This window comes from Hemitrygon akajei, chromosome 29 (assembly GCF_048418815.1).
Source record: "Hemitrygon akajei chromosome 29, sHemAka1.3, whole genome shotgun sequence".
Classification (NCBI taxonomy): domain Eukaryota; kingdom Metazoa; phylum Chordata; class Chondrichthyes; order Myliobatiformes; family Dasyatidae; genus Hemitrygon; species Hemitrygon akajei.
In genome coordinates, this window is record NC_133152.1 from 50,301,607 (window position 1) to 50,589,964 (window position 288,358).

At 42.8% G+C, this 288,358-nt stretch overlaps 2 protein-coding genes across 3 annotated transcripts; one reads left to right on the forward strand and one right to left on the reverse strand.

Annotated features, from left to right (window-relative positions):
- Window positions 1-11,453: 11,453 nt before the first annotated feature.
- gabrd (gamma-aminobutyric acid type A receptor subunit delta) lies at window positions 11,454-173,396 on the forward strand. 2 transcript variants are annotated; one of them, XM_073032459.1, is made up of 9 exons: window positions 11,454-11,611; window positions 97,496-97,608; window positions 116,777-116,844; window positions 137,081-137,301; window positions 141,019-141,101; window positions 141,874-142,011; window positions 161,861-162,016; window positions 167,098-167,309; window positions 170,015-173,396. In XM_073032459.1, exons 1-9 carry the CDS (start codon window positions 11,547-11,549, stop codon window positions 170,312-170,314), a joined length of 1,356 nt encoding a protein of 451 aa, XP_072888560.1. In that variant the 5' UTR covers window positions 11,454-11,546; the 3' UTR covers window positions 170,315-173,396. The 2 variants fall into 2 exon arrangements, with proteins under 2 accessions (XP_072888560.1, XP_072888561.1); XM_073032460.1 differs by having other exon boundaries at window positions 161,864-162,016.
- A 46,135-nt stretch (window positions 173,397-219,531) lies between these two features.
- LOC140718545 (olfactory receptor class A-like protein 1) lies at window positions 219,532-220,489 on the reverse strand. The gene has a single exon (XM_073032505.1). It carries the CDS (start codon window positions 220,486-220,488, stop codon window positions 219,532-219,534), a length of 957 nt encoding a protein of 318 aa, XP_072888606.1. The 5' UTR covers window position 220,489.
- Window positions 220,490-288,358: the final 67,869 nt, after the last annotated feature.

Here is a 288,358-nt window from a genome sequence, read left to right on the forward strand (position 1 = left end):
CTGCGGTTTGGTAGGACCAATTGACGTAGGTCTTGCACAGTGAATTGTAGGGCACTGAGCAGTGTGGTAGAACAAGGGCATCTGGGACTACTGATCTGTAATTTGTTGAATGTGACATTTGAGGTAAAAAGAGGTCGTAAAGAAAGTTTTTTTATCACATTGGCCTTCATATATTAAAGTACTGAGTATAGAAGATGGGATGTTCTGTTGAAGTTTTATAAGACATTGGTGAGGCCTAGTTCGGAGTATTGCGTACAGTTTTGGTCACCTACCTACAGGAAAGATGTAAATAAGGTTAAAAGAGTACAGAGAAAGTTTACAATGATGTTGCTGGTCTGGAAGGTCTAAGTTGTAAGGAAAGGTTGAATAGGTTAGGACTTTATTCCTTAGAATGTAGAAGATTGAGAGGAGATTTGATAGAGGTGCAAAAAACTATGAGGGTATAGATAGGGTAAATGCAAGCAGGCTTTTTCACTAAGGTTGGATTAGAACAAGAGGTTCTACCAGAGGGCATGTGTTAAGGATGAAAGGTGAAAAGTTTGAGGGGACATGAGGGGAGACTTCTTCACTTAGAGTGTCGTGAATGGGTGGAATGAGCTGCCAGCACAAGTGGTGCATGCAAGCTCTATTTCAATGTTTAATATAAGTTTGGATAGGTACTTGGATGGTAGGAGTATGAAGGGCTATGTTCCTGGTGCAGATCAATGGGAGTAGACAATTTAAATGGTTTTGGTATGGACTAGAGGGGCTGAGGGACCTATTTCTGTGCAATACTTCTCTATGACTATGAATCTATAACTTTACCTTCTTCATCATTAACTAAATTTTATATCGTTAGTCTGGAGATTGTGCTCTATGCACCAAGTTATTGTGCGTATTAAGAAAAACAGTGGACCTTGAGAAATTCTATTGTACGTTCCCCATCCAGTCCAAAACCAAATCCTTCACTGCTACTCTGCTTTCTGTAATTTAATGAATTTTCTATCTGTGCTATTATCCTAGGATTACTTTTATTATTTGCAGGATTTGTTTTTTATGCACATTGGCGATTGACAGTCTTGTTTTAATGGGTTCTATTGGGTTTTTCTTGTTTTGTGGCTGCCTGTAAGGAGAGAAAATCAAGGTTGTATATAGTATACATACTTTGATGATAAATGCACTTTGAACTTTGAACCTTCATTCCTACCATTGGACCCTGAAGACCCACACTCAACATTTTAACACTTAACAGCACCTTACACTCCACTGTCAGATTTCTGAACAGTCCATGCACCTATGAACACTACCTCACTATTGTTGCTCTCTTTTTGCACTACTTATTTATCTTCTTAATATATATTTATTATCTTAATGAATACTATGTATTGCACTGTACTGCTGCTGCAAAACAACAGATTTCATGACATATGCCGGTGCTAACTGATTCTGATTCCTACCCATGTAGCTGTCCAAATGTTTTTTTTTAAAATATTGTTATTGTAGCAGGCTCAACTATTTCCTTCGGCAGCTTGTTGGTCACTGTCACAGTGCTGGGAGCCTGCTGTGCACATAGGCTGCTACTCTTTACGCGTTACAACAGGAAAAGCATTAGGCTGCCTTCAAGCATCCTGGGGTCAGGAAATAGTCTATAGAAATGCAGAACTACCTATGTGTTTTATTAATTTTCTGTTCATAGCTTTAAAATATATGTAAACTAAACACCGCTTTGATATACATTCAGTGGCCACTTTGTTAGGTACAGCAGTGCAACCTGACGAGGTTGTCTTCTGCTGTAGCCTATTCACTTCAAGATTCAATGTGTTGTGCATGCAGAAATGCTCTTCTGCATACCATTGTTGTAACACATGGTTATTTTGAGTTACTGTCGCCTTCCCGTCAGCTTGAACCTGTCTGGCTATTCTCCTCTGACCTCTCTCATTAACAAGGCACTTTTGCCCCCAGAACTGTCCCTCACTAGATGTTTTTTTTTAACATTTTTAGCACTCTAGAGACTGTTGTATGTGAAAATATCAGGAGATCAGCAGTTTCTGAGATACTCAAACCACCCCATCTGGCACCAACAATCATTCTACGATCAAAGTCAGTTAGATCACATTTCAACCCCATTCTGATGTTTGATCTGAACAACAATTGAACTTAATGACTATGTCTGCATACTTTTGATGCATTGAATCATTACCATATGATTATCTGATTAGATATTTGCACTAATGAGCAGGTGTACATAATAAAGTGGCCACTGAGTATAGACCCAACTGACAGAAGTTTCAATGTAGAAAAAATGGGGCAAAGTATTGGGTGTTCGGGGATGTTCATTAATTTAGGAGGTCTAGTAGCCTCATGAAAGTTCCTATCCGCCCTGCTAATGGCCTATTTGTCCAACTCCCATTAAGGAAGCATCTATGTAGTATCAATGCCAGGACCACCAAACTCAAAGACAGTTACTTCCCCAAGCAGTATGGCTAATCAACACCTTCACCAACTAACCAACATCTCTAAATCCTTAACCACCATGATTTTATCATTTCCTGTCAGAGTCACCTTACATATGAACACTCCTGTGCTTAGCATCAATTTATGGACATACAATCAATGTATGAGATACAGGTAGGAGATACAGAAGCCTGAGGGCACATACTCAGCAATTCAGGAACAGCTTCTTCCCCTCTGCCATCCGATTCCTAAATGGACTTTGAAGCTTTGGACACTACCTCACTTTTTTTAATATACAGTATTTCTGCACCGGATGCGGTGCAAAGCGGGGGGCGAACATAAGTGGAGATGTGGAGAAAGCGAACCAGCTGAACAACTTCTTCAACAGGTTCGACAGCTCAATCTCATCCTCACCGCAGAAATCCACACCAGGCTTACTTCCCTCACAGGCAAATAGCCACTCACAGGAGACCTTGCCCACGCCCAGGATTACGGCTGCACAGGTGGAAGGTCAACTGAGGAAGATCTGTACCAGCAAGGCGGCTGGACCGGATGGAGTTTCCCCACGATTACTGAGGGCCTGTGCGACTGAGCTGGGAGAACCACTACAGCGCATCTTCAACATGAGCCTGGAGCAGAGAAGAGTACCCAGACAGTGGAAAACATCCTGTATTGTCCCGGTACCGAAGAAACCACAACCAAAGGAGTTGAATGACTTCAGACCTGTTGCCTTGATGTCGCACGTGATGAAGACCATGGAGCGGCTAATAATACAGAATCTGAGGCCACAAACCAGGCACGCCCAGGATCCTCTTCAGTTTGCGTATAAGGAGAAGGTGGGAGTGGAGGATGCTATCGCGTATTTGCTGCACAAATCACTCTCTCACCTAGATGGGGTCAGTTGTGCTGTGAGGATTACATTCCTTGACTTCTCTAGTGCCTTTAACACCATCCAGCCCAAGATCTTAAGGCACAAACTAACGGAGATGGGAGTAGACTCTCACATGGTGGATTGGATAGTGGACTACTTGACAGATAGACCTCAGTATGTGCGGTTGGGAGACTGTAGGTCTGACACGGTGGTCAGCAGCACAGGAGCGCTGCAGGGAACCGTACTCTCTCCAGTCCTGTTCACCCTGTACACATCAGACTTCCAATATAACTCGGAGTCCTGCCATGTGCAGAAGTTCGCTGATGACACGGCCATAGTGGGGTGTGTCAGGAATGGACAGGAGGAGGAGTATAGGAAACTGATACAGGACTTTGTGATATGGTGCAACTCAAACTACCTGCGTCTCAATATCACCAAGACCAAGGAGATGGTGGTGGACTTTAGGAGATCTAGGCCTCATATGGAGCCAGTAATCATTAATGGAGAATGTGTGGAGCAGGTTAAGACCTACAAGTATCTGGGAGTAGATGAGAAGCTAGACTGGACTGCCAACACAGATGCCTTGTGCAGGAAGGCACAGAGTCGACTGTACTTCCTTAGAAGGTTGGCGTCATTCAATGTCTGTAGTGAGATGCTGAAGATGTTCTATAGGTCAGTTGTGGAGAGCGCCCTCTTCTTTGTGGTGGCGTGTTGGGGAGGAAGCATTAAGAAGAGGGACGCCTCACGTCTTAATAAGCTGGTAAGGAAGGCGGGCTCTGTCGTGGGCAAAGTACTGGAGAGTTTAACATCAGTAGCTGGGCGAAGGGCACTGAGTAGGCTACGGTCAATTATGGAAAACTCTGAACATAGCACCATCCAGAGACAGAGAAGCAGTTTCAGCGACAGGTTACTATCGATGCAATGCTCCTCAGACAGGATGAAGAGGTCAATACTCCCCAATGCCATTAGGCCTTACAATTCAACCGCCAGGACTTAAGAACTTTTTAAAAGCTATTATTAATGCTTTTTGAGATAGTGATTTAGATGCATATCATATTTTTTACTGAGTTAAGTATTGTATGTAATTAGTTTTGCTACAACAAGTGTATGGGACATTGGAAAAAAGTTGAATTTCCCCATGGGGATGAATAAAGTATCTATCTATCTATCTTCTGTTTTTGCACATTTTTTAAATAATCTATTAAATATATGTAATTGATTTACTTGTTTATTTATTATGTTTTATTTTATTTATTTTTTTCTCTCTCTCTCTTTGCTAGATTATGTATTGCATTGAACTGCTGCTGCTAAGTTAACAAATTTCACGTCACATGCCAGTGATAATAAACCTGATTCTGATAAAATGAATATACATAATATATATTATGTATGTATATAAGCTGTCTTATATTCTGGGGGAAGCAACAGTGGCTGTGCTTCGAGAACTGAGTCTGGCCCTGTGGCTTATAAGGGCAGGAAACTGGAAAGGATGGCAGCAGTAACTGGGAACTCTATAGTTAGGGGGACAGATAAGCAATTCTGTGGATGTGAAAAAGAAACACGGATGGAAGTTTGCCTTCTAGGTGTCAGGGTCCACAATGTTTCTGAACTCATTCACAATATCCTCAAAAGGGAGGGTAAACAGCCAGAAGTCGTGGTACATGTTGGTATCAACGACATAGGTAGAAAAAGGGAGGAGGCCCTGAAAACAGAATACAGTGAGTTAGGAAGGAAGTTATGTAGCAGGACTCAGGATTGCTGCCTGTGCTATGCAACAGTGAGGATAAGAATATAATGAGGTGGCAGATAAATGTGTGGCTGAAAAATTGGAGCAGTGGGCAGGGATTCAGATTTCTATTGAGGCAGGTGTGACCTGTACGAAAGGGAATCCAAGGGGGACCAATATTCTTGCCGGTTGCGTACCCTAATTAAGGAATTCTATATAGAACTCTAAATAGTAGCCAAGATGTAAGAATGAGTTGCAAAGGCAGCTGGAAAGGGTATGTAATAAGGATAAATTCACAATTGTAATGGGGCACTTCAATATGCAAGAGGATTGGGAAAATCAGGTTGGTGTCAGTTCGCAAAGGAGGGAATTTGTTGAATGTCTACGAGGTGGCTTGTGCTCGAGCCTACTAGGGGAAAGTCTATTTTAGATTGGGTGTGGTGTAAAAAACCCAGATTTTATTAGTCAGCTTAATGTAAAGGAACCCTTAGGAGGCAGTAACCATAATATGATTGAATTCATACTGCAATTTGAGAGGGAGAAGCATAATGCACATGTATCAGTACCGCAATGGAATAAAGGGAATTACAGAGGAACTTGCCTAGGTGGATTGGAGGGGAATACTGGGTGGGGTTGACAGCACACAGAGGTGGTTGAAGTTTTTGGGAACAGTTCACAAGTCACAGGATAGATACAGTGCCTATAAAAGGTAGTCACACCTTGGAAGTTTTCATGTTTTGTTGTTTTACAATATTGAATCACAATGGATTTAATTTGGCTTTTTTGACACTGATCAACAGAAAAAGATTCTTTTGTGTCAAAATGAAAACAGATCTCTACAAAGTGATCTAAATTAATTACAAATAATTGATTGCAAAAGTATTCACCCCCTTCAAGTTAGTATTTAGTAAATGTACTTTTGGCAGCAATTACAGCCTTCAGTATCAAGGTCTGTATCAGCTTTGCACATCTGAACACTACAACTTTTCCCATTCTTCTTTACAAAACTGCTCAAGCTCTGTCAGATTGCTTGGGGATCATGAATACACAGCCCTTTTCAAGTCCAGCTACAAATTCACAATTTTAAGCCATTCCTGTGTAGTTTTAGCTTTATGCTTGGGGTCATTGTCTGACTGGAAAACAAATCTTCTCTCAAGTCACAGATGGTGTGTTTTTGATGATGTGTGGTGTTTGGTCTGATGGCCAAAAAGCTCAATTTTGTTTTCATCAGACCATAGAACCTTCTTCCAACTGACTTCAGAGTTTCCCACATGCCTTCTTTGTAAGCTCTCACTGAGATTTCATGTGAGTTTTTTCAACAGTGGCTTTCTCTTTGCCATTCTCCCATAAAACACCCAGGCAACCATTGTATGCACAGACTCTCCCTTCTCAACCACTGAACCTTGTAACTCCTCCAGAGTTATCATGGGTCTCTTGATGGCCTCCTTCATTCATCCCCTTCTTGCACAGTCACTCAGTTTTTGAGGACAGTCTGCTCTAGGCAGATTTACAACTGTGCCATATTCTTTCCATTTCTTGATTATTGACAACTGTACTCCAAGTGATATTCAGCGACTTAGAAATATTCTTGTATCCATCTCCTGACTTGTGCTTTTCAATAACTTTTTTGCTGAGTTGCTTGGAATGTTTTTTGTCTTCATGATGTTGTTTTTGCCAGGGTACTGACCACCAGCAGTTGGACCTCCTGGATACAGGTGTATTTTTACTACAATCAATTGAAACCCCTTGATTGCACACAGGTCTCTAAAAACAGATCTCTACTTAACTAATTACGTGACTTCTAAAACCAATTGGCTGCACCAGTGATGTTTTCATGCATCATATAAAAGGGAGGGGGTTAATATTTATGCAATCAAGTATTTTGTGTTTTATATTTGTAATTAAATTTAGATTACTTTGTAGAGATCTGCTTTCACTTTGACATGGAAGTCTTTTCCTGTTGATCAGTGTCAAAAAGCCAAATTAAATCCATTGTGATTCAATGTTCTAAAACAATAAAACATGAAAATTCCCAAGGAGGTGAATACTTTTTATAGGCACTTTATGCCCCACAGAAAAAGTTGTTCTCAAATGACAGGGCTAGGCAACCATGGTTGATAAGGGAAGCTAAAAACTGCATAAAAGCCAAGGAATGGGATATAATGTAGCAAAAGTGAGTGAGAATTTGGATGATTGGGAAGCTTTTAAATTCCAACAAAAGGCAAATACAAAAGCTGTAAGAAGGGAAAGGATGAAATATGAGGTCAAACTAGCCAATAGTATAAAGTAGGATACAAAGATTTTTTTCAGTTATATAAAGAGTAAAAGGGAGGTGAGTGTTGATATTGGACCACTGAAAAATGATGCTGCTGAGGTAGTGATGGGGAACAAAGAAATAGTAGATAAACTTAATTTGCTTCAGTCTTTACTGTGCAAGACACTAGCTGTATGCCAGATATCCATGAGTATCAGGGAGCAGGAGTGAATGCCATTGCTATTACATTGGAAAAAGTACTAGGCAAACTCAAAGGTCTTAAGGTGAATAAGTCACCTGAACCAGATGGACTATATCCCAGAGACCTGAGAGAGGTTACTAAAGAGATAACGGATGCATTGGTCAAGATCTTTCCCAGAATCACTTGATTCTGGCATGGACCTGGACGAATGGAAAATTGCAACTGTCGCTCCATTCTTTAAGAAGGGAGGAAAACAAAAGAGAGGAAATTATAGGCCAGTTAACCTAAGCTCAGTGACTGGGAACATTTTGACATCTATGATTAAGGACAAGGTTTCGGGGTACTTGGAGACTAGTGATAAAATAAGTAAAAGTCAGCATGGTTTCGTAAAGGGAAATCTTGCCTGACAAATTTGTTAGAGTTCTTTGGGGAAGTAACAAGCAGGGTGGACAAAGGAGAGGCATTGGATGTCATTTTACTTAGATTTTCAGAAGGCATATGATAAAGTGCCACGCATGAGGCTGCTTAACAAGATACAATCCTATGGAGTTACAGGAAATATACTGACACAGATAGAGGAATGGCTGAAGGGAGGAAGAATCAAGTGGTAATAAAGGGGGCCTTTTCTGGTTAGCTGCCAGTGACTAGTGGTGTCCCTCAGGGGTCAGTATTGGAACTGCTACTTTTCACATTGTTTGTCAATGACTTCGATAATGGAATCAATGGCTTAGTGGCAAAGTTTGAAGATGATATGAATGTAGGTGGAGGGGTAGGTAGTGCAATTGCAGCAGGACTTAGACAAACTAGAAAAATGGGGAAAAAGTGGCAGATACAATAGTGTTTGGAAATGTATGATAAAGCATTTTGGTAAAAAGAACAATAGTTCAGACTATTATCTAAATGGGCAAAAAATTCAAACATTAGAAATACAGAGGGTCTTTGGAGTCCTCGTGCAAGACTCCCAGAAGGTTAATTCACAGGGTGAGGCTGTGGTAAAGATGCAAATGTAACGTAATTTATTCCAAAGTAAATAGAATATAAAAAAACAAGGAGATAATTCTAACAAACAAGCTGGAGAAATTCAGCAGGTCAGGCAGCATCCGTGGAAACAAGTAGTCAACGTTTCGGGCTGAGACCCTTCATCAGGTCTGAAGAAGGAGGGGGCAGGGGCCCCATAAAGTAGGTGGGGGGAGGGTGGGAAGGAGAAGGCTGGTAGGTACCCGGTGAAAAACCAATCAGAGGAAAGATCAAAGGGTGAGGGAGGGGATAGGCAGGAAAGGTGAAGAAGGAATGTAAGGGGAAAGCACTACGGGTAGTAGAAGAAGGCAGAATCATAAGAGAGGTGATAGGCAGCTGGGAGAGGAGGCAGAGTGTTAGGGGGATGGGGGAAGGGAGGGGGAGGGACTTAGTTGGAGAATTCGATGTTCATACCAAGGGGCTGGAGACTACCCAGACAGTATATGAGGCGTTGCTCCTCCAACCTTAGTTTGGCCTCATCATGGCAGTAGAGGAGGCCATGTATGGACATATCTGAATGGGAATGTGAAGCAGAGTTGAAGTGGGTGGCAACTGGGAGATCCTGTCTGTTGTGGCGGACGGAGCGAAGGTACTTGACGAAACGGTCCCTCAATCTATGTCAGGTCTCGCCAATGTAGAGGAGGCCGCACCAGGAGCACCGGATGCAATAGATGACCCCAACAGACCCACAAGTGAAGTGTTGCCTCACCTGGAAGGACTGTTTGGGGCCCTGAATGGTGGTAAGAGGGGAGATGTAGGGACAGGTGTAGCACTTACGCTTGCAGGGATAAGTACCAGGTGGGAGATCTGTGGGGAGGGACTTGTGGACCAGGCAGTCGTGGAGGGAACAATCCCTGTGAAAAGCGGAGAGGGGTAGAGAGGGAAAGATGTGCTTAGTGGTGGGGTCCTGTTGAAGGTGGCGGAAGTTGTGGAGGATAATATGCTGGATCCGGAGGGTGGTGGGGTGGTAGGTGAGGACAAGGGGAACACAGTACCTCACCAGCCTCCAGATCCAGCATATTATCCTCCACAACTTCCACCACCTTCAACAGGACCCCACTACTAAGCACATCTTTTCCTCTCTACCCCTCTCCGCTTTTCGCAGGGATTGTTCCCTCCGCGACTGCCGAATCCACACTTCCCTCCCCACAGATCTCCCACCTGGTACTTATCCCTGCAAGCGTAAGTGCTACACCTGTCCCTACACCTCCCCTCTTACCACCATTCAGGGCCCCAAACAGTCCTTCCAGGTGAGGCAACACTTCACTTGTGAGTCTGTTGGGGTCATCTATTGCATCCGGTGCTCCCGGTGCGGCCTTCTCTACATCGGCGAGACACAACACAGATTGAGGGACCGCTTCGTCATGTACCTTCGCTCCGTCCGCCACAACAGACAGGATCTCCCAGTTGCCACCCACTTCAACTCAGCTTCACACTCCCATTTGGATATATCCATACGTGGCCTCCTCTACTGCCATGATGAGGCCAAATTCAGGTTGGAGGAGCAACACCTCATATACTGTCTGGGTAGTCTCCAGCCCCTTGGTATGAACATCGAATTCTCCAACTAATTCCCTCCCTCTCCCTTCCCCATCCCCCTTTCACTCTGCCTCCTCTTCCAGCTGCCTATCACCTCTCTCATGATTCTGCCTTCTTCTACTACCCATAGTGCTTTCCCCTTACATTCCTTCTTCACTTTTCCTGCCTATCCCCTCCCTGCTTTCTCTCCCTCACCCCTTGATCTTTCCTCTGATTGGTTTTTCACCTGGCACCTACCAGCCTTCTCCTTCCCACCCTCCCCCCACCTTCTTTATAGGGCCCCTGCCCCCTCATTCTTCAGTCCTGACGAAGGGTCTTGGCCCGAAACGTTGACTACTTGTTTCCACGGATGCTGCCCGACCTGCTGAGTTCCTCCAGCTTGTTTGTTCGTGTTGATTTGACCACAGCATCTGCAGTGTACTTTGTGTTTACTAAGCAGATTATTCTGAAGCTTTAAAGACTCTAGTCAGGCCGCACTCTGAGTATTGTCAACAGTTTTGGGCCCCATATCTCAGAAAGGATGTGTTGTCGTTGGAGAGAGTCCAGAGGAAGTTCACGAGGATTATTCCAGAAATGAAGGGGTTAACGTATGAGGAGCGTTTGAGAGCTTTGGGTCTATACTCATTGGAATTTAGAAAAATGTGCGGGGATTTCATTGAAAACTACCAAATGTTGAAAGAACTAGAGAAGGTGGATGTGGAGAGGGTGTTCCCTCTGATGGGGGTATCCAGTACTAAAGGGCACAGCCTCAAAATAGAGGTGCGACCTTTTAGGGGGGAATATTTTTACCCCAGAATTGGTGAGTCTGTGGAATGCTCTGCCACAGGCTGCGGTGGAACCTCAGTCCGTGGGTATATTTATACCGGAAGTTGATAGATTCCTGATTGGTCAGGGCATCTAGGGATATAGTGAGAGGGCAGGTGTATGAGGTTGAATGGGATCCGGGATCAGGCATAATGAAATGGCGGAGCGGACTCGTTGGGCTGAATGGTCTAATTTGCTCCCATGTCTTATGGTATTCATATTATTGTGTTTTCTTTAGTTGTGTTGCATCGGATCTGGAGTAACAATTATTTCTATCTCCTTTATACTTGCGTACTGAAATGAAATTAAACAACCTTGAATCTTGAATCCTTAAATAGGGCACTGGTGGGAGCGTTCTATTTCAACGAGGAATGTTGGCGCACATCTCAATAAACATCTTTAAACACAAGAGATTCTACAGATGCTGGAGATCCAGAGCAACACTCACACACAAAATGCTCACAGCTTTAAGATTTCATGGAGGGCGAGGAGCTGGTTCCAGTGCCAGCTAGATCGCGGGCGTGAGAGCTCGATTCTAATTACGTTTGCTGATAACCGTGTTACCCCCAACGAGAGCCGTGGAGAATCTCCGGCTGCAACATGGAAAGGCGGCAGTTTCCCATTGCTCCGCTGACTGCTGACCTGCCCCGCCAGAATCCGTGTTAAACCCGGCAGCAGTCCCCAACTTCAGGAAACTAACATGGAATTGACCAGTTTTATGTTCACCTCTTTACTTCTATTTCACCAGCACACTAAGTTTGTAAGGTAAGACGTAACTGTATTTGGCGTCCTCGTACTCTCTCGGAACAAGGTCGGACGCCATCCTGTTCATTCTCCAAAACGCGTAACTTTTTAAAATGAAAGGGCGGGGAATTTATTCCTCCAGCGGTTTTCATTATAGAAATATTATATTGACATCTCGTTGTGCATGTGCAAAATTAACCATTAAGCCGCTTTCAGGGACAGCTAATTGTGTCAGTGCGCATATCCATTTGTGCGCACCCAACCTATATCCCTTTATCTCAAATGTTGGGTCTGGGTACATCCCAAGTTTCTGATTTGAACCTTATCAAAGTACAGGGGAAACGCTGGGTGTTTTCTTTTTCAACAGAATTTCCCTCTTACAATGTGCAAACATTTGTTAACTCTTCCGCATTACACTTGACCCACTTTCGTCTTCCAAGCGTATCTCTATGTAATCTCTTTCCTGCAGATTTATTACTTTCGAATGAAGATATTTTTCTAAATGTACTGTACACGATTAAGCTGAAAAAGGTGGTCGCTATTATAATTTTGTTTTCAGTGTAACCTCGATTTTGGCTTTATTACTTTATGTGGAACAAACTGTTACCAGTGGTGGATGTGGGTTTGATTTCAACATTTGAGAAATTTGGATAAGTACATGGATGGGAGGGGTATGGAGGGTATTGTTCCAAGTGCAGGTCGATGGGGCGAGCCAGATTAATGGTTCGGCACAGACTAGATGGGTTGAAGGGCCTTTTTCTGTGTTGTCGTGAAGTGTTCTAAATTTCAGCACAAGACTTTGCAAGAGGCTGTGTGCTTAGATTTTGCCATGAAGTGCACACTATTTTAACGATTTAATGGTTAATACCGCATCTGACTGATTGCTCAGCGTTAATGCAATAATCGTTAAGCTGACAAGTTGAGTTCCAATTGTCTTCCTCATGCTAAAAATTAATTATCCGTTTTAATTAATTCTATAGTATCCTTTTCTCAGAGGTTGAAATGTCTAATACCATATGGCATGCATTTAAGGCGACAGTGGGGAAATATTAAAAGATATGAGAGACAAGTGTCTTACGTAGAGTAGTGAGTGCCTGGAATGCGCCGCCTGAGGTGGTGGTAGAGGCAGATACCTTAGGGACTTTTAAGAGACATTTAGATAGGCTCATGAATTTGAGGAAAATTGAAGGATGTGGACATAGCATAAGCAAAAGAGATACGTTTTGTTGACCATTTGATTATTAATTTATTTGGTTTGGCACAATATTGTGTTCCTGGGCTGTACATTCCTATGTTTTCAAACATTGCCTCCGTATCCTTGCAGAGAAATCACTAATCGTCATCTCTTCAAACTATGGTACACTTAAAGATCAGATCTCCACACTTTATGCCCATCCTGTATCCTTGGAACATTAATCAAAACTCAAGAATAAAAGTAGTTTCAGTTATTAAATTAAATGTTAAACAACAGATTTGATTCCATTGGTCTGCTATGGCAAAGGCCAAGTCTTTTGCCTACAACGCTTTTCAAAATGCATATTCAAAATTCAAGGTTGTTTAATGTCATTTCCAGTATATAAGTGTAAGGGAGAATGAAATTTTTACTCTGGATCCCATAAAGCACAAAAAAACCAATAAGATAAAAAACACAACACCAATAAAACACAATAAATATAAACACATAAGAGAGCTGGTACACATAGATTGATTATATGTCCACAAATTAACGCTAGGCACAGGAGTGTCTGTATATAAGGTGACTAACAGGAAATGATAGAAACAAAGAAACATAGAAAATAGGTGCAGGAGTAGGCCATTTGGCCCTTCGAGCCTGCACTGCCATTCAGTATGATCATGGCTGATCATCCAACTCAGAACCCTGTACCTGCTTTATCTCCATACCCTCTGATCCCTTTAGCCACAAGGGCCAGATCTAACTTCCTCTTAAATATAGCCAATGAACCGGCCTCAACTGTTTCCTGTGGCAGAGAATTCCACAGATTCACCACTCTCTGTGTGAATAAGTTTTTCCTCATCTTGGTCCTAAAAGGCTTCCCCTTTATCCTTAAACTGTGACCCGTCGTTCTGGACTTCCCCAACATCAGAAACAATCTTCCTGCATCTAGCCTGTCCAATACCTTTAGAATTTAATATGTTTCAATAAGATCCCCCTTCAATCTCCTAAATTCCAGTGAGTATAAGCCTAGTCGATCCAGTCTTTTTTCATATGAAAGTCCTGCCATCCCAGGAATCAATCTGGTGAACCTTCTCTGTACGCCCTCTATGGCAAAAATGTCTTTCCTCAGATTAGGGGACCAAAGCTGCACACAATATTCTAGGTGCGGTCTCACCAAGGCCTTATACAACTGCAGTAGAACCTCCCTGCTCCTGTACTCAAATCCTTTTGCTATGAATGCCAACATACCATTTGCCTTTTTCACCACCTGCTGTACCTGCATGCCCACCTTCAATGACTGGTGTACAATGACACCCAGGTCTCGTTGCATCTCCACTTTTTCTAATCGGCCACCATTCAGATAATAATCTGTTTTCCTGTTAAAGCACTGATAAAGCAGTGTTTGGGGGTGTGGAGGGGTGTGTTAGTGGGTGGTGCTGATCATCCTTACTGCTTGGGGAAAGTGACTGTTTTTGAGTCTGGTGGTCCTGGTGTGGATGCTACGTAGTCTCCTCCCTGATGGGAGTGGGACAAACAGTCCATGAGCAGAGTTGGTGGGATTCTTCATGATGTCATTGGCCCTTTTCTGGCACCTTTCTGTGTATGTGTATATAGTATATATTTCCTTTCTATAACTATTCTAGTTACTCAGAGGCACCATGTACACATCTGCTTCAAGCAGGCTTCAATTATACCAGTGCCTAAGAAGAACATGGTAACCTGCCTCAATGACTATCATCCAATAGCACTTATATCCACAGTGATGAAATGTTTTGAGAGGTTGATGATGAAACATATCAACTCCTGCCTGAGAAGTGACTTGGATCCACTCCAATTTGCCTACTAGATCAATAGATCCACAACTGAAACCATCTCATTGGCTCGTTACTCACCTCTGGAACATCTGCACAGCAAAGATGCACACATCTACATGCCCTTTATCATCCACAGCTTAGTATTCAATACCATTATCCCCTCAAAACTAATCAATAGGCTTCAAGAACTTGGCTTCAATATCTTCTCGTGCAATTGGATCCTTGACTTCCTCACTTGTGACATTTCAGATTGGCAACATCATCTCCTCCATGATCTCTATCAGCAAAGGTACACCACAAGGCTGTGCGCTTAGCTCACTACTCCACTTGCTTTACACTTATGACCGTGTGGCTAAGCACAGTTCCAATACTGTTTTCAAGTTTGTTGATGATACCACTGTTGTAGACTGTATCAAAGGGGGTGACAAATCAGCATACAGGAGGGAGATTTAAAATCTGGCTGAGTGGTACCTCAACAACAACCTCTCAGTCAATGTCATCAAGACAAAAGAGCTGCTGATTGACTTTAGGAGAGGGAGGAAATCAGAGGTCCAAGGGCCAGTCCTTATCAAAGGATAAGAAGTGGAGAGGGTCAGCAATTTTAAATTCCTTAGCGGACCTGTCCTGGGCCCAGGACTTAAGTACAATTACGAAGAAAGCACAGCAGCACCTCTACTTGAATTTTGAACTTTGGGTAGGTAAAAATGCCTTCTGGCCATTTTTAGTGCTGATTATGATCCTCAATATTCACTCTATTTGTTTTACAGCTGCGCAGACCAGCCATTTCGCTAAGCAGGAAATATTTACATGGCCTGAAAAATGCAAAGGAACTTAAATTTTTTTGTAATATGTATACTATAAATATTTAGAATGAAAATTTTAAAAGCACATTTTTATTTATTTTATCTATTAATTGAAGGGTATCATGAAATATACCCTTATCTATTAATTGAAGGTATCATGAAATATACCCTTATCTATTAATTGAAGGTATCATGAAATACAGTACAACAAAGAAAATCTTCATGTTTCATAAACTTTTTCTTTTTCAATATTTTTATTGATTTCTTACAAAAAAGAATGCAGAGTACAGGATATATAGCATATATCAATTACAATATATTTGAATCACACTTATAGTCTCATTACCCCATATTCATGTGAACTAAATTGAATCATAATATTGAAAAGTAATAATTTTATTTTACAAAAAAATCTAAACCCACTACCAAAAAAAGCTGTTTGGTAAAAAAAGAAAAAAAATCATTATCATATAGTTGTGGTAAACTACATATACCTGTCTGTACACGCCCCTCTGCTGACTGCTCCTGTGGCTCCTCCCACAGACCCCTGTATAAAGGCGATTGGAGGCACTGCTCCTCCCTCAGTCTCCAGGATGTTGTGTGGTAGTCTCTTGCTGCTAATAAAAGCCTATCGTTCGCCTCCCGTCTCTGAGAGTTATTGATGGTGCATCAGTAGTAAAACATATTATTAGCCAACATCTGTACTTGATAGCAAATCAAAGATTTTGAAAATATTTCCACTAAACTAAACTGGAACAAAAAAAAAAGAGAAGTTTAGTGTTTTTTTTCCCTTTTATGAAATAAAATCTCCAATTTTTTTTATGATTTGTTAAGAGGAGTTGTGGTTGTGGTTTCTTGATTAGATTGTATATATAACAGCATAACATTTTACCTATCTGATTTTGACAATATATACTTTTTTTTAACTGCTGTTTATACGTCTTTTGTATTATCTGTTTGCCAAACCTCTCCTCTGATTTGTATATTTTTTACTGGTAAATCAATAAAAAGATTGAAAAATGAAATGAAATGAAAATAATTCAAAAAAGGCCCCCACAGTGTTAGAAAGTCTTGTCTTGATTCAGAAATTGAACAACGAATCTTCTCTAAATTTAAGCATGACATAACACCGCTTAGCCATTGAGCATGAGTAGGCGGAGCAACAGCTTTCCACCTAAGCAACAATGCCCTCCTAACTATAAGAGAAATAAAAGCCAAAATGTTGACATGTTTAGCGGGCCAGAAGTTTGTTAACAATAAGCTACTGATTTCCATTCTGTGTTTATTGTTACAATTTATAATAATTTTGTACCTTGAAACATTGAAAATATGAATACGTTGAAGCTTTAAAATGTTTTGGAGTAAAGGTTGTGGTACATTTATTGATATTTAGAAAAATTATGGATTATATTCATTAACACATAATTACAGGGTATTTCGCAATTATATTAACATAGATTTCAAATTATATTAGCATAATATGGGCTGAGAAGTGGCAGATGGAGTTCAACCCAGAGAAGTGTGAGGTGGTACACGTTGGAAGGACAAACTCCAAGGCAGAGTACTAAGTAAATGGCAGGATACTTGGTAGTGTGGAGAAGCAGAGGGATCTGGGGGTACATGTCCACAGATCCCTGAAAGTTGCCTCACAGGTAGATAGGGTAGTTAAGAAAGCTTATGGGGTGTTAGCTTTCATAAGTCGAGGGATAGAGTTTAAGAGACGCGATGTAATGATGCAGCTCTATAAAACTCTGGTTAGGCCACACTTGGAGTACTGTGTCCAGTTCTGGTCGCCTCACTATAGGAAGGATGTGGAAACATTGGAAAGGGTACAGAGGAGATTTACCAGGATGCTGCCTGGTTTAGAGAGTATGGATTATGATCAGAGATTAAAGGAGCTAGGGCTTTACTCTTTGGAAAGAAGGAGAACGAGAGGTGACATGATAGAGGTGTACAAGATATTAAGAGGAATAGACAGAGTGGACAGCCAGCACCTCTTCCCCAGGGCACCACTGCTCAGTACAAGAGGACATGGCTTTAAGGTAAGGGGAGGGAAGTTCAAGGGGGATATTAGAGGAAGGTTTTTCACTCAGAGAGTGGTCATTGTGTGGAATGCACTGCCTGAGTTAGTGGTGGAGGCAGATCCACTAGTGAAGTTTAAGAGACTACTAGACAGGTACATGGAGGAATTTAAGGTGGGGGGGGGGTTATATGGGAGGCAGGGTTTGAGGGTCAGCACAACATTGTGGGCTGAAGGGCCTGTAATGCGCTGTACTATTCTATGTTCTATATAATTTCAAATTTATATTAACATACAAAAGAAAATTCCAGCTGTGTGATAACCAAGGCTATGTGCATGGGAGCATATCGGTTACAGCATGGTCTCATACCCACACAGCTTAGAGGGAACAATAATTATGGATCAGAAATGAGCCCAAAGTTGGTGTTGACATTTGTACATGTGTCTGGAGCATGCTGCAAGGATCTGTGCTTCTAAATGGATATCTGAAAAATGGCCCATGCCGGTATTGGGTAGAGTTTCCTTCAGACCGGGCTCTAGAGTTTCAGTTCACTAAACTGGTGCAACAATTCTCGATTTTTCTTCAGAATGTTTTCTGATTCATGTTTTCCAATTCACCAGAGATGGGATATATTTAGTTAGCTTTACTTGTTTTAGCAAAGAAATTAGATAATAAGACCATAAGATATAGGGGCAGAATTATGCCATTCAAACCATCGAGTCTGCAGCGCCATTTCATCATGATTGATTTATCACTCTTCTCAACCCCCATTCTCCTGCCTTCTACCGTAACCTTTGACATCCTTAAAGAAGTCCACTGTACTCACTACTCCTAGACTTCCCCACTATAGGAAACATCCTCTCCTCCTCCACTCAATCTATGTCTTTCAATATTTGATAAGAGTCTCCCGTTGGCAGTCCATGGAGTAGGATGCGTGTGTGCTGCTCCTAATTTTGATAACCTACTTCACACTGCTAGATCCATTTAAAGTTTGAAGATTTATTACTTTTACTGAAGGTTTTATGATTTAATTACGATGGCAGGGATTTTAAAAATAAGCTGGAAAAACCGTTGCTGAAACCAACCCAACAGAGCAATCAGCGGAAGTCCTTACTTCAGAAAGAATGCTCACTTTAATGCAAGATATGAATACTAAGAATGCTAGCCTGGTGAAGGCTAATGAAAAGTTTGAAAAAATTATTTCCGTTGTCCAGGAATCTTGTGGCAATCTGGAAATCCGATTCGAGGCGCTCAAGAAGACTACTAACAGAATTAAAAGAGAACAGGAGGCAATGAGTCAAGTTATTAAAGAACAAGAATTAAAGATATCAGCTATGGAAAAGAAAATTAATGAGGCTACTTCAGAAATATCGAGAATTAAGAAGAAAATGGTTGATCTGGAAAGTAGAAGCTGCAGGATGAATTTACGCATACTGGGTTTGCCTGAAAATATGGTATCCGGTGAGCTATTAAAATATTTTACAGATATGTTACATTCGCTTTTTAGTGAGATACTTGAAGACCCTCCAATGATAGATAGAGCCCATCATTCTCTCCGTCCAAAGCCTTCACCTGAGATGAAATCTCGCCATGTGATACTATGCCTGCATTATTTTACAACTAAAGAAACGATTCTCCGAGATGCAAGGAAGCTTGGGAAACTAATATTTACTGGGACAGCCATTCGTATAATTGAAGATTTTGCTTCAGAGGTTTATGCTGAAAGAGTTAAATATCGGGAAGCGATGGCTGAACTTTATAAGAGTAATTGTCAACCTTCTTTGCGCTTCCCGGCTCGTCTGAGAATCTCTCCATCTAATGATCGTCCCAAATGGATCGACTCTCCAGAAGAGGGTTGGAGATTCATAAAGGAGTTCAAATCCGTCTCGCAAGCAATTTGAACAATTAATCCTTAGCTGGGAGTCGTTGAAATGGGAAAAAACTTTAATACTTAATATAGTTTTGGATTTAATATACACATATTTACTTACTTTTTTATTGACTTGTAAGTGGTTAGCACTAGTCATAACACATTAATTGGTTGGATTTATCCTTTTTTGAATATATGACTAACTTATTTTAAATGAATTTAAGATGGCTGATGTTAGTTAGGTTCTAACCTTTGTTAGACATAATATCAAAATATTTGAAATTGTTTACTTCATTTTTCTCTGTTTTATCTTTAGCTAGTGGTGTTAATACATAACTATCTGAGAAGAGTCTGCCAATCAGGGATAGGGGGTAGTAGTTTAGCATGCTGTCCGCCTATTAGATGGTTTTTGGGCTTTGAGGGGGAAGGGTGGGGTTATTAGATTTGGCGTTTTCTGACTGGGCAATCCTGAGAGGTTTTTTCTGTCAATCATGTTGCATTTTTGTACTAATTCTCTTCCAGCTATTTTTTCAGAACCTTGGATTTGATCAGAGAGTCTCTCCTCTCTTGGTTTTTCTCTCAGGATGGACTGCCCAGTCTTTTTTTTCTCTTTAGAATGGTGGTTTTTTTTCTCTTTTCTTTCATATGAAGATTTCTAATAGTCCTTCCTTTCTTAATAAATTGATAAGAGGAGAATTATACATTCTATATCAAATTTATACTTTGTAGATCAACACTATGTGTGATTCTGATATTATTTTACCTTCTGTATCTGCTATTGACATATATACCAGAGATATTCTCCTCCTGTTTGTATACACACTTTTTAAAAAAATCAATAAAAAGATTGAAAAAGAAAGTTTCAATTATATCGATCCTCATTCTTCCAAACACCAGAGTGTACAGCCCCAGAGCCTTCAAATGCTCATTTTGTTTTGTACAATTTGACCACAAACTCCACTTCACTTTAGAATAACAGGCATCAGGGAATTGCCTTGTGCACACAAGCACAACTCATCTAGTATGCCTGACCTGCTGCTTGGTGTCAGATACATCAACTACTGTACAGTGACCATTGAGCAGTGTAAAATGGTTGTTACAGGTATAACCTATTATCCGTGTTGTTTTCAGACAGGAAGTCAAGGAACAAGCCCTGTTGCAGTGTGCAAAGAGACATAAAGGCCCTTTGACTGGAATATTGAAGTACTGTCCACACCTTCTGCTGGGCTAATTTATCTGTGCCTCACTTTTAGCATCACTGACAATCACAGCATCCTGATATTATGTACCTCCATTCCAGATGCTGTGAGCATAAGACATGAGAACAGAATTAGGCCATTCAGCCTATCAAGTCTACTTTACCTTTTGATTGTGGTTGATATATTTTCCTTCTCAACCCCATTCTCTTGCCTTCTCCCCATAACCTTTGATACCCTGACTAATCAAGAACCTATCAACCTCTGCTTCAAATATACTCATTCACTTGGACTCCACGGCCGTCTGTGGCAATGAAATCCACTGGCTGAAATCCTCCTCATCTTTGTTCTAAAGGGACATCCTTCTACTCTGAGGCTGTGCTCTCTGGTTCTAGACTCGTATAACCATATAACAATTAAAGCATGGAAACAGGCCATCTCGGCCCTTCTAGTCCATGCCAAACGCTTACGCTCACCTAGTCGCACCTACCTGCACTCAGCCCATAAACCTCCATTCCTTTCCTGTCCATTTACCTATCCAATTTTTTTAAATGACAAAATCGAACCTGCCTCTACCACTTCTACTCACCTATGATAGAAAACATCCTCTTCACATCCACTTTATCTAGGCTTTTCAATCTTCAGTAGATTTCAATGAGATGGCTCCCTCATTCTTGTGAACTCCATTCTTCTAAACTCCAATTTAAATATACTCAGTGACTTGGCCTCCATAGCTATCTGTGGCCAAGAATTCCACAGATTCTCTGGTTCCTTGAGGGGTCTGTACTTCACAATGCAACTTGGGGGTAACATCAGGCTGATTTCTTGGAGTATTGGTCTACAGATACGTAACAGAACAATATACCCCTTTTTCTAACTTCCACTCTGCTTTAACTCACCACTTTGTTCTTTATGCATTAGTACTGCGCCTATCACAGAGACGGTTCTCTAAAATCTGGCTTGCTATACAGCAGTTAGTGTGGCAATGATGTGATTAGCTTTCAGATGCTTTACCCTGTGATACAGAGTGAAAACCACACTAAGAACTAAAACATTTGAAATTAAAGCACTTTCCTGATCACCTGGCCAGGCAGCATCTATAGGAAGAAGCGCTGTCGACGCTTCAAGCTGAGACCCTTCTTCAGGACTGACGAAGGGTCTTGGGCCGAAACGTCAACAGCGCTTCTTCCTATAGATGCTGCCTGGCCTGCTGTGTTCCACCAGCATTTTGTGTGTGTTGCTTGAATTTCCAGCATCTGCAGATTTCCTCGTGTTTACTGATCACCTTCTAGCTATCCTCCTTTCCCTCCCCCACTTTTTCATTCTAGTGTCATAACCCTCCCTTTCCAAAATGTCAACTGTTTATTCATTTCCATAGATGCTGCCTGACCTGCCGAGTTCCTCTAGCATTTTGTGTGTGTTCTTCAATTTCATGATTTGTTTATTTGAAGGTCACCTAGTAATTCAAAGTTCAAAGTAAATTTATTAGTATATGTCACCATATACTACCCAGAGATTTATTTTCTTGCAGGTATTTGTGATAAATACAAGGAAACACAATAGAGTCAATCAAAAACTACACACAAATTAGGATGGACAATATGCAAAAGACAACAAGTTTTGAAATACATGAAGTAAAACAAAATAAAAATAATAGATAAATCATTAATGCATAATATTGAGAGCATGAGTTGTAAAGTTCTTGAAGAACCATTCATTTTCAGCCTTGCACATTTATAGAGATGACTACACTAATCTTTAAGGAGATAGACCATAAAACATAGGAGCAGAATTAGGCCTTCCAGCCCATTGAGTTTGCTCTGCTATTCTATCATGGCTGGTTTATTATCCATCTGAACCCTATTCTCCTGCCTTATCCCTATAACTTTTGATGCCCTGGCTAATCAAGAACCTATCAACCTCCACTTTAAATATACCCAAGGACTTGGCCTCCACTGCCATTCAAGGTTATGAATCACAAGATTTGCCTTTATAACTGTACTCCTACATCCCTTGTACTCCTCTGGTGATTCATTTGTTTCCAGTCATCTATATCTGTCATACTCCTCATTCATTTTTCTAACCAGAGCCTTAATATCCAACTTAACTTCCTGGGAGTCTTATAGTAAAATAAATGCATTGTAACCTATCAAACTTTTCTCTTTCTCTTCTCTGCCCCTGCCTTTTCTGCCTACTGGATTTACTTGTTGTAATTTCTATTTATTTATTTGAAGATACAGCGCATAACAGACCCTTTCAGCCCAATGAGCTACACTGGCCAGCAACCTACCGATTTAACCCTAGCCTAATCATGGGACAATTGACAATGACCATTTAACTTACTAACTGGTACATCTTTAGACTGTCGGTGGAAACTGGAGCACCTGGAAGAAACCCACGTGCACATGAGGAGGGAACATTCAAACCTGCTTACAGAGGACATAGAACATAGAAATCTGCAGCACATTACAGGCTCTTTGGCCCACAATGTTGTGCCAACCATGTAATCTACTCTAGAAACCGCCCAGAACTTCCCTAATGCATAGCTCTCTATTTCTCTAAGCTCCATGTACCTATCTAAGAGGCTCTAAAAGACCCTATTGTATCCTCTTCCACCACTGCCGCAGGCAGTGCATTCCAAGCACCCACCACTCTCTGTGTGGAAAAACTTACCCCTGACATCCTCTTGGTACCTATTTCCAAGCATCTTAAAACTATGCCCCCTCGTGTTAGCCATTTCAGCCCTGGGAAAAAGCTTCTGGCTATCCACAAGATCAATGCCTCTCATCATCTTATACATGTCAAAATTGAACTCTGAACCCCAACACCCCAAGCTGTAATAGCACTGTGCTAACTACTACACTAGCATTTTCACCCTAACTTTGTTATTTGTCACAGTATTGCTTTGGGTCCTACCTCCAGCAAGCCACCCCACTAGGATATGAAAAGTTCCCCTCCAGTACAAGTGCAATCCATTCCTCTTGTATAGCTCACCAGAACAGTTCCCAATAATCTAAAAATCTCAATCCACTCCACCATCCCTATTCCAGTACTTCGACCGCAGATATATCTGTTCAATTCTCCTGTGTGGCATTGAGAGTAAACGAGAGGTGAATTCCAATCTCTTGACATTTGTTCTTCATGGACAGGAGATCAATGTATTTTGAACACCAGAGTTAGACAAGATTCTTATTGCTTCATTACTGATCAGATTTGGTTCTATCTCGGGAATCAGAATCAGGTTTTTTTAATCACTGACATAGGTTATGAAATGTGTTGTTTTGTTGCGGCAGTACATTGCAATACATTTAAAAATACTATAGTGGAAAATGAGGGCAAAAAATAGTGGGTTCATGGGTTGGTTCATTGCTTCATATGCTGTTTTCTAAGCTGGTGACCATGTATGCTAGATGGAGTAAGTGGAGATATCAGGGGTAATTTTTTTATGCAGAGAGTGGTGAGTGTGTGGAATGGGCTGCTGGCGACGGTGGTGGAGGCGGATACAACAGGGTCTTTTAAGAGACTCCTGGACAGGTATATGGAACTCAGAAAAATAGAGGGCTATGGATAACCCTAGGTAATTTCTCAGGTAAGAACATGTTCAGCACAGCTTTGTGGGCCAAAGGGGCTGTATTGTGCTGTAGATTCTCTATGTTTCTATGTTTTGCCTGGGATACACTTCCCAACAATTATTAATTAATACTAGTTAATTAATTGTCAATTATTGCTTCTCAAAGCAGCTTTTATTGAAATTTCATTAAAATATATCAATTTTGGTGAATTTGGCTCCATAATGCCAGTTCTAAAAAGGACAACTTTTAAAAAGCTATAAACCAAATTAATAAACCATGAACTGGCATAATATAATTGAAAATATTGCTGTTTGGAAAATAAAATGAACATTTAAAGAGATTAAAATGTCAAATGCATGGGTGGCCCAGAGGTGCTGTTAGTAGAGCTGTTCTCTCACAATTTCTTTGACCAGTGTTCAATCCTAATGATTAGTGCTGTCTGTGTGCAGTTTGCACTTTCTCTCTGACCATGTAGGGTTTTCCCAGTGCTCTTGTTTTTGTTTCCACACCTCAAAAATGTGTGGTTTGGTAGGTTAATCATTTGCTGTAACTTGCTATAGTGTGAGAATTGCAGAGTTCATAAAACCGTTAGACAAAGGAGCAAATTAGCCATTCAGCCCATTGAATTTGGGGACAGTTAATGAGAAAGTAAGAACATAATAAATAGGAGCAGGAGTAGGACATTCAATAAGATCATGGCTGATCTGGCCATGGACTCATCTCCACCTACCTGCCTTTTTCCCCATAACATTTAATACCCCTACAACCTTGTCTTAAATATATTTACTGAGGTAGCCTCCACTGCTTCATTGGGCAGAGAATTCCACAGATTCACCATGCTGGGAAAAACAGTTCCTCCTCAACTCCATCCTAAATCTACTCAGTCCTAAATTGTTTCTGTAAGATCCTCTCTCATTCTTCTGAATTTCAGCAAGTTCAAACCCAGGTGATTCAATCTTTCCTCATAGTCTAATCTCCTCATCTCCGGAATCAACCTGGTGAAGTTCCTCTGCACCACTTCCAAAGCCAGTATATCCTCCCTCAAGTAAGGAGACTGCACTCAGTATTCCAGGTGTGGCCTCACCAGTACCCAGTACAGTTGTAGAATAATCTCCCTACTCTTAAATTCAATCCCTTCAGCAATGAAGGCCAACATTCCATTACTTTCTTTCCCTTGCAAACCACCTTTTGTGATTCATGCACAAGCACTCCCAAGTCCCTCTGCACAGCAGCATGCTGTAATTTTTACCATTTTAAATAATAATCTGCTCTTTCATTTTTCCTTCCTAATGGATGACCTCACATTTACCAACATTGTACTCCATCTGCCAGACCCTTGCCCACTCACTTAACCTATCTATATCTCTCTGCAGACTCTCCATATCTTTGGCACAATTTGTTTTTCCATTCAATTTAGTATCATCAGCAAAATTAGATACACCACACTCGGTCCCCTCGTCCAATCAAGAACAGTTGCAGCCCAGCATCGACCCCTGCAACACACTGTTCACCACTGATGCCAACCAGAGTAACACCCATGAAGTCAGTGATGTATCAAAGACAGTTTTCTGATGGTGTGGAGTGGGGTTCTCGAGGGTTAGGTAGGAGCAGGTATTTGAGAGTTGCCTCCTGGCCTCAACAGGGTAGAGGTCAGTGCACCAGACTACAACAGCCCCCCTTTGATGGTAAGGTTGAGATTGGTGTGGGAGAGTGGAGGGCATTGCATTCAGAGGAGGAGAGAGGAGTGATGAAGTCGAGACAGTTGACGTCTCATCAGCAATTCAAGATGAAAAGATCCAGAGCAGGCAGAGGACCAGAGTCAGGTGTCCAAGAAGAGGAGGTGAGTGGAGGTAATTTCAAAGGAGATATGAGAGCGAATCTTTTACACAAAGAGCGGTAGGTGGTTGGGGTGGTGGTAGAGGCAGATACATTAGGGATTTTTAAGAGATTTTTAGATAGGCACATGAAAGTTAGGAAAATTGGAAGATATGGACATTGTGTAGGCAGAAGAAATTAGTTTAGTTAGCTATTTGATTATTATTTTAATTGGTTTGGCACAACATTGTGGGTAGAAGGGCCTGTTCCTGTGCTGTACTGTTCTATGTTCTTTTCCAACTCTCTGCTTTCTATTAGTTAACCAATTCTCTATCCATGCTAATACATCACCCCCAACTGTATGCATCCTTATCTTACTGATAAGTCTTTTATGTGGCACCTTATCAAATGCCTTCTGGAAATCCAAGTATATAATGTCCATTTGTTCCCCTCTATCCACTGCATTCGTTATATCCTCTTGTATTCTACACCTCTTGAAATGAATGCAAACATTGCATTTGCCTTCCCTACCACTGACTCTACCTGCAAATTAACCTTTAGAGTGTTCTGCACAAGGACTCCCAAGACCCTTTGCATCTCAGATTTGTAGATTTTCTTGCCCTTTAGAAAATAGTCTGCTCATTTATTTCCACTACCAAAGTGCATGACCATGCATTTTCCAACATTGTATTTCATTTGCCATTTTCTTGACATTCTCCTAATCTGTCTATGTCCTTCTGCAGCCTACCTGTTTCCTCAACACTACCTGCCCCACCACCAATCTTCATAGCATCTGCAAAATGTCATCAAAGGCATCTATTCCATCATCTAAATCATTGATATACAGCATAAAAAGAAATGGTCCCAACACTGACCCCTGCGGAACACCACTCGTCACTGGCAGCCAACCAGAAAAGGTTCCTTTTATTTCCACTGGCTGCCTCCTACCAATTAGCCAATGCTCTAACCATGCTAGTAACTTTCCTGTAATACTATTGGCTCTTAACTTGGTAAGCAGTCTCATGTGGCACCTTGACAAAGGCATTCTGAAAGTCCAAATATACAACATTCACTGCATCCCCTTTATCTATCCTACGTGTATTTTCCTCAAAGAATTCCAACAGATTTGTCAGGCAAGATTTTCCCTTAAGGAATCCATGCTGACTTTATCCCATCTTGTGCTGTGTCTCCAAGTACTCCGTAACCTCATCCTTAACAATTGACTCCAACATCTTCCCAACCTCTGACGTCAGGCTAACTAATCAAAATCTGCAATACCTTGCAGTTAAGTGCCGTCCATTTTACCTACCATGGGCAGCATCTATAGGGAGAAGCGCTGTCGACATTATGGCCTGAAACGTCGACAGCGCTTCTCCCTATAGATGCTGCCTGGCCTGCTGCATTCCACCAGCATTTTGTGTGTGTTGCTTGAATTTCCAGCATCTGCAGATTTCCTCGTGTTTGAGATTTCCATCATCATTTTAGTAGCATTATATATTCCACCTCAGTCCAATATCGATCAGGCTTTAGATGATCTGAACAATGGGATCAACATACACAAAACAACACACCCTAACACCTTCACCATCATTTTGGGGGATTTTAACCAGGCCAGTCTGAAAAAGTCACTAAACAATTGCCATCAACAGATCACTTGCAATACCAGAGGAAACAGCACACTGGACCATTGTTACATCACCATCAAGAATACCTACTGAGTTATCCCATGCCCTCACTTTGAGAAGTCCAATCACCTGGCTGTACTTCTACTCCCTGAGTATGGGCAGAGACTGAAGACTGTGGCATCAGTAGTGTGAACCAAGAAGGTATGCACAAGGGAAGCATAGGAACACTTACAGGGCTGCTTTGAATCTGTGGACTGGACTGTATTCGGGGATTTATCTTCGAATCTGGATGAGTATGCTGCAGTTGTTACTGAATTCATTCAAACCTGTGTGGGTGAGCCATGTATGAACCAGGAGGTACATCATCTGCTGTGGCATTCAAGATTGGCAACCCAGGTCATTCCCAGAAAATCAGGTATGACTTGCGGAGGGCTATTTCAAGGGTGAAGAGATGATTTTTGAATGAGGTTGGAGGCAACATTGGATGTACAACAACTCTGGCAGGGTTTGCAAGACTTCCTACAAAGCAAAACCCAATAGCATGAATGAAAGCAATGCTTCACTACTAGATAAACTCAATGCCTTCTATGTCCGCTTTGAAAGGGAGAATATAACTACAGCTGTGAAGATCACTGCTGCACCCAGTGACCTGTGATCTGTGGCTTGGAAGCTGATGTTAGGCTGTCCTTGAAGAGCTGAAACCCTTGCAAGGCACAAGGCCCTGACGGTGTACCTGGTAAGATTCTGAAAACTTGTGCCAACCAACTGGCAGGAGTATTCAAGGACATTTTCAACCTCTCACTGCAACGGATGGAAGTTCCCACTTGCTTCAAAAAGGCAACAATTATACCAGTGCCTAAGAAGAATAATGTGTGCTGCCATAATGATTATCCCCCAGTAGCACTCACAACAGTGGTGAAAAGCTTTGAGAGGTTGGTCATGATTAGACTGAACTACCTCTGCAAGGACCTGGACAAACTGCAATTTGTCTATCGCCACAATAGGTCAATGGCAGACACACACAATCTCAATGGCTCTTCACATGGCCTTAGACCACTTGGACAATAGAAATGCCTACTGTATGTCAGGATGCTGTTCATCGACTATAGCTCAGCATTTAACATCATCATTACCACAATCCTGATTGATAAGTTACAGAACCTAGGCCTTTGTACCTCCCTCCGCAATTGCATCCTTGTCTACCTAACCGGAAGACCACAATCCGTGCAGTTGGCGATAATATCTCCTCCTCGCTGACAATCAACACTGGTGCACCTCAGGAGTGTGTGCTTAGCCCACTGCTCTATTCTCTCTATACCCATGACTGTGTGGCTAGGCATTGCTCAAATACCACCTATAAATTTGCAGATGATACAACCATTGTTGGTAGAGTCTCAGATGGAGACGAGAAGGCATACAAGAGCGAGATACACCAACTAGTGGAGTGGTGTCGCAGCAACAACCTTGCATATAATGTCAGTTAGACAAAAGAGCTGATTTTGGACTTCAGGAAGGGTAAGATGAAGGAACACACACCAATCCTCATAGAGGGGTCAGAAGTGGAGAGAGTGCGTAGTTTCAATTTTCTGGGTGCCTAAATCTCTGAAGACCTAACCTTGTCCTAACATATCGATGCAGTTATAAAGAAAGCAAGACAGGGAATATACTTCATTAGTAGTTTGCAGAGATTTGGCATGTTAACAAATACACTCAAAAACTTCTATAGATGTACTTTTGAGAGCATTCTGACAGGCTGCATCACTGTCTGGTATGTGGGGGGGGGGGGTGTACTTCTGCACAGTACCAAAATAAGCTGCAGAGGGTCATAAGTGTAGTTGGCTCCATCTTGGGTACTAGCTTGCAAAGTACCTAGGACATCTTCAAGGAGTGGTGTCTCAGAAAGTCAGCGTCCATTATTAAGGACCCCAGTACCCAGGGCATCCCCTTTTCTTATTGTTACCATCAGTTAGGAGGTACAAAAGCCTGAAGGCACTCACTCAGTGATTCAGAAACAGCTTCTTCCCCTCTGCCATCCAATTCCTAAATGGACATTGACACATGCCGGTGACAATAAACCTGATTCTGAATCTGATTCTGTAATTTCCTTTCTGCTGCCTTCCTCCCATCTTAAAAGAATGGAGTGACATTTGCAATTTTTCAGTCCTCTGGCACCATGCCAGAATCCAATGATTTTTGAAAGATCATTACTAACATCAGCACAATCTCTACCGCTACCTCTTTCTGAAACCTAGTGTGCAATTCATCAACTCTGGGTGTCTTATGTACCCTTAGGCCTTTCAGCTTTTTGAGCATCTTCTCCCTTGTAATTGTAACTGCACACACTGCAACATCTGGCACACTGGCCGTGGCTTCCATAGTGAAGACTAATGCAAAATACTCATTTAGTTCATCTGCCATCTCCTTGTACCCCATTATAATTCCTTTGGTCTCATTTTCTAGTGATTCTATATCCACTCTCATCTCACTTTTATTTTCCACATACTTTAAAAAGCTTTAACCATCTACTTTGATATTGTTTGCAATCTTGCTTTCAAAATTTCATCTTTTCCCTCCCAATGACTCTTTTAGTTGTTTCCCAATCCTCTGTCTTCCCCCTCTTGTTGTATGCCCTCTCTTCTGATTTTACATTCAGCCCATCAAGCAGACTCAATGGGCTGAATGGCCAACTTCTGCTTTGTCTTATGGTCTTATGGTCTACATTAGCTTTGGCTTCCCTTGTCACCCATGGTTGTACTATTTTGTCATTTGAGTATTTTTGTGTTTTGAATACATCTATCCTGTACCTCCCTCATTTTTCCCAGAAACTCTCACCATTGCTGCACTGCTGTCATCCCTGCCAGCATCTCCTTCCAATTTACTTTGTCCAACTCATCTCTCATACCACCATAATTTTTTTTATTCTACTTCTCCCTATCAAATTTCAAGTTGAACTCAATCATATGGTGATCATTGCCTCCTAAGGGTTCTTTTATCTTAAGCTCATTAATCACTTCCAGTTCGTTATATAACCCCCAATCCAGTATAGCTGATCCCCTAGTAGGTTCAATGACAAACTGCTCTAAAAAGCCATCTTGTAGGCATTCAACAAACTCGCTCTCTTGAGATCCATTTCCAAACTGAATTTCCCATTCGACCTGCATGTTGAAATCTCCCATGACTATCATAACATTGCCATTTTAACATGTCTTTTCTATTTCCTATTGCAATCTGTGGTCCACATCCTTAGCTACTATGTGGAGGTCTGTATATAACTGCCATCAGGGTCCCATTGCTGTTGCAATTTCTGAACTCAACCCATAAGGTTTTAACATCATCCGATCCTATGTCACATCTTCCTGCTGATTTGATATCATTCTTTAACAACAGAGCTGCTCCACACCCTCTGCCTACTTTCCTATCCCTCTGATGCAATGTGTAACCTTTGACATTTGGCTCCCAACTACAACCACCCTTCAGCCATGATTCACCAATTCACCACAGGCACCCAAACTAAAACACAGGGAATGAATTTTTGAGGATTGCAATATTAGCTCATAAAACCATAAGATACAGAAGAAGAATTAGACCAACACTCTATCTCCTTCACCATAGCACTAGAGAGGGATAGGAGCAGACAATTTGGGAAAACATTTAATTGGGGTAGGGGGGAAAATATTCGGCAAAAACTTGGGAGTAGATTGGGAGCATAAATTGTCATCAAAAGGTTTAGGTCATTGATTAAGTAATTTCTATGAGGGCATCCTAAAGATTGCTGGCCTGGGCAGGTGACTGATGCTAAGGTATATCTGACACAGTAGGCATCTTGGCAAGTTCTACCTATAATAACTATTACAGGATGTAGGGGCTTCAAACAAGGATATTTACTCTGTTCTGAGAACAAGGAAATTCTTCACATGATACCAACATCTTATATCTGATGTAGCATTAAGTTAGGCACATGAGATTCTATAAACACATTAAGAGGCAACAGGGTAAATAGAGAAAGGATCTTGGTCTGTACAGTTGACTGTTTATTCCTCTCCATGATGCAACCTGACCTGCTGAGTTCCTCTAGATTTTGTATGTGTTTCCCTGAAGGATCAGTGTGGCTATCTGTGTCTGGAGCCATGGGAAGTGTGAAGGGTCTTAAATGAATATTCTCTCATTGACTATGGAAAAGGTTAAGGAAGCTAAGAAATTTAGGGAAGAGGACAAGAAGTAAGCAAGAGGTGGAGAGGGAAAAGGTAAAAGAAGCTCGGAGAGAAGCTGTTTTTTTTAACTGATCGGGGCAAAGAGGCTAGACTGCGCAGGTGTGTGACGTAGTGCATCAAAGGTTTAAAAGAAAGACCGCCATCGTGGGAGTGGACTGAAGCAGAGTGGGATGGCTTTGGCTCAATCAGGCTTCGGCGAGAACAGGTAGAGGTGAGGTTGAACGGGGCATGACTGCATAAGCGTGTGAAAGTCGGCCTCTGAGATCAGCGGAGGAATTTAAAAAGTGAGCAGAGGCTGAGTACGAGCTTCACTCCAGGTGAGGTAAGGCTGGTAAGCTCCTTTAATTAATCTAATTAGCTTAGGAGTAGGTAATGGAGGCAGCAGTTAGGGTAGTTGAGTGCTCTGTTTGCAGTATGTGGGAAGTTAGGGTGAGCACAGCTGTCCCTGATGACTACACCTGCGAAAGGTGCATCCAGCTGCAGCTCCTGACAAACCGTGTTAGGGAACTGGAGCTGGATGAACTTCGGATCATTAGGGAGGCAGAGGCAGAAATAGACAGGAGTTTCAGGGAGATAGTCACCCCTAGGAGTCAGGGTACAGGTAGTTGGGTGACTGTCAGAAGAGGGAAGGGGAATAGAAGGAAGAGCAGAGCACCCCTGTGGCCGTTCCCATCAACAATAAGTATACCGTTTTAGATACTGTTGGTGAGGATGACCTACCAGGGACAAGTTGCAATGGTTGCATCTCTGACACCGAGACTGGACCCTCAGCTCAGAAGGGATAGAGGGAAAAGAGGAGAGCAGCAGTGATAGGGGATTCGATAGTTAGGGGGACAGATAGGAGGTTCTGTGGAAGAGATCAAGAATCCTGGATGGTCTATTGCGTCCCTGGTGCGAGGATCCGCGATATTTGGATCGAGTTCTCAGTATTCTCAACAGGGAGGGTGAGCAGCCGGATGTCGTGGTCCGTGTTGGGACCAATGACGTGGGTAGGAAGAGTAAGGAGGTCCTGAAAGGTGAGCTTAAGGAGCTAGGTGCCAAGTTAAAGGACAGGACCTCCAGGATAGCAATCTCAGGATTGCTAACAGTGCCACGTGCAGGTGGGTTTAGAAATAGTAAGATAGTGCAGATCAACACGTGGCTGTAGACATGGTGCAGGAGGGAGGGCTTCAGATTTATAGATAATTGGGCAGTTTTCCAAGGAAGGTGGGACCTATTCCGATGGGACGGTTTAGATCTGAACTGGAGGGGGACAAATATTCTTGCAGGTAGGTTTACTAGAGAGGCTCCAGTGGATTTAAACTAGATACGAGGGGGGAGAGGAACCAGAGTATAGGAACAAATGTATGGGAGAAGGAAGAAAAAGACAGTAAAGTTCTTTGTACTGTTAGAGATAAACAGAGAGGAAGAGGTAGAGAATTTCTTGAATGCATTTATTTTAATGCTAGGAGCATTGTAAGAAAGGTAGATGAGCTTAGAGCATGGATTAGAAACAAAGAAACATAGAAAATAGGTGCAGAAGTAGGCCATTCGGCCCTTCAAGCCTGCACCGCCATTAAGTATTGTTACGAACTCCGTAACTGAGTCACTTACCAGCAAAGATAGATATGTCTGCTGAAGTCTGATGGTACTCTTTTTAAACGTTTTTATTTATAAAGGGGCACAAAGGTAAGGTTAATACAAACATTCAGCTAATATAAGTCGTCACTACTCAATCTACAGCACAGGTATAGTAATAATCAAACAGAAATAGGCTCTATCGTTGTCTAGGGGATAATACTGAGTCCAATTGAAATATAAAGAGTCACTCAGAAGTCTGCAGGCTTTTCCCTTTTGGGAACCGCTGGGGTTTCACATTGTGGAGAGAGAGAGATGGTTGAGAAAGGATAAACACTTGCCCGTTGTCTTTACGGAGCAAATCCTTGGAATCAGGGGAGCAGGCTTCCCCGTTGTTAGTTAAAAGCGGTCTTCCATTGGTTCCAGCCACAGATTCAAAATTCGGAATCTAACGCACGTGGCTTCCTTCAAAATGGCTTCCCGCTCCCACGGGAATCGGTATCGTGCTTCCTTGGTGTCTCCTTGGTGCGTCTGAGGGTTGTCCCCCCCTCAGACCCTCCTTTATACTTCTTCACGGGATTGCAGGTGTCAATCAGGTTGCAGGTGATGCGATCTCTCTCTCAACCAGCCCACTTTGCCCGAGGGCTTTTCACGTGGTCTCCATGAGACAATAGTCGATGTCGCCTTTTTTTTTCATCCCTATGGAAACGCGAACTTCCGCACGTCTCTCTCTTGGGTCATTGACCCCCCCCCCCCCTTCACTAGGGCTCTTGCGAATCTCCCAAAGGAGGGGGCTGAGGTCATAACAGTATGATCATGGCTGATCATCCAACTCAGAACCCTGTACCTGCTTTCTCTCCATACCCTCTGATCCCTTTAGCCACAAGGGCCAGATCTAACTTCCTCTTAAATTTAGCCAATGAACCAGCCTCAACTGTTTCCTGTGTCAGAGAATTCCACAGATTCACCACTCTCTGTGTGAAGAAGTTTTTCCTCATCTCGGTCCTAAAAGGCTTCCCCTTTATCCTTAAACTGTGACCCCTCGTTCTGGACTTACCCAACATCGGAAACAATCTTTCTGCATCTAGCCTGTCCAATCCCTTTAGAATTTTATACGTTTCAATAAGATCCCCCCTCAATCTTCTAAATTCCAGTGAGTATAAGCCTAGTCGATCCAGTCTTTCTTCATATGAAAGTCCTACCATCCCAGGAATCAATCTGGTGAACCTTCTCTGTACTCCCTCTATGGCAAGAATGTCTTTCCTCAGATTAGGGGACCAAAACTGCACACAATATTCTAGGTGTGGTCTCACCAAGGCCTTGTACAACTGCAGTAGAACCTCCCTGCTCCTGTACTCAAATCCTTTTGCTTTGAATGCCAACATACCATTTGCCTTTTTCACCGCCTGCTGTACCTGCATGCCCATCTTCAATGACTGGTGTACAATGACACCTAGGTCTCGTTGCATCCCCCTTTTCCTAATCGGCCACCATTCAGATAATAACCTGTTTTCCTGCTCTTGCAATCAAAGTGGATAACCTTGCATTTATCCACATTAAATTGCATCTGCCATGAAATTGCCCACTCACTTAACCTATCCAAGTCACCCTGCATCCTCTTAGCATCCTCCTCACAGCTAACACCGCCGCCCAGCTTTGTGTCATCCGCAAACTTGGAGATGCTGCATTTAATTCCCTCGTCTAAATCATTAATATATATTGTAAACAACTGGGGTCCCAGCACTGAGCCTTGCGGTACCACCCTAGTCACTGCCTGCCATTCTGAAAAGGTCCCGTTTACTCCCACTCTTTGCTTCCTGTCTGCCAACCAATTCTCTATCCACATCAATACCATACCCCCAATACCGTGTGCTTTAAGTTTGCACACTAATCTCCTGTGTGGGACCTTGTCAAAAGCCTTTTGAAAATCTAAATATACCACATCCACTGGCTCTCCCCTATCCACTCTACTAGTTACATCTTCAAAAAATTCTATAAGATTCGTCAGACATGATTTTCCTTTCACAAATCCATGCTGACTTTGTCCGATGATTTCACCTCTTTCCAAATGTGCTGTTATCACATCTTTGATAACCGGCTCTAGCATTTTCCCCACCACCGATGTCAGACTAACCGGTCTATAATTCCCTGGTTTCTCGCTCCCTCCTTTTTTAAAAAGTGGGGTTACATTAGCCACCCTCCAATCCTCAGGAACTAATCCAGAATCTAAGGAGTTTTGAAAAATTATCACTAATGCATCCACTATTTCTTGGGCTACTTCCTTAAGCACTCTGGGATGCAGACCATCTGGCCCTGGGGATTTATCTGCCTTTAATCCCTTCAATTTACCTAACACCACTTCCCTACTAACATGTATTTCCCTCAGTTCCTCCATCTCACTAGACCCTTGGTCCCTTACTATTTCCGGAAGATTATTTATGTCCTCCTTAGTGAAGACAGAACCAAAGTAGTTATTCAATTGGTCTGCCATGTCTTTGTTCCCTACGATCTATTCACCTGTTTCTGACTGTAAAGGACCTACATTTGTCTTGACCAATCTTTTTCTTTTCACGTATCTATAAAAGCTTTTACAGTCAGTTTTTATGTTCCCTGCCAGCTTTCTCTCATAATCTTTTTTCGCTTTCCTAATCAAGCCCTTTGTCCTCCTCTGCTGGTCTCTGAATTTCTCCCAGTCCTCAGGTGTGCTGCTTTTTTTTTGCTAATTTATATGTTTCTTCTTTGGACTTGATACTATCCCTAATTTCCCTTGTCAGCCACGGGTGCACTACCTTCCCTGGTTTATCCTTTTGCCAAACTGGGATGAACAATTGTTGTAGTTCATCCATGCGATCTTTAAATGCTTGCCATTGCATCTCCACCGTCAACCCTTTAAGTATCATTTGCCAGTCTATCTTAGTTAATTCACGTCTCATACCTTCAAAGTTACCCTTCTTTAAGTTCAGAACCTTTGTTTCTGAATTAACTATGTCACTCTCCATCTTAATGAAGAATTCCACCATATTATGGTCACTCTTACCCAAGGGGCCTTGCACGACAAGATTGCTAACTAACCCTTCCTCATTGCTCAATACCCAATCTAGAATGGCCTGCTCTCTAGTTGGTTCCTCGACATGTTGGTTCAGAAAACCATCCCGCATACATTCCAAGAAATCCTTTTCCTCAGCACCCTTACCAATTTGGTTCACCCAATCTATATGTAGATTGAAGTCATCCATTATAACTACTGTTCCTTTATTGCACGCATTTCTAATTTCCTGTTTAATGCCACCCCCAACCTCACTACTACTAGGTGGCCTGTACACAACTCCTACCAGCGTTTTCTGCCCCTTAGTGTTATGCAGCTCTACCCATATTGATTCCACTTCCTCCAGGCTAATGTCCTTCCTTTCTATTGCATTAATCTCCTCTCTAATCAGCAATGCTACCCCACCTCCTTTTCTTTCCTGTCTATCCCTCCTGAATATTGAATATCCCTGGATGTTGAGCTCCCATCCTTGGTCACCCTGGAGCCATGTCTCTGTGATCCCAACTATATCATATTCATTAATAACTATCTGCACATTCAATTCATCCGCCTTGTTACGAATGCTCCTCACATTGACACACAAAGTCTTCAGGCTTGTTTTTACAACACTCTTAGCCCTTATACAATTATGTTGAAAAATGGCCCTTTTTGCTTTTTGCCCTGGATTTGCCTGCCTGCCACTTTTACTTTTCACCTTACTACTTTTTGCTTCTACCCTCATTTTACACCCCTCTGTCTCTCTGCACTTGTTCCCATTCCCCTGCCACATTAGTTTAAAGCCTCCTGAACAGCAGTAGAAAATGCTCCCCCTAGGACAGGGGTGTCAAACTCATTTTAGGTCACGGGCCGGATTGAGCAAAATGCAGCTTCATGCGGGCTGGATCAGTTGGACACGTGTGAACGCAGCTTTCGTTGCCTCCGTTTTTTCAGCCTGCTCTCATGTGTCTCAGTCTCTGCTATAACTACAAAGTGTTTCATTTTACAAATTCTGTTTCTTATGAAGAAGACTGCCGAGCAAGACTGCCGAATAAACACTAAAAACCCTGAAAACCTGGTACCTGAATAAACTCAGCATTAGCCATATCATACGCCATAGGCGCTTCGATTACTGGGGCCAGATTTAATAGTAATTAGATATTATCTCGCGGGCCAAAGATAATTCCACCGCGGGCCGGATTTGGCCCGCGGGCCTTGAGTTTGACATATATGCTCTAGGACATTGGTTCCAGTCCAGCCCAGGTGCAGACCATCCTGTTTATACCTGTCCCACCTCCCCCAGAACTGGTTCCAATGCCCCAGAAATTTGAATCCCTCCCTTGCACCATTTTTCAAGCCATGTATTCATCTGAAATATCCTCCTATTTCTACTCTGACTAGCATGTGGCACTGGTAGTAATCCAGAGATTATTACCTTTGTGGTCCTACTTTTTAGTTTATCTCCTAACTCCCTAAATTCACCTTGTAGGACCTCATCCCATTTTTTACCTATATCGTTGGTACCTATGTGCACCATGACCACTGGCTGTTCACCCTCCCATTCCAGAATGTCCTGCAGCCGCTCAGAGTCATCCTTGACCCTTGCACCAGGAGGCAATATACCATCCTGGAGTCTCGTTTGCGGCCGCAGAAACGCCTATCTATTCCCCTTACAATCGAATCCCCTATCACTATAGCTCTTCCACTCCTTTTCCTTCCCTCCTGTGCCACAGAGCCACCCATGGTGCAATGAACTCGGCTGCTGCTACCTTCCCCTGATGAGACATCTCCCCCAACAGTATCCAAAACAGTATATCTGTTTAGAAGGGAGATAACCTCAGGGGACTCCTGCACTACCTGCCTACTGCTACGCTGTCTAGTGGCCACCCCTTCCCTTTCTGCCTGTGTAGCCTTTACCTGCAGTGTGGCCAACTCACTGAACATGCTATACACGACTTTCTCAGCATCGTGGATGCTCCAGTATGAATCCAATCGCAGCTCCAGATGCTCAATGCGGTCTGCCAGAAGCTGCAGTTGGACACACTTCCTGCACACATAGTCATCAGGGACACTGGAAGTATCCCTGATTTTCCACGTTGCAGGATGAACAAACCACAGGGCTGATCTCAGCTGCCATGACCTACCCAATACTTGCCTCAACTTTTGAAACTTTCTCCTTTGAAAGGAACTTACCTGGCCTTACCTCACGGAGTGAAGCTCGTCCTCCGCCTCTTCTCGTCGAAGCCTCTTGAGTCAAAGCCTCAAATCTCCACTCCTTCACTGGCTCACCCACTCACTCACTGGCCGCTTTCCACAGGCTGCTCTACTTGAGGTAACCCTCTGTTTATTTGTTTGAGCTTTTCAAACTGCTTGGTCACCTGACCTCGATTGCCCAATCAGCTGCTTTCTGCTGAGTCTGAGCTATTCAAATCTTGATTGACTTGATTGTACAGTCCAGCTGCCAAAACTGCCAGAATCTCTCGAGAAAAGCCTCAAACCTCCACTCCTTCACCGTCCCACTCACTCACTGGCCGCTTTCCTGGATACCTGGAAATATGATGTTGTAGCTATTAGTGAAACATGGTTGCAGGAGGGGTTTGATTGGCAACTAAATATTCCTGGATTTCGTTGCTTCAGGTGTAATAGAATCAGAGGGACAAGAGGGGGAGGTGTTGCATTGCTTGTCAGAGAAAATATTACAGCAGTGCTCTGGCAGGATAGATTAGAGGGCTCGCCTAGGGAGGCTATTTAGATGGAATTGAGGAATGTGAAAGGAGTAATAACACTTATAGAGGTGTATAATAGACCACCTAATGGGGAGCGAGAATTGGAGGAGCAAATTTGCAAGGAGATAGCAGATATTTGTAGTAAGCATAGGGTTGTGATTGTGGGAGATTTTAAATTTTCCGCACATAGACTGGGAAGCCCATATTGTAAAAGGGATGGATGGTTTGGAGTTTGTAAAATGTGTGCAGGATAGTTTTTTGCAGCAATACATAGAGGTACCAACTAGAGAATGGACAGTGTTGGATCTTCTGTTAGGGAATGAAATAGGTCAGGTGATGGAGGTATTTGTTGGGGAGCACTTTGGGTCCAGTGATCACAATGCCATTAGTTTCAATATAATTATGGAGAAGGATAGGACTGGACCCAGGGTTGCGATTTTTGATTGGAGAAAGGCTAACTTTGAGGAGATGGGAAGGATTTTATTGGGACAATTTGTTTTATGGGAAGGATGTAATAGAGAAATGGAGGTCATTTAAAGGTGGAATTTTAAGGGTACAGAATCTTTATGTTCCTGTTAGGTTGAAAGGAAAGATTAAAATTTTGAGAGAGCCATGGTTTTCAAGGGATATTGGAAACTTGGTTAGGAAAAAGAGAGAGATCTACAATAAATATAGGCAGCATGGAGTAAATGAGGTGCTCAAAGAATATAAAGAATGTAAAAAGAATCTTAAGAAAGAAATTAGAAAAGCTAAAAGAAGATACAAGGTTGCTTTGGCAAGTAAGGTGAAAATAAATCCAAAAGGTTTCTACAGTTATATTAATAGCAAAAGGATAGTGAGGGATAAAATTGGTCCCTTAGAGAATCATAGTGGACAGCTATGTGTGGAGCCGAAAGAGATGGGGGAGATTTTGAATAATTTCTTTTCTTCGGTATTCACTAAGGAGAAGGATATTGAATTGTGTAAGGTAAGGGAAACAAGTAGGGAAGTTATGGAAACTATGACAATTAAAGAGGAGGAAGTACTGTCGCTTTTAAGGAATATAAAAGTGGATAAATCTCTGGGTCCTGACAGGATGTTCCCTAGGATCTTGAGGGAAGTTAGTGTAGAAATAACAGGGGCTCTGACAGAAATATTTCAAATGTCATTAGAAACAGGGATGGTGCCGGAAGATTGGTGTATTGCTCATGCGGTTCCATTGTTTAAAAAGGGTTCTAAGAGTAAACCTATCAATTATAGGCCTGTCAGTTTGACATCAGTGGTGGGTAAGTTAATGGAAAGTATTCTTAGAGATGGTATATATAATTATCTGGATAGACAGGGTTTGATTAGGAACAGTCAGCATGGATTTGTGCGTCGAAGGTCATGTTTGACAAATCTTATTGAATTTTTTGAAGCGGTTACAAGGAAAGCTGACGAAGGTAAAGCAGTGGATGTTGTCTATATGGACTTCAGTAAGGCCTTTGACAAGGTTCCGCATGGAAGGTCAGTTAGAAAGGTTCAATCATTAGGTATTAATATTGAAGTAGTAAAATGGATTCAACAGTGGCTGGATGGGAAATTCCAGAGAGTAGTGGTGGATAACTGTTTGTCAGGTTGGAGGCCGGTGACTAGTGGTGTGCCTCAGGGATCTTGTACTAGGTCCAATGTTGTTTGTCATATATATTAATGATCTGGTTAATGCGGTGGTAAATTGGATTAGTAAGTATGCAGATGATACTAAGGTAGTTGGCGTTGTGGATAATGAAGTAGGTTTTCAAAGCTTGCAGAGAGATTTAGGCCAGTTAGAAGAGTGGGCTGAACAATGGCAGATGGAGTTTGATGCTGATAAGTGTGAGGTGCTACATTTTGGTAGGAATAATCCAAATAGGACATACATGGTAAATGGTAGGGCATTGAGGAATGCAGTAGAACAGAGTGATCTAGGAATAATGCTGCATAGTTCCCTGAAGGTGGAATCTCATGTGGATAGGGTGGTGAAGAAAGCTTTTGGTATGTTGGCCTTTATAAAGCAGAGCATTGAGTATAGGAGTTGGGATGTAATGTTAAAATTGTACAAGGCATTGGTGAGGCCAAATTTGGAGTATTGTGTACAGTTCTGATCACCGAATTATAGGAAAGATGTCAACAAAATAGAGAGAGTACAGAGATTTACTAGAATGTTACCTGGGTTTCAGCACCTAGGTTACAGAGAAAGGTTGAACAAATTAGGTCTTTATTATTTGGAGCGTAGAAGGTTGAGGAAGGGACTTGATAGAGGTATTTATAATTATGAGGGGGATTGTTATATGGTTATATGTTAAATACATCTCATTATTTGTCAATTTATTTGTGGTAATACTTTATGCATTGTACATGAGTTATATGTACACTGTTGTGCATCTTGATTCGAAGGAAAGTTGTTTTGTTTGGTGGTGTGCATGTATGTAATTGAATGAGAATAAACTTGAACTTGGCATGCTAGCCTTTGTTGGACAGGGCATTGATTACAAGAGTTGGATGTCATGTTACAGCTGTTTAGGATGGTGGTGAGATCATATCTGAAATACTGTGCACAGTTCTGGTTGCTATACTATAGGAGTGATGTCCCAGTACTATGGTCCCAGTGAAGGTTGATGAGAGTAGGCAGTTTAAATGGCTCAGTACAGACAGGATGGGTCAAAGGGCCTGTTTCTGTGCTGTACTTTTCTATTGACTATAACTGTATGTGAGTATCCTAAAGTGTGCAGGAAATATTTACAAAATGTTGCTGCCTTTGGAAGGATTGAGTTATGAGAAGGTGCTGGATTAGGCTGGAACTGTTTGCCGTGGAGTGAATGAGGCTAAGAGGTGACTTTGGAAAGATTTATAACAGCATTAGGGGCACAGATAAGGTAGATGGTCACAGACTTTTTTCGCTCTTTAGGTTGAGGAATCTAAAAGTAGATGGCCAAAGTTTAAAGTGAGAGGGAAAAGATTTAAAAGAGAACTGAAGGGCAAGTTTTTCATACAGAAGATGATGGGTTCACATAAGTGGTTGAGGCAGGTACAATTACAATTTTTAAGTAACAGTTTGACAAGTTCACAGATGGGAAAGGTTTAGAGAAATATAGACCAAATGCAGGCAAATAGGACAAGGTGGCCCAAAGAGCATAATATAACACAATGACAAAAACCCAAGGGAGTCTGAAGATGTTGGAAATCCAGAGCACCACACATAAAATGTTGGAGGAACTCAGCAGGTCAGGCAGCATCTATGGAAATGAATAAGTAGTCAACATTTCGGGCCGAAACCCTTCATCAGGATTGGAAAGGCAGGAAGAAGGAGACTGGGGATAGGGGAAGGAGGACAAGCTAGAAGGTGATATGTGAAGTCAGGTGGGTGGGGGAGGGGGAAATGAAATGAGAAACTGGGAGGTGATGACTGGAAAGGTAAAGGGCTGGAGAAGAAAGAATCTGATAGAAGAAGAAAGTTGACCATGGACCAGGGGGAGGTAATAGGCAGGTGAGGAAAAGACATAAGAGGCCCAAGTGAGGAATTGAAGAAGATGGAAGGGGGATGACTCTGATTAGTTGATGTACACAACATAACACACCATACTGCACCTACTTGGCTCCAAACCCTGTGCTTATTGACATGCACTGCTTCCTGGTCAGCAGTGACTCATTTTAAAATTTTCACTATTGGCTTCAAAGCTCTGTGTGGGCTCATCCCACCCTATCTATCCAACCTCTTCTGCTCCATAGGCTCCATGATCTTCATGCTCTCCAACACTGGCACTTCACTCTTCATGAACTTCCAGTCAAGAAGTCACCGAGGGATGGTTTTGGGGACATAGAGGGGAGTTAGGGGTCAGGTGAAGGTTTAAGAACAGGGATGTGGTCAGGCATCTGCTCCACGCTCGAAGGCCGGCGATGTGGAGAAGACAGAGGTCTGTTGTCCATAAGTCTGCTGGAAGCCAGGAGTCCTGTCCTGGGGTTGGAGGACTGCCTGTGTGTGTGGGTGAGTCGGAGGTGGGGGACACGTGGGCTGCCCCCAGCACATACTTAGGTTGTGTTGGTTGGTAACACAAATGACACATTTCAATGTATATTTTGATATAGATGTGACAAATGTCACTCCATCAGCACTGGTGTCTCTGCTGCCTTGACTCTTGAACTCTGGAAATCTCTCTCCATTACTCTCTCCACATGTTACAGGAGTTTATCCATAACCTATCACTTTTACCAAGCTTTTGATCATCATCCCCTTTATTTAATAACACTCCTGCAATGTCTCTACTACAAAGTGTAAATTAACTATGCTATATGTTCCTTATTATGTTTATTTTATTTATTTAATTTATTTAGAGATGCAGCACTGTAACAGTTCCTTCCGGCCCAACAAGCCACATCACCCAGCAACCCATCTATTTAATCCTAGCCTAGTCACAGGATGTACTAACTCTTTACAGACAGCGTCGGAGTTGAACTCCAAATTCTGGCACCCTGAGCTGTAATGGAATCAGCTAGCCGCTATGTTACCATGATGTTTTAGTATTTTAAACCTCTCTCTGTATATAGCCTTTATACATTTTGCAGTGATTTACCAACACACTCATAAAGAGGTCACTGTGCTGCTCTTGACATTTTTCCTGGAGTTGGCGTGCAGCAAATATCATGTCGACAATACCACGCTCTGCACGGAAGCCACACTGGCTTTCTGGGAGGAGACCTTGCTCAAGGTGTTGGAGAAGGCGATTAAGCAGGACGCGAGCCAAGATCTTCCCAGCTATGGACAGGAGGGAGATGCCTCGGTGATTGTCACAAGACTGGCGGTTGCCTTTCCTCTTGTAGATGTGGACTATGCTGGCATCTTTCAACTGTTGCGGGACCTTTCCTTCGTTCCACATAGACTGGAAGAGCTCAGTCAGCTTCTGCATCATGAATGGGCCTCCTGCTTTGTAGACTTCAGCAGGGATTGCATCTGATCCTGGTGCTTTGCTACAAGAAAGTTGCCCAATGGCTTTTCTAACGACTTCTTCTGTGGGGAGGTTGTCAAGATCCAGGTTGATCTCCACCTGAGGTAGGCGAGCAATGGCCTCATCATTGATTTCGGCAGGGCGGTTGAGGACCTGGTTGAAGTGTTCAGCCCATCTCTCCAAAATCTGCTTTTTCTCTGTCAGCAGCCGAGTCCCATCTGCGGAGGGGGGAGGACCCAGAGGACTGAGGTCCATACATAGCCTTCAAAGCATCGTAGAAATGCTTGGTGTCGTGACTGTCTGCATAGCCCTGGATCTCATCGGCCTTATTGCTGAACCAGACATCCTGCTTCTCACGGAGTTTCTTCTGCACTTTCCGTCTTGCACTGGCGAAGGCATCTATCTTTGCTTGTGAAATGGGATCATTCTGGTGCGCTCTGAACAGTTGGTGTTTCTCTGACAACAGTGCCTGTATCTCCTCGTCGTTCTCATCGAACCAGTCTTGATGTCTACGGATTGCTGGTCCGAGGCGTTCGAGAGCGGTAGAGTAGACTGCATCTCTGAAAGCCGTCCACTGCTCTTCAATGCTGGTATAGTCATCCTGGGGTGTGTCAAGCAGCTTGCTATCTAGGTCTTCACGAAATTGTCAGGAAAAATGTCAAGAGCAGCACAGTGACCTCTTTATGACCTCGTCGTTCTGACCAAGGCACTTGATACGGTCAGCAGAGATGGCTTATGGAAGATAATGGAGAAGTTTGACTGCCCTAGCAGGTTCATCACGATTGTTCAGCAGTTTCACGATGGCATGATGGTGAAAGTTTTGGATGATGGTGACGAGTCAGAAGCCTTCCCAGTGACAAACGGTGTGAAGCAAGAATGCGTTCTCGCCCCTACGCTCTTTAGCATGGTCTTCTCTGCTATGCTGAATGATGCCTTCCGCGATTGTCAGGATGGTATACACGTCAGATACAGGACTGGCGGTGGGCTATTCAACCTCTGGCGTCTACAGGCTGTTACAAAGGTAAAGGAGACTGTCGTCAGAGACCTCTTATTCACTAATGATTGCGCCCTCAACGCCAGCACAGAGCAGAAGATGCAGCGAGAAATGGACTGCTTCTCACGAGCCTGTGACAACTTTGGACTTACAATCAGCACCAAAAAGTTATGTACCAGCCCACACCCGGAAAGCCCTACCAGGAACCACACATCACAGTTAAGGGGCAGAAGCTACTGGCAGTCGACAGCTTTACTTATCTGGGCAGTACTCTATCACGAGTGGCGAACATAGATGCAGAGATCAGCAACAGAATTGCCAAAGCCAGTGCCGCCTTTGGGAGACTCCATGAGAATGTATGGGAGCGGAGAGGACTCAGCCTTACCACCAAGCTGAAGGTCTACGGAGCAGTGGTTCTCACCACCCTCCTCTATGCCAGCAAGACCTGGACTGTCTACAGCAGACACGCTAAACAGCTCAACTGCCTCCATTTGAGCTGCCTCCGCAGACTTCTCCACGTATGACGGCAGGACAAAGTCCCAGACACAGAGGTCCTGGAGCAGGCTAACGCCCACAGTGTCTACACCCACCTACAGAAAGCCCAAGCCAGATGGGCTGGCCATGTCATCAGGATGTCTGACAATCGACTACCAAAATAGCTGCTGTATGGAGAGCTGAGCCAGGGCAAGCACTCAGTTGGAGGGCAGAAGAAACGTTTCAAAGACTGCCTCAAAGTGTCCCTCAAAGACCTCAACATCAATCCCAGTAGCTGGGAATCGCTTGCTCTGGACCGCCCAACCTGGTGGAGCAGGACCACTAAAGGAGCGTATGCAGCAGAAATCAGATGCACCACAGAGGTTCAGAGGAAACGCACCGTGCGCAAGGCTCGAGCTACTTCCACTGCAGCACCTACCCTCATGTGTCCCACATGTGGGCGAGCTTTCAGGGCCCAGATTGGCCTCACCAGTCACCTGCGGACCCACAGTCACAAACCCTCCACCTGACCGAAGTCGTGGTCGTCTTCGACTCCGAAGGACGAATAACAACAACAACAAATACACTAAAGATTCCTGAATGCACTTTGATTGAAAAGAATACTTATTATTCCATCTAATGGTTGCTAATTTATAATGTCAGTTGCTATTTTTCATTTAGTTACTATGGTAGATTATTATTCAATTAAAGTGGGTGTCACCACATGCTCCTGATGTATGGTACGCTGGTCATCACTGCTTATGCTTAGACAACTGGAGTATTTACTATTTTTAGTGAGCTTATATGTCCACTTGTCAAGATATGGCAAGATGGAGCCGAGCTGCAAAGTCCATTGACAATATGGCTCAGACTTAGTAATTTTATTTTGGTTTGAAGGGATGGCTTTGGAAACAATTCAGGAAGTTAGGGGGTAGGTCAACATTTAGGGACAAGGATGAGAGGGAGTTAGAAGACAGGTTATGGATTAGGGACAGGGGTGAGGAGGAGTTAGAGGACAGGAAGTTAGAAGCCAGGAGCCAAAAGATTGAGCATAGTGCTACCAATGCCCTGAGCTGCATGTATTTCAATGCAAGAAATATCATAAGGGAGGCAAATAAGCTCAGGGCATGGATCAACAACTGGAATTAAGATATTGTAGCCATAATAGCTGCAGGAGGGGCAGGACTGGCAGCTCAATATTCTGGTTGTTCTGTTGTTTTAGAGGCTACGGGGGCGGGGGGGATCAAAGGAAGTATGGTGGCGTTACTAGTCAGGGAAAATGTCACAGTAGTGCTCGGTTAGGACACACTGGAGAATTCATCTAGTGAGGTGTTATGGGTGGAACTCAAAAATAAGAAAGGTATGACCATATTACTGAGGCTATATTACAAAGCACCCTATAGTCTGAGGGATTTAGAGGAACAAATTTGCAGAGAGATCAGAGACTGTTGCAAGAAACATTATGTTGTTACAGTAGGTGATGTTAAATTTTTGCATATTGACTGGGACTCCCATAATGTAAAAGGACTAGATGAGATAGAGTTTGTCAAATGTGTTCTGGAAAGTTTTGTTAATCAGTATGCAGAAGTCCCAATGAAAGAGAGTGTATCTTTGCATCTTTTGATCACAAAGCCATTAATTTCAAAGTAACTATGTAAAAAGATAAGTCTGGTCCACAGTTTGAGATTCTAGATTGGAGAAAGGTTAATCTTGATGGTATCAGAAAGGATTTTGCAAATGTGGATTGGAACAAGTTGTTTTCTGTCAAAAATGTACTTACTAAGTGGAAAGCCTTCAAAAGAGAAATTTTGAAAATACAAAGCTTGTATGTACCTGACTGAATAAAAAGTAAAGATAACAGGTCAGAATCAGAATCGCCTTTTATATCACCGGCATATGTCATGAAATTTATTAAGATATAGGGAACCTTGATTTTCAAGAGATATTGAGGCCCCACTGAAGGAGGTGCAGAGCAGGTATAGATTGCGAGGAACAATTTAGATACTTATGGAGTTCAAGTAATGCTAGAGAACATTTAAGAAGGTAATCAAGTGGCTAAAAGAAGGCATGAAGTTGCCTTTGCAGACAAGGTGAAGGAGAATCCTAAGGGATTCTACAGACATGTTAAAAGCAAAAGGATTGGAAGAGACAAAATTGGTCCTCTGGAAGATCAGAATGGTAATCCATGAGTAGAACCAGAAGCGATGGGGGAGATCTTAAATGTATTTTTACTCGGGAGATGGGGGAGACCTTAAATGCATTTTTTACTTAGGAAAAGGACACAGAGTAGATAGAAATAGGGCAAAGCAACATCAATTTCATGGACCCTATATAGATGACAAAGGAGAAGGTGTTTGCCGACCTGAGGCAAATTAAGGTGGATAAATCCCCAGGGCCTGACATGATGTTCCTTTGGACCCAGCAGGAGGCAAGTGCAGAAATTGCCATGGCCCTAGCAGAGATATCTAAATCATCTTTAGTGACAGATGAGGTACCAGAGTATTGGAGGATAGCCAATGTTCTGCTGGTCATGAAAGGCTCTAAAATTAAACCAGGAAAGTATAGGCTGGTGAGCCTGACAACAGTAGTGGGAAAGTTATTGGAAGGTATTCTGAGGAACCGGATATATAAGCATTTGGATAGACATGGCTGATTAAAGATAGTTAGCATGGCTTTGAGCCTGGTAGTTCATATTTAACCAATCTTGTAGAGTTTTTTTGAGGAAATTACCAGGAAAGTTAATGAAGGCAAAGCAGCTGATGTTGTCTACATGGACTTTAGTAAGGCATTTGACAAGGTCCCGCATGAGAGGTTGGTCAAGAAGGTTCAGTTGTTCGGCATTCAAGATGGGTTGTAAATTGGGTTAGATGTTGGCTTTGTGGGAGAAGCCAGAGAGTGGTAGTTATGTGTTGCTTCTCGAACTGTAGGCCTATGACTAAGAAGTGCCATTGGAATCGGTGCTAGGTCTGTTGTTGTTTATTATCTATATCAACGATCTGTATGATAATGTGGTTAACTGAGACAACAAATTTGCAGATGACACCAAAATTGGGGTTGTAGTGGACGGTGGGGGGAGGCTATAATGGCTTGCAGTGGGATCTGGATGAGGTACCAGAGTAAAATGGCAGATGGGAATTTAACGCAGGCAAGGATGAGGTGTTACATTTCAGTAGGACCATCCAGGGTCATCTTACATGGTGAACAGTAAGGCACTGAGGAGTGCTGTAGATAAAAGGGATTTGGGAATACAGGTCCATAATTCTTCTTCTATATTATGTATTACATTGAACTGCTGCTGCCAAGGTCCAACAGTAACATCACAGGTTGTTAGGGTCATAAAGAAATCTTTTGGCAACTTGGCCTTCATAAATCAATGTACTGAGTACAGGAGATGGGATGTTACATTAAAGTTGTACAAGACATTGATGAGGCCTAATTTGAGGTATTGTGTTCAGTTTTGGATGCCTACCTACAGTAAAGAAGTAAATAAGGTTTTAACAGTATATAGAAAATTTACATGGATGGTGCCAGGTCTGGAGCATCTGAGTTATAAGAAAGATTGAATAGATCAGGAACTTACTTCTTGGAATGTAGAAGATTGAAAGGAGATTTAATATAGGTATTCAAAATTATGAGGGGTATAGATAGGATAAATGCAAGCAGGCTTTTTCCACTGAGGTGAGGTAGGACTACAACCAGAATTCATGAGTTAAGGATGAAAACTGAAAAGTTTAAGGGGACATGAGGGGAAACATCTTGAGTCAAAGGGTTGTGAGAGTGTGGATTGAGCTGCCAGCACAAGTGGTGCATGCCAGCTTGATTTCAACATTCAAGAGAAAAAGCCTACAAGATGGCTTTTTAGAGCAGTTTGTCGTTGAATCTACTAAGGATCAGCTATACTGGATTGGGTACTATATTGAATTGAGTGTTCAGAATCAGAATCAGGTTTATTACCACCAACATGTGTTGTGAAATTTGTTAACTTAGCAGCAGCAATTCAGTGCAATACTTAATATAGAAGAAGAAAAATGTTTTTAAATGATGAATAAATAAGTAAATCAATTACAGTATACATAAATTGCATAGATTAAAAATTGTGCAAAAACAGAAATAATATATATTAAAAAAGTGAGGTAGTTTGTAGGCTAGTACCCAAGATGGAGCTGACTAAATTTACAGCCCTCTGCAGCTTCTTTCGGTCCTGTGCAGTAGACCCTCCATACCAGACAGTGAAGGAGTCTGTCAAAATGCTCTCCATGGTACATCGACAGAAGATTTTGAGTGTATTTGTTGACATACCAAATCTCTTCAAACTCCTAATGCAGTACAGTCACTGTCTTGCCTTCTTTCTAACTGCATCAATATGTTGGCACCAGGTTAGGTCCTCTGAGATCTTGACACCCAGGAACTTGAAACTGCTCATTTTCTCCACTTCTGATCCCTCTATGAGGATTGGTATGTGTTCCTTCATCTTACTCTTCCTGAAGTCCACAATCAGTTCTTTCGTCTTACTGACATTGAGTGCAAGGTTGTTGCTGTGACACCACTCCACTAGTTGGCATACCTCACTCCCGTACACCCACTCACAAATTTATAGATGGTATTTGAGCTAGGCCTAGCCACACTGTCGTGTGTGTAGAGAGAGTAGAGCAGTTGGCTAAGCACACACCCCTTATGTGCACCAGTGTTGATCGTCTGCGAGGAGGAGATATTATCAACAATCTGCACAGATGTGATGTAATGAACTGAAGGTGATTGGGAGCGAAAGTTAAAAGAACCCTGAGGAGGTAATGATCACAATATGATTGAGTTCAACTTGGAATCTGATGGGGAGAAAGTAAAGTCTGATGTAGCAGTACTTCCATGGAGTAAAAGAAATTACACTGGTATGAGAGGAGATGTCCAAAGCAAATTGGAAGGAGATGCTGGCAGGGATGACAGTAGCGCAGCAATGGCATGAGTTTCTGGGAAAATGAGGAAGGTGAAGGATAGATATATTCCAAAAATAAAGATATAGGACTGGTAGAAAATGAGAAAGGAGAAATAATAACAGATACCAAGGAGATGGCAGATGAATTAAATGAGTATTTTGCATCAGTCTTCACTGTAGAAAACATGAGCAGTGTGCCAGATGATTGAAGGGTGTGAGGGAAGAGAAGTGAGTCCAGTTACTATTACAAGAGAGGTGCTCAAAAAGCTGAAAGACCTAAGGGTACGTAAGTCACCTGGACCACATGAACTGCACCCTAGGGCTCTGAAAGAGGTAGCGGTAGAGATTGTAGAGGCATTAGTAATTATGTTTTTCTTAAAAATCATTGGACTCTGGCATGGTGCCAGAGGACTGGAAAATTGCAAATGTTACTCCACTCTTTAAGAAAGGTGGAAGGCAGCAGAAAGGAAATTATAGACTAGTTAACCTGACCTCAGTGGTTGGGAACTGTTGAAGTCAATTGTTAAGGATGAGGTTATGGAATACTTGGAGACACAGGTCAAGAATGGACGAAGTCATCATGGTTTCCTTAAGGGAAAATCTTGCCTGATGAATGAGCCTGTTGGAATTCTTTTGAAGATTATGCGTAGGACAGATAAAGGGGATGTAGTGAATATTGTATATTTGGACTTTCAGAAAGCCTTTGACAAGGTGCCACACATGAGGCTGTTTACCAAGTTAAGAGCCCATAGTATTACAGGAAAGTTACTGACATGGTTAGAGCATTGGTTGATTGGTAGGTGGCAGTGAGCGGTTGATTGGAATACTGTGCAGATGCAGCAGGAAGATTTCCACACAGGTGCAACAAAGAGCTTGGAAAAGCTGTCAGTGTTTTGTAGCAGCTAGGAGTCATTGATTGGAGTACTGCATAGAAAAAACAAGAGCATTCCTGCGCAGGTCTGACACAGAGCTTGTAAAAACAAAGTCTCCATAAAAGAAGGGTACTGCCTGGTGTAGTGGTTTTCATGGGAGTGGTCGGCGTTGGAGTATTTTTGAGTCAGAGTAGAAGGTTTTGGCTCAACAGGGCTTCGGCAACAACAAGCAGAGGCTAGGTAAGTAGGTGAGTTCATTACTTATTTCTTATTTAACTCTAGAGAGAATGGGGATATGTCTACCAAGCCAATGTTCTGTTCTGGGTGTCAAATGTTGAATTTCCAGGAGAGTCCCAGCCTCCCCGATGACCACATCTGCACCAGGTGCATTGAGATTGAATTAGGTAACTGGAGTTGCAGCCTGATGACCTTCAGCTTGTTAGGGAAGGTGAAGCAGTGATAGACAGGAGCTACAGGGGGTAGTCACCCCAAAGCTGCAGGAGACAGATAAATGGGTGACTAACAGGAGAGAGAAGGGATAATATCAGATAGAGGAGAGTACTCTTGTGGCCGTCCCCCTCAACAATATGTACTCCATTTTGAGTACTGTAGTGGGGTACAACCTACCTGGGAGAAGCAACAGTGGCTGTGCCTCTGGCACCGAGTCTGGTCCTGTGACTCTGAAGGGTAGGGAACTGAAGAGGATGGCAGCAGTAATAGGGGGACCCTACTGTCGGGGACAGATAGGCTATTCTGTGGATGTGAAAAATAAACACAGATGGTAGTTTGCCTCTCCCAGATGCCAGGGTCCACGATGTTTCTGGACACATCCACAATATCCTGAAAAGGGAGGGCAAGCAGCCAGAAGTTGTGGTATATATTGGTACCATTGACAGAGAGAGAAAAAGAGAGGAGGCCCTGAAAAAAAGAATACAAGGAGTTAGGAAGGAAGCTCAGGATTAGGACCTCAAAGGTATTAATCTCGGGATTGCTGCCTGTGCTACACAACAGTGAGGATAGCAATAGAATGAGGAGGCAAATAAATGCATGGCCGAAGAATTGGAGCAGGGATTCAGATTTCTGGATACTTGGGACCTCATCTGGGGCAGGTGGGACATGTACGAAAGGAATGGGTTGCACATGAATCCAAGGGAGACCAATAATCTTGTGGGTAGATTTACTAGAGCTGTTGGGACAGACAGACAGACATACTTTATTGATCCCAAGGGAAATTGGGTTTCATTACAGCCACACCAACCAAGAATACTGAAGAAATATAGCAATATAAAACCATAAATAATAATAAGTTAATCATGCCAAGTGGAAATAAGTCCAGGACCAGCCTATTGGCTCAGGATGTCTGACACTCCAAGAGAGGAGTTGTAAAGTTTGATGGCAACAGGTAGGAATGACTTCCTATGACACTCAGTGTTACATCTCGATGGAATGAGTCTCTGGCTGAATGTACTCCTGTGCCTAACCAGTACATTATGGAGTGGATGGGAGTCATTGTCCAAGATGGCATACAACTTGGACAGCATCCTCTTTTCAGGCACCACCGTCAAAGAGTCCAGTTCCACCCCCACAACATCACTGGCCTTACAAATAAGTTTGTTGATTCTGTTGGTGTCTGCTACCCTCAGCCTGCTGCCCCAGCACACAACAGCAAACATGATAGCACTGGCCACCATAGCCTCATAGAACATCCTCAGCATCATCCGGCAGATGGTAAAAGACCTCAGGCTCCTCAGGTAATAGAGATGGCTCTGACCCTTCTTGTAGACAGCCTCAGTGTTCTTTGACCAGTCCAGTTTATTGTCCATTCGTATCCCCAGGTATTTGTGATCCTCCTGTGGTGAACTACATATACCTGTCTGGACACGCCCCCTGATGACTGCTCCTGTGGCTCCTCCCACAGACCCCTGTATAAAGGTGATTGAGGTCTGAGCCCGGCCTCTCTGTCTCCAGGATGTAGTATGGTGGTCACTCACTGCTTGTTCCTTCTTCCAGTCAATAATAGCCGATACCTCGCTTTTACGTCTCAGAGTGAGTTATTGATGGTGCATCACCTCCACTATGTCCACACTGACCCCTTGGATGGAAACAGGGGTTACCGGTGCCTTAGCCCTCCTCAGGTCCACCACCAGCTCCTTAGCCTTTTTCACATTAAGCTGCAGATGATTCTGCTCGAACCATGTGACGAAGTTTCCCACCGTAGCCCTGTACTCAGCCTCATCTCCCTTGCTGATGCATCCAACTATGGCAGAGTCATCAGAAAATTTCTGAATATGGCAAGACTCTGTGTTGTAGTTGAAGTCCAAGGTGTAGATGGTAAAGAGAAAGGGAGACAGGACAGTGCCCTGTGGAGCCCCAGTGCTGCTGGCCACTCTGTCTGACACACAGTGTTGCAAGCGCACGTACTGTGGTCTGCCAGTCAGGTAATCAATAATCCATGACACCAGGGAAGCATCCACCTGCATCACTGTCAGCTTCTCACCCAGCAGAGCAGGGCGGATGGTGTTAAACGCACTGGAGAAGTCAAAAAACATGACCCTCACAGTGCTCACCAGCTTGTCCAGGTGGGCATAGACATGGTTCAGCAGGTAAACGATGGCATCCTCAACTCCTAGTCGGGGCTGATAAGCGAACTGGAGGGGGTCTAAGTGTGGCCTAACCATAGGCCGGAGCTGCTCTAGAACAAGTCTCTCCAGGGTCTTCATGATGTGGGAGGTCAATGCCACCTGTCTGGAAAGCTTTTGGTATGCTGGCCTACTCATTGGAGCCACTGGGGTGCGGCATCTTCGGTACAGGAATGAGGCAGGATGTCTTCCACAGCACAGGAACCCTCTGGAGACTCAGGCTCAGGTTGAAGACATGGTAAAGTACTCCACATAGCTGGTGGGCACAGGCTTTGAGCACCCTGGGGCTGACACCATCCGGGCCTGCAGCCTTGCTTGGATGGAGACGTTTCAGCTGTCTTCTCACCTGTTCAGCTGTGAAGCCCACCATGGTGGTTTCAGGTGAGGGAGGGGTGTAGTCACGAGAGCAGGGTGGGGGGCTGTGAGAAGGGGTAGGAGGGGAGAGTGGAGTATGTGTTGGTCGGGGGCCGACAACAGATGAATCATGTGGGGGATGGGCAGGGGCCACAATGTCAAATCTATTGAAGAATAGGTTAAGTTCGTTGGCCCTGTCCACACTGCCTTCAGCTCCTCTGTTGCTGGTTTGCCAGAACCCAGTGATGGTCCTCATCCCACTCCAGACCTCTCTCATGTTATTCTGCTGGAGTTTCCACTCAAGCTTCCTCCTATACTTGTCTTTAGCCTCCCTGATCTTAGCTTTCAGATCCCTCTGTATTGTCAGCTCCTCCCTATTTCCATCTCTAAACACCCTCTTTTTAGCGTTCAGGATGTCCTTAATGTCCTTTGCTACCCATGGCTTGTTATTTGAATTTGGTATCTTGCCGGAACATTGCAGTCCACACAGAAGTTGATGTAACCAGTGATGCACTCTGTGAGCCCATCAATGTCCTCTCCATGTGGCTCACAGAGGGTCTGCCAGTCTGTCACCTCAAAACAATCCTGGAATGCCTCATAAGCCTCCCCCGACCATTTCCTCACTGACCTCGAGGTTGCAGGTTTACTCTTCACCAGAGGCACGTAACAGGGTTTGAGATGCACCAGGTTGTGATCTGACCTTCCCAGTGGGGGGAGGGGAGAGGAGCTGTAAGCATCCTTAATGTTAGCATCAAGTCCAGGTCCTCTCCTCTCTGGTTGTACAGCTCACATACTGCATGAAGTTGGGCAGTGTTCTAGCCATGGTAACATGGTTGAAGTCACCCGAGATGGTAATGAGGGCACTCGGGTGCTGGGTTTGTAGTCCGGCTATGACGGTGTGAATGATGTTACATGCCGACGTCGGGTTGGCAGAGGGAGGGATGTACACAACAACCACAATTACATGTGAGATTTCCCTTGGCAAGTGGTTTAAACTAATATGGCAGGGGATGGGAACCAGTATGACAGAGCTGAGGATGAGCCAACAGGTTTACAAGTAGATGATGGGTGTAACATAAATATAAGGAATTACAAGCCAATGGTTGGGTAAAAATGCAAACAGAGCAAAGAGATCAATTGTACCACAGAGGCAAAATTTAAAAGGATGAAGAACATAAGACAGACAATGCCATATTTAAATATGCATAGCATTCGGAATAAGGTAGATGAACTCATGGTGCAATTAGGGATTGGTATGTATGACGTTCTGAGCATCACTTAGTCGTGGCTGAAAATAGTTTGTAGTTGGGAGCTTAACATCAAAGGATATACTTTGTATCAAAAGGACAAGCAGGAAGGCATAGGCCAGGGGTTCCCAACCTGGGGTGCCCGCACCCCCAGTGGGTGCGAAATGGAATTTCAGGGGGTGCGACAAAGAGTGGCTTGTGTCCTTGAGAGACGAGTCACAAGTCATCACTCAGCCAGCCGCTAGTGTGCCTTGAGAAGTGGTAGTAATGTTTTTCCCAAGCACACTCCAATCTCCCGCTGCCCGAGTCAGCATTGAGGATTCTCATCAGTGTTACCTGGGAAGTTAGACCTCAGAATTGAGGAGTCTCATCAATGTTAGCTAGAAGGTTACATCTTAGAGTTAAAAATCATCTCATAATGCTAAAATCTTTATACATCCCGAATCAACCATCGAGTAACGACTTCTCGTTAAAACCAAACCCGCAGACAGTAGGTAAATTACTCAATTATAAAATTTTAAAAAGCCGCATTTTGATAAAAAGCAGCTGAAGTCCTTCATTTGTATTTGTCTCAATGCATTAAAGAAGTTTTTGAATTTTGAAGGTTTTTTCTCTTAAAAGGTTTTTTTCTTGAATCATTGATAATTTTGAATTGTGTTAGTTGAGGAGGTATCATGGTTAGCACAGAGGACTTTGAATCGTGTGATGGGAGTTCATATCTCCAGTAATAATCGGAAACAGGTGTGTAAATTCAGTAGAGAGTAGCCTAATAAGTCGCGTCGCATCCCCGTAGCATTTTCACCTGACGATTTATCTTGGCGTAACTGCAGATAATATCGTAATATAATATTCGAAAGCGTATTTCTCACGATACTTTGTTATAGGCGTGTCTGGTTGAGTAAAGCGGTCATCCCTGACTTAGTCAGATAGTTTTTCTCATATTAGCTCATATTTTTCTCTTTACCCTTAACCCTTCATCACGTCAAAAAGAAGGAAATGGAATGATGACTATGTGTGCTTTGGTTTCACTTGCACAACAGGAAATGATGCTTGTAAAACCCCAGTGCATTCTTTGTAGCGTTGTGTTTTCCAACTCAAATCTGAAGCCATCCAAGATTCAAGAGCACTTCAAGAACAAGCATGGCGGAGCTGATGTTGAAGGACATGATGTTGGGTCATTGAAAATCAAAAGAGCTCATTTTGATTCACAAGGAACTCTTCCAAAATTAGGTTTCATTTCTGTTGAAAAACCACTACTTCTTGCTTCATACCAAGTGGCATATAAAGTGGCCAAATCCAAGAAGCCCCATACAATTGTGAAAGATCTCATCAAGCCATGTGCACTGGAAATGGCAACAATTATCCTGGGCAAAAAAACAAGAAAAAAATTTGAACAGGTGCCCCGATCAAATAATGTCATTCACAACCGTATCAGTGATTTGAGTGAAGATATTTTGGACCAAGTCATCTCAGATGTCAGAGCAAGTCCTCTTAAAATTTCTATTCAGTTGGATGAGTCAACTGTTGTCTCCAGTTGTAGTCAACTCATCACATTAGTGAGGTATGTCAATGATGGCGCTGTGAAGGAAAATTTCCTGTTTTGTAAAGATCTGAAAACAAACACAACTGCAAAGGATATGATTCAGCTGGTGAAAGACTTATTTGCCAAACATAATTTAGATGTCAAAGTCATTGGTTCTGTGTGCACCAATGGGGCACCTGCAATGCTTGGAAATAAATCTGGCTTTTCTGCATTGATGAAAAAGGAGATTCCAGACTTACAAGTTACCCATTGTTTTCTTCATCGGCATGCTTTGGCATCAAAAACATTGCCTCCAAATTTGAAGAAAGTCCTTGATACTTGTGTGAAGATCATCAACTGGATCAGGGGGCGTGCTTTGAAACATTGCATCTTCAAATCATTTTGTGAGGATCTGGGAAGTGAGCATTCAGTTTTGCTTTTCCACACAGAAGTCCATTGGTTGTCACGAGGACAAGCTTTAACCCGCTTCTTTGAACTGCAGGAAGAAATCAAAGTTTTTCTGGAAGAGCGTGAATGTGATCTGGTTGGGGCAATGGAATCACAGGAATTTCCCCAGATGCTGACTTACTTAGTTGACATTTTCACTTGTATGAATGACCTGAGTGTTCCTCTTCAAGGAAAAGGGATAAACATATTGAAGGCTTGTGAAAAGTTGAATGCCTTCAAAGAAAAGTTATGTCTTTGGCATCGAAGGATGGAAAGAGGCAGTCTCTCAAATTTTCCTTCACTAGAAGAGATGGTTAATGATGCTGGATCCATAACTCCTACTGTGTGTGAAGAAATTGTTGCTCATTTGGAAATGCTGTCAGAATCGTTTGATGGATATTTTGCTGCTGGAGACCTGAAGATTTCAGAAGAATGGATCATGAATCCATATTCCTACAATTTGGAGAAAATGTCAGATGATAAAGAGCTGAAGGAAGATCTTATTGATTTGCGGACAAATCGAGCTCTTGAAATGCAATTTGAAAGCAAGACTTTGGAGTTTTGGTGTGCAGCACTGGATATGTTCCCAAGACTTGGTAGAAAAGCACTCCGTGTCCTCATTTCATTTGCAACAACATACTTGTGTGAATCTGGATTCAGTTCTCTTTTGTCAATCAAGACAAAATCTAGGAATCGCCTGAATCCACAGGCAGACCTGCGGATCGCAGTCAGCAAGAAAGTTACACGTTTTGACAAAATCATGAATGAGAAGCAGGAGCAAAGAAGTCACTGAATTTTATGTTCACAATTGGAATTGATTTTACTGTTTACAATTTTTTTCTGAATAAATTAGAATCTAATTGCTCAATTTATATTTGCATTTTATGCACTGAGTTAAAAGCTTTTTTTTAAGTTCAGTTTGTTCACCCGCAGTATTGTATGTGGTTCAATTTGTGGTTCAAAAGTTAGAAATTAGACTTCTTCATCTTCAAATGTGATATTACTTTTGTAGGGGGTGCAAACATTAATCAAACATTTCCTAGGGGTGTGGGGCATAGAAAAGGTTGGGAACCACTGGCATAGGCAGTGGTGTGACTCCATTGGTAAGAGATGGAATTACATCTTTAGAAAGAGGTGACATGGAGTCAGAGAATGTTGAATCTTAGTGGGTGGAGTTAAGAAATTGCAAGGGTTAAAAAAAAACCATTATGGTAATCATATATAGGCCTCCAAATAGTAGCCAGGATGTGGGGCTAAGATTGCAAAGGGAGCTGGAAAAGGCATATAATAAGCGTAATACATAATTGTAATGTGGGACTTCAATATTCAAAAGGATTGAAAAAATCAGGTTGGTGTTTGATCGCAAGAGAGGGAATTTGTTGAATGACTACAAGATGGCTTTTTAGAGCAGCTTGTGCTTGAGCCTATTCTGGGAAAGACAATCTTAGATTGGGTGTTGTGTAATAACCTAGACCTGATTAGGGAGCTTAATGTAAAGGAACCTTTAGGAGACTGATAATAAAATGATTGAATTCATACTGCAACTTGAGAGGGAGAAGCATAAGTCAGATGTATCGTTATCGCAATGGAATAAAAGAGAATAACAGAGGCATGAGAGAGGAGCTTGCCCAGGTGGAATGGAGGAGGATACTGGTGGAGATGACGACAATGCAGAGATGGCTGAAGTTTCTGGGAACAGCTTACAAGGCGCCAGATAGTTATGTCCCACAGAGGAAGAAATTCTCAAATGTTAGGGATAGGCAACCATGGCTAACAAGGGAAGTTAAGCACTGCATAAAAGTCAAGGAGGGGATATATAAGGTAGCAAAATTGAATGGGTAATTGAATGGTTTGGAAGCTTTTAAAATCCAACAAAAGGCAAATAAAAAGGCTACAAGAAGGAAAAAAATGAAATACAAGGGCAGTCAAGTCAATAATATAAAGCAAGATACCAAAAGTTTTTTCAGTTATATAAAGAGTAAAAGGGAAGTGAGAGTTGATATTGGACCACTGAAAAATGATACTGGTGAGGTAGTAATGACGACTAAAGAAATGGCAGATGAATTTAATGGGTACTTTGCATCTGTCTTCACTGTGGAGGTTACTAGCAGTGTGCCAGAGGTCCGAGAGTGTCTGGGAGCAGGAGTGAGTGCCATTGCTATTATAAAGGAAAAGGTGCTAGGCAAACTCAAAGGTCTTAAGGTGGATAAGTCACCTGGACCAGATGGACTACATCCCAGAGTCCTGAAAGAGGTTGCTGAAGCAATAACTGATACATAGACCATGATCATCCAAGAATCACTTGATTCTGGCATGGTCCTTGAAGATTGCAGAGAGACGTTGATAGGATGCAGAAGTGGGCTGAGAAGTGGCAGATGGAGTTCAACCCAGAGAAGTGTGAGGTGGTACACTTTGGAAGGACAAACTCCAAGGCAGAGTACAAAGTAAATGGCAGGATACTTGGTAGTGTGGAGGAGCAGAGGGATCTGGGGGTACATGTCCACAGATCCCTGAAAGTTACCTCACAGGTAGATAGGGTAGTTAAGAAAGCTTATGGGGTGTTAGCTTTCATAAGTCGAGGGATAGAGTTTAAGAGTAGCGAGGTAATGATGCAGCTCTATAAAACTCTGGTTAGGCCACACTTGGAGTACTGTGTCCAGTTCTGGTTGCCTCACTATAGGAAGGATGTGGAAGCATTGGAAAGGGTACAGAGGAGATTTACCAAGATGCTGCCTGGTTTAGAGAGTATGCATTATGATCAGTGATTAAGGGAGCTCGCTTTACTCTTTTTGTAAAAGGAACAAAAGTGCAAACTATTATCAAAATGGAGAGAAGGTTCAAACATCAGAGGTGCAGAGGGTCTTAGGAGTCCTTATGCAAGACTCCCAGAAGGTTAATTTACAGGTTGAGCCCATGGTAAAGAAGGCAAATGCAATGTTGGCATTCATTTCAACGGGAAATAAATAAGACAATGGTCAGGCTGCACTTGGAATATTGTCAACAGTGTTGGGCCCCATATCTCAGAAAGGATGTGTTGTCATTGGAGAAAGTCCAGAGGAGGTTCACAAGGATGATTCTGGGAATGAAGGGGTTAACGTATGAAGAGCGTTTGGCAGCTTTGGGTCCGTACTCACTAGAATTTAGAAGAATGCAAGGGATCTTATTGAAACCAACCAAATGTAAAAATGACTAGATAGGGTGTGTGTGGAGAGCATGTTTCCTATGGTGGGGATATCCAGAACTAGAGGGCACAGCTTCAAAACTGAGGAGCGGCCCTTTCAAACAGAGGTAAGGAGGAACTTTTTTAGCCAGAGAGTAGTGAATCTGTGGAATGCTCTGCCACAGACTGCGGTGGAGGCCAAGTCCATAGGTACATTTAAGGCAGAAATTGATTGTTTCCTGATCAGTCAGAGCATCACAGGATGTGGCAAGAAGGCAGGTGTATGGGGTTGAGTGGGATTTGGGATCAGCCATGATGGAATGGTGAAGCAGAATTGATGGGATGAATGGTCTAACTCTGCTCCTATGTCTTATGGTCTTATGGAATAAAAGGATCCTTTCCCGGTTGGCTGCCAGTGACTATGGTGTTCCCCAGGGGTCCGAGTTGGGACTGCTTCTGTTTATGTTGTATATCAATGATTTAGATGATGGAATAGATGGCTTTGTTGACAAGTTTGCAGCTGATATGAAGGATTTTCAACCTCTCACTGCTATGGTGGAAGTTCCCACTTGCTTCAAAAAGGCAACAATTATACCAATACCTAACAAGAATGTGAGCTGCCTTAATGACTATCACCCAGTAGCACTCACGTCTACAGTGACGAAATGCTTTGAAAGGCTGGTCATGACTAGACTGAACTCCTGCCTCAGCAAGGAACTGGACCCACTGCAATTTGCCTATCACCACAATAGGTCAACGGCATATGCAATCTCAATGGCTCTTCACATGGTCATAGACCACCTCTGTCAGGATGTTGTTCATTGACTATAGCTCAGCATTTAATACCATCGTTCTCACAATCCTGATTGAGAAGTTACAGAACCTGGGCCTCTATACCTCCCTCTGCAATTGGATCCTTGACTTTCTAACTGGAAGACCACAATCCACTTGGATTGGTGATAATATCTCCTCCTCGCTGACAAATCACACTGGTGTACCTCAGGGGTGTGTGCTCAGCCCACTGCTCTATTCTCTCTATACCCGTGACTGTGTCGTTAGGCATAGCTCAAGTACCATCTATAAATTTGTAGATGATACAACCATTGTTGGTAGAATCTCAGATGGAGTCGAGAGGGCATACAGGAGCGAGATATGCCAACTGGTGGAGTGGTGTCACAGCAACAACCTTGCACTCAATGTCAGTCAGACGAAAGAGCTGATTGTGGACTTCAGGAAGGGTAAGACGAAGGAACACACGCCAATCAGAAGGATCAGAAGTGGAGTTCCTGGGTGTCAAGATCTCTGAGGACCTAACCTTGTTCCAACATATCGATGCAGTTATAAAGAAGGCAAGACCATGACTATACTTCATTAGGAGTTTGAAGAGATTTGGTAGATCAAAAACTTCAAAAACTTATATCGATGTACCATGGAGAGCATTCTCACAGGCTGCATCACTGCCTGTCAGTATGGGTGGGTGGAGGTTTGGGGGTGGGGCTACTGCACAGGACCAAAAGAAGCTGCAGATGGTTGTAAATTTAGTCGGTCCATCTTGGGTACTAGCCTACAAAGTACCCAGGACAAATTCAATAACTGGTGTCTCAGAAAGGCAGTGTCATTATTAAGGACCTTCAAAATCCTGGACATGCTCTTTTCTCACTGTTACATAGAAACATAGAAAACCTAGAGCATAATACATGTCCTTCAGCCCATGATGCTCTGCCGAACATGAACTAACTTTAGAAGTTACCTAGGGTTACCCATAGCCCTCTATTTTTCTAAGCTCCATGTACCTCCAGGAGTCTCTTAAAAGACCCTATAACATCTGCCACCACCACCATTGCCGGCAGCCCATTCCATGCACTCAACACGCTCTGCGTTTTTAAAAAAAAAAACTTGCCCCGACATTTCCTCTGCACCTACTTCCAAGCTCTTGTGTTAGCCATTTCAGCTCTGGGAAAAAGCCTCTCATCATCCATCACTCCAAGGAGAAAAGGCCGAGTTCACTCAACCTATTCTCATAAGACATGCTCCCCAATCCAGACAGCATCCTTGTAAATCTCCTCTGCACCCTTTCTATAGTTTCCACATCCGTCCTGTAGTGAGGTGACTAGAACTGAGCACAGTACTCCAAGTGGGGTCTGACCAGGGTCCGATATAGCCATAACATTACGGCTCGGCTTTTAAACTCAATGCCACAGTTGAAGGCCAATGCATTGTATGCTTTCTTAACCACAGAGTTAACCTGCACAACTGGTTTGAGTGTGCCATGGACTCGGACCCCAAGATCACTCTGATCCTCCTCACTGCCAAGTGTCTTACCATTAATACTATATTCTGCCATCATATTTGACCTACCAAAATGAACCCACCTCATCCTTATCTGGGTTGAACTCCATCTGCCACTTCTCAGCAGAGTTTTGCATCCTATCGATGTCCTGCTGAAACCTCTGACAGTCCTTCACACTACCCAGAAGACCCCAACTTTTATGTCATTAGCAAATTTACTAACCCATCCCTCCACTTCCTTATCCAGGTTATTTATAAAAATCACGAAGAGTAGGGGTCCCAAAACAGATCCATGAGGCACACAACTGGTCATGCAGAATATGGCCCATCTACAACCACTCTTTGCCTTCTGTGGGCAAGCCAATTCTGGATCCACAAAGTGATATCCCTTTGATCCCATGCCTCTTTACTTTCTCAATAAGCCTTGCATGGGGTACCTTAGCAAATGTTTTGCTGATATCTATATACACTACATCTACCGCTCTTCCTTCATCAACGTGTTTAGTCACATCCACAAAAAATTCATTCAGGCTCATGAAGCACAACCTGCCTTTGACAAAGCTATGCTGACTATTCCTAATCATATTATGCCTCTCCAAATGTTCATAAATCCTGCCTCTCAGGATCTTCTCCATCAACTTACCAACCACTGAAGTAAGACTCACTGGTCTATAATTTCCTGGGCTATCTTCACTCCCTTTCTTGAATAAGGGAACAACATCTGTAACCGTCCAATCCTCTGGAACCTCTCCTGTCCCCATTGATAATGCTAAGATCATTGCCAGAGGATCAGGAATCTCATCCTTCACCTCCCACAGTAGCCTGGGGTACATCTCATCTGGTCCTGCTGACTTATCCAACTTGATGCTTTCCAAATTCTCCAGCACATCCTCTTTCTTAATGTCTATATGCTCAAGCTTTTCAATCCGCTGTAAGTCATCCCTACAATGGCCAAGGTCCTTTTCCGCTGTGAATACTGAAGCAAAGTATTTATTAAGTACCTCCACTATCTCCTCCGGTTCCATACACATTTTTCCTTTGTCACACTAGATTGGCCCTATTCCCTCATGTCTTATCCTCTTGCTCTTCACATACTTGTAGAATGCCTTGGGGTTTTCCTTAATCCTGCTGGCTTTCCTAATTTCATTCTTAAGTTCCTTCCTGCTAGTCTTACAATCTTCTAGATCTCTATCATTGCCTAGTTTTTTTGAACCTTTTGTAAGCTTTTCTTTACCTGAGTACATCTGTTCCCAATTTATACTTCCAAGTTCCTGCCTGATAGCTTCATATTTGCCCTACTTCAATTAAACGCTTTCCCAACTTGTCTGTTCCTATCCCTCTCCAATGCTATGGTAAAGGAGATAGAATTATGATCGCTGTCTCCAAAATGCTCTCCCACTGAGAGACCTGACACTTGACCAGGTTCATTTCTCAATACCAAGATCAAGTACAGCCTCTCCTCTTGTAGGCTTATCTACATATTGTGTCAGGAAACCTTCCTGAACACACCTAACAAACTCCACTCCATCTAAACCCCTTACTCTAGGAAGATGCCAATCAATATTTGGGAAATTAAAATCTCCCACCGCAACAACTCTGTTATTATTACAGCTTTCCAGAATCTGTCTTCCTATCTGCTGCTCGAAGTCCCTGTTACTATTGGGAGGTCTATAAAAACACCCAGTAGAATTATTGACCATTCCTGTTCCTAACTTCCACCCATAGACAATCAGTAGACAATCCCTCCATGACTTCCTCCTTTTCTGCAGCCATGACTCTATCTCTGATCAGCAGTACCTCACCCCCACCTGTTTGCCTCCCTCCCTGTTCTTTCTGAAACATCTAGAGCCTGGCACTCTTAAGTAACCATTCCTGCCCTTGAGCCATCCAAGTCTCTGTAATGGCCACAACATCATAGCTCCAAGTACTGATCCACATTCTAAGCTCACCTGCTTACCATCAGCTAGGAGGTACAGAAGTCACCCTCAGTGATTCAGGAACAGCTTCTTCTCTTCTGCGATCCATTTCCTAAATGGACATTGAACCCGTGAACACTACCTCACTTTTTTAATATGCAATTATTTCTGGGTTTTTTGCACGATTTAAATCTATTCAATACTGTATACATATACTGTAAATTGATTTACTTATTTACTTATTATTTTTTCTTCTATATTATGTATTGCATTGAGCTGCTGCTGCTAAGGTAGCAAATTTCACGACACATACCAGTGATAATAAACCTGATTCTGATTCTGGAGGGGCACATAGTGTTTGAGGAAACAGGTAGGCTGAAGAAGGACTTAGGCAGATTAGGAGAAGGGGTAAGAGAGTAGCAAATAAAATCCAATGTTGCAAAATGCATGGTGTGCTGGCATTGGAGAGTGTTCATACGAGGTTCACAAGGGTGATTCCAGGAATACAAGGACTGTTTAATAGCTCTGGGTCTGTACTTGCTGGTATTTAGGAGTAGGAGGTTACTTAATGTCGAGAGGTGGGAGGACATTGCAAGCGATTGCTCTTGCTGGAGGCTGGAACTATGCAGAGGTCTAAAAAGAGAAGAAGAGGAGCTGAGGCTTGCTGCTGAAGAAAAGCACACTCGCCAAAAAAATGCATCAGGACAACACCAAAGGACAGAGCCTTCAAGTGGAGTCGCTGCAGCCAAGACTGTCACTCCCGTGTGGGCCTCTACAGCCACAACAGACGCTGCTCTACCAACACAGACTGAAGCAAGACTTTCCAGGCACAGATCCATGGTCTCACGAGACTAACGGATGCCATCAATCAATAAGGAGGGATCTCATTAAAATTTTTCAAATATCGAAAGGCCTAGACAGAGTAGATGTGGAAAGGATGTTTCCCATGGTGGGGAAGTCTCAGACAAGAAGACACAGCCTCAGGATAGAGAAACATCCATTTAAACAGAGATGCAGAAAATATTTCTTTAGCCAGAGGGTGGTGAATTTGTGGAATTTATTACCACAGGCAGCTGTGTAAGCCAGGTCATTGGGTATATTTAAAGTAGAGCTTGATAGGTTCTTGATTGGACACAACATCAAAGGTTATGGGGAGAAGACTGGGTGTGGGACTGAGGAGGGGAAAAATGGATCAGCCATGATTGAATGGTACAGCAGACTCGATAGGTCAAATGGCCTAATTCAGCTCTTATGTCTTATAGACTTATGATCTAAATTTAGATAGGTACATGGATGGTAGTAGGTATGTGGACAACTATGGTCCCAGTACAGGTCGATGGTAGTAGGCAGTTTAAATGGTTTAAAACAGAGTATATGGGCCAAATGGCCTGTTTCTGTGCTGTCATTTTCTATGCCTATGACTATGATAGGTTAGGATTTAGGAACACGGATGTGGGAAGTTAGAAGGCAGGTTAGGATTTCAGGACTGGGATGTGTGGAGTTAGAGAACAGATTCGGATTTAGAGAGGGCTGAGATGGAGTTACAGGATAGATTAGGGTTTAGAGACAGGGATGAAGGGGTTAGTGGTCAGATTAATGTTTAGGGACAGGGATGAGAGGGAGTTAGAGGAAGGGTTAGGGTTTAGGGTCGGGGATGAGAGGATGTTAAAGGTCAGCATAGGTTTTAGGGACAAGGAAGAAGGGAAGTTAGAGATTAGGGCAGGAGCCATTGGTCAGAGTTCTGGGTGGGTGGGAAATCCTTTTGTTTTTTTGTTCTTGTTCTGCCAAGCAATGTAGTTATGCTTTGTTGGTGCTGGAATATTTGGTGACACTTGCAGGCAGTCCCCAGCACATACTCAGTTTGTGCTTTTTGTTAATGCAAACCCAGTATTTCACTCTGCTTTAATGTACATGATAAATAAATGTATCTGAAGCTGAATCACTTTTTAATAAAAGTTGTTATCTGAAAAACAGCTGGTCCCAGCGAATATGAAACTAAAGGGTTGTCTGTCATCGTAGCATAGTGGTTAGCGCGACACCATTACAATTTGGGGATATAATGATCTTGTAAGTTCTCCCCATGAACTGCATGGGTTTTCTATGGGTGCTCCAATTTTCTCCCACATTCCAAAGATGTACCGGTTAGTAGGTTAATTGGTCATTGTAAATTGTCCTGTGATTAGGCTAATGTTAAATAGGTAATTTGCTGGGCCATGGGGCTCATTGAGCCAGAATGGCCTGTTCCATGCTGTATCTCTAAAAATATATATAAATAATTAGAGATTTAAAGAGTAGCTTTATTTGTCATATGTCATTGAAACATCGAAACATACAATGAAATGCCTCATTTGTGTCAGGGATATGTGATGGGAGCAGCCCACAAATGCCACCATGCTTCCAGCACCATAGCATGCCTATGACTGATTAGCCCTAACATGTACATCTTTGGAATGTGTGTGGAAATGGGAACACCCAGAGGGAACACACTCGGTCACAAGGAGAATATATAAACCCCTTATGGACAGCAGAAGAAATTGAACCTCCATCTTACAACTAGTGATATGAAGTGTTACTGTATACTAGCCACTGTACTATTGTGCCACACACCTATGCTGTCGAATACCAATTTGTAGTAAAATTCTCTCTCTCTCTCTTTCAATCTTTTTATTAATATTTAGAATATTATGAATGAGATACAATTCAAATAATGGTAAGGGATTACAAATATATAGACTCCCATTATACATAAAGAAATACATAAACAATGAATACAGCATAAGTAAGTTTCCCAAAACATAAACCATATAGTATATATATGAACAAGTTTAGATATTCCATAATATATAATATAAAAAAGAAAAAAAAATCTATCTAAGAAAGTTAGCTAATCTACTAATCTAGTATCAAGAAAAAGAAAAAAAAACAAAAAAGAAAAAAAAATAAAAAAACTTTTAAAAAGAGAAAAAAAAAGGGCTGTTCATAGTATCTCACGAGTATACATAAACATCAGTGACGTCAACTCCGATCCTCTCAACATACATACGATTAAAGCTGAAAAAAAACCAATAAGCCCGGCACAGGGCCATTACATCATATGAAAATATTGAATAAATGGTCTCCATATCTTTTCAAATTTAATAGAAGTATCAAATACAGCACTTCTAATTTTTTCTAAATTTAGACATAACATAGTTTGAGAAAGCCAATGAAATACCGTGGGAGGATTAATTTCCTTCCAATTCAACAAAATAGATCTTCTAGCCATCAAAGTGAGAAAAGCAATCATTCGACAGGCGGAAGGAGATAAGTGAAGTAAGTCCATCATCGGTAAACCAAAAATTGCGGTAATAGGATGGGGTTGTAAATCAATGTTCAATACCGCCGAAATAATATCAAAAATATCTTTCCAATATTTTCTCAAAAGTGGACATGACCAAAACATATGAGTTAAAGAAGCGATTTCTAAATGACATCTGTCACAAATAGGGTTTATATGAGAATAAAAATGAGCTAATTTATCCTTGGACATATGGGCCCTATGTACAACCTTAAATTGTAATAATGAATGGTTGGCACATATAGATGATGTATTAACTAATTTAAGAATTCTATCCCAATTCTCAATAGGAATAATAAGATTAAGTTCTCTTTCCCAATCATTTTTGGTCTTATCAAAGGGCACTGAACGTATCTTCATAATTATATTATAAAGTTTTGATATAAGCCCTTTTTGAAAAGGGTTTAATTCAAACAAACTTTCCAAAGTATCTGAAGACAGAGAATTTGGGAACGAAGGAAGTACCGTACTTAAAAAATGCCTAACCTGTAAGTATCTAAAAAAATGAAATCTAGGCAAATTATATTTATTAGCTAGTTGCTCAAAGGACATAAAACAGTTGTCCAAAAATAAGTCGGAAAATCTTAATAATCCCTTAGTTTTCCAAGCCAAAAAAGCATGATCTATAATTGAGGGATGGAAAAAACAATTAGATACAATAGGACTATTTAACACGAATTGAGTCAACCCGAAAAATTTCCGAAATTGAAACCATATACGTAAGGTATATGTAACTATCGGGTTGTCAATTCGCTTCGGCAATTTAGAAAGAGCAAAAGGGAGAGATGTCCCTAAGATAGAACCCAGAGCATAAGCAGAAACCGATTTGGTTTCCAAACTCACCCAATGAGGGCCAAAAGGACCATCCCAATCTTTCAACCAACATATCAAATATCTAATATTAACTGCCCAATAATAAAATCTGAAATTGGGTAATGCCAACCCACCATCCTTCTTTGTCTTCTGTAAGTATATTTTACCTAACCTGGGATTTTTATTCTGCCATATATATGAAGAAATTTTTGAATCAACATTAGTAAAAAAGGATTTCGGAATAAAAATTGGTACTGCTTGAAAAACATAAAAATTTAGGTAAAATAACCATCTTAATAGCATTAATCCTACCTATCAGAGATAAAGATAATGGTGACCACTTAGTAAACAAACCTTTAATCTGATCAATTAAGGGTAAAAAATTAAACCGAAATAATTCTTTATGGTTTTTGGTAATTTTAATCCCTAAATAAGTAAAAGAATCATTAGCTAATTTAAAAGGTAAAATACCATAATTTGGGACCTGTCTATTCAAAGGAAACAATTCACTCTTATTAAGATTTAACTTATACCCAGAAAACTCACTAAATTGAGCCAACAATGATAAGACTGCTGGAATAGATTTCTCAGGATTAGAGATGAATAATAATAAATCGTCTGCATATAAAGATACCTTATGAATATCTGTTCCACGATTAATACCCAAAATATCCTGTGATTCTCTGATGGCAATTGCCAAAGGTTCTAAAGCGATGTTAAATAGTAATGGACTAAGAGGACAACCTTGTCTAGTGCCCCGAAATAAACGAAAAAATGGAGATCTTTGATTATTAGTAAACACCGAGGCTACTGGAGTTTGATATATCAGTTTAATCCAAGAAATGAAGGTCGGACTAAAATTAAACTTCTCCAACACATAAAATAAGTAGGGCCATTCAACTCTATCAAATGCTTTTTCCGCATCTAATGATATAACACATTCTGAAGTATTATGTGAAGGAGTATAAACAATATTCAATAATCTCCTAACATTGAAAAAAGAATAGCGATTTTTAATAAAACCGGTTTGGTCTTCCGAAATAATTTGGGGTAATACCTTCTCCAACCTAGAAGCCAGCAACTTGGAAAAAATCTTAGAATCCACATTCAATAAAGATATTGGTCTGTAGGATGCACAATCAGTAGGGTCTTTATCTTTCTTCAGTATTAAAGAAATGGAAGCTCTATAAAAAGATTGTGGCAACTTCCCCAATCTAATTGCTTCTTCAAACACCTTGCATAGCCAAGGAGATAGAGTATCAGAAAAACATTTTAAAAATTCTACTGTATACCCATCTGGACCTGGTGCTTTCCCAGAATTAATTGAGGAAATAACCCCTTTAATTTCCGCATCCGTAAACGGAGTATCTATTACTGAAATATCATCAGATGATAGTTTTGGAAAATTCAATTTCCCGAGAAAATCACACATGGTATTATGATCCTGAGGGAATTCAGATTTATACAGGGAGGTATAAAAGTCTTGAAAAGACTTATTTATGTCATCATGGTTAACTGTCAAATCCCCATTCTGCTGTCGAACCTTAGTAATCTGGCGTTTAACTGAAACATTCTTCAGCTGACTAGCTAACAGTTTTCCTGATTTATCACTATGTATATAGAAATCAGATCTGGTTTTCATTAATTGATTTTCTATCGGAGATGTAAGTAATAAACTATGTTCCATTTGAAGTTCAACCCTTTGTTTATAAAGTTCCATGCTAGGAGTAGTCGAATATTTCTTGTCAATCTCTTTAATTTTATCAACCAGTAAAAGAGTTTCCTTCTTAATGCGTTTTCTCAGACCAGCAGAATACGAGATAATCTGTCCACGTATATACGCTTTTAAAGTGTCCCAAAGTGTTCGGCATGTGATATCCTCCGTGGAATTAGTTGAAAAGAAGAAATCAATCTGTTCCTTCATAAATTTAATAAAGTCCGGTTCTTGCAATAAGGTAGAGTCAAATCGCCATTGTCTAGCATTTAAAGCTGTATCCGTAAAATTAATAGAAAGTTTTAATGGAGCATGGTCAGAAATAGCTATAATATCATAATTACAACCAATTACCGATGGAATAAAACAAGAGTCAATAAAAAAATAATCAATTCTCGAATAGGAGTGATAAACATGTGAGAAAAAAGAAAACTCTTTGTCATTAGGATGACGAAATCTCCAAATATCAAAAACTCCATTATCAGTCAAGAAGGAGTTAATACAAGTGGCCGACTTATTGGGTAGAGTCTGAATAGGTGTAGATTTGGCCATCAAAGGAATTAAACAACAATTAAAGTCACCACCCATTATTAACATATTCATTTAAATTAGGTAAAGAAGTAAATAAGGACTTAAAAAAGTCAGGACAATCCACATTCGGGGCATAAACATTAACCATAGCAACCTTTTTATTACCGAGTAAACCCGTAATTAACAAAAATCTACCATTCGGATCCGAAAGGATATCGTGTTGAACAAATGCAATAGAGGAGTCAATAAAAATTGAAACTCCCTTAACTTTGGCATTCGAATTCGAATGATACTGTTGACCCCGCCAAGACCTAAAAAAGCGATATTTGTCCTCCTTCCTCACATGAGTTTCTTGTACAAAAATAATATGAGCATTAAGTCTTTGGAATACTTTGAAAATCTTCTTTCGTTTAATCGGATGGTTTAATCCATTAGTATTCCAAGACACAAAGTTAATGGTTTGAGCCATGTTTCTAAAGTCATCCCTTTGGTATATAAAGGGTTAACCATGTTATAAACTCATGCATCCGGAAGAGGGACAAAAATAAAGAGCGGACCCGGAAGTGATGACATCGTAGACATATTTGTAGTTCAAGAACAGCCCAAGTAAAAAAACTAAAACAAATTGATAAGAGAAAAATTAAAAAAGAAAACAGACCAACCCCCACCCCCGTATGAAAAAGAAAAAAAGCCAAAATATGGCTAGAAAAAAGAAAAAATGAAACTAACTCTACCCCCATATCAGCGGCAGACCACTCCGTGTTTAACGGATATATATAAAAAACTACCCGAACTTTAAGAATTATGATCGCAGTACTAAAAACTGCGCTTCTTAATATGCTGAGTTGTAAAGAAAAAGGGAATAAAATCATTAAAAGTTTATAAATCGGGTTATAACCCAAACAAATCAAGAAGTATTTAAACTATGATAAGCGATGCATTATAGGAAGAAGACGAAAAAAGAAACAATAACGCCATCTTAAACTAAACCAATACTTTACAAAAAACCATTATCTTGATATTAAACAAAAAATTCACTTCGAAAGGTTAAAAATATATCTTCAAGGGAACAAAAATAATAGACAAAAATATAGTATAGTAGTTAAAGTGTATAAGACAGAGCGATTAATATAACGAAAACACACTTTAACTTAAATATGAAGTATAGGATAAACCTACACCAGTAACCAGAGACTAACCCTGGTTTAAAAAATCAAAAACCATCTTTCACGATCAGAATCACTCATTTAATGGAGAGTAGTAACTGTATCAGTAGGGAAGTTCTCTTCCAAATACTTTTTCGCTTCAAAGGTAGACAAAAATACTTTACGCGGAGCATTCGGGGGGGGAGATCCTGAGCTTCGCCGGGTATAAGAGCGCAGGTTTTAGATTTTTCTCATAGCATTCAGACATCAGAGGTTTAAGAAGCAGCCTTTTTTTCATGACTTCTGGGCTGAAATCCTGGACCAAACGAAAACAATAATCACGAAATTTAATCATCCCAGCCCTTCGAGCTTCACGAATGAGTTGTTCTTTATCGTGTACGTAATGAAATCGGACGATTACCACCGGGGGCTTATCTGAAACCGTCGGTGATCGACTCCAAATTCTATGTGCTCGGTCAAGTAGCGGAGGGTTTACTGGAAAAACCGACGGAAACGCATCTTTTAGAAATTGAGCAAAGTATTTCGAAGGATCGCCTTGTTCTATGCCGTCTGGGAGACCAAGTATGCGTAGGTTCTGTCTTCTGGACCGATTCTCCAAATCGACACTCTTGGCTTTAAGTGTCTCCACCAATTTAATAGTCGAAATTAAATCCTGTTGCAATTTTTCAATTGTCAAATCTCGTTTCCGCGCTTCTTCTTGCAGCAATGTGATAAGCGCTTGCTGCTGGTTAATTACTGAATCCGTCTTAACCATATAATCTTGAAAAACCTTTATGTCTCGTTGAAAAGCCTGACGTTGTTCCTCAAATTTTTTATCCAAAAGCTCCATAAGCAGTTCATAAGTTAACTCAGTGCGTTGCGGTTGAGCTGGCTTCTTTCCATTACCGTTCGGGTTTCGCCCCGGTTCTCGTCCTTTGGATCTAAGAGCCATTTCTGTTTGCATATCTTCCAAAATTCACGATAAAATCTTAACAATAAGCCCGAGAAAGTAGCAAAAGTCTTTTGGTGTAGGTAACAATAAGTTGAATAAGGGTGATCAAAGGTTAAAAAAAGTAAAGATTATGGAGCGGATCTGAAACAGTACTCACTCCATGAGCGTCTCCCGCTGACCCTGAGTAAAATTCATTTGGTTAATCAGTGTCCTTAAGGGAGCAGCTCCAGTTGAATCCCCTTGCTAACTCATGTCACGGGTAGCAATCCTGAGATCACAACCATCGAGGTCCTGTCTTTACTTAACTGGGTGACTGTCAGGAGAAGAAAGGGAGGTGGATAACCATTGCAGGGTATCCCTGTGGCCGCTCCCCTCAATAAAAAGTATACACTGTGAATAATGTTGAGGGGGATGACCATCCAGGAGGGAGCCGCAATGACCACAGTATTACAGGCTACTGTGGGAAGCAAGGGAGGAGATTGGTGAGCCTGTGGTGATGATCGTTGCATCATCAATAGGGATGGGAGATGTACCAGAGGATTGGAGGATTGCAAATGTTGTTCCCTTGTTCAAGAAAGGGAGTAGAGGTAACCCAGGAAATTGTAATGAGTTATACTTCAGTAGTGGGGTAAATTTTTGGAGAAGATCCTGAGAAGTAGGATTTATGAGTATTTGGAGAGACATAATCTGATTAGGGATACCCAGCATGGCTTTTTAAGGACAAGTAGTGCCTTACAAGCCTGAGTAAATTCTTAGAGGATGTAACAAAACACACTGATGAAGGTAGAGCAGTGGAGGTAGAGTATGGATTTCAGTAAGGCATTTGATAAGGTTCCCCATGGAAGGCTCATTCAGAAAGTAAGGAGTCATGGGATCCAAGGAAACCTTGCTTTGTGAATCCAAATTGGCTTGCCCACAGAAGGCAAAGGGTAGTTGTAGTTGGTTCATATTCTGCATGGAGTTCGGTGACCAGTGTTCTTCTGCAGGGATATGTTCTGGGACCCCTCCTCTTTGTGATTTTTTATAAATTACCTGGATGAGGAAGTAGAAGGGTGGGTTAGTAAGTTTGCTGACACAAAAGTTGGTGGTGTTGTGGATAGTCTGGAGGGTTGTCAGATAAGATGCAGAACTAGGGTGAGAAGTGGCAAATCAAGTTCAACCCAGATAAGTGTGAAGTGGTTCATTTTGATAGGTCAAATTTTATGACAGAATATAGTATTAATGGTAAGACTCTTGGCAGTGTAGAGGATCAAAGAGATCTTGGAGTCTGTGTCCATAGGACATTCAGAGCTGCTGCACAAGTTGACAGTGTTGTTAAGAAGGTGTATGATGTGTTAGCCTTCATCAGCTGTAGGACTGAGTTCAAGAGCTGTGAGGTAATATTAAAGCTATATAGGACATTAGTTAGTCCCCACTTGGAGTACTGTGTTCAGTTCTGTTCACCTCACTACAGGAAGAATGTGGATACTATACAGACAGTGCAGAGGAGATTTACAAGGATGTTGCCCGAATTGGAGAGCATGCCTTATGAGAATAGGTTGAGTGAACTCGGCCTTTTCTCCTTAAAGCGATGGAGGATGAGAGGTGACCTAATGAAGATGTATAAGATGATGAGAGGCATTGATCATATGGATAGCCAGAGGCTTTTTCCCAGAGCTGAAATGGCTGCATAGTTTTAAGATGCTTGAAAGTAAGTACAGGAGGGATGTCAGAGAGTCGTGGGTCTATGGAATGGACTGCTGGTGATGGTGGTGGAGGTGGATACAATGAGGTCTTTTAAGACTCTTAGATGGGTACATGGAGCTTAGAAAAATAGAGGGCTAGGGAAATTCTAGGCAATTTCTAGAGTAGGTTACATGGTCGGCTAAACATTGTGGGCTAAAGGGCCTGTAATGTGCTGTAGATTTCTATGTTCTATTAATTCAGGTGTAGCATGGGCACTCGCACGAGTCCATCTATGCCTGCCTTTTTGTCGGCTACGTGGAAGAATCCATGTTCCAGGCCTACACTAGTGTCCATTCCCCACTTTTCCTATGCTACATCAATGACTGCATTGGTGCTGCTTCCTGCACCCATGTGGAGTTTGCTGACTTCAAATTTACATCCTACTTACATCCTACCCTCAAATTTACCTGGTCCATTTCTCCCTCCCCTTTCTTGATCTGTCTCTATTTCTGGAGGCAGCTTATCTACTAATGTCTATTATAAAACCACGGACTCTCACAGCTACCTGCACTAAAGCTCTTCCCACCCTGTTACTTATAAAAATGCCATCCCCTTCTTTCAATTCCTCTGTCTCTGCTGCATCTGCTCTCAAGATGAGGCTTTTCATTCCAGAGGGAAGGAGATGTCCTCCTTTTTCAAAGGAAGGGGCTTCCCTTCCTCCACAATCAAAGCTGCCCTCAACTACATATCTTCCATTTCATGCACATCTGTCCTCACCCCATCCTCTCACCACTCTACTAGTTCATCTTGTCTTCACCTACCACCCCACTAGCCTCCACATCGAGCATATAATATCCAGAACATCCGTCATCTTCAACAGGATCCTACCACCAAGCAAATCTTTCCCTTCCGCTACTTTCTGCTTTCTGCGGGTATCACTCCCTACACGATTCCCTTGTCCGTTCGTCCCTCCCCACTGATCTCCCTCCTGGCACCTATCCTTGCAAGCAGAACAAGGGCTACATCTGCCCCTACATCTCCCTCACTGCCATTCAGGACCCCAAATAGTCCTTCCAGGTGAGGTGATACTTCACCTTCTGTTGGGGTCATATATTGTATCCAGAGCTCCCAGTGTGGTCTCCTGTATATCAGTGAGACCCAATGCAGATTGGGAGTCTGCTTTGCCGAACACCTCTGCTCAGTCTGCCAGAAGAAGCGGAATTTCCCAGTGGCCACCCATTTTAATTCCACTTCCCATTCCCATTATGATATGTCAATCCATGGCCTCCTCTACTGTTGTGATAAGGTGACACTCAGGATGGAGGAACAACACCCCATATTCTGTCTGGATACCCTTTAATCTGATGGCATGAACATTGATTTCTCGAACTTCCGATAATGCCATGCCCCTTCACCATTCCCCATTCCCTTTTCCCTCTCTCACCTTATCTCGTTGCCTACCCATCGACTCCCTCTGGTTTTCCTCCCCACTTTTCTTTCTTCCATGGCCTTCTGCCTTCTCATATAGGATTCCCACTTCTCTATCCTTGTATCCCTTTCACCAATCAATTTCCCAGCTCTTTACTTCATTGCTCCCCCTCCTGGTTTCACCTATCACCTTGTGTTTCTCTCTCCCCTCCCCCCACCTTTTAAATATACTTCTCATCCTTTTTTCTCCTGTCCTGCTGAAGGGTCTCAGCCCAAAATGTCAACTGTACTTTTTTCCATAGATGCTGCCTGGCCTGTTGAGTTCCTCCAATATTTTGTGTGAGTTGCTGATGTTTTTTGTAACAGTATGTGATCTCTCTACAAATCTGTTCCTCTATATCCCTAGGACTGTTGGGTGGTCTGTAATGTAGCCATATTAACATGATTATACCATTCTTATTAACCAGTTGCAACTAACTGTTCACTAAATGAGTCCTTCAGTCTGTTTTGATGGAGCACCACCATGATATTTTCCTTGACTAGTGTTGCCAACCTCCTCTTTTAATCCCGCCCATTCTGTCATGTCTAAGACAACAGAATCCTGGAATACTGAGCTGCCAATCCTGTCCCTCCTGAAACCAAGTCTCACGAATGGCTACAGTATCATAATTCCAGGTGTCGATCCATGCCTTGAGCTCATCTGCCTTTCCTACTCCTACAAAATATACATAGCTTTGGACATTAGTTGTACTATGCTCAACCTTTTGATTCCTGACTTGGTCTGAGGTCTTAACATCTGTCTCCATAACCTTTCCATTACCTGTACTGGCACTCTGGTTCTCAACCTCCTGCAACTCTAGTTTATACCACTCCCCCACCCGCCCACCCCCCACACCCATGCAGCACTAGCAAACATATCTGGATATTAGTACCTTTTCAGTTCAGGTGCAAACTGTCTCTTCTGTACAGGTCCTACATTCCCTGGAAGAGAGTCCAAGGATCCAGAAATCTTATGCCCTCCCTCCTACATCACTTTCTTAGCCATGTTAAACTGTATTATCTTCCAATTTGATTGGAAAGCTGAGCCTACTGGGCCTGAACACCTCCCTCTGCAAATGGATCCTAGACTTCTTGACTGGGAGACCTCAGTCAGTCTGGATTGGGAGCAGCATCTCCAACACCATCACACTGAGCACGGGGGCTCCCCAGGGTTGCATGCTCAGTCCACTGCTGTTCATTCTGCTGACCCACAACTGTGCTGCAACACACAGCTCAAACCATATCATCAAGTTCGCCGATGACACGACCGTGGTGGGTCTCATCAGCAAGAACAACGAGTCAGCTTACAGAGAGGAGGTGCAGCGGCTAACGGACTGGTGCAGAACCAACAACCTGTCTCTTAATGTGAAGAGAACAAAAGAGATGGTTGTTGACTTCAGGAGGGCACGGAGCGACCACTCCCCGCTAAACATTGACGGCTCCTCGGTAGAGATCGTAAACAGCATCAAATTTCTTGGTGTTCACCTGACGGACAATCTCACCTGGTCCCTCAACACCAGCTCCATAGCAAAGAAAGCCCAGCAGCATCTCTACTTTTTGCGAAGGCTGAGGAAAGTCCATCTCCCACCCCCCATCCTCATCACAATTCTACAGGGGTTGTATTGAGAGTATCCCGAGTAACTGCATCACTGCCTGGTTCAGAAATTGCACCATCTCGGATCGCAAGACCCTACAGCGGATAGTGAGGTCAGCTGAGAAGATCATCGGGGTCTCTCTTCCTGCCATCACGGACATTTACACTACACGCTGCATCCACAAAGAAAACAGCATTATGAAGGACCCCATGCACCCCTCATACAATCTCTTCTCCCTCCTGCTGTCTGGGAAAAGGCTCAGAAGCATTCAGGCTCTCACGACCAGACTATGTAACAGTTTCTTCCCCCAAGCTATCAGACTCCTCAATACCCGAAGCCTGGACTAACACCTTGCCCTACTGTCCTGTTTGTTATTTATTGTAATGCCTGCACTGTTTTTGTGCACTTTATGAAGTCCAGTGTAGGTCGGTAGTCTAGTGTAGCTTTCTCTGTGTTTTTTTTTTATTATGTAGTTCAGTCTAGTTTTTTGTACTGTGTCATGTAACACCATGGTCCTGAAAAACGTTGTCTCATTTTTACTATGCACTGTACCAGCAGTTATGGTCGAAATGACAATAAAAGTTGACTTGACTTGACTTGAATTTCTGGCCTCACTACCACATGGCAAGGATTGCAGTCCTAAGGACACAACCGTGCAGGTCCTGCCTTTTAACTTAGCACCTAACTCCCTGAACTCACTTTGCAGAACTTCGTCACTCTTTCTACCCATGTTATTAGTACCGATATGGATCACATCCTCTGGATGTTCACCCTCCCACATAAGAATGCTGATTCTTTCTTCCCCTCCCCAACCCCATTTGCCAGCCTTATCCCCATAACCTTTGATGCCATGTCCAATCAAGAACCTGTCAATCTCTGCCTTAAATACACCCAACAACCTGGCTTCCACAGCTGCCTGTGGTAACAAATTCCACAAATTCACCATCCCCAGCTAAAGAAATTCCTCCGCATCTCTATTTTAAATGGGCGCCCTTCTATCCTGAGACTATGCCCTCTTGTCCTAAATTCTCTCACCATGGGAAACATCCTTTCCATATCTACTCTGTCTAGGCCTTTCAACATTTGAAAGATTTCAATGAGATCCCCCTCATCCTTCTAAATTCCAACAAGTACAGACCCAGAGCCATCAAACATTCCTCGTATGATAACCCTTTCATCCCTGGAATCTTCCTTCTGAACCTCCTCTGAACCCTTTCCAATGCCAGCACATCTTTTCTTAGATGAGGAGCCCAAAACTGTTCACAATATTCAAGATGAGACCTCACCAGTGCCTTATAAAGCCTCAGCATCGCATCCCTTCTCTCGTATTCTAGACCGCTCCAAATGAATGCTAACATTGCATTTGCCTTCCTCAACACTGACTCAAACTGTAAGTCACCTTTAGGGTGTTCTGCACAAGGTATTGTGGTCTCTACAGTTTTGGTTAACATGGTTTGTACTGTTTGGTTTAATGCAGTTTTGTACTCTGAGTTAATGCCGTTTGTACTGTTTGGGCTAACCTAATTTGTACAGTTTGGGGTAACGCGGTTTGTTCTAGGTAGGTTAATGCGGCTCGTATAGATTGGGTTAACATGGTTTGTACAGTTCATGTTAATATGATTTTTATAGTTTATGTTAACACTATGTGTACAGTTTATTTTAATGTGGCTTATACTATTTGTGTTCATGTGGTTTTTAGTTTATGTTAATGTGGTTTGTACAATTTGAGTGAATGGGAATTGTAGGTTTGGGTTAAAGCAGTTTGTACAGTTTGTGTTAACGCTGTTTATAAAGTTTATGTGAATATGGCTTGTGCAATTCATGATAATGCGGTTTGTACAGTTTAGGTTAATGTGGTTTCTGCAGTTTGGGTTAATGTGGTTTGTACTGTTTCGGTTAAACTGTTTATCTAATCTGAAGAAATTTCACAGTTGCTTGCTAACTCACTGCTCGGGGAGCTCTAATCTTTCTGACATTTGACAGCTGTGGATACTACAGTAGGAGGATTGTTTGGAATGTGCTGTCCTCCCCTGTGACACTTCTCACCTTGAAATCTACTCATCTTTGCATTACTGTAAACAGTGTTACTTAATATAGAATATAGCAGGTTGGAATTCTTGGCAACCAAGTGTCAAGAAATAGTCAATATCCCCAACAGGCAAGAAACTCTGCAAATTGGAGAAACAGTTTTGATCAAAGGTTTATAGCATGTAAATTTTTCTTTTTCTTTAAATTTCAATCTCTCTGCCTGATTCTTTCTTTTTGACACAGGTGTAAATGAGAACGAAATGATTGTTTCTCTAGATCTGATGCAGCACAAAAAACACAAAAGATAAAGAACACAATAAATGTAAATACATCAGACAGATTAATCCATAGATTAATTGTATGTCGATGAAGTGATGCTAAGCACTATATTATCTGTACATAAGTTGACTAACAGCAAATTCTGAAGTCATGGTGGTTGGGGGTGTGGAATGGTAGAGGTGTTGATCAGCCTTACTGCTCAGGGAAAGTAACTGTTTTTGTCTGATGTTCCTGGTGTGGTTGCTACATAGCCTTCTACCTAATGGGAATGGGACAAACAGTTCATGGGCAGCATGGGAGGGATCTTCATGATGTTATTGGCCCTTTTCTGGCACCAGTTATTAGGGAAACTAATATTTATTTTTGATGGAATTGTCAACATTTGACAAATTTTTGCAAAAAATGTTGATGCGAGTCATAACAAATGAGTTTTTATTGACGGCATCTTCACGTTATCACTGACTCACAAGTGAAGCAGAGTCAAGCTACCACCTCCTTGACTTCAACTGTGTTGTCTGTCCAGGCTAAATATTGGATTCAGGACATTTTTACAGAGTCACTCAGCATCTGTGTGAGGTGTCCAGCTTCACACCTGCTTTTCAGCTTGCTGGAGATGTCCACATTTTATGACCTTTCCATCTCTCATACATGGATCATACAGTTTTCAACATCTACCTGATGGCATGAGCAACGATTCATTTAACTTCCAGTAGTTTTCCCCTCACCCATTTCCCTCTTCTTCTATTCCCCACTCTGGGTTCCCACTTACTTTTCTTCTCCTCACCTGCCTATCACCTCCCCCGGTGCCCTCCTCCTTCCCTTTCTCCCATGGTCCACTTTCCTCTCCTATTAGATTCCTTCTTCCCCAGCCCTTTTACCTTTTCCATCTATCGCTTCTCTGCTTCGTACTTCAACCCCCTCCCCACCCACCTAGCTTTTCCTATCACCTCAGAACATTTAGAAGAATGGAATTTAGAAGAATGTGGGGGTCCTCATTGAAACCTACTGAATGTTGAAAGGACTAGATAAAGTGGATGTGGAGAGGATGTTTCTTATGCTGGGGGTGTTCAGAACCAGAGAGCACAGACTCAAAATTGAGAGGCAACCCTTTAGAACAGAGGCATTGAGAATTTTTTTTAGCTAGAGAATAGTGAACCTGTGGAATGCTCTGCCACAGTCAGCTGTGGAGGCCATAGCTGTATCTTTCACCAATCAACTTCCCAGCTCTTTACTTCATCCTTCCCCCTTAAGGTTTCACCTATCACCTTGTGTTTTTCTCTCTACCTTCCACAGGTTTTAAATCTACTCCTCAGTTTTTTTCCAGTTTTGCTGAAGGGTTTTGGCCCAAAACATTAACTGTACTATAAATGGGTTTATTTAAAGTGAAAATTTATAGTTTCCTGATTGGTAAGGACATCAAAGGTTATGGTGAGAAGGCAGGTCTGTGGTTGTGTAGGATCCAGGATCATCCATGATGGAATGGTAGAGCAGACTCAATGTGCTAAATGGCCTAATTATGCTCCTATGTTTTATGGTCTTATAGTCTAACATAGAAATCTACAGCACATTACAGGCCTTTCAGCCTGCAATGTTGTGCCAATCATGTAACCGACTCTGGAAACTGTCTAGAATTTCTCTGGCACATAGCTCTCTATTTTTCTAAGCTTCATGTACCCATCTAAGAGGCTCTTAAAAGACCCTATTGTATCTGCTTCCACCACCACCGCCGGCAGTGCATTCCACGCACCCACCACACTCTGTGAAAAACTTACCCCCAACATCTCCACGGACCCTACTTCCAAGCACCTTAAGACTATGCCCCCTCATGTTAGCCATTTCAGCCTTGGGAAAAAGCCTCAGGCCGTCCACACGATCAATGCCTCTCATCATCTTATACACCTCTATCAGGTCACCTCTCACCCTCCGTGGTTCCAAGGAGAAAAAACCAAGTTGACTCAAACTATTCTCATAAGGTACGCCCTCCAATCCAGGCAACATCCTTGTAAATCTCCTCTGCACTCTCTATAGTGTCCACATCCTTCCTGTTGTGAGGTGACCAAAACTGACATAGAACATAGAACAGTACAGCACAGGGACAGGCCCTTCAGACACAATGATGTGCCAAACCAAATAAATAAGTACTGTACTCAATTTCCAATTAATCTAATCTCTTCTGCCTACATAATGTCTCCATCCCTCCAGTTCCCTCATATTCATGTGCGTATCTAAACATCTCCTAAAAGTCCCTAATGTGTCTGCCTCTACCATTATCCCAAGCAGGGTATTCCAGGCACCCACCACTCTGTGTAAAAAAAAAAACTTGCCACTCAGATCTCTTTGAAATGAACCCCTCTCACATTAAATGCCTGCCTCTGATAGTAGACATTTATCTGGGATAAAGATACTGTCTGTTTACTCTATCTATGCCTTTCATAATCCACATACCCTCTCATCCAGGCAACATCTAGGTAAACTTCTTCTACACCCTCTCCAAAGTTTCAACATCCTTTTGTAATGGGATGACCAGAAATGTATGCAACCATAACACACAAACTTCTGGAAATGCCCCCCCCCCACCCCTTCAACATTTCCCATCTGCTTTTCCCTCTCTCACCTTATCTCCTTACGCACTCATCTCCTCCCTCTGGTGCACCTACCCCCTTTTCTTTCTCCAATGGCCTTCTGTATCATTAACCAATCAAACTTCCCAGCTCTTTACTTCATCCTTCCCCCTCAAGGTTTCACCTTGTGGTGAACTACATATACCTGTCTGGACTGCTCCTGTGGCTCCTCCCACAGACCCCTGCTGACTGCTCCTGTAGCTCCTCCCACAGACCCCTGTATAAAGGCGATTGAGGCCTGAGCCCGGCCTCATTCTCCAGGATGTAGTGTTGTTCATTCTTCCAGTCAATAAAAGCCGATATCTCGCTTCTTACGTCTCAGAGTGAGTTATTGATGGTGCATCACACCTATCACCTTGTGTTTTTCTCTCTACCTTCCACAGGTTTTAAATCTACTCCTCAGTTTTTTTCCAGTTTTGCTGAAGGGTTTTGGCCCAAAACATTAACTGTACTATTTTAAACATAGAAACATAGAAAATAGGTGCAGGAGTAGGGCATTCGGCCCTTCAAGCCTGCACCACCATTCAGTATGATCATGGCTGATCATCCAACTCAGAACCCTGTACCTGCTTTCTCTCCATACTCTCTGATCCCTTTAGCCACAAGGGCCAGATCTAACTTCCTCTTAAATATAGCCAATGAACCGGCCTCAACTGTTTCCTGTGGCAGAGAATTCCACAGCTTCACCACTCTCTGTGTGAAGAAGTTTTTCCTCATCTCGGTCCTAAAAGGCTTCCCCTTTATCCTTAAACTGTGACCCCTCGTTCTGGACTTCCCCAATATCGGAAACAATCTTCCTGCATCTAGCCTGTCCAATCCCTTTAGAATTTTATATGTTTCAATAAGATCCCCCCTCAGTCTCCTAAATTCCAGTGAGTATAAGCCTAGTCGATCCAGTCTTTCTTCATATGAAAGTCCTGCCATCCTAGGAATCAATCTGGTGAACCTTCTCTGTACTCCCTCTATGGCAAGAATGTCTTTCCTCAGATTAGGGGACCAAAATTGCACACAATATTCTAGGTGCGGTCTCACCAAGGCCTTGTACAACTGCAGTAGAACCTCCCTGCTCCTGTACTCAAATCCTTTTGCTATGAATGCCAACATACCATTTGCCTTTTTCACCACCTGCTGTACCTGCATGCCCAACTTCAATGACTGGTGTACAATGACACCCAGGTCTCGTTGCATCCCCCTTTTCCTAATCGGCCACGGTTCAGATAATTACCTGTTTTCCTGTTCTTGCAATCAAAGTGGATAACCTTGCATTTATCCACATTAAATTGCATCTGCCATGAAATTGCCCACTCACTTAACCTATCCAAGTCACCCTGCATCCTCTTAGCATCCTCCTCACAGCTAACACCGCCGCCCAGCTTTGTGTTATCCGCAAACTTGGAGATGCTGCATTTAATTCCCTCATCTAAATCATTAATATATATTGTAAACAACTGGAGTTCCAGCACTGAGCCTTGCGGTACCCCACTAGTCACTGCCTGCCATTCTGAAAAGGTCCCGTTTACTCCCACTCTTTGCTTCCTGTCTGCCAACCAATTCTCTATCCACATCAATACCATACCCCCAATACTGTGTGCTTTAAGTTTGCACACTAATCTCCTGTGGGACCTTGTCAAAAGCCTTTTGAAAATCTAAATATACCACATCTACTGGTTCTCCCCTATCCACTCTACTAGTTACATCTTCAAAAAAATTCTATAAGATTCGTCAGACATGATTTTCCTTTCACAAATCCATGCTGACTTTGTCCAATGATTTCACCTCTTTCCAAATGTGCTGTTATCACATCTTTGATAACCGGCTCTAGCATTTTCCCCACCACCGATGTCAGACTAACCGGTCTATAATTCCCTGGTTTCTCGCTCCCTCCTTTTTTAAAAAGTGGGGTTACATTAGCCACCCTCCAATCCTCAGGAACTAATCCAGAATCTAAGGAGTTTTGAAAAATTATCACTAATGCATCCACAATTTCTTGGGCTACTTCCTTAAGCACTCTGGGATGCAGACCATCTGGCCCTGGGGATTTATCTGCCTTTAATCCCTTCAATTTACCTAACACCACTTCCCTACTAACATGTATTTCCCTCAGTTCCTCCATCTCACTAGACCCTTGGTCCCTTACTATTTCCGGAAGATTATTTATGTCCTCCTTAGTGAAGACAGAACCAAAGTAGTTATTCAATTGGTCTGCCATGTCTTTGTTCCCTACGATCTATTCACCTGTTTCTGACTGTAAAGGACCTACATTTGTCTTGACCAATCTTTTTCTTTTCACGTATCTATAAAAGCTTTTACAGTCAGTTTTTATGTTCCCTGCCAGCTTTCTCTCATAATCTTTTTTCCCTTTCCTAATTAAGCCCTTTGTCCTCCTCTGCTGGTCTCTGAATTTCTCCCAGTCCTCAGGTGTGCCACTTTTTTTTGCTAATTTATATGTTTCTTCTTTGGACTTGATACTATCCCTAATTTCCCTTGTCAGCCACGGGTGCACTACCTTCCCTGGTTTATCCTTTTGCCAAACTGGGATGAACAATTGTTGTAGTTCATCCATGCGATCTTTAAATGCTTGCCATTGCATATGCACCATCAACCCTTTAAGTATCATTTGCCAGTCTATCTTAGCTAATTCACGTCTCATACCTTCAAAGTTACCCTTCTTTAAGTTCAGAACCTTTGTTTCTGAATTAACTATGTCACTCTCCATCTTAATGAAGAATTCCACCATATTATGGTCACTCTTACCCAAGGGGCCTTGCACGACAAGATTGCTAACTAACCCTTCCTCATTGCTCAATACCCAATCTAGAATGGCCTGCTCTCTGGTTGGTTCCTCGACATGTTGGTTCAGAAAACCATCCCGCATACATTCCAAGAAATCCTTTTCCTCAGCACCCTTACCAATTTGGTTCACCCAATCTATATGCAGATTGAAGTCACCCATTATAACTACTGTTCCTTTATTGCACGCATTTCTAATTTCCTGTTTAATGCCACCCCCAACCTCACTACTACTAGGTGGCCTGTACACAACTCCCACCAGCGTTTTCTGCCCCTTAGTGTTATGCAGCTCTACCCATATCGATTTCACATCCTCCAGGCTAATGTCCTTCCTTTCTATTGCATTAATCTCCTCTCTAACCAGCAATGCTACCCCACCTCCTTTTCTTTCCTGTCTATCCCTCCTGAATATTGAATATCCCTGGATGTTGAGCTCCCATCCTTGGTCACCCTGGAGCCATGTCTCTGTGATCCCAACTAGATCATATTCATTAATAAACATCTGCACATTCAATTCATCCACCTTGTTACGAATGCTCCTCGCACTGACACACAAAGTCTTCAGGCTTGTTTTTACAACACTCTTAGCCCTTATACAATTATGTTGAAAAATGGCCCTTTTTGCCCTGGATTTGCCTGCCTGCCACTTTTACTTTTCACCTTACTACTTTTTGCTTCTACCCTCATTTTACACCCCTCTGTCTCTCTGCACTTGTTCCCATCCCCCTGCCACATTAGTTTAAAGCCTCCTGAACAACAGTAGCAAACGCTCCCCCTAGGACATTGGTTCCAGTCCAGCCCAGGTGCAGACCATCCTGTTTATACCCGTCCCACCTCCCCCAGAACTGGTTCCAGTGCCCCAGAAATTTGAATCCCTCCCCCTTGCCATGCTATTTTTCAAGCCATGTATTCATCTGAAATATCCTCCTATTTCTACTTTGACTAGCACGTGGCACTGGTAGTAATCCAGAGATTATTACCTTTGTGGTCCTACTTTTTAGTTTATCTCCTAACTCCCTAAATTCACCTTGTAGGACCTCATCCCATTTTTTACCTATATCGTTGGTACCTATGTGCACCATGACCACTGGCTGTTCACCCTCCCATTCCAGAATGTCCTGCAGCTGCTCAGAGTCATCCTTGACCCTTGCAGCAGGAGGCAATATACTATCCTGGAGTCTCGTTTGCGGCCGCAGAAACACCTATCTATTCCCCTTACAATCAAATCCCCTATCACTATAGCTCTCCCACTCCTTTTTCTTCCCTCCTGTGCCACAGAGCCACCCATGGTGCAATGAACTCGGCTGCTGCTACCTTCCCCTGATGAGACATCTCCCCCAACAGTATCCAAAACAGTATATCTGTTTAGAAGGGAGATGACCTCAGGGGACTCCTGCACTACCTGCCTACTGCTACGCTGTCTAGTGGCCACCCCTTCCCTTTCTGCCTGTGTAGCCTTTACCTGCGGTGTGACCAACTCACTGAATATGCTATTCACGACTTTCTCAGCATTGCGGATGCTCCAGTATGAATCCAATCACAGCTCCAGACGCTCAATGCAGTCTGCCAGAAGCTGCAGTTGGACACACTTCCTGCACACATAGTCGTCAGGGACACTGGAAGTACCCCTGATTTCCCACATGTTGCAGGATGAACAAACCACAGGGCTGATCTCAGCTGCCATGACCTACCCAATACTTGCCTCAACTTTTGAAACTTTCTCCTTTGAAAGGAACTTACCCAGCCTTACCTCACTTGGAGTGAAGCTTGTCCTCCGCCTCTTCTCATCAAAGCCTCAAATCTCCGCTCGCTCGCTCGCTGGCTGGCTGGCTGGCTGGCTGGCTGGCTGGCTGGCTGGCTGGCTGGCTGGCTGGCTGGCTGGCCCACTCACTGGCCACTTTCCACAGGCTGCTCCACTTGAGGTAACCCTCTATTTATTTGTTTGAGCTTTTCAAACTGCTTGGTCATCTGACCTTGATTGCCCAATCAGCTGCTTTCTGCTGAGTCTGAGCTATTCAAATCTTGATTGTCTAATCAACGGCTTTCTGCTGAGCTATTCAAATCCTGATTGACTTGATTGCACAGTCCAACTGCCAAAACTGCCAGAATCTCTCGAGTCAAAGCCTCAAATCTCCACTCCTTCACTGGCCCACTTACTTACTGGCCGCTTTCCACAGGCTTCTCATGGATGCTGCTTAGCCTGCTGAGTTCCTCCAGCATTTTGTGTGTGTTGCTCAGTTTATATTAGAGAAGTTGAAGTTCACCACGACAACAAACCAATTATTTTTACACTTTTCCTTAATCTGCCTGCATATTTGTTCCTCAACGTCCTGGGGGCTATTGGGGAGGGGGTCGAAATTACAATCCCACCGGAGTGATTGCACCCTTCCTATTTTTGAGTTTTACCCATATATATTCAGTGAGCGAGCCTTCCAATCTGTCCCCTCTGAGTGCAGCTGTGATATTGTCCCTGATTAGTATTGCAACTGTCCACCTCTTTTACCTCCCTCTCTATCTTTTCTAAAACATTGAAACCCTGGGAAAATTAAGCACCCATCTCTGTCCCTTTCTCAGCCAAGTCTCTGTAATGGCCACGACATCATAGTTACAAATATCCTTCTAGCTGCTTTTTAAAAAATTTTTAAACAATATTTTTATTGAATTTTACATATATTTCACATATACTAATAAACAATAATAATAATTAAACTAAATGGAGAAATAAAATTAAAACACATCAGAAAAAAAAGTAGAAGCACTCAACAACACACAGCTATTTCAAAATGACTGTACACCTTGACATAGAAACATAGACAACCTACAGCACAATACAGGACCTTCAGCCCACAAAGTTGTGTCGAACATGTCCCTACCTTATAAATTGCTAGGCTTGCCTATAGCCCTCTATTTTTCTAAGCTCCATGTACCTATCCAAAAGTCTCTTAAAAGACCCTCCACCTCCACCACTGTTGCCGGCAGCCCATTCCACGCACTCACTGCTCTCGGAGTAAAAAAACTTACCTCTGACATCTCCTTTGTACCTACTCCCCAGCACCTTAAAACTATGTCCTCTCGTGGCAACCATTTCAGCCCTGGGAAAAAGCCTCTGACTATCCACACAATCAATGCCTCTCATCATCTTATACATCTCTATCAGGTCACCTCTCATCCTCCGTCACTCCAAGGATAAGAGGCCGAATTCACTCAGCCTATTCTCATAAGGCATGCTCCCCAATCCAGGCAACATCCTTGTAAGTCTCCTCTGTGGGCTTCCACATCCTTCCTGTAGTGAGGTGATCAGAACTGAGCACAGTACTCCAAGTGGGGTCTGACCAGGGTCCTATATTGCTGCAACATTACCTCTCGGCTCCTAAATTCAATTCCACGATTGATGAAGGCCAACACACCATATGCCTTCTTAACCATAGAGTCAATCTGCGCAACTGCTGTGAGCGTTCTATGGACTCAAATCCCAAGATCCCTCTGATCCTCCACACTGCCAAGAGTCTTACTGTTAATACTATATATGGCCATCATACTTGACCTACCAAAATGAACCACCTCACACTTATCTGGGTTGAACTCCATCTGCCACTTCTAAGCCCAGTTTTGCATCCTATCAATGTCCCACTGTAACCTCTGACAGCCCTCCACTATCAACAACACCTCCAACCTTTGTGTCATCAGCAAACTTACGAACACATCCCTCCACTTCCTTATCCAGGTAATTTGTAAAATTCATGAAGAGTAAGGGTCCCAGAACAAATCCCTGAGGCACTCCACTGGTGACTGACCTCCATGCAGAATATGACCCATCTACAACCACTCTTTGCCTTCTGTGGGCAAGCCAGTTCTGGATCCACAAAGCAATGTCCCCTTGGAACCCATGCCTCCTTACTTTCTCAATAAGCCTTGCATGGCATTCCTTAGCAAATGCCTTACTGAAATCCATATACACTACATCTACTGCTCTTCCTTCATCAATGTGTTTAGTCACATCCTCAAAAAATTCAATCAGGCTCGTAAGGCACGACCTGCCCTTGACAAAGCCATGCTGACTATTCCTAATCATATTATGCCTCTCTAAATGTCTATAAATCCTACCTCTCAGGATCTTCTCCTTCAACTTACCAACAACTGAGGTAAGACTCACTGGTCTATAATTTCCTGGGCTCTCTCTACTCCCTTTCTTGAACAAAGGATCAACATCCGCAACCCTCCAATCCTCCGTAACCTCTCCCGTCCCCTTTGATGATGTAAAGATCATTGCTAGAGGCTCAGCAATCTCCTCTCCTGCCTCCCACCGTAGCCTGGGGTACATCTCATCCAGTCCTGGCGACTTATCCAACTTGATGCTTTCCAAAAGCTCAGGCACATTCTCTTTTTTCATATCTACATGCTCAAGTTTTTCAGTCTGCTCCAAGTCATCATTACAATCAACAAGATCCTTTTCCATAGTGCATACTGAAGTAAAGTATTCATTAAGTACCTCCGCTATTTCTTCTGGTTCCATACACACTTTCTCACTGTCACATTTTTCTTTTATGTCTTATCCTCTTGCTCTTCACATACTTGTAGAATGCCTTGGGGTTTTTCTTAATCCTGCCCACCAAGGCCTTCTCATGGTCCCTTCTGGCTCTCCTAATTTCCTTCTTAAGCTCCTTTCTATTAGCCTTATGATCTTCTAGATCTCTAACATTACATAGCTCTCTGAACCTTTTGTAAGCTTTTCTTTTCTTCTTGACTAGATTTATTACAGCCTTTGTACTCCACGGTTCCTGTACCTACCATAACTTCCCTGTCTCATTGGAACGTACCTATGCAGAACTCCACACAAATATCCCCTGAACATTTGCCACATTTCTTCAGTAGTTTTCCCTGAGAACATCTGTTTCCATTTTAAGCTTCCAATTTCCTGCTTGATAGCCTCATAATTCCCCTCTCCAATTAAGCACTTTTCTAACTTATCTGTTCCTATCTCTCTTCAATGCAATTGTAAAGGAGATAGAATTATGATCACTATCTCCAAAATGCTCTCCCACTGAGAGATCTGACACCTGACCGGGTTCATTTCCCAATATCAAATCAAGTCAGCCTCTCCTCTTGTAGGCTTATCTACATATTGAGTCAAGAAACTAGACAGGTATATGGAGGAACTTAAGGTGGGGGGTTATTTGGGAGGCAGGGTTTGAGGGTCAGCACAACATTGTGGGCTGAAGGGCCTGTAATGTGCTGTACTATTCTATGTTCTATGTTCTATAAACCTTCCTGTACACACCTAACAAACTCCACCCCATCTAAACCCCTTACTCTAGGGAGATGCCAGTCAATATTTGGGAAATTATAATCTCCCATCATGACAACTCTTGTTATTATTACACCTTTCCAGGATCTGTTTCCCTATCTGCTCCTCGATATCCCTGTTACTATTGGGGGGCCTATTAAAAACACCCAGTAAAGTTATTGACCCCTTCTTGTTCTTAACCTCCACCCACAGAGACTCCGTAGACAATCCTTCCATGACGTCCACCTTTTCTGAAGCCATGACACTATCTCTGATCAACAGTGCCACGCCCCCACCTCTTTTGCCTCCCCCCCATCCTTTCTGAAACATCTAAAACCCAGCACTTGAAGTAACCATTCCTGTCCCTGAGCCATCCAAGTCTCTGAAATGTTCACCACATCTTATCTCCAAAAACTGATGCACGTCCTAAGCTCATCCACTTTGTTCACAACACTCCTTGTGTTAAAATAGACACATCTCAAACCTTCGGTCTGAGCGCGTCCCGTCTCTATCACCTGCCTATCCTCCCTCTCACACTGTCTACAAGCTTTCTCTATTTTTGATCCAAGATGGCGGCGCGACGCAGCTTGCAGCAGCCACTCCGGAACTGATTATCTGTTATTTGTGAAGTGGGGTGTCGTGCGCAATCATAATCGATTGAAAACGGACGTGGAAGCACGGAGAAACATCGGGAAATTCCAGGAAGACCTTATTTGTTGCTGCTGCTGCTGTGAGGTCCGGGACTCTGCTGGGAAGAATAGGCCCCCAGTTCTCGGAGTCGCGTTGCCAATGGCGGGGCCGTCTTAATACGCTCGGCAGAGGATGGTGTTCGGGGAAGCTGTGCCGGAGGGGATGGTCGTCGGCTCAGTGGTTCAATGGACTCAGGTCGCTTTTGGTGTGTGCTGAGTCTGCGAGGCTGGTTTCGATGGAGCTTCCATTGTGTGCTGCGTCTGCAAGGCTGAGTCAGGCGACGCCTTGGAAGTCCATAGCGGGGGTACTCCCTTCTGCCACCAGTGTGGGATGGCGAGTCTGTCGGGACCCTGGGGACTTGTGGAAACTGGTGATTTCTTTTGAACTTACAGTCCTTTAACAATTTGGACTATTTTTACTGTGCCCATAGTCTGTTTTTTTATCAATTATGCTATTGTTTGCATTATTGTAACTATATGCTGTAATTATGTGGTTTTGTGCAGGTCTTGTAGCTTTAGTTTTTGGTCTTGTTTTTGCTTGGTGGATTTGGAGCTCCTTTCTGGGGAACACGCTAGACGATAGCACGATATTAATACGCAGCAGCCTCTCCGGACTCTGGATTGGGAATTGCCAAACGTTACGTGGATTTTCTGGTGTAGTCTGTTTTGTCATATGCTTTTGTGATATAATTCTGGGGGAACGTTGTCTCATTTTTTAACTGCATTGCATTTGTGGTTTCTAAATGACAATAAACTGAATCTAAATCTGAATCTGAACCTCCTCTTCCCCAGTCTCTTCAATTTTGTTCCCACCCCCAACAATTCTATTTAAACTCACCCCAGTAGCCTTAGCAAACCTCCCCACCAGGATATTAGTCCTCCTGGGATTCAAGTGCAACCCGTTCTTTTTATACAGGTCACACCTGCCCCAAAAGAGGTCCCAATAATCCAGAAATCTAAATCCCTGCCCCCTGCTCCAATCTCTCAGCCACACATTTATCTTTCACATTCTATTCCTATTTTCACTGTTGCATGGCACAGGCAGTAATCTCGAGATTACTACCTTTGCTGTCCTGCTTTTCAACTTCCTTCCTAACTCCCTGTAGTCTTTTTTCAGGAACTCTTCCCTTTGTCTGGCTGTTCTCCCTCCCACTGCAGGATATCTTGGACGCGATCTGAAACATCCCGGACTCTGGCACCTGGGAGGCAAACTACCATCCAAGTTTCTTTCCTGCATCCACAGAATTGCCCATCTGACCCCCTAACTACAGAGTCCCCTATCACTATTGCCTTCCTCTTCCTTTCCCTACACTTCTGAGCCACAGGGGCAGACTCTGTGCGAGAGGCACAGCCACTGTTGCTTCCCCCAGCTAGGCTGTTCCCCCTCCAACAGTACACAAACAGGAGTACTTATTGTCAAGGGGTACACCCACAGGAGTCTAGTACCTGACTCTTCCCCTTCCCTCTCCTGACTGTGACCCACCTGTCTGTCTCCCATGGCCCCGGTGTGACCACCTGCCTATAACTCTACTGTACCACCTCCTCATTCTCTCTGACCAGGCGAAGGTCATCAAGCTGCATCTCCAGTTCCCTAACTCAGTCCCTTAGGAGCTGCAGCTTGACACACCTGGTGCAGATATGGCCATCCGGGAGGCTGGGAGACTCCAGGACCTCCCACATCTGACACCGAGCACAAAAAACTGGCCTCACACACATACTTCCTCCTTTCCGCAAATAACATTGGTAAACCTACTTTGTCTCATCTCGTTATCGCCTAAGCCCGTTGAGCCAAAGCCCTATCATTCTGCTGCCTCTCACTCCGCTGCCCACTAGATATGGCGGTCTTCATTTTAACCTTTTGCGCTCTACTGGCTGATGTCACGCGCCTGCACAGTCTTGCCTCTCTTTTACCCCGAGTTGTAAAACATGCCTTTGCTCCGGAAATCAGACGGTCACTCGCAGCCTTCTTGACCCAAATCAAAAACCGTTGAAGATTTTTAAACCTTTTTAAACCTTTCACGCTCTACTGACATCCAAGAAACTCCAATAAAGGTTTCCACACATTTTCAAATTCTCCTGCCCTTCCTCTGGTTATGTAAGTCTGTCTCTCCAATACAATACAAGATGCCATCTCCTTCACCCATACATGTATCAAAGGTATATCCATTTTTCTCCAAGATAAAGCTATCATCCTCCTGGCCTGCAGGAGTCCAAAGTCAATTAAAATTGACTGTTTTGAACTAACAGTAAAGTTCTTTGGATATATACCTAGTACACACATTTTTGCTTGGTGAGGCACCTTTACTCCAACAATCCAAACATCCCACCCTACAAAAACTCATTTTAGGGAGGTAGCACCACCACCCTCACCCCCACAACCCCATATTGCCCCCTCCACACACACACACACACACATACATATATATATATATATATATATATATATATATATATTCCTTGTTGAGTGTTTTGTTGGCTGTCTCAATGCTAATAACTAGATGCTAATGCAAATAGCTTTTCTATTTCTTTTGCAAACTTTCCTTGTACTGTGGTGTGGCAAGTTCGATCATTTTGCCGGAAGTCTCAACCTCATAGCAGTCTATGTCAATGAATTTGTTAATTTTGCAAGACATCAGACTCACAAGTGTTTTGAGGCAGCTGATTTCTAAATTCTGTCTTAATATGACGCACCATGCTGAATGCCCTTTCTACATCACAATTAGAATTTTGCAGCACCAAAAGCAGCTTCATCAACTGGCAGAGCTAGTTTAAATAACATTAGCTATGCTAATGAATGAATGACACCTGTTAAACTCACCACAACATGTCTTTTACAGTCATTTAACCCACCTTGGGCAATAGAAAAGTCACTGTTGCCAACAGCGCAGCGAGCAACACTGTCATTATTTTTGATCCCTATTAGACAGGGGTATACTTTAGTGTAGTCTGGGGTGAAGTACATTTTATATTTTGTTTTTTTGGAACACTCTGCAGGACACTAAACTGAATTGATGGACAATGAAAAAGAGAGAAGTTAGATAGATAGATAGATAGATACTTTATTCATCCCCATGGGGAAATTCAACATTTTTTCCAATGTCCCATACACTTATTGTAGCAAAACTAATTACATACAATACTTAACTCAGTAAAAATATGATATGCATCTAAAATCACCCTCTCAAAAAGCATTAATAATAGCTTTTAAAAAGTTCTTAAGTAGTTTACTTAAATACATTGAGTCCTAACCCCGGCACTTTAACATATCTTACTCCTGGCGGTTGAATTGTAAAGCCGAATGGCATTGGGGAGTATTGATCTCTTCATCCTGTCTGAGGAGCATTGCATCGATAGCAATCTGTCACTGAAACTGCTTCTCTGTCTCTGGATGGTGCTATGTAGAGGATGTTCAGGGTTTTCCATAATTGACCGTAGCCTACTCAGCGCCCTTCGCTCTGCTACCGATGTTATACTCTCCAGTACTTTGCCCACGACAGAGCCCGCCTTCCTTACCAGCTTATTAAGACATGAGGCGTCCCTCTTCTTAATGCTGCCTCCCCAACACGCCACCACAAAGAAGAGGGCGCTCTCCACAACTGACCTATAGAACATCTTCAGCATCTCACTACAAACATTGAATGACGCCAACCTTCTAAGGAAGTACAGTCGACTCTGTGCCTTCCTGCACAAGGCATCTGTGTTGACTGTAAAGCTCACCCACAGAGAAGACTGATAGGTCTACTTAGCATAAAGAGAGACCAATCAGGATGCTCTCTCCCCCTCCCCCTCTCCACCTCTCCCCTCTCCCCCTCTCCCCCTCCCTCGCTCACTCTCAAAAAAATCGATTTCCAGGATATTGTATATAATTTGCGGGCGTCAAGGAGCCACTTTCAAAATGTAGGAGACTCCCAGAACTTCTGGGAGAGGTGGGATGTCTGACAATCTCAGATATAGTCTGAACAACTGTTTTCCAGTATTTTTTTAAATTTTGGACAGCCCCATACACAGTGAAACAGAGTACCCTTTTCTTCTAAACATTTAATACTATTGTCCGGGATGTCAGGGGACGAATGGTTCAGTTTGACCGGGGTAATATAAGTTCTCATTAACCATTTGTATTGCAATAGCTTAATTCTCGTGTTAATTGATTGTTTTTGGGCTTTTAAGCATGCCATTTCCCACTCAGTTTCTTGTATGTCCTCTTGAACATCCAGTCTCCATGCCTCTAGCCTGTCAATGGTGGACTCCTTATCATATGACATCAAAGCTGTATAGAATAAAGAAATCTGACTCCTCCCCTTTAAGTTTAGAAGTGTGAGATTTTCAAGATGTGATAGTGGTGGTTCAGATATTAAATGCTTATATTTTGATAGTATGAGATGTTTCAGTTGCAAATATCTTAAGAAGTGTTTTTTAGAAATATGGTATGTCTGACACAATCAAATGTAATAAGATTACCATTCATATAAAGGTCCTTTATTTTCTGCACACATTTGTCTGCCCAGATTCTGAAACCACCATCTGCTCTTCCTGCCCTGAAGTATGTATTGCCCCATATTGGGGAGAAGCGAGAAATTGGAGGAGTATCTTTAAAATGCTGATGTGCTTTATACCAGATGTCAATAGTATTTTTGAGGAAAGGGTTCTCGGTTGTTCTTTTCAGATTTCTTGGGTCTGCAGGGTATAGACGGAGCTTTAATGGGAGGTTTGGTACTGATGCCTGTTCAATAGATAGATAGATAGATAGATACTTTATTCATCCCCATGGGGAAATTCAACATTTTTCCCAATGTCCCATACACTTATTGTAGCAAAACTAATTACATACAATACTTAACTCAGTAAAAATATGATATGCATCTAAAATCACCCTCTCAAAAAGCAATAATAACTTTTCCCTATAGATGCTGCCTGGCCTGCTGTGTTCCACCAGCATTTTGAGTGTGTTGCTTGAATTTCCAGCATCTGTAGATTTCCTCATGCTTGCTCAATATTCACCAAGGCTGGAAGGACCTCCATTGAGAAATAAAGCATTGCAGAACGTAACCGAGCAGACCAATAATACTATTTCGGGTTGGGGAGCCGTAGCTCTCCCCTTTCATAAGGCAGGTATAGCAATAATACCATTTCAGGTTGGGGAGCCATAGCCTCCCCTTTCATAAGGCAGGTATAGCAGTCTAAGTCTCAGTCTAGATTTTTTATTATTCCAAATGAATTTACTAAAAATACTATTAAGCTGATCAAAAAATGATTTTGGTAGTGGGAGAGAAAGTGATTGAAAAAGGTGTAGAAATTTTGGTAATATATTCATTTTGATCACGTTTATGCGGCTTGTAATCTTTCCCCTCCCCTGCCTTCTTATTCTGATATTTTCCCCTTCCTGTTCAGTCCTGATGACAGGTCTCAGTCACAAATGCCGACTGTTTATTTTCCTCCATTGAGGCTACCTGACCTGCTGAATTCTTCCAGCATTTTCTATGTGTTACGTAGGACAGGAAATGATGACAGAAGTAGGCACGAGCAAGACAAAAAAATCAAAGCTCCCTTACTGGGAACTAAAAGATAGCCCCGGGTAAATGTTAAATTAGGACAACAGAGTTAAAGGATAGTTATGAAAACTGACTCAGTTCTGTTTCTCAAGGGTCATGAAGCCAGAAATAGTGCCCCAGTCTTACTAAGATCAGCTTACCCTGCACACCTCACTCACAGATTGCTTTAACAGATAAGCCCTTGACGTTGTTTTCATTGCTTTGAATTGGAATTTACTTAGTAATCTTAAAGAATTTTTCTTTTGTTAAACAGGGCAATGAATGATCTTGGAGAGTACATAACCACTGATATAGAAATATCCTGGTTGCCAAATCTGGATGATTTAATGAAGGGATATGCTCGTAATTTTCGACCGGGAATAGGAGGTAAGTCCATATTCAACAGGGATCTCTAGAGTCATACAGAAATACAGCACAGAAACTAGCCCTTCAGCTCATCTAGTCCATGCTGAAACTTTAAACTGCCTACTCCCATTGACCTGCACTGGGACAATGGCTCTTCATACCCATATTATCCATGTACCTATCCAAACATCTCTGAAACATTGAAACTGAGCTCACATGCACCATTTGTGCTGACAGCTCATTCACACTCTCACAACCCTCTAAGTGAAGAAGTTTTCCCTCATATTCCCCTTAAATTTTTCTCCTTTCACCCTTAATCTTTGACCTCTGGTTGAAGTGCTCCTAACCTCAGGGGAAAAAGCCTGCTTGCATTTACCCTATCTATACCCCTCATAATTTTGTACACCTCACAGAAACATAGAAACATAGAAAATAGGTGCAGGAGTAGGCCATTTGGCCCTTCGAGCCTGCACTGCCATTCAGTATGATCATGGCTGATCATCCAACTCAGAACCCTGTACCTGCTTTCTCTCCATACCCCCGATCCCTTTAGCCACAAGGGCCATATCTAACTTCCTTTTAAATATAGCCAATGAACCGGCCTCAACTGTTTCCTGTGGCAGAGAATTCCACAGATTCACCACTCTCTGTGTGAAGAAGTTTTTCCTCATCGACCAAATCTCTTCTCGATCTTCTATGTTCTAAGGAATACAGCCCATCCTATTCAATCTTTCCTTATAATTCTGGTCCTCCAGACCCAGCAGCATCCTTGTAAATTTTCTCTGTAATCTTTCAACTTTGGTCACATCTTTCCTGTAGGTAGGTGACCAAAACTGCACACAAGACTCCAAATTAGGTCTCACCTACATTTTACACAACTTTTATAGAACATCCCACCTCCTGTATTCAGTACCTTGATTTATGAAGGCTAATGTGCTTTCTTAATGACCCTACCTACATGTGACACCACTTTCAATGAATTATAGACCTGTATTCCCAGATCCCTTTGTTCTACCATTCACTGTATGAGACCTACATTAGTTGGTCCTACCAACGTGCAAAACCTTGCACTTGCCTGCATTAAATTCCATCTGCTATTTGTCAGCTCATTATTCCGGCTGATATGTTCTAAGGAATACAGCCCATCCTATTCAATATAATTCAGGCCCTCCAGACCTGGCAGCATCCTTGTAAATTTTCACTGTACTCTTTCAACCTTATTTAAGGCAAGAATTTGTCAAATGTGTTCAGGAAAGTTCCCTCTGCAAGCCATGATAGCCTTCCTCACTGTCCACCACACCCCCAAACTTGGTGTCATCTGCAAATTTGCTCATCCAGTTAACCACATTATTATCTGGATCATTGATATAAATGACAAATATCTAAGGACCCAGCCTCGATCCCTGTAGCACACAACTAGTTACAGTCCTCCAGTCAGAGAAGCATCCATTCACTCTCTGGCTTCTCCCACAAAGCCAATGTCTAATCCAATTTACTAACTACCTCATATTGAATGCTGAATGACTGAACCTTCTTGACCAACCTCCCATTCAGGACCTTGTCAAATACCTTGCTAAAGTTCTTGTAGACAACTTCCATTGCCAAGATATAACAGATATCCAAGAGTAATTTCTCCTAGCATGCCCATGAATAAACCATCAGGAAATGAATGAAGGCAGAAAAAACATAAAAATTCAAACTAAGGATCAAAAAGTAAAAGTCTTTATCTTTATCTGGTGTTTTATTGAATAAACAAAACCACCAGAGAGGATTGATCATGACCTGGTGATGAAGAACAGAGGACACTAATATCCTGGGGAAAGGATTGTTAAAGCTGCATGGTGGGGTTTAAACTAGAGATAGGGGGATAGAAACCAGAGTGCCAGAACATTTGGTGGAAATGTTAGGAAGGCAGATGTTGGTAAGACCTCAGACAAAGTCAGGAATCAATATGTTGAGTATGGTGCAACAGTGTCCTGAGCTTCGTATATTTCAGTGCATGAAGTATCGTAGAAAAGGAAGATAAGCTCAGGATCAATACCTAGAATTATGATGTGAGACTTGGTTACAGGAGGGGCAGGACTGGCAGCTCAACATTCCAGGGTTCTGTTGTTTAAGACATGACAGAATGGGAGCGATTAAAGGAGGAGGAGTGACATTACTAGTCAGGGAAAATATCACAGCAGTACTCCATCAGGACAGATTGGAGTACTTGATTAGTGAGGCGTTATGGATAGAACTGAGAAATAAGAAAGGTATGACCACATTAATGCAGCTATATTACAGACCACCCAACGGTCCTAGGGATCTCGAGAAGCAAATTTGTATAGAGATTTCAGACTGTTGCAAGAAAAATAAGGTTGTTATCGTAGGTGATTTTAACTTTTCATATATTGACTGGAAATTCCATACTCTAAAAGGACTAGATGGAATACAGCTTATCAAATGTGTTCAGGAAAGTTTCCTTAATCAGTACGTAGAAGTCCTAATGAGAGAATGTGCGATGTTGGATCTGCTATTAGGGAATGAGACAGGGAAGGTGACAGAAGTTTGTGTTGGGGAACACTTTGCATCCAGTGGGTACAATGCCATACTTGGAAAGTGGGAGGCCTCACAAAAATGAAATTTTGAGAGTACAAAGCTTATATGTGTCTTTTGGAATAGAAGGTAAATATAACAAGTATAGGGAACCTTTGTTTTCAAGAGGTATTGAGTCCCTGGTAAAGAGAAAAAAGGAGATGCATAGTGGATATAGGCAAGTAGGAACAAATGAGGTGCTTGCGTAGTACAAGAATACAAGAGAACTTTTAAGAAAGAAATGAGAAAGGCTAAAAGGCATGAAGTTTTTCTAGCAGACAAGATGAAAGAGAATCCTGAGGAATTCTTCATATATGTTAGGAGCAAAAGGATTGCAAGGGACGAAATTTGTTCTCTGGAAGACCAGAATGGTAATCTATGTGTGGAGCCAAAGCAGGTGGGGGAGATTTCAAATGCATTCTTTGCATCTGTATTTACTCGGGAGACAATACAGATGTCTCCCGAGTAAATACAGATTATTATCAACTTCATGGGCCCTGTACAGATTATGAGGAGGAGGTATTTGCTACCCTGAGGCATATCAGGGTGGATAAATCCAGAGGCCCTGACAAGGTGTTCCCTCGGATCCTATGGAGGCAAATGCAGAAATTTCCAGGGCCCTAGCAGAGTTATTTAAAACTTCCTAGTGACAGGAGAGGTACCAGAGGACTGCAGAAAAGCCAATGTTGATCCACTGTTTAAAAAAAGGCTCTAACAGTGGAAAGCAGTCAGTGAGTGAGTGGGCCAGTAAAGGAGTGGAGCTTTGCGGCTATGACTCACTCGGGGAGTGGCCTTGTCGAGGGAAGTGTCTTGTGAGGAAAGTGCAAGTCTTTGGTGAGGAGGCTGAGGGAGGAGACTATGCCACAGTTGGAGAGGGTGAGAGGTGGTGAAGAGATGACAGGTAAACTGATTCAGTGTGATTCTTGCCTGATGTGAGAGGCCAGGGACACTGATGGTGCCTCCGGCTGCTACAACTGTGAACAGTTTGTCCAGGTTCAGCTCCTGGAAGGACCGTGTTGGACACTGGAGAGGCAATTGGATAACCTCAGGTTCATCTGGGGAAACGGAGTTTTCTGGACAGGACCTACAGCAAGATCATTACACCAAAGATACCGGAGGAGAAAAGGGGGGCGACCATGAGGAAGGGATGGATGCTTGAAGTACAGGAGACCCCGGGGGATGTGCCTCTTGAAAACAGGTTCACCCTCTTGGAAGCTGTCGGGACAGAAGACACTGCCAGTCTGAGTGGCAGACAGGTCTGCAAGTCAAAATTGGCACTGAAGCAAAGCTGAAGAGACAGACGTCAGGCAGAGCCATGGTAGTAGGGGACCTCCATAGTGAGAGGTACAGAAGGGGTTTCTGAGGCAACAGGCGGGATTTAACGATGGTGTGTTTGCCTCCCTGGTGCCAGGATCCAGGACGTCACGGACCAGTTGCAGGGCATCCTCAAGGGTGAGGGTGAACAGCCGGAAGTGGTAGTGCATGTCGGCACAAATGATGTTGGGAAGAAGCAGAAAGAAATTCTGCAGCGTGACTTCAGAGAACTCGGAAGAAGGCTGAAAAGCAGGACCTCCGGGGTGGTTATCTCCGGTTTGCTTCCAGTTCCTTCTGCTGGTGAGGGCAGGAACAGGGAGATATGGGATCTCAATGTGTGGCTGAGGAGCTGGTGCAGCAAGCAGGATTTTAGATTCTTAGACCAGCAGGATTTTAGATTCTTAGACCACTGGGATCTGTTTTGGGGTAAGGATGAGTTGTACAAAAGGGACGGGTTGCACCCTAACAGACGGGGGGACCAGCATTCTGGCAGGCAAGTTTGCCACTGCAACACAGGTGTGTTTAAACTAATAAGTTGGGGGGGGGGGGGGAGGAGACGAGCTGGAAATATAAGGATGGAGTCAAAGGGAAAGAGAGGATAAGAAAAGTTAAGAAAGACAACAGAATTGATGGGGCAGAAAGCTCAGGAAGGGATTGGAGAGTATGGCCAAGTGCAATAGGGATTGATGTGAGAAGCAAGGAGAGTAATGGATTAAAAGTATTATATATGACTGCACGAAGTATAAGAAATAAAGTGGATGAGTTTGAGGCTCAGTCGGAAATTGGCAAGTATGATGTTGTAGGAATAACAGAGACATGGCTGTAAGAGGACCAGGCTGGGAAATGAATATTCAAGGATATACGTCTTATCGAAAGGACAGACAGGTGGGCAGAGGGGGTGGGGTGGCTCTGCCAGTGAGGAATGAAATTCAGTCCCTTGCGAGGGGTGACATAGAATCAGGAGATGTAGAGTCAGTATGGATAGAACTGAGAAATTGTAAGGGCAAAAAGACCCTAATGGGAGTTATCTACAGGCCCCCAAATAGTAGCCTGGATATAGGGTGCAAGTTGAATCAAGAGCTAAAATTAGCATGTCGCAAGGTAATGCTACGGTTGTAATGGGGGATTTCAAAATGCAGGTAGACTGGGAGAATCAGAATGGTACTGGACCCCAAGAAAGGGAGTTTGTGGAGTGCCTCTGAGATGGATTCTTAGAGCAGCTTGTACTGGAGCCTACCAGGGAGAAGACAATTCTGGATCTAGTGTTGTGTAATGAACCGGATTTGATAAGGGAACTCAAGGTAAAGGAGCCGTTAGGAGGTAGTGACCATAATATGATAAGTTTTAATCTACAATTTGAGAGGGACAAGGGAAAATCGGAAGTGTCAGTATTACAGTTGAACAAAGGGACTAAGGAGCCATGAGGGGGGACCTAGCCAAAGTTGACTGGAAAGATAACCTAGCAGGGATGACAGTGGAACAACAATGGCAAGTATTTCTGGAAATAATACAGAAGGTGCAGGATCAGTTCATTCCAAAGAGGAAGAAAGATTCTAAGGGGAGTAGGGGGCGACCGTGGCTGACAAGGGAAGTCAAGGACAGTATAAAAATAAAAAAAGAAGTATAACATAGCAAAGATGAGCGGGAAGCCAGAGGATTGGGAAACTTTTAAAGAGCAACAGAAGATTACTAAAAAGGCAATATGGGAGAAAAGATGAGGTTCGTAGGTAAGCTAGCCAAGAATATAAAGGAGGATAGTAAAAGCTTCTTTAGGTATGTGAAGAGGAAAAAATTAGTTAAGACCAAAGTTGGGCCCTTGAAGGCAGAAACGGGTGAATTTATTATGGGGAACAAGGAAAAGGCAAATGAACTGAACAGGTACTTTGGATCTGTCTTCACTAAGGAAGACACAGACAATCTCCCAGATGTAATAGTGGCCAGAGGATCTAGGGTAATGGAGGAACTGAAGGATATTCACATTAGGCAGAAAATAGTGTTGGGACTGAAGGCTGATAAATCCCTAGGGCCTGATGGTCTGCATCCCAGGGTACTTAAGGAGGTGGCTCTAGAAATCGTGGATGTATTGGTAATCATTTTCCAATGTTGTATAGATCAGGATCAGTTCCTGAGGATTGGAGGGTAGCTAATGTATCCCACTTTTTAAGAAAGGAGGGAGAGAGAAAATGGAATTATAGACCAGTTAGCCTGACATCAGTGGTGGGGAGATGCTAGAGTCAATTATAAAAGATGAAATAACAGCACATTTGGATAGCAGTAACACAATCAGGCCGAGTCAGCATGGATTTACGAAGGGGAATCATGCTTGACTGATCTTCTGGAATTTTTTGAGGATGTAACTATGAAAATGGACAAGGGAGAGCCAGTGGATGTCGTGTACCTGGACTTTCAGAAAGCCTTTGATAAGGTCCCACATAGGAGATTAGTGGGCAAAATTAGAGCACATGGTATTGGGGGTAGGGTACTAACATGGATAGAAAATTGGTTGCAGACAGGAAACAAAGAGTAGGGATTAATGGGTCCTTTTCAGCATGGCAGGCAGTGACTAGTGGGGTACCACAAGGCTCGGTGCTGGGACCACAGCTATTTATAATATACATTAATGATTTAGATGAAGGATTAAAAGTAACATTAGCAAATTTGCAGATGACACAAAGCTGGGTGGCAATGTGAAATATGAGCAGGATGTTAGAGAATGCAGGGAGATTTGGACAGGTTGGGTGAGTGGGAAGATGCATGGCAGATGCAGATTAATGTGGATAATTGTGAGGTTTTCCACTTTGGTGGCATGAACAGGAAGGCAGATTACTATCTGAATGGTGTCAAGTTAGGAAAAGGAGAAGTACAACGAGATCTAGGTGTCCTTGTTCATCAGTCACTGAAAATAAGCATGCAGGTACAACAGGCAGTGAAGAAAGCTAATGGCATGTTGGCCTTCATAACAAGGGGAGTTGAGTATAGGAGCAAAGAGGTCCTTCTGCAGTTGTACAGGCCCTGGTGAGACCCCACCTGGAGTATTGTGTTCAGTTTTGGTCTCCAAATTTGAGGAAGGACATTCTTGCTGTTGAGGCAGTGCAGTGTAGGTTCACGAGGTTGATTCCCGGGATGGCAGGACTGTCATATGTGAAAGATCAGAGTGACTGGGCTTGTATACACTGGAACTTAGAAGAATGAGAGGGGATCTGATTGGAACATACAAGATTATTAAGGGATTGGACACGCTAGAGGCAGGAGACATGTTCCCATTTAGAACATAGTTGAGGAAAAACTTATTTACCCAGAGAGTTGTGATCTATGGAATGCTCTGCCTCAGAAGGCAGTGGAGGCCAATTCTCTGATGCTTCAAGAAAGAGTTAGATAGAACTCTTAAAGATAGCGGAGTCAAGGGATATAGGGAGAAGGCAGGAACGGGTTACTGATGGTGGATGATCGGCCATGATCACATTGAATGGCGGTGCTGGTTCGAAGGGCCAATTGCCTACTCCTGTGCCTATTGTCTATTGTCTATAGACAGAAACCAGAAATTATGGGCCGTTGAGTCTAACAGCAGTTGTGGGAAAGTTATTGGAAGGCATTCTAAAGGACAGGATATATACGGTAAGTATTTGGATAGACATAGACTAATTAAGGTTATCAGCATGGTTTCATGCATGGCAGGTCATGTCTAACCAATCTTACAGAATGTTTTGAGGAAGTTACATTACAGAGACTTGGCTGGCACCAGGGCAGGAATGGATTCTCAATATTCCTGGATTTCAGTGCTTTAAAAGGGATGGGGGGGGGGGGGAAGGGGAGGAGGTGGCATTACTGGTCAGGGATACTATTACAGCTACAGAAAGGGTGGGTAATGTAGCAGGATCCTCTTTTGAATCAGTATGGGTGGAAGTCAGGAATAGGAAGGGAGCAGTTACTCTATTAGGAGTATTCTATAGGCCCCCTGGTAGCAGCACAGATACCAAGGAGCAGATTGGGAGGCAGATTTTGGAAAGGTGCAAAAATAACAAGGTTGTTATCATGGGTGACTTTAACTTGTATAACCATATATAACCATATAACAATTACAGCATGGAAACAGGCCATCTCGGCCCTTCTAGTCCGTGCCGAATGCTTACTCTCACCTAGTCCCACTGGCCCGCACTCACCCCATAACCCTCCATTCCTTTCCTGTCCATATACCTATCCAATTTTACTTTAAATGACAATACCGAACCTGCCTGTACCACTTCTACTGGAAGCTCGTTTCACACAGCTACACTCTCTGAGTAAGAATTCCCCCTCGTGTTACCCTTAAACTTTTGCCCCCTTACTCTCAACTCATGTCCTCTTGATTGAATCTCCCTACTCTCAATGGAAAAAGCCTATCCACGTCAACTTTATCTCTATCCCCCTTCATAATTTAAATACCTCTATCAGTCCCCCTCAACCTTCTACGCTGCAAAGAATAAAGACCTAACGTGTTCAACCTTTCCCTGTAACTTAGGTGCTGAAACCCAGGTAACATTCTAGTAACACACACAAAATGCTGGTGGAACACAGCAGGCCAGGCAGCATCTGTAGGGAGAAGCGCTGTCGACGTTTCAGGCCGAGACGTCGACAGCACTTCTCCCTATAGATGTTGCCTGGCCTGCTGCGTTCCACCAGCATTTTTTGTGTGTTGCTTGAATTTCCAGCATCTGCAGATTTCCTCGTGTTTGCCTAACATTCTAGTAAATCTTCTCTGTACTCTGTCTATTTTGTTGACATCTTTCCTATAATTCGGTGAGCAGAACTATACACAATACTCCAAATTTGGCCTCACCAATGCCTTGTAAAATTTTAACATTACATCCCAACTCCTTTACTCAATGACAATAGACAATAGGTGCAGAAGTAGACCATTCGGCCCTTCGAGCCTACACCACCATTCTGAGATCATGGCTGATCATCTACTATCAATACCCAGTTCCTGCCTTGTCCCCATATCCCTTGATTCCCCTATCCATAAGACACCTATCTAGCTCCTTCTTGAAAGCATCCAGAGAATTGGCCTCCACTGCCTTCTGAGGCAGTGCATTCCACACCCCCACAACTCTCTGGGAGAAGAAGTTTTTCCTTAACTCTGTCCTAAATGACCTACCCCTAATTCTTAAACCATGCCCTCTGGTACTGGACTCTCCCAGCATCTGGAACATATTTCCTGCCTCTATTTTGTCCAATCCCTTAATAATCTTATATGTTGCAATCAGATCCCCTCTCAATCTCCTTAATTCCAGCATGTACAAGCCCAGTCTCTCTAACCTCTCTGCGTAAGACAGTCCCGACATCCCAGGAATTAACCTCGTGAATCTACGCTGCACTTCCTCTACAGCCAGGATGTCCTTCCTTAACCCTGGAGACCAAAACTGTACACAATACTCCAGGTGTGGTCTCTCCAGGGCCCTGTACAAATGCAAAAGGATTTCCTTGCTCTTGTACTCAATTCCCTTTGTAATTAAGGCCAACATTCCATTAGCCTTCTTCACTGCCTGCTGCACTTGCTCATTCACCTTCAGTGACTGATGAACAAGGACTCCTAGATCTCTTTGTATTTCTCCCTTACCTAACTCGACACCGTTCAGATAATAATCTGCCTTCCTGTTCTTACTCCCAAAGTGGATAACCTCACACTTATTCACATTAAACATCATCTGCCAAGTATCTGCCCACTCACCCAGCCTATCCAAGTCACCCTGAATTCTCCTAACATCCTCATCACATGTCACACTGCCACCCAGCTTAGTATCATCAGCAAACTTGCTGATGTTATTCTCAATGCCTTCATCTAAATCGTTGACATAAATTGTAAACAGCTGTGGTCCCAATACCGAGCCCTGTGGCACCCCACTAGTCACCACCTGCCATTCCGAGAAACACCCATTCACCGCTAACCTTTGCTTTCTATCTGCCAACCAGTTTTCTATCCATGTCAATATCTTCCCCCAATGCCCTGAGCTCTGATTTTACCCACCAATCTCCTAAGTGGGACCTTATCAAATGCCTTCTGAAAATCGAGATACACTACATCCACTGGATCTCCCTTGTCTAACTTCCTGGTTACATCCTCGAAAAACTCCAATAGATTAGTCAAGCATGATTTGCCCTTGGTAAATCCATGCTGGCTCGGCCCAATCCTATCACTGCTATCTAGATGTGCCACTATTTCATCTTTAATAATGGACTCTAGCATCTTCCCCACTACTGATGTTAGGCTGACAGGACGATAATTCTCTGTTTTCTCCCTCCCTCCTTTCTTAAAAAGTGGGATAACATTAGCCATTCTCCAATCCTCAGGAACTGATCCTGAATCTAAGGAACATTAGAAAATGATTACCAATGCATCCGCAGTTTCCAGAGCCACCTCCTTTAGTACCCTAGGATGCAGACCATCTGGACCTGGGGATTTATTAGCCTTCAGTCCCATCAGTCTACTCATCACTGTTTCCTTCCTAATGTCAATCTGTTTCATTTCCTCTGTTACCCTATGTCCTTGGCCCATCCATACATCTGGCAGATTGCTTGTGTCTTCCCTAGTGAAGACAGATCTAAAGTACATATTAAATTCTTCTACCATTTCTCTGTTTCCCATAACAATTTCACCCAATTCATTCTTCAAGGGCCCAACGTTGTTCTTAACTATCTTCTTTCTCTTCACATACCTAAAAAAGCTTTTGCTATCCTCCTTTATATTCCTGGCTAGCTTGCGTTTGTACCTCATTTTTTCTCCCCGTAATGCCTTTTTAGTTAAGCTCTGTTGTTCCTTAAAAATTTCCCAATCATCTGTCTTCCCATTCACCTTAGCTCTGTCATACTTTTTTTTTAATGCTATGCAATCTCTGACTTCCTTTGTCAACCACTGTGGCCCCTTTCCCCCCTTTGAATCCTTCCTTCTCCGGGGGATGAACTGATTTTGCACCTTGTGCATTATTCCCAAGAATACCTGCCATTGCTGTTCCACTGTCTTTTCTGCTAGGATATCCTTCCATTTAACTTTGGCCAGCTCCTCCCTCATGGCTCCATAGTCTCCTCTGTTCAACTGCAACACTGACACCTCCAATCTGCCCTTATCCTTCTCAAATTGCAGATAAAAACATCATATTATGGTCACTACCTCCTAATGGCTCCTTTACTTCAAGATCGCTTATCAAATCCTGTTCATTACACAACACTAAATCCAGAATAGCTTTGTCCCTGGTCGGCTCTCGAACAAGCTGTTCCAAGAATGCATCCCGTAGGCACTCTACAAACTCCCTATCCTGGGGTCCAGCACCAACCTCATTCTCCCAGTTCACCTGCATGTTGAATTCCCCTATAACTACTGCGACATTACCTTTGCCACATGCCAATGTTAACTCCCTATTCAACTTGCATCCAATATCCATGCTACTGTTTGGGGGCCTGTAGACAACACCCATTAGGGTCTTTTTGCCCTTACTGTTCCTCACAGGCCCTTACTGTTCCTCACAGGCCCTTACTGTTACTCTTTCCACACAGACTCTACTTCTCCTGATCATATGTCCCCCCTTGCAAAGGACTGAATCTCAGTCCTCACCAACAGGGCCACCCCGCCCCCTCTGCCCACATATCTGTCCCTACGATAGCATGTATACCCTTGTACATTCATTTCCCAGGTCTGATCTCCCTGCAGCCATGTCTCCGTTTATATGTTCTTCATGTCTCCGTTTATATGCTCTTTATAAATGCTCTGATTTATAAAGGCCAGCATACCAAAATCCAATTTAACCCTAACCCTCTAATCCAATTTACCACCACATTATCCAGATCATTAATGTATATGACAAACATTGGACGCAGTACAGGTCCCTGAGGCACACCACTAGTCATCGGCCTCCAACCTGACAAACAGTTATCCACCACTACTCTCTGAAATCTCCCATCCAGCCACTGTTGAATCCATTTTACTACTTCAATATTAATTCTTAATGATTGAACCTTTCTAACTGACCTTCCATGCGGAACCTTGACAAAGGCCTTACTGAAGTCCATTTAGACAACATCCACTGCTTTACCTTCGTCAGCTTTCCTCGTAACCTCTTCAAAAAATTCAATAAGATTTGTCAAACATGACCTTCCACGCACAAATCCATGCTGACTGTTCCTAATCAGACCCGTCTATCCAGATAATTATATATACCATCTCTAAGAATACTTTCCATTAATTTACCCACCATTGACGTCAAACTGACAGGCCTATAATTGATAGGTTTACTCTTAGAACCCTTTTTAAACAATGGAACCACATGAGCAATACGCCAATCCTCCGGCACCATCCCTGTTTCTAATGACATTTGAAATATTTCTGTAAGAGCCCCTGCTACTTCTACACTAACTTTCCTCAAGGTCCTAGGGAAGATCCTGTCAGGACCTGGAGATTTATCCACTTTTATATTCCTTAAAAGTGCCAGTACTTCCTCCTCTTTAATCGTCATAGTTTCCATAACTTCCCTACTTCTTTCCCATACCTTCCACAATTCAATATCCTTCTCCTTAGTGAATACCGAAGAAAAGAAATTGTTCAAAATCTCCCCCATCTCTTTCGGCTCCACACGTAGCTGTCCACTCTGATTCTCTAAGGGACCAATTTTATCCCTCACTATCCTTTTGTTATTAATATAATTGTAGAAACCCTTCGGATATATTTTCACTTTACTTGCCAAAGCAACCTCGTATCTTCTTTTAGCGTTTCTAATTTCTTTCTTAAGATTCTTCTTACATTCTTCATATTCCTCAAGCACCTCATTTACTCCATGCTGCCTATATTTATTGTAGATAGCTCTCTTTTTCCTAACCAAGTTTCCAATATCCCTTGAAAACCATGGCTCTCTCAAACTTTTAACCTTTCCTTTCAACCTAACAGGAACATAAAGATTCTGTACCCTCAAAATTTCACCTTTAAATGACCTCCATTTCTCTATTACATCCTTCCCATAAAACAAATTGTCCCAATCCACTCCTTCTAAATCCTTTCCCATCTCCTCAAAGTTAGCCTTTCTCCAATCAAAAATCTCAACCCTGGGTTCGGTCCTATCCTTCCCCATAATTATATTGCAACTAATGGCATTGTAATCACTGGACCTGAAGTGCTTCCCAACACATACCTCCATCACCTGACCTATTTCATTCCCTAACAGAAGATCCAACACTGCCCCTTCTCTGGTCGGCACCTCTATGTATTGCTGCAAAAAACTATCCTGCACACATTTTACAAACTCCAAACCATCCAGCCCTTTTACAGGCAAACACAAGGAAATCTGCAGATGCTGGAAATTCAAGCAACACACACAAAATGCTGGTGGAACACAGCAGGCCAGGCAGCATCTATAGGAGAAGCACTGTCGACATTTCGGGCCGAGACCTTTTGTCAGGACTAACTGAAAAGATGCTGCCTGGCCTGATGTGTTCCACCAGCATTTTGTGTGTATCCCTTTTACAGTATGGGCTTCCCAGTCTATGTGAGGAAAATTAAAATCTCCCACAATCACAACCCCGCGCTTACTACAAATATCTGCTATCTCCTTGCAAATTTGCCCCTCCAATTCTCGCTCCCCATTAAGTGGTCTATTATACACCCCTATAAGTGTTACTACACCTTTCCTCAATTCCACCCAAATAGTCTCCCTAGACGAGCCCTCCAATCTATCCTGCCAGAGCACCGGTGTAATATTTTCTCTGACAAGCAATGCAACACCTCACCCTCTTGTCCCTCCAATTCTGTCACACCTGAAGCAACAAAATCCAGGAATATTTAGTTGCCAATCACACCCCTCCTGCAACCATGTTTCACTAATAGCTACAACATTATATTTCCAGATATCAATCCATGCTCTAAGCTCATCCACCTTTCTTACAATGCTTCTAGCATTAAAATAAATGCATTTAAGAAATTCTCCACCTATTCCTCTCTGTTTATCTCTAACAGTACAAAGAACTTTACTGTCTTCTTTTTCTTCCTTCTCCCATACATCTGTTCCCACACTCTGGTTCCCCTCCCCCCTCGTATCTGGTTTAAATCCACTGGAGCCTCTCTAGCAAACCTACCTGCAAGAATATTTGTCCCCCTCCAGTTCAGATGTAGATAGTCGTGCCTAATATTGATTGGCACCTGATTCATTCTAATGGTTTAGACGGGGCAGAGTTTGTTAAGTGTGTCCAGGACGGGTATATTGACAGGCCAACTAGGGGGAATGCCATACTAGATCTAGTATTGGGTGACGAACCGGGTCAGGTCACAGATCTCTCAGTGGGTGAGCATCTGGGGGACAGTGACCACCACTCCCTAGTCTTTAGCATTATCATGGAAAAGGATAGAATCAGAGAGGACAGGAAATTTTTTAATTGGGGAAGGGCAAATTATGAGGCTATGAGGCTAGAACTTGCGGGTGTGAATGGGGATGATGTTTGCAGGGAAGTGTACTATGGACATGTGGTCGATGTTTAGGGATCTCTTGCAGGATGTTAGGGATAAATTTGTCCCGGTGAGGAAGATAAAGAATGGTAGGGTGAAGGAACCATGGGTGACAAGTGAGGTGGAAAATCTAGTCAGGTGGAAGAAGGCAGCATACATGAGGTTTCGGAAGCAAGGATCAGATGGGTCTATTGAGGAATATAGTGCAGCAAGAAAGGAGCTTAAGAAGGGGCTGAGGAGAGCAAGAAGGGTGCATGAGAAGGCCTGGCGAGTAGGGTAAAGGAAAACACCCAAGGCATTCTTCAATTACGTGAAGAAGAAAAGGATGACAGGAGTGAAGGTAGGACCGATTAGAGATAAAGGTGGGAAGCTGAGCCTGGAGGCTGTGGAAGTGAGCGAGGTCCTCAATGAATACTTCTCTTTGGTATTCACCAATGAGAGGGAACTTGATGATGGTGATGACAATATGAGTGAGGTTGATGTTTTGAGCATGTTGATATTAAGGGAGAGGAGGTGTTGGAGTTGTTAAAATACATTAGGATGGGTAAGTCCCCGGGGCCTGATGGAATATTCCCCAGGCTGCTCCACGAGGTGAGGGAAGAGATTGCTGAGCCTCTGGCTAGGATCTTTACATCCTCATTGTCCACGGGAATGGTACCAGAGGATTGGAGGGAGGCGAATGTTGTCCCCTTGTTCAAAAAAGGTAGTAGGGATAGTCCGGGTAATTATAGACCAGTGAGCCTTAAGTCTGTGGTGGGAAAGCTGTTGGAAAATATTCATAGAGATAGGATCTATAGGCATTTAGAGAATCATGGTCTGATCAGGGACAGTCAGCATGGCTTTGTGAAGGGTAGATCGTGTCTAACAAGCCTGTTAGAGTTCTTTGAGGAGGTGACTAGGTATATAGATGAAGGTAGTGCAGTGGATATGATCTACACAGATTTTAGTATGGCATTTGACAAGGTTCCACACAGTGGGCTTATTCAGAAAGTCAGAAGGCATGGAATCCAGGGAAGTTTGGCCAGGTGGACTCAGAATTGGCTTGCCTGCAGAAAGCAGAGGGTCATGGTGGAGGGAGTACATTCAGATTGGAGGGTTGTGACTAGTGGTGTCTCACAAGGATTGGTTCTGGGACCCCTAATTTTCATGATTCTTATTAACGACCTGGATGTGGGGGTAGAAGGGTGGGTTGGCAAGTTTGCAGATGACACAAAGGTTGGTGGTGTTGTTGATAGTGTAGAGGATTGTTGAAGATTGCAGAGAGACATTAGGATGCAGGGATGATAGGATGCAGAAGTGGTTTGAGAACTGGCAGATGGAGTTCAACCTGGAGAAGTGTGAGGTAGTACACTTTGGAGGTCAAACTCGAAGGCAGAGTACAAAGTAAATGGCAGGATACCTGGTAGTGTGGAGGAGCAGAGGGATCTGGGGGTACATGTCCACAAATCCCTGAAAATTGACTCACAGGTAGATAAGATAGTTAAAGCTTATGGGGTGTTAACTTTCATAAGTTGAGGGATAGAGTTTAAGAGTAGTGAGGTAATGATGCAGCTCTATAAAACTCTGGTTAGGCCACACTTGGAGTACTGTGTCCAGTTCTGGTCGCCTCACTATAGGAAGGATGTGGAAGCATTGGAAAGGGTACAGAGGAGATTTACCAGGATGCTGCCTGGTTTAGAGAATATGCATTATGATCAGTGATTAAGGGAGCTAGCTTTACTCTTTGGAGAAAAGGAGACATGATAGAGGTGTACAAGATATTAAGAGGAATAGATAGAGTGGACAGCCAGCACCTCTTCCCCAGGGCACCACTGCTCAATACAAGAGGACATGGCTTTAAGGTAAGGAGTGCGAAGTTCAAGGGGGATATTAGAGGAAGGTTTTTTACTCAGAGAGTGGTTGATGTGTGGAATGCACTGCCTGAGTCAGTGGTGGAGGCAGATACACTAGTGAAATTTAAGAGACTACTAGATAGATAGATAGATAGATAGATACTTTATTCATCCCCATGGGGAAATTCAACTTTTTTCCAATGTCCCATACACTTCTAGCAAAACTAATTACATACAATACTTAACTCAGTAAAAAATATGATATGCATCTAAATCACTATCTCAAAACAACATAGACAGGTATATGAAGGAATTTAAGGTGGGTGGATATATGGGAGGCAGGGTTTAAGGGTCAGCACAACATTGTGAGCCAAAAGGCCTGTACTGTGCTGTACTATTTTATGTTCTATGTTCTAGTTACCAGGAAAGTGGATGAAGGCAAGGCAGTGGATGTTGTCTATATGGACTTTAGTAAGGTATTTGACAAGGTCCTGTGTGGGTACAGATGCTTGGCAGTCAGGATGAGGTAGTAAATTAGATTAGACATTGTCTTTGTGGGAGAAGCCTGAAAGTGGTAGTAGAGGATTGCCTCTCACGCTGGAGGCCTGTGACTAGTGTTGTGCCTCAGGGATTAGTACTGGGTGTTTTGTAGTTTGTCATTTATATCAATGATCTGGATGATAATATGGTTAACTGGATCGGCAAATTTGCAGATGACACCTGCTCTGGGAATATAGTGGATAGTCAATAAGACTATCAATTCTTGCAGAGGGATCTGCATCAGCTGGAATAATGGGCTGAAAAATACAGATGGAATTTAATGCAGCAAGTGAGAGGTCTTGCACTTTGGTAGGACCAGTCGGGGTAGATTTCACACAGCATATGGTAGGGTAATGAGGAGTGTGGTAGAACAAAGGTATGTGGGAATACAGGTCCACAATTTGTTGAAAAAGGTGTCACAGGTAAACAGGGTTGTAAAGAAAGCTTTTGACACATTGGCCTTCATAAATCAATGTATAGAGTACAGGAGATGGGATGTTATGTTGAAGTTGTGTAAGAAATTGGTGGGGCCTAATTTGGAGAATTGTGTAGAATTAGTTAGGTCAACTACCTACAGGAAAAAATGTAAACGAGGTTGAAAGATTGCAGATAAAATTTACAAGGATGCTGCTGAGTCTGGAGGACCTGAGTTATAAGGAAAGATTGAATAGGTTAGGACTGTACTCTTTAGAATATAGATGATTGAGAGGAGGTTTGATATAGGTATACAAAATTATGAGGGGTATAGATAGGGTAAATGCAAGCAGGCTTTTTCCCCTGAGGTTGGCAGGGACTACAAGCAAAGGTCATTCTTAATAGTGAAAAGTGAGAATTTTAAGGGGAACATGAGGGGAAACTTCTTCCCTCAGAGAGTCATGACAATGTGGAATGAGATGCCAACACAAGTGCTCCATGAAATTTCAACATTTAAGAGTAGTTTGGATAGGTACATGGATGATAAGGGTATGGAAGTCTATGTTCCTGGTTCAGGTTGATGGGAGTAGGCAGTTTAAATGTTTTCAGCATGGACTAGAAGGGTTGAAGGGCCTGTTTCTGTGCTGTAATTCTCTGACTTAATGAGAGTTAAGTGAACGATGTAATGGAATCATTGTCACTTGTATCACTGAGCCCAAGTGATAGCAATGAGACCTTGATGATCACTGTAGCATAGGTATAAATATTTATCCTGATGAGGGGCCTTGGCTTGAAACATGGACTGTTTATTCCTCTCTATAGATGCTGCTTAAGCTGTTCAGTTTCTCCAGCATTTTGTGTGTATTCCTAAACATTTATAATCTGCTTTTGCCTACTTGTTGCCAGGACTTGAGGTCCTGAGTTACAAGGGAAGGTTGAATAGGTTAGGACTTTATTCCCTTGAGTGTTGGAGAATGAGGGGAGATTTAATAGAAATATACAAAATTATGAGGGTAATGCGAAGTAATGGGTTAAGGGTGAAAGGTGAAATGTTTAAAGGAAACAAGAGGGGTATCTTTTTTCATAATGGTTATGAAAATAATGGTCATATGAAGCAAGGTTAGCAGAGCTGGGACTTTTCTCTTTGGAGCGTAGAAGAATGAGAGGGGACTTGATAGAGGTCTACAAGATTATGAGAGGCATAGATAGGGTGGATAGTCAGTCCCTGTTTCCCAGGGCACCAATAGCAAACACAAGAGGGCATATGTACAAAATTAAGGGAGGGAAGTTTAGGGGAGACATCAGGGGTAAGTTTTTTACACAAAGAGTTGTGAGTGCCTGGAATGACTTGCCAGGGATGGTGGTGGAGGCTAAAACATTAGGGATATTTAAGAACCTCTTGGACAGGCACATGGATGAAAGAAAAATGGAGGATTATGGGGTAGTGTGGGTTTAGTACTTTTTCTTAAGGATTATATGGGTTGGCACAACATGGAGGGCTGAAGGGCCTGTACTGTGCTGTAGTGTTCTATGGTTCTATAGAAAACCTACAACACAATACAGGCCCTTCAGCCCACGATGTTGTGCCAAACATGTACTTAGAAATTACCTAGAGTTACCCATAGCCCTCTATTTTTCTAACCTCCGTGTACCATCTTCTTTACTCAGAGGGTGGCGTGAGTGTTGAATGAGCTCCCAGCAGAAGTGATGGACGTGGGTTCGATTTCAACACTAAAGAGAAATTTGGATAAATACATGGAAGGGAGAACTATGAAGGGTTATGGTCTTGGTGCAGGTTGATGGGATGAGGCAGAATAATAGTTCAGCACAGTCTAGGTGGCCGAAAGGCCTACTTCTATGCTGTACTGTTTTATAACTCTATCGCTTAATAATTCTCACTAGTATTCAGATTTACTAGTTTGCTGTAGTGTTCCTGATGAGTTTCTGTAGGCTAAATAAAATGTTGTTTATTTAATGTTTATTTGAATCAAATCTATAATATTTAAACCTATTAATCTTTAATTCAGTGCTGTACTTTGTGTTTTACACACAGGACCTCCTTTGAACATAGCATTGGCTATAGAAGTTGCCAGTATTGACCATATATCAGAAGCTAATATGGTAATACTTTTCTCCATTTAAAGAAAAAAACATGTTAAATGTTAAATTTAGTTTTAGTCCATTCACTATCTGATATGTGGTGACTAATGTTATATAATTAAACAGAATGTGCAAGGCAGTGAGTTTCTGTCACTGTGAACAAGCAAACACTAAGTGTTCACACAAATGTTTCAGCCCAGTATTAGTGGCTCTTCACTGCAGGAAAACTGATGCCTTGCATCTTAGCTATATCTGATTTTGGTTAAAAGGGTAGTATCAACTATACCCTAAATATGGTTTCGTGCAAAAATGAAGTTTATAATAAGACCAGGGCAGACATTATTAGTATCCAGTATATGTGGCTGGTGTATATCCGATGGTCTTTAATCTTTGCTTCAAGTTCTGGTATGATGTATTGATAGAGGATTCATTATTTACAGAGAATCAACATCTATATTCTCTCTGTTGGAGGCTTTTCACCCTGATCTGTTATCCCCTATCAAGTTTCTATAGTAAAAGTTACACACCCAGTTAAGACGTAAGAGAAGAATTAGGCTGTTTGGCCCATCAAGTCTGTTCTGCCATTTCATCATGGGTGATTTATTATCCATCTCAACCCCATTCTCCTGCTTTCTCCCCATAACCTTTGATGTCCTTACTAATCAAGAACCTATCAACTATCACTTTAAACATACCCTATAAAATGGCCTCTATAGTCGGCTGTCTATGTAACAGTTTCTTCCCCCAAGCTATGAGACTCCTCAATACCCAGAGCCTGGACTGACACTTTACTGTCCTATTGTCCTGTTTATTATTTATTGTAATGCCTGCACTGTTTTGTGCACTTTATGCAGTCCTGGGTAGGTCTGTAGTCTAGTGTAGTTGTTTTTTACATAGTTCAGTCTAGTTTTTGTACTGTGTCATGTAACACCATGGTCCTGAAAAACATTGTCTCATTTTTACTGTGTACTGTACATAGCAGTTATGGTCGAAATAACAATAAAAGTGACTTGACTTGACTTGTAGCAATGATTTCCACAGATTCACAACCCTCTGGCTAAAGAAATTCCTCCTCATCTTTGTTCTAAATGGATGTCCTTCTATTCTGAAGCTGCAACAAATTACAGACATTTACAATAGGGTGAACTGAGTGTGTAACATTTATTTTAGGAGTGAAGGTTGATAGATTCTTGATTAGTCAGGACATTTCATCAGCCATGATGGAATGGTAGAGCAGAATTGATAGACAAAATGGCCTAACTCTTCTCCTGTGTCTTATGGTCTCATTGTTTTTTTTTAACAAGTTTGGAGACAGATAATTTTACAGTCTCTTGAGGTGGGAATGAAAATCTAGTGAGCTTCCTTTAAATTGTCAGTGTGTAGCGATGTACTACATACAGAGCTAGAGACAATGACACGCAGTCAGTAAGTCGTTTTGAGACTAGTTTATTCAAACTTCACAGCGCTGGCATTTAATCCCTAGCGCCCACCCTCTCCGGGCAGAAATGACGTCAGAGGTGCATTACCAAAGTCTGTCCCCGCGCGCTGGCTATTTGTGAGCCGGTTCGCCTGCGCAGAAAGTGGGTCGCCACATAACCCCCCCCCCCCCCAGAACCAGCAATACACCCCCCAATGTCCACAGTTTGGATCAGCCTCTGTTTGGGAGGTCTGCCTCTGCGCCGCGGTGCCTGAACCTCGACCGGCTGCGCCAAGTCCACGTGGGCTGGTTTGAGTCGGTCCACTGTGAAAACCTCCTCTTTCCCCCAATGTCCAGAACGTACGTGGACCCGTTGTTGTTGATCACCTTGAACGGCCCCTCGTACGGCCGCTGTAGTGGTGCCCGGTGTCCGCCCCTTTGTACAAACACAAACTTATAGTTCTGCAGGTCTTTGGGTACATGGGTCGGGGTCCGTCCGTGCTGTGAAGTCGGTACGGGGGCCAGGTTGCCGAGCCTTTTGCGTAGTCTGTCCAGGACTACTGCGGGTTCTTCCTCTTGCCCCCTTGGGGCTGGTATGAACTCTCCCGGGTCGGCCAGGGGTGCGCCATACACCAACTTGGCTGACGAGGCCTCTTTGAGCGCTGTGCGAATTCCAAGCAGGACCCAGGGAAGCTCGTCCACCCAGTTAGGTCCTCTCAGGTGGGCCATGAGAGCCGACTTCAAATGACGGTGGAAGCGTTCCACTAGTCCGTTCGACTGTGGCAGTAGTGTGGTGTAGCTGCATTCCCAACAGGCTGGCCACAGCCAACCACAGGCTGGAGGTGAACTGGGCACCTCTGTCGAAGGTAATGTGGGCTGGTATCCCAAAGCGTGCTACCCAGGTTGCAATCAGTGCTCGGGCGCAGGAATCGGCAGATGTGTTGGTGAGCGGGACCGCCTCTGGCCACCTCGTGAACCGGTCTGCCATAGTTAGGAGGTACCGCGCTCCTCGTGACACTGGTAGGGGGCTCACGATATCCACATGAATGTGGTCGAACCTCCGGTGGGTGGGTTCGAATGCACCTTGGCTGTTTGGCACTGCGCACACGTTCTGGCCCATTCGCTGACCTGTTTGCGAAGTCCGTGCCACGCGAACTTGCCGGAGACCAGCCGGACAGTTGTCCTGATAGATGGGTGCGCCAAACCGTGTATGGAGTTGAAAACTCACCGCCTCCAGGCTGCCGGGACAATGGGGCGAGGTTGGCCAGTAGCCACGTCACACAGGAGGGTCCTCTCACCTGGGCCTACGAGAAAGTCTTGCAGCTGCAAACCCGAGACTGCGGTCCTGTAGCTGGGCATCTCGCCATCTGCCTGCTGCGCCTCCGCCAGTGCTGCATAGTCCACCCCCAGGGACAGGGCCTGGAAAGCTGGTCTGAAGAGTGCGTCCGCCACGACGTTGTCCTTTCCCGAGACATGCTGGATGTCTGTCATGTACTCGGAGACGTAGGACAGATGTCGCTGCTGGCGAGCCGACCAGGGATCTGACACCTTCATGAACGCGAAGGTCAACAGTTTGTGGTCCATGAACGCGGTGAACGGCCTGCCTTCTAAGAAGTACCTGAAATGCCGGATTGCCAGATACAGTGCCAACAACTCCCGGTCGAAGGCACTGTACTTGAGTTCGGGTGGTCGTAGGTGCTTGCTGAAGAATGCCAGGGGTTGCCAGCGCCCCTCGATGAGTTGCTCCAGCACCCCACTGACTGCTGTGTCAGATGCATCCACTGTGAGGGCGGTCGGAACGTCCGTTCTGGGGTGCACCAACATCGCGGCATCTGCCAAGGCTTCCTTGGCTTTAACGAAAGTGGCTGCGGCCTCTTCGTCCCAAGTAATGTCCTCGCCTTTACCCGACATCAAGGTGTACAAAGGGCGCATGATACGGGCTGCTGAGAGGAGGAAAAGATGGTAGGCCAACGAACTCCTGCAGCCCTTTGACTGTGTTGGGCTGGGCAAAGTGGCGGATTGCGTCTACCTAGGTGGGCAGAGGTGTTGCCCCGTCTTTGGTAATCCTGTGGCCCAGGAAGTCGATGGTATCGAGTCCGAACTGGCATTTGGCCAGGTTGATCGTGAGGCCGAAATCACTCAGGCGGGAGTAGAGCTGGCGGAGGTGGGACAGATGCTCCTGATGACTACTGCTGGCTATGAGGATGTCATCCAAATAGATGAACGCAAAGTCCAGGTTGCGTCCCACTGCATCCATTAGCTGCTGGAACATCTGTGCAGCATTCTTCAGGCCGAACGGCATTCGGAGGAATTTGAACAGGTTGAACGGGGTGATGAGTGCTGTTTTGGGGATGTCTTCAGGGTGTACCGGGATTTGATGGTATCCCTGGATGAGGTCTACTTTGGAAAAGATTCTTGCCCCGTGCAGGTTTAATGCAAAGTCCTGTATGTGCGGCACAGGGTAGCGGTCTGGAGTTGTAGCCTCGTTCAGTCTGCAGTAGTCGCCGCATGGTCTCCAACCCCCGGCTGCTTTGGACACCATGTGCAGGGGGGAGGCCCATGGGCTGTCGGACCTCCATACGATCCCCAATTCCTCCATCCTCTTGAACTCCTCCTTCGCCAGGTGGAGCTTTTCCGGGGGGAGCCTTCGTGCGCGAGCGTGGAGGGGTGGTCCCTGGGTTGGGATGTGGTGCTGTACCCCGTGTCTGGGCATGGCTGCCGTGAACTGCAGTGCCAGAATCGATGGAAAGTCCGCCAGGATTCTGGTGAATTCGTTGTCCGACAGCGTGATGGAGTCCAGGTGTGGGGCTGGCAACTTGGCTTCACCCAGGGAGAACGTCTGGAAAGTCTCGGCACGTACCAGTCTTTTCCCTTGCAAGTCGACCAGCAGGCTGTGAGCTCGCAAGAAGTCCATCCCCGGGAGTGGTTGGGCCACGACGGCCAGTGTGAAGTCCCACGTGAACCGTCTGGTGCCGAACTGCAGCTGCACTGTGCAGGTGCTGTAGGTCCGTATCGTGCTGCCATTTGCGGCCCTCAGGGTGGGTCCTGACTTCCTGTTGCGGGTGTCGTACCCCATCAGGGGCAAGACGCTGATTTCCGCTCCAGTGTCGACCAAGAAGCGGCGTCCCGACTGTTTGTCCCAGACGTACAAGAGGCTGTCCTGGTGGCCAGCCGCCATAGCCATTAGTGGCAGCTGGCCCTGGCCCTGGCCCTTGCAGGGCAGGCGACAACGGCGGGCTCCTGTGCCCCACTGCTGGTGGTAGAAACACCACTGTTCACTGTCGTCCTCACTCCTGCCTCTGTGTTGTGTGCGCCCCCCTGCCGGGCCTGGTCTGGTCTGCTGTTGGGCACGTGGCCTGGTAATCTGACCGACGGACGCCACGCTCTCCCTCTTGGCTTTCCACAGCACGTCTGCCTGGGCCACCACCTTCCGGGGGTTGCTGAAATCTGCGTTGGCCAGCAACAGATGTATGTCCTCGGGCAGTTGCTCTCGGAACGCTTGTTCGAACATGAGGCAGGGCTTGTGTCTGTCAGCCAGGGCCAGCATCTTGTTCATTAATGCTGATGATGGCCTGTCTCCCAAACCGTCCAGGTGAAGCAGGAGGGCACCCCACTCACGCTGCGAGAGGCCAAAGGTCCCAATGAGCAGCGCTTTGAATGCTTCATATTTGCCTTCTTCCGGGGGCGACTGTATGAAATCCGCAACCTGGGCGGCCGTCTCCTGGTCAAGGGTGCTCACCACGTAATAGTAACGCGTGGAATCAGAAGATATCTGCCGAATCTGGAACTGGGCTTCTGCTTGGTTAAACCACACGTGTGGTCGCAGCGTCCAGAAAGTCGGCAGTTTTAGCGAAACTGCGTGAACAGATGAAGAGTCGGTCATCTTTGGTCCAAATCCCGTTTGGACCATCGGGGTCACCGATGTAGCAATGTACTACATACAGAGCTAGAGACAACGACACGCAGTCGGTAAGTCGTTTCAAGACTAGTTTATTCAAATTTCGCGGCGCTGGCATTTAATCCCTGGCGCCCGCCCTCTCCGGGCGGAAATGACATCAGAGGTGCATTACCAAAGTCTCTCCCCGCGCGCTGGCTATTTGTGAGCCGGTTCGCCTGCGCAGAAAGTGGGTAGCCACAAGTGAAAGAATGATTAATGGCCAGATCTCTGCTTTCGCAGTCTTTACTAAAATAGACCAAGCTTCAGTTCCTATCTAAATTGTCATTTTGGGAAATGACATTCTAATAGGGCAGCCAATGAAACAGCTGCTCGAAGGCAGATATCACGTCACCTCAAAATGCAAAAAACCTTCATCAGTCTGACTTGTCATTTCACAAGTCTATTCCTGCCCTGGTGGCTAACCATTTTAATCCTATCTCATATTTTTGGTCCATGGCCGCCTCTTCTGCTATGATAAGGCCACTCTCAGATTGGAGGGCAACACTTCATATTCTGTCTAGGTAGTCTCTAACCTGATGGCATAAACATTAACAAAGAAGTTAATGTTCATGTCATCAGGTTGGAGAATACCTAGACAGAACTTTTGATTTTTCCCTCCTTCTTCCCTCTTCTTCAATTCCCCACTCTGGCCTCTTATTTCGTATCACTCTCCTATCATCTCTCCCTGGTGCCCCTCGTCCTTCCCTTTCTTCTCTCCTCTCCTCTCCCTTGATCCCCTCCTCCTTCTCTAGCCCTTTATCTTTCCACCTACCACCTCCCACTTCCTACTTCATCCCATCCCCACCTACTTGGCTTCATCTATCACCTTCTAGCTTGTCCTCCTTATCCTTCCCTGTGTTCTTACTCTGGCATCTCTCCCTTCCTTTTCAGTTCTTTTGAAGGGTCTTGGCCAGAACTGTTGACTGTTTATTCCTCTCTATAGATGTTACCTGATCTGCTAAGTTCCTCTTCTATTCTGTGTGTGTTCATCTGGAATTTCAGCATCTCCATGATCTCTTGTATTTGAAATTACAGCGTTGCTATTCTGGACAATTGTAATTCCTGTTCAAACTCATTTGATTTTGCGTCTTAGCACAAATAATATGTTATACCCAGCTACCGGCAGCATAGACCATACTTCAAAAATGATCTGCTGGTTAGGAAGCCCTTTGAAGTATGCTAGAGATGCAAAGGATGCTGGCTAAGTGTACATTCATGCAGTATTTTGTGTAAATTTCAATGTCTTTCACAGATAAACCTGGCAGTTTGGGTAAGACAATTTAACATTCAAGATTCAAGATTATTTCATGTCATTTCCAGTACATAAGTGCAAAAGAAAATTAAATTATTGTTACTCTGGATCCAATGTGGCACGAAAAATACGATAAGATAAAGAAAACAAAATTAGTAAAATGCACAAATTTTATAAATACAAAGGTTTTTGAGCAATTTAGAAGGCACAGGATAGATACATCCCAAAGAAGATGATTTCTAAAGGCAGGATGACACAACCTTGGCTGACAAGAGAAATCAAAGCGAACATAAAAGCCAAACAGAGGGCATAGAGCAAAAATCAGTGGGAAGTTGGAGGATTGGGAAGCTTTCAAAAACCAATAAAAGGCAACTGAAAATCATAAAGAAGGAAAAGATGGAATATGAAACTAAGAGCTAGCCAATAATATTAAAGAGGATACCAAATGCTTCTTCAGATGTATAAACTGTAAAAGAGAGGCAAGAGTAGATATCAGACTGATGTAAAATGATGCTGGAGAGGTAGTAATAGGGAAAACGAAATGGTGGACAAACTGAATAAGTATTTTGCATCAGCCTTCACTGTGGAAGACACTAGTAGTATCTTCTGGTAGAAGTTCCAAGTGTCAGGAGTCATGAAGTGTGTGAAGTTGCTATTACTAGGGAGAAGTCTCTTGAGAAAGTGAAAGATCTGAAGGTAGATAAGTTACCTGGACCAGATAGTCTACAACCAGGGTTCTGAAAGAAATGCCTGAAGAGATTGTGGAGACATTAGTAATAACCTTTCAAGAATCAATTGATTCTGGCATGGTTCCAGAGAACTGGAAAATTGCAAAAGTCACTCTAAGAAGGCGGGGAAGCAGAAGAAAGGAAATTATAGGCCAGTTAGTCTGAACTCAGTCATTGGGAAGATGCTGGAATTGATTGTTAAGGATGTCATTTCAGAGTACTTGGAGGTACAAGCTAAAATAGGCCAAGGTCAGCATGGTCTCCCATAGGGAAAAATTTGCCTTACAACTCTGTTGGAATTCTTTGAAGAAATGACAAACAGGATAGACAAAGGAGAATCGGTGGATGTTGTGTACTTGGATTTTCAGAACGCCTTTGACAAGGTGCCACACATGAGCCCGCTTAAAAAGTTATGAGCCTATGCTATTACAGGAAAATTACTATCATTCATAGAGTATTACTGATTGGCAGGAGGCAAAAAGTGGGAATAAAGGGAGCCTTTTCTGGGTGGCTGCTACTGACTAGTGGTAATCCCCAGGGGTCTGTGTTGGGACCATTTCTTTTTACAGTATCTGTCAATAATTTTGATGATGGAATTAGAAACATTGAAACATAGAAAGCCTACAGCACAATACAGGCCCTTTGGCCCACAAAGTTGTGCCGGACATGTCCCTACCCTAGAAATTACTAGGCTTACCTATAGCCCTCTATTTTCCTAAGCTCCATGTACCTATCCAGAAGTCTCTTAAAAGACCCTCCACCACCACCACTGTTGCCAGCAGCCCATTCCACGCACTCACCACACTCTGAGTAAAAAACTTACCCCTGACATCTCCTTTGTTTCTACTCACCAGCACCTTAAACCATTGTCCTCTTATGGCAACCATTTCAGCCCTGGGAAAAAGCCTCTGACTATCCACACGATCAATGCCTCTCAACATCTTATACACCTCTATCAGGTCACCTCTCATCCTCCGTCGCTCCAAGGAGAAAAGGCCAAGTTCACTCAACCTATTCTCATAAGGCATGCTCCCCAATCCAGGCAACATCCTCATAAATCTCCTCTGCACCCTTTCTATGGCTTCCACATCCTTCCTGTAGTGAAGTAACCAGAACTGAGCACAGTACTCCAAGTGGGGTCTGACCAGGGTCCTATATAGCTGCAGCATTACCTCTCGGCTCCTAAATTCAATTCCACGATTGATGAAGGCCAATACACCATACGCCTTCTTAACCAGAGAATCAACCTGCGCAGCTGCTTTGAGAGTCCTATGAACTCAGACCCCAAGATGCCTCTGATCCTCCACACTGGCAAGAGTCTTACCATTAATACTATATTTTGCCACCATATTTGACCTACCAAAATGAACCACTTCACACTTATCTGGGTTGAACTCCATTTGCCACTTCTCAGCCCAGTTTTGCATCCTATCAATGTCCCGCTGTAATCTCTGACCGCTCAGCACACTATCCACAACACCTTTAACCTTTGTGTCAATGAACCAGATTTAATCAGGGACCTCGAGGTAAAGGAACCATTAGGAGGTAGTGACCATAATATGATATGTTTTAACCTACAATTTGAGAAGGAGATGGGAAAATCGGATGTGTCAGTATTACAGTTGAACAAAGGGAACTATGGAGCTATGAGGGAGGAGCTGGCCAAAGTTCAATGGAACAATACCCTAGCAGGGAAGACAGTGGAACAACAATGGCAAGTATTTCTGGGAATAATGCAGAAGGTGTAGGATCGGTTCATTCCAAAGAGGAAGAAAGATCCTAAGGGGAGTAAGGGGTGGCCGTGGCTGACGAGGGAAATAAAGGGCAGTATAAAAATAAAAGAGAAGTATAACATAGCAAAGATGAGCGGGAAACCAGAAGACTAGGAAGCTTTTAAAGAGCAACAGAAGATAACAAAAAAGGCAATACGCCAAGAAAAAATGAGGTACGAAGGTAAACTAGCCAAGAATATAAAGGAGGATAGTAAAAGCTTCTTTAGGTATGTGAATAGCAAAAAAAAGTTAAGACCAAAATTGGGCCATTCAAGACAGAAACGGGTGAATTTATTATGGGGAACAAGGAAATGGCAGACAAGTTGAACAGGTACTTTGGATCTGTCTTCGCTAGGAAAGACACAAACAATCTCCCAGAAGTAATAGTGGCCAAAGGAACTAGGGTAAAGGATGAACTGAAGGAAATTTATATTAGGAAAGAAACGGTGTTGGATAGACTGTTGAGTCTGATGGCTGATAAGTCCCCGGGACCTGATGGTCTGCATCCCAGGGTACTTAAAGAGGTGGCTCTAGAAATTGTGGACGCATTGGTAATCAGTTTCCAATGTTCTATAGATTCAGGAACAGTTCCTGCTGATTGGAGGGTGGCTAATGTTGTCCCACTTTTCAAGAAAGGAGGGAGAGAGAAAACAGGGAATAATAGACCGGTTAGCCTGACGTCAGTGGTGGGAAAGATGCTGGAGTCAATTATAAAAGAGGAAATTACGACACATTTGGATAGCAGTAGAAGGATCAGTCCGAGTCAGCATGGATTTATGAAGGGAAAATCATGCTTGACTAATCTTCTGGAGTTTTTTGAGGATGGAACTATGAAAATGGACAAGGGAGAGCCAGTGGATGTAGTGTACCTGGACTTCCAGAAAGCTTTTGATAAAGTCCCACATAGGAGATTAGTGGGCAAAATTAGGGCACATGGTATTGGGGGCAGAGTACTGACATGGATTGAAAATTGGCTGGCTGACAGGAAACAAAGAGTAGCGATTAACGGGTCCCTTTCGGAATGGCAGGCTGTGACCAGTGGGGTACCGCAAGGTTCAGTGCTGGGGCCGCAGCTGTTTACAATATACATTAATGATTTAGATGAAGGGATTAAAAGTAACATTAGCAAATTTGCCGATGACACAAAGCTGGGTGGCAGTGTGAAATGTTGGGAGGATGTTATGAGAATGCAGGGTGACTTGGACAGGTTGGGTGAGTGGGCAAATGTATGGCAGATGCAGTTTAATGTGGATAAATGTGAGGTTATCCACTTTGGTGGCAAGAACAGGAAGGCAGATTACTATCTAAATGGAGTCAAGTTAGGAAAAGGGGGAGTACAATGAGATCTAGGTGTTCTTGTACATCAGTCAATGAAAGCAAGTATGCAGGTACAGCAGGCAGTGAAGAAAGCTAATGGCATGCTGGCCTTTATAACAAGAGGAATTGAGTATAGGAGTAAAGAGGTCCTTCTGCAGCTGTACAGGGCCCTAGTGAGACCCCACCTGGAGTATTGTGTGCAGTTTTGGTCTCCAAATTTGAGGAAGAACATTCTTGCTATTGAGGGAGTGCAGCGTAGTTTCACAAGGTTAATTCCCGGAATGGCGGGACTGTCATATGTTGAAAGATTGGAGCGACTGGGCTTGTATACACTGGAATTTAGAAGGATAAGAGGGGATCTGATTGAAACATATAAAATTATTAAGGGATTGGACACGCTGGAGGCAGGAAGCATGTTCCCACTGATGGGTGAGTCCAGAACTAGAGGCCACTGTTTAAGAATAAGGGGTAGGCCATTTAGAACAGAGATGCAGAAAAACTTTTTCACCCAGAGAGTGGTGGATATGTGGAATGCTCTGCTCCAGAAGGCAGTGGAGGCCAAGTCTCTGGATGCATTCAAGAGAGAGTTAGATAGAGCTCTTATAGATAGCGGGGTCAAGGGATATGGGGAGAGGGCAGGAATAGGGTACTGATTGTGTTTGAGCAGCCATGATCACAGTGAATGGCAGTGCTGGCTAGTAGGGCTGAATGGCCTACTCCTGCACCTACTGTCTATTCTGTCAACAGCAAACTTACTAACCCATCCCTCCACTTCCTCATCCAGGTCATTTATAAAAAATCATGAAGAGTAAGGATCCCAGAACAGATCCCTGAGGCACTCCACTGGTGACCAACCTCCATGCAGAATATGACCCATCTGCAACCACTCTGCCTTCTGTAAGCAAGCCAGTTCTGGATCCACAAAGCAATGTCCCCTTGGTTCCCATGCCTCCTTATTTTCTCAATAAGCCTTGCATGGGGTACCTTATCAAATGCCTTGCTGATATCCATATACACTGCATCTTCTGCTCTTCCTTCATCAATGTGTTTAGTCACATCCACAAAAAAATTCAATCAGGCTCATAAGGCATGACCTGCCCTTGACAAAGCCATGCTGACTATTCCTAATCATATTATACCTCTCCAAATTTTCATAAATCCTGCCTTTCAGGATTAACTTACCAACCACCAAAGTCAGACTCACTGGCCTATAATTTCCAGGGCTATCCCTACTCCCTTTCTTGAATAAGGGAACAACATCCGCAACCCTCCAATCCTCCATAACCTCTCCCGTCCCCTTTGATGATGCAAAGATTATAGCCTGAGGCTCAGTAATCTCCTCTCTCGCCTCTCACAGTAGCCTGGGGTATATCTCATCCAGTCCTGGGGACTTATCCAATTTGATGCTTTCCAAAAGCTCCAGCACATCCTCTTTCTTAATATCTACATGCTCAAGCTTTTCAGTCTGCTGCAAGTCATCACTACAATCACCAAGATACTTTTCCATAGTGAATACTGAAGTAAAGTATTCATTAAGTACCTCTGCTATTTCCTCTGGTTCCATACACACATTCCCACTGTCATGCTTGATAGGTCCTATTCTTTCATGTCTTATCCTCTTGTTCTCATATACTTATAGAATGACGGGGTTTTCCTTAATCCTGCCCGCCAAGGCCTTCTTATGGCCCCTTTTGGCTCTCCTAATTTCCTTCTTAAGCTCCTTCTTATTAGCCTTATAATCTTCTAGATCTCTAACATTACATAGCTCTCTGAACCTTTTGTAAGCTTTTCTTTTCTTCTTGACTAGATTTATTACAGCCTTTGTACTCCACGGTTCCTGTACCTCCCATAACTTCCCTGTCTCATTGGAACGTACCTATGCAGAACTCCCCACAAATATCCCCTGAACATTTGCCACATTTCTTCCGTACTTTAAGCTCCCAATTTCCTGCCTGATAGCCTCATAATTCCCCTTACTCCAATTAAATGCTTTTCTAACTTGTCAGTTCCTATCTCTCTCCAATGCTATTGTAAAGGAGATAGAATTATGATCACTGTCTCCAAAATGTTCTCCCACTGAGAGATCTGACACTTGACCAGGTTCATTTCCCAATACAAAATCAAGAACAGCCTCTCCTCTTGTAGGCTTATCTACATACTGTGTCAAGAAACCTTCCTGAGCACACCTAACAAACTCCACCCCATCTAAACCCCTTGCTCTAGGGAGATGCCAATGGATATTTGGGAAATTATAATCTCCCATCACGACAATTCTGTTATTATTACACCTTTCCAGGATCTGTTTCCCTATTTATCCCTGTTACTATTGGGCGGCCTATAAAGAGCATCCAGTAAAGTTATTGACTCCTCCGTAGGGGACAATCTCTCCATGGCCTCCACCTTTTCTGCAGCCATGACTATCTCTGATCAACGGTGCCATGCCCCCACCTCTTTTGCCTCCTTCCCTGTCCTTTCTGAAGCATCTAAAACCCGGCACTTGAATTAACCATTCCTGTCCCTGAGCCATCCAAGTCTCTGTAATGACAGCCGTATCATATCTCCCAGTACTGATCCACACTTTAAGCTCATCCACTTTGTTCACAACACTCCTTGTGTTAAAATAGACACATCTCAAACTTTCGGTCTGAGTGTGTCCCTTAGCAAACCTCCCTGCCAGGATATTGGTCCCCCTGGGATTCAAGTGAAACCCGTCCTTTTTGTATAGGTCACACCTGCCCCAAAAGAGGTCCCAGTGATCCAGAAATCTGAATCCCTGCCCCCTGCTCAAATCCCTCAGCCACGCATTTATCCTCCACCAAATCCAGTTCCTATTCTCACTGTCACGTGGCACAGGCAGTAATCCTGAGATTACTACCTTTGCGGTCCTGTTTCTCAACTTCCTTCCTAACTCCCTGTAGTCTTTTTTCAGGACCTCTTCCCTTTTCCTACCTATGTCATTGTTCCACGATGTCTGGCTGTTCTCCCTCCCACTGCAGGATATCTTAGACGCGATCTGAAACATCCTGGACCCTGGCACCAAGGAGGCAAACTACCATCCAAGTTTCTTTCCTGCGTCCACAGAATTGCCCATCTGACCCCCTAACTATAGAGTTCCCTATCACTACTGCCTTCCTCTTCCTTTCCCTACCCTTCTGAGCCACAGGGCCAGACTCGGTGCCAGAGGCACAGCCACTGTTGCTTTCCCCAGGTAGGCTGACCCCCTAACAGTACTCAAACAGGAGTACTTATTGTCAAGGGGTACAGCCACAGGGATTGATGGCTTTGTAGCCATGTTTGCATGCGATGCAATGATAGGTAGAGAAGCAGGTAACATTGAGGAAGCAGGGAGGCTACAGAAAGACTTAGACAGATTAGGAGAATAGGCAAAGAAGTGGCAGATGGAATATAGTGTCAAGAAGTGTGTGGTCATGCACTTTGGTAGAAGAAATAAAAGCTTAGATTATTTTCAAAATGGAGAGAAAATTCAAAAATCTGAGGTGCTAAGGGTCTTGGGAAACCTTGTGCAGGATTCCCTAAAGGTTCATTTGCAGGTTGAGTCAGTGGTGAAGAAGGCAAATGAGATGTTTGAGAGGTCTAGAATATAAAAGCAAGGGTGTAATGTTGAGGCTTTATAAGACATTGGTGAGACCTCACTTGGAGTATTGTGAGCAGTTTTGGGCCCCTTTTCTTAGAAAGCATGTGTTGAAACTGGAGAGGGTTCAAAGGAGGTTCACAAAACTGAATCTAGGATTAAAAAGCTTATCATATGATGAGCACTTGATGGTTCTGGAGGATCACATTGGAACCTATTGAATGTTGAAAGACCTCAACAGAGTGGATGTGGAGAGGATGTTTCCTTTAGTGGGGGAATTCTAAGACCAGAGGACATAGTGTCAGAATAGAGGAATGTCCATTTAGTGCAGAGATGATGAAAATTTCTTTAGCCAGAGAGTGGTGAATCTGTGGAATTCCTTGCCACAGGTGACTGTGGAGGCCAAGTCATTAGGTATATCTAAGGCAAAGTTTAAAAGATTTTTGATTAGTCTGAGCACAAAGAGATAGAGGGAGAAGACATTAGATTGGGGCTAGGAGGGAAATAGATCAGCCATGATGAAATGATGGAGCAAACACAAGGGGCCAAATGGCCTATTTCTGCTCCTATACCTTATGGCGACAGCAAACAATGCAACCAATGGTGTATCCTCCAGAAAGTTCATGAAATTACTTCTTTCACTTCTTTTAAGCATTCTTTTTCTTTCAAATGTGAGTTTGCTTGTGTTGGGACCTGCAATCTACATTTTGGTGGTGTGCTTTTAGTATGATTGAGTGATCTGGCACTTTGCTGTCTCCAAGGGGTTTTATGAGGCTTCGAGCAAAGGGTGCAGCCTTGAGGTCAAGAAGCCTGGAGTCAGGGTGTATGCCAATGATTAATTCTATTTTTCAGTAATCTCAATGATTAAAGCACCAAGGAAGATTGAAATCATCGAGGAGTGGGCATAAGGCGAGAGGGTGTTCAGCACCATCTACAAGCTTTTCTCTCGCTGCTGCTGGAGGAAGATGTCTGTGTACAGCAGTCCCTCTCTCCCTCACACTTGCTGCTCTGGAAGGAAGGTCTCTGCATTCAAAAGATACAGGAGCAGAATTAGGCCATCTGGCCTATCAATTCTGCTCAGCCATTCAATCATGGCTGATCCTTTTTTTTAATCTCCTCCTCAACCTCAGTTCCCGGCCTTCTCCTTGTAATCTTTGATGCCGTCTAGTCAAGAAACTATCGATCTCTGCCTTAAATACACCCAACAACCTGGCCTCCACCGCTGCACATGGCAACAAATTCCACAAATTCACCACCCTTTGGCTAAAGAAATTTCTCCGCATCTCTGTTTTGAAAGGGCGCCCCTATATCCTGAGGCTGTGCCCCCTTGTCCTAGACCCTCCCACCATGGGAAACATTCTTTCCATGTCTACTATGTCTACTCTTTCAACATTAAAAAGGTTTCAATGAGATTCTCCCCCCCCCCCCCCCCCCACCATTCTTCTGAATTCCAGCAGATACAGACGCAGAGCCATTAAATGTTCCACATATGATAACCCTTTCATTCCTGAAATCATCCTTGTGAACCTCCCCTGGACCCTCTCCAATGCCAGCACATCTTTTCTAAGATGAGGGGCCCAAAACTGTTCAGAATACTCAAGGTGAGGCCTCACCAGTGTCTTATAAAGCCTCAGCATCACATTCTTGCTTTTGTATTCTAGACCTCTTGAAATGAATGCTAATGTGGCATTTGCTTTCTGCACCATCAACTCAATCTGCAAGTTAACCTTCAGGGTGTTCTGCACAAGGACTCCCAAGACACACTGCATCTCAGATTCCTGGATTTTCTCCCCATTTAGAAAATAGTCCTCACATTTATTTCTACTACCAAAGTGCATGACCATGCATTTTCCAACATGGTATTTCATTTACCACTTTCTTGCCCATTCTTGTAATCTGTCTAAGTCTACATCCTACCTATTTCCTCAACACTACCTGCCCCTCCACCAATCTTCATATCGTCTGCAAACTTGGCAACAAAGCCATCTATTCCATCATCTGAATCATTTATATACAGCATAAAAAGAAATGGTCCCAACACCGACCCCTGCAGAACACCACTAGTCACTGGCAGCCAACCAGACAAGGATCCTTTTATTCCTGCTCACTGTCTCCTACTAATCAGCTAATGTTCTAACCATGTTAGTAACTTTCCTGTAATACCATGGGCTCTTAACTTGCTAAGCAGCCTCATGTGTGGCACTTTGTCAAAGGTCTTCTGAAAGTCCAAATACACAACATCCACTGTAACCCCTGTAATCTCTTCAAAGAATTCCAACAGATTTGTCAGGTAGGATTTTTCCTGAATGAAACCATGCTGAATTTGTACTATCTTGTCCTGTGTCACCAAGTATTCCATCACCTCATCCCTAAAAATTAGCTCAAACATCTTCCCAACCACTGAGGTCAGGCTAACTGGTCTATAATTTCCTTTCTGCTGCCTTCCTCCTTTTTTAAAGAGTGGAGTAACATTTTCAATTTCCCAGTCCTCTGGCACCATGTCAGAGTCCAATGATTTTTGAAGGATCATTTCTAATGCCACCACAATCTCCTAACACTACCTCTTTCAGAACCCTAGTGTGCAGTTCATCTGGTCTGGGTGACTTATGTACCTTTAGGTCTTTCAACTTTTTGAGCACCTTTTCTTTTGTAACAGTAACTGCATCCACTTATCTTCCTTCACACACTATAACATCAGGCATACTGCTAGTTTTTTCCATAGGTAAGCCTGACGCAAAATACTAATTTAGTTCATTAGCTATCTTCTTGTCCCCCGTTATTATTTCTCCTGCCTCATTTTCTAGCAGTCCTATATCTACTCTCATTTCTCTTTTATTTTTAACATACTTGAAAAAACTTTTACTATTCACTTTGATATTATTTGCTAGCTTGCTTTCATATTTCATTTTTTCCCTTCTAATGATTTTTTTTTAGTTGCTCTCTGTAGGTTTTTAAAAACTTTCCAATCCTCTATCTTCCCACTAATTTTTGTTTTGTTGTGTGCCCTTCCTTTTGCTTTTACAGTAGCTTTAACTTCCCTTGTCAGCCATGGTTGTACTATTTTACCATTTGAGTATTTCTTCATTTTTTGGAATACACATGTCCTGCATTTTCCTCATTTTGCCCAGCAATGCACGCCATTGTTGCTCTACTCACATCCTTGCCAGAAGCTACTTTCAATTTACTTTGGCCAACTCCTCTCTCATACCACTGTAATTTTCCTTACTCCAGTGAAAAACTGCTACAAATGGTCTCGCTCTCTCGCTCTCTCTTCCCCCCCTTCCCTCTCTCTCCCCCTCTCTCTTCTTCTCTTTCTCTCCCCCCCCCCCCCCCCCCCGATGCTGTCAGAGGATGGTGCCTGAGTTCAGGGTTTGTGGTTTGTGAATTGGACTCTGTAATTCACATTATCATGTGTTCCTGGTTTTGGTTACTTTTTTTGTTAGTATTTTGGGCAATTTTGAATTGGGTGGCCTGCAGATAATATGCACTGAGCTGAACAGAATATGCCTGTACTCTTTCGATTTTCTGTTTTATATTCTGTGTTTTTCGCTCGTTTATTTTTGTTGCCATTTTCGCAATTCATTTTTTTCCACATGGAGCATGATTTGATGCTTTTCTCAGAACGGGTTCCAAGGTTTTCTTTGCTTCATTGTTCTCTGTGGGAAAACGAATCTCAGGATTGCATGCTGCATACATAATTTGAAAATAAATATACAGTACTTTGAATTTTTAGTCTTATGGTCTTATAGATTGATTGTATGACTATGAAGTGACACTGGGCACAGACCTGTCTGTACATAAGGAGGAATCGGAAATGGACCAGGTAAATTTGAGGGCAGGGTGAAAGTTGGAGGCAAAGTTAATGAAGTCAACGAGCTCAGCATGCGTGCAGGAGGCAGCGCCAATGCAGTCATCGATGTAGCAAAGGAAAAGAGGGGGACGGATACCCATATAGACTTGGAACATGGACTATTCCACAACTTTCCTCCAACTTTCACCCTGTCCTCAAATTTACCTGGTCCATTTCCAACACCTCCCTCCCCTTTCTTGATCTTTCTGTCTCCATCTCTGGAGACGGCTTATCTACTGATATCTACTATAAGCCTACAGACTCTCACAGCCACCTGGACTATTCCTCTTCCCACCCTGTCTCTTGCAAAAATGCCATTCCCCTTCTTGCAATTCCTCCGTCTCCGCCGCATCTGCTCTCAGGATGAGGCTTTTCATTTCAAGATGAAGGAGATGTCTTCCTTTTTTAAACAAAGGGGCTTCCCTTCTTCCACCATCAACTCTGCTCTCAAATGCATCTCTCCCATTTCCCGCACATCTGCCCTCACCCCATCCACCCACCACCCCACTCGGGATAGGGTTCCCCTTGTCCTCACCTACCACCCCACCAGCTCTAGGTCCAACATATAATTCTCTGTAACTTCCGCCACCTCCAACGGGATCCCACTACCAAGCACATCTTTCCCTCCCACCCCTTTCTGCTTCCCGCAGGGATCGCTCCCTACGCGACTCCCTTGTACACTCATCCCCCCCATCCCTTCCTACCGATCTCCCTCCTGGCACTTATCCTTGTAAGCGGAACAAGTGCTACACCTGCCTTTACACTTCCTCCCTCACCACCATTCAGGGCCCCAGACAGTCTTTCCAGGTGAGGCGACACTTCACCTGTGAGTCGGCTGGTGTGGTATACTGCATCCAGTGCTCCCGGTGTGGCCTTTTATATATTGGTGAGACCTGACGCAGACTGGGAGACCGTTTCGCTGAACACCTACGCTCAGTCCGCCAGAGAAAGCAGGATCTTCCAGTGGCCACACATTTTAATTCCACGTCCCATTCCCATTCTGATATGTCTATCCATGGCCTCCTCTACTGTCAAAATGAATCCAAACTCAGGTTGGAGGAACAACACCTTATATACTGGCTGGGTAGCCTCCAACCTGATGGCATGAACATTGACTTCTCTAACTTCCGTTAATGCTCCTCCTCCCCTTCTTACCCCATCCCTGACATATTTAGTTGTTTGCCTGTTCTCCATCTCCCTCTGGTGCTTCCCCCCTCCCCCTTTCTTTCTCCCGAGGCCTCCCGTCCCATGATCCTTTCCCTTCTCCAGCTCTGTATCACTTTCGCCAATCACCTTTCCAGCTCTTAGCTTCATCCCACCCCCTCCGGTCTACTCCTATCATTTCACATTTCCCCCTCCCCCCCCACTACTTTCAAATCTCTTACTATCTTCCCTTTCAGTTAGTCCTGACAAAGGGTCTCGGCCCGAAATGTCGACAGTGCTTCTCCTTATAGATGCTGCCTGGCCTGCTATGTTCCACCAGCATTTTGTGTGTGTTGTTTGAATTTCCAGCATCTGCAGATTTCCTCATGTTTCCTGTTAAATCTCCCTGTGCTGTGCCTTCTCTAAAGTTTCCACATCCTTGCTTTAATGAGGGGACCAGAACTGAACACAATGCTGCAAGTTTGCATATTTTCTATGGAAATTATTCTAGCTCTGCAGTGACTTTAATTCACTGGAGTGGGCAGCTGGAAAGTGATGGTAGAGAATGGCCAGGGCTGTAACTTATTGGTCCATGTTGTCCTTTACATGAACGTAAATAGAGTCAAGGGAAATAAACAGCTCATAAAGTTTGTACTCTGCCAAACGGAAATCCATAAATCTGAATGTTAATTGCCTAAAGCTGTAAAGGAGTATAAAACCAGGCTGAGAAGTAGAAATGCCCCTTGAAGTGCACCACGGCAGTGTAGCAGTTAGTATGATGCTATTCCAGCTGAATGCTTTGGAATTTGGCGTTCATTTCTAACACAGTGTTTTAAGGAATTTGTATGTGCACATAGATTTACTCCAGGTGCTCTGGTTTCCTCCCACAGTCCCAAAAGAGATGGGTTAATAGGTTAATTGGTTATTGTAAATTGCCCTGTGATTAGGCTAGGGTTAAATATTGTAGGCGAGATGCTGGGTAGTGTGGCTTGTTGGGCCAGAAGACAGACAGACAGACATACTTTATTGATCCCGAGGGAAATTGGGTTTCGTTACAATCGCACCAACCAAGAATAGTGTAATATAGCAATATAAAACTATAAATAATTAAATAATAATAAGTAAATTATTCCAAGTGGAAATAAGTCCAGGACCAGCCTATCTGTTCTGCACCATATCTCTAAATGCATAAATAAATAAACAAACAAACAAATAAATAAATAATGTGTTTCTCTCCACTGTTTGGCAGGAGTACACAATGACAGTTTTCTTGCGTCAGATTTGGAAAGATGAACGTCTCTCATACAATCACACAAACAAGACCCTTGGATTGGACAGTCGTTTTGTGGATAAGCTGTGGTTACCAGACACGTACATTGTGAATGCAAAGTCAGCCTGGTTTCATGATGTTACCGTTGAAAACAAACTCATCAGGCTTCAACCAGATGGAGTCATCCTCTACAGTATCAGGTTCAATTGAATGTGCTAAAGGGAGATATCTGTGTAATATTATAAATACAGTATTGTGTTTTCAAATAATACTAAGGTCTTTGGGAGTGAATATCTGAATTTGTGTGCAGGCACATTGTCTATGATTCTGACCAATTTAAGACTGGGAAATGGTGAAGGAAAGAAAGAAGTTTACATAGAACATAGAATAGTACAGCACAGTACAGGCCCTTTGGCCCACAATGTTGTGCCGACCCTTAAACCCTGCCTCCCATATAACCCCCCCACCTTAAATTCCTCCATATACCTGTCTAATAGTCTCTTAAATTTCACTATTATATCTGCCTCCACCATTGACTCAGGCAGTGCATTCCATGCATCAACCACTCTCAGTAAAAAACCTAATATCCCCCTTGAATTTCCCACCCCTTACCTTAAAGCCATGTCCTCTAGTATTGAGCAGCAGTGCCCTGGGGAAAGGCGCTGGCTGTCCACTCTATCTATTCCTCTTAATATCTTTTATACCTCTATCATGTCTCCTCTCATCCTCCTTCTCTCCAAAGAGTAAAGCCCTAGCTCCCTTAATCACTGATCATAATGCATACTCTCTAAACCAGGCGGCATCCTGGTAAATCTGCTCTGTACCCTTTCCAATGCTTCCACATCCTTCCTATAGAGAGGCGACCAGAACTGGACACAGTATTCCAAGTGTGGCCTAACCAGAGTTTTATAGAGCTGCATCATTACCTTGCTACTCTTAAACTCTATCCCTTGACTTATGAAAATTAACACCCCATAATTTTTCTTAACTACCCTATCTACCTGTGAGGCAACTTTCAGGGATCTGTGGACATGTACCCCCAGATCCCTCTGCTCCTCCACACTACCAAGTATCCTGCCGTTTACTTTGTACTCTGCCTTGGAGTTTGTCCTTCCAAACTGTATCACCTCACACTTCTCTGGGTTGAACTCCACCTGTCAATTCTCAGCCCATTTCTGCATCCTATCAATCTCTCTCTGCAATCTTCGACAATTCTCTACACTATCCACAACACCACCAACCTTTGTGTCATCTGCAAACTTGCTAAGCCACCTTCTACCCCCTCATCCAGGTCATTAATAAAAATCACAAAAAGTAGAGGTCCCAGAACCCATCCTTATGGAACACCACTAATCACAACCCTCCAATCTGCATATACTCCCTCCACCATGATCCTCTGTTTTCTGCAGGCAAGCCAATTTTGAATCCAGCTGACCAAACTTCCCTGGATCCCATGCCTTCTGACTTTCTCAATAAACCTACCATGTGGAGCCTTATTAAATGCCTTACCAAAATCCATGTAGATCACATCCAGTGCACTACTCTCATCTATATGCCTGGTCATCTCCTCAAAGAACTCTATCTGGCTTGTTAGACACGATCTGCCCTTCACAAAGCCATGCTGACTGTCCCTGATCAGACCATGATTCTCTAAATGCCCATAGATCCTATCTCTAAGAATCTTTTCCAACAGCTTTCCCACCACAGATATAAGGCTCATTGGTCTATAATTACCCGGACTATCCCTACTACCTTTTTTGAACAAGGGGACAACATTCGCGTCCCTCCAATCCTCCGGTACCATTCCCGTGGACAACAAGGACGTAAAGATCCTACCCAGAGGCTCAGCAATCTCTTCCCTCGCCTCGTGGAGCAGCCTGGGGAATATTCCGTCGGGCCCGGGGGACTTATCCATCCTAATGTATTTTAACAACTCCAACACCTCAGCTGTGGAGGCCCAATCATTGAGGATGTTTAAGGAGGAGATTGATAGGTATCTAATTAGTCAAGGTATCAAGGGATATGGGGAAAAAGCCGGAAATTTGAACTAGATGAGAGAATAGTTTAGCTCATGGTGGAGTGGCGGAGCAGACTCAATGGGCCGAATGGCCTACTTCTGCTCCTTTGTCTTGTGATCTTGTGACCTCCTCTCCTTTAACTAGCTTTATTCATCACCTGTACATCGAAATATGTCATTTGCATCAAATCAAATCAGCAACGATTGTACTGGGGGCAGCCCAAAACTAATATGACGATTCTGGCATCAACCTATCACGCACACAACTCACTTACCCTAAAGTGTACATTCTTGGAATGTGGGAAGAAACAGGAACACCCAGAGGAAACCTGCACAGTTAATGGGAGCCTAATTCAGTTGATGTTCTGATTATAAATTATGAATTATGAAAATTTATACACAACTGTCTCCATTGCTATTAGAACCATAGAACATTACAGCACAGAAACAGGCCTTTTGGCTCTTCTTTGCTATGCCGAACCATTTTTCTGCCTAATCCCACTGACCTGCACCTGGCCCATATCCCTCCAAACCCCTCTCATCCATATACCTGTCCAAGTTTTTCTTAAATGTTAAAAGTGAGCCCGCATTTACCACTTCATCTGGCAGCTCATTGCACACTCCCACCACTCTCTGTGTGAAGAAGCCCCCCCCCCATGTTCCCTTTAAACTTTTCCCCCTTCACCCTTAACCCATGTCCTCTGGTTTTTTTCTCCCCTATCCTCAGTGGAAAAATCCTGCTTGCATTCACTCTATCTATACCCATCATAATTTTATATACCTCTATCGTCTCTCCTCATTTTTCTATGTTCCAGGGAATAAAGTCCTAAACTATTCAACCTTTCTCTGTAACTCAGTTTCTCAAGTCCCAGCAACATCCTTATAAACCTTCTCTGCACTCTTTCAACCTTATTATATTGTTGGGTAATTCACCGCTGTACAACCACAGGAAACTAATGCTGTGTAATGTACAGATATATCAGGCTGACAAGGTATCATTTCAAATGCCCTGTCCCATTAAGTCCACACAATTTGATGCCCACGGACATTTTTTGACTTTAATTGCAAGATAGTCAGTGCTTGTTCTTTAAGGTTGTCATAGTCCAAGATTGGTGTAGTGGACAGATAGTGGGTTTAAGCTCCCACTACCTATTAAATGCTCCCAGTGGCATGCATCTCAAATAGCCTCCAACAACCAAGTTCACATGTGGCTTGGTTACTAACCTGGTGGAAGTGTTTCTACTGACTGGAGAAGCAGCAAAAGCAGATAATTTAAAAACAGTCACTCCAGGCAGATAGGGCTTGTCAAACATGGTTGGTATTTCATTTAAGTGAAGATCTGAAATATCAGTGCCTTGCAGCTGTACCCATTCATGGAGAAGGCTTTGGGAGTAAACCCCCGAGGAAAAATCCAGAGTTGGCGTCCCTAAGGCAGCCCTACATGGAGTTCAATAGTAACTGGCAACTCCTGCAATACCCCTGGTTCCAAATTGTATCAGTGTCCGCTGTTCTTTTGGAATCATCAGCTGTATGATGACAGGGTTGTGGGGGGGGGGGAGGGGCGGGGTGGTTGCTGCTGGATGGAGAACAGCATGCTCTCCTTATCACACTGCCCAGGCTTGTTTACTAGCTTGGGTATCATGTAAATAGCTATAACACAAAATCCATGGTTGACCCCGACCAACTGAGTCCCTCAATTGGTACTTGTCCTGAAAGAGAGTAGGCTGGATGCTGCTTGAATATTTGCAGATTCAAGTTTGGTTTTAAAGTGTGATCTTTTGAATTTGTTATCTTAATTGGGGTTGATTTACAAATTTCTAAGCAGATGCCACTTTGGAATTGCTGTAATGAATCACTGTTTGGAACTTGTCATCTAATCTGGACACCATTCCTTTGGTAGAATTACTTCCACAGTTGCTTGTGACATGGATCTCACCAAGTACCCAATGGATGAGCAAGAATGCATGCTGGATCTTGAGAGCTGTGAGTTTACTTTATAACTACGCACTATCCTTTTCTTCTGGATTTATGTTCCTTGGCCAAAAGGTCTGAAGGTGCTGAGTGGGGTGGTGAATTGTGTGGTGGATGCAGGGAACCTTCAAGGGAACAAAAACAGGCTGAGTAAATAGACAAGGATATCGCAAGGGGAATCAGAATCAACTTTAATATCACTGGCATATGTTGTGAAATTTCTTGTTTTGTGGCAGTGGCAATACATTGCAATACATAATAAAAAAACTATAAATTACAATAAGTAATGCAAAAGAGAGCAAGAAAATATAGCGAGATAGTGTTCATGGGTTCATTGTCCATTCAGAAATCTGATGGTCGAGGGGAAGAAGCTGTTCCTGAAATGTTGAGTGTGTGCCTTCAGGCGACTGTACTTCCTCCTTGATAGTAGCAATGAGCAGAGGGCATGTCCTGGGAGATGGGATCCTCAATGCTGGATGCCGTCTTCTTGAGGCATCACCTTTTGAAGGTGTCCTCAATGGTGGGAAGGTAGTGCCCATGATAGAGATGGCTGAGTTTACACCTTTCTGCAGCTTTTTCCAATCCTGTGCAGTGGTCCTTCCATACCAGACAGTGATGCAACTAGTTACAATGATCTCCATGGTACATCTGTAGAAATTTGTGAGATTCTTTAATTACATACTAAGTCTACTCAAACTTCCAATAACATATAGCCGCTGTTGTGCCTTCTTTGTAATTACATCAATATGTTGGATTCAGGATAGATGCTTCTTCATTTTTCCAGATGGCTATTCAGCAGAAGATATTGTCTATCGATGGTCAGACAATCAGGATCAGATACATGGACTGGACCAAATCCAGCTGGCTCAGTTTACAATAACCAACTACTATTTTGTTACTGAAATGATGAATTTCAAATCAGGTAAGTGACATTTTCAACAAGACCGACATCTTGGCAGCTCAGTAAAGTCCAAGGATGAACATGCATCTCTGGCATTAGGGCCACATGGGTATTGTGGCCACTCCTCATGATGTCTGCATTGGATACATGCTGCAGAAATTATATAATGTGGGTCTAACATGATAACAACGTTCAAAGTAAATTTATTATCAAAGTACGTAGAGTAATATAGTGATAGAAAAGTACAACACAGAAACAGGTCCTTTGGGTCATCTGGTCTGTGCCAAACAATTTTAACTGCCTATTTCCATCAACCTGCACAGGGACCAGAGCCCTCCATACCATCCATGTACCGTACCCATCCAAACTTCTCTTAAATATTGAAATCAAGCTCGCATGTATCACTTGTTCTGGCAGCTTGTTCTACACTCTCATAACCTTCTTATTCTCCTTAAACCTTTTACATTTCACACTTGCCCCCTCACTGGACCCCCTGCAGTTTGCGTACCGTCCCAACAGCTCAACAGACAATGCCATTGCCATCACCCTCCACCTGGCCCTAACCCACCTGGACAAAAAAGACACGTACATTCGAATGCTGTTCATAGACTTCAGTTCAGCATTCAACACAATCATCCCTCAGAAACTGATTGGAAAGCTGAGCCTACTGGGCCCGAACACCTCCCTCTGCAACTGGATACTAGACCTCCTGACTGGGAGACCTCAGTCAGTCCAGATCGGAGGCAACATCTGCAACACCATCACACTGAGCACAGGGGTCCTCCAGGGCTGTGTGCTCAGTCCACTGCTGTTCACTCTGCTGACCCATGATTGTGCTGCAACACACAGCTTGAACCACATCATCAAGTTTGCTGATGTACAGAGAGGAGGTGCAGTGGCTAACGGACTGGTGCAGAGCTAACAACCTGTCTCTGAATGTGATCAAAACAAAAGAGATGGTTGTTGACTTCAGGAGGGCACGGAGCGAGCACTCCCCGCTGAACATCGACAGCTCCTTGGTAGAGATCATTAAGAGCACCAAATTTCTTGGTGTTCACCTGGTGGAGAATCTCACCCAGTCTCTCAACACCAGTTCTATAGCAAAGAAAGCCCAGCAGCATCTCAACTTTCTGCGAAGGCTGAGGAAAGTCCATCTCCCACTCCCCATCCTCATCATTCTACAGGGGCTGTATTGAGAGCATCCTGAGCAGCTGCATCACTGCTTGGTACGGAAATTGCACCATCTCAGATCGCAAGACCCTGCAGCGGATAGTGAGGTCAGCTGAGAAGATCATCGGGGTCTCTCTTCCCACCATTACGGACATTTACACTACACACTGCATCCGCAAAGCAAATAGCATTATGAAGGACACCACGCACCCCTCATACAAACTCTTCTCCCTCCTGCCATCTGGGAAAAGGCACCGAAGCTCTCATGACCAGACTATGTAACGGTTTCTTCCCCCAAGCTATCAGACTCCTCAATACCCAAAGCCTGGACTGAATACCAACTTACTGCCCTCTACTGTGCCTATTGTCTTGTTTATGATTTATTGTAATGCCTGCACTGTTTTGTGCACTTTATGCAGTCCTGGGTAGGTCTGTAGTCTAGTGTAGTTTTTTTCTGTGTTGTTTTCACGTAATTCAGTGTAGTTTTTGTACTGTTTCATGTAGCACCATGGTCCTGAAAAAAGTCTCGTTTGTACTGTGTACTGTACCAGCAGTTATGGTCGAAATGACAATAAAAAGTGATTTGACTTGACTTGATTTAATCCATAACTTCCATTTGTAGAGCCACCCAACCTCAGTGGAAAATGCCTGCTTGCATTTACCCTAGCTATACCCCTCATAATTTTTTCACATCTCTGTTCTGAATGGGTGCCCTGCAATCCTCAAGTCATGTCCTCTCGTACTAGACTCCCCCACCATGAGAAACAACTTTGCCACATCCTCTCTGTCCATGCCTTTCAACATTCGAAATGTTTCTATGAGGTCCCCCCTCATTCTTCTAAACTCCAAGGAGTACAGTCCAAGAGCAGTCAAACATTCCTCATTCCCAGAATCATTCTAGTAAATCTTCTCTGAACCCTCTCCAATGTCAGCACATCCTTTCTTAAATAAGGAGCTCAAAACTGCACACAGTATTCCAAGCGAGGTCTTTCCAGTGCCTTATAGAGCTTCAACATCGCATCCCTGCTCCTATACTCTATTCCTCTAGAAATGAATGCTAACATTGCATTCGCCTTCTTCACCACCGACTCAACCTGGAGGTTAACCTTAAGGGTATCCTGCACAAGGACTCCCAAGTCCCATTGCATCTCAGAACTTTGAATTCTCTCCCCACTTAAGTAATAGTCTGCCCGTTTATTTCTTCTACCAAAGTGCATGACCGTACACTTTCTGACATTGTAATTCATTTGCCATTTCTTTGCCCATTCCCCCAATCTATCCAAGTCTCTCTGCAGACTCTCTGTTTCCTCAGCACTACCGGCCCCTCCACCTATCTTTGTATCATCGGCAAACTTAGCCACAAAACTATCTATTCCATAATCCAAATCGTTGATATACAATGTAAAAAGAAGCGGCCCCAACATGGACCCCTGTGGAACACCATTGGTAACCGGCAGCCAACCAAAATGGGATCTCTTTATTCCCACTCTCTGTTGCCTGCCAATCAACCAACGCTCTATCCACGTATGTAACTTTCCCATAATTCCATGGGCTCTTATCTTGTTTAGCAGCCTCATGTGTGGCACCTTGTCAAAGGCCTTCTGAATATCCAAATACACAACATCCACTGCATCTCCCTTGTCTAGGCTACTTGTAATTTCCTCAAAAGATTGCACTAGGTTTGTCAGGCAGGATTTTCCTTTAAGGAAACCATGCTGAGTTCTGCCTATCTTGTCATATGCCTCCAGGTACCCCGTAACCTCATCCTTGACAATCGACTCCAGCAACTTCCCAACCACCAATGTCAAGCTAACAGGTCTATAATTTCCTTTTTGCTTCCTTGCCTCGTTCTTAAATAGCAATTTTCCAGTCCTCCGGAACCAGGCCAGACAAGTTTAATACAGACAAGTGTGAGGTATTGCACTTTGGAAGGAAAAACCAAGGTAGAACATACAAGGTAAATGGTAGGGCACTGAGGAGTGCAGTAGAACAGAGGGATCTGGGAATACAGATACAAAATTCCCTAAAAGTGGTGTCACAGGTAGATAGGGTAGTAAAGAGAGCTTTGAGTACATTGGCCTTTATAAATCTAAGTATTGAGTATAAGAGTTGGAATGTTATGGTGAGGTTGTATAAGGCATTGGTGAGGCCGAATTTGGAGTATTGTGTGCAGTTTTGGTCACCGAATTACAGGAAGAATATTAATAAGGTTGAAAGAGTGTAGAGAAGGTCTACAAGAATGTTGCCGGGACTTGAGAAACTGAGTTACAGAGAAAGGTTGAATAGGTTAGGACTTTATTCCCTGGAGTGTAGAAGAATGAGGGGAGATTTGATAGAGGTATATATGGGTATAGATAGAGTGAATGCAAGCAGGCTTTTCCACTGAGGCTAGGGAGAAAAAAACCCAGAGGACATGGGTTAAGGGTGAAGGGGGAAAAGTTTAAAGGGAACATTGGAGGGGGGGGGCTTCTTCACACAGAGAGTGGTGGGAGTGTGGAATGAGCCACCAGATTAAGTGGTAAATGCTGGCTCACTTCCAACATTTAAGAAAAACTTGGACAGGTATATGGATGATTGGTGCATGGAGGGATATGGTCCAGGTGTATATCAGTGGGACTAGGCAGAAAATTGGTTCGGCACAGCCAAGAAAGGCCAACAGGCCTGTTTCTGTGCTGTAATGTTCTATGGTTCTATGGTTTATATAACTTCAATATAACATCCCACCTCCTGTACTCAGTACTTTGATTTATGAAAGCCAATGTTCCAAAAACTACCTTTATGACCATAACAATCTGTGATGCTACTTTCAATGAATTATGGACTCATATTCCCAGATGCCTTTGTTCTACTGCACTCTTCAGTGCCCCACCATTCACTGTGAATGACCAATGCAAGTCGGTCCTACAGTATTGCAACATGTCACACTTGTCTACATTAAATTACATCTGCCATTTTTAGTCCACTGGCCTATAATTTCCTGTTAGATTTTTAGAGGCTCTCTTAAACAGCAGAATAACACTGTCTATCCTTCAAACATCTGGTACATCACCTGTTGCTGAGGATTATTTAAATACCTCTGCTAGGACCCCAGCAATTCTTGTATTTGCCTCGCATAGGGTCCAAGGGAACACCTTGCCAGGCCCTGGGGATTTATCCACGCTAATTTGCCTCAAGACAGTGAACATCTCCTCCTCTGTAATCTGCATATAGAGCCCACAAAATTGATGCTGCTTTGCCTCACTTCTGTAGATTCTGTGTCCGTCTCCTGAGTAAATACAGATGCAAAAAATCCATTTAATCCACGTTAAATATAGCCCCATTTAACGTGGTTGTACCTTTCTTATTACTCAATGCCACCCATATAGCCTCATTATACAAATTCTCCAGTATGTCTTGATGGAGCATTGGTGTGACATTTCCTTGATTCGTAACGTTACTTCTCCTTTAATCCCTCCCTCTCTGTCGCGTCTAAAATAACGGAACCCCAGGCTATTGAGCTAAAAGTCCTGCCCCTCCTGCAACCAAGTCTCACTAAAGGCTACAATATCATAATTCCAGGTGTTGATCCATGCCCTGAGATCACTTGCCTTTCCTACGATACTTACTGCATTGAAATATATGCAGCTCAGAACACGAGTCGGACCATGCTCATCTTTTTGATTCCTGACTTTGTCTGAGATCTTAACATCATAAGTCTTCACAATCTCTCCACTAACTATTCTGGCACTCTGGTTCCCATTCCCCTGCAACTCTAGTTTATATGTCACCATATATTACCCTGAGATTAAGCAAGCATTTTCAGTATCGGAAATAAATACAATAATATCAATGAAAAACTACACACAATGACTGACAAACAGCCAGTGTGCAAAAAAATGACAAACTGCAAATGCAAAACAAAACAAATAATAGATGCATACACACATACATAGTTGTGGAATCAGTTCAGTGTTGGGGTGAGTGTTGATCCCTTCTGGTTCAAGAGCCTGATGGTTGAAGGATAATAACTGTTCCTGAACCTGGTGGTGTGAATCCTGAGGCTCCGACAGCAGATAATGAGGATTGGAATATAAGATTTATGACTATGAAGGACAAATTTCCAGCATAAGGTTAACGGTTAATTACTAATTGATTGAGGTCCTCCATTGGTTGGGGTTGACCGTGGATGTTGCACCCTAGCATTTTGTTGTTGTTGTTCGTCCTTCGGAGTCGAAGACGACCACGACTTCTGTCAGGTGGAGGGTTTGTGACTGTGGGTCCGGAGGTGACTGGTGAGGCCAATCCAGGCCTTAAAGCTCGCCCACATGTGGGACACATGAGGGTAGGTGCTGCAGTGGAAGTGGAGGTAGCTCGAGCCTTGTGCGCGGCGCGTTTCCTCCGAGCCTCTGCGGTGCGTCTGATTTCTGCTGCATACGCTCCTTTAGTGGTCCTGCTCCACCAGGTTGGGCGGTCCAGAGGAAGCGATTCCCAGATACTGGGATTGATGTTGAGGTCTTTGAGGGACACTTTGAGGCAGTCTTTGAAACGTTTCTTCTGCCCTCCAACTGAGTGCTTGCCCTGGCTCAGCTCCCCATACAGCAGCTATTTTGGTAGTCGACTGTCAGACATCCTGACGACATGGCCAGCCCATCTGGCTTGGGCTTTCTGTAGGAGGGTGTAGACGCTGTGGTTGCTAGCCCGCTCCAGGACCTCCATGTCTGGGACTTTGTCCTGCCATCGTACATGGAGAAGTCTGTGGAGGCAGCTCAAGTGGAAGCGGTTGAGCTGTTTAGCGTGTCTGCTGTAGACAGTCCAGGTCTCGCTGGCATAGAGGAGGGTGGTGAGAACCACTGCTCGGTAGTCCTTCAACTTGGTGGTAAGGCTGAGTCCTCTCCGCTCCCATACATTCTCACGGAGTCTCCCAAAGACAGCACTGGCTTTGGCAATTCTGTTGCTGATCTCTGCATCTATGTCCACCGCTTGTGATAGAGTACTGCCCAAATAAGTAAAGCTGTCGACTGCCAGTAGCTTCTGCCCCTTTACTGTGATGTGTGGTTCCTGGTAGGGCTTCCTGGGTGCAGGCTGGTACATAACTTCGGTCTTTTTGGTGCTGAGTGTAAGTCAAAAGTTGTCACAGGCTCGTGAGAAGCAGTCCATTTCTCGCTGCATCTTCTGCTCTGTGCTGGCGTTGAGGGCGCAATCATTAGCGAATAAGAGGTCTCTGACGACAGTCTCCTTTACCTTTGTAACAGCCTGTAGACGCCGGAGGTTGAATAGCCCACCGCCAGTCCTGTATCCGACGTGTATACTAGCCTGACAATCACGGAAGGCATCATTCAGCATAGCAGAGAAGACCACGCAAAAGAGTGTAGGGGCGAGAACGCATCCTTGCTTTACACCGTTTGTCACTGGGAAGGCTTCTGACTCGTCACCATCATCCAAAACTTTCACCATCATGCCATCGTGGAACTGCCAAACAATCGTGATGAACCTGCTAGGGCAGCCAAACTTCTCCATTATCTTAGCATTCTACATTCGATATGAAAGCCAGGACAGTAAAATATTGAGAGAAAGCTGTTGCCCATGCAACAGGCTTCCCTTCTCCACGCAGCTGATGAATCTAAAGGAACAGCAAAGACTGATACAGTTTTGCACCAGCAGCATCGCACAAGTTGCTAGTCAGTGCACAACTCAATGTCAGACTGCCTTAGGGACTCCAGCTATGGATTTTTCCTCTGGGTTTACTGCCAAAGCCTTACCCAAGAGTGGGTATAGCTGCAAGGCAGTGGAGATTTGAGGTCAGAGTTATCCTTTTCCTAGATGAGCTACAAACCATGGTTGACAAGTCTCATCTTACTGAAGCAACTGGTTTTAAGGCACCAGTAATCCACCTTTGCTCTTCTCCTGTCAGTGGAAACAGTTCCATCGGGTTTAGTAGCTTAGCCACACATGAAGGCCAGGAGCTGGACACAGTTGTCGGAGGCTATTTGAGACACATGCCATTGGGAGCATTTAATTGCTAGTGGGAGCTTATCCCTATGACCTCATCTGACTATGACAACCTTAAGGAATCAGTAATGGTTAGGAGCTGGAATTTCAATAATGCTTAATAACAGCTGTTTTTCAATGTGACCTCTGTACATCCAGTAAGTTAAACAATGATGATGAATTCTGATGTGGTACTCTGTTCTTTGTTCTCTTATTTTTTAATTTAGGTTTCCATTCCCAAATTTTTCACAGTTCTTAAATGATTTTATCCAGCTCTGATCTCGAATCTTCAGAATCAGAATCAGAAACGGGTTTAGCGTCTCCAGCAGGTGTCATAAAATTTGTTAACTTAGCAACAACAGTACAATGCAATGATAATATAGAAATAAAGAAAACTGGAAGTAAATCAATTACAGTAAATGTATATATGTATTAAATAGATTTAAAATTGTGCAAAAACATGAGTAATATACTGTATATATATTTTTTAAAAGTGAAGTAGTGTCCATGGGTTCAATGTCCATTTAGGAATTGGATGGCAGAAGGGAACAAGCTGTTCCTAAATCTGAGTTTGTGCCTTCAGACTTCTGTACCTCCTTCCTGATGGTAACAGTGAGAAGAAAGCATGCCCTGGTTGATGGGCATCCTTAATAATAAACATTGCCTTTCTGAGGTACCGCTCCTTGAAGATGTTTCGAATGCTATGGAGGCTAGTACCAAAGATGGAACTGACTAATTTTACAACTTTCTGTAGCTTCTTTCAGTCCTGTGCAATACTGCACCCCCCTTCCCCCCCCCCCATACCAGACAGTGATACAGCTTGTCAGAATGCTCTCCATGCTACATCTATAGAAGTTTTCTAGTATTTTAGATGACAAGCCAACTGTCTTCAAACCTGTTGTGAAATATAGCACTTGTCTTGCTTTTTTTTATAGCTACATCAATAATGTTGGGACCAGGTTAGATCCTCAGAGATCTTGACTCCCAGGAACTTGAAATTGCTCACTCTCTCCACTTCTGATCCCTCTACAAGGATTGGTTCATGTTCCTTCATCTTACCCTTCCTGAAGTCCACAGTCAGCTCTTTCGTCTTACTCACACTGAATACAAGGTTGTTGCTGTGACACAATTCAACTAGCTGGGATACTCACTCCTGTACACCATCTCTTCTCCATCTAAGATTCTACCAACAATGGTTGTATCATCAGCAAATTTATAGATGGTTATAGAGGGAGTAGAGCAGTGGGCTAAGCACACACCCTTGAGATGCACCAGTGTTGATTGTCAGCGAGGAGGAGAAATTATCATCAATCTGCACAGATTGTGGTCTTCCTGTTAGGAAGTTGAGGATCCATTTGCAGAGGGAGATACAGAGGTTCAGCTTCTGTTGCAGATCGATCAGGACTGTGGGAATGATGGTGTTAAAACGCTGAGCTATAGTCAACAATGGCATCCTGACATAATGTTTGTATTGTCCAGGTGATCTAAGGCCGTGTAAAGAACCACTGAGATTCTTGCTGAACTCCTTCCTCTGAAGTTCAAAGTAAATTTATTATCAAAGTACATATATGTCACCATACACAAGCCTGGGATTCATTTTTGTGGGTATTCACAGACAAGTATCAAAAGATCCATGAAAGACCAGACACAATAAGAAAGACAACCAACCAATATGCAAATACAAAAAAAAATTAAACAATAAATATCAAGAACATGAGATGAAGAATCCTTGAAAGTAAATCAGTAGGTTGTGGGAACAGTTGATTGTTGAGTGAAGTTATTCCCTTTGTTCAACAGACTGATGGTTGAGGATTAATAACTGTTCTTGAACTTGGTGGTGTGGGTCCTGAGGCTGCTTTACCTCCTTCCTGCATGAGCAGAAAGCATGTCCTGGATGGTGGGGGTCCTTGATGATGGATGTTACTTTCCTATGACAGTATTCCAGAGAATGGACTGAAACTATAAATTCTGTTCACACCATAGGCTGAGCAATACACTCTTTTCCCACTGAAGAGCAGTCATTGCCTTGAAGAGCTGTTCAAACTCCATTGCGATTAAAACAAGGTTTAAGAAATGTTTGTGATCACAATGAAGGGTATCATTGGTATGTGCTGTCGGGAAGTGGCCTGGTCGAGGGAAGTGCCTGGTGTCAAAAGTGCTAGTCTTTGGCTCGAGAGTCTTCGGCGAGGAGACTACACCAGGCGCAATTGCAGAGGGTGAAGACATGACCACTAAGCTGATTCAGTGTGCTACGTGCATGATGTGGGAGGTTAGGGACACTGATGGTGCCCCCGGCTGCTACAGCTGTGGAAAGTGTGTCCAGATTCAGCTTCTGAAGGAGCATGTTGCAGCACTGAAGAAAGAACTGGATGACCTCAGGTTTATCCGCGAAAACGAGGGTTTTCTGGACAGGACCTACAGTGAGGTCGTTACACCAAAGATACTGGAAGAGAGAAAAGGGGCCACGATGAGGAAGGAAAGGATGCTTGAAGTACAGGAGACCCCAGGGGATGTACCTCTCATAAACAGGTTCACCTTCTTGGAAGCTGTCAGGACAGAAGATACTGCCAGTCTGAGAGGCGGACAGGTCTGCGAGCCGAAAATTGTTGCAGAAGCAGAGCCGAGGAGTCAGACATCAGGAAGAGCTGTGGTAGTAGGGCACTCCTTAGTAAGAGGTACGGAAAGGGGTTTCTGCGGCAACAGGCAAGATTTAAGGATGGTGTGTTGCCTCCCTGGTGCTAGGATCCAGGACATCATGGACCGATTGCAGGGAATCCTCAAGGGTGAAGGTGAACAGCTGGAAGTGGTAGTGCATGTCGGCACAAATGACATCGGGAAGAAGAGGAAGGACATTCTGCAGCGGGACTTCAGAGAACTCGGAAGAAGGCTGAAAAGCAGGACTTCCAGTGTGGTTATCTCTGGTTTGCTTCCAGTTCCTCGTGCTGGAGAGGGCAGGAATAGGGAGATAATGGATCTGAATGTGTGGCTGAGGAACTGGTGAAGGAAGCAAGGATTTACATTCTTGGACCACTAGGATCTGTTTTGGGGTAGGGATGAATTGTACAAAAGGGACCTTAATAGGTGGGGGACCAGCATTCTGGCAGACAGGTTTGCCACTGCAACACGGATGTGTTTAAACTAAGTAGTGGGGGGAGGGGATGAACTGGAAATACAAGGATGGAGTTAAAGGGAAAGTGAAAATAAGAAAAGTTAAAAAGGACAACAGAATCAATGGAGTAGAAAGCTCAAGAAGAGATCATACAGTATGGCCAAGTGAAATAGGAATTGATATGAAAGGAGAGGGGAGTACCGAATTAAAAGTATTATATATGAATGCACAAAGTATAAGGAATAAAGTAGATGAGCTTGAGGCTCAGTTGGAAATTGGCAAGTACGATGTTGTGGGAATAACTGAGACATGGCTTCAAGCAGACAGGACTTGGGAAATGAATATTCAAGGATATACATCTTATCAAAAGGACAGACTGACTGGCAGAGGGGGTGGGGTGGCTCTGTTGGTGAGAAATGATATTCAGTCCCCTGTGAGGGGGGACATAGAATCTGGGGATGTACAGTCAGTATGGATAGAACTGAGACATTCTAAGGGTAGAAAGACCCTAATGGGAGTTATCTACAGGCCCCCAAACAGCAGTCTGGATGTAGGGTGTAAGCTGAATGAAGAGTTAAAATTGGCATGTCGCAAAGGTAATGATACAGTTGTCATGGGAGATTTCAACATGTAGGTACACTGGGAGAATCAGAATGGTACTGGAATGGTACTCCCAAGAAAGGGAGTTTGTGGAGTGCCTCCGAGATGGATTCTTAGAACAGCTTGTACTGGAGCCTACCAGGGAGAAGGCAATTCTAGATTTAGTGTTGTGCAATGAACCGGATTTGATCAGGGACCTCGAGGTAAAGGAACCATTAGGAGCTAGTGACCATAATATGATATGTTTTAACCTACAATTTGAGAAGGAGAAGGGAAAATTGGATGTGTCAGTATTACAGTTGAACAAAGGGAACTATGGAGCTATGAGGGAGGAGCTGGCCAAAGTTCAATGGAACAATACCCTAGCAGGGAAGACAGTGGAACAAAAATGGCAGGTATTTCTGGGAATAATACAGAAGGTGCAGGATCAGTTCATTCCAAAGAGGAAGAAAGATCCTAAGGGGAGTAAGGGGCAGCCGTGGCTGATGAGGGAAGCAAAGGGCAGTATTAAAATAAGAGAGAAGAAGTATAACATAGCAAAGATGAACGGGAAACCGGAGGACTGGGAAGCTTTTAAAGAGCAACAGAAGAAAACAAAAAAGGCAATACGCCAAGAAAAAATGAGGTACAAAGGTAAACTAGCCACGAATATAAAGGAGGATGGTAAAAGCTTCTTTCGGTATGTGAATAGCAAAAAAAAATAGTTAAGACCAAAATTGGGCCATTGAAGACAGAAACGGGTGAATTTATTATGGGGAACAAGGAAATGGCAGACAAGTTGAACAGGTACTTTGGATCTGTCTTCACTAGGGAAGACACAAACAATCTCCCAGATGTAATAGTGGCCAAAGGAACTAGGGTAAAGGATGAACTGAAGGAAATTTATATTAGGCAAGAAATGGTGTTGGATAGACTGTTGAGTCTGAAGGCTGATAAGTCCCCGGGGCCTGATGGTCTGCAACCCAGGGTACTTAAAGAGGTGGCTCTAGAAATCATGGACGCATTGGTAATCAGTTTCCAATGTTCTATAGATTCAGGAACAGTTCCTGCTGATTGGAAGGTGGCTAATGTTGTCCCACTTTTCAAGAAAGGAGGGAGAGAGAAAACAGGGAATTATAGACCGGTTAGCCTGACATCAGTGGTGGGAAAGATGCTGGAGTTAATTATAAAAGAGGAAATTACGACACATTTGGATAGCAGTAGAAGGATCAGTCCAAGTCAGTATGGATTTATGAAGGGAAAATCATGCTTAACTAATCTTCTGGAGTTTTTTGAGGATGTAACTATGAAAATAGACAAGGGAGAGCCAGTGGATGTAGTGTACCTGGACTTCCAGAAAGCTTTTGATAAAGTCCCACATAGGAGATTAGTGGGCAAAATTAGGGCACATGGTATTGGGGGCAGAGTACTGACATGGATTGAAAATTGGCTGGCTGACAGGAAACAAAGAGTAGCGATTAACGGGTCCCTTTCGGAATGGCAGGCTGTGACCAGTGGGGTACCGCAAGGTTCAGTGCTGGGACCGCAGCTGTTTACAATATACATTAATGATTTAGATGAAGGGATTAAAAGTAACATTAGCAAATTTGCTGATGACACAAAGCTGGGTGGCAGTGTGAAATGTCAGGAAGATGTTATGAGAATGCAGGGTGACTTGGACAGGTTGGGTGAGTGGGCAAATGTATGGCAGATGCAGTTTAATGTGGATAAATGTGAGGTTATCCACTTTAGTGGCAAGAACAGGAAGGCAGATTACTATCTTAATGGAGTCAAGTTAGGAAAAGGGGAAGTACAACGAGATCTAGGTGTTCTTGTACATCAGTCAATGAAAGCAAGCATGCAGGTACAGCAGGCAGTGAAGAAAGCTAATGGCATGCTGGCTTTTATAACAAGAGGAATTGAGTGTAGGAGTAAAGAGCCTGCAGCTGTACAGGGCCCTGGTGAGACCCCACCTGGAGTATTGTGTGCAGTTTTGGTCTCCAAATTTGAGGAAGGACATTCTTGCTATTGAGGGAGTGCAGCGTAGGTTCACAAGGTTAATTCCCGGAATGGCGGGACTGTCATATGTTGAAAGATTGGAGCGACTGGGCTTGTATACACTGGAATTTAGAAGGATGAGAGAGGATCTGATTGAAACATATAAGATTATTAAGGGATTGGACACGCCGGAGGCAGGAAGCATGTTCCCGCTGATGAGTAAGTCCAGAACTAGAGGCCACAGTTTAAGAATAAGGGGTAGACCATTTAGAACAGAGATGCGGAAAAACATTTTCACCCAGAGAGTGGTGGATATGTGGAATGCTGTGCCCCAGAAGGCAGTGGAGGCCAAGTCTCTGGATGCATTCAAGAGAGAGTTACATAGAGCTGTTATAGATAGCAGGGTCAAGGGATATGGGGAGAGGGCAGGAACAGGGTACTGATTGTGTATGATCAGCCATAAATACAGTGAATGGCGGTGCTGGCTAGAAGGGCCGAATGGCCTACTCCTACACCTATTGTCTATTGTCTATACACATTCTGATCCTCACCCATCTACCAACCAATGCCACACTTTAGATCTGGCCTCAACAAATAATGCCTCAAAGTGCAAACTGAGTGTGAAAATAGGTTTTGCAGCAAGTTCTTTTCAAGTTCAAATTGAAGTTTAATTGTCATTTAACCATACAGTACGTATGAATACAGCCAAACAAAACAGCTTTCCTTTGTGGTCAAGGTACAAAATATAGTACCAACAGCACAAAGCAAATATAGTTACAATAGCAGAAAAACATACAGTTACAAAAAAGTATATAGCTCAAGTCCCTGAATGGCATGGCATGTAGATTGATGGTGCATGGAATTTTTTCCTGGTCCAGTTTAGCTTGCACCAAACACTAGAGGGCAGCATTGACAGGATGTGCCAGTGGATTCCAGTTAATTAGAACTCATCGGGACCAGTATATTTTGGCCCAGTTAGCCAAAATTTCCTGGAGATAGTTAAAAAAAGTATAAAAAAAGACAAACAGAACAAATTACAACACTACAAGTATAATAAAACTGTGTATTAGTTATAGACAGAGGAATTCATCCAGTGTATGTCATTAACAAAATCAGTGCAGATAATGGACTGCCTTTATACAATAACAACAATTGCATCCTCTTTCATTGTAACATTAAAGATGATTGTTGCTTCAAATGCTTTGTAGCTCCTAACTTGTTGAAGCAGTGATATCGTTTTATTTTCACTCCCAACTGTTTCTGGCATTGCCAAGCCAGAATGCTTAAAAACTAGTTCAAAATTGTCTTACTGCTTATTTCTTGCCAACTGTCAATGGACAAAAATCACAGCTTTTGAACACAAAAACAGCAACTGATGCTATTTTAAAAAGTTCACTCTAAGCACAATTTAGCATCTAACAGTCACACAAAGTGCATGCAACTGTTGCTGGTTAGAACCTTTTTGGCGACAGTCACCTGCCCCAGTTAAGCAGTATAATGTCCTAAATAAATGAAGGGAGACTCGGCTATTTTCTCAATTAGTTCTTGCTCTTTAATATGCACTCTCCTGATAATGGAAAGTGGCAGCCAATTTATGTATGGTGGGATCCTGCGATGATCAAAATCATTTTGCGGTGATATTACATAGAAACATAGAAAACCTACAGCACAACACAGGCCCTTCAGCCCAAAAAATTGTGCCAAACATGTCCCTATCTTAGAAATTACTGGGCTTACCTATGGCCCTCTGTTTTACTAAGCTCCATGTACCTATCTAAAAGTCTCTTAAAAGACCCTATCGTATCCGCCTCCACCACTGTTGCTGGCAGCCCATTCCATGCACTCACCATTCTCTGAGTAAAAAACTTACCCCTGACATCTCCTCTGTACCTACTACCCAGCACCTTAAACCATTGTCCCCTTGTGGTAACCATTTCAGCCCTGGGAAAAAGCCTCTGACTATCCACACGATCAATGCATCTCAACATCTTATACACCTCTATCAGGTCACCTCTCATCCTCTGTCGCTCCAAGGAGAAAAGACCGAGTTCACTCAACCTATTCTCATAAGACATGCTCCCCAATCCAGGCAACATCCTTGTAAATTTCCTCTGCATCCTTTCTATGCCTTCCACATCCTTCCTGTAGTGAAGTAACCAGAACTGAGCACAGTACTCCAAGTGGGGTCTGACCAGGGTCCTATATAGCTGCAACATTACCTCTCAGCTCCTAAATTAAATTCTACGATTGATAAAGGCCAATATACCATATGCCTTCTTAACCACAGAGTCAACCTGCGCAATTACTTTGAGTGTCCTATGGACTCAGACCCCAAGATCCCTCTGATCCTCCACATTGACAAGAGTCTTACCATTAATATTATATTCTGCCATCATATTTGACCTACCAAACTGAACCACTTCACATTTATCTGGGTTGAACTCCATCTGCCACTTCTCAGCCCAGTTTTGCATCCTATCAATGTCCCGCTGTAACCTCTGACAGCCCTCCACACTTTCCACAACACCTCCAACTTTTGTGTCATCAGCAAACTTACTAACTCATCCCTCCACTTCCTCATCCAGGTCATTTATAAAAATCACGAAGAGTAAGGATCCCAGAACAGATCCCTGAGGCACCCCACTGGTGACGAACCTCCATACAGAATATGACCCATCTGTGGGCAAGCCAGTTCTGGATCCACAAAGCAATGTCCCCTTGGATCCCATACCTCTTTACTTTCTCAGTAAGCCTTGCATGGGGTACCTTATCAAATGCCTTGCTGAAATCCATATACACTACATCTACTGCTCTTCCTTCATCAATGTGTTTAGTCACATCCTCAAAAAATTCAATCAAGCTTGTAAGGCAAGACCTGCCCATGACAAAGCCACACTGACTACTCCTAATCATATTATACCTCTCCAAATGTTCATATATCCTGCCTCTCAGGAGCTTCTCCATCAACTTACCAACCACTGAGGTAAGACTAACTGGTCTATAATTGCCTGGGCTATCCCTACTCCCTTTCTTGAATAAAGGAACAACATTCGCAACCCTCCAGAACCTCTCCTGTCCCCATTGATGATGCAAAGATCATCGCCAGAGGCTCGGCAATCTCCTCCCTCGCCTCCCACAGTAGCCTGGGGTACATCTCATCCAGTCCCAAAGACTTATCCAATTTGATGCTTTCCAAAAGCTCCAGCACATCCTCTTCCTTAATATCTCCATGCTCAAGCTTTTCAGTCTGCTGCAAGTCATCACTACAATCACCAAGATCCTTTGCCATAGTGAATACTGGAGTAAAGTATTCAGTAAGTACCGTAGATGTCGGATTATAAGCCGCTACTTTTTTCCCACATTTTGAACAGCTTTGAACACTGCGGCCTTTACTACGGTGCGGCTAATGCATGATTTTTTTTCATGCCGCCAAAAACATTTTGCCTCGTAACAGTAGACCAATAAAATTGATGAGTAGTTCACAGAGGTCCAATGAAATTGTACGATAAATCAAGCGCACTTTCACAATTAAATTATTGTAAATCAGTCATTTGTACTCACCCTCATCAACATGGAAAACACTCGAAGAAAAGCATTGTGCTGCCTTTATGGCAGTTATTTAGTTTATAATATTTTCGCTTAGTAATTCATTTGTTAGTAATTTCTAGTTAAAGTTAGAAGTGTTTTAAGTATATTTGTTTTCTGTACTACATCCCGGGATGCTATGACGTCACACCCGGTTTCGCCGCGTCTTGTGGGAAATACCGGTTTGCGATAAACGGGAAGGTGGGGGCGAGCGGATTTAGATCTGAGCGAACGCTGCTTTTAAGTTAAAGGCGATCAATAACTTTTCCTGGTAGGCTGCAGTATATATGTTTTTTACCAGTCGCTAGGAGATATTGGAATGTTGTTCCGTAAAAAAGTATACGCAACGTAATTTGTGTGTTACCGATACGTATGTATATTTAAAAGTAGCCGCGTTACAGGCACGGTTCGAAAAAAAGCATTTGCAATATGTATTTGTTTATGTTACCATATGGATTTAATTAAAAGTTAAAAAATCCTCACGTGTAATATCTTTCTGTGTAAATATCTCATATTACAACGTGGGACACCTGCGGCCGAAAATCCGGTGCGGCCTAAAATCCGGTGCGGCTTGTACAAGTACAAAATTGATTTTCTTTCTAAAATTAGAGCCAGCGGCTTTTAATCAGGTGCGCTCTGTAGTGCGAAATCTACGGTACCTCTGCTATTTCTTCTGGTTCCATACACACATTCCCACTGTTACACTTGATAGGTCCTATTCTTTCACATCTTACCCTCTTGCTCTTCACATACTTGTAGAATGCCTTGGGGTTTTCTTTAATCCTGCCTGGCAAGGCCTTCTCATGGTCCCTTCTGGCTCTCCTAATTTCCTTCTTAAGCTCCTTTCTATTAGCCTTATTATCTTCTAGATCTCTAACATTATGTAGCTCTCTGAACCTTTTGTAAGTTTTTCTTTTCTTCTTGACTAGATTTATTACAACCTTTGTACACCAAGGTTCCTGTACCCTGCCATAACTTTCCTGTCTCATTGGAACGTACCTATACAGAACTCCACACAAATATCCCCTGAATATTTGCCACCTTTCTTCCGTACTTTTCCCTGAGAACATCTGTTTCCAACTTAAGCCTCCAATTTCCTTTCTGATAGCCTCATAATTCCCCTTACTCCAATTAAATGCTTTTCTAACTTGTCTATTCCTATCTCTCTCCAATGCTATTGTAAAGGAAACAGAATTATGATCACTATCTCCAAAATGCTCTCCCACTGAGAGATCTGACACCTGACCAGGTTCATTTCCCAATACAAAATCAAGTACAGCCTCTCCTCTTGTAGGCTTATCTATATATTGTGTCAAGAAACCTTCCTGAACATACCTAACAAACTCCACCTCATCTAAACCCCTTGCTCTAGGGAGATGTCAACTGATATTTGGAAAATTATAATCTCCCATCACGACAACTCTGTTGTTATTACACCTTTCCAGGATCTGTTTCCCTATCTGCTCCTCGATATCCCTATTACTATTGGGCAGCCTGTAAAAAACACCCAGGAAAGGTATTGACCCCTTCCTGTTCCTAACCTCCACCCACAGAGACTCCGTAGACAATCCCTCCATGGCGTTTACCTTTTCTGCAGCCGTGACACTATCTCTGATCAACAGTGCCACACCCCCACCTCTTTTGCCTCCCTCCCTGTCCTTTCTGAAACATCTAAAGCCCAGCACTTGAAGTAACCATTCCTGTCCCCAAGCCATCCAAGTCTCTGTAATGGCCACCACATCGTATCTCTAAGTACTGATCCATGCTCTAAGCTCATCCGCTTTGTTCACAACACTCCTTGTGTTAAAATAGACACATCTCAAACCTTCGGTCTGAGCGCATCCCTTCTCTATCACCTGCCTATTCTCCCTCTCACACTGTCTACAAGCTTTCTCTATTTGTGAGCCAACCTCCTCTTCCCCAGTCTCTTCAGTTCGGTTCCTACCCCCCAACAATTCTAGTTTAAACTCTCCCTAGTAGCCTTAGCAAACCTCCTCTGTTGTTTAAAGGATAAGTATTGGTCAGAGCAGAGGAATATTTAATATTCCATGGTTTAATATTTAAGTAAAGCATGCTGATCTATTAATCTTTCTCAAAACATTCTGATTATTAACTTATCTCATGGAAGGCTTCCATTTTCAGAATCAGAACCTTGTTTATTATCACTGACATATGCTATGAAATTTGTTGTTTTGTGGCAATATATAAAATATATATATTAAATAAATGGCAATATATAAAAGAAAATGTATAGTGAAATATATAAAGTATTTTGCAAGTTACAAGAAGAAATATATAAAAAATAAATATGGAGTGCAAAAAGAGACCAATGTAGTGAGTTTAGGTTCATAGGTCATTGTCCATTCAGAAATCTGATAACAGTAAGGAAGAATCTGTTCTTGAAACAATATACTTTATATAATGTGTGTGTGTCTTCAGACTCCTGTACCTCCTCCCTGATGGTAGCAATGAGAAGGTATGCGCTGGATCCTGGGTTCCTAATGACGACTTCCTTTTTGAGGCATCGCCTTATGAAGACGTCTTTGATGTTTGTTTTATCTGCACTGGGGATAGAAATTGCATAATTGTTGTCTGTGTGCTTCAGAGGGATTTAGCCCCCATATCCTTCATTCTAGTCACTGGTGAAAGGGATAGTTACACTTGCAGACAAGGGCAGGATTGGGTTTAATCTTGTCTGTTGCTTTCCATAGCTGCTGTTCACTTCCTGTCTCTCTCCACCTGGAAAGTCTCTTGGCCACCATGCTCATGGTAGACCCATGTTCATGGAATTACAGTGGAAAATAAGTTGGGGAAGGGAAAGGTTCCATAGACACCTATGGAGCATGTGGTGACCAACCTCACACCCAAATCAAGATTGTTTTATATCATTTCCAGTATACTTGTGTAAAGCAGAATGAAATAATTGTTACTCCAGATCCAATGCAGCACACAGAAACATATTAAAATAAAGAACACAATATTAATAGAAAACACAATATAAATATATAGCTTATGTACTTAAATTGATTGCATGTTCATAAAGTGACACTAGGCACAAGTGTATCTGTACATAAGGTTGCAGACAGGAAATGATAACGTGGTGTGGAGGGGGTGGGGGGTTAGTGGGTGGAAGTGTTCATCAGCCTTACTGCTTGGGGAAAGTAACTGTTTTTGAGTCTGGTGGTCCTAGCTTGGATGCTACATAGCCTCCTCCCTGATGGGACTGGGACAAACAGTCCATGAGCAAGGTGGGTGGGATCTTTCTTGATGTTACTGGCCCTTTTCTGGCACCTTTCTGTATGTATATTTTTGATGGTGAGTAGGTTGGTGCTAGTGATGCATTAGGCAGTTTTGATTATCCGCTATAGAGCATTTCTGTCCTCTGCATTTCAGGGTCTATACAATGCAATGATGCAGCAATGGCAGTAATTCAAACCCTGAGCTTCTCCATTGTTTCTCCAGCAGGTCAATTTCCACGGCTAAGTCTTCGTTTCTGTTTGAGGAGGAACAGAGGTGTCTACATCATTCAGTCATACATGCCTTCAATCCTATTGGTGGCAATGTCCTGGGTATCATTCTGGATCAGTCAGTCAGCTGTGCCTGCCAGAGTGTCATTAGGTGATGTTCTCATAATTCACAGTGGGCTTCCAAAGCCAAGTTACTTTATCAGCTTCAGTTTTTTTATTGTCTTCTTTTTTCTATCTTTGTGTTCAGATTTTCAGGCTTAAGTTTAATTGTCATTCAACCATGCACATAAATACAGCCAAATGAAACAGCATTTCTCCTGAGCCAAGGTGCAAAGCACAGTAGCAACAAAACACAGAACATATAGTTATTATTGCAGAAAAATACATACAATCACAAATATATATCATGTTGCATTTAAACCATAAAACTGTAAGAAGTGGGAACAAGAGGAGTTCCAGTTTTCTCTTATATTCATTTGGACCTTTTGTATAATGACACCAAGATTGGGGCCATAGTGGACAGTGAGGAAGAATATCAACACTTGCAGCAGGATCTGAACCAACTGAAAAAAAAAAAGGGCTGAAAAATGGCAGATGGAATTTAATGCAAGCAAGTAGTGGTGTCATATTTTGGCAGGACAAACCAGGATAAATTAGACAATAGACAATAGGTGCAGACGTAGACCATTCGGCCCTTCGAGTGTGCACCGCCATTTTGAGATCATGGCTGATCAACTACTATCAATACCCGGTTCCTGCCTTGGTCCCCATATCCCTTGATTCCCCTATCCATAAGATACCTATCTAGCTCCTTCTTGAAAGCATCCAGAGAATTGGCCTCCACTACCTTCCGAGGCAGTGCATTCCACACCCCCACAACTCTCTGGGAGAAGAAGTTTTTCCTTAACTCTGTCCTAAATGACCTACCCCTTATTCTCAAACCATGCCCTCTGGTACTGGACTGTCCCAGCATCTGGAACATATTTCCTGCCTCTATCTTGTCCAATCCCTTAATAATCTTATATGTTTCAATCAGATCCCCTCTCAATCTCCTTAATTCCAGCGTGTACAAGCCCAGTCTCTCTAACCTCTCTGCGTAAGACAGTCCGGACATCCCAGGAATTAACCTCGTGAATCTACGCTGCACTTCCTTTACAGCCAGGATGTCCTTCCTTAACCCTGGAGACCAAAACTGTACACAATACTCCAGGTGTGGTCTCACCAGGGCTCTGTACAAATGCAAGAGGATTTCCTTGCTCTTGTACTCAATTCCCTTTGTAATAAAGGCCAACATTCCATTAGCCTTCTTCACTGCCTGCTGCACTTCCTCATTCACCTTCAGTGACTGATGAACAAGGACTCCTAGATCTCTTTGTATTTCTCCCTTACCTAACTCTACACCATTCAGATAATAATCTGCCTTCCTGTTCTTATTCCCAAAGTGGATAACTTCACACTTATTCACATTAAACGTCATCTGCCAAGTATCTGCCCACTCATCCAGCCTATCCAAGTCACCCTGAATTTTCCTAACATCCTCATCACATGTCACACTGCCACCCAGCTTAGTGTCATCAGCAAATTTGCTGATGTTATTTTCAATGCCTTTATCCAAATCGTTGACGTAAATTGTAAACAGCTGTGGTCCCAATACCGAGCCCTGTGGCACCCCACTAGTCACCACCTGCCATTCCGAGAAACACCCATTCACCGCTACCCTTTGCTTTCTATCTGCCAACCAGTTTTCTATCCATGCCAATGTCTTCCCCCCGATGCCCTGAGCTTTGATTTTACCCACCAATCTCCTATGTGGGACCTTATCAAATGCCTTCTGAAAATCGAGGTACACTACATCCACTGGATCTCCCCCGTCTAACTTCCTGGTTGCATCCTCGAAAAACACCAACAGATTAGTCAAGCATGATTTACCCTTGGTAAATCTATGCTGCCTCGGCCCGATCCTATCACTGCTATCTAGATATGCCACTATTTCATCTTTAATAATGGACTCTAGCATCTTCCCCACCACCGATGTCAGGCTGACAGGTCGATAGTTCTCTGTTTTCTCCCTCCCTCCTTTCTTAAAAAGTGGGATAACATTAGCCATTCTCCAATCCTCAGGAACTGATCCTGAATCTAAGGAACATTGGAAAATGATTACCAATGCATCTGCAATTTCCAGGGCCACCTCCTTTAGTACCCTAGGGTGCAGACCATCTGGACCTGGGAATTTGTCAGCCTTCAGTCCCATCAGTCTTCTCATCACCGTTTCCTTCCTAATGTCAATCTGTTTCATTTCCTCTGTTACCCTATGTCCTTGGCCCATCCATACATCTGGGAGATTGCTTGTGTCTTTCTTAGTGAAAACAGATCTAAAGTACTCATTAAATTCTTCTGCCATTTCTCTGTTTCCCATAACAATTTCACCCAATTCATTCTTCAAGGGCCCAACATTGTTCTTAACTATCTTCTTTCTCTTCACATACCTAAAAAAGCTTTTGCTATCTTCCTTTATATTCCTGGCTAGCTTGCATTCGTACCTCATTTTTTCTCCCCGTATTGTCTTTTTAGTTAAGTTCTGTTGTTCCTTAAAAACTTCCCAATCATCTGTCCTTCCACTCACCTTAGCTCTTGATCTTTGGATTGAATAGCGTTCATGAGGATAAGTTAAGCAATCTCTTTAGTTGTTGCTTTATGCTGATGACCTTTTGCTCTACATCTCTAATATGGAGTCCTCTCTACCCTCAGTAATTACTTTCTGAATTTAGTCAGTTCTCAGGATATAAACTTAATCTTCATAAGAGTGAACTTTTTCCTTTGAATAATTTGGTATCAGTCAACTCTGACCTTCCTTTTAAAATTGTAAGAAATCAATTTACTTATTTGGGTATAACAATTACTAGGAATTATAAATTTCTTTTTAAAGAAAACTTTATCACTCTTTTGGAAGATGTTAAGAAAGTACTATCAAACTGGTCTCCCCTTTCTTTATCGCTGATTGGACGTATCAATTCTATTAAAATGAATATTTTGCCTAAATTTTTATTTCAAGCCCAACCTGTTTTTATTCCTAAATCCTTTTTTGACTCTTTAGACTCGATTATATCTTCTTATTTATGGAAGAATAACCCCCCCCCCCGATTAAACAAAGTTCATCTTCAGAAAACTAAAAAAAAAATGGGGGATTAACCCTACCCAATTTTAGGTTTTACTACTGGGCAGTCAACATACACTACCTTACATTTTGTTTATATAATATTAATTGTGATGACTGTCCAGTTTGGGTTTCTTCAGAAGTTAATTCTGTTAATAAATTTCTATTATTTCTCTTCTTGGTTCTTCATTTCCTCTATCCTTAAGTAATTTAACTGATAATTATGTAGTTAAACATTCTTTGAGGATTTGGTTACAATTTAGAAAATTCTTTGAGATTTTTAGTTTTTCATTCTCTCGTCCCATTTTTTCTAATTATTTTTTAAACCTTTTTGACTGATGTAGTTTTTAAATAGTGGAATAGACTAGGTATTAAATGTTTTCAGGATCTGTTTGTTGGAGATAGTCTTTCCTCATTTGATCAACTATCTATTAAATATAATCTTCGTAAAGATCACTTTTTTTAGATATTTACAAATTAGAGACTTCTTGCGTTCTCAACTTCATACATTTCCTAAATGTCCAGATAAGAATTTAATTGATACAATTTTTACTCTGAAACCTTTTTCATAATGGATCTATTTCTAATATTTATAGTATGTTGTTGGCAATGAGAAACATTCCATAGACAAAATTAAAAATCTCTGTGAACATGACCTACAGATTTCAATTGATGAGGATACTTGGAATGAAATTTTTAAACTTGTTCACACTTCTTCATTACGTGCACATCACTCTCTTTTACAGTTTAAAGTGGTTCATAGAGCCTATATGACTAAAGATAAGCTCTCTCGTTTTTACTCAGATTTTTCTCCATACCGTAATTGGTGTAATGTCGAAGAGGCCTCTCTAATTCATATGTTTTGGTCCTGCCCATGGCTTGATAAATTTTGGAAAGAAGTATTTCAAACTTTCTCGGAGCTTTTTAAAGTAAACTTTAAACCCAACCCTCTGACTGCCTCGTTTGGCATTGTTGGAGGAAATGATTTTACTCTTAAGCCGAATGATCTGCATATTTTTGCTTATACTTCTCTTTTAGCCAGAAGAGTTTTGTTGCTTAAATGGAAAGATGCTGCTCCGCGTACTCATGCCCATTGGTTGATTGATGTTATGTCATGTTTAAATCTAGAGAATATAAGGTGTTCTATTTCTATACCTAGACAGGATTTTTTCACATTATGGGGACCTTTTTGGAACTACTTTCACAATCTTTGACTTGTTCAGCAATGATGATGGCTACTATATGGTTGAATTTACGACTATCTGTCCAAGATTTTTTTTCTTTTCTTTTAACCAAACAGCTGTTTTTTCCCCTTTTTCCTTTTTTTTGTTATGGGATTTTGATTTTGCTTTAGATTAGAATATACCTTTTCAATATTATGGTTAACTTACTATATATAGATATGGGGCATTTCAACCTTGTTTCTGTTTCCATAATATCATAATTTGTCTATGCAAGTAATTAATAAAAATATTTAAAAAGAAAGTAATCTCTTTAGAGCGAAGGAGGATGAGAGGTGACAATAGAGGTGTACAAAATGATAAGAGACGCAGATTGAGCAGATAGCCAGAGACTTTCCTAGGTCAAAAATGTCAGAACAGGTTCCAGACAAACAGCGTTCCAAGCAAGACCTCCACAGTGGAGCTGGTAGAAGATGACAGCACATCACAATGGCAGAAAAGGTGGAGAAAGGCTGCAGCAATGAAGAGTCCTCAGTCTTCTTACATTCCATGCCTCTGGACCCTGACCCCGATCTGTCAAGGACTGTATGGTGGCTGCCCGTGCATCAGCCTCCCTACATTAAACAAAGTCATCGACAGACATTCTTCATTATGAGAATCCAACTTAACATCCTGGATTATGTGGATCAGCCTCTACAGGCACCCAAGGACCCACCAATAGACAACTTCTTTGGAGAAAATCATACTCGGCTCAAGTGATCGCACCAGTGCTTTGAGATTCATTTTCTTGCTGGTATTTACATGAAAAATAAAGAACAAGAGTAGAATTTATTTTTAAAAAGCTATACATAAACAAAGACCTGCAAACAACTGATGTGAGCTTCTGTCCCTGTACAGGTATCACCACGGTGCTGACCATGACAACCCTAATGATCAGTGCGAGGAAGTCCCTGCCTAGGGCGTCTGCCATTAAAGCACTAGATGTATACTTCTGGATCTGCTATGTCTTCGTCTTTGCTGCTCTGGTTGAGTTTGCGTTTGCTCATTTCAATGCAGACTACATGAGAAAGCAACGCGCCAAAATTAAGAAGAGTAAACCAGGTGGGCAGGTAGGTATTGCTGTAATAGAGAACTGAACAATTTTTAGGTTGAAATGTGGGTGTGAATGTTTATTTACTTATTTAGATATATGGCATGGAACAGGCCCTTCTGGTCCACCAAGCTGCACTGCCAAGCATCCACCGATTCAACCCGAGCCTAATCACAGGACAATTTACAATGACCAATTAACCTACTAACGGGTATATCTTTGGATCGTGACAAGGAACTGGAGCACCCAGAGGAAACACATGCATACATGGGAAGGTACATACAAACTCCTTACAGAAAATGCTGGGATTGAACTCCAATGCCCCAAGTGGTAAAAGCATCATGCTAACCACAGTGCTGCCATGGCATGTGTTACAATACAAAATCAAACTCTTTACCTGAACATGTTGTGCAAAACTGCCTTCTTCACCATAAACACAAGAGATTCTACAAATGCTGGAAATCTAGATTTACACAGACACAAAATGCTGGAGGAACTCAGCAGGTCAGGCTGCATCTATGGAGGGAAATAAACAGTCGACATTTCGGGATGAGACTCTGCATCAGGGCAGCAAATAAAGGGGGTAAAAACCAGAATAAGAAGGTGGGTGGAAGGGAAAGCAATACAATCTGGAAGGTGAATGGTGAGAGCAGGTGAGTGAATGGGTTGGAGAAGGATGAGGTAAGAAACTGGAAGATCATGTGTGAGAAAGTAAAGGGCTGAAGTAAAAGGAATCTGAAAGGAGAGGAGAGTTTTGACTATAAGGGAAGGAGGATTAACCAAAGGATGATAATGGACAGAATAAGGTAACTGGGCAGAGGAAGGAATACAAGAAATGCACCCTCCTCTCCTATTAGATTCCTTCTTCTTCTTCAGAAGGGTCTCAGCCCAAAATATCAACTGTTTATTCCCCTCCGTAGATGCTGACTGATCTGCTGAGTTCCTCCAGTATTTTGTGTCTTGCTCACCTATCTGCTCTCTGCCTATAAAACAACAGGCACCACCAACAGGTAGGCATACGGTTAATGTTCTTCCTGTCCAATGAACTACCCTGAAACCTGTTCCAGTAGTATGGTCCAGATGCACCAGCTGATGGGCGCCACTGTAGTGTAGCGGTTAGCATGATGCTATTACAGCTTGGGGTGTCAGAGTTCAATTCCAATGTCCTCTATAAGCAGCTTCTTTGTCCTCCCTGTGAATATATGGATTTCCTCCAGGTGCTCCGCTTTTCTCCCACAGTCCAAAGACATACTGGTTAGTACGTTAATTGGTCATTGTAAATTGTCCCATGATTAGGCGAGGATTAAATTGGAGGTTGCTGGCACCATAGCTTGAAGGGCTGGTAGGGCCTATTCTGTGCTGTATCTCTAAAAAAAAAATAGCCAACTGTATGAGTGGCTGCAGAACAGTGATTACAGATGGTTGATATAGTCACTGGTATCTTCTGGTGTTTGTCTTTGTGGCAGTTCTACCCCCATCTGTATACTTGCCAGCTTTAACTCATTCTCTCAACCCTGGCCCATGTTCAGGCCCTGCTGCAGACTCTTCAACATAAATCTGGTACTGATGCTACCATGCAATGCATGGGGAGCACCACGGTGTCCAAGATGCTCCCTTGGCTGAGATTGTAGAAGCAATTTGTGTCTGCTCTCCAGGGAAGTTCAGGGCATTGCACTAAATAGGTGTTAAAGTGAGTGAGGAGAACATTGTCCTAGGGATGATGTTTATTCTCCAACAGTAGATGTGAAATCATGATGTTGTTTGTGGAGCCTTGCTCTGCCGTATCTCCATGCTGGGTTTCCCCACACCAGTATTTCTTTGACTGTAAGGTGTCCTGGGCATGAAATGCGCAAGAGAAATGCCTTGTGGACACTTCCACACCCCTCCCCCCGAAAATTACCTTTTCCAAAATCTTCATTCTGGAAAGCACTACAGGGATATTGAAACAAGAACATCACACCATCTTAAAAGTTCTGTCCCCCAGGCAGTTAATCAGATCAACCATTCTAGTCAGCCCCTCCTAATCCCCTCTATCCATTATCCCTGGCAATGCACTGCACTGTAAATACTTTAAATCACTTCTTATAATGCTGTTTACATTGTAAATGCATGCAGGTATTTATGCACATTTTATTCCCTATCTGTACTTTAACTTGTAACATATTTTTATAATTATTATTTATAATTGTTGAAAGTTACTTTTTGGTGCATGTCATGCCCTAACCATCATACCCAGCAAATTCTAATCCATGTAAATGTATATGACAAATAAAGTTGATTGCCTTTGATCACTTAGAATAATACAGTCATAGAGAAGTACAGCACAGAAACATCCCTTCAGCCCATCTAGTCCATGCTGAACCATTTAATTGCCCACTCCCATTGACCCTTACCATATTGATCCTTGATTATCAGTGAGCCCCATCTGCCCAGAGCAACTGGTTTTAAGGAGACAGTAATCCACCTTTGCCCATTCTCCTGTCAGAAGCAGTAGTTCCGCTGGGCTTAGAAGCTAAGTCACACATAAATTCACACACACACACACACACACACACACACACACACACACACACACACACACACACACACACACACACACACACACACACACACACACACACACACACACATCTAGATACAAAATAACAAATTCCATGACATATGCAAATCATAATAAACCTGATTCTAATTCTGATCCTTGATATGTAATCCTTCTTTTTGCAGGAAATTAAGAGAGCCGGAAAGCACGCAATTGTCTTGTTCTCCTTGTCGGCTGCTGGGGTGAATCAGGAGCTGCTCATGTCCAACAGACTGCACAGAGCCAACAGACTACTCCACAGAGATGAATTCGAGAATGGGAAAGCACGGGCAGATAGGCAGAACACAGCTCTTCACAAGAAGCTGACGCTGAAGTCCATATTCAGACCTATTGATTCTGACACAATTGACATTTACGCAAGGGCTGTCTTCCCAGCCGCCTTTGCTGCCGTAAATGTCATTTACTGGGTGGCGTACACTATGTAAAAATCCAAGATTGCAAAGGAGAATGAAATATTTGTTACTCCAGATCCAATGCAGCACAAAAAAACACAATAAGATAAAGAACGATAATAATAAAAATGCAATAAATATAAATACATAAGATAGCTTATATACATAGATTGATTGTATGACCATAAAGTAACGCTGGGCACAGAAATGTCTATACATAAAGAGACTCTGACATGAAATAATAAAGTAGTGATGGGGTGTGGAAGGGTGATTTAGTGGGTGGAGGTGTTGATCAGCCTTATTGCTTGGGGAAATTAATTTGAATATGCAAGTGCTGGCGTGGAAGTCCTTGATGGGAGTGGGACAAACAGTCCATGGACAATGTCGGCGCAATCTTTCATGATGTTACTGGCCCTTTTCCAGCATGTTTCTGTATGTATGACTTTGATGGTGGGCAGGCTGATGCTGGTGATGTGCAGGACAGTTTTGATTACCTGTTGTAGAGCCTTTTACAATGAAGAAATGGGAGTTATGTTAATATCGGACAGGAAAAGTGAACAGGTAATGCAAAACCTCCAAAGAGACAGTGCTCCAGTTTCTAGAGTGACTCTCTCAGCCCACTAGCTTTAAAATCACTGTCTAATTTACTGAATTGGATGAAAATAGGGTATCAGGTCAGAAACAACCAAATGAATTATACCTTGACACATCTTATATACGTAGATGATTTTAAATTATACACTCATCAATAAAACTAAAGCAATTAATTCAAATAGTCCAAATATTTTCAAAAGGTATAAGCACGACCTTTGGACTAAATAAGAGCAGAACATTAAATGTAAAGAAAGGTGCAATCGAGCTCGTAGAATATAAAACAAAGCAGCATGATATAATGCAACCGATGAATGATGTGAAACATTTAAGTATTTAGGGTATAAACAAGCAAAGAAATAAGAACATAGTGAGATAAATGGAAAACATTTTCATAATTTACTTCAAGGCTTAAGAATATCTACCAAACAGAGCTCAAGAGTGAAATATAATAAATGCAACAAACACTTTTGCTATATCTATATTAACATATTCTTTTGGCATAATATCTTGATCTGAAACTGATCTGGAAAATTTACAAAGACAAATAAGAACTGAAATAACAATTTTTAGAAAACACTATGTACACTCAAATGCACTTAGATTAACACTTCCAAGAAAGGAGGAGGATGAGGAATAACAGACATTAAAAATTTACACACCAGTCGGATAAAACTTCTATGGATATATTTTCATCAACGAAAACAGGATTCGACTCTCCATGTGAGCATATGCAATTCTGATAAGAAGTACATACCACTAAACGTAAATGAAAGCACAACCCAGAAAAATCAAGAAATTATCACTTGAGAAGAAAAAGTTAACCACTGGAAGAGCATGAACCTCCATAGAAAACATCCCAAGATCTGAACAGACTAGATGTTGACAAGTAAGTGTTGAATACCTGACTTGGAGTTCGAGACCTCTGCCCCAAAACAGAAGGGTTCCTCTTGAAAATACAAGAACAGGTGGGTGACACAAAAAGTGACCAAAAATGTACAATAAAAGACCAACAAATTCAAGACAATAAATGCAGAAAATGCCAAGAGAAACCAGAAACAATCCAACACATTAAAGGATCCTGCGGCAGCTTAACTCAAACAGAGTACTTGCACAGGCACAATCAAATGGCAAACATTATTCACCAAAATCTTGCTTTAAAATACAAACTCATAAAGGACACGATAGCTTACTATAAATACAAGCCTGGTCTAGTTTTAGAGTCAGAGTCCTACAAATTATGTTATGACTGATCCATTATTATAGATAGGACAATCCATAATAACTGTCCAGATATAATACTACAGGATAAACAAGCAAGAGCAACTTACTTAATAGATATAGCCATTCCAAACACAAAAAACATACAGAAATCAATAAGTGAAAAACACCAGAAATATGCTGAATTGAAAGAGGAAATTGAAAGACTTTGGAACATGAACAGGATATACATTGTCCCAATAGTCATAGCTACAACTGGTATCATCCCAAAGTCACTACACGATAGCATTAAGCAATTAGGCCCGCACAGCAAATATTTATTTAAATCTTCAGAAAGCCACAATACTAAACAACACTAGAATAGCCTGGAAGTTCTTAGCAATTGAAAAATCATTGTGCTTGGCTATGCCTGTCCCTCAGGTTTTACCAGCTTGAGCTGAGAAAAAAACTAAAAATAATAGCAACTTATTTATAGAGAACTTTTCATAAAGAAAATGTAGTTCAAAGTGCTTTACAATGGGATAAAGTGCAAATATGAAAATAAAATCAAAGGATAAAAATAAACATGAAAATAAAAAACAAAAACATTTTAGTTAAAAGCAAGGTTAAATAAATAGAATTTGAGCTGACGTTTAAGTGGCTTAAACAGAGCTCACAAAGGTGTTATGGTCTTTTTAAACTTTTTTTCATGATCTTAAGACCCTACTGAACATTAAGAACTTAAAGCATTGCCGATCCATCCCATCATCGAGTTGCTCATTTTCAGAGAAATTGAAGGAATTGGACTTAGTGCGTACTGTGTTGCTGCCTGCTACAGAGAGGTATTGGAGTCAGTGCACAAAGGCAGTGTGCAGTCTAACAGAGAGTGATTGTCTTAGTCTTTTTTCTTGTGATTACAAGACCCTGTTACACATTGGTAAGATGAAATGCTGCAAGACCAGTTCACTAGTTTACTAGCAGGACCAATGGTAGAGGAGCAGCATGGCTTCAGTCATAGTGAGAACTAGACCTCAAGCCGCGGTGTCACCTGTTTACAGCCGTCCAAGAGAGAGGTGTTGGAGTCGGTGCTAGAGGCAGTTCGGCACAATGTCCATGATGGTGCTGCTGGCCTTCAGTGTTCATTCAGAGGAAGAGAAACTGCATTGTGTCCAACTGCAGACTGCTGAAACATTCATGGACTCAGGAACTTGGAATATAATTTTTTTGTGTGTGACTGTATTTTACTGCTATCTTGTATGTGCTGTGCTGTGTGTGACCATCGAAACTATGTTTTGTACCTTGGCTCTGGAGTAATGCTGTTTTATTGCGCTGTATTCATGGGTATTCATTTATGATTGAATGAAAAATTAAACTTGAATTATACAATTAAATTTGAACTAAAAGTATCAACTGAGTCTGCATCTCTTATTGTTTTAGGTTTAGAATTCCCCAGTTTAGGAGTGTAGTTCAAAAAGTTTACCTGCCAATTATCTTTTGAGGGAACACACACAAAATGCTGGTGGAATGCAGCAGGCCAGGCAGCATCTATAGGGAGAAGCACGGTCAATGTTTTGGGCCAAGACCCTTCGTCAGGACCCTTTGTCCCTATAGATGCTGCCTGGCCTGCTGCATTCCACCAGCATTTTGTGTGTGTTGCTTGTATTTCCAGCATCTGCAGATTTCCTCATTTTATCTTTTGAGGGAGGTGGTTTAAGCATTAGGGCTAGCAGAGGAAAACCTGAGAGATCAAGCAGTAGTACAAAATGAAAGGATTCTATGATGTACTCTGGTCCCAGACCATTGAAAGCTTTAAGAACAAGAAAGATATAGGAAACCAATGCAAAGTAGCTAGGATGGAAATTAAACACAAAGTACACTGCAGATACTGGGGTCAAAGTAACACATACAACAAGCTGGAGGAACTCAGTAGGTCGGGCAGCATTCCATGAACTCATCACTCTGACCCCTGACATCTCCTCTGTACCTATTTCCAAGCACCTTAAAACTGTGCCCTCTCATGCTTGCCATCAATTCCTCTCATCATCTTGTACACCTCTATCAGGTCACCTCTCATCCTCCATCCTCCAAGGAGAAAAGACCAAGTTCACGCAATTTATTCTCATAAGGCATGCTCCCCAATCGAGGCAACATCCTTGAAAAGCTCCTCTGCACCCTTTCTATGGCTTCCACATCCTTCCTGCAGTGAGGTGACCAGAACTGAGCACAGCACTCCAAGTGGGGTCTGGCCAGGGTGCTATATAGCTGTAACATTACCTCTCAGCTCTTAAACTCAATCCCATGGTTGATTAAGGCCAATGCACTGTATGTCTTCTTAACCACTGTCAACCTGAACAGCAGCTTTTTTAAAAAAAAATTTAATTGAATTTTCAAATAGGTTACATAAAGAAAAAAAAATTATCAACCCTTCCCCCCTCCCCCCTAACCTATCCCTATAGAAAAAAAAGAGAAGAAAAAAGAAAGAAAGAAAGAATGCCTGGATATCGGAAGATCCCCACATGCTCCATGGAGTTCATAATAGCTTTAATATGTATATTTATTTCTCTCCCCAGATAACCAATAATTTTATCTTCGGAGCACCTATATATTTAATTCTATTTTTTGTAAATAAGGGCACCAAATTTTCAGAAATATTTCATATTTATCTCTTAAATTATAAGTAATTTTTTCAAGTGGAATGCAGCTAAAAATTTCATTCTTCCAACGATCTATACTTAAGTATGAATCCGATTTCCAAGTAACTGCAATAGCCTTTTTGGCTACTGCCAATGCAATTTTTATGAATTCTTTCTGATATTTATTCAATCTGGATTTTGATTTTATCCTTTTAATATTGCCTAGTAAAAATAATGTTGGATTATGTGGAAGTTGTATTCCAATAATTTGTTCCAGTAAAACTCTTAAATTTGTCCAAAAAGGTTGAATTTTAAAACAAGACCAAGAAGAGTGTAAAAAAGTACCAATTTCTTGATTACATCGAAAACATTGATCAGATAAATTTGAGTTTAATCTATTTATTTTTTGTGGTGTAATATATATTTGATGTAAAAAGTTATATTGTACTAATCTTAGTTGAACATTTATTGTATTTGTCATACTGTCAAGACATAATCTTGACCAACTTGTTTCATCAATTTTAATATTCAAATCAGTTTCCCATTTTTGTCTTGACTTATGAATTCCTTGTTTAATTGCCTGTTTTTGAATCAAATTACACATACCAGAAATATTTTTTTTAGTTTTTCCTTTATGAATTAAATTTTCTATTTCATTAGGTTTCGGCAATAATATTGTTTGACCCAGTTTATCTCTTAAATAAGCCCTTAATTGGAAATAACAGAAAAGAGTGTTATTTGATATTTTATATTTATTCTTTAATTGGTCAAATGACATTAATACACCTCCTTCAAAACAGTCTCCTATATATCTAATCCCTTTGTCAAACCAGTTATATAAAAGTTGATTATCCATTGTAAAAGGGATAAGTTTATTTTGAATTAGAGGTCTCTTTGCTAATAAAGATTTCTTTTTCTCATCATCAACATTTATCTTATTCCATAAATCAATCAAATGTTTTAGTTCTTTCTTTTCCCATATCCATTTAGATGCCCATTTATATATCAAATCTTCTGGTATATTTTCTCCTATTTTGTCTAATTCTATTCTAATCCATGCCGGTTTATCTTCATCAAAAGAAGATGCAATAAATCTAAGTTGATTTGCTTTGTAATAATTCTTAAAATTTGGTAATTGTAACCCTCCTAGGTAAAATTTCCATGTCAATTTTTCCAACGATATTCTTGACATCTTACCTTTCCAAAGGAATTTCCTCACACATTTATTTAACGCTTGAAAAAATTTCTGCGGTAATTGCATTGGTAGTGTTTGGAATAAATATTGTAATCGAGGGAATATATTCATTTTTACAGCATTGACTCTACCCATTAATGTTACTGGTAACATCATCCATTTATCAAGATCCTCTTGAATTTTTTTCAATAATAACAAATAATTTAAATACTTTATACCATTTATCGGCCATCTAAATTGAGTTATTAATCGACATTGACTATAATCTCCTTTAGTAAGGGGTAGAATTTCACTTTTATCCCAATTTATTTTGTACCCTGATATTTTCCCATATTCTTCCAATCTAGAAGATAATTTATGCAATGAATGCAATGGGTTAGTTAGATAAATCAGAACATCATCAGCAAATAATCTTATATTCCTCCTGATTAATTCTGAAACCCATAATATCTGAGTCAGTTCTAATTAATTCAGCTAATGGTTCAAATAAAGCAGGTGATAATGGACAACCTTGTCTAGTTGACCCTGTTAACTGAAATGATGTTGAAATTTGGCCACTTTAGCTTTGGGGTTAGTATTTAAGGTTTTAATCCATTTTATAAAAGATACTCCTAATCCATATCTTTCCAATACCTTAAATAAAAAATCCCATTCCAATCTATCAAATGCTTTTTCTGCATCCAAAGCAACTGCCACACTCATTTCTTCCCTCTTCTGTGCCAAATGAATTATGCTAAGTAACCGAGTTACATTATCTGCCGATTGTCTATTTTTAATAAATCCTGTTTAGTCCATGTGTATTAATTTTGGTAAGTATTTAGATAATCTATTAGATAAAATCTTTGCTATTATTTTATAGTCCGTGTTCAACAAAGAAATAGGTCTATATGATGTTGGCTTTAAAAGATCTCTGTCTTTTTTTGGCAATACTATTAAAATAGCTATCGAGAAAGATTCTGGAAGTTTATGCATTCTTTCCGCTTGGTGTATTAGCTCCATAAAAGGAGGAATTAACAAATCTTTAAACTTTTTGTAAAATTCAGGCGGAAAACCATCTTCTCCTGGAGATTTATTACTCTGAAGTGATCCTAGAGCTTCTTTGACCTCTTTTAATGTAAAAGGCACATCTAATCCCTTCTGTTCTTCCGAATTCAATTTTGGGAGAGTTATTTGTGATAAAAACCTTTCTATCTCAACAATATCATTTTGTGATTCTGATTGATACAGTTCAGAATAATTTTTTTTTTAAAGTTTCATTGATTTCTAAAGGTTTATAAGTAATTTTATTTACACATTCTAATTGCATTTATCGTTTTGGAAGCCTGGTCTGTTTTTAACTGCCAAGCAAGAATCTTGTGTGATCTTTCACCTAGTTCATAATATCTCTGTTTAGTTCTCATAATTGCTTTTTCTGTTCGGTATGTCTGAAGTGTATTATATTGTAGCTTCTTATTAACAAGTTGTCTTTGTTTTTCTTCTGTCATATATCTTTGAGATTCTTTTTCTAATTTTGTAATCTCTTTTTCCAATTGATCTATTTCTACCATATATTCCTTCTTAATTTTAGAAATATAACATTATCTGGCCTCTCGAATATGCCTTCATCGCTTCCCATAATATAAATTTATCATCAACTGAATGTTTGTATCTAAAAAAAACTGAATCTGTTTTTTCATTAAATCACAAAAATCTTGACGTTTTAATAATATTAAATTAAATCTCCATCAGTAAATCGATTCCTCCTTATCCATCATTATCATTGTCATTATCAAGGGGGAATGATCTGACAATATTCCTGCCTTATATTCCATATTTTTCATTCTGTCTTGAATATTTGCTGATAGTAGGAAAAAATCTATCCTTGAATAAGTTTTATATCTATTTGAATAAAATGAATAATCTCTTTCTCTTGGGTTAATTCTTCTCCATATATCAATCAAATTTAAATCTTTCATCAATGATAAAGTTAATTTTGCTACTTTTGGTTTTGTAACAACCTTTGTTGACCTATCTAAAACTGGGTCTAGACAAAAATTAAAGTCTCCACCTATTAATATTTTATCGTGTGCGTCAGCCAAATTCAAAAAAGCCTCATATAAATTTTACATCGTTTTCATTTTGTGCATAAATATTCATAAGTCCATAGTTCTGAAAAGATTTGACAATGTATAATTACATATCTTCCCGCAGAATCAATTAATACATTTTGTATTTTAATTGGTAAAGTTTTGTTGACCAACATTGCAACTCCCCTCGCTTTTGAATTAAATGAAGCTGCTGTAACATTCCTGACCCAATTTCTCTTTAATTTCTGATGTTCTATCTCTGTTAAATGTGTTTTTGTATAAAAGCTATATCTATTTTCATTTTCTTAATGTATGTTAAAATTCTTTTTCTTTTCACCGGTCCATTAAGCCCATTAACATTAAAACTTTAAAAATTCAGTAAATTAGTCATTATTTTTAATGGGGTTACTCCAGTCTATAATAATACATAATATTTCAACTCTCATAGTACCGTGGGGAATTATTTTAAAATTCTCCATGTTGCTATGTGTCTCCCCTCCGATCATCCAGGCAAAGAAAGATAAAAGAAAAATAGGTTATAAAGAAAAAAAAACAACCCCCCCCCCGCTAATGTTGTGAATGAAAAAAAACACAACATTACCCCCCTCCATTGTGCGGGTCATGGCAAACACCATGATTACACACGTGAATCCCATAGCGATCAATCCGAAATTCCCCCAGCTCCCCTGTAACATGAAAAAAGTATATATAAGAGAAGAAAAAATAATATCACTACTCTCGATTAATATTTCTCAAATTTTTACCTTTCTCCCCCTGTATCATATAATTAAAAGTATATTTAAATATTCTTCTGTCCTTAATGTCCATCAATTCACTTCAGTGTCCCCATCTTCATCTTTAATCTGTTTCACTTTTAAATCTTTACTGTGTCTAGCGAATATTTGGGAGTTCTTGTGCAAACTCCTCTGCATCCCAATGATCAGTAAAAAATCTTCTTTTTCCGTCATCCAAAAAAATTATCAGTGTTGCCGGGTGGCGCAATATAAATTTATAACCCTTTTCCCATAAAACTTTTTTCGCTGAGTCAAGTTCCTTCTTTCTCTTCAAAAGGTCATAACTTACATCAGGATAGAAAAGAACTCCTTTCCCTTCTATCATCAATGGCTCATTTCTCTTTCTGGCACATTGGGAAGCCACCTTCAGGATTTTTTCTTTATCTTGATATCTTAAGCATTTTATCAAGATTGGTTGTGGGTTTTGATCCGGTTGAGGTTTTGGTCTTAAGGCTCTGTGGACCCTTTCGATTTCAATCAACTGGGTTCCCTCTTCCATTTCCAAATTTTCCGGGATCCATTTTTGAAATTTTTTTATTGGATCCTCTCCCTCTATCCCTTCTTTAAGACCAACAATTTTAATATTATTTCGTCTACTAAAATTTTCAAGCACGTCTATTTTTTCCAACAGTCGTTTTCTTCCTGATATCCAGGCAAGAATATTATCTTCCATTTTATTCACTCTATCAATAGTGTCTCCCATTATTTCTTCCAGCTTTTTAACTTTCTTGTCCATTTTCTCCTGTTTTTTCACCATTTTATCAAACATAGTCTTCATATTTTTAATATCTTCTTTTATTATTTTTAATGTTTTAATTATTTTAATTAATGCATTATTTGCGCCAAAGCTTCTCTTATGTCTCCAGAATATCTTCCACTTCCAACCTCTTCCTGTTGTTCTTCTTTTACCTCCTCATCTTCATCTGTATGTTCCAGAGAATCCAAATCTACCTCCGGTTCATTTTCACTTCCACTTCCAATCTTAGCTGGGATTTGTAGTTCAAATTGTTCATGTTTGCGCATGCCCTTTCCTGCGCGCGCACGCAGTTCCTGTTGTTCCTTCTTGGAGACTGTTGTTGTTGCCGCCGATTCCTGTTCTGTATCGCCAGAGGTAAGATGCACTTGAGTCCGAGGCTTCTTCATGGTGGTCGGCCCAGCTTGTACTGTCTTCAAAGTGGAAGTTGTCTTCTTTGTCTGTTTAGGAGGCATATCTAAGGAAAATCCTGAGTAGTTTAGACATAGTTTTTAGAAAATATTTACTAACTTTTCTTCACTTAAACATTAATTTATTAGTTTTTTACGGGAGAGCTGGATTTCCACATCTCGATCCTACGTCATCACGTGACGTCCCCCCTGCACAGCAGCTTTGAGTGTCCTATGGACTCGGACCCCAAAATCCACACTGCCAAGAGTCTTACCATTAATACTATATTCTGCCATCATATTTGACCTACCAAAATGAACCATCTTCCACTTATCTGGGTTGAACTTCATCTGCCACTTCTCAGCCCAGTTTTGCATCCTATCAAAATCCTGCTGTAACCTTTGACAGCCCTCCACACTATCCACAACACCCCCAACCTTTGTGTTATCAGCAAATTTACTAATCCATCCCTCCACTTCCTCATCTAAATCATTCATAAAAATGACAAAAAGGGTCCCAGAACAGATCCCTAAGGCACACCATTGGTCACCAACCTCCATGCAGAATATGACCCATCTACAACCACTCTTTGCCTTCTGTGGGCAAGCTATTTCTGGATCCACAAAGCAAGGTCCCCTGGGATCCCATGCCTCCTTACTTTCTCAGTAAGCCTTGCATGGGGACCTTATCAAGTGCCTTGCTGAAAGCGCCTTACACTACATCTACTGCTTTATCTTCATTGATGTGTTTAGTCACATCCTCAAAAAATTCAACCAGGCTCATAAGGCATGAGCTGCCTTTGGCAAGTCATGCTGACTATTCCTTTCTTTCTTTTCAAATCTTTTTATTGCATTATACTCAGTTAAATGAACATATCAATAATAACAATACCAAGAGAACAAGATTACAATAATAGCTATAACATATACAAACATAAGTTCCAAATATCATATCCAGACATGTCCACCCGATCTCTTGAAAATTGAAACAGGAAAAAGTTCAAAAGATATGTTCAGGAGTAAAAAAAAACAAAAACAAACGAACAAAAATCCCCTAAACTAAACACAAAAGAAACTGGGTTGCCATAATTTGTTAATTATATATATTCTGTCCTTGACTCTGTTCCTCCTTCCATAAATGGTTAAGTATTACTTTACTTTATTACTTTATTGTCACCAAACTATTGATGCTAGAGCGTACAATCATCACAGCGATATTTGATTCTGCGCTTCACGCTCCCTGGAGTTCAAATCAATAGTAAATATAATAAAATTTTAAATTATAAATCATAAATAGAAAATAGAAAAGGGAAAGTAAGGTAGTGCAAAAAAAAACGAGAAACCCCGAGGAACTTAAAGCTTTTGATCTGTTCCACCTGCACACAACCGATGTAAATGTGGTCGTGAGGTCCACTACTCCTTCTGAAGTCTACAACCAATTCCTTTGTCTTGCTAATATTGAGAGATAGATTATTGTCTTCGCACTATGCCACCAGGTTTATTAGGAAAAGGGATTCAAAAAAGATTTTTAAAAATCAACTGAAGTCCAATGTATGGAAATATTGAATAAAAGACTCCCAAGTTTCCTCAAACTTAATCAAGGAATTAACCGTGCCACTCCTAATTTTTTCTAGGTTTAAACAAGCTATAGTTTGAGAAAACCATTGAAGTGTAGTAGGGGGTTCAAAATCTTTCCATTTAAATTAAATGGATCTTCTGGCCATCAGTGTAACAAATGGAACGCTGAAGATGATAAATAACTAGAATCAATCATTGGTCATCCAAAAATTGCAGTAATAGGACATAGTTGTAAATCAATATGTAAAACTGCTGAAACAATATCAAAGATGTCTTTCCAATATTTTTTCAGAAGAGGGCAAGACCAAAACATATGGGTTAAAGAAGCAACCTCAGAGTTACATCTGTCACACATAGGGTTTATATGGGAATAAAAACAGACTAGCTTGTCTTTTGACATATATGTTGTATGAACCACTTTAAATTGTATTAAAGTAAGTCTAGCACACATTAGTATTAACTAATTTAAGAATCTTTTCCCACTCTTCTATGGATATACTTATTTTAAGTTCTTGGTCCCATTCATTCTTTATTTTCTCAGATATGCCTGAAGGGATTTTCATGATCAAATCATAAATAGTTGCTATTACACTCTTTTGTAAGGGATTTAAACTTAATTTTTTTCCCGTAATTTCAGCTTGATATGACATCGGAAAGGTAGGCAAAATAACATTCAAAAAATTTCTAATCTGTAGATATCCAAATAAGTGCGATCTAGGCAAATTGTATTTATTAGATGACTGTTCAAAAGACATAAAACAGTTATCCGTAAATAAATCACGGAAACAGTTTATTCCTTTCATTTTCCGAAGGAGAAAGGCTTGATCAATTCTGGACGGTTGAAAAGAAAATTAAATAAAATAGGGCTAGAAAGGGCAAATTTTTTCAAATCAAAATATTTACGAAATTAGAACATATTCATATTGTATATTTAATTATTGGGTTGGTAATTTGTTTATTCAATTTAGTAAATCCAAAGGGGAGCGAAGCCCCTAAAATAGACACGTTCAAGATCCAACCACTTTGGACTTTGGGTTTTATCTAACTCTTGGGTCCAAAAGGTTAAATTTCGGATATTAATTGCCCAATAGTAAAATCTAAAGTTCGGCATCGCCAAACCACCATCCTTTTTGGGTTTCTGTAAATACTTCTTACTCAACCTTGGGTTTTTACTCTGCCATATATATGAAGAAATTTTGGAATCAATAATATCAAAAAAAGGATTTAGGAATAAAAATTGGTTGAACCCTATCATTAGGCGACATGCGAGCATTCATTAACTGTTGATAAATGATAGCTATTAATCGTTTTTGAAAAGGTTTAAACTGAAAAATAGCATAAGCCAAATTTAAAGAGCAGGCCGAGGGGTAATTCGGTAAAAAAAATCACGTAAAAAATTCCTAACCTGTAAATATCTGAAAAAATGTGTATTAGAGATATCGTATTTATCCATTAACTGTAAAACGGACATTAAACAGTCTTGCAAAAACAAATCTAAAAAAGTTTTTATTCCCTTAATTTTCCATGTTAAAAAAGCCTTATCCAAAGTTGATGGTTTAAAAAAGAAATTAGAATAAATATTACTAGAAAGTAGAAAATCATTTCATTCAAAAAATCTATGAAACTGAAACCAAATTTTTAAAGTATGTTTAACAATAGGGTTAAGAGCTTGTCTACCTATTCTGGAGAGCGAAAACTGAAGGGGAGCTCCTAATAAAGAAGCTAACGAAAACCCCATTACTGAATTTTCCTCCAACTGTAACCATGAAGGGCTATCTTGGTCATCTACGTCATACATCCAAAAAGTAATATAACGAATATTAATTGCCCAATAATAAAATCTAAAGTTTGGTAAAGCCAGTCCTCCATCTTTTTTTGGTTTTTACAATAAGTTTATTCACTCTAGAGCTTTTATTATTCCAAATATAAGACAAAATCAGAGAATCTATTTTATCAAAAAATGTTTTTGGAATAAAAGAGGGAACTGCTTGAAATATATATAAAAATTTCAGTAGAATAACCATTTTTATAGCATTTATTCGACCTATCAATGACATCGACATAGGTGACCATTTAGAAAGTGCCTGTTGAGTATATTCAACTAAAGGGGAGAAATTATACCTATATAGGTCTTTAAAATTTCAGACATTCACTTTCAGACAATCAATGGAGTAAAATTTATTATTTAGTCAATAATTCATCTATCTGCACATGCCATATCTTAATTCTGTTTAAGACAGTACACAGGGCCCATATGTCCAAAGATAAATTGGCACATATTTTTCCTAATATAAGCCCTATTTGTGACAGATGTAACACAGAAGTGGCTACTCTAACTCATATGTTTTGGTCATGTGTAAGTTTAAACAATTTTTGGAGGGATGTGTTTGGAATATTATCTAAAGTTATAAATGTGGATGTTCAACCTAATTCACTTACAGCAATTTTTGGGATTATTCCAGAGGAAGCAAGCAAACTGTCTGCTTCCGCTCAACATGTGATAGCTTTTTCAACTTTACTGGCTAGGAGAGCTATTTTGCTACACTGGAAAGAATCTAACCCACCTACTGTTTTTTATTGGCTCTCCTCCATTATGTTATGCCTAAGCTTGGAGAAAATTAGAAGCCAGACATTTGATACATCCTTTAATTTTGAACAAGTCTGGCGACCCTTTATTCAATACTTTCACATGATTTAATTAATTAATTGGGTTTTTTTTCCTCTCTCTCTCTCTTTATTCTCTTTGGGGAAAATCCTTATCCGTGAAGGTTCGGAGATGACTGGAAGGATGTTTTTTTCTCTCTCTTTTTTTTAAATTTTATCCTCAATTGGACTGCCCAATTTTTCTTTTTCTTTCTTTTTTCTTTCTCCTTTTTTTTGTTGCAGTTTAGTTAGTGGGTTTTTTCCTTTATCAAATAAAATTTCCAATCTTTTTTTATGATTGCTATGAGAAGTTGTAGTTTTTTTTTACCTTTGTATATATAACAGCGTAATATTTTACCTATTTGATTTTTACATTATATACTTTGTTTTTATTATTGCTGTTTATATGTCTTTTATATTATCTGTTTGCTAAACTCCTCCTCTGATTTGTATATTCTTTATTTGAAAATCAATAAAAAGATTGAAAAATGAAAGGAATAAAAATTGGTACTACCTGAAAGAAGTAAAGAAACTTAGGTAAAACTATCATCTTAACAGCATTGATTTGGCCAACTATTGATAAGGACATTGGAGACTATTTAGTTAATAATTGTTTAATATGATCAATTAAAGGTAAGAAATTAGACTTGTTATGAGTGCTGAACAGACCTGATGGAAATGGGGTCCAGAGTTAACCCCCCCTTGGGAACTATGCTGCTAATGAGAGAGAGAGAGATGAAGAACAGAGGTAGAGGCAACTGCTACAGATAAGAGAGAGAGACAACTGATTTATGTATTATGGCTCTTCACTGATTATTTACCTTTCGCTACAAGGACGCTTCTTTGCTCGTTAACATTCCTGAGGAGACAGCAGGAGTGGCCTAGTTTGATGGACATGGACATATTGAGTTGATGGATGGCTGATACCCCATCAGTGGGGATAAAAGACAGGTCTGGGGAGACACCCTCAGACACACCAGTGGACACTAAAAGAGTGTTGTGCACCCACAGGACGGTGGGGGCTTAGAGGACCAAATCAGGAGATCGGTCACAAAGCTCACAGTGTGTCGGCAGGGCCGCTGGGGGCTTGTGTGCGTATCCACTCATGCCAGAGTGACGAGTCCACCACGGAAGAACGGTCTAGCCGAGAACTGAGGGGTCATAACCAGATGACCACAACGGTACAACGGAATAAGAAGACAACAGAAGGTTTGCCTGCTGCAGCTGCTTATATCTCGCTCTCTCTCTCTCTCTCTCCAACATTGCAACAACAACTACCTCAGCACCAACTGAACTCTATATTCTCTTATGACAATTCATTTACCCCTAGACTTTGATAGAGCTTGTTTTTACTGTTGATTATTATTCTTACACTTCTGTTTTTATTATTGCTAACCTGTTTTATATGTATATTTGCATTTTTGATATTATATTGCTTAGTTTACTAATAAACACCTTTAGTTACAGTACCACCAGACTCCAACGTATCCTTCCATTTCTGCTGGTCTGTTAACCCAGTTACGGGGTACGTAACAGCCTTAAATAGGTCCTGATGTTTTTTAGTAATTTTAACCCCTAAATACATAAAGTAATCTGTAGCCAATCTAAATGGAAAACTTCTGTAAATTAAAGTTTGCGTATTTAATGGGAATAACTCACTCTTATCAAAATTTAATTTATAATCAGAAAAGCTACTAAATTGAGCAAGTAATGATATTACTGAAGGAAGGGATTTCTCTGGATTAGATATTTATAATAACAAGTCATCTGCATATAATGATACCTTATGTCTTTCATTGCCCCAAATAATGCCAAATATATTTGGTGAATCTCGAAAAGCAATTGCCAAGGGTTCTAAAGCAATGTCAAATAATAAAGGACTTAAAGGACAGCCCTGCCTAGTACCACAAAAAGCCTAAAAAAGGGAGATCTACAGAGGCCAAAAGTGTATGATATATCAGCTTAATCCAGGATATAAACTTTGGACTAAAATTAAATTTCTCAAGTGTATTAAACAAATATTTCCATTCAATTCTGTCAAATGCCTTCTCAGCATCCAATGAAATAATACATTCTGGGATTTTAGGTGAGGAAGTACACATAATATTCAATAATCTCCTAACATTAAAGTATGAGTAATGATTTTTTATAAATCCTGTCTGATCTTCTGAAAAAATTTTGGGCAATATGTTTTCCCATCTAATTGCCATTATTTTAGAAAGAATTTTAAAATCTACATTCAACAAAGATATTGGTCTGTATGAAGCACATGCAGTAGGGTCTTTATCTTTTTTAAGAATTAAGGAAATGGATGCTTCATAAAAGGATTGTGGTAGTTTACCTATCAATAAAGCATCTTTAAAAGTTCTACTTAACCAAGGAGAGAGTAAATCAGAAAAATATTTTTAAAATTCTACTGTAAATCCATCCGTACCAGGGGTGTTACCGGAGTTCATTAAAGAAATTGCTTTCTGTATTTCTTCCTCCGTAATCAGTGTATCTAATTGTAGTGTTCTCGCTCAGGTGTAAGAGAACGCTGAACTAAACACCGAGGTAAACCATAGTCAATGAAGACAGGATCGCAGTAAGATTAACCGTTTACTGTTCACTCTTCCACATTAACGTATGGTGAAAACTGTTGATAAAACAATACAAAATGTATACAGTATTTGTTCCCTTCTTGATATCACATTTACATCATAAATACTTGCAAAAGTAAAACTACAAAACTACATTACATTAAAGTGCAACATACAGTCAGAATCTACCTACGCCATTGACTGCTTTAAATACACTTCAACACAAACTATCCGCAACTCTTTAACTAACGAAAACATAAACCTTATCAACCGTCATTACTTTTAACAGAATCAGCATTAACATTTTTAATTCAACACATCGATTATCTCATGAACTTACGACGTTGCTTCACTGATGTTTCTAGTGCGTAGAAAGAAACTTTTCTTGCGCTGATCCTGCACATGTGAGCCCCCTCCTTCCCATTTCTCCAAACCAGTATTTTCCCACAAGACGCGGCAAAACCCGGTGTGACGTCATCACATGCCGCGATATATCACAGACAACAAATTTACTTTAAACAATCTTAACTTTAACTAGAAAATGCTAACAAACAAATTACTAAAGCGAAAATATTATAAACTAAACAAATGCCATAAAGGCAACACACTCCCCGCTTGACCTTCATAGGGTCACAATGAACATAATACAAAACTTCAGTCTCTAAATCAGTCCTTAGGTAGAAGTAGAATGACTTCTGTAACTGGCCTTTGGTAAATTTTCACATCACCTTGGTCGGTAGTTTTCAACTTAACCTTCCTGACATGTCCATCCCTACTAGGGAATGTGGCAGTGATTCTGGCCATTGGCCAGCTGTTGCGGGTGATTTGCTTGTCCCTGAGCAGGACTAAACCTCCAACTTGAAGATTCCTGCAGGGTTCTATCCACTTTTGTCTGTGTTGCAACAAAGGTAGATATTCCTGTCTCCAACGAGACCAGAACCGATTTGCCAGAGCCTGGACCTGTCTCCATTGCTTTGTGTACAAATCCTTATCAGATAAGTCCCCTGGTGGAGAGGGGGCTCCTGCCTTCTGCATAAAGAGCATTGATGGCGAGAGTATGAAGGGGTTTTCTGGGTCAGAAGACATGGGTAGGAGTGGTCGTGCATTTATAATGGCTGTGACCTCTGCCATTAGTGTGCACAGTACCTCGTGGGTCAATCGGGTGCATTGCTGCAGAAACATTGAATCAAGAATTCTTCTGGCGGTCCCAATCATCCGCTCCCATGCGCCTCCCATGTGAGAGGTGTGTGGTGTGTTGAACTCCCAATTGCATCCCTGCTGACTGAGGTACTTTTGCACCATTTTGTCTATCCCCAGCTCCTTTGATGCTCCAACAAAGTTCGTGCTGCAATCAGACCTTAACTGTTTTGCAGGGCCTCCTAGCGCAAAGAAGCACCTGAGAGCGTTAATGCAGCTGGATGTATCGAAAGATTCGATGACCTCAATGTGTACCGCTCTTGAACTCATGCAGCTAAACATGATGGCCCACCGCTTGCTCTCTGCTTGTCCTCCTCTGGTGCATCTCGTAGTGATAGTCCAGGGATCAAATACGTCGAGCCCCACATATGTAAAAGGAGGGCAGGCTTCGAGGCGTTCTGGTGGGAGGTCCGCCATATGTTGAAAAATTGAATGGCGGCCACTCTCTAGCACATTGGTCTTGAGTGTGTTAACTGTCGGTTTGTGTACGTTGCCAAGACACACCTCTCCTATCACCACCCAGTCCAGATCCAGGCGTTGCGCAAAGGGGGCGTCGTGTGGTCCATTGACCTGCTGCCTAACCTTGTGTACCTGGAGAACATCTCTTCCTAATAGCAGGAGTATTTCTGCTTTTGGATCCAGTTCTGGGATGTGCTTGGCAATGTGGTGGAGATGTGGCTGGTGTAGCACTGCACTTGGCGTCTGGATCTCAGTGCGGTTATTCAAAATTTCATTGCACTCTGAGAGTGGAGGGAGACAGATGACAACTTTACCATCCAGGGACTCGAGCTGGAAGCCCTCTGCCTTCCTTCCATAAGTTTCCACGCTGCCTGAGCAAGTTCTAAGGTAGTATGGGAACTGATTACTCTCAATGTGGAACAAGTTAAAGAACTCTGGACTGACTAGTGAGCGATTGCTCTGATCGTCCAGAATTACATAGGCTTTGATGGCCTTGTCTTTGGCTCCCTTAGGGTACACCTTAGTGAGGCAGATCTTTGAACAAGAACGGCTTGACTGAGCTTGACCGCAAACTTCTGTGCAGCTCAAGCTGACAACAGTTGTCCTGGAGTGAGCCTCTCCCTCCGCGCTGTCCTGTTGTGGGGGTGAAGGAGCTTTGTCGGTTTGCGGTAACTGGCCGGGATGCATGGCCCCATCGTGATTAGTGCTATTACATTCCGGGCACTTTACGGCGATCGTACACTCTCTGGCAAGGTGAGAGGTAGAGGAACAGCATTTAAAACATATTTTTTTCTCCTTGAGAAGGGCCATCCTCTCTTCAAGGGGTTTTTCCCTAAACGTTCTGCATTTTTTGAGGGGGTGGGGTTTGTTATGCAATGGACAATTCTTGCTAGGGTCATTGTTAGTTGTAAAGGCTTCAGTCTTAAGCACTGAGACAGGTTTATTAATGTTGAAATTATTCGAAGTGGATTTATCTGGCTTGGTGTAAATTGTACTGCTTCCTGGACCCATGAAGCTAGGGTCGTTTCGCTTCTTCGCCTCCTTGCACACAAACCTAGTGAAATACTCAAAGGGAGGAAATCGACCATTGTTCTCTTCCTTGTACTCTGAGCCAACAGACACCCACCTTTCCTGCAGCCCAAATGGAAGTTTGTCCACGATTTGTCTAATACTGTATGGAGTATCTAGGTATAATAGACCAGTTGAGTAGCCATCTTCTTTGGTGCCTTGAATCTCCATGAGTAAATCTCCGAGCTCTCTTAACTTAGTGTGGTCCTTGGCTGACACCTTAGGAAAATTTTCCAGACGTCGGTATAGTGCCGCTTCAATAATTTCGGGGGCCGCATAGCCCTCCCGAAGTCTCTCCCATGCTTTGCATAAGGCTAGCTTGGGGATGTTGATGTACACTGAACGTATGCATCTCACTTGTTCGCATGATTCTTTTCCCAGCCATTTCGCCATAAGATCCAACTCTTGGGTTGCTCTGAGCTGGACTCCGTGGATAGCGTTGGTGAATGTGGAGTACCATGCACGGTAATTTTCAGGTTTATCGTCAAACTGGTATAGTCCTGAAGTGACGAGATCTCGTCGTGCTAAATACTGTGCCATGGGTTCAACTGCAAGTGGCATGCGGGCTGGGGGAATATGTCAGCGGGTATATGACTGAGGGCGTACATCTGTTATGGAATTTGCTGTTCTGAATTCAGCCTTTGCCTCTCTTCTCGCTAAATCTGGTAAGTTTGGTGTCGAGAAGTATTTGTCATCAGCCCTTTCGTTCTTGAATTCATTGCGGAGTTGCAAGGGTAAATTGTCTTCCTCGGATGGATGTGATGCAATTGGGCCTCTCTGAGACTCCTCATGAAATGGGGCATTATTGTATAAGTATGGAGAGGAAGAACGAATCTTCAAGTCTATTTGAGATCGGACATAGTCGCTTGTGCGTTCCAATCTGATCTTTTCTGAAGTAGATTTTATGTCAACCAGATCATGCATTTCTTCATCATTTTCTATTAACTCTGCTTCCACCCTGGCAGCTTCTGCTTCTCGGTGTAGCGTCAGCACTTCTAACTCTGACTCTATCCTTACCCTTTCCAACTGGTTTTTGGCTTCTCTGGCAGCCTTTTCCATTTCTCTGGCAGCCGCTTCCTTCTGGTTTTTGGCTTCTCTGGCAGCCGCTTCCATTTTCAATTTTGCTTCTTGTTCGGCGTAGAACGCTCGCACCTTGGCGGCTTCTGCCTTAGCTCTTGCATGGGCGGCCTTACTTGATGATGCCCTACTGCCCCTGTCACTGGATGGCAACGACTTGATGCTGGATCGAGTTGTCATTGCAGCACTTGAAACACCTGATAATGCCGCCTTTTCACTGCAGTGTTCTCACTCAGGTGTAAGAGAACGCTGAACTAAACACCGAGGTAAACCGTAGTCAATGAAGACAGGATCGCAGTAAGATTAACCGTTTACTGTTCACTCTTCCACATTAACGTATGGTGAAAACTGTTGATAAAATAATACAAAATGTATACAGTATTTGTTCCCTTCTTGATATCACATTTACATCATAAATACTTGCAAAAGTAAAACTACAACAACTACATTACATTAAAGTGCAACATACAGTCAGAATCTACCTACGCCATTGACTGCTTTAAATACACTTCAACACAAATTATCCGCAACTCTTTAACTAACGAAAACATAAACCTTATCAACCATCATTACTTTTAACAGAATCAGCATTAACATTTTTAATTCAACACATCGATTATCTCATGAACTTACGACGTTGCTTCACTGATGTTTCTAGTGCGTAGAAATAAACTTTTCTTGCGCTGATCCTGCATATGTGAGCCCCCTCCTTCCTGTTTCTCCAAACCGGTATTTTCCCACAAGACGCGGCGAAACTGGGTGTGACGTCATCGCATGCTGCGATATATCACAGACAACGAATTTACTTTAAACAATCTTAACTTTAACTAGAAAATGCTAACAAACGAATTACTAAAGCGAAAATATTATAAACTAAACAAATGCCATAAAGGCAACACACTAATAGTAAACATTCATCAGATGATAGTTTGGGGGATATTCAATTTCCCTAAGAATTCATGCATTGTAGCAGTATCGTCAGGGAATTCTGATTGATATAAAGAGGCATATATATCAATGCCTGGCATTGATTTATTAATCTCATCATGGTCAACCGTAAAATTGCCATCCTGCTTACAAACTTTAATAATCTGACATTTAACCGAAACAGTTTTCAATTGATTGGCCAACAATTTCCCCGATTTATCACCATGTACATAAAATTGAGATCTAGTTTTAAGTAACTGGTTTTCAATGGGAGATGTTAATAACAAACTATGTTGCATCTGAAGTTCAACTCTCTTTTCATAAAGCTCCAAATTGGGAGTAACTGAATATTCTTTATCAATTTCTTTAATCTTTATCACCAAAGATACACATTTCATTATTGGTTCACCTTTTTAATCCAGCAGAGTATGAAATAATTTGTCCACAAATATATGCTTTAAAAGTTTCCCATAATATCCCACTGGAAATTCCTTCAGTAGAATTAGTTGAAAAGAAAAAGGTGATCTGTTCTTTAATGAAAATAACAAACTTTAAGTCTTGAAGTAAGGTTGAGTTGAACCGCCATTGTCTAGTTCTAAAACTTACATCAGCTAATTTAATTGATAATTTCAGAGGTGCATGATCAGAAATAGCAATTGCATCATAATCACAAGCAATGACATATGGTACTAATCAGAAGTCAACAAAAAAGTAGTCAATTCTAGAATAATTGTGATATACATGAGAGAAAAAAGTCCACTAAAAAAGAATTAATAAAAAATGCAGATTTATTTGGTAGGATTTGTTTAACTGAAGACATATCCATCAAAGGATTCAAACAGCAATTAAAGTCTCCACCCATTATCAACTTATATTCATTTAAATAAGGGAATAATGCAAATAATTTCTTTAAAAATTCAGGATAATCGACATTTGGAGCATAAATATGAACCATAACAACTTTTTGATTATGAAGTAAACCGGTGATTAACAAAAATCTACCAGTTGGGTCTGAAATTGTCACAATGAACAAATGAAATCAAAGAATCAATAAATATAGAAACACCTTTCACATTTGCAGATGAATTAGAATGAAACTGCATGCCCCTCCAAAATCTAAAAAAACATTGATTATCCTCCTTCCTCATGAGTCTCCTGTGCAAAAATAATTTGAGCTTCCAGTCTATGAAATATATTAATTTTTTCCCATTTAATTGGATGGTTCAAACCATTAGTATTCCATGAAACAAAATTAATAGTCTTATCCATTTTCAATAAGTAAATCATATAATGTGTAAAGGATTCATCCTACTGCAGGGAAATCATGTTCCCAAAAAAAGGAAAACAAGTCAAAAGAGGAACTGGAAGTCACAACAGTCAGACATATTTGTAGTTTCAGGTTAGCCCAGAGAAAACAGAAAGAAAACAAGAAAACAAGAAAACACCCCTCCCACACCCCACAAAACCCAGAAACTAGCCAATAGACAGCTAGAAAGCAAACTATCCCAGATTCTATCCCCATCTCTCTAGTGACAAAGTTCCAAAATTTTTAAAAAAGGGATTCACACCACTCACATTTTGAGCATCCACCATTTTACTAAACGTTTTTAAAGAATCACAAAAAGTCAATTTCAAAAAAAAGGAAAAAGTGTTAATAGATTATTTATGTTTCACAAATTCAAAAAAGGGCAATCAGTCCATTAGAACGCAAATCAAACAGTTATTTTAAATAGCCGCAAGGGGAAAAAATCAATAAAGAACGGCTTTATCATAAAGATAATAACGAATACTCTTAATTCAAAACCGAATATACCTTTTACTAAAGCTAGGAGAAAAAAAAATTCAAACAATGAAAGTCCAGATTTATAATTTTTTAAAAACTTAAACCCAGTGTATATTAATACATAATAATAAACAAAGTTAATCTTTAATCTGTAGGGGACTGCCATGTTTTAAATTTACACCAGTCTCAAGTGGACTAAACAAAGTAAAAACAAGTTCGTAAAACACACTAAAACAGACGCCATCTTAAACTTTTTTTAAAAATATTTCAGAAAGCCATTTTAAAAGACAAGAAATAATTATCTTAAAAATATGGCAAATACTTATAATTCAAAACAGGATACACATTTTACCAGAACATAAGTAAAAAAAACCATATAAGATCTACCATTAAACTGTAGACTGTAGCAAATTACCATTTTAGTTTAAACTATCAAAGGTAGTTTTTAAATCATCGAAACTGTTAGACTGTAACCGTCGACTTTATTCACTAGGCAAATAAAATCTATCATTAAACTATGGAAAACTGTCATTTTGATTCAAACTGTTGAAGACAATTTTTAGTCCACATAACCATTAGACTATATCAAAACTATTGAACTTGTATTTAGATCCTCAAAAAACTATTGAGCCTTTTCGACTGAAGTGAACCATTTGAGGGGTCCACCAGATAAGATTATGCTGAGGTGAGGTGGAAATAATAACGCAGGTCTGAATTTAGCATGACACAAATCACTCATCACCAGTTTAAACACCGATCTTTGACATATTACTTCGGGACTATAATCTTCTACCAATCGAAATTTGTGATTTCCATATACCATAATTCTTTTCTGATGGGCAAGTCGAATTAACTGTTCCTTAATATGTACATCTGTGGTGGGAAAGCTGTTGGAAAAGATTCTTAGAGATAGGATCTATGGGCATTTAGAGAATCATAGTCTGATCAGGGACAGTCAGCATGGCTTTGTGAAGGGCAGATCATGTCTAACTGATAGAGTTCTTTGAGGGGGTGACCAGGCATATACATGGATTTTAGTAAGGCATTTGACAAGGTTTCACATGGTAGGCTTATTCAGAAAGTCAGAAGGCTTGGGATCCAGGGAAGTTTGGCCAGGTGGATTCAGAATTGGCTTGCCTGCAGAAGGCAGAGGGTCGTAGTGGAGGGAGTACATTCAGATTGGAAGGTTGTGACTAGTGGTGTCCCACAAGGATCTGTTCTGGGACCTCTACTTTTCGTGATTTTTATTAACGACCTGGATGTGGGGGTAGTAGGGTGGGTTGGAAAGTTTGCAGACAACACAAAGGTTGGTGGTGTTGTAGATAGTGTAGAGGATTGTCGAAGATTGCAGAGACATTGATAGGATGCAGAAGTGGGCTGAGAAGTGGCAGATGGAGTTCAACCTGGAGAAGTGTGAGGTGGTACACTTTGGAAGGACAAGCTCCAAGGCAGAGTACAAAGTAAATGGCAGGATACTTGGTAGTGTGGAGGAGCAGAGGGATCCAGGGGTACATGTCCCCAGATCCCTGAAAGTTGCTACACAGGTAGATAGGGTAGTTAAGAAAGCTTATGGGGTGTTAACTTTCATAAATTGAGGGATAGAGTTTAAGAGTCATGATGTAATGATGCAGCTCTATAAAACTCTGGTTATGCCACACTTGGAGTACTGTGTCCAGTTCTAGTCACCTCACTATAGGAAGGATGTGGAAGCATTGGAAAGGGTACAGAGGAGATTTACCAGGATGCCGCCTGGTTTAGAGAGTATGGATTATGATCAAAGATTAAGGGAGCTAGGGCTTTAATCTTTGGAGAGAAGGAGGATGAGAGGAGACATGATAGAGTTGTACAAGATATTAAGAGGAATAGACAGAGTGGATAGCCAGTGCCTCTTCCCCAGGGCACCACTGCTCAGTACAAGAGGACATGGCTTTAAGGTAAGGGGAGGGAAGTTCAAGGGGGATATTAGAGGAAGGTTTTTTACTCAGAGAGTGGTTGATGCGTGGAATGCACCGCCTGAGTCAGTGGTGGAGGCAGATACACTAGTGAAGTTTAAGAGACTACTAGACAGGTATATGGAGGAATTTAAGGTGGGGGGTTAGATGGGAGGCAGGGTTTGAGAGTCGGCACAGCATTATGGGCTGAAAGGCCTGTAATGTGCTGTACTATTCTATGTTCTATAATGAAATCGTAATATAATATGCCTTGGTTTGGGATCTGATACCAATTTCATTCTAGGGACCCTAACCCTAATAACTATTCAATAGACAATAGACAGTAGGTGCAGGAGTAGGCCATTCGGCCCTTCTAGTCAGCACCACCATTCACTGTGATCATGGCTGATCATACACAATCAGTACCCTGTTCCTGCCCTCTCCCCATATCCCTTGACCCCGCTATCTATAAGAGTTCTATCTAACTCTCTCTTGAATGCATCCAGAGACTTGGCCTCCACTACCTTCTGGGGCAGAGCATTCCACATATCCACCACTCTCTGGGTGAAAAAGTTTTTCCGCATCTCTGTTCTAAATGGCCTACCCCTTATTCTTAAACTGTGGCCTCTAGTTCTGGACTCACCCATCAGCAGGAACATGCTTCCTGCCTCCAGCATGTCCAATCCCTTAATAATCTTATATGTTTCAATCAGATCCCCTCTCATCCTTCTAAATTCCAGTGTATACAAGCCCAGTCGCTCCAATCTTTCAACATATGACAGTCCCGCCATTCCGGGAATTAACCTTGTATAATTACAATTATAACTTTGTATAATTATAATTCCTAATTATATTATGCCTATCCAAATGTTCATAAATGCTACCTCTCAGGATCATTTCCATCAACTTACCAACCACTGAAGGGAACAACATCTGCAATCCTCCAATCCTCTGGAACCTCTCCCGTCCCCATTGATGATGCAAAGATCATTGCCAGAGGCTCAGCAATCTCCTCCCTCACTTCCCACAGTAGCCTGGGGTACATCTTGTCCGGTTCCTGAGACTTATACAACTTGATGCTTTCCAAAAGTTCCAGCACATCCTCTTTCTCAATATCTATATGCTCAAGCTTTTCAGTGTTCTGTAAGTCATCCCTACATTCGCCAAGATCCTTTTCCGTAGTGAATACTGAAGCAAAGCATTCATTAAGTACCTCAGCTTCTTATCTTCTTCCTCTTCACATACTTGTAGACTGCCTTGGGGTTTCCCTTAACCCTGCTCGCCAAGGCCTTCTCATGGCCCCTTCTGGCTCTCCTAATTTCATTCTTAAACTCCTTCCTGCTAGCTTTATAATTTTCTAGATCTCTATCATTACCTCATTTTTTGAACCTTTTGTAAGCTTTTCTTTTCTTCTTGACAAGATTTTCAACAGCCTTTGTACACCAGTTCCTGTACCCTACCATCCTTTCCATGTCTCATTGGAACATACCTATTCAGAACACCACGCAAATATCCCCTGAGCATTTGCCATATTTCTGCTGTACATTTCCCTGCGAACATCTGCTCCCAATTTATGCTTCCAAGTTCCTGCCTGATAGCTACAGATTTCCCCTACTTCAATTAAACGCTTTCCTAACTTGTCTCTTCCTATCCCTCTTCAATGCTATGGTAATGGAGATAGAATTGTGATCACTATCTCCAAAATGTTCTCCCACTGAGAAACCTGACATCTGACCAGGTTCATTTCCTGATACCAGATCAAGTACAGCCTCTCTTCTTGTAGGCTTATCTACATATTGTGTCAGGAAACCTTCCTGAACACACCTAACAAACTCCACCCCATCTAAACCCCTTGCTCTAGGGAGATGCCAATCAATAGTGGGGAAATTAAATTCTCCCATCACGACAACCCTGTTATTATTGCACCATTTCAGAATCTTCTCCCTATCTGCTCTATGATGTCCCTGTTACTATTGGGCGGTCTACAAAAAATACACCCAGTAGAGTTATTGACCCCTTGCCATTTCTAACTTACACCCACAGAGACTCAGTAGACAATCCCTCCATGACTTCTTCCTTTTCTACAGCCATGACACTATCTCTGATCAGCAGTACCACAACCACACCTCTTTTGCCTCCTCCCTGTCCTTCCTGAAACATTTAAAGCCTGTTACTCTAAGTAGCCATTCCTGCCCTTGAGCCAACCGAAGTCTCTGTAATAGCCAAAATCATCATAGAGGGATCAGAAGTGTAGAGAGTGAACAGTTTCAAGTTCCTAGGTGTCAAGATCACTGAGGATCTAACCTGGTCCCAACATATTGATGTAGTTATAAAGAAGGCAAGACAGTGGCTATACATTATTATGAGTTTGAAGAGATTTGGCATGTCAACAAATACACTCAAAAACTTCTACAGAGGTACCGTGGAAAGCATTCTGACAAGCTGCATCACTGTCTGGTATCGGGGGGTGGGGGGCAACTGCACAGGACCGAAAGAAGCTGCAGAGGGTCATAAATCTAGTCAGCTCCATCTTAGGTACTAGCCTACAAATAACCCAGAACAACTTCGGGGAGTGTTGTCTCAGAAAGGCAGCGTCTATTATTAAGGACCTCCAGTACCCAGGGCATGCCCTTTTCTCACTGCTACCATCAGGTAGGAGGTACAGAAGCCCGAAGGCACACACTCAGTAATTCAGGAATAGCTTCTTCCCCTCTGCCATCTAATTCCTAAGTGGACATTGAACCCTTGGACACTACCTCACTTTTTTTAATATACACTTTTTTTTTGCACGTTTTTTTTCCACTCTATTCAATATATGTATACTGTGACTGATTGATTTATTATTATTTTTATTTTATTTATTATTATTATTTTTACTTCTATATTATGTATTGCATTGAACTGCTGCTGCTAAGTTAACAAATTTCACATCACGTGCCGGTGATAATAAACCTGATTCTGAACATCATAGCTCCAAGTACCAATCCACACTCTGAGCTCATCCACTTTGTTCATGATACGCATTGCATTAAAATAGACACATCTCAAACCAATAGTCTGAGTGCATTCCTTCTCTATCACCTGCCCATCCTCCCTCTCACACTGCTGACCAGCTTTCTCTCTTGGTGAGCCAACAGCCACTTCAGTTCGGTTCCCACACCCCAGCACTTCTAGTTTAAACTCTTCCCAATAGCCTTTGCAAACCTCCCTGCCTGGATATTGGTTCCCCTCGGATTCATGTGCAACTGATCCTTATTGTACAGGTCTCGCCTGCCCCAAAAGAGGTACCAATGATCCAGAAATCTGAATCCCTGCCCGCTGATCCAATCCCTCAGTCATGCATTTATCCTCCACCTCATTCTATTCCTATACTCACTGTCGCGTGGTACAAGCAGTAATCCCGAGATTACTGCGCTTGTGGTCCTGCTTCTCAGCTTCTTTCCCAACTCCCTGTAGTCTGTTTTCAGGGCTTCTTCCCTTTTCCTACCTATGTCGTTGGTACCAATATGTACCACAACCTCTGGCTGTTCACCTTCCCACTTCAGGATATTGTGGACACAATCAGAAACATCCCGGACTCTGGCACCTGGGAGGCAAACTACCATCCATGTTTCCTTCCTGCATCCACAGAATCGCCTGTCTGACCCCCTAACTATAGAGACACCTATCACTGCTGCCATTCTCTTCCTTTCCCTACCCTTCTGAGCCACAGGGCCAGACTCTGTGCCAGAGGTGCGGCCAATGTTGCTTCCCCCAGTTAGGGTCCCCCCCCCCCAACAGTACTCAAACAGGAGTACTTATTGCTAAGGGAGACAGCAACAGGGGTATTCTCTAGTATCTGACTCTTGCCCTTCCCTCTCCTGACTGTTACCCACTTATCTGTCTCCCGAGGCCCCAGTGTGACTACTTGCCTATAGCTCCTATTTATCACCTCCTCACTTTCCCTGACCAGACGAAGATCATCTCCATTTCCCTAACTATTTCCCTAAGGAGCTGCAGCTCGATGCACCTGGTGCGGATGTGGCCATCTGGGAGGCACCCAGTACAGAACATCTGACACCCAGTACAGAACACCAGCCTCACAGACATACTTACAGTCTCTATTCTTCACAAGTAACTTACCTTACCTCGACACGTTATTGCCGAAGCCCCATTGAGCCAAAGCCCTCCTACTCTGACTCCCTCTGATGCCCGTTCCTCCGATGTCTGCTTAATAATGCTGTCTTCTTTTAAGACTAACACTGATGTCCATGAGCTTGCACAGCCGTGTCTCGATCAAACTGCTGCAAAAAAAGCAGAGTTACATATTGACATTTATGGCGTTGTGGGCATCACTGAATCTTGGCTGAAAGATGATTATAGCTGGGAGCTTAATATCCAAAGGTATATATTGTATCAAAAGGACAGACAGATAGGCCGAATGGGTGGAGTGGCTCATTGGTAAAAAATGAAATCAAATTATTAGAAAGACATGACATAGGATTGGAAGGTGTAGAGTCATTGTGTGTAGAGCAGTGGCTCCTAACGTGGGACGTAATTTGATTTTTAAGGGGGGCAATTCGAGAATGAGTTATTAACAGTGAATTTTTTCTAGTAAGTCTGTGTGAGTATGAGTGTGTGTGCGAGTTAATACATATGTGTATATACAGTATGCATACATAAAAATACTTGTGTGTATGTACATGTGTAATTGCGTATGTACTGTATACATAGTGTATCACCATCATTACAACCATCAAATGGCTTTCATAATTAAATTAATGAATTGACTGATGTAGGAAGGAACGAATGAACAAGTCCAAATGTGTAAGAAACTCGTACGAGGTCGCGCCAATGCTGCTTTTTGCAGTAGCTTTCGGCTCTTGGTGGTGTGAAGGTGTGTACATTGCGTCATCTCTTTTAAACGGTGTATCTGTCTTTATATGCTGTAGAAACAAATCGGCATTGTTTTATTTATTTATTATTATTATTTTAATATCACTTAATGGTCGGAGAGGAATTTTCCAGATTTTTTCTCCTCAATTGGCAACTCGGTTTTTTTTCCCCAGGTGATCACATGGGTTTGGGCGGGATGAATAATAAAATAAAATGGGCGGCATGGTGCCCTGCTGGTTGGCACTGTTGCCTTGTGGGATTTGGTGAAAACTAGAGTTAAGATTGGATCAGCCATGATCTTGTTGAATGGCGGAGCAGGCTTGAGAGGCCGATTGGCCTACTCCTGCTCCTATCTCTTATGTTCTTTTTTTTACAATTTCTTAGTAATTTCTTCCTCAGAACTTTAACAGTCCTTTGGTTCTTTTATTTTTCTCTTTCATGAATGCCATGTTCTTTGGAAGCTTGTTTAAACCAAGTTAATGGTCTTTTAGGCTTCCTTCAGGTGAATAGGAGTTAACTTTTTGAATAATAAGAATTATATATCACCACAGGGGGCATCAGGATTTTAGAGGTGATTAGGTGGGGCATGGCCAAAAAAAGGTTGGGAACCACTGGTGTAGAGCTAGGTAATTTCAAGGGTCAAAAAACCCTGATGGGAGTTTTATACAGACCCCTAATCAGTAGTAAAGATGTGTTCTACAAATTACAATGAGAAATATAAAATGCATGCCAAAAGAGCAATTTTTCTATAGTCATGAGGGATTTCAATATTCAGGTTGGTGAAAATCAGGAGAGCAAGTTTGTAGAATGCGCCTATAAGATGGCTTTTCAGAGCAGCTTGTGGCTGAGCCCACTAGGGGATCAGTTATTCTGAATTAGTTGTAATGCAATCAACCGGCATTGATGAGAAGGCCCAAGGTAAAGGAACCTTAAAGGCCAATGAATCAGAATCAGGTTTATTATCACTGGCATGTGTCATGAAATTTGCTAACTTCACAGCAACAGTTCAATGCAATACTGTACATAATATAGAAGGAATTAAATAATAATATAATAAAAATAATTAAGTAAATCAATTACAGTATGTGTATATTGAATAGATTAAAATTGTGCAAAAAACAGAATATATTTTAAAAGTGAGGTAGTGTTCACAGGTTCCATGTCCATTTAGGAATCGGATGGCGGAGTGGAATAAGCTGCTCCTGAATTGATGAGAGTGTGCCTTCAGGCTTCTGTACCTCCTACCTGCTGGTAACAGTGAGATAAGGGCATGCCCTGGGTGCTGGAGGTCATTAATAAAGGACGCTGCCTTTCCGAGACACCGCTCCTTGAAGATATCCTGGGTACTTTGTAGGCTAGTAGGCATCTAAATGTACAATCCTCTGCAGCTTCTTTCAGTCCTGTGAGTAGCCCCCCCCCCCCCAACCATTCCAGACAGTGATGCAGCCTGGGTTGGCACAAGTTTTCAAAGCCTTACCAGGTACTCCAACGGGACATTGCACCTTGTGAGGGTTCAAGCAACACACACAAATTGCTGGTGGAATGCAGCAGGCCAGGAAGCATCTATAGAAAGAAGTACAGTCGACGTTTCGGGTCAAGACCGTTTATCAGGACTAACTGAAAGAAGAGATAGGAAGAGATTTGTAAGTGGGAGGGGGAGGGGGAAATCCAAAATGCTAGGAGAAGACAATGCTAGGGAGGGATGAAGCTAAGAGCTGGAAATTTGATTGGCAAAAGGGATACACAACTGGTGAAGGGGGAGGATCATGTGATGGGAGGCCCAGGGAGGAAAAAAAGGGGGAGAGGAGCACCAGAGGGAGATGGAGAGCAGGCAAGGAGTAATTGTGAGAGGGACAGAGAGAGAAAAAAGAGAGAAAAGAAGAAAAAAGGGGTGGGATAATAAATAAATAAATTGATTAGTTAATAAGGGATGGGGTAAGAAGGGGAGGGGGCATTATCGGAAGTTAGAGAAATTAATGTTCACGCCATCAGGTTGGAGGCTACCTATACGGAATATAAGGTGTTGTTCCTCCAACCTGAGTGTGGCTTCATCTTGACAGTAGAGGTGGCCATGGATTGACATATCAGAATAGGAATGGGACGTGGAATTAAAATGTATGGCCACTGGGAGATCCTGCATTCTTTGACAGACAGAGCGTAGGTGTTCAGCAAAATGGACAAGGGAGTCGTGTAGGGAGCAATCCCTGCGGAGAGCGGGGAGGGGAGGAAAAGATGTGCTTGGTGGTGGGATCCTGTTGGAGGTGGCGGAACTTACGGAGAATTATATGTTGGACCCGGAAGCTGGTCAAGTGGTAGGTGTGGACAAGGGGAACTCTATCCCTAGTGGGGTGGCGGGAGGATGGGGTGACAGCAGACGTGCCTGAAATGGGAGTGATGCGTTTGAGTAGAGTTGATGGTAGAGGAAGGGAAGCCCCTTTCTTTAAAAAAGGAAGACATCTCCTTCGTCACGGAATGAAAAGCCTCATCCTGAGAGCAGATGCAGTAGAGACAGAGGAATTGCGAGAAGGGGATGGCATTTTTGCAAGAGACAGGGTGGGAAGAGGAATAGTCCAGGTAGCTGTGAGAGTCCGTACACTTATAGTAGATATCAGTAGATAAGCAGTCTCCAGAGAAAGAGACTGAAAGATCAAGAAAGGGGAGGGAGATGTCGGAAATGGAGCAGGTAAATTTAAGGGCAGGGTGAAAGCTGGAGGCAAAGTTAATGAAGTCAACAAGCTCAGCATGCGTGCAGGAAGCAGCGCCAATGCAGTTGTTGATGTAGTGAAGGAAAAGTGGGGGACCAATACTAGTATAGGCTTGGAACATGGACTGTATCACAAAGCCAACAAAAAGGCAGGCATAGGTGGGAACCATACCTCTGTGAAGGTGTAACCATGGCTACACCTCTGGTTTGGAGGAAGTGGAAGGAGCCAAAGGAGAAATTACTAAAAGTAAGGACTAATTCTGCTAGATGGAGGAGAGCTTTGAGACCTTCCTGGTGGGGGATGGAGGTATATAGGGACTGGACATGCATGGTGAAAATAAGGCAGTGGGGGCCAGGGAACTTAAAATCATTTACAAAATTCAAAGCATGAGAAGTGTCACGAACATTGGTGGGAAGGGATTGAACAAAGGGGATAAAACAGTGTCAAGGTATGCAGAAATGAGTTTGGTAGGGCAGGAGCAAGCTGAGACAATGGGTCTACCTGGACAGGCAGGTTTGTGGATTTTGGGTGGGAGGTAGAAACAGGAATTGCAGGGTGTGGGAACTATGAGGTTGGTGGCAGTGGATGGGAGATCCCCAGAGCTAGTAAGGTTGGTGATGGTGTGGGAGGCAATGACCTGGTGCTCCTTAGTGGGGTCATGATCGCGGGGTAAATAAGAGGCGGTATCAGCGAGTTGTCGCTGTGCCTCGGCATGGTAGAGGTCAGTACGCCAGACTACAACAGCGCCCCCCTTATCAGCGGGTTCAATAGTAAGGTTGGGATGGTGCGGAGGGAGTGGAGAGCTGAGCATTTGGAAGGAGTGAGGCTGGAATTGTAACAAAGTGTGGTGAAGTCGAGACCGTTGATGTCCCGTCGGCAATTAGCAATAAGGAGATACAGAGCAGGCAGAAGACCAGAGCGGGGTGTCCGTGAAGAGGAGGGTTGAAGACGGGAAAAGAGGTCTTCGGTGGGGGTGGGAGAGTCCTTGCCGAAAAGTAGGCTCGAAGACGGAACCGGCAGAAGAAGAGTTCAGCGTCATGGCGCACGCAGAATTCGCTGATGTGTGGGAGAAGGGGGACAAAGGTAAGGCCCTTACTGAGGACAGAGCGCTCTGCCTCAGAGAGTTCAAGGTCGGAGGAGATGGTAAAGAGCCGGCACGGATGCGAGCTAGAATTAGAGGGGGGGGGGGGGAGAGAGGCTGGTAGTGTCAGTGGAGAGGGGAGGGTTGAGGTGAGAGGAAGATGGAGCCTCTGAGGGCCCAGGAGCAGATGATGGGATGTGAGGGAGACGGGGTTGCAGAGTGATGGTGGGGGAAGGGGAGACAGGAGTCACAATCGCAGCACGTGAAGACCCGGCCTGGAGTTTGATGCACCATCAATAACTCACTCTGAGACGTAAGAAGTGAAATATCGGCTTTTATTGACTGGAAGAACGAACAACACAACATCCTGGAGAATGAGGGCCGGCCTCAGGTCTCAATCGCCTTTATACAGGGGTTTGTGGGAGGAGCCACAGGAGCAGTCAGCAGGGGTCTGTTGGGAGCAAACCACACTGGTATATGTAGTTCACCACATTCACCCCCCCTTTGTTGGAAAAGAGTCCCCAGGTGGCGAAGTTTTTTACAAGTAGATGTACAGGTTAAGTCTATCAGGTGGTCGAATCTGTCGCTGCGATCTGCGTAGTTCCGGCTGTGATTGCACAGGTGCCGGAGGTGGTGATAGCTCAGGAGACGGAGGTTGTGCTGGTTCTGGCCTAACTGGAGGTGTCAGTGATCCCTCACGTGTGTGCGAGGCGTCCGGACTATACGCGTACGAGGTGTCTGGTACATGAGTGTCGTGAGGAGTCTGTGCTGGGCGCGGTGTCACCTCGGGTACAGGGTTCATAGTTACCGTGGAGTGTTCGGGGTAGTGGTCTGCTGCTCCTGCGGGCGCCAGGTCGCGGACAGAGACCGTGTCCTCCCGCCCGTCAGGCAAGACCAGGTAGGCATACTGGGGGTTAGCATGCAGAAGGTGAACCTTCTCTACCAGCGGGGAGTATTTATTACTCCTCACATGTTTTCGGAGCAGCACTGGCCCCGGGGACGTCAGCCAAACTGGTAGGGTGGTCCCAGTGACAGTCTTCCTGGGAAAAGAGAATAGGCGTTCGTGAGGGGTGGCATTGGTGGACGTACATAACAGGGAGCGGATAGAGTGGAGAGCCTCAGGGAGGACCTCCTGCCATCGAGAGACCGGCAACCCTTTTGACTTAAGGGCTAAAAGTGTGGCCTTCCACACCGTGGCATTCTCCCTCTCCACCTGTCCATTCCCCCGGGGATTGTAACTCGTGGTCCGACTAGTAGCAATGCCCCTAGCTAGCAGGTACCGGCGCAGCTCGTCACTCATAAAGGAGGACCCTCTATCACTGTGGATATAGCAGGGATATCCGAACAGAGTGAAGAGCTGGCGCAGGGCTTTTATGACGGACGTGGTAGTAGTGTCGGGGCAGGGAATGGCAAAGGGGAACCGCGAGTACTCGTCAATAATACTGAGAAAATAGACATTGCGGTCGGTGGAGGGAAGGGGGCCCTTAAAGTCAACACTCAGTCGCTCAAAAGGGCGGGTGGCCTTGACAAGTTGCGCCGTGTCAGGACGGTAGAAGTGCGGTTTGCACTCAGCGCAGATTTGGCAGTCCCTGGTCATCGTCCTGATGTCCTCCAGGGAGTACGGCAGGTTCCGGGCTTTAACGAAATGGTAAAATCGGATGGCAAAGATGTGCATGAAGGGCATACAGCTGGTCGAGCTGTGCGCTAGCACACGTTCCCCGGGATAGGGCATCAGGGGGCTCATTGAGTCTGCCAGGCCGGTACAGGATGTCATAGTTGTAGGTGGAGAGTTCCATTCTCCACCGCAAAAGTTTATCATTTTTGATTTTGCCCCGCTGTTGGTTGCTGAACAGGAACGCAACCGAGCGCTGGTCGGTCAGCAAGGTGAACCTGTTGCCGGCGAGATAGTGCCTCCAGTGCCGAACAGCTTCCACTATGGCCTGGGCTTCTTTCTCCACCGCGGAGTGCCGAAGTTCAGAGCCTTGAAGGGTACGAGAAAAGAATGCTACTGGCCTGCCGTCCTGATTGAGGGTAGCGGCAAGCGCGAAATCGGAGGCGTCACACTCTACTTGGAAGGGAATGGTCTCGTCCACCGCATGCATCGTTGCTTTGATAATGTCCCCTTTAATGCAGCTGAAAGCCGCGCAGGCCTCAGCAGAGAGGGGAAAAGTGGTAGACTTGACCAGGGGGCGGGCCTTGTCTGCGTAATGAGGGACCCATTGGGCGTAATAGGAAAAAAAACCCAGGCACCGTCTGAGGGCTTTGAGAGTGGTGGGAAGAGGGAGTTCTAACAGGGGGCGCATAAGGTCGGGATCAGGGCCAATGACCCCGTTCTCCACGAGATACCCAAGGATAGCGAGTCGGGTGGTTCTGAACACACACTTGTCCCTGTTATAAGTAAGGTTCAAAGCCGCGGCCACCTGGAAAAATCGTTGGAGGTTAGCGTCGTGATCCGACCAGTCGCGACCACAGATGGTGATGTTATCCAGATAGGGAAATGTGGCCTTCAGTTTGTACTGGTCCACCATCCGGTCCATTTCCCTTTGGAAGACTGAGACACCATTGGTGACACCAAATGGGACGCGCAGGAAGTGATAGAGCCTGCCGCCTGCCTCGAAGGCGGTGTAGGGGCGGTCCTCTGGGCGGATGGGGAGCTGGTGATAAGCGGATTTCAGATCTATTGTCGAGTACACCTTGTACTGAGCGATCTGGTTGACCATATCCGCGATGCGGGGGTAGAGGGTACGCGTCAAGCTGCGTGAACCTATTGATGGTTTGACTATAGTCCACAACCATCCTACTTTTCTGCCCAGTTCGAACAACAACCACCTGGGACCGCCAAGGGCTTGTGCTTGGCTCGATGATCCCTTCCCTGAGCAGCCGCTGCACCTCTGACTGAATGAAGGCCCTGTCCCCTGCGCTGTACCTCCTGCTTTTAGTTGCCACCGGTTTACAGTCGGGGGTCAGGTTGGCGAACAGCGATGGGGGAGGGATCTTGAGGGTTGAGAGACTGCAAGTAGTGTCAGTAGCACAGCTATCGGCATGGTGTTGGGCGGGACGTGTGGTTCGGTGTGTATGTGTGTGCAGTAACGGGGTATATGGCGAAGTCCCACCAAACTGAGGATTCCTGACAGTGAGCGGTGGGAGGGGCCCGTCATATGCCATAGTCACACTTTTGAGATGGCTCTGGAAGTCGAGCCCCAACAGCACAGTTGAGGCATGACCAGTAGCACAAAGTTCCGATATTCTGTGCCCTGCACCACCAATGTCGCTACACAACCCACCCGGATGTCTGCGGAATGCGACCCAGAAGCCAAGGTGATCCTGTGACGTACCGGCCGTGTCACGAGTCCACAGCGTTGCACCGTGTCCGGGTGAGTAAAACTCTCAGTGCTGCCCGTGTCAAACAGGCAGCTAGTCCTGTGGCCCTCCACCAGGATGTCCATCATTGACCTGGCAAGCTGGTGTGGGGCGCTTTGGTCGAGGGTTACGGTGGCCAGAGTTGAACTGCCGTCTTGGTGCCCGGTAAACACCGGCGAGTCGGGGGCGGGGCAGGGTGACGCCGGCAAAGATGGCCGCTCACATCCGGGCACGCAAGATGGCGGCCCCCCACGTCTCACACGGGTAGGTAGGGGCGGGGCATGGTGACGCCAGCAAAGATGGCCGCCCACGTCCGGGCATGCAAGATGGCGGCCCCCACGGCTCAAACGCAGCGCAGCTCGACTCCGCTTTCGATTTAGACATACAGACTCTGGCGAAATGACCCCGTTTTCCGCAGCTGGGGAAGGTCGCTTCGCGGGCTGTGCAACGTTTTCGAGGATGTTTCTCCAGTCCACAAAAATAACAGAGCCCCGGCTTTGGCTTGGACGCCGCCGCGGACGGGTTCGGGGAGTTCGTGGAACCGTGACTGGCAGCGGCGTTGGCGAATTCGCTCGCGGGAACCGGCGGCGGCGGGGTCTGAGGCGTCCACGAATCCGACAGGGAATCGCGCGGCTGGACGGCGTCAGCATAGCGTAAAGCAGCCTCGAGTGTTTCAGCCGTCTCGATCGCCGAGCGTAAGGTGAGGTCGGGATTTTCCAGCAAATGCTGCCGCACATACACTGACCTCAGTCCCGTCACAAAGGCGTCTCGTACCAAGAGTTCCACATGCTGTTCCGCCGTGAGTGTTTGGCATTCACAAGTCCGCACGAGTGGCTGTAGGGCTCGGAGAAATTTGGCGCACGATTCCGCAGGCTGCTGCCGTCTGGTAGCCAAACGATGTCTTGCGTAGACGGTGTTCACCGGCCGCAGGTACTGTCGTTTGAGGGCGGCCAGAGCCCCGTCGTAGGTCGAGAGGTCCCTGATGAAGGAATAAATTTTTGGGGTGACTCGCGAGAGGAGAATCCTGTGCCTAACAGCAGGGTCAGTTGCACAAACCTCCTCCAAGTATGAGTGGAAGCATGCAAGCCAGTGTTCAAAGGCAAGAGCCGCTTCAGGGTCCTGGGGGTCCAGATCCAATCTTTCCGGACGTAAAACGGTTTCCATGCTTAAAAACGTCCAGTCAATAAAGTTGATGCACCATCAATAACTCACTCTGAGACGTAAGAAGTGAGATATCGGCTTTTATTGACTGGAAGAATGAACAACACAACATCCTGGAGAATGAGGGCCGGCCTCAGGTCTCAATCGCCTTTATACAGGGGTTTGTGGGAGGAGCCACAGGAGCAGTCAGCAGGGGTCTGTTGGGAGCAAACCACACTGGTATATGTAGTTCACCACAAAGTTCAAGGCTGGAGTCGCAGTTGGAGGCTGCGCAATCGCTTTGAAGGTGTCTATGGTCTTTGAAACCCGCATTGATGGTGCTGGAATCCGGGTTTTGAATATGTCCTGGGTTGGTAGAGCCGGAGAGCGATGGCAGGGACAGCGATCCTAAGTTCATGCCTGATAGCGGCGGAGCTGGCAGGCTCTGGGGTCTGCAGATGGAAGATCTTGCGATCTTTGCCTAACATGACAAATTCAAAGAAATGGTGATTGCACACATGGATCCGACGGAAGATGAAGTAACGGGCCGGTCTATTACAAATGACGAAGAAAATGTCCCGGAGGTGTGGAAGGGACGCCAAGTACCTCCTCATGGCGGAGAGAGTTGCCCTCAAAGCTCGACGGGAGAAACAACGGGAGGCAGAGTCAATTAACTGTGAGTACCTGGGATCCTCAGAAGGTCCAAATTGAGAGGCTCGAAAACGAATCCTGGAGCCAACTGCAGTAAGTTGGCGGTTGAGACACGTTCCAAGGAAGGATAACAACACACACAAAATGCTGGTGGAACACAGCAGGCTAGGCAACATCTATAAGGAGAAGCACTGTCGACGTTTCGGGCCGAGACCCTTCGTCAGGACGGATATATGGCTGTAGTAACGGGTCTGGGTCAAAATGTGGTCGAAACGTTGAAGGGGCGAAGAAATTATAGATGGGGATTAGTGAGAGAGGGTTTCACTTAGGGTTGCCAACTTTCTTACTCCTAAATAAGGGACAAATACGGTACACTTGCGTTTACTCCGGGAAAGACTATCATGACCATGAAGCCTTGCGCGGGCACCTATGTGCGCATGTGTGTACATGCCGATTTTTTTCCCCCTCCGCAGATCGGTTTTTGCTCAATCTTCCCGATTCTGTTGAGTGAAACTACACTGTACATACTGTACATTATTTCTACTTTATATAGGCTGTGTATTTAACATATCATTCCTGCTTTTACTATATGTTAGTGTTATTTTAGGTTTTATGTGTTATTTGGTATGATTTGATAGGTCATTTTTTGAGTCTGGGAACACTCAAAAATTTTTCCCATATAAATTAATGGCAATTGCTTCTTCGCTTTACGCCATTTCGGCTTACTAACGGTTTCTTAGCAACGCGCTACCTTAGCGGGGGAAATACACAACAAGGGCAGTCCCGTATGGGACAAACCAATTTAGCCCAACATACGGGATGTCCCAGCTAATACGAGACAGTTGGCAACCCTAGTTTGTACTAGAAATCATCCTGCATTTTGAGAAGAAGAAGCTGAAATTAGATGTATTAGTATTACAGTGGAGTAAAAGGGAATTACAGAGGGATGAGTGAAGCTGACCAAAGTTGTGGGAAGAAAGGAAGAGGTAACTGCAAGAAAGATACATCTGAAAGATGAAGAAGTATTCTAAAGACAGGATGATGCAAGCATGGCTGGCAGGGAAGTCAAAAACAGCATACAGCAAAAGAGACGGCATATAATATAGAAAACAGCAGGCCAGGCAGCATCTATAAGGAGAAGCACTGTCGATGTTTCGGGCCGAGACCCTTCGTCAGGACCCTTCGTGAGTTTCCTGGAGTAAACACAAGTGTCCCGTATTTGTCCCTTATTTGGGAGTAAGAAAGTTGGCAACCCTAAGTGAAACCCTCTCTCACTAATCCCCATCTATAATTTCTTTTGCCCTTCAACTTTTCGACCACATTTTGACCCAGACCCATTACTACAGTCATATATCCGTTCTGATGAAGGGTCTCGGCCCGAAACGTCGACATTGCTTCTCCTTATAGATGCTGCCTGGCCTGCTGTGTTCCACCAGCATTTTGTGTGTGTTGTCCTCATCGAATGCTCCTTTATAAAGTTGAGATTTTATAAAGCACTGGTAAGGCCTCACTTGGAGTATTGTGAGCAGGTTTGGCCCCGTATCGTAGAAAAGATGTGCTAAAACTGGAGAGGGTTCAAGGACATTCTTGAAAATTATTCCAGAATTGAATGGCTTGTCATATGAAGAGCGTTTGATGGCTCTGGGCCTGTGTTGCTGAAATTCAGAAGAATGAGGGGAGACCTCATTAAAACCTATCGAATGGTGAAAGGCTTTGATAGAGTGCATATGGAGATACTAGGATCAGAGGACAGCCTCGGAATAGAGGGGTGTCCTTTTAGATCATAGAACATAGAATAGTACAGCACATTACAGGCCCTTCGGCCCATAATGTTGTGCCAACCCTCAAACCCTGCCTCCCATATAACCCCCTACCTTAAATTCCTCCATGTACCTGTCTAGTAGTCTCTTAAACTTCACTAGTGTATCTGCCTCCACCACTGACTCAGGCAGTGCATTCCACGCACCAACCATTCTCTGAGTGAAAAACCTTCCTCTAATATCCCCCTTGAACTTCCCTCCCCTTACCTTAAAGCCATGTCCTCTTGTACTGAGCAGTGGTGCCCTGGGGTAGAGGCGCTGGCTGTCCACTCAGTCTATTCCTCTTAATATCTTGTACACCTCTATCATGTCTCCTCTCATCCTCCTTCTCTCCAAAGATTAAAGCCCTAGCTCCTTTAATCTCTGATCATAATCCATACTCTTTAAACCAGGCAGCATCCTGGTAAATCTTCTCTGTACCCTTTCCAATGCTTCCACATCCTTCCTATACTGAGGCGACCAGAACTGGACACAGTACTCCAAGTGTGGCCTAAGTAGAGTTTTATAGAGCTGCATCATTACATCGCATCTCTTAGAATGGAGATGAGGAGTAACTTCTTCAGCCAGAGAGTCTGTGGAATTCTTTGCCAAAGGCAGCTGTGGAGGCCAAGTCCTTATGTATATTTAAGGCAGAAGTTGATAGATTATTGACTAGTCATGGAATGAAGAGATACAGGGAGAAGGCAGGATTTGGGGCTGAGAGGAAAACTGGATCAGCCATGATGAAATGGCAGAGCAGACACAATGGGTCAAATAGCCTAATTCTGCTCCTATATCTTATGGTCTCATATGATAAGCCTTTCAATCCCATAATCATTTTTGTGAATCTCATTTGAACCCTTTCCAACATCAGCTCATTCTTTCCTAGATAAGGGGCCCAAAACTGTTTACAATACTCCATGTGAGGCCTCAGCAGTGCCTTATAAAGCCTTAACATTACATTCTTGCAAACATCACATTTGCCTTCCTTAACACTGACTCAACCTAAAATTAACCTTTGGGGAATCCTGCACAATGACTCCCAAGTCCCTATACACCTCAGATTTTTGAATTTTATCTCCACTTAGAAAATAATCTACCCTTTTATTTCTTCTACCAAAGTGCATGATCATACATTTCCTGACACTATATTCCAACTGCTATTTCTTTGCCCAATTTCCTAATCTGTCTACGTCCTTCTGTAACCTCTCTGCTTCCTCAAAGTTCCTCAAAGCCCCTCCACCTATCTTCACATTGTCCACAAAACCATCAATTCCATCATCCAAATCATTGATATGTAATGAAAAAAGCAGACCCAACACAGACCCCTATGGAACACCACTAAATCACTGCAGTCAACTGGAAATGGCTTTCTTTATTCCCACTCTTTGCCTCATGCCAATCAACCAAATCTCTATCCGTGCCAGTACCTTTCCTGTAATACCATGGGCTCTTGTTAAGCAGGCTCATGTGTGGCACTTTGTCAAAGGCCTTCTGAAAATCCAAGTACATAACATCCACCAATTCTCCTTTCTCTATCCTGCTTGTTATTTCTTCAAAGAATTCCAACAGATTTGTTAGGCAAGATTTTCCCTTTAGGAAACTTTGCTGACTTTGGCCTATTTTATCATGTGGCTTCAAGTTTTCCAAAACCGTAGCCTTAACAATCAACTCCAACATCTTCCCAACCTTTGAGGTACACCGAAGGAGATGTCCTCCTTTTTCAAAGGAAGGGGCTTCCCTTCCTCCGCCATCAACATAGCCCTCAACTGCATCTCTTCCGTTTCATGCACGTCGGCTCTTACCCCATTCTCCTGCCACTCTACCAGAGATAGGGTTCCTTTTGTCCTCTCCTACCACCCCACCAGCCTCCGCATCCAGCACGTAATTCTTTGGAACTTCCGCCATCTCCAATGGGACCCACCACCAAGCACATCTTTCCCCCCCCCCCCCCCCCACCTCACTTTCTGCTTTCTGCAGGGATCACTCCCTACTTGACTCCCTTGTCTATTCGTCCCTCCCCACTGATCTCCCTCCTGGCACTTATCCTTGCAGGTTACTATCGATGCAATGCTCCTCAGACAGGATGAAGAGGTCAATACTCCCCAATGCCATTAGGCTTTACAATTCAACCGCCAGGACTTAAGAACCTTTTAAAAGCTATTATTAATGCTTTTTGAGATAGTGATTTAGATGCAAATCATATTTTTTTACTGAGTTAAGTATTGTATGTAATTAGTTTTGCTACAACAAGTGTATGGGACATTGGAAAAAAAAAAGTTGAATTTCCCCATGGGGATGAATAAAGTATCTATCTATCTATCTATCTATCTATCTAAGTGCTACACCTACCCCTGCACCTCCTCCCTCACTGCCATTCGGGGCCCTAAACTGTCCTTCCAGGTGAGGCAACACTTCACCTGTGAGTCTGTTGGGGTCATATACTGTGTCTGGTGCTCCTGACGTAGCCTCCTGTATACCAGTGAGACTGGACGTAGATTGGGAGACCACTTTACCGAGCACCTACATTACTTTTGCTAGAAAAAGCAGGATCTCACAGTTGCCACCCATTCTAATTCTACTTACCATTCCCTTTATGATCTGTCTATCCATGGCCTCCTCCACTGAACATTGATTTCTTGAGCTTCCAGTAATGCCTCCCACCACTCCCCCCTTTCACTATTTCCCATCCCTTTTTCCCTCTCTCACCTTATCCCTTTGCCTGTCCATCGTCTCCCTCTGGTGCTTCTCATTCCTTTTCTTTCTTCCATGGCCTTCTGCCTCTTTCACTAATTTCCTTCCCAGCTCTTTACTTCATTTCCTCACCCTTCAGGTTTCACCTATCACCTTGAGTTTCTCTCTTCCCCCCCCCCCATCTTTTAAATCTACTCCTCAGCTTTTTTGTTCTCCAGTCCTGTTGAAGGGTTTCAGCCCAAAACGTCGACTGTACTCTTCTCCTAGATGTTGCTTAGCCTGCTGAGTTCCTCCAGCATTTTGTGTGTGTTGCTTGGATTTCTAGCATCTTTAGATTTTCTCTTGCTTTGAACTAACCTATATTTGGTTAATACCTGAAGTATAGTGACACTTGAACATCTTCAGACCTTTGGTTGTTTTTGCAAATGGCACATTTTGCTATATGTTCCAATGTACTGTACATGTGACAAATAAAGCTAATCTAATCTAAAGTAGATAGGGTGGTAAATTAGGATCTGTGGCATGCTTATCTTCGTTGCTCAGGATATTAAGCATAAGGTTGAGGACCTCATGTTGCAACTATGTAAAAATATGGTTAGACTACACTTGGAGTATTGTGTGCAATTCTGATTACTCCATTTGTGCAAGGATGTATAGGCTTTGGAAAAGGGTACATAGGAGGTTCATCGGGATGCTGCCCAGATTAGAAAGTATGAGTAACTAGGGGAGGTTGGACAAATTTGAGTTATGTACATGCAGATAGGTTCAGTTTACTTGGCATCATGGTCAGCACCCACATAATGGGCCAAGGTGGTTGTTCTTTAATGAGTGCATAGTTCCTGAAAGTGGTGACATGGGTAGATGAGGTACTGAAGTTTGCATTCATTGGTCAGAGCTTGAGTACGAGAGTTGGGACATCATATTATAGCTGTACAAAAGTGTGAAATAAAGATTCTCGGACTTCAGCTACATCTCAGAGTCCTGCAACCTGCAAATGTTTTCAGAGAATTAGGCAGTTATGGGCTGTATCAGCCAGGGTCAAGAGGCTGAGTACAGAAGAGTGGTAGACAACTTTGTTGAGTGGTGTCAGCTGAATCATCAGCAACTCAACATCACTAAGACAAAGGAGTTGGTGCTGGACTTCAGGAAGGTAAAATCACCCTGCAGTCCAATTTCCATCAAGGGAACATATGTGGAAGTCATCCAGGACCACAAATACCTGGGAATCCACCTGGACAATAAACTGGATTGGACTGAAAATACAGGGGCTCTGTACAAAAAGGGACAGATCTGACTACTTCCTGAGGAGGCTCCAGTCATTCAGCATCTGCAGTACTATGCTGCAGATATTCTATGACTCAATGGTGGCCAGCATCCTATTCTGCACTGTAGTCTGCTGGGGCCGCTGAGTGAGAGCAGTTGACACCAAGAAGATCGATAAGCTCATCAGGGAGGCTGGTTCTGTTCTCGGGGTGGAACTGGATTCCCTGGTGGTTGCGTCTGAGAGAACGATGCTGCAGAAGCTACAGAGCATTATGGACAATCCCTCTCACCCCCTCCATGACATCCTGGACAAACAGAGGAGCACCTTTAGTAACAGACTGATTCCACCGAGATGTACCACTGAATGCCACAGGATATCCTTTCTCCCTGTGGCCATAAAACTACAACTCCTCCTCTTTAAATACGTAAGTATATGGTTTCATTGCACATTTGTATTTTGCGCTATTACTTTTTAATGCACATTTTGTATTTTTTTTCTTACCTCAATGCTTAACTTTTGTATTTTAAAGTATTTCTGACTGAGCAACCCTGCAACAATTATTTCCTTTGGGATAAATAAAGTTTTATCTTATGGATATGGACAGCATATGGATGTGGAGTGTAAGGAAAGACTGGATAGGCTTGGACTGTTCTCCCTGGAGAGTAACAGACTGAGGGGTGACCTTAGAGAAGCTTGTAAAATTCTGAGGAGCATAAAGAAGGTGAATGGCTACAGTCTTTTTCCCAAAGTAGGGGTAAAAAAATTCTAAAAGCCTACCTTATCTATACCTCTCAGAATTTTATAAACTTCTATTAGCCTCCGACATTCCAGAGAAAACAGTGCAAGTTTATCCAACCACTCCTTATAGCTCGTGCCTCTAATCGAGGCGAAATCCTGGTAAACTTTTTTTGCACCCTCTCCAGAGCCTTCACATTCTTCCTGTAATGATGCAACTAGATCGATATACAATTCCCCAAACATGGCCCAACCAATGTTTTATCCAGGTTGACTTCTTCATTCTTATACTTAATAGAAACATAGAAAATCTACAGCACAATACAGGCCCTTCAGCCCACAAAGCTGTGCCAAACATGTCCTTACCTCAGAAATTACCGAGGGTTACCCATAGCCCTCTATTTTTCTAAGCTCTATGTACCTATCCAGGAGTCTCTTAAAAGACCTTATTGTATCCACCTCCAACACCGTTGCCGGCAGCCCATTCCATGCACTTATCACTCTGACCCCTGATATCTCCTCTGTACCTATTTCCAAGCACTGTGCCCTCTCATGCTTGCCATCAATTCCTCTTATCATCTTGTACACCTCTATCAAGTCACCTCTCATCCTCCATCCTCCAAGGAGAAAAGGCCAAGTTCACTCAACCTATTCTCATAAGTCATCCTCCCCAATCCAGGCAACATCCGTGAAAAGCTCCTCTGCACCCTTTCTATGGCTTCCACATCCTTCCTGCAGTGAGGTGACCAAAACTGAGCACAGCACTCCAAGTGGGGTCTGGCCAGGGTGCTATATAGCTGCAACATTACCTCTCGGCTCTTAAACTTAATCCCACAATTGACAAAGGCCAACACACCATATGCCTTCTTAACCACAGAGTCAACTTGTGCAGCAGCTTTGAGTGTCCTATGGACTCAGACCCCAAGATCCCTCTGATCCTCCACACTACCAAGTGTCTTACCATTAATACCAAATTCTGCCATCATATTTGACCTACCAAAATGAACCATTTTACACTTACCTGGGTTGAACGCCATCTGCCACTTCTCAGCCCAGTTTTGCATACTATCAATGTACCCCTGTAACCTCTGACAGCCCTCCACACTATCCACAACACCTCCAACCTTTGTGTCATCAGCAAACTTACTAACCCATCCCTCCACTTCCTCATCCAGGTCATTTATAAAAATCACAGAGTAAGGGTCCCAGAACAGATCCCTGAGGCACCCAACTGGCGACCGACCTCCGTGCAGAATATGACCCGTCTACAACCACTCTTTGCCTTCTGTGGGCAAGCCAGTTCTAGATCCACAAAGCAATGTCCCCTTGGATCCCATGCCTCTTTACTTTCTCAATAAGCCTTGCATGGGGTCCCTTATCAAATGCCTTACTGAAATCCATATACACTACATCTACTGTTCTTCCTTCATCAATTTGTTTAGTCACATCCTCAAAGAATTCAATCAGGCTCGTAAAGCACGACCTGCTCTTGACAAAGCCATGCTGACTACTCCTAATCGTATTATACCTCTCCAAATGTTCATAAATCTTGCCTCTCAGGATCTCTTCTCCATCAACTGACCAACCACTGAGGTAAGACTCACTGGTCTATAATTTCCTGGGCTATCTCTACTCCCTTTCTTGAATAAAGGAACAACATTTGCAACCCTCCGGTCCTCCGGAACCACTCCTGTCCCTATTGATGATGCAAAGATCATCGTCAGAGGCTCAGCAATCTCCTCCCCCGCTTCCCACAGTAGCCTGGGGTACATTTCATCAGGTCCCAGCAACTTATGCAACTTGATGCTTTCCAAAAGCTCCAGCACATCCTCCTCCTTAATATCTACATGTTCAAACTTTTCAGTCTGCTGTAAGTCATCCCTACAATCACCAAATTATGCCCCAACCATTGAAGGCAAGCATGCTGTATACCTTCTTTATCACCCCACCTACTTGTGTGGTCACTTTCAGGGAGTCACCGGGCCATTCCAATTCCCATTTCTGGTGTTCATGTGTATAGACAACTTATTGTTCTAGAAAGGGAGCCTGAGATTTTTAAAATTTATTTTCTTTGTACTACATAACTTAATTGAAAAAACACATCTTGAAAAATGTTCACCTGCAATTAGTCAGATTAATGTTTTTATTTTTCAAGATTTCAAGATTTCAAAATTGCTTAATGTTAATTTTTAGTATGCAAGTGTAAAGGAGAACTAAATACTTGTTACTCCAGCTCTGGCGCAGCACAAATAAAAGCTCACAATAATATAAAGAATGCAGTAATAATACTAAGCACAATAAATATAAATGCATAAGATAGCTTATATATTTAGATTGATTGCATATCCATAAAGTGACATTAGACACAGGAATTCTGTACGGGAAATGATAAAGTAATGGTGATTGGGGTGTGGACGGCCAGGTTAGTGGGTGGATGGGTTGATCAGTCTTACTTCTTGGGTAACTGTTTTTGAGTCTGGTGTTCTTGGTATAGGTATTATGTAGCCTCCTTCCTGATGGGAGTGGGACAATGATCAGGGTGGGTGTGATTCTTCACAATGCTACTGGCCCTTTTTTGCACTGTTCTGTATATATGTCCTTGATGGCAGGTGGGTTGGTGTTGGTGTTGCACTGGCCAGTTTTGATTACCCGTTGTAGATCCATCCTGTCCGCAGCAGTGCAATTTCCATACTGCGCAGCGCAGTTTCCGTATTGCGCAGTTGTAGAATAATGTGTGTATTGATGTACGTAGTTTAGCTCTTTCCAGTCTCCTCAGAAAGTAGAGACATTGATGAGCTTTTCTGATTGTATAGGATGTGTTCAGGGGCCTTTAGAGGCTGTGTGAGATGTGCACTCCCAGGAGTTTGAAACTGCTCGCAGTTTCCACTGCTGAGCCACCAGTGTAAAGAAGGTGTAAATGGTGTGAGTTCTTCTGAACTCAGTAACCATCTCCTTTGTCTTATTGACATTGAAGTATAGGTTTTTTGCCTAGCACCAGGCTTTGAGCTCTTCCACCTCCTCCCTGTAGGCCGCCTCATCATTGTTGGAGATGAGCTTCACCACTGTCATGTCATCAGTGACTTAACAATGTGATTACTCAGGTGTTTGGCCGTACAGTCATATATGAAGAGAGTGTACAGCAATGGGCTCAGCACACAGCACTGAGGGGCACTGTATTGAGGGTGATGGGTGTCCATGTTGAAGTGATGATCCACTGACATTGTGAATTGTCTATAGCATGAATTCATAACATTTTAATACATATATAAATAGCAAGTCAGATTCTTGAAAAGAAGGAAATCATTAAGGACTTTTAATATTTATCTTTAACCCTGGTATGATCCACTTCTGTTCATTTTGAAGTTGGAGGAGGATTAATTCAGGCTTTTAATGTGACTGTAAAGCAATCATCATCATTATGTGCAATGTCGTATGACGTAGGTGATCGTGGTCTTCAACCATGGTTACTCTTGCCTAATTTTTCTACAGAGGCTTTGCCATTGCTTTCTTCTGAGCAGTTTCTTTACAAGACGGTTGACACCAGACATTATGAATACTCTTCAGAGATTGTCGGCCTGGCATCAGTGGTCACATAATCAAGTCTTGTGATATCCACTACCTTGCTCCCATGACTTCACATGACCCTGATTGTGGGGGTCTAAGCAGGTGCTACACCTTGCCCAAGGATAATCTGCAGGCAATCAGAGGGGAGGAATGGCTTACACCTCCTTTGGTAGAGACATATCTCCACCCTGCCACCCAACTGTAAAACAAATCATTCCGTAACAACCGGAAAATAAGTGCAAATGAAAACTGAAGAGGTGAGTTTCCTCTGATATTTCAAGTTAAGCAGCAATAATAAAATGAGAATTCCAAATGCATAATTTGCATACAGTTAATCTGAAGTCTTGAAATGTTGAATACTACCTAGTAATCATTAAAGTTAATTGTTCATAACTAGCAAAATGTATAATTTGAGTATAAATTACACAATGAATAAGGATGTAATATTAACTCCAGCCTGGATATTTGTTCAACGCTGTGTCAAATACAGACATTTTCTTTTGATTAGTTTTGTACGTTTAAACTTGGGGAACTGTTTCTACCAAATTTGCATCTGGGTTTGCTCTTGCACATTTTAATTTGTTGTGAACTTTACGGTTAGAAACAATGATTACAATGGGGCTGATAGAGGCATAGAGAGAAGAAAAAAAAACTCTAAGGTCTGAAATGAAAGAGGTCTGCATGGTCTTAGGAATAGTCAAAGTGTAAACCCATAGAATGCTATCAACTCCAAAAAAAAGAGCATAAAATGTAACCAAAGTGACCACAGCTTTGGCTGCACGGGTCTCAATAGTGGATCCATTGCTTTTATTTGAGCTCCGAATACCTTTTACCTGCTGCTTGTGTCTATACAGAATCAGCAAAATATAAGCACTGGCAAGTATCATAAGGACAATGGGAATGACATCTCTGGATGTTTGAACTGCACCATTAGCAAGCTTCACCATCTGTGAGGGAAACTTCACAAAACAATACTCAAGATTCACAGCAAATTGTTTGCCAGTTGAATTGTTTGATGAGGAAATGGAATACAGTACCGCTGGAGTACTTAAAGACAGATTCAGCAACCACAGAAAGACAAGAGCTGCAGAAAGGCATTTTGCTGCTTGCCTCTTGACCTTAGTCCAAGTTGAAGTGATGGGAGTCAAGCTAATACATTGAAAGCCACTCAATAGAAAAGTCAGCCAAATTGACAAGGACCTGCTGCTTCTGTACATGAAAATTACAATTTTGCAACCATTGTCATCGAAGAGTTGCTTGAGTCCAAATGCTGCTGTAGTTTCTGGAATGCATCTTACCAAAACCACTAGTAAGTTGACAGTAGCTAAATTGTACACAATTGTATCCGCTGGCAAAAGTTTATGTTCGAAGTAGGCAATGTGAATGAATGACACAATGATTGCCAGGTTACCTGGAATTCCAGTCACTGTCAACAGCAAGTACAAAGTACCCTTCACAATACTCCTTCCTTCCATAATATTCTATTATTTTAATTACTTATATTTGTGTTGTCTTGTACCTGTGTTAAATAAAAAGACAATAACAATACTGTTACAGAAGCAACTAAACTTAGTAATACAATAAGCAATATTTTATGTTTGTATGAGTTTTGGTTAGATTGGAATAGTTATTGATTTTAATTAAATATGGAAGTTTTGTCATTTTTGATTCAGAATTCAGAAAACTGAAAACACTTAGAATGCTGTGAAAATGACGATGCTCAAGGACAAAAGTGACAATATTGAATTTCAACAATAGTGCTACATCTACATCTACATCAGTTTCCTAATTATTAACCATAGCTCCACCTTCAACACTGTAATTCCAAACAAACTCATCACCAACATAGACTTCGAACTCTATACCCCCATCTGCAACTGGATCTTTGACTTTCCTGGCCAACAGACCATAATCAACAAGGGTAGGCAGCTACACCTCCACCTCGCTTATCTTCAGCATTGGTGTCAGCAAGGATGCCTTCTCAGCTTCTTACTATGATCCCTATACACCCAAGCTGTGAGGCCAAATTCCACTCTTAACTCCATTTACAAATTGGCCAATAACTCCGCCATAGTGGGCTAGATGTCAAACAACAACAAGATGGAGATAAAGAGCCTAGTGGCATGGCGTAGAAGTGACAACCTTGCCCTTCATGTCAGAAAATGAAAGAACTGGTGGCTGATTCAGGAAGTGAAATGGAGTTCATGTCCTGTGTTATCGGAGGATGGTTGAAGCTTCAAGTTCCAAGGTGTAAATATTATGAAGAGTTTGACCTGGACCAGCAAAGAAATCACGCCAATATCTTGGCTTCCCCAGTAGACTAAGAAAATCCATCACGTACCCAAAGGCCCTTGCCAAACATTACAGATGTACCATAGAAAGCATCCTATCCAGATATGTTACAACTTGGTTTGGCAACTGCTTTGTTGAGGAAATGTATCACTGGTGTATACCACTGGTCACTGACTGTAAAGCAGCCCTCCACTACCATATAACTTGTGAGATGTGATCTAAAAGTCCATAAGACCATAAGATATAGGAGCAGAATTAGGCCATTTGACCCATTGAGTCTGCTCCACCATTTCATCATGGCTGATCCAATTTTCCTCTCAGTCCCATTCTCCTGCCTTCTCCCCATATCCCATCATGCCCAAATCAAACAAGAATTTATCAGCCTCTGCCATACATATATATGCAGATGCGGCCTCCACAGCTGCCTGTAGCAAAGAATTCCACAGATTCATGACCCTCTGGCTAAAGAAATTCTTCCTCATCATCTTTCTAAAAGGACGCCCGTCTATTCTGAGGCTATGTCTTCTGGTCATAGACATTCCCACCATTGGAAACATCCTCTCCACATCCACTCTAACAGGTCTTTCACCATTCAATAGGTTTCAATGAGGTCACCCCTCATTCTGAATTCCAGCGAATACAGACACAGAGCCATCAAACGCTCTACAATCCTGGAATCATTTTCATGTACTTCCTTTGAACCCTCTCCAGTTTCAGCATATCCTTTCTAAGGTAAGGGGCTCAAACCTGCTCACATTACTCCAAGTGGGGCCCCACCAGTGCTTTATGAAGTCTCAACATTACATCCTTGCTTTTATATTCTAGTCCTCTTGAAATGAATGCTAACATTGAATTTGCCTTCCTCACCACAGACTCAATCTGCAAATTAAACTTTATAGAATCCAAGGACTCCTAAGTCCCTCTGCACCTCAGTTTTTTGTATTTTCTTTCCATGTAGAAAATAGTCAACCCTTTCATTACTTCTACTAAGGAAACCACACTGACTATGGCTTATTTTATCATATGCCTCCAAGTATCCAGAGACCTCATCCTTAATGATCGACTCCAACATCTTTCCAACCACTGAGGTCAGACTAGCTGGCCTATAGTTTCCTTTCTTCTGGCTCTCTCCCTTCTTGAAGAGTGGAATGACATTTGCAAATTTTCAGACTTCCGGTACTATTCCAGAATCCAGCAATTCTTGAAAAATCATTACTAATGCCTCAAGCCACCTCTTCAGCACCCTGAAGTGTAAACTGTCTGGTCCTGGTGACTAGTCTACCTTCAGACCTTTCACTTTCCCAAGAACCTTCTCTCTAGTAATGGTAACTTAACACCTGGAACTTCCATCATACTGCTATGTCTTCCACCATGAAGACTGATGCAAAATACTTATTCAGTTTGTCTGCCATTTTGATGTCCTCCATTACTACTTCTCCAGCATCATTTTCCAGCAATCTGATATTCACTCTCGCCTCTCTTTTACACTTTATGTATCTGAAGAAATTTTTGATATCCTCTTTAATATTATTGGCTAGATTACTTCTATATTCCATCATTGCCTTCTTAATGACTTTTTTAGTTGCCTTTTGTTGTTTTTTAAAAGCTTCCCAATCCTCTAACTTACCACTAATTTTTACTCTGTCATTGGCTTTGACTTCTCTTATTAGCCATGGTTGTGTCATCTTTCCTTTAGACTACATCTACCTCTTTGGGATGTATATATCCTGTGCCTTCTGAATTACTTCCAGAAATTCCAACCATTACTACTCTGCCATCATCCCTGCCAGTGTTCTTTTCCAATCAACTCTGGCCAACTCCTCTCACATGCCTCTAGAATTCCTTTATCTCCACTATAATACTGATACATCTGACCTTAGCTTCTCCTTCTCAAATTTCAGGGAGAATTCGATCATATCAGTTCTGATAAAGGGTCTTAGCCCAAAATGCAGCTATACTCTTGTTCCTTAGATGCTGCCTGGCCTGCTAAGTTCCTCCTGCATTTTGTCTGTGTTGCTTGAAATTCCAGCAACTGCAGATTTCTCTTGTTTTCCATCATATTTGATCACTTACCCTAAGGGATTTTTTTACCTTAAGCTCGCTAATCAATTCTGGTTCATTGCGCAACACCCAATCCAGAATAGCTGATCCTCTGGTGGGCTGCTCTAAAAGACCATCTCATAGGCACTCTTGTAATCCAGAACTAACCTGATTTTCCCAATGTACCTGCATATTGAAGTCCCCCATGACTATTGTAACATTGCCCTTTTGGCATGCATTTTCTATCTCCCTTTGTAATTTGTGGCAAATCCTTACCACTGTTTGGGTGTCTGTATACAACTCCCATCAGGGTCTTTTTACTCTTGTAGTTCCTTAGCGCTATCCACAATGAGTCTACACTTTCCAACCCTTTGTCACCTCTTTCTTTGATTTGATTTTTTTTTTGCCAACAGAGCAATTCTGCCCCCTCTGCCTTTCTGCTGTCCTTTCGATACAATGTGTATCCTTGGACATTGAGCTCCTAGCTGTAATCATCTTTCAGCCATGATTCAGTGATGCCTACAACATCATACCTGCCAATATGCAACTGTGCTGCAAGTTTATCTACCTTATTCTGTATACTGCGCGCATTCAAACCTTCAGTCCTGTTTTCACCCTTTTTGATTTTGTCCACCTTTTACATTGTAACTCATCCTGTTGACTGCAATTTTGACCTAACAACAGCCTCTCCTCACTACACATTGCCTCTGTTAGTAAACCAGCTACCTCATGTTCAGCACTATATTCCCCCTTTCCCACGATACTTATTGCATTGAAATACAAGCAGCTCAGGACATGGGTCGCAAATGCTCAAGCTTTTGATTCCTAACTTTATTTGAGGTCTTATCAACATCTGCCTCCACAATCTCACCACTAGCTGTTCTGGCACTCTGGTTCCTGTCCCCCTGCAACTGTTGATGAAATTTAAAAAATTAGAAATATAGAAACATAGAAAACCTACAGCACAATACAAGCCCTTCGGCCCACAATGCTGTGCCAAACATGTACTTACTTTAGAAATTACCTAGGGTTACCCATAGCCCTCTTTTTTTTCTAAGCTCCATGTACCTATCCAGGAGTCTCTTCAAAAAGTCCTATCACATCCACCTCCACCACCATCACCGGCAGCACATTCCTTGCACTCACCGTTCTCTGTGTAAAAAAAAAACACACACACTTACCCTTGACATCTCCTGTGTCCTTACTTCCAAGCACCTTAAAACTGTGCCCTCTCATATTAACCATTTCAGCCCTAGGAAAAAGCCTCTTACTATCCACACAGTCAATGCCTCCCATCATCTTATACACCTCTGTCAAGTCACCTCTCAGCCTCTGTCGCTCCAAGGAGAAAAGGCTGAGTTCACTCAACCTATTCTCATGAGGCACGCTCCTTGTGAGATGTGAGACTATTATAAGATAAATGTTCTGGATGATTGATAGCTAACCTATCTGATTGTTCCTTTTGTACTTTTTCCCATAGCCCTATCAAAAGTCTAACAATTTCTAACAATTCTATTTGAAGCCATCAAATGACTCTATTTTGAACCAAGCTATTGGAGGTGAGTTCCACATTATAATTATGAAATATATCTAGAATTCGCTTGATATATTTTCACCTGATATATTTTCACTCATTCTTTTAACCAATGATACTATGAGCCATGAGTGTATTTTTCTTCTAATTACACAGCTATCATGAGCTTCAATTGATTCACTATCAATTTTCAACTTTCTTTTCATTAAAACAACCACCCCAAGCTTCTTTACTCAAAGATGCTGAAACCTTTTATCTCCGGAACTACCATTCTAATCCTTTCCTGCACACATTATAAGACCTACACATCGTCTTAAAGTATCACTGCCAGAATCAGGTGCAATATACTCGTATTTTATAAAGACTTGATGAAATTTCCCTTTGTTTATTAATTTCACAAATCACTGTCTCAAAACAACCTGCCATTTTCAAAGACCAATGTACTTGTACACAAAAGCCTTTGTCCCTGCATACCCTTTAGAGCTAATCTCTCATTTTTTAAAATTTTAAATTAAGTTTAAATTCTAGCTGCCATTTTCACCACTCTATGGATACTTGTAATAGAACATAAAAGACTGAACATTGAACAGTACAGCACAATGCAACATACACAAAATGCTGGTGGAATGCAACAGGCCAGGCAGCATCTATAGGGAGAAGCAATGTCGACACTTCGGGCCGAGACAACACAATGCAGGCCCTTTGGCCCACAATGTTAAGCTGACATTTAAACTACTCCAAGATCAATCTAACCCTTCCCTCCCGCAAAGCTCTTTATTTTTCTTGCATCCATGTCCTAATGGTTTCTTAAATATCCATAATATACCTGCCTTTATCACCACCCCCACAGCACGTTCCACACACTTAGCACTCAGTGTAAAAAAACCTACCTCTGACATCCCCTCAGATTTTTCTCCAATAACCTTAAAATTTTGACTCTCATATTAGCCATTTCCACCCTTGGAAAGATATCTCTGGGTGTTCACTCTATGCTTATTATTTTGTACACCTCTATCAAATCACCTCTCATCCTCCTTCACTCCTAAAAAGAAAAATCCCAGCTCACTCAACCTACTGTAATAAGGCAGGTTCTGTAATCTGGGAAGCATTCTTGTAAAACATCTCTGCACCCTCTCTAAAGCTTCAACATCCTTATAATGAGGAAGTATACTCCATGCAATAACACTACATACACCTTCTTAATCACCCTGTCAACATTCCTGACAGCTTTGAGGTATCAATAATATGGACCCCATGATCTTCTCTGTCCCTCCACACCACCAAGAATCCTGCATTCAATTTGTACTCTGCCTTTAAGTTCAATCTTCCGAAGTGTATAACTCCACACTTTTCCTAGATCGATCTCCATCTGCCACTTCTCAGCCCATCTCTGCATCCTATTTCTGTCCCGTTGTGACCTACGACAGGCACGGCTGAAATGCTATCTATAACAAAACCACAAACCTTTATACCTGGTATCCATACCACACTGGCCACAAATTTCCTGATCTTGTAAAACTCTATTTTTCTACAAAACTGTGGTCCAATTTCTGAGGCAAAAATAGAACTGTGTTTTAGATGCTCTAAGTTCATTCATCATGTTTCATTCACCACTTTTCCTAGGTTATATTTATCTCTCTACAATATACACAGCTGTTAAAGAGATTTTCTCATTTACATAAAACTATTGAATTTCATCTGTTCATACAGTATATATTTTATTATGATAGTAAATGCATTGGGATGAAGTTCTATTTAATTCATTTTTTCAACATTAACTTACTAACTTCATCTCTTTCATGATAAGCACCAGAATTTGGTGATAAAATTGCAGTATTTCATTAAAATACACACATATAGAACTAAAACCCAAAGCGATGAAAATCGTACAGTCACAGTTACAGAGCAGTACAGCACAGATGTAAGTGCTTTAGTCTAATGAGTCCATGCCAACCACAGTGTCCACCCAGCTAGTCCAAATTTCCCGTGTTCAACCCATACCCCTCAAGACCCTTCCCTGCATGTACCTATCAAACTGCTTCTTAAAATATACCATTGTACCTGCCTCATTCACTTCCCCTTGCAGCCCATTTCATATACTCACCACCCTCTGTATGAAAAAGTTGAAAAATAATGATAATACTTACCACTCTATGTTAAGGTTGATTCACATTCCCTTCAATTGTATATATACTGCTTTCCAATACGTTTGAGAATAAAGCACTCAAGGAAATTGTTTATATTTAAAATGTGATATATACAATTGGGAGTAGCATCATTGCAGATGGTCCACACCATAAAAACAGTACTGTTATTAACAACACAAAAAAACACTGAACTAATGAATCAGCACAATAGCAATGTAGAACATAGATCTTGCTTATTCATTTTGACAGGTAGCATGGTTAGCTCGACTAATGTTCCAAGTTCTAAGTACATTTATTATCAAAGTAGGTATACAGGCTGGTGGCACAGTGACATCAGTGCCAGACTCCAGAGCGAAGGTTCTTGTGTTCGAATCCAGTCAGGCTGCTCCCAGACATGCTTCCCATCTGTGCCGGGTTGAGTGTCAAGCTCGCAACTTGGCCTCGTAAAAAAAAAACACTGCACCGTGAGAAGGGCATGTGGGACCACACAGAATCTTTCTCTCCAAGACAGCCACTTGAAATTTAAAAAAAGTGGTCGCCGAACCTCTGGCAGAATATGGCACGCAAAAAAAGGTATACATTATACATCCTTGAGATTCAACTTCCTACAGACAGCCACAAAATAAAGAAACCCTAAAAGAATCCATTAAAAAAAGACAGTCAAACTCCCAATGTGCAGAGAAAAAAAACATTGTGTAAACAATAAAAGTAAGAAAATAGCATTCAAGTATGAAGCTTTACGAACATGAAGCCAAGCATCACGGCAGCCGGAGCAGGCCTCAGCTTCAGTTCAGCGCAGAACTGAGTAAACATCGAGGAGCAACGATCAGAACTGGGCAAAACTGGCCTGTCCCTCACCCCGGTCCAGAAAGCCTAACCTTTTCAATCTGGCGCTTAGATCATCAAACATCATATTGCTCCTTGCCCTTGAACCACTCTAGGGTCTGGATTTCCCCCACCTCCCTCGCCACAATTTGGCCCATACCCATCCTTTCCAATTCAGCCCAGTGCTTAAATCAATCAAACATCAGGCAGAGACACCTTGACTCTGCTTTGACCGCACCTCCACCTCTGCTTGCCTCAACCATGGCTCGTCTCCACCTTCACTTTACTTGCCTCGCCTCTGTTGACCTCTCCACAATTAACAGCCGTGATTGTTATTTTTAAAAAAGTGTTATTAACAAGGTATTTAACGGTTTTTTTTGTTTGCCACCAATAAGTAGTCATTGGGCATCACCAGAACCATCTTATACTGGAAGTAGATACCTTACAGATGTTTTTCTCATTTAATTTTCAACAGATCTTCTGAAAGTTCTAAAATAAATTGTGGACAAGGAATGTTAAGGGAAGGAGAGATTAATAGAAGTGTGTTACTTTTTTTTAAAAGCTGAAACGTTCTTTATCTAAATGCACAAGAGGAATGATTAATGCATTCAATGCAGGTTAATTGTAATTTAATGGACATTGCAGAGGTATGATTGCTATGATTACATAGCTGAAAACTGAATATTCCAAGGATTTTGGAAGGATCAGCAAAATGAGGAAGTTTCTCTGGCATTAGGAAAACTGGGTGGGGATAATAATTAGCAAAGAAAAATAATTATTATTATAGTAGTCTATAAACAGCTAATCAGAAAGTGAAGTGTTGGGCAGGAGATTTACCAAGATATAATGGTGACTAAGAAGGCAATGCTATAACTGTGGAGGTGAAAGATTAATGTGAGAGCCAACTGAAAGGGCAAGGGTATGACTGCTGACTGAACAGAGGCATTCTCCACCTAGAGGTTACCCAATCTGTTTCTCCAAGGTATAGGAGAGAACATTCAGAGCACTGAATCCAGTGCACTAAATTGGAGGAAGTGTGGTGAAGCATTTCTTCTCCTGGAAGGAGCATTTGGATCTCTGGATAGCAGATAGGAATGACATAAAAGAGCAGGTCCTGCAAGAAGTGAGGCCATGAGAAGGGGTGTGATTGTTGGTGAACATGAAAGAGTAAGCCAGGGAGCAATGGAGCAAATAGTTCCTTTAAATTCCTATAATGTAAAGTCATCCTATAACGACACATTACAGCAATCAAGACTCAATATTGTGTTCAGTAATAACCAGTTCAGGATGAATTTGTGATCTCTTTTTAAAGAAAAAATTTAGATTGAAAAAATTGTTTAAGGACAGTGAAAGATGAGCATTATTTTTGGAGCTGCCCAAATTACTTTATGGGCTCTGCTATATCTAAAGGGATTTAGAGAGGTTAATTAGTGAGCAAAATTCTTGATAACTCAGTATAAAGTGAATCAGTGTGAGTTTAGTATTTTTGTAGGAGAACTAGTTTGATGGGAATAGGAACCAGAGCACCAGATTAGAAAATGAAGGGATTGAAAGAAAAGGAACTGTCATGACTAGTAAAACGATAATGAAGGAAAGACAGAAACAGCATAATGGGATGGATAGGCTGGTGTGTTTATTTTTATTGAGAGGTATAAAGGGTGAGGATGAGGAACATAAAGCATGGATTAGTACATGGAGCTATAATGTTGTGGCCGCGCAGAAACTTGGTTGCGAGGGAAACAGGTTTAATGTTTAATTTTCCAGATTTTTGAATGAGAAGGAGGTAAAAAAGTGTATGTAGTGGGGGAAGGGAGGGAAATGTACTATTAATCAGAGATAATGCCACAGCTACACTCAATTGGAAAATAATGGCGAGCTCATCCACTGAGTATATGTGAGTAAAAATCAAAAGTAAGAAAAATGCAATCACTCTGATGGGATTACACCACAGATCCCAATAGGCACTCAACATTGAGGAACAGATATGAAGTTAGATTGTGGCGAGGTGTAAAATCAACAGGGTTTTTGTTATCAATGTCTTTAACTTCCCAAGCATAAACCTGGATCTCCTGAATACAAGAGTGTTAGATGAGGCAGAATTTGTTAGGAGCCTGCTTGGGGGTTTCTTAATTTAGATAGTCCAGCAAGAGAATGGTCCAAATGGGACCTGGTGTAGGTAATGCACCTGACTAGATAACTGACCTTTGGTGGAAGAAGAGTTAGGGAACAGTGATCACAACTCAAATTTTAAGATAACTATAGATAAGGATAAAAATGTACCATGCAGGGGAGTATTAAGTTGGAGCAGGGAAACTTACAAGGATGTTAGACAGGAACTAGAGGGAGTGAATTGGAAACAGTGAAACAGTTACTATTGAACAAGTCCTTATCTAACGTGGAAAGGATGTTTAAAGGCCAGTTGCACAGATTACAGAACAGATATGTTCCAGTAAGAAGGAAGGACAAGAATGGCAAAGTAAGGGAACCTTGGATATTGAGAGAGGTGGTGAAAGGTTTACAAAGCTAAAATCAAATGGGGCCCTTGAAAGTTATAAATAAGCTAGAAAAGAAAAACTCAAGAAGGAAACTTCAGGTGCGATCATGAAATGTCTTTGGTATGCAGGGTTAAAGAAAATTGTAAGGCATTCTATACATCAAGAGCAAGAGAGTAACTAGGAAGTGGATAGGACCACTCAAAGATAAAAGAGGAACATTTCCTTGGAGATGGAACATGTGAGCAAGATTCTAAATGAGTACTCTGCATCAAGAGTATTTACTGAGAAGAAGACATGGGGAATAGTGAGATCAGTATGGAATGTGATAATACGCTAGGGTATTTTCACATAAAGGAAGAGATAATGTTGGGTCTCATAAAGAACATGAAATTGGTTAAATTCCCAGGGCTAAATGGAATATATCCCTGGTTATTGAGAGAGGCAAGAAATAATATTGCTGGGGGCTTGGTCAATGTCTTTTTATCCTCTTTAGCTATGGGTGAGGTTTGAAGGACTGATAAATAGTTATTATTGTTCTATTATTATTATTAAAATAGGGATAATCCTAGAATTAATAGACTACTGAGTCTTACATCAATGGTAGGGAAGCTATTGGAGAAGATTCTTAGAGTTTGAATTTATGAGCATTTTGAAACTGTTGCTTAATTAGGGATAGTCATCATTGTTTTAAGTAGGGGAAGTCGTGTCTTACTAACGTGATTGAGATTTACAATGAGGTGATGAAAGTAATTGATGACGGAAGAGTTATGGATGTTGTCTACATGGATTTTAGTATGTCATTTGACAATGATAGATGGTTCATTGATAAGGGCAATCAGTATAAAATTTGGCAAATTATCTTGTAGCTGAATAAAATTTCTGTGAGGCCACATTGGAATGTTTGCAGTTCTGTTTGCCATACTATTAGGAAGGATGTATTGGTATGGGTATTGGTTTATTGTTGTCATATGCACCAAGATACAGTGAAAAGCTCATTTCGCATGCTGTTCATACAGTTCAGATCATTACAAAGTGCATTTAAGTAGCACAAGTTAAAACAATAACATTGCAGAATAAAGTGTAAAATCTTACTGTAACCCCCTGGGTCGCCTCAGGCTTGCTCAGCTCGTTCTCGTCTGGGGGAGCAGCCTTCAGCCCCGCCAAACTGGGTAATCAGCTTGTGTGGATGCTGTGTGATGTCCCCACCTCACCAAAGAACAAACAGGACACCATATGTGATTAAATGATTACAGTTTATAAAGATTACTATAAATAATTAATAACAATACAGTATACATGAAGGAAAAGAAAATAAGGAAAAGGCGACAAACTTATCGAAGTCCAAACCACTTAGTGCACAACTGTTGGACCTCAATTACTGAAGTCTTCTGGCCACCATTCGATCCCCTCCGAACTCCTCGACTCGCAGCTCAGGACCACCCGAAGTGGTCAACCAAGCATATCTATCTTCATCTCCTCTCCTCAGGGTACCTCCTGGCCTTGGACCCCCGCTTGGGGTCCGTTCCTCGCCCAGTTTACAGCATCGCGTCCTTTCTCTCTCACCCCCTCGCGCCGATCTCCCCAAAAGCCCGCCAACAATAGCTTACAGACTCAGAAGAAAGAACAACATTAATCCCAATTGGTTAACAAAGGGATACAATTCTCGTTATCAGTAAATTTTAACCCAAACAAGCTTCCAGCACTCTCTCGCAACAAAGAAGCATTCCTACTTTAACAAAACAAAGAAGCCATTTTGATTAACATACGCAGTAACAAAGAAAAAGAAGAAACCCTCTTTTACATTACAAAAAAACAGTACAGTGCAGATGAACAATAAAATATAAGATTATAGCACGGTAGATTGTGAGGCCAAGAGTCTGTCTTATCACAAAGAAGGTCCAATCAAGAGGTTGATAACAGTGGGACAGAAGCTGTCTTTGAGCCTGAAAGCCTACATGCTTTCAGGCTTTTATATCTTTAGTCTGATGTTAGAGAGAATTTCTGGGGTGGCTGAGCTCTTTGATTATACTAGCTGTTTTTCTGAGCTGGCAAGAAGTATATGAAATCCATACAAGGGAGGCTGGTTTTGTGATGTCAGAGTCATAGAGAAGTACAGCACAGAAACAGGCCCTTTGCCCATCTAATCCATGCTAAAACCATTTAAAACTGCCTACTCCCATAGACCTGCACCAGGACTGAAATTCTCCATACCCCTACCATCCATGCAACGATCTAAACTTCTCTTAAACATTGAAATCAAGCTTGCATTCACCATGTGCTGGCAGCTTATTCCACACTCTTGTGACATTCTTAGAGAAGCTGTTTCCCCTCATGTTCCCCTTCTCTCCTTTCACCTTAAACCATGACCTCTGGTTGTAGTCCCATCCAATCTCAGTGGAAAAGGCCTGTATGCATTTACCCTATCTATACTCCTCATAAGTTTGTGTACCTTTATCAAATCTCTTCTCAGTCTTCTGTGTTCTAAAGAATACAGTCCTAACTCATTCAACCTTTCCTTATAATTCAGGTCATCCAGACCCAGCAACATCTTTAAAAATCTTCTCTGTACTCTCTCAACCTTGTTTACATCTTTCCTGAAGGCAGGAGACTAAAACTGCACACGATACTCCAAATTAGGCCTCACCAACATCTTATACAACTTCAACATAAAATCCCATCTCCTGTACTCAATACTTTGATTTATGAAGGCCAATGTGCCAAAACTTTACAATCCTATCTACCTGTGATGCCACTTTCAACGAAGTATGTGCCTGTATTCCCCGATCCCTTTGTTCTTCCACACTCCTTAGTGCATTGTAGAAGACCTACCCTGGTCAGTCCTACTGAAGTTGAAAACCTTGCACTTGTCTGCATTGTTCCATCTGCCATTTTTCAGCCCATTTTTCCGGCTGATGCAGATCCCCCTGCAAGCCATGATAGCCTTCCTCACTGTCCACTACACCCCCAGTCTTGGTGTCATCTGCAAAGTTGCTGATCCAGTTAACCATATTATCATCCAAATCATTGATATAGATGACAAAGAACAAAGGACCCAGTATCGATCCCTCTGGCACACCGCTAGTCACAGGCCTCCTATCAGAGAGGCAACCCTCAACTGTCACTCTCTGGCTTATTCCCCAAAGCCAATGTCTAAACCAATTTACTACCTCATCCTGAATGCCAAGCGATTGAACCTTCATGACCAGCTCCCATGTGGGACATTATCAAATGCCTTACTAAAGTCCATGTAGACATGTACCTTGCCTTCATCCACTTTCTTGGCAAGTTCCTTGAAAAATTCTAAAAGATTGGTTAGACATGGCCTACCATACACAAAGCCATGCTGACTATCCTCAGTCCGTGTCTATTCAAATAAAACTTAGAACATAGAAATTTACAGCACATTACAGGCCCTTCGGCCCATAATGTTATGCCAATAGACAATAGGTGCAGGAGTAGGCCATTCGGCCCTTCCTGCCAGCACCGCCATTCAATGTGATCATGGCTGATCATCCATGATCAGTACCCCGTTCCTGCCTTCTCCCCATATCCCTTGACTCCACTATCTTTAAGAGCTCTATCTAACTCTTTCTTGAAAGCATCCAGAGACTTGGCCTCCACTGCCTTCTGAGGCAGAGCATTCCATAGATTTACAACTCTCTGGGTGAAAAAGTTTTTCCTGAACTCCGTTCTAAATGGTCTACCCCTTATTCGTAAACTATGGCATCTGGTTCTGGACTCCCCCAACATCGGGAACATGTTTTCTGCCTCTAGCGTGTCCAATCTCTTAATAATCTTATATGTTTCGATCAGATCCCCTCTCATCCTTCTAAATTCCAGTGTAAAAAGTCCAGTCACTCCAATCTTTCAACATATGACAGTCCCGCCATCCCGGGAATTAACCTCGTGAACCTACGCTGCACTCCCTCAATAGCAAGAATGTCCTTCCTCAAATTTGGAGACCAAAACTGAACACAATACTCCAGGTGGGGTCTCACCAGGGCCCTGTACAACTGCAGAAGGACCTCTTTGCTCCTATACTCAACTCTCTTTGTTATGAAGGCCAACATGCCATTAGCTTTCTTCACTGCCTGCTATACCTGCATGCTTACTTTCAGTGACTGATGTACAAGAACACCTAGATCTTGTTGTACTTCCCCTTTTCCTAACTTGACACCATTCAGATAGTAATCTGTCTTCCTGTTCTTGCTACCAAAGTGGATAACCTCACATTTATCCACATTAAACTGCATCTGCCATGTAACCTATTCTAGAGACTCCTAGAATTTCCTTAGCGCATAATCCTCTATTTTTCTAAGCTCCTTGTACCTATCTAAGAGGCTCTTAATAGACTCTATTGCCTCTACTTCCACCTCAGCTGCTAACAGTATATTCCATGCACACACCACTCTCTGGGTGAAAAACATACCCCTGACATCCCCTCAGTACCTATTTCCAAGCACCTTAAAACTATGCCCCCTAGTGTTAGCCATTTCAACCCTGGAAAAAGCCTCTGGCTAGCCACACGATCAATGCCTCTCATCATCTCATACACCTCTATCAGGTCACCTCTCATCCTCCATAGCTCCAAAGAGAAAAGGCCAAGTGCACTGAACCTATTCACATAATGTACATCCTCCAATCCAGCCACCATCCTTGTAGGTCTCCTCTGCACTCTCTCTGTAGTATCCACATCCTTCCTGTATGTAGGGAGGTGACCAGAACTGAACAGAGTTCTCCAAGTGGGGTCTGACCAAGGTCTTATATAGCTGTAACATTACCTCACGGCTCTTGAACTCAATCCCACGGTTGATGAATGCCAACACACCATGCACCTTCTTAACAACACTGTCAACCTGCACAGCAGCTTTGAGTTTCCTGTGGACATGGACCCTAAAATCTCTCAGATCCCCCACATTGTCAAGAGTCTTACCATTTATATATATTCTGTCTTCAAATTGGACCTACAAATTGAACCACTTCACACATTTGGTTTGAAGTCCATCTGTCATTTCTCAGCCAGTTCAGCATCCTATCGATGTCCCGCTGTGACCTCTGACAACCCTCCAGACTATCCGCAACACCCCCAACCTTTGTGTCATCAGCAAACTTACTAACCCACCCTTCTACTTCTTCATTCAGGTCACTTATAAAAATCACAAAGAGGAGGGGTCCCAGAACAGATTCCATGCACACACCACTCTCTGGGTGAAAAACATACCCCTAACATACCCCTAACCACTGGTCACCAACCTTCATGCAGAATACAAACCATCTACAACCACCCTTTGTCTCCTGTAGGCAAGCCAATTCTGGATCCACAAAGCAAGGTCTCCTTGGACCCCATGCCTCCTTACTTTCTTAATAAGCCTTGCATGGGGAACCTTATCAAATGCCTTATTGAAATCCTTATACACTACAGCAACTGCTCTACCTTCAACATTGTGTTTGTCTGTCCGTCTGTCAATCAGGCTCGTGAAGCATGACCTGCCCTTGACAAAGCCATGCTGACTGTTCCTAATCAGATTATGTCTCTCCAAATGCTCATAAATCCTGCCTGTCAGGATCTTCTCCAACAACTTGCCCACCACTGAAGTCATGCTCACTGGTCTATAATTTCCTGGGTTATCTCTGCTCCCTTTCTTGAACAACAAGTTGTTCTTGAACAACAAGTTGAGGTCTGGAAGACCAAGAAAACTTTCCGAGAGAACTGCTCGTAGCTAGAAAGGCAAATCCAAACTCCCGTTTGACTGCAAAAGACCTTCAGGAAGACTTAGCAGACTCTGGAGTGGTGGTGCACTGTTCTACTATGCAGCGACACCTGCACAAATATGACCTTCATGGACGAGTCATTAGAAGAAAACCTTTCCTGCGTCCTCACCGCAAAATTCAGCATCAGAAGTTTGCAAAAGAACATCTAAACAAACCTGATACATTTTGGAAACGAGTCCTGTGGACTGATGAAGTTAAAATAGAACTTTTTGGCCACAATGAGCAAAGGTATGTTTGGAGAAAAAAGGGTGCCGAATTTCATGAAAAGAACACCTCTCCAACTGTTAAGCATGGGGGTGAATTGATCATGCTTTTGGCTTGTGTTGCAGCCAGTGGCATGGGGAACATTTCACTGGTAGAGGGAAGAATGAATTCAATTAAATACCAGCAAATTCTGGAAGCAAACATCACACCATCTGTAAAAAAGCTGAAGATGAAAAGAGGATGGCTTCCACAACAGGATAACAATCCTAAACACACCTCAAAATCCACAACGGACTACCTCAAGAGGCGCAAGCTGAATGTTTTGCCATGGCCCTCACAGTCCCCCGACCTAAACATCATCGAAAATCTGTGAATAGGCCTCAAAAGAGCAGTGCATGCAAGACAACCCAAGAATCTCACAGAACTAGAAGCCTTTTGCAAGGAAGAATGGGCGGAAAGACTCTTAGCTGGCTACAGAAAGCGTTTACAAGCTGTGATACTTGCTAAAGGGGGTGTTACTAAGTACTGAACATGCAAGGTGCCCAAACTTTTGCTTCGGGCCCTTTTCCTTTTTTGTTATTTTGAAACTGTAAAAGGTGGAATTAAAAAAGTAATCTTGCTTAAAATATTAAAGGAATGTGTCATCTTTAACTTTATGCCTTTTGGAAATCAGGTAATGTTTTACTTAGCTATTCACAGTAACAGAAATTTTGACCAGGGGTTCCCAAACTTTTGCATACCACTGTACATGAAGATTCTGGCGTGCAAGAAACTGGAAATATCTCATAATTATTTTTCCTTTAACAGAACAATAACAATGTAATGTTTTCCCTAAAGAATATTTATAGTTAAAGTGTTATTAAGGTAGCCACTTATAACATAGAGTCCATATTTGATAAGATTAAGTCTGACAGCATAAACAGGTGCACATTAATTATTGTAGCTTCTAATTCTGGCTACTCAGTCAACAGATCTGTCAAAAGAAAAACTGAAGTATAAAGGGAATTAGGGAATGACACATAATCCAAATTTAGAAAATAGTTTGCAAAAGAATACTTCACCCAACAGTAAATATGAAATAAATGTTCATTTTATGAAGAAACTGCAGAGATGAGGACACTGCTCAGCACATCACAAAAACCAGCCTCCCTTCCATGGACTTCATATACTTTTCACTGCCTCAGTAGAGTAGTCAGTGTAGTCAAAAACCCCACCCACCCTGTACATTCTCTATTCTCTCTTCCATCAGGCAGAAGGTACAAAAGCCTAAAAATGTGTACCACGAGGCTCAAGCACAGCTTCTGCCCACTAATATCAGACTATTGAAAGGTTCCCTAGTTTGACGAAATGAACTTAATCTCATAATCTATCTCACTATGGCTTTGCACCTTGTGTCTACCTCAATGCACTTTCTCTGTACATTCTATTGTGCATTCTGCTACTGCTTTTTCTTTGTACTACCTCAATATATTTATGTTGAGAAACGATTTGTATGGATGGCATCCAAAATTTTTTTATTTTCTCTACACGTTGGTACATGTGACAATAATAAACTAACTTACCAATTACCAAACGGTTGAAAATTATTTTCCCAAACTCTTTTAAGCAACCTCAGCACTGTTGATGTAAACAGGAGCATGTGCATCACCCCCTTACTGTAAAGTTTGTGATGGTGGTTACAAATTCATTTAGGATGAGTCTTTGAACATGAACCAGTCTACTGACTCAAAGCAATCTCATGGAAGCTCATCTATTTCCTTAGACCAGTACTGTATCACTTTCTGTACTGGATCCTCATGTTTCAGCTTCTGTTTGCAGAAAGAACGAGTAACATCTTGTACAACTATGATATAACATCTGAAACTCTCTACACCATGTTCAGACAGATGAATACTAATATGCCAAAGGCCTTTTTCACCACCTTGTCTACCCATGATGCTACTTTCAGGGAACTATATACTCAAACTCCTTGGTCCCTCTAATAGATGTTTTATAAAGCTAGAGAATGTTTACTGCTCATTGCATTCAGTTCCCTAATTAATAAAACCGAGTATCCCATATGCTTTCTTAACTACATTATCAACCTGTACTAACTCACTGGGACTTTATCATTCTAGATGTATGCCCTAGCATCACCACACAGTGCATTGCCTCACATTTATCTGGATTAAACTCCATCTGCCATTACTCAGCCCGTTTCATCAACACATCAGCATCACTCTGTAGTATAGGTCCACACTGCACAATGTCAGCAACTTCACCAATCAACTGCAAATTTACTGATCATGCCTGCCACACTAGAAATTAGTTTATATAGAGGGGTTGTAATTAAATGTTGGAATAATAGGATTGTAATAGCAGGTGATTTTGGTTTCCCTAGTATTCACTAGGATAGAACTTGCTCTGAGGAATTTGACAGAATTTTTTAAAGTCTGTTCTGAAGAGCATGTAGATTTCCCTACTAAAGAAGGGGTTATATTACCTCCTTTCAGCAAATGAAGCTGTGCAACTGGAGGAACATGTTGAGACCAGTGACCATCATTCTCCTTATGGGGAAAGATAGGGTTCCACTTGCAGACCATTGTAAATTGGAGCAAGGCTAATTTTGATGGTATTAGACAGGAACTTGCAACTTTGATTGATAGAGGTTGTTCATAAGTAAAGGATCACCTGGCAAGTGGGAAGCTTTTAAAATTTTAAACACAAGAAATTCTGCAATGCTGAAAATCGAAAGCGCAAAATGCTGGAGAAACTCAGCAGGTCAGGCAGTATCTATGAAAATAAATAAGCAGTCAACATTTTGGACTGAAACACTTCTTCAGGACTGGGAAGGAACAAGAAAGTCACCAGAATGAAAAAAGGTGGTGGGAGGGGAAGAAGGACAGCTGGAAGGTGAGAGTTGAAGGTGGGTAGGTAAGAAAGGTAAAGAGCTGGAGAAGAAGGAATCTGATAGGAGAGGAGAATGGACCATTAGAGAAAGGGAAGGAGGAGGGGACCAAGGGGGCTGGGGGTTATAGGGGGCTGGTGAGAAGAGTAAGAGGCCAGAGTGGGGAATAGAAGAAGAGGGAAGGGGAAGGGAATTTTTTTTACTGGAAGGAGAAATTGATACTCATGTTATCAGATTGGAGGCTACCCAGATGGAATATAAAGTGTTGCTCCTCCACCCTGAGAGTGGCCTCATTATGGTACAAGTGGAGGCCATGGACTGACATGCCAGAATGGAAATGGGAATCAGAATTAAAATGTTTGGCCACCAAGAGATTTCGCTTTTGAATGGATGGAGTGGAAGTGCTCGACGGTGGTCCCCCAATTTATTTCAGATCTCACCAGTGTAGAGGAAGACGCACTGGAAGTACCAGACACAATGGACAACCCCTAGCAGATTCACAAGTGAAGTGTTACCTCACCTGGAAGAACTCTTTTGTGCCCTGAATGCAGGTGAAGAAGCAAGTGATTGGGCAGGTTTAGTACTTTAGCCGTTGGCAAGGGTAAATGCCGGGAGGTAGATTAGTGGGGAGGGATGAATGGACAATTACAGATGGATTGATCCTTGCAGAAGGGGGGAGAGTGTGGTAAAGTTATTTTTGATGGTAAGTTTCCTTTGGAGATGCTGAAAGTTGCGGAGGATAATGAGTTGGATGCGGTGGCTCATGGGGTAGGTAGATATGCACAAGAACTCTTATCACTGTTAAGGCTGCAGGAAAATGGGGTGAGCGCAGATGTTCAGGAAATGGAGGAGATGTAGCATCAATGGTGGAGGAATGGAAATCTCATTCTTTGAAGAAGGATATCTCTGATGTCCTAGAAAGAAAGGCCATATCCTGCAAACAGATGCAGTGGAAATGAAGGAACAGAGATAAAAGGATAACATTTTTTACAGGAGATAGGGTAGGGTGGGAAGAGCTATAGTCAAGATAGTTGTGGGAATCAGTTTGTTTATAAAAGATGCCAATCAACAGTTTGTCTCCAGAAATGGAGACAGAGAGATCAAGAGAGGGAAGGGTAGTGTCAGAAATGAATCAAGTGAGTGGAAGGGCAGGGTGGAAGTTGGAGGCAAAGTTGGTGAAATTGATAAGCTCAGCATGGGTGCATGAAGCTGCACCAATTTAGTCGTCCATGTAGCAGAGGAAGATTTGGGGAGCATTGCGAGGAAGACTTGGAACATGGACTGTTCTTAAGTAGCCAGTGAAAAGGTAGGCATAATTGGGGTCGATGCAGGTGGTCATGGCAGCCTCTCAAGTATGGAAAAAGTGGAGTGAGCCGAAGGAGAAATTATTGAGGGTGTGGACTAGTTCTGCAGATAAAGGAGTATGGTGTTAGAGGGGAACTGGTTGGTTCTTTTATGAAGGAAGTACAGTACTTTAAGGCCCTCTTGATGAAGGAATAGAAGTGTACAGGGACTGGACATTCATTGTGAAAATGAAGTGGTCAGGACCAGGGAATTGAAAGTTAGTGAGAGATTGAGAGCTTTTAGAATTGACACAGAAACAGTTCAGGGTCAGAATGTACCTGTTGGAGTGAAAATCAAGGCTGTCAAATGAGGGAAGGGAGAATGCCAGAGAGTGGAGAGCAGCCCTGAAACTGCACCCCTCAACAAGAAGTATTCCATTTTGAGTACAGTTGTGGAGGATCCTACCTGCGGGAAGTGACAGTGGCTGTGCCTCTGGCACTGAGTCTGGCCCTGTGGCTCAGAACAGGAAACAGGAGAGGATGGCAGCAGTAATAGGGTGGTAGATTGCCTCCCAAGTGCGATGTTTCTGAATGCATCCACAATATCCTGAAAAGGGAAGGTGAGCAGCCAGAAGCCGTGGTTCATATTGGTACCAATGACGTAAGCAGAAAAAGGGGGGAGGTCCTGAAAACAGAATACAGGAAGTTAGGAAGGAAGCTGAGAAGCAGGACCTCAAGGGTAGTAATCTCAGGATTGCTGCCTGTGCCATGTGACAGTGACAAATAGGAACAGAATGAGGAGGCAGATAAATGTGTGGCTGAAAAATTGGAATGGGAGAAGGGATTCAGATTTCTGGATAATTGGGACCTCTTCTAGGGCAGGTGTGATCTGTACAAAAAGGATGGGTTGCACTTGAATCCGAGGGGGACCAGTACCCTTGCAGGCAGGTTTGCTAGAGCTGTTGGGAGTGGTTTAAACTTTTTAGAGCAGCTTGTGCTTGAGCCTACTCAGGGAAAGGCTATCTTATATTGGGTGTTGTGTTATAAACCAAATGTTATGAGTCAGCTTTTCATAAAAGAACCTTTAGGAGGCAATAATCATAATATGATTGAATTCACACTACAATTTGAGAGGGAGAAATATAAGTCAGATGTATCTGTGTCGCAGTGGAATAAAGGCAATTACAGAAGCATGAGAGAGGAGCTCATCCAGGTGGATTGGAGGGGCATACTGATAGGGATGACAGCAGAATAGAGGTGGCTGAGGTTTCTGGGAATAGAACATAGAAATCTACAGCACATTATAGGGCTTTTGGCCCACAATGTTCTGCCAACCGTGTAACTGCCCAGAATTTCCCTACCGCATAGCCCTCTGTTTTGCTCAGCTGCATGTACCTATCTAAGAGTCTCTTAAAAGACCCTATTATATCCACCTCTACCACTGTTGCTGGCAGAGCATTCCATGCAGCCACCACCTCGGACATCCCCTTGTACCTACTTGCCAAGCACCTTAAAACTATGCCCCCTCGTGTTAGCCATTTCAGCCCTGGGAATAAGCCTCTGGACATCCACATGATCAATGCCTCTCATCATCTTATACACCTCTATCAGGTCATCTCTCATCCTCCATAGCTCCAAGGAGAAAAGGCCAAGTTCACTCAACTTATACTAATAAATCACACTCTCTCGTCCAAGCAACATTCTTGTAAATCTCCTCTACATTCTCTCTAAAGTATCCATATCCTTCCTGTAGTGAGGTGACCAGAACTGAACACAGTACTCAGTGGGATCTAACTAAGGTCTTATATAAGGTCTGCGAGGCTGAGTCGGGCAGCGCCGTGAAAGTCCATAGTGGGGGTATTCCCTTCTGTTGCCAGCATGGGATGGCGAGTCCGTCCGGACCCTGGGGACTTGTGGAAACTGTGTGGTGATTTCTTTTGAACTTATAGTCCTTTAACATCTTTGGACTATTTTTACTGTGTCCATGGTCTGTTTTTTATCAGTTATGCTATTGTTTGCACTGTTGTAACTATATGTTGTAATTATGTGGTTTTGTTCAGGTCTTGTAGCTTTAGTTTTTGGTCTTGTTTTTTGTCTGGTGGATTTGGAGCTCCTTTCCGGGGAACGTGCTAAGACAGTAGCGCGATATTAATACGCAGCAGCCTCTCCGGACTCTGGATTGGGGATTGCCAAACGTCATGTGAATTTTCTGGTGTAGTCTGTTTTGTCATATGCTTTTGTGATATCATTCTGGGGGAACGTTGTCTCATTTTTTAACTGCATTGCATTTGTGGTTTCTAAATGACAATAAACTGAATCTGGATCTGAATATAATTATAACATTACCTCACAGCTCTTGAACTCAATCCCACAGTTCATAAAGGCCAACACATCATATGCCTTCTTAACAACACTGTCTGCGCAGCAGCTTTGAGTGCCCTATGGACATAGACCCTAAGATCTCTTTGATTCTCCACATTGCCAAGTGTCTTTTATATTTATATTATATTCTGTCTTCAATTTGGACCTACCAAAATGAACCACTTCAGACTTATCTGGCTTGAATTCCATCTGTCACTTCTCAGCCCTGTTCTGTGTCTTATCGATGTCCTGCTATAACCATTGACAACCCACCAGACTATCCACAGCATCCCCAACTTTTGTGTCATCAGCAAACTACCAACCCACCCTTCTACTTCCACATCCAGGTAATTTATAAAAATCACAAAGAGGAGGAGTCCCAGAACAGATCCCTGCAGAACACCACTGGTCACTGAACTCCATGCAGAATACAAACTATCTATAACCACCCTTTGCCTTCTGTGGACAAGCCAGTTCTGGATCCCCAAAACAGAACCACCAGAAAATGAGGCCGGAGAAATAATAATCCCATGCCTCCTTACTTTCTGAATGAGCTTTGTATGGTGAACCTCATCAAATGCCTTACTGAAATCCACATCCACTGCTCAGCCTTCTCCCTGTAACCTTTGATGCTGTGTCCAATCAAGAACCTATCAATCTTTGTCTTAAATGCACCCAACAACCTGGCCTCCACAGCTACCTGTGGTAACGAATTCCACAAGTTCACCACCCTCGGGCTAAAGAAATTTCTCTGCATCTCTGTTTTAAATGGACACCTCTCTATCCTGAGACTGTGCCATATTGTCCTAGACTCCACCACCATGGGAAACATCCTTTCCACATCTACTCTGTCTAGTCCTTTCAACATTCAGAAGATTTCAATGAGATCCCTCCTCATCCTTCTAAATTCCAGCGAGTGCAGACCCAGAGCCATCAAACGTTCCTAGTATGATAACCCTTTCATTCCCAGAATCATCTGTGTGAACCGCCTCTGGACCCTCTCCAATGCCAGCACATCTTTTCTTAGATGAGGAGCCCAGAACTGTTCACAATATTCAAGGTGAGGCCTCAGGTGCAGTTCATCATGACTTATGTACCCTTGGGTCTTTCAGCTTTTTGAGTACCTTCTCCCTTGTAAAAGTAATTGTACCCACTTCTCTCCCTTCCCACACTGCAATATCTGACATACTGCTAGCGTCTTGCACAGTGAAGACTGATGTAAAATACTCAATTAGTTCATCTGCTATCTCCTTGACCCCCGTTATTATTTCTCCGGCCTCATTTTCTGGTGGTTCTGTATTCACTCTCATCTCTCTTTTATTTTTTACATACTTGAAAAAGCTTTTACTATCCACTTTGATAGGTTTACTAGTTTGCTTTCATATTTCATCTTTTCTCTTCTGATATTTCTTTTAGTTGCCCTCTGTAAGTTTTTAAAAGCTTCCCTATCCTCTGTCTTCACACTAATTTTTGCTTTGTTGTATGCCTTCTCTTTTGTTTTTACATTTGTTTTGACTTACCTTGTCAGTCAAAGCTGTGCTATTTTCCTATTTGAGTATTTCCTCAGTTTGCAACACATTTCTCCTACACCTTCCTCTTTTTTCCCCCAGAAACTCACACAATTGTTGCTCTGCTGTCATCCCTGCCAGCAGCTCCTTCCAATTTACTTTAGCCAACTCTTCTCCCATACCACTGTAATTTCCTTTACTCTACTGCAATGTCAGACCTTACTTTCTTCCTATCAAATTTCAAGTTGAACACAATCATGTCGTGGTCACTTGCTCCAAAGGGCTCTTTGACCTTAAGCTCCCTAATCGCCTCTCCTTTATTACATAATACCCAATCTAGTATAGCTGATCCCCTAGTAGGCTCAATGACAAACTGCTCTAAAAAGCCATTTTGCAGACATTCAACAAACCCGCTGTTTTGAGACACATAAACAACTTGATTTTCCCAATCAACCTGCATGTTGAAATCTCCCATGACTAACATAACAGTGACTATACTTTATTAGGAGTTTGAAGAGATTTGGCATGTCAACAAATACACTCAAAAACTTCTGTAGGCTGCATCACTGTCTGGTATGGGGAGGCTACTGCAAAGGACCGAAAGAAGCTGCAGAGGGTTGTAAATCTAGTCAGCTCCATCTTGGGTACTAGCCTACACAGTACCCAGGACATCTCCAGGGAGTGGTGTCTCAAAAAGGCAGCGTCCATTATTAAGGAGCTCCAGCACCCAAGGCATGCCCTTTTCTCAATGTTACCATCAGGTAGGAGGTACAGAAGCCTGAAGGCACAAACTCAGCGATTCAGAAACAGCTGCTTCCCTTCTGCCATCTGATTCCTAAATGGACATTAAACCCTTGAACACTACCTCACTTTTTTTAATATATAGTATTTCTGTTTTTTGTATGTTTTTAATCTATTCAATATAAGTATACTGTAATTGATTTATTTATTATTATTATTATTATTATTTACTTCTATATTATGTATTGCATCGAACTGTTGCTGCTACTAAGTTAACAAATTTCACATCACATACCAGTGATAATAAACCTGATTCTGATGAAATTAGGTACTGTTAGAGCTCCAGAAAATTACAAGTGTGCCAGGAAGGAGCTCACGAATTAAATTAGTAAAGTTAGAAGGGGCCATGAGAAGGCCTTGGCTAGCAGGATTAAGGAAAACCCCAAGGCATTCTACAAGTATGTGAAGAGCAAGAGGATGAGCTGTGTGAGAATAGGACCAATCAGGTGCGACAGTGGAAATATGTGCATGGAGCCGGAAGAGGTAGTGAAAGTACTTAATGAATACTTTGCTTCAGTATTCACCAGTGAAAAGGACTTTGGCAATTGTGGGTATGACTGAAATGCTTAAGTGTATAGACATTAAGAAAGAGGAGGTGCTCGAGCTGTTGAAAGGTATTAAGTTAGATAAGTCACCAGGACTGGATGAGATATACCCCAAGCTACTGTGGGAACCAAGGGAGGAGATTGCTGAGCCTTTGGCCATGATCTTTGCATTGTCAATAGGGACAGGAGAAATAGCAGAGGATTGGAGGGTTGCAAATGTTATTCCCTTGTTCAGGAAGGGAAGTAGAGATAACCCAGGAAATTAAAGACCAGCGACTGTTACTTCAGTGGTGGGAAAGTTGTTGGAAAAGATCTTGAGAAGCAGGATTTATGACCATTTGGAGAGACATAACCTGATTAGAGATAGTTGGCGTGACTTTGTCAAGGACAGGTTGTGCCTTCCAAGCCTGAATGAATTCTTTGAGGATGTAACAAAGCATACTGAAGGCAGACCAGTGGATGTAGTATATATGGATTTCAGTAAGGTATTTGATAAGGTTCCTGTCATGGAACACGTACTAAGAACACCAGAGTGACTTCAAGTTTTGTTTTAAGAGTTTATTAACATGATATCATGGAGAGTCTGCAGCAGTCTCCACTGCCACCAAAACTCTGATTTTTAGGCTGTACAAAGCTCATATTTATACAGCAAGACAAACAACTCCACATAACTTTGTTTGGCATCCCACGGGCAGTACACAATCAGTCGTTTAAAAGAGATGTCAATTATCTCTCAGCGCAAGTGTAACAGTCCTCTGTGTTCCCTGTTATCAGGGCTCATAATTTACCCCCAGACACACCCTCCCTTCTGATTCCAGGGGCCTAGTATCTTATTAATTGGAGTTCCTGGTACTGCGCTTATCATCCAATGTTATTCTCGACACGTAACAGCAGCCTTAAGTCCAGCTGTTCCAGAATGGTCAAGTATCCCCTCAGACACTAGTTTTAACCGTTTCTACCACAGTTCCCCATGCAAGGCTCATTAGAAAGTAAGGAGGCATGGGATCCAAGGAGACCTTGCTTTGCGGATCCAGAATTGGCTTGTCCACAGGAGGCAAAGGATGGTTATAGATGGTTTGTATTCTGCATGGAGGTCGGTGACCAGTGGTGTTCTGCAGGGATCTGTTCTGGGACCCCTCCTCTTTGTGATTTTTATAAATGACCTAGATGAAGATGTAGAAGGGTGGATTAATAAGTTTGCTGATGACACAAAGGCTGGGGGTGTTGTGGATAACCTAAAGGGTTGTCAAAGGTTATAGCAGGACATCGATAGGATGCAGAACTGGGCTGAGAAGTGACAGATGGACTTTGGTATAGATACTTCCTTGGGACCAGATGGGATATAGCCAGGTTAGTACTGGAGGGAAGAGATTGCTGCACCTGAGGCTGGGTGAATGTTTAAGGGGAACATTAGGGGTAACTTCTTCACTAAGAGGATAGTGCAAGTGTGGAACAAGCTGCAAACAAAAATGATGGACACAGATTTGATTTCAACATTAAGAGAAATTTGGATAAGTATATGGATGGAAAGGGTTTGGACTAATGACTCTGCCATAGTTGGATGAATCAGCAAGGGAGATGAGGCTGAGTACAGGGCTACAGTGGGAAACTTTGTCACATGGTGCGTGCAGAATCATCTGCAGCTTAATGTGAAAAAGACTAAGGAGCTGGTGGTGGACCTGAGGAGGGCTAAGGCACCGGTGACCCCTGTTTCCATCCAATGGGTCAGTGTGGACATGGTGGAGGATTACAAATACTTGGGGAAACGAATGGACAATAAATTGGACTGGTCAAAGAACACTGAGGCTGTCTACAAGAAGGGTCAGAGCCGTCTCTATTTCCTGAGGAGACTGAGGTCTTTTAACATCTGCCGGATGATGCTGAGGATATTCTACGAGTCTGTGGTGGCCAGTGCTATCATGTTTGCTGTTGTGTGCTGGAGCAGCAGGCTGAGGGTAGCAGACACCAACAGAATCAACAAACTCATTCGTAAGGCCAGTGATGTTGTGGGGGTGGAACTGGACTCTCTGACGATGGTGTCTGAAAAGAGGATGCTGTCGAACATCTTGGACAACGACTCCCATCTGCTCCATAATGTACTGGTTAGGCACAGGAGTACATTCAGCCAGAGACTCATTCCACCGAGATGTAACACTGAGCGTCATAGGAAGTCATTCCTGCCTGTGGCCATCAAACTTTACAACTCCTCCCTCGGAGTGTCAGACACCCTGAGCCAATAGGCGGAGCCTGGTCTTATTTTTTCCCACTTGGCATGATTAACTTATTATTATTTAATTATCTATGGTTTTACATTGCTATATTTCTTCACTATTCTTGGTGGTACGGCTGTAACGAAACCCAGTTTCCCTCGGGATCAATAAAGTATGTCTGTCTGTCTGCCTGTCTGGAGGGCTATGGTCCAGGTGCAGGTCGAGGGGACAAGGCAGATTAATGATTCAGCATAGACTAGATGGTCCATAAGGGCTGTTTCTGAGCTGTAACCTTTGACATTGATATTTGCGTCCTCACTGGCCATAGTAGTAGTACCAAAAGACTGGAGGGTGAGAAATGTTATTTCTTTGTTCAAGAAAGGGAATACTGTAGAAATAATTCTGAGAATTAGCGACCACTGAGTCTTACATCAGTTGTGGTCAAACGATTAGAGAGGATTCTTAAAGACAGGGATTACAAGCATTTGGAAGAGCATAGTCTTATTAAAGGTAATCGCAAATGGAGTTCAATCTGGAAAAGTGTGAAGTTATTCACTTTAGAAGGTTAAACTTAAAGGCAGAATACAGTTAATGGCAGGATTCTTAGCAGTGTGGAGAAACAGGGATCTTGGGGTTGACATCCATAGATCCTCAAAGTTGCCTCCTTGATAGGGTGGATAAAAAGAATATGGTGTGTTGTCATTCATTAGTCAGGAGATTAAGTTCAAGAACGATGCAGTACTGTTGCAGCTCTCTAAAACTCAGGTTAGATCACACTTTTGAGTTTGCTGTGGTTCACAGTGGTTTGCCATTGCCTTCTATTGCTGCAGTGCTCATTTAACTAGAGCATTTGACCTCTACTGGTGTTCCCAATTGGGAATCATACTCTAGATGTCACCCAGCCTTTGCTGTTATTGTACAAAGCTTGGTGAAATGATTCTCAGAGAAATAGAAGACCTAGATGGGATAAAAATTGGAGGTGTTAACATCAACAGTATAAAATATACAGATGATGCCATCCTAATAGCAAGTGCTGCAGAAGACCTACAAATCCTCCTAGACAAAGTAGTACAAACAAGTGCAGATTTTGGTCTAACCATCAACCGTAAAAAAAACAAATGTACGGTAATATCAGAACAGCAGGATACTCCCAACTGCCAATTGTACATTTGTAAGCAAGAGATTGAACAAAAGACCAACTTTAATTACCTTGGTAGTTTTATATCACATGATGCTAGAAGTACAGTAGAAATAAAAAGAACTGCCGTTGCCAAAACCAACTTCCAAAAAATGAAACCCAGTTTTACCAACAGACACATTTGTATGACAACAAGGCTTAGGTTACTAAAATGTTACATCTGGTCAATCTTTTCTTTTATATAGATATTTTTGTTGAAGCAAAAAAAACATGTTTTTATACACAGATACACATAAGAAAAGAAAAACAAGCAAACAAAAAACAGACAGAATACTCCCTCCCTCCCACCCCCCACCCACCAAAAATTTCTTCCTTGTTCACAACCGAAAAATAGCAAAAATAAAATTTGATCAAATAGGGTATGAGATCCTAATGTGTATTAATAAAGAATATATTACTACACTAAGCAGATAGTAGGAGCACAGGAAGACAGGCATCCATACTCATTCAGTAGCCGAGGAGGTGTAATGATGGTAATACGGCCAAAAAAGGAGCCCCATATTTTTTCATATGTTGCTGGATTCCTCCTCACACTATGCAAGATCTTTTCAGGTTTAATACAGATATTAACTGGTTTAACCACTGCCTGTGTGAGGGAGGAAATTCAGATTTCCAGTTTTATAGGATACACTTTTTCCCGGCTGTAGCTGCAAGCAATATGAAGTACTTTTTATTGTAATTCACATTAAGACCTTGTAGATCTCCCAAAATCCAGACCCTAGGATCAAATTAAATTTCAATTTTTATAATATCTGAGGTTATTCTAACAATGTATTTTCAAAAGTATTCCAGATAAGAGCAATTCCAAAGCATATGAAGTAAGTCTCCGTCAACAAGATTTACATCTCTGACAATTAGGAGAGGCGTTATGGTATATTTTGTGCAGTCTATGTGGGGTGTAGTAGGTCTTGTTAAAGATATTAAACTGTATTTGTCTATGTTTAGTTGAAATTAACACAGTTTGAGACATTTGAAGGATATTACACCAATCAGCATCATTGTAATTGCATTCAAGATCTGATTCCCACTTATTTTTAATATCACTCTTAGTATAGATTGGCAAGTTACTGTTTAAAATAATATAAACAGATGACATAAGACCCTTTGTAGTGTACAGGGATTCACTAAGCAAGTGCTTTTCAAATGGGGATTCTATTGGAATTTGTGGATAGCCTGTATAACTGTTACGTACCCATTGTCTAATCTGAAAGTATTTAAATAAATTGTGATTTGGTAGATTAAATTTACCAGACAGTTGTTGAAGATTGGCAAAGTTATCTTGGCTGCATAGATCTTCAACTGATTTTATACCCTATTAACCCAATTTTTTAGAATTCCATCTGTAGTCAGGTGGAGGATATTGGGGTTATTCCATAGAGGAGTTTTCTGAAATAATGAGATATTTATACCAATAACTGCATGAGCTTCTTGCCATACTGCAAAAGAATTTAAAATTATAGGGTTCTTAGTAATATTTAAGAGTGCTGTCTTAAATGTTAAAAAAGGAAGAACTTAAATATAGATCTTGAATGCAATTACAATGATGCTAATTGGTGTAATATCCTTCAAATGTCTCAAACTGTATTGATTTCAACTAAACATAGACAAATACAGTTTAATATCTTTAACAGGACCTACTACACCTGTCATTTTTTTAAAAATTGGATAGGTATATGGACAGGAAAGGAATGGAGGGTTATGGGCTGAGTGCAGGTCAGTGGAACTAGGTGAGAGTAAGCGTTCGGCACAGACTAGAAGGGCTGAGATGGCCTGTTTCCGTGCTGTAATTGTTATATGGTTATATGGGTTTAAGGGAATATTATTTAATTGATGTTGTTCAATAGGAAGCCATCTAGCCTCATTGTTCTCAGAGTGCAACCAACACCATATTGGACGGAATTGAGCTGCAATGTAATAACATTTAAAATTAGGAAGATTTAATCCTCCCTTGGCGTAAGGGGCCTGAAGGGTTGAGAGTTTGACTCTAGGGACTTTACTTTTCCATAAAAAGCTGGACATTGATTTGTTTAAATCATTAAATAGACTTTTGGGAATTTTAATTGGGACACATTGGAATAAATATAGAAATTTGGGGAGTATATTCATTTTAATTAAGTTCACTCTTCCAATTAAAGATAATGGCAGTTCCCTCCATTTCTGTAGATCTAATTTAACCCGATTCAATAATTCGATGTAATTATCTTAAAAGATTTTATCTTCGGATATCCTAATTTCTATGCCTAAATATTTAAATCCATTCAAGCACCATTGCAAGGGTTTGACTAGGTTCTCAATGTTATTATCGTGTATATTAAAAGACATGACTTCACTTTTTGAAAGGTTTAATTTATATCCAGAAGCAGCACTATATTGTTGGAAACATTGTAGAAGGGAGGGTAATGACTTTTCTGGATCAGACAGGAAAACTAAGAGATCATCGGTGTAAAGGGCTAGTTTGTGTTCATTCAAGCCAAATTTAATGCTGGTAATCGTGGGAATAGAATGAATAGCAATAGCCAACGGCTCAATAGCTATTAAGAAAAGCAGCGGAGCACTTGGACAACCTCAGCGGACTCCTCTGGATAGCGGGAAGGTACCTGACAGGGCTCCATTCGTAAGAATTTGAGCTTTAGGATCAGCAAAAAATGTTTCAATGTATTGAATAAATCTCTCTCTGAAATTCATTGCTTTTAAAGCTTGCAAAAGGAAGGTAGGTTCTATCCTGTCGAATGCCTTCTCTGCATCCATCGATATTATCAACATGGGATCATTTTGCATATGAGCCTCTTCCATTATGTGAAAAAGTCTCTGTACATTATCAGATCCATATCAATTTCTGACAAAACCTGTCTGGTCAGCATTAATGATTTTAGGGATAATGCCATCTATTCTTAATGCAATTATTTTGATAAAATCTTGTAATCTGAATTCAAAAGTCTAAGGGGCCAATAAGAAGTACATTTTTGATGGTCATTCTCAGGTTTTTGGCAATAATGTTATTGTAGCCATTTCCAGAGAACTAGGCAGAATTTTATTAATCAGTGCCTCCTTAAACATATTTGTTAAATTTGTTAAACATATTTGTTGAAAATAAATGATGTTAAAGTTTCATGCAAAGTCACAAATAGAAGGGTTGTGTGTGGTGGTAATAATCTTCTGAGGTGTATCTATTTCAATGCAAGGAGTATTGTGGGGAAGGCTGACGAGCTGAGGGTGTGAATTGACATGTGGAATTATGACATTGTAGCCATTAGTGTAACTTGGCTACAGGAGGGGCAGGACTGGCAGCTTAATGGGGTTCTGATGTTTCAGGTGTGATAGAGGCAAAGGGATGAAGGGTGGGGGGATGGCATTGCTAGTCAGGGAAAATTATACAGCAGTGCTCAGGCAGGACAGATTAGAGGGCTTGTCTACCGAGGCCATATGGGTGGAGCTGAGAAACAGGAAAGGTATGACCACATTAATGGGGTTGTATTATAGACCACCCAATAGTCAGCGAGAATTGGAGGAGCAAATCTGCAGAGAGATAGCAGACAACTGCAGGAAACATAAAGTTGTGATACTAGGGGATTTTAATTTTCCAAGTATTGATTGGGACTCCCATACTGTTAAAGGTCTAGATGGGTTAGAGTTTGTAAAATGTGTTCAGGAAAGTTTTCTAAATCAATATATAGAGGTACCGACTAGAGAGGATGCAATATTAGATCTCCTATAAGGAAACGAGTTAGGACAGGTGACGGAAGTGTGTGTAGGGGAACACTTTGGTTCCAGTGATCATAACACCATTAGTTTCAACTTGATCATGGATAAAGATAGATCTGGTCCTCGGGTTGAGGTTCTAAACTGGAAAAAGGACAATTTTGAAGAAATGAGGAAGGATCTAAAAAGCGTCAATTGGGACAGATTGTTCTTTGGCAAGGATGTCGTTGGTAAGTGAGACGCCTTCAAAGGAGAAATTTTGAGAGTGCAGAGTTTCTATGTTCCTGTCAGGATTAAAGGCAAAGTGAATAAGGATAAGGAACCTTGGTTCTCTAGGGATATTGGAACTCTGATAAAGAAGAAGAGAGAGATGTATGACATGTATAGGAAACAGGGAGCAAATAAGGTACTCGAGGAGTATAAAAAGTGCAAAAAAATACTTAAGAAAGAAATCAGGAGGGCTAAAAGAAGATATGAGGTAGCTTTGGCAGTCAAGGTGAAGGATAATCCAGAGAGCTTCTACAAATATATTAAGAGCAAAAGGATAGTAAGGGATAGAATTGGTCTTCTTGAAGATCAGAGTGGTCGGCTATGTATGGAACCAAAAGAAATGGGGGAGATCTTAAATGGGCTTTTTGTGTCTGTATATACTAAGGAAACTGGCATGGAGTCAGTGGAAATAAGGCAAACAGGTGGTGAGGTTATGGAACCTATACAGATTGAAGGTACTTGCTATCTTGAAGCAAATCAGAGTAGATCCCCAGGACCTGACAGGGTATTCCCTCGGACCTTGAAGGAGACAAGTGTTGAAATTGCAGGGGCCCTGGCAGATATATTTAAAATGTCGGTATCTATGGGTGAGGTGCCGGAGGATTGGAGGATAGCTCATGTTGTTCCGTTGTTTAAAAAAGGCTCTAAAGGTAATCCAGGAAATTATAGGCCGGTAAGTTTGATGTCAGTTGTAGGTAAATTATTGGAAGGTGTACTGAGAGATAGGATCTACAAGTATTTAGAAAGACAGGGACTTATTAGGGAGAGTCTACACAGCTTTGTGCATGGTAGGTGATGTTTAACAAATCTATTAGAGTTTTTCGAGGAGGTTACAAGGAAAGTGGATGAAGGGAAGGTAGTGGATGTTGTCTACATGGACTTCAGTAAGGCCTCTGACAAGGTCCCGCATGGGAGGTTAGTTAGGAAGATTCAGTCACTAGGTATACATGGTGAGGTAGTAAATTGGATTAGACATTGGCTCAGTGGGAGAAGTCAGAGTGGTAGTGGAGGATTGCTGAGTGGAGGCCTGTGACTAGTGGTGTGCCACAGGGATTAGTGCTGGGTCCATTGTTATTTGTCATCTATATCAATGATCTGGATGATCATGTGGTAAATTGGATCAGCAAATTTGCTGATGATACAAAGATTGGAGGTGTGGTGGACAGTGAGGAAGGTTTTCAAAGCTTGCAGAGAGATCTGGACCAGCTGGAAAAATGGGCTGAGAAATGGCAGATGGTGTTTAATACAGACAAGTGTGAGGTATTGCACTTTGGAAGGAAAAACCAAAGTAGAACATACAAGGTAAATGGTAGGGCACTGAGGAGTGCAGTAGAACAGAGGGATCTAGGAATACAGATACAAAATTCCCTAAAAGTGGTGTCACAGGTAGATAGGGTAGTAAACAGAGCTTTTGGTACATTGGCTTTTATAAATCAAAGTACTGAATATATGAGTTGGAATGTTATGTTGAAGTTGTATAAGGCATTGGTGAGGCCGAATTTGGAGTTTTGTGTGCAGTTTTGGTCACTGAATTACAGGAAGGATATTAATAAGGTTGAAAGAGTGCAGAGAAGGTTTACAAGAATGTTGCCGGGACTTGAGAAACTGAGTTACAGAGAAAGGTTGAATAGGTTAGGACTTTATTCCCTGGAGCTTAGAAGAATGAGGGGTGACTTGATAGAGGTATATAAAACTATGATGGGTATAGATAGAGTGAATGCAAGCAGGCTTTTTCCACTGAGGCTAGGGGAGAAAAAAAACCAGAGGACATGGGTTAAGGGTGAAGGGGGAAAAGTTTAAAGGGAACATTAGAGGGGGCTTCTTCATACAGAGGGTGGTGAGAGTGTGGAATGAGCTGCCAGATGAAGTGGTAAATGCGGGCTCACTTTTAACATTTAAGAAAAACTTGGACAGGTACATGGATGAGAGGTGTATGGAGGGATATGGGCCAGGTGCAGGTCAGTGAGACTAGGCAGAAAAATGGGTCAGCACAGCCAAGAAGGGCCAAAAGGCCTGTTTCTGTGTGCTAATGTTCTATGGTTCTAAGGGGTTAAAAGTTTATCTGAAAAGGCTTTAAAGTATTCAATTGGGAAGCCATCTGGCCCTGGAGCTTTATTATTCTGAAGAGACTTCATAGCACCAAGAACTTCTTCTTCAGGTATATCAGAGTCAAGACGATCTTTATCCTTATGATCTAACTTAGGCAGATTTAATGAGTTCAAGAAATGTGTTGCTATGGTGTTTTCTTTCTCATGATCTGTCTTATATAGCGTTTCATAAAATTTTCTGAATTCTTGATTTATGTCCTGTAGGTTAATGAGGGATCTGCCATCATCCATAACAACAGATTGGATAAATCTATTGGTCTCTTCCTATTTTATTTACCAGGCAAGTAACTTACTAGTTTTGCTTCTGAATTCGTAATAACGATAGTTAGTTGTGGCCATATCTGCCTCAGCTTTACTTGTACATAAGTTATTGTATTGAATCCATTTTAAAGTCAGTGTATTAAGTATTTCTTCACTTTTAGAAAAAGCATGTTCACATTCAAGATTTCTAATATCTTCCTCTAGAGATACAAGAGTTTTCCTTTTTTCTCTTAACTTATGTGTGCTATATGAAAGGACTTGTCCTCTCATATATGCTTTTAAAGCCTCCCATATGTTAGTGTAAGAAGAATTTGAATTAGTTTCCATAAATAAATCAGTGTGGCCATTCATAAATCTGAGAAATTCGGGATCATTAAGCATATATGTTTTAAATCTCCAACTATAAGATGATGACTGTGTAATATCCATCCTCCAAGTAAACTTTATTGGATTATGATCAGAGAGTATAGCTGGTAGGTAGGAGCATTCAATAACCCTGGATACCATACTTTGGGATATTAAAAACATATCAATTCTAGAATAGGAGCCATGGACATCTGAAAAGAAGGAAACGTCCTTTACATTTGGATTAAGTTGACGCCAAATATCGCAAAACCCCAGATCCCTCATGCCCTGATGCAGGACCAACACTGCCCTTGAACGATTAAAAGATCTTGGTGTGGATTGATCCATTGCTGGGTCCAAGACCAAATTGAAGTCAGCACCAACCAGACAGTGGTCCAAAGCTGTCGTAAGTTTTAATACCAAATCATATTAAAAAACTGGATCGTCATGGTTGGGGCCATATACATTTATCAGTGTGACCCTGTTCATATTTAGTTCACAATTAACTAAACGAAGTCTACCGTTCTTGTCTTTTTCTGTTGATATTAATTTAAACCTCACATTTTTATTGATGAGTATAGCTACTCCCCTTGCTTTTGTGATAAATGAAGAATAGTAAACATGTCCAACCCAATCCCTTTTTAACTTTCACAAAATGCTGGTGGAACACAGCAGGCCAGGCAGCATCTATAGGGAGAAGGGTCTCCCTATCCTGACAAAGGGTCTCGGCCCAAAACGTCGACAGCGCTTCTCCCTATAGATGACAATAGACAATAGGTGCAGAAGTAGACCATTCGGCCCTTCGAGCCTGCACCGCCATTTTGAGATCATGGCTGATCATCTACTAACAATACCCGGTTCCTGCCTTGTCCCCTATCCATAAGATACCTATCTAGCTCCTTCTTGAAAGCATCCAGAGAATTGGCCTCCACTGCCTTCCGAGGCAGTGCATTCCAGACCCCCACAACTCTCTGGGAAGAGAAGTTTTTCCTTAACTCTGTCCTAAATGACCTACCCTTTATTCTCAAACCATGCCCTCTGGTACTGGACTCTCCCAGCATCTGGAACATATTTCCTGCCTCTATCTTGTCCAAATCCTTAATAATCTTATATGTTGCAATTAGATCCCCTCTCAATCTAATGCTGCCTGGCCTGCTGCATTCCACCAGCATTTTGTGTGTGCTGCTTGAATTTCCAGCGTCTGCAGATTTCCTCATGTTTCCCTTTTTAACTTTATATGTTCTGTGTCAGAAAGGTGAGTCTCTTGTATAAACGCTATATCAGTGGAATGTCTCTTTAAATATGTAAGAATTTTTTTCCTCTTAATTGGAGAATTAATATTACATTCAAGGAGATTATTTTAAGTTGACTAGTCATACCTTAAAGAAAAAAATAATAGATACCTCAGAGCATAGAGATAGTGCGAGAACTGTAAGAATGAGAGTAATTAAGAAACAGAACCATACCATATCCTCGTATGAGACCCCCTAAACCGTTGATGCCCCCTAAACCAAACATCCCCGGTGGGTAGGCTACTCTCTCTAAATACGCAAGGGTTCTCAACAGTTACAGAAAAATATAGTGAGCATTAAACCACATTAATTCAGAATTCTAGGTTCTACAGCCTCTAAACGAGTACAATCGAGGCCTGGGAGCATGCACATAAAACCTGGCAAAGCAACTTGAACAGAACTCAGACTACAACATATAAAATGTTTAGTAAAAGGAACACAGCGAATCAAAAACATCTCAAGGCACAAGTGTGAGACGAAATGTCATCAAAAATTAAGGAGACACTCTTTCCACAATAGCAAGGTGGGAAAGTATCCATATTGTGAAACTTACTCGTGTTCTCATATCAGTCACAGCAGTGCATCCAATAATCACTTAAATAAAAGTCACTTAATGTGTAGCGTGCTTAAGCATCTCAGTAACCCGTCTGTTGTGCACGGAGCAAGAGGACTATCAGTCATTATTGTTGATAACTTTCAAAAACTCCATTACTGCATCAGGAGTAACAAGCCACTTGGTGACTCCTTTATGTATAATCTGAAGTTTAACTAGATAGTTAACTAGATAATAATCAGTGCCCCTTTCCCGTAGGGTCTTCTTGACCTCTTTGAAGGAGTCCTTAAGGCGTTGCAATCTCAGACTACAGTCGGGAAATATGTAAATCCTGTTATTTTCATAGTGAATCACTCCTTTTTGCCTGGCCAGACGCATAATCTTCTCCTTGTTCTTAAAATTGAGGAGCTTTGCAATTATAGATCTCAGTCTCCGTGAGTCGTCAATGCCGCTGGGGAGTTTTCCCAGGCAGTGGTAGGAAAGTTTTCAATGCCAAAAATTTCTGATAGGATTTGTTCCAAAAATCTGATAGGATTTCCTTAACTTGGTCAGCTAGTATTGATTATGCAGATTCTATTTTAATTAGCGAGGATTGGATGTTAATCATTTTGGTGTCGATTTGTGTTGATAATTCTACCTTGTTTTCCCGAATGGCTGACATGACTGTCTCGAAGGAAAGCTTTCCCCCTTTTCCAGAGTCGACCGCCGTTTTAATAAAATACGAGGGTCTGATTGTTCCTTCAGTTGACAATAGAATGTCCTTCTTACTTCTAAGATTATACCTTGCCATGCACCACAAGCAAGTGAGATTTGTTTTAAAAATTTTAGGAATGCGGTTTTAACAATAACATAGCAAAATAAAGATAACTATTGAGACACACTCGGGGAGCTCACGCTAGCATGTCTTACCTCGTTGCTGCCTCACGTGATTCCCCAATCTGGTCAATCTTGCTGTATGCTTCCGAAACATGGACTATGACACCAGAACTCCAAAGAAACTTAGAAGCAACAGAAATGTGGTTTCTCTGAAGAATGCTGAAAATATTATATAGAGATAGGGTAACTAATGAGACAGTACTCCAACGTGGCCATACAAAAAGATCTTTAATGAGAATGTTAAATGAGAGGAAACTTAATTTCCTTGGCCATGTCATCAGAAAGGGAGAAATAGAATGCCTTACATTACAAGGCTGTATGCCTGGGAAACGCGAAAGAGGAAGGCAAAGAAGAAAATATATGGACACTGTGAAAGAACTAACAAATCTTAATGTGCGAGATATCATTGACTCTGTGAGGGATCATTCGATGTGGAGTGCCGTGATCATCCAAGTGTGTAACGTGCAAGGCACATGAAAAAGAAGAAGCGGCACTGCTGAATTTGTGGTTGTGACAGGGCCCCCCTCTCTAGGTGCAGCCCCTGAGGTGCCACACCTGAGCACCTGTGTCCGTTGGAAGTCCTGAATGAGGAACTTATCCAAGATGTCCTTCAGTGATGCTGGTAGATAAGTGCCATGGTGTGCACTGCCAATATTAGAGCTAAAGACTTCCATGTAGAGACAGATACAAGAGCTTATACAAAGGTAGCTTGACCAAGTGACACCATGAGACAAATCATTCTCATAATGATGACCCTCCGATTGGAGCTAATCGAGCATCTGCTTCAACAATAAAACTAACACAGAATCCCTGAACCTATCAAAATAAACTTCAGAGTCAGTTGACTTTATCAGTCCAATTTCTCAGGCAAGGTGGAATGCAGGCAGCAAAGCGTAGCTATGTCCAAGTCTCCACAAATACTATGACGGAATGGAGTTAAATACTATCACAATGAAATAATAATTAGCTGACACATGCATATTCACGAGCGCAATTGCCATTTCTGTTGCGCTGCCGAATCCGTGGTTGTGACATCCATAGGTTGTGTTCAGTGATCATTCAGAGTTGAGGTGAATAAAGTTATCTGTACTGGGAGCCTGATAATTGAGGGGTAATAACTGTTCCTAGACCTGCTAGTGTGGGACCTAAGGCCTGTGTACCTCCTTGGCTCAGGATTCAGATGGCTGTAGGATAATAACTGTTGCTAGACCTGGTATTATGTGATCTAAGGCTCCTGTACCTCCTTGCTGTATGGTTCCATGTTGTATGGCTCACTGACTCTAGAACAGTAAACTGGAGGATGTCCAATTTTATTAAAATAAAGCCAAGTACAGCAAAAGTAGACTGTGAGGATCTACTTGCAGGTAAGTCTACATCATCATAGTGAGAAGTATAAAAAGAAAAAATAATAAAAATTGAATGCTGTCATATTCCTGTAAGGGTGAAGGCCAATGGTAGCAAATATAGAGAAACCTGGCTGTGAAGGAATATTGATGCAGAGTGGTGAGTGCGTGGAATGGGCTACCGGCGATGGTGCTGGAGGAGGAAACGATAGGGTCTTTTAAGAGACTCCTGGATGGCTACATGGAACTTAGAAAAATAGAGGGCTATGGGTGAAGTCTAGGTAGGGACATGTTCAGCACAGCTTTGTGGGCCGAAGGGCCTGTATTGTGCTGAGCGCTTTCTATGTTTCTGTTTCTAGGTAGATAATGAGAAGAAAAGGAGGCATAAGCAGGAATAGGGAACTACAGATGGGAGAGGCACACCAAGAGTAAAAATAATATAATGAATGGCTTTAACAATTAAATTAGAAAGCCAAAGAGAAGTCACAAAATATCACTGGCAAAAAGATTAAATCTGAAGGCATTTTGTAAATTTATTTATTAGCCGATGCTGTTTTGGTGTTTAAAAAGGCAATCCAAGAAATTATTGAGCATAGAAGATAGAAGGTTTTCATGGAGTATCGTATTCTGTCTGAAAGTCCATGACCAGAGGGGATCCATAAGGATCAGTACTGAGACCTCTGCAATTTGTGATAAATATAAATAACTTAGCCAAAAGTGTAGGTGGATCTGCAGTAAGACTACAGATGACACAAAAATTGGTGCAGTTGTAGATAATCTGGAAGGTTGTCAAAAGTTACAGCAGGACATAAATCAGTTGAAGATACACTCAGTGGCCACTTTGTTAGGTATACCTGTAGACTGCTCATTAATGCAAATATCTAATTAATAAAGTCATGTGACAGCCACACAATGCATATAAGCTTGAAGTTATGGCCAAGAGGTATAATTGTTTTTCAGGTCGAACATCAAAACGGGGAAGGAATGTGATCTAAGTTGACTTTGACCAAGGAATGATTGTTGGTATCAGACAGATTGATTTGAGTATCTTAGAAACTACTGATCTCCTGGAATTTTCATACACTACGGTCTCTAGAAATTACAGAAAATGTTGCATAAAAAATAAAAAGAAAAACATCTAGTGAGCAGCATTTATATAGGGAAAAAGGCCTTGTTAATGAGAGAGGTCAGAGGGAAGTGACCAGTGGTTCAAGTTGACAGGAAAGTGACAGTAACTCAAATAACCACGTGTTACAACAGTGATGTACAAAAGAGAATCTCTGAATGCACAACACATCAATCCTTGAAGATCATGAACATACACTCAGTGGCCACTTTATTAGGTACAGTACCTAATAGAGTGGCCAGTGAGTGAACATATGGAAAATTGACATATGGAGTTTAATCTGTGCAAGTGTGAGGCCTGAAGATTAATAGTGCATGAGATAATGGCCTGGAGCCATGTTTTAGTAAGAACAAATATGCAGCAAGTCAAATATGATGGCAGAACATAGCATTAATGGCAAGACTCTTGGCAGTGTGGAGGATCAGAGGGATCTTGGGGTCCGAGGCCATAGGACACTCAAAGCTGCTATGCAGGTTGACTCTGTGGTTAAGAAGGCATACAGTGCATTGGCCTTCATTAATCGTGGGATTGAGTTTAAGAGCCGAGAGGTAATGTTGCAGGTATATAGGACACTGGTCAAACCCCACTTGGAGTACTGTGCTCAGTTCTGGTCGCCTCACTACAGGAAGGACGTGGAAACCATAGAAAGGGTGCAGAGGAGATTTACAAGGATGTTGCCTGGATTGGGAAACATGCCTTATGAGAATAGGTTGAGTGAACTTGGCCTTTTCTCCTTGGAGCGACGGCAGATGAGAGGTGACCTGATAGAGGTGTGCAAGATAATGAGAGTTCTAAGGTAAGGACATGTTTAGTACAGCTTTGTGGGCCGAAGAGCCTATATTGTGCTGTGGGTTTTCTATGTTTCTAGGTCCTCATTTTGTGCTGGTTCAGCAGACAAAGCAAATCAGTTTGTCTTGCATTCAGTCAGTTGCAAGCAATTGAGCTTGTCTTCCAGGGAAAGCAACACCAATTGGGAGGAGCCACACCCCAACCCAACATGGATTACAACACATCCACAGTATCTCTGTTCTCTCCAACACCACCCCTGGCACCAAGAGTTTATCTTTGTTGCATAAGATAGAGTCATAGAACACTAGAGCACAAAAACAAGCCCTTCAGCCCATCTAAACCATGCCAAACTAATAATCTGCCTTGTTCCATCAACCTGCAGCCAGATTATAACCCTCCGTACCCTTCCTATCCATGTACCTATTCAAATTCCTCTTAAATGTTGAAATCCACCTGCAACTACCATTTGCACTGGCAGCTCATTTCACACTTTCACTGCTCCCTGAGTGAAGATGTACCCCTTAAACATTTCACCTTTCTTCTTTAACCCATGATCTCAAATTCTGATCTCACCCAGCCTCAGTGGAAAAAGCCTGTTTACATTTACTCAATCTATATCCCTCATAATTTCATATACCTCTATCAAATCTCCCCTCAATCTTACATGGTCTAAGGAATAAAGACCTAACCTATTTAACCTTTCCTTATAACTCAGGTCCTCAAGTTCCAATAACAAACTTGTAAGTTTTCTCTGCACTCTTTCAAACATATTGACATATTTCCTATAGGTGGGCGACCAAAACTGCACACAATACTTCAAATTAGACTTCACCAACATCTTATTAAACCTCCTGTCACGATCTGTAAGGAGTTTATATGTTGTCCCTGTGACCCATGAGTTTCCTACGGTTACTCCGGTTTCCTCCCATAGTCCAAACATTTACCAGCTGGTAGGTTAATTGATCATTGTAAATTGTCCTGTGATTAGGCGAGGGAAATCAGGAATAGCTGGGCAGCGTGGCTTGAAGTGCTAGAAGGGCCTGTTCCATGCCGTGTCTCAGTAAACAAAATAAATTGACATAACATCCCAACTCCTGCACTCAATACATTGATTTATGAAAGCCAATGTGCCAAAGCTTACTTTATGACCCTACCTACCTGTGATGTCACTTTCAAGGAAGTATGGATCTGTATTCCCAGATTCCACTGAATTGAATTGAATTGAATTGAATTGACTTTACTTCTTACATCCTTCACATACATGAGGAGTAAAAATCGATACTCTTCAGTGCCCTACCACTCACCAAGACCTGCCCTGGTTGGTCCATCCAAAGTGCAACACCTCACACTTGTCTACATTAAATTCCAACTGCCACCTTTCAACCCATTTTTCCAGATGATTCAGATCCCACTGCAAGCTTTGATAGTCTACTGCACACCTAATCTTGGTGTCATCTGCAAATTTGCTGACCCAGTTTACCACATTATCATCTAGATCAGCGATACAGATGCCAAACAGCAATAGACTCAGCACTGATCCCTACACCAAACCTCTAGTCACAAACCTCCAGTCAGAGTGGTAACCATCTACTACCACTCTCTGATTCTCTTGCGAAGCCAATATTTAAGCCAGTTTAGTACCTCATCTTGAATGCCAAATAACTGAACCTTTTGACCAACCTCCTATGCAGGGCCATGTCAAAGACCTTGCTAAAGTCCACGTAGACAACGTTCTCTGTCTTGTTTTCATAAACGTTCCTGATAAATTCCTTGAAAAACTCTAGAGGAGGCTGCATTGGGAGCATCAGATACAATAGCTGACCCCGGCAGATTCGCAGGTGAAGTATAGCGTCACCTAAGGACAGCTTGGAGCCCTAAATGGAAGTGAGGGAGGAGGTGGGTGAGTGAGCGAGGGCAGATGTGGCACTTTAGTTGCTTGCAGAGATAAGTCCCAGAAGGGAAATTAGTGGGAAGGGACAAATTGCCAAGAGAATCATCAAGGGAATGAACCGTGCAGAAAGCAGTGTGCCGGGAGGAGGTAAAGATATATTTGGTGGTAGGATTCTTTTGGAGATGGCAGAAGTTGCAGAAAATAATGTGATAGACAAGGAGGCTCACAGGGTGGTAGATATGGACAACAGGAACTCTTTCACTTATAAGGTGTCTGGAAGATGGGGAGAACGCAAAGCTTTGGAAAATGGAGGAGATGCAGGTGAGGGTGAGGGCAGCATCATTGTCCACAATGACTTTGCATGTCAATAGAAGTAGCCTTAAAATATTTCTTTCAGGTTGGTGCTCCTCTGAAATATTAAAAAAGGCTGTCTCAGCTGTCTTTTTCTTAGTCAAATAACTGGTTGAAAAGGAACATAAATTGGCCAGTGTCAATCCCCATGATACTCTGTTTCTAATCTACTTTTAAACCTCATTAACAAGCAAGGATAAGCATGGAGATTATGTTACTAATTAGTTCATAGGGAATGAGGTAAATGAATATCTAGGGAAATCCTGTTTAATACAAGTCTGAAAAACACTGTAATCATTGAATTTGGAAATGTTATGAGAATACTTTTAATTGTTGTTCACTTGATTGTTGATAAAATCCTGCTATATTCATTGAACAATATGCATGGTAAATTGTGATGAAGATTAATTAATTTCACAGATTGTATTCCTCCCACAGCACTTTGACTTATGGTCACAGAGACAAAAACCAAATTTCATACACAGTTTAGCTATTCTATAAATTATGGTTGTTTGAGATTTTGCTTTACTGAACTAACAAAATCTGTGGTATTATAAACACAAGAGATTCTGTAGACTCTGGAAATCTTGAACAACATGCACAGAATGCTGGAGAAGCTCAGCAAGTCAGGCAACATCTGTGGAGAGGAGTAAACAGTCAATGTCTTGGGCTGAGACCCTTCATCAAGACAATAAGATTACAGGACTCTGTAATATTATTCTACTTTAATGCAGTAGAAAACACAAAATCTCCAAACTATATCCAAAATAGTATGTGCTATTTTTACATTTAGTATCAAAGTAGCAAGAATTTAATGTCACACATGTAATGATTTGGAAATCTATCACTGTTCCTTGAAAGAAAAAAAACAATTATCTGGATTTACCATCAGACGTATTCTAAATTGGTTGGAGGTAAAAAGCAAGGAGTGGTGATCAAAGGTTGTTTCTTAGAATGAAGGCTGCTAACTAGTGATGGGTCACAGGTGTCATAGTGGGACCCTTATTAATGTGCAAATGACACATAGTGAAGTGTTGTTAATAGTGAAGAAGGATTTTGTAGATTACAGAAGTATCTAATCATTTAGGAAAGTGGACCAAGGAGTGACAAATGGATTTCAATTCAAATAATTATGAGGTGGTGCAGTTTGGGAAAGTTAAACCAGTGTAGGATATATCTATGAACGGTAGGACACCAGAGGGTGCAATGGAACAGAGTATGTATCGGCTTTTATTGACTGGAAGAATGAACAACACTACATCCTGGAGAATGAGGCCGGGCATCAGGCCTCAATCGCCTTTATACAGGGGTCTGTGGGAGGAGCCACAGAAGCAGTCAGCAGGGGTCTGTGGGAGGAGCCACAGGAGCAGTCCAGACAGGTATATGTAGTTCACCACAGGTATGAGAGAGGAGTTGGCCAAAGTAAATTAGAAGGAGCTGCTGGCAGGAACGTCAGGAGTAGGAGTACAAGTGAATACTTTTTTGAAAGCTGTGCCACAGATAGGATGATGATTTAAAACAATACATTTAGCACAATAACCTTCTCAAGTCAGGGCACTGAGTACAGTAGTTAAGACATTATGTTGCAGTTGTACAAGTCCTTGGTGAAGTTGCACTTAAGTGTACGTACAGGTTTGGTCACTCCGTTACAAGCAAAATGTGGTTAAACTGAAATAGTGCAGAAAAGATTTACAGGGCTCTACAGTAGCGTAGCAGTTAGTGCGATAAGGAGTTTGGAGTTCAGTTCCAGAGCCTATGTAAGAGTTTGTTCATCCTCCCTGTAAACCCTCCAAGGTTACACGTTATATCGGAGGGATAGGAAGGTAGGCAGAGAGGTGGTGTGGCTCTACTAGTGTAGAAGGCATCAAATCAGTAGAAAGATGTAACATAGGATCGAAAGATGTTGAATCCTTGTGGGTTGAGTTCAGAAACTACAAAGGTAAAAGGACGTTAATGGCAGTTATATACAGGCCTCCCAACAGTGGCTGGGAGGTCGACTACAGGTTTCAGCAGGAAATAGAAAAGGCGGGTCAAAAGGGTGATATTATGGTAGTCATGGGAGATTTTAACATGCAGGTCGATTGGGAATATCAGGTTGGTTATAGATCTCAAGAGAGTAAGTTGGTTGATTGCCTAAGAGATAGCTTTATGGAGCAGTTTGTCGTTGAGCCTACCAGGGGATCAGCTACACTGGATTGGGTGTTCTGTAATGAATGGAGATAATTAGTGAGCTTAAAATAAAAGAAACCATAGGAACCAGTGATCACAACATGATTGTATTCAACTTGAAATTTGATAGGGAGAAAGTAAAGTCTGATGTAGCAGTATTTCAGTGGAGTAAGGGAAATTACAGTGGTATTGATGCACCATCAATAACTCACTCTGAGACGTAAGATGCGAGGTATCGGCTTTTATTGACTGGAAGAATGAACAACACTACATCCTGGAGAATGAGGCCGGGCATCAGGCCTCAATCGCCTTTATACAGGGGTCTGTGGGAGGAGCCACAGAAGCAGTCAGCAGGGGTCTGTGGGAGGAGCCACAGGAGCAGTCCAGACAGGTATATGTAGTTCACCACAGGTATGAGAGAGGAGTTGGCCAAAGTAAATTAGAAGGAGCTGCTGGCAGGAATGTCAGCTGAGCAGCAATGGCATGCGTTAGGTTTTAACCCTATCCCCAAAATGAGGAAGATGCAGGACATGTGTATTCCAAAGATGAAGAAATACTCAAATGGTAAAATAGTACAACTGTGGCTGACAAGGGAAGTCAAAGCTAGTGTAAAAGCAAAAGAAGGGCATACAACAAAGCAAAACTTAGTGGGAAGATAGAGGATTCGGAAGTTTTCAAACAGCTACAGGAAACAACTGGAAAAATCCTTTAATGGGCAAAGATGAAATATGAAAGCAAGCTAGCAACTAATATCAAAGTGGATAGTAAAAGTTTTCACAAGAATGTTAAAAATAAAAGAGAAACTCCATGCCTTAAACCCCATGCCTCAAACTCTAGACCTCCAACTCCATGCCTCACACTCTACGCCTCAAACTCCATGCCTTGAACTGCTCCCCTCGGACCCAACGCCTCAGATCCCACACTGCAGACCCTACCTCTCAAGCTGTACCTCTCAAATTCCACTCCTGAAAGACCACTTCACAAACTCCACAGTTCAAACTCGACGTCTTAAACTTGATGTCTCAAATTCAACGCCTCTAACTCGATGCCTTAAACAAGACCCTACAAACTCCACTATGAAACATCACCCCTCAAGCTCCACTGTGAATCGTCACCCCTCAAACATCACCGCTGAAACATCACCCCTCAAACTCCACATCTCAAAGTCCTCCCCTCAAAGGCAACCCCTCAAAGTCCCCCCAAACATCACCACTCGAACTCCACCCCTCAAATTCCACCCCTCAAAGTCCACCCTTCAAACATCACCACTCAAACTTCACCCCACAAACATCACCACTCAAACTCCACCCCTCAAACTCCACACCTTAATCCGCACACTGCAAGTGTCACCCCTCAAGTGCTACCCCTCGAAGTCCACCCCTCAAGCATGACCACTCAAATATCACCCCTCAAACTCTACCCCTCAAACTCCACACCTCAATCTTGACATCTCAATCTCCATGTCTCAAACTCTACCCCTCAAACTCTTTCCCTCAAAATGTACCCCTGAAACTCCACTCCTAAAAGTCCACCTCAAAAAATCCTCCCCACAAGCTCCATCCCACAAACTCCACCCCTCAAACACCACTGCTCAAATTCCACCCCTCAAACTCCACCGTGAAATGTCACCACTCATAGTCCACCCTTCAAAGTCCACTCCTCAAGCTCCATGCTTGAAACTCCACCCTCAAACACCAACCTGCAAACACCAACCCTCAAACTCCACCACAAAGTGTCACCCCTCAAAGTCCGTCTCAGTCCACACCACAAACACCACTACTCAAACTCCACCCCGATTCTCCTTACCTCAATCTCAACTCCTCAACCTCCACCTCAGAATCTCCACACCTCAAACTCCAGCCCTCATGCTCCAGCCCTCAAACTCTACCCTTCAAAATGTACCCCTGAAACCCCACTCCTAAAAGCCTACCCCACAATCTCCACCCCTCAAACTCCAGACCACAAACTGCAAATCTCAAACTCCATTCCACAAACGCCACACCTCAATTTCCTCCCCTCAATTTTCACCCCTCAAACATGACCCCTCATACTCCACGCCTCATTCTCCATGTCTCAAACTCCACACCTCAATCCGCACACTGCAAGTGTCACCCCTCAAGTGCTACCCCTCGAAGTCCACCCCTCAAGCATGACCACTCAAATATCACCCCTCAAACTCTACCCCTCAAACTCCACACCTCAATCTTGACATCTCAATCTCCATGTCTCAAACTCTACCCCTCAAACTCTTTCCCTCAAAATGTACCCCTGAAACTCCACTCCTAAAAGTCCACCTCAAAAAATCCTCCCCACAAGCTCCATCCCACAAACTCCACCCCTCAAACACCACTGCTCAAATTCCACCCCTCAAACTCCACCGTGAAATGTCACTACTCATAGTCCACCCTTCAAAGTCCACTCCTCAAGCTCCATGCTTGAAACTCCACCCTCAAACACCAACCTGCAAACACCAACCCTCAAACTCCACCACAAAGCGTCACCCCTCAAAGTCCGTCTCAGTCCACACCACAAACACCACTACTCAAACTCCACCCCGATTCTCCTTACCTCAATCTCAACTCCTCAACCTCCACCTCAGAATCTCCACACCTCAAACTCCAGCCCTCATGCTCCAGCCCTCAAACTCTACCCTTCAAAATGTACCCCTGAAACCCCACTCCTAAAAGCCTACCTCACAATCTCCACCCCTCAAACTCCAGACCACAAACTGCAAATCTCAAACTTCATTCCACAAATGCCACACCTCAATTTCCTCCCCTCAATTTTCACCCCTCAAACATGACCCCTCATACTCCACGCCTCATTCTCCATGTCTCAAACTCCACACCTCAATCTCCACGCCTCAAACTCCACCCCTAAAACTCCAACCTCAAACTTCACGCCTCAAACTCCACCCCTCAACTCTACTCCTCAAACGCAGCCCCTAAAAATCCGCCCCTCAAACTCCTAGCCCTAATCCTAACCCTCAAATTCCACTCATCACCCTTCCTTCTCAATCTTCACCCCTCAATCTATACCCCTCAGTATCCACCCCTAAATCTCCATGCCTGTCTCCACTCATCAAGCTCCATGCCTCAATCTCCACATCTCAAACTCCAGCCCTCAACTCTACTCTGCAAACACAGCCCCTAAAAATCCACCCCTCAAACTCCACTCCTCGAACTCTATTCCACAAACTCTGCCTATCGGACTCCACACCACAAATTCCACTCCTAAAACGCCACCCCACAAACTTCATGCCTCAATGTCCATCACTCTATCTCCAGCCCACAAACTCCACCCCCAAACTACAATCCTCAAACTCCACCGCTAAACTCCACACCTCTAATTCCACACCTCAAACACCCCGCCTCAAATTTCAGCTGTCAAACCCCAGCCCTTAAACTCCACGCCACAAACTACACCCCTCAAACTCCATACCTCAAGCTTCAAGCCTGAAACTCCATGTCTCAACTCCACCCCACAAACTACAACCCTCAAACTCCACCCCTCTAGTTCCACACCTCAAATTCCAGCACTCAAACTTCACGCCTCAAACTCCACCCCTCAGCTCAACTCCTCAAACACAGCCCCTAAAAATCTGCCCCTCAAACTCCTAACCCTAACCTTCAAATTCCACTCCTCAACCTTCCTCCTCAATCTCCACCCCTCAGTATCCACCCCTAAATCTCCACGTCTCAGTCTCCACTCATCAAGCTTCATGCCTCACTCTCCACATCTCAAACTCCAGCCTTCAACTCCACTCTACAAACACTGACCCTAAAAATCCGCCCCTCAAACTCCACCCCTCAAACTCTCTTCCACAAACTCTGCCCATTAGACTCCACACCACCAATTCCACTCCTAAAACACCACCCCTCAAACTTCACACCTCAATGTCCACCACTCAATCTCCAGCCCACAAACTCCACCCCCAAACTACAATCCTCAAACTCCACCACTAAACTCCACACCTCTAATTCCACACCTCAAACACCCCGCCTCAAATTTCAGCCGTCAAACCCCAGCCCTTAAACTCCACGCCTCAAACTCCATCCCTCAAGCTCCAAGCCTCAAATTCCAGCCCTGAAACTCCATCTCAAATTCACCCCCAAACTCCAACCCTCAAACTCCACCCTTCAAATTCCAGCACTCAAACTCCGCCACTCAAACTCCACCACTCAAGCTCCACCCCTCAAGTTCCACACCGCAAGCTCCAAACCCCAGCTCCAATCCTTAAGCTCCACGCTCAAACTCCAACCCTCAAACACCAATGTGCAAACACCAACCCTCAAACTCCACCATGAAACATCACTCCTCAAAGTCCATGCCGCATATCACCCCTCAATCTCCTCCCCTCAATCGCCACCCCTCAATCTCCACTCCTCAAATTCAACCCATCAAACTTTGCCCCTCAAACTCCACACCTCAAATTACAGCCCTCAATCTCCACGCCTCAAACTCCACCCCTCAGACACCATGCCTCCAACTCCACCCCTCAGGCTCCACGCCTGAAACTCCAGGCCTCAAATTCCACGTCTCAAATTCCAGCCCTCAAACACCACCTTTTGAACTCCACTCCTCAATCACCATCCTTCAAACTCCACATGTCAAACACCACGCTTCAAACTCCACCCTTCAAAGGCAAGGCCTCAACTCCACACCTCAAACTTTACACCTCAAACTCCACCCCACAAACCCAACCCCAAACTCCAGCCCTCAAACTCCACTGTGAAACGTCACCCCTCAAAGTCCACATCTCAAAGTCCACACCACAAACACCACCTCAATCTCCTCCCCTCAATCTCTACCCCAGAATCTCCACCCCTCAAGCTCATCCTTCAGACACCACCCCTCAAATTCCATGCCTCAAACTCCAGCCCTCAAACTCTAACCTTCAAAACATACCCCTGAAACTCGACTCCTAGTAGTCCACAGTTCTAACTCCATGCAACCTTAATCCTAACCCAAATTCCACCCCTTAAACTCAACCCCTCAAATCCACCCATCAAGCATCACCCCTCCATCCCCATGTTTCAAATTCCAGCCTTAAAACTCCATGCCTCCATCTTCACCCCTCAAACTTCAAGCCGTAATGTGCACCACTCAATCACCACTCCTCAAACTCCAACACTCAAATTCCATGCCTCAAACTCCACACCCTAGCTCTGCACCTCAAAATCCACCCCTCAAACTCCACACCTCAAACACCGTGACTCCAACTGGCACTCCTCAAAGTCAAGTCCATACCTCAAACTCCTCCCTCAAAAACCACCCAACAATGTCCACCCCTCAAACTCAATGCCTTAAATTGCAGACCTTAAACTCCACACCTCAAACACCACCTTTCAACTTCCACTCCCCAAACTACACCCCTCAAACTCCAGCAGTCAAACACCACACCTCAAAGGCCTCAAATTCCACACCTCAAACTCCACCCATCATATTCCACCCCTCAAACTCCAACCCTCAAACTCCACTCCACAATCTTCACCCCTTAATCTCCACCCCTCAAGCTCCACCACTCAAACTTCATGCCTCAACGTAAACCACCCAATCTCTACGCCAAAAACTCCGCCCCTCAAACTCCAACCCTCAAGCTCCACATCTCAAATTCAACCCTCTATGCCTCAATCTCCACCCCCGAACTCCAACCCTCAAACTCCACCCCTCAAGCTCCATGCCCAAAACTCCAACTCTCAAACAGCAACCTGCAAACACCAACCCTCAAACTCCACCATGAAACGACACACCTCAAAGTCCAAGTCTAAAGGCCCATGCCACACACCACCCCTTAATCTTTTCCCCTCAATCTCCTACCCTTCAATCTCCACCCCTCAAACCGTGCCTCAAACTTCACCCCTCAATCTCCACGCATAAAACTTCACACCTCAAACAACATGCCTCAAACTCCACCACACAAACTCTACTCCTCAAACTCCACACTTCAAGCTTCGGACTTCAAACTCCCTGCCTCAAACTCCACCCCTCAAACTCCATGCCTCAAACTCCACCTCTGTAGCTCCACGCCTCAAATTCCAGAACTCAAACTCCGTCCCTCAAACACTATGACTCCAACTCCACCCCTCAAAGTCAAGGCTTCATACTCCACGCCTCAATTTTTATGCCTCAAACACCCCTTCAAAATCCACCCGACAGGCCGCCCCTCAAACTCCACGCCTCAAACTCCATGCCTCTAGCTCCTTGCCTCAAACTCCACCCCTCAACCTCCAGGCCTCAAACTTAACTCCTCAAATTCCAGACTTCAAAATACAGGCCTCAAACAACACCTTTCAAATTCCACTCCTCAAACTCTGCCAAATACCTGGCCTCAAACTCCACCCCTCAAAGTCAAGGCCTCAAACCCTAACCCTAACCCCTAGCCCCTAACCCTAACGCTAATGTGAGGCACACAGATGCCAGGTAATAATGTTTAAGAATATCATTACACTCAGAATTACATGCCTCTCATTATCTTGATCCATGGGATAATCACAAGTCGAGCCTGATCAACCCTGGCTGAGTCACTTCGGGGAGGCTGTCTAATGATTAAAGACCTGAAACATCCAATGATCCGAGGATGCATTACTGATAATGTGTCCCAGTGCACACCCGGGTCAATAAACTAACTGGTGCCGGGCCACGGTACTGAAAGGCATGGGCCAAACTAAACTGGCTCCGCTACACTACCCTATCCATCATAGCACCTCATACCTCACCACACTAATCTCCACAACCCTACATCTCCCAGCCCCACATATACATCTGCCATTCCTACCCTCAAACCTAAACGTAAGTACCAAATGGACACACACAACTACTAACCCTACGTGTATCCTGATTAAACCTGGCCATACCCCTAAAAACCCACAGCCAGTACACTACTGTTTTCGCCAGTGCCCTGCATGCTCACCCCACAAAACTCCACAAACTGACCTCTCCCAACACAACATATACATCCACCAGCCCAACATCCAAACCTAATCCTAAGGCCCAAAAGGGGCGCACACCCCACAAACCCGACGCACACCCTGATTAACTCCGGCCACACCCCCAAGTGACAAGATCAAAAAGCACAAGAGGGCTGACGCCTGCTGCTGGAATGTGCTCAACCTAACCCTAACCCTAATCCTCCATGAGGCGACCCAGCCAGGGTTGATTGGGCCCGGCTTGTGTTTAACCCATGGACCAGGATAATGAGAAGCATGTAATTCAGAGGGTTAGGGGATAGGGTGAGAGTGTGCGGGCAGTAGAGTATTCGGACCCTAATGCAAATCAGCCCTCTTGTGCTTTTTGATCTCGTCACTTCAGATTCAGTTTCATGCAACCCTGCCACTTTGATCTGGCCCACGCCTTCATTAACCAGGTCCAACACTTGCCTTTGTTGGATCTTGCCCCTCCTGACACAGGATATCGGGTTTGTGGGGGTTTAGCAAGGGTTAATCGGGAAGTGCCTAGGGTTTATGGGGATGTGCGCCCCTTTTGGACAGGATTAGGTTTGGATGTTGGGCTGGTGGATATATATGTTTGGCTGGGAGAAGCAAGGCTGCGGAGTTTTGAGTGGTGATGTATGAGGTACTGTGGCAGATAGGCTCGTATGGTGAAGCCAGGTTAATCTGGCCCATGCCTTTCATTATCGTGGTCCGACGCCACTTGATTCAATGAACCGGTAGTGCACTGAGACACATAATCAGTAATGCACCCTCGGATCGTCAGGTGTTTCAGGCCTTTAATCATTAGACACCCTCCGCGAGGTGGCCCAGCCAGGCCTTGCTCAGACCCAGCTTGTGTTTTTCCCATGGACCAGGATAATAAGAGGCATGCAATTGAGGGTAATGATATATTTACACATCATTACCTAGGATTAGGGTTAGGTTGATAGTATGTGGGCAGTGGGCGAATCAGCCCTCTTGTGCTTTTTGATCTCATTACTTGAGATTCAGTTTCACGTGACCCTGCCACTTTGATCTGGCCCATGCCTTCATTAACCAGGTCCGACTCTTGCCTCTCCGCGTTAGGGTTAGAGTCAGGGTTAGGGTCATTTTGCCAGGACACCACCAGATGGGAGTGTTGTCCACATCTGATCTGTCGTTACGGCAGGACACCATCAGGCGGGAGTATTATCCACGGCCAAATTGTCATTGCGGCAGGATTCCACCAGGTGGGAGTATTGTCTACATGGGATCAGTCCTTGTGGCACGACACCACCTGGTGGGAATGTTATCCACAGTGGACTGGTCATTGTGGCAGAACACCTCCAGCTCAGAGTGTTGTAGAAAGCCGAATTGTCATTGCGACAATACACCACCAGGTGGGAGTATTGTCCACAGCAGAACTGTCATTGCGACAGGGCAACACCATGTTTAATGTTGTCCATACTCTGAGGGGCCGAAGGGTGCGGGACCAGCCCCCTCCTTCCGGAGAATCGCAAGATCGCTATTAATTCGGGCCTTGGACCCAGGAAATGAGAGACAATGCAACGGATTTGACCATTGTTCATAGAGGCACCTGTGTGAATTGCAACTCTATAGTACGTGCCAGCTATCAGGAACATGGACACCCTCGGGCAATGTGGGGTGGGGATTGTATCACCCTACCTTGATTGACATTTTCAAATCTGCCAGTCATGATAAAAAGGAGACTGCAGGAGACAGTACCCCAGCGACGCACCAGACGGAGACACCATCGCTCATCGCTCCCGTAAGGACGGGAAGCTGTTCGGGAGCCACGTGTGATTCGGTTCCCCTAGCTTGGGACACGCATGGCTGATAACCCCGAAAAGGATTCCGAACTGACAACGGGGAACTCACGTTCCCGATTCAACGCTTTGAGTCCAAAAGGCTGGCAAGTTTATTTTCTCTCTCCAACCCGTGAACACCCAGCGGTCCCTCAAACGGCTAAATGCCTTCATGAACTGGCGCGACTTTTATATTTCCATCGGACAATAGTTTTACCCCTAGACAAACGATAGAGCTACTTCTTATTGTTGATTACTACTATACCCACACTTTAGATTGAGTATTGACGACGTATATTATCTGAATGTTTGTATTAACCTTACTTTTGTGCCCCTTTATAAATAAAAACGTTTAAAAATAGTACCATCAGACTTCAGCGGACCTCTCTATCTTTGCTGGTAAGTGACCCAGTTATGGGGTTCATAACAGCAACACCATGTTTAATGTTGTCCATAGTGGACCTGTCATTGTGGCAGGACACTACAGGGTGGGAGTGTTGTCCACAGAGGGCATGTCATTACAGGAGACCACCAACAGGTCGGATTGTTATCGACAGCGGAACTGTCATTGCTACGGGACACCACCAGGTGAGAGTCATGTCCAAACTGGACCTGTCATTAAGGCAAGACACCACCAGGTGGGAGTGTTGTCCACATCTAACCTGTCGTTACAGCAGGACATGACCAGGTGGGAGTGTTGTCCACATCTAACCAGTTGTTATGGCAGGATACCACCACGTGGGAGTATTGTCCATATCTGATCTGTCATTGCAGCTGGACACAAGATGGGAATGCTGTCTACAAGGGATCAGTCCTTGCTGCAGGACACCAGCAGGTGGGAGTGTTGTCCACACCAGAACTGATATCCCGGGAGGACAACGCCAGATGGGAATGTTATCCACAGCGGATCTGTCATTGAGTCAAGACATCACCAGGTGGGAGTGTTGACCACACCTAACCAGTTGTTACAGCAGGACACCACCAGGTGGGAGTATTTTCCACGGCTGAACTATCATTGCGGCAGAACACCACAAGATAGGCGTGTTGTCTACAGGGGATCAGTCCTTGCGGCAGGACACCAGCAGTTGGGATTGTTGTCCACACCAGAACTGATATCGCCGCAGGACCCACCAGGTGGGAATGCATTCCACAGCGGACCTGTCATTCTGGCAGGACACCACCAAGTGGAGGTGTTGCCCACAGTGAGCATGTCATTAGGTCAGAGCACCACCAGGTCGGAGTGTTGTCGACAGCGGAACTATCATTGCGACAGCACACCACCAGGTGGGAGTCATGTCCACACTGGGCCTATCATTAAGGCAGGACTCCATCAGTGGGAGTGTTGCCCATAACAGGTTTGTCATTACAGCAGGACACCACCAAATAGAATGTTGCCTATGGCAGACCTGTCATTGCGGCAGGATAACACCAGGTGAGAGTGTTGTCCACATCTAACCTGTCATTATGGCAGGACACCACCAGGTGGGAGTATTGTCTACAATGGCAGGACACCAGCAGGTGGGAGCGTTGTCCACACCAGAACTGATATCCCGGGAGGACAACACCAGATGGGAATGTTATCCACAGCGGACCTGTCATTGAGTCAAGACATCACCAGGTGGGAGTGTTGACCACACCTAACCAGTTGTTACGGCAGGACACCACCAGGTGGGAGTATTTTCCACGGCTGAACTATCATTGCGGCAGAACACCACAAGATAGGCGTGTTGTCTACAGGGGATCAGTCCTTGCGGCAGGACACCAGCAGGTGGGATTGTTGTCCACACCAGTACTGATATCACGGCAGGACCCACCAGGTGGGAATGTATTCCACAGCGGACCTGTCATTATGGCAGGACACCACCAGGTGGGAGTATTGTCTAGAATGGATCAGTCTTTGCAGCAGGACACCAGCAGGTGGGATTGTTGTCCACACCAGTACTGATATCACGGCAGGACCCACCAGGTGGGAATGTATTCCACAGCGGACCTGTCATTGTGGCAGGACACCACCAAGTGGGAGTGTTGCCCACAGCGGGCATGTCACAGCTGATTGAGCAATCTAGGTCAGGTGACCTTGCAGCTTGCAAAGCTCAAGCAAATAAAAAGAGGGAGAGCTCTAGCAAGAGCAGCCTGTCGGGAAGCGGCCTGGTCGAGGGAAGTGCCTGGTGTGAAAAGTGCTAGTCTTTGGCTCGAGAGTCTTCGGCAAGGAGGCTGAGGGAGGAGACTATGCCAGGCAAAATTGGAGAGGGTGAAGACATGACTGCTAAGCTGATTCAGTGTGCTACGTGCATGATGTGGGAGGTCAGGGACACTGATGGTGCCCCCGGCTGCTACAGCTGTGGAAAGTGTGTCCAGATTCAGCTTCTGAAGGAGCATGTTGCAGCACTGAAGAAAGAACTGGATGACCTCAGGTTTATCCGCGAAAACGAGTTTTCTGGACAGGACCTACAGTGAGGTCGTTACACCGAGGATACTGGAAGAGAGAAAGGGGGCGACGATGAGGAAGGAAAGGATGCTTGAAGTACAGGAGAACCCAGGAGATGTACCTCTCGTAAACAGATTCACCCTCTTGGAAGCTGTCAGATCAGAAGATACTGCCAGTCTGAGAGGTGGACAGGTCTGCGAGCCGAAAATTGGTGCAGAAGCAGAGTCAAGGAGTCAGACATCAGGAAGAGCCGTGGTAGTAGGGGACTCCATAGTAAGAGGTTTGGAAAGGGGTTTCTGCAACAACAGGCGAGATTTAAGGATGGTGTGTTGCCTCCCTGGTGCTAGGATACAAGACATCACGGACTGATTGCAGGGAATCCTCAAGGGTGAAGGTGAACAGCCGGAAGTGGTAGTGCATGTTGGCACAAATGACATTGGGAAGAAGAGGAAGGACATTCTGCAGCGGGACTTCAGAGAAGAAGGCTGAAAAGCAGGACTTCCAGGGTGGTTATCTCTGGTTTGCTTCCAATTCCTCGTGCTGGAGAGGGCAGGAACAGGGAGATAATGGATCTGAATGTGTGGCTGAAGAACTGGTGCAGGAAGCAAGGATTTACATTCTTGGACCACTGGAATCTGTTTTGGGGTAGGGATGAATTGTACAAAAGGGACGGGTTGCACCTTAATAGGCTGGGGACCAGCATTCTGCCCGACAGGTTTGCCACTGCAACACAGATGTGTTTAAACTAAGTAGTGGGGGGGGGGGGAGGGGATGAACTGGAAATATAAGGATGGAGTTAAAGGGAAAGTGAAAATAAGAAAAGTTAAAAAGGACAACAGAATCAATGGAGTAGAAAGCTCAAGAAGAGATCATACAGTATGGCCAAGTGAAATAGGAATTGATATGAAAGGAGAGGGGAGTAACGAATTAAAGGTATTATATATGAATGCACAAAGTATAAGGAATAAAGTAGATGAGCTTGAGGCTCAGTTGGAAATTGGCAAGTACGATGTTGTGGGAATAACAGAGACATGGCTTCAAGCGGACAGGGCCTGGGAAATGAATATTCAAGGATATACATCTCATCGAAAGGACAGACTGACTGGCAGAGGGGGTGTGGTGGCTCTGTTGGTGAGGAATGATATTCAGTCCCTTGCGAGGGGGGACATAGAAACAGGGGATGTAGAGTCAGTATGGATATAACTGAGAAATTCTAAGGGTAGAAAGACCCTAATGGGAGTTATCTACATGCCCCCAAACAGCAGTCTGGATGTAGGGTGTAAGTTGAATGAAGAGTTAAAATTGGCATGTCACAAAGGTTGTCATGGGGGATTTCAACATGCAGGTAGACTGGGAGAATCAGAATGGTACTGGGCCCCAAGAAAGGGAGTTTGTGGAGTGCCTCCGAGATGGATTCTTAGAACAGCTTGTACTGGAGCCTACCAGGGAGAAGGCAATTCTAGATTTAGTGATGTGCAATGAACCGGATTTGATCAGGGACCTCGAGGTAAAGGAGCCATTAGGAGGTAGTGACCATAATATAATATGTTTTAGCCTAAATTTGAGAAGGAGAAGGGAAAATCGGATATGTCAGTATTACAGTTGAACAAAGGGAACTATGGAGCTATGAGGGTAGAGCTGGCCAAAGTTCAATAGAACAATACCCTAGCAGGGAAGACAGTGGAACAACAATGGCAGGTATTTCTGGGAATAATGCAGAAGGTGCAGGATCGGTTCATTCCAAACAAGAAGAAAGATCCTAAGGGGAGTAAGGGGCGGCCGTGGCTGATGAGGGAAGTGAAGGGCAGTATTAAAGTATAACATAGCAAAGATGAGCGGGAAACTGGAGGACTGGGAAGCTTTTAAAGAGCAACAGAAGATAACAAAAAAGGCAACACGCCAAGAAAAAATGAGGTACAAAGGTAAACTAGCCAAGAATATAAAGGAGGATAGTAAAAGCTTCTTTAGGTATGTGAATAGCAAAAAAATAGTTAAGACCAAAATTGGGCCATTGAAGACAGAAACAGGTGAATTTATTATGGGGAACAAGGAAATGGCAGACGAGTTGAACAGGTACTTTGGATCTGTCTTCACTAGGGAAGACACAAACAATCTCCCAGATGTAATAGTGGCCAAAGGAACTAGGGTAAAGGATGAACTGAAGGAAATTTATATTAGGCAAGAAACAGTGTTGGATAGACTGTTGAGTCTGAAGGCTGATAAGTCCCCGGGACCTGATGGTCTGCATCCCAGGGTACTTAAAGAGGTGGCTCTAGAAATCGTGGACACATTGATAATCATTTTCCAATGTTCTATAGATTCAGTTACAGTTCCTGTTGATTGGAGGGTGGCTAATGTTGTCCCACTTTTCAAGAAAGGAGGGAGAGAGAAAACAGGGAATTATAGACCGGTTAGCTTGACGTCAGTGGTGGAAAAGAAGCTGGAGTCAATTATAAAAGAGGAAATTACAACACATTTGCATAGCAGTAGAAGGATCAGTTTGAGTCAGCATGGATTTATGAAGGGAAAATCATGCTTGACTAATCTTCTGGAGTTTTTTGAGGATGTAACTATGAAAATGAACAAGGGAGAGCCAGTGGATGTAGTGTACCTGGACTTCCAGAAAGCTTTTGATAAAGTCCCACATAAGAGATTAGTGGGCAAAATTAGGGCACATGGTATTGGGGGCAGAGTACTGACATGGATTGAAAATTGGCTAGCTGACAGGAAACAAAGAGTAGCGATTAACGGGTTCCTTTTGGAATGACAAGCTGTGACCAGTGGGGTACCGCAAGGTTTGGTGCTGGGACCACAGCTGTTTACAATATACTTTAATGATTTAGATGAAGGGATTAAAAGTAACATTAGCAAATTTGCCGATGACACAAAGCTGGGTGGCAGTGTGAAATGTCAGGAAGATGTTATGAGAATGCAGGGTGACTTGAGGACAGGTTGGGTGAGTGGGCAAATGTATGGCAGATGCAGTTTAATGTGGATACATGTGAGGTTATCCACTTTGGTGGCAAGAACAGGAAGGCAGATTACTATCTAAATGGAGTCAAGTTAGGAAAAGGGGAAGTACAATGAGATCTAGGTGTTCTTCATCAGTCAATGAAAGCAAGCATGCAGGTACAGCAGGCAGTGAAGAAAGCTAATGGCATGCTGGCCTTTATAACAAGAGGAATTGAGTTTAGGAATAAAGAGGTCCTTCTGCAGCCGTACAGGGCCCTGGTGAGACCCCACCTGGAGTATTGTGTGTAGTTTTGGTCTCCAAATTTGAGGAAGGACATTCTTGCTATTGAGGGAGTGCAGCGTAGGTTCACAAGGTTAATTCCCGGAATGGCGGGACTGTCATATGTTGAAAGATTGGAGCGACTGGGCTTGTATACACTGGAATTTAGAAGGATGAGAGGGGATCTGATTGAAACATATAAGATTATTAAGGGATTGGACACGCTGGAGGCAGGAAGCATGTTCCCGCTGATGGGTGAGTCCGGAACTAGAGGTCACAGTTTAAGAATAAGGGATAGGCCATTTAGAACAGAGATGCGGAAAAACTTTTTCACCCAGAGAGTGGTGGATACGTGGAATGCTCTGCCCCAGAAGGCAGTGGAGGCCAAGTCTCTGGATGCATTCAAGAGAGAGTTAGATAGAGCTCTTATAGATAGTGGGGTCAAGGGATATGGGGAGAGGGCAGGAACGGGGTACTGATTGTGTATGATCAGCCATGATCACAATGAGTGGCGGTACTGCCTAGAAGGGCCGAAGGGCCTACTCCTGCACCTATTGTCTATTGTCTATTGTCATTAAGTCAGAGCACCACCAGGTCGGAGTGTTGTCGACAGCAGAACTATCATTGCGACAGCACACCACCAGGTTTGAGTCATGTCCACACTGGACCTGTCATTGCGACAGGACACCACCAGGTGGGAGTCATCTCCACACTGGGCCTATCATTAAGGCAAGACACCACCAGTGGGAGCGTTGTCCATAGCAGGTTTGTCATTACAGCAGGATAATACCAGGTGAGAGTGTTGTCCTCATCCAACCTGTCATTATAGCAGGCCACCACCAGGTGGGAGTGTTGTCCACATCTAACCAGTCGTTACGGCAGGACACCACCAGGTGGGATTATTTTCCACGTCTGAACTGTCATTGCGGCACAATACCACAAGGTAAGCATGTTGTCTACAAGGGATCAGTCCTTGCGGCAGGACACCAGCAGGTGGGATTGTTGTCCACACCAGTACTGATATCACGGCAGGACCCACCAGGTGGCAATGTATTCCACAGCGGACTTATCATTCTGTCAGGACACCACCAAGTGGGAGTGTTGCCCACAGCAGGCATATCATTAGGTCAGAGCACCACCAGGTCGGAGTGTTGTCGACAGCGGAACTGCCATTGCGTCAGGATACCACCAGGTGGGAGTGTTGACCACATCTAACCAGTCGTTACAGCAGGACACCACCAGGTGGGATTATTTTCCACGTCTGAACTGTCATTGCGGTACAATACCACAAGGTAAGCATGTTGTCTACAGGGGATCAGACCTTGCAGCAGGACACCAGCATGTGGGAGTGTTGTCCACACCAGAACTGACATTGCTGCAGGACACCACCAATTTATCCACAGCCGATCTGTCATAGTGCCAGGACACCACCAGGTGGGAGTGTTGTCCAGATCTGATCTGTCATTATGGCAGGACACCACCAGGTGGGAGTATTGCCCACGCCTGATCTGTCTTTGCAGCAGAACACTACAAGATGGGAGTGTTGTCTACAAAGGATCAGTCCTTACGGCAGGACACCAGCAGGTGGGATTGTGTCCACACCACAACTGATATCGCCACAGGACCCACCAGGTAGGAATGTATTCCACAGCGGACATGTCATTCTGGCAGGACACCACCAATTGGGAGTGTTGTCCACACCTGATGAACTGACATCGCGGCAGGACACCACAACATGGGAATGTTATGCACAGACGACGGGTCACTGTGGCAGGACACAATGCGGCTAACCTTAACCCCAATCCTAACCCCTAACCATAACCCTACCCTAGGCACATCCCGATTAACCCTGGCCACACCCCCACAAACCCTCGCATTAGGGTTAGGCTGAGAATATTTGGGCTGTGGGCGAATCAGCCCTCTTGTGCTTTTTGATCTCGTCACTTGAGATTCAGTTTCACGCGACCCTGCCACTTTGATCTGGCCCACGCCTTCATTGACCAGGTCCAACACGCCTTTGTTGAATCTTGCCCTTCCTGACATAGGTTATCGGGTTTGTGGGGGTTTAGCAAGGGTTAATCGGGGTGTACTTAGGGTTTGTGGGGCTGAAGCCAGGGCTAATCAGGAAGTGCCTAGGGTTTGTGGGGGTGTGTGCCCCTTTTGGACTTTAGGATTAGGTTTGAGTGTAGGGCTGGTGGATGTATATGTTTGGCTGGGAGAGGTTAGGCTGCAGAGTTTTGAGTATGAGCTGGTATGGCGGCTAGGCTTATAGAGGGAAGTCAGGTTAATCTGGTCCATACCTTTCATTATCGCGGTCCGACCCCACTTGGTTCAACGAACCGGGTGTGCACTGGGACACATCGTCAGTGATGCACCCTCGGATCATCAGGTGTTTCGGGCCTTTAATCATAATACACCCTCCCCGAAGTGGCCCCACCAAAGCTGATCAGACTTGGCTTGTGTATTTCCCATGGACCAGACAATGAAAGGCATGTAATTCTGAGGGTAATGCTATTTCTAAGGGTATATAACTGGTGGTATGGGGTGAGTTTAGCCCCCTGGCGGGAAGAGCATCCATGTTTACGGGTTGTGAAGATGTTAGTTTCAGGGCAGCCTAGCTTTTTAGGCCTCATTTAGGTCGTACGGAGAATAAGTCTGCAGTGTTTCAATCCATCTCCTCTCTGCTCTTTTTCGCTTGTTTTGCGTCTTGGGTCACTGATTTTGACTCCAGCGAATTGCCTTTAATAAAGTGTGACTCCCGACTAGGAGACCAAATCCAGTCACACCCGTCACTCTGGTCTCCCGAGCGGTGTCCGAAAAACCGCGGTGCTGTCCGGTTAAAACGTCCCCGCCCCAGGGCTGCTCCTCAGCATTGTGTTCTAAAACCCGTCTGTCCACTTCCCTGCAGCAGACCCTATCTGTTACTAGGATACCTGGCCGCCTTGTTTGTTCAGATCTTAAAGGTACATTGTCTACTAATTGTCCTTTTGTTTCCATTTGGGTTTAAATATCTGGGCTTTCTTATTGGCCTTTCGTGGGCCGGGAGAATGAAGGGCGTGTCACTGTAAGGTTAGGTTGGAATTATTCGGGCAGTGGACGAATTAGCCCTCTTGTGCTTTTTGATCTCGTCACTTGAGATTCAGTTTCACGCGACCCTGCCTCTTTGACCCACGCCTTCATTAACCAGGTCCAACACTTGCCTTTGTTGAATCTTGCCCTCTTGACATAGGATATCAGGTTTGTGGGGGTTTAGCAAGGGTTAATCGGGGTGTGCTTAGGGTTTGTGGGGCTGAAGCTAATCGGGAAGTACCTAGGGTTTGTGGGGGTGTGTGCCCCTTTTGGACTTTAGGATTAGGTTTGAGTGTTGGACTGGAGGATGTATATAACGGTTTGAGGGGGTTTAGCAAGGGTTAATCGGGGTGCGTTAGGGTTAGGCTTAGGGTTAGGGATAGGGTTAGGTTTAGGGTTAGAGTCCGCGTTATGGTTAGGGTCCGCATTAGGGTTAGGGTTAGGGTTAGGGTTAGGGTCAGGGTCAGGGTCAGGGTCAGGGTCAGGGTCAGGGTCAGGGTCAGGGTCAGGGTTAGGGTTAGGGTCCGCATTAGGGTTAGGGTTAGGGTCCGCGTTAGGGTTAGGGTCAGGGTTAGTGTTAGGGTTAGGGTTAGGGTTAGGGTTAGGGTTAGGGTTAGGGTTAGGGTTAGGGTTAGGGTTAGGGTTAGGTTGAGATTATGCGGGCAGTAGGCAAAAAAGCCCCCTCGTGCTTTTTGATCTCGCCACTTGAGATTCAATTTCACGCGACCCTGCCACTTTGAACTGGCCCACGCCTTCATTAACCAGGTCCAACACTTGCCTTTATTGAAACTTGCCCCTCTTAACACAGAATATCCAGTTTATGGGGATTTAAACCAGTATTAATCAGGGTATACTTAGGGTTTGTGGGGGTGTGTGTGCCCCTTTTGGACTTTAGGATTAGGTTTGAGTGTAGGCCTGGTGGATGTATATGTTTGGCTGGGAGAGCAAGGGTTAATCGGGGTGTGTTTAGGGTTTGTGGGGCTGAAGCCAGGGCTAATCGGGAAGTGCCTAGGGTTTGTGGGGGTGTGTGCCCCTTTTGGACTTTAGGATTAGGTTTGAGTGTTGGACCGGTGGATGTACATATCGGTTTGTGGGGGTTTAGCAAGGGTTAATCGGGGTGTGCTTAGGGTTTGTGGGGCTGAAGCCCGGGCTAATCAGGAAGTGTCTAGGGTTTGTGGGGGTGTGTGTGCCCCTTTTGGACTTTAGGATTAGGTTTGAGTGTAGGCCTGGTGGATGTATATGTTTGGCTGGGAGAGGTTAGGCTGCCGAGTTTTGAGTATGAGCTGGTATTGGAGGCTAGGCTTATATAGGGAAGTCCGGTTAATCTGGTCCATACCTTTCATTGTCGTGGTCCGGTCCCACTTGGTTCAACGAACCGGGTGTGCAGTGGGACACATCGTCAGTGATGCACCCTCGGATCATCAGGTGTTTCGGGCCTTTAATCATCATACACCCTCCCCGAAGTGGCCCCACCAAAGCTGATCAGGCTTGGTTTGTGTATTTCCCCTGGACCAGACAATGAAAGGCATGTAATTCTGAGGGTAATGCTATTTTAAAGGGTATATAACTGGTGGTGTGGGGTGAGTTTAGCCCCCTGGCGAGAAGAGCATCCGTATTTACGGGTCGTGAAGATGTTAGTTTCAGGGCAGCCTAGCTTTTTAGGCCTCATTTAGGCCGTACGGAGAATAAGTATGCAGTGTTTCAATCCATCTCCTCTCTGCTAGTTTTCTTTGGGCGTTTGACCAGTTTATGTTAGTTTCCAGGCCTAATATTTTTAAGGGGTACGTCCCATGCTCCTGGAAGTGCCTGCTAACTGGTCTGTTTTGGTTTCCCCTTCTGATGTTACTGAGGTGTCCCGTGAGTCTGGTTCTCAAGCTGTTGCCCGTCTCCCCGATGTATATAATATGGCATTCTGTGCACAGGATGGCATATACTACATTCTTTTGTTCACAAGTTATCCTCTGCTCTATCTCGGCCCACTTTCCTGTGGCTCTGTTGTGTATGCTTTTTGAAATTCTCAGGTATATGCATGCCCTGCAGTTTCCCACCTCACAGTTTGGCGCTGCTCGTACTTTGGTACTGACTAGTATGTCTTTCAGATTCCTACCCCTTTTGAAGGCTGAGACAATGGTGTATTGTCCCAGTGTCCCCACTTCCGTTTTCAGTTGCTCAAAGCGTGTTTTGACCATCCTGTGAATATTCACTGCCATCCCACTGTATCCCGTTATCAAGGGTAGTTTCCGTGTTGTGATGTTCTGTGGTCGGGGATTTGTGATACTTTTCAGAAAGTCAGATTTAATGTGCCTAAGTCTCCTTCTGCTGTAGCCCCTGTGTCTAAGTGCAGAGAAGAGGATGGTTGTGGCCTGGTGGAAGTCCTCCGGCCTAGTGCAAATGCGGTGAAAGCGGGTCAGCTGTCCCTTGACAATGCCTCTGAAGGTGTGTTTGGGATGGTGGCTCCCTGTGTGTAGGAGGGTGTGTGTGTCTGTGGTTTTAAAGAATACCTTGGTAGCTAGTTTTCGGTTGCCACTTTCTGGTGCTAGTTTAAACACTGTGGTGTCCAGGAAGTCAATCTTCTCCTTATCTGTTATAGCTTTAACCTTAATGGATGGGTGATGAGTGTTTAGGATTTGAATAAATTCCTCTAATTCCCCCTCTGAGTGTGTCCACACTCCCCAGATGTCATCCAGGTATCTATAGAAACACATGGGTTTTTTAGGGCACTCTGGATAGACTGTTTCCTCCCACCCAGCCATGTATATATTGGCATAGGCTGGAGCAAACTTCTTTCCCATTGCTGTGCCCTTGACTTGTAGGTAGAATTTACCATCGAATTCAAAGTCATTTTTAGTCAGGCTGAGGTGAAGGAGTTCTAGCAAGGCCTCGTCCGGTCTCCCTAGCTGAGGGTTCCTCCGTAGGATGTCCCTCACTGCCTCTATACCCCTGTCCGTTTCAATATTGGTGTACAGGCTTTCGATGTCCATGGTGAAGAGTATGGCCCCAGGGGGCACTGACATGGAATTGACTATCCGGACAAAGTGATACGTGTCCTTGATGTAGCTGGGGTGTTTCTGTGAGAGTGGATCAATGATCTCAGGCATCAATGAACTCCGCTATCCCGTATGACTCACTGCTGCAGTCTGACACGATGGGCCTACCGGGTGGAATTTCCCCCGGAACAGTCCACGAGTCTGGGTTCTTGTGTATTTTGGGAAGGATATAAAACTTTCTCGCCCGTGGCTGCATCCCAGTCAGGTACTCTACTTGCTTCCCTTTGAGGTACCCAGTCCTTTCCAGTTTTTGCAAAATGTTCCCAATTTCTGTGTGTGTTTCCCAATATATGGGTTCCTTTAGTTTCGTGTAGTGCTCTGTGTTGTTTAATTGTCTGTGTGCTTCAAATAGGTATTGCTGTTTGTCCATGATAACTATGCTGCTCCCTTTATCCGCTGGTTTGATAACAATGTCCATGTTTTCCCTCAGTTCTGTCAGGGCTGCTCTCTCCTTCCTGGTTAGATTGGGCTTATCCTGTACTTCCCTCTCCCTCTCTATTATCTCACCCAGTGTGCTCTTAAATTCTAAAATAGCTTCGGACCTGTACCTTCTCTTGGGCATCCAGTTCGAGGGAGGGGTGAAAGGGGTCTTTCTACGTTCTGACTCACCGAAATAGTCAACGAGTACCAGTCTCCTATAGAACTTGTTCATGTCCCTCTCAATCTGCTCCTTATGGAGCTTTGCAGTCGGTACAAAAGTCAGGCCCCTGTTCAGAACCTTTTGCTGGGTTTCTGTAGGGGTGAATGTACGGGAGAGGTTCACGATGGTCTCTCCCAGTCGTGGACCCTGCCTCTCTTGGCTTTGTCCCCACTCTAGTTTAAAGCCTGCATCCACCTCTTGACCATTGTCTGGGCTGTGTTCTCTGTCCAATGGATATGGTCTGTGTCTACCTTAAACTGTCTCGCCGGGATTGCAGGGATATGATTCTTAGTTCTAATAACCTTGTTTAGTTGGCCCAGGGTTGCTTGTTCTGCCTCCGTCAAGCTGTGGCTAAAGTTTAATTCCGGCACCCAGATACTGGCATGGGGAAATTTAATGCTGGCCATCCTCAGTAGTTGTTGAAGCTGTTTAGCAGCTGTTGTTAGTTTATGGGACCTGTTGTTTATTCCGAAAGAAAGGATGACCTTCTTAATTTCTGGCTGTGGCTCTAACTTGTCAAGGACAGCAGTGGCATGGATGAATTTGGCCCCCGGAAAGCTGTCCAATTGAATATCCTTATTAGGGCATCTTTTGATCCTGGAAATGTTAGAGTCCCCTATAAACAGTATAGGTTTAAGGGGCCTCAGTTCCCAATTTAAATTTTTCTGTTTAGAGTTAGGATGCCTAGTTATTCGACAACCTTGGCTGTTGCAACGGAGGCGTACCTGTCCCCTCGTCCGTCCGCTGTCCTGCGGCTCTCGGGCTGGGGTGGCTCCCCTTGTCCGTCGCATTAGGGTTAGGGTTTAGGGGTTAGGGTTTAGGGTTTAGGGTTTAGGGTTTAGGGTTTAGGGTTTAGGGTTTAGGGTTTAGGGTTTAGGGTTTAGGGGTTAGGGTTTAGGGTTTAGGGGTTAGGGGTTAGGGTTTAGGGGTTAGGGTTAGGGTTAGGGTTAGGGTTAGGTTGAGATTATGCGGGCAGTGGGCAAAAAAGCCCCCTCGTGTTTTTTGATCTCGCCACTT

Excerpts from the sequence above, each read along its gene's own strand:
- gabrd (XM_073032459.1), top strand. The coding sequence starts at position 11,547 with ATGGAATTGACCAGTTTTATGTTCACCTCTTTACTTCTATTTCACCAG. Across the intron at positions 11,612-97,495 it reads CAGCACACTAAGTTTGTAAG|GGCAATGAATGATCTTGGAG; the intron begins GTAAGACGTAAC and ends TTTGTTAAACAG. Across the intron at positions 142,012-161,860 it reads AATGATGAATTTCAAATCAG|CAGGTCAATTTCCACGGCTA; the intron begins GTAAGTGACATT and ends TTGTTTCTCCAG.
- LOC140718545 (XM_073032505.1), bottom strand. The coding sequence starts at position 220,488 with ATGGAAGGAAGGAGTATTGTGAAGGGTACTTTGTACTTGCTGTTGACA.